Source organism: Alligator mississippiensis, chromosome 5 (genome assembly GCF_030867095.1).
Source record: "Alligator mississippiensis isolate rAllMis1 chromosome 5, rAllMis1, whole genome shotgun sequence".
In the NCBI taxonomy this organism is placed as follows: domain Eukaryota; kingdom Metazoa; phylum Chordata; order Crocodylia; family Alligatoridae; genus Alligator; species Alligator mississippiensis.
Window position 1 is genome coordinate 131,578,750 of NC_081828.1, and position 288,358 is coordinate 131,867,107.

Genomic DNA, 288,358 nt, shown 5'->3' on the forward strand with positions numbered 1-288,358 from the left:
CCCTAATTGCTTCTTCTGCAGCTGGTGAGTGCTGGACTTCTTTTTTTTTTTTTTGGTACATTTCCGGGAGGCTGGGCCAGGCAGGGCATCCATTTGGGGTGGGGGTGGGCCAGGTGGGGGGGCAATCAGGGAGTGGGGGCTGCATGGGGGGAGGCTGTGCCAGGAGACCCCAGAGCACCCACAACCCTGCTGCAGCCAGTGAGAGTGGGGCTTTTTTTTTTTTTTTTTTTTAAGTGCTGGACCAGACAGGGGATGGGGCTGGACAGGGTAGCCATGGGATCTTCTTCGGTGGCTCCTCCAGCTGTGCATTCCTCTGCCCCAGCGGAAGGAGTCACAGGGTCTATGCCCTGCTGCCGCTTGCCCAGCCAGCACTGTGGGGGTGGGGGGGGGGGGCGTGATGCAAGTGTGGCTTGCTCCAGGTGGCAGCAGGGCATAACTGCCACTCCCAACACTGCTGTGTCCACATCAGCACTGGGAGCGGTGACTGTGCCCTTGCTGCTGCTTGCCAACTGGCATGGGAGGTGCGGGATGCAGGTGCAGTAGCACTGGGAGCGGGGGCTATGCCCTACTGTCGCTTGCCCCCTTCCACCTGGAGTGAGCTGTGCCTGCATCCCTCTCTCCCCTGTGCCAGCAGGGCAAATGGTAGCAGGGCAGAGCCTCCACTCCCAGTGCTGCTGTGCCTGCATCCTGCACCCCTCCCTGAGTAACACGCTTCCTCACCCTGGCCGGGAGGCTTGTCCCAGCCCCAGCCCCAGCCCCAATCCTTTCCTCCCCCAACCCCAACAGACTTACTAGCTGGAGGCAGCCTGAGGCTGCCTGCTTAGTCTATGGTCGAATCTTTTTCTGAATCGTTTCAGATGCTTTGGATCGATTTGGAGCTTTTACTTGTTTTCCCAATTTGATTCAGATTTGGAGATTTGGTCCCCGAATTGGGTTAAATCTCCGAATAGAATCAGCTACCAAAGCTTTGCACAGCCGTGCTATTTTTCTAATTGCAAAGGATAAAATCTATTTAAAAGCAGCATGTGTGAGATATATGTATATGTGATGTAAATACACTATATTGGCCACATTACATTTCAGTTATGCTAGTGCAAGACAATTGAAGTCCATTATTTTATACATAACATACAAATATCACATACATTTTATACTAACCTAATATTCTCATTTATACTAGTGAGCACCCATTATTTCAGCTGAGAAGAGAATTTAACTTTTATTGTACGCATATGTGTCATATTCTGCAGTTATACGTTGGTGTGTGTCTGTAGTATTTTGTGACATATATATATAGATATATACTATTTATGTTTTAATCTACTCTCTCTATATTATGTATTCATAGATATTATACAAAATACTACAAATATATATACATGCTGTAAATATATAACATATTCTGCACATGTGTTTTGTGGAATCTCATTCATTTCAAAGATTTTTAAAGGGTTAAAGCACTTAATTTGGTTTACCGTTTGATTAGAGATGAGTAACTTAAAAGGACTAAAGTAAGTTTATTGCATGCTATATGAAAATCGGATAAATAACCCAAGCTTAAATTGTACCTTTACCGAGACTAGAATATCAAGATTCATCCTAAAACTAATATCTATGCCTCCATTACAAATCTTAACCAGTGAAAATGTGCTCAACTATGAATCCTGCCACAAAACGGAAAATAATAACATAGTGCTAGATAATAAGGGATTAGCTTTGGTTCTCTGGAAGAATCCAGGGACCAAAACACTTAGGACTTTCAAGTTGAATTGCTAGCTTTGAATTTTGTGAGTGTTTGTTTTGTTCATTTGAGATCTCAATTAACAGCAGTACTTTTTTGTAGCCAAAAGAACTTGGCTCATGTTTTCCATGAGGTGGATTGGATTAGGGACAAAGAAACAAAGGACTTCTCATTATTCATCTATTTGTAAATAGGCAGACATTAAACAGAGGACAAGATGTCCTCCTTTTTTCAATAGTTGACCCTGAAAGGATAGATTCCTGTCATGCTTGGCTTGGTAGCATGAGTACATACCACAATACTCAAAGGTCATATTGCAAAACCCCTTTTCCTGCAGAACAGATGCATACTCGCATTCTCTCTACTACTGAGAAATGAAACTTCAGTCTCTGACTCAAGGACTGTCTTGTATTTCAGGTAACCATATCCTTTAGATAGTTTCTTTTTGTATTTCAACAGGCTGGAGTTCTGATTATTATTATTATTAGAGGATGCCAAGCCACTTCAATGCTGAGGGATGAAACTGCTTTTTGCAATGAAAGAAGGCCTATATTCATTTCCCATTTCTTTAGCCCCTGTGCTGTCTCATGATGACAGGTGTTTCAACATGATTCTTAGCAAAACAAAGAAGAGGGGTCATTTGTGATAGGTCACTGAGAATAGGAAACAGAGTGCTGAGAGCAATGAGATTTTGCTATGTAGTGCTATTAAGTGTTCTGAAAGTTGATGTCAATCTTAAAAGTTGATGGGGACACAACAGCATTCTAAAACTGGAAATGTTACAATAAACACAAATTGGCTCACAAAGTAAGAATACACTAATATATATGGTCATATTTTCAACAGGTAGTCACTATTTGCCCATCTGCAAATCACGGTGTATGTAATTTGTGTAGACATAAATGATTGAACGTACCTCCAGTGTGCACAGTTTATAAGCATGTGTTCTTTTGCATAGTGCACAAAATAGTGCGTAAAAATTATTGGTTAAGAGTCTTCCTGTAGTCAACCTATATATTACATCTACTGCTTCACCCTTACCCACTAGATGAGTTATTCTGTCAAATAGGGAAATTAGATTGGTTTGATGTGACCTGTTGTTGACAAACTAATAATGGTGCTTTGTTATCACTTTAATAGCTTCTAGGCATTTGCAAATTGATTTTTTGATACTTTCTTTAAAAATCTGGCCAGGGATCCAAGATTGAGTGGTCTGTACTTCTGTGGATTCCCCCCCCCCTCCCCACTTTTATCTACTATATTTGCCATTTTCCAGTTCTCTAGAAATTTCCTTCCATCCACCCCAAGTGCTCAAAGATAATCACTAATGGTTCAGAGATTATTTGTCAATTTAAACTCATCTATCACATCTAAATATTCTTTGATTTGCTACTTCTGTTCTCCAGTCTGCATTCCTATTTCCTAATTAAAATAATTTCATTAAGGGCTGGACAGGTGGTACAGGTATTATACACAGGTATAATTTACATTAGTTTTATACAGATAAATTATACCAGGATCCAGAGCAGATGGACAAGCAGCTATTCCAGCACAGAGGCAAGGATTTGCCTTTTATCCCAGCACAGCTGCTCAAAGTATGTAAGCACAGGAGAGGGGAAGAATGAAGCAGGAGAAGGAAGCAGATGATAGCCTGCATATATCGTTGGGACCCAAAGGCCTTTGGGCCTGGATTTTTGACTAACTACAGTATTAGAATATATCTATATTAGAACAAAACTACAGAGGATGATTTGCTCTTGACTTTAGAATTGCATTTGTTAGGGTTCAATAAATTTGCTTATAGTTAAGGACAACCATGTCTTAGTCTCTGTACCTGGTAAAAAGACCTGTAGCATCATTGGACAATGCAACAATATCAAGCAATCTAAACCACAGTAGGAAAGTGAACAGATAACACTTATGCCCCTGAAACTTACATTATCCTTGATTTTTTCCCTAGGATAATTCTACTCTAGATTTGGGTAGGCTATACTGGAATAGGGGTTTTATGTTGTCAATATATCCTTGGCCCAAGACACAAGCCAGTGGTCCCAAGCTACATTTTTTTTTGTGTGAAAACTGAAGCACAGACAGTATTAATAATTACTTTTTCTTTATTTCATCAATTGTTTGCTGTCCTTTTCCATTCCAGTTTCCCATTTGTTTTCTTTTTGCTTCTAATATGTTTGTAGAGCCTTTTCTTGTTGCCCTGTGTCCCTTGCTAATTGAAATTCATTTTGTACTTCACCCTTTCTGAGTTTATCCTTACAGGCATGGATGTTACACTGAGCAAGTAAAATTCAAAATGCTGCCTTTACAATAAATGTTTGTAATAACGTGGGGCCTGGTTTGCTTCACCCATATGTGCCATAGATCAATATCAATATTAACTCCTTTAGAGTCAATAGAGCTCGCTGATGTAAAACTGCTGTGTGCATGTTCTTAATGATTCATAGCTTTGAAGCCTAGCCAGTTCTATAATTCAAACCTTGTAAAGGCAAACAACCTGCCTGCAGCCTCCTCTTTATTTTCGCATTCTGTTATTCGTTAGGAGTCTGTGGCCCATTAAGCAACTTACTTTAGTGTTAGTATCTGGCATAATTGTTCATAGCCAGATATGCTGATAACAAATTGTATGCTCTAAACAAAAGACTGCTTTGGTGAACAACTGATCATTTTTTCCATGACAGCAGCAACAAAATCAAAAGGATGCTTGAAAAAAGTAACGTCCAAGATAATGCTGAAGAAAAAGGAGAAAACCTGTTAGTTAGGCACTTATCTTTGAAGGTTGCATGTCATTTCCAGTGGACAACAAAGAAGCTTTTAATTTTTATAAAATGGTCTCACTTGAGAACGTTAGTAGCTGCCAAAGTAATATAGCTCAGCCCCTTCACCTTATAACTAGGACTGCAGTTCTCAGGGGGAAAAGAAAGTAAATAATGTGACATGCTGCTCTCTCTCTCTAGAGAGTCTGTTCCTGCACTGGGATCACTGGGAAAAGGAGAGACATCTACATGCCTGAACTGGTATCATCTCCCTATCTTCCCTCAGCTGCTGCAGATCCATATTCATACCTTCCTCAGCATATGTATGGATCTTTTAAGTGTGCCTGCATCTGTGCATTGTGTGAGCTGCTGCATAATCTCTTCCCTCTCCCATTTCATTGTTGGTCCCAAATTTCTACAGGTTTGTGTTTTCTGTTAGGTTCCCTTCTACCCAGCACATTGGCACCATTTTGATTCCCAGGGTCTGATTGTGTTTTCACTTGCTTTTTATACTAGTGCAAGTCCACTGCCTCTGGTGGAAGTACTAATGATTTCTACCAATGTGAAAGCAGAATCTGGCCCCTGTAGTCTGGTTGACTAATTACTGGTTTCAAGGTTAAGATTAACTTTGTTTAGACAATTGAAAACTGTGACTAATGTTGCCAGCACACTGGCAACACTATTAAAAAAAAAAAAAAAGTAAGTGTCACATTTGTAGCTAGAAAACATTTCCAGTCCTTATTCCTGGATAGCACAATTGTTTTTCTGAAGCACACTCAGTACATAAGTACTTGTAATGAGAGGTTTCTCAAAGAGTTTCAGTGATTCATTTCTTGCTATTTTTCAAGTTAACAGCAATGGTTTTCAGTAATGATTTAACTTTCCTGTGTGTTCAGAGTTGAAGCTGAGAAGGTCCTCTCAGACATTGACTCTGACCTCTTGCATATCACAGGCTCCTCAGTATTACCAAATTACATGTGTATTGAGCCCAGTAATTTGTGTTTGGCTAATAACTCTTTCCTAGAAAGGTTTCCAATTTTGTGCCACCCTTTGCATTGGCTATTTAGTCTACTGGTTAGTTAAACCTGAATGGCACATCAGTTTGTACAGCCAGCAGCAGACACATCTGAGGCCACATGTGACTCCCCATTCTGAAAGACTAGGTACCTATTTACACCTTCTTTGTCAGAGGGCATTTTTAGTAGGAGTCTCTGGAGCCATGGGCGACTGGGGCCGCCTTAGTAAGGGGGGCCCCCCCACAGCCGATCATGTCGCCTGGGGGTGCCGATTGTGCTGACTGGGTATGGTTCTCTCACAGCAAAACTTACCAACTGGTGAGTGGCCACACTGCTACATCTGGTGCTCACACTCCACAGCCGGTGCTCGCACGGGGACACTGGCGCTCCCACCTGCCCCTCCTGCCAGTCATCTGAGCGGGAAGCATGGCCTCACAGGGGATGCACTGGTGGTCTCAGAGGGTACACGGGCACTCCCGTACACCTTCTATGCATTGCCACTGTCTGGAGCTATAGCAAGATGCCTTAATTGTTCTGCCACCACATCTCACTGGTAAGTCCCCCCTCAGTACAAAAACCTGTGCCTCATATCCCATTTGAATTTCCCTGGCTTCAGCTTCCAGCCCTTAGATCTTGTGGTACATATCTTTAAGGAGTCCTATACTTCCAGCATTTCCCCCTGTGATATAACATTGTCATCAAGTCACCTAGTCTCTTTTTACTAAGCAAAGCAGATTGAGCTCTTTCTCTCATTCTAATGCATTTTCTACAGCCTTTTGACAACACCCTTTATAAAAAAGATGGACATTGGAACTGTAAATTGTATCTTAGTGCTGAACTTAACAATGAGGGCATAAAGAGGTAAAATATCTGCTCTACCCTGACCTACTACTCCTTAGTCCAGACTTCCAAGGATCATATTAGCTCCTCTTTTGCTACAGTGTTGTACTGGCAGCTCAGGTTGAGTTGCTTGTCAGCTATGATTCCTGAATTCTTTTCAGAGTCCATGGTCTCTAGGATACAGTGGCGCTTGTTTTTAGAGTTGTGAATTTGAATGTGTTTGCATTAAAATGCATTTTGTTTGAATGGGCCGGGCACACCAAACAACCCAAAATATATCTGTATGATTGTCTTGTCTTTTATTCATCACATGCTTGTCTGGGACTTCTGCAAATTCTAGCTGCACTGCTTTTATTTTTACCGTCAGATAACTGATGAAAATGGTGAATAATATCAGGCCAGGTACCCAGTCCTGCAGAACCCTGCTAGGACGAAACACATTCAGTGATGCTTCCCAACTGACAACTATTCTTTTGTTGAGATGTACCACTTGCCCACTGCTTAATTAATTCAGGTCATGCTCTATTGTATTTGCATAGAGCTAATTTTTTAATCAGAATGTCAGGCTATACAAACACCTTACAAAAGTCTAATGCATTACATTTATGCAGTTACATTCATTTATCAAACATGTAATCTCTTCCAAGAATGAAATCTTTGTTTTGACAAGCCCTATTTTCAGTAAAAGTATTGATTGGCAGTATATTCCTACCCTTTAATTCTTTATTAATTGAATCCCATATCACCTGTTTTATTATTTTGCCAGAGATTGATGTCAGGTTAGCAAGCTTCTAATTACTTGGATCATACTGCTTCCCTTTTCAAATACTGGCATAGTGTTAGTAATCTTTCAATCTTCTGAATTTTTCCTGGTATTCAAAGACTTATTGAAAATGAATACCTGTGAGCCAGAAATCTCCTTAGTCTGTTTTTTAAAGACTCATGGGTGCAAGTTTATCCTGTCTGGTTAATTTAAAAATGTTTCTCCTTAGTAGATGTAATCTAATATCCTCTCTGGTTATGAATGGACTGAAAAATACTTTATAATCCTCATATGATACAAGTACCTCTTCCTGCTTCTTCCCAAGTACAGAACAGAAATATTTATTGAACACTTCTGCCTTCCCTATTTCAGAATTAGCAATATTAGTATCTCCCTATAATAACAGGCCTATATTATTGCTAGGATATCTTTTGTTCCTAATCTACTGTATTTCTGCAAATGTAGCCTTCTTCAGAATATAAAATACACCTTGTTTTAGAAAGGCTGAATAATGGAGGGGCCCTGCTGGGTGGGCTGTTTGCCTCTGATCACTGGGGAAGTGAAAACCGTGGCATATTTAAAACCAGTGGTGGTGCGTAGGGGGTGCGCAGGGGTGCATGTACACTCCCTGAGAGTGCTGGTGCACTCCATGACTGGCCGTGCTCCCCACTAAGGCAATGGGCAGGCAGGAGTGCCAGTGACCCCCCTGCTAGTGCTGGTTGGGGAGTGGGAACACCAGATATAGCACTGCAGCCACTTCCAGAAGTGCCTTGGCCGCTTCTGGGAGCACTGCGGCCACTTCCAGGTTGGTGAGTTTTCCCGTGGGGGGGACCCCCCCCAGTTGCTGACTGGTTGCTGGGGGGGCATGTGCCCCCCCTGACTAAGGTGGTACCAGTCGCCCATGTTTAAAACTGGTGATCAGTGGCAAACAGCCTGGCTGGTGGGACCTCTCTACCAATCAGGGGTGGGAGCTAGTGGTGAAATGAAAAACATTAAAGGAGCCACAGTGGGGGGCATTTCCAGGAGGATTTGTGGAGATCCCTAAGTATAAGTGATCCAAAACCAGTTCAAATCTGTAACACAACGTAAGTTCAGTGCCCATAAACCACTTTCAAAATGGCTAAAACCAGTTCAAGATAAACTTGGATGGCTGTAATATCAGACTTAACTGATTTAGGTTTAGATTTCATAGACGTTAGGGCTGGAAGGGACCTCGGAAGATCATCGAGTCCAGCCCCCCACCCAAAGGGCAGGAAGTCAGCTGGGGTCATAGGATCCCAGCAAGATAAGCATCCAGTTTCATCTTGATGGTGTTCAATGAAAGCGCTTGAACAACCTCCGGTGGCAGGCTGTTCCAGACCTTGGGGGCTCGGACAGTAAAGAAATTCTTCCTTATGTCCAGCCTGAAACGATCTTGTAGTAGTTTGTGACCATTCGACCTCGTCATCCCTTGGGGCGCTCTGGTGAACAAACTTTCCCCCAGATACTGGTGGTTACCCCTGATAAACTTGTAGGTGGCCATCAGATCACCCCTGAGCCTGCGCTTTTCCAGGCTAAAGAGCCCCAGGGCTCTCAGCCTGTCATCATAGGGTCTGCTTCCCTGACCTCTGATCATGCGCGTGGCTCTTCTCTGGACTCTCTCAAGCTTCTCCACATCCTTTTTGAATTGTGGAGCCCAAAACTGGACGCAGTACTCCAGCTGCGACCTCACTAAGGCCGAGTACAGGGGGAGAATGACGTCCCGGGATTTGCTTGAGAAGCATCTATGGATGCAAACCAGCATTTTGGTTGCTTTACTAGCCGCAGCATCGCATTGCAGGCTTATGTTCATCTTGTGGTCAATGATGACCGCCAAGTCTCTTTCTTCCATAGTGCTAGCAAGAAGGTTAAATTGGTTTATTGAACTTCTGTCCTAGATCCCTTCCAGATTCAAATTAAGTCTATCCTGAGTCGCATGCAAATTTTACTTTCATGTTTACCTCTAATGGGCAGAAACTGTTCTTACTTTATTTCTCACATGTAATATGAACTAAACTTTCCAAAAGCTAGTTTTTGGGGAAAAATGTGTTGTATGTGAGTATGATTCTTTAAAACTTTTTACTGTCCTTATAGCCAGAGTTGTCTCTTTTTGAGTGTGATCATTTAAATTCCTATTAAAGAACTCCCCATTTCCATTTATGTGTTTTCTATCTAACTCTTTCCTTTCTTTCATTTCTAATGTTCCTCATTTTTTGGAGTCCTAAATAGAGATCTCTGTTTCAGGCGGTCCTTGGTTTGTCTATACTGAATTCATCTTTATCAGTCATAATGAGGTCCAAATTAGACATACCTTATGGGTACAATACCTTTTGTTTGAGAAAAGTCTATAATATTTAGACACACTAATGATATTTTAGTACTGACTATATAAGCTCTGCAGTATATGTCTCTCTTATTGAAATCCCACATAATGACACATTTTTTTTTCTTTTCAGATAATTCAGATGGGTGATTTAAAGAGTAATGCATACTATTTTCTAGTTTGATTCTTCTCTGTAACATAATTCCTCTAGTAACCCCTGTTGGATTTTTAATTGGCCCAGTGATGGATATGCACTGAATATCCCGAGGTTCTGGTTTATCAATAATTCTAAAACAAATAAGGGTATTTTTATGTAAGCTTTCCCATTCCCTGATAATCTTATCAATGAATTCCTTCATAAAGTGTTTATAACCAGAGATTTTACTTTTCCAGCTATGCAAATCATCTCACCAATTTTCAGTAATGCCAATTATATCCTCCCATTGGTGGAACTTTCTAGTTCTTCCTGCTTATTATTAGAGTTATATCATTGGTACATAAGTAATTGGAACGTTTATTTTCTTCACATCCTTTGCTACATCAGTTCAATTTCATTGTGACATACTGGATTTTGGTTAGTACCAGTTTTCCCTTCTTAGTATGGTCTGCGTTGTTGATTTAACGTCCACTTAGCTGTTCCAGGTAAGAAGATGAGTTGCCCTCCATCTGAGAGTTTCAGGCCCCCCTTTTGCACAGCCCCCTCTTCCACCTGAATGTGACCCAGTCCTTTCCAAAGCCCAAAACCTTCAGCTTCACACTGGGTCCATAGCCAGTGGTTCACTTCTGCCTTCTCTTGCTGGTGGAACTGGAGAAATCTCCCAGAATCATAAGGACTGTTCATGTTCTTCTGCTTTCTTCAAAGATCTCTAAAGTTTTCTATAATCTGTGTAATTCCCTGTAATACACTGTCATTGTGTTTCAATGTGTATCATCTCCAGGGAAGATCTGCCAGATGAGTTTATAATCCTGTCCAATCTTCTTATTTGTGCTTCTGTTTTAGAGAAAACATACACACTGCTATTTTCCATGTGTCCTTGGCTGAATTCTCTTTCAACTCTTCTTGATGAGGACTTGCCTGTAGTAACTACTTGCCTTTTGGGTCTGGTTGAAGAATATTGCTTAGTTGCTGCTTGCTTATTATTGCAAGGATATCTGTCAGTGGGTAAGATGTCCTGTAGTTTTCTGTTCCCTGTTCTCCAGAGACAGGATCCTTGATGGCTGATTTGTCTATCACTAATGGTTTGATTCAGTGAGATTACCATCAGTCGTGCCAGTGGCCTGTGATAGTTCCCTTTAAGTTAAACAGTTACAGGCACTAAATATGAAAGGTCTCCTCGTACATCTCCAACTATTGTCAGATTCTTTTTCAGTCATTTACTGCTCTTCCTCTCCAACCAATTTTCTTTCTCAGTTCATCCTGCTTAACCCTTTTCTTCCCTCTTTATGAACTCTAAGAGTGAAGTTACATGCCATATTTAGATCACACTAATACAAATTACTCATTTTATCTTCATGGAGCAGACTGGAGTTACCCTAACACAAGCTAGGTAGCACAGCCCTGGATTAATCTTTGCCTGAAGTAACATAACTTTGAGAAGCTTGGAAGGGACTTATCCTGAGATAACGAGCTTTAACACAGAGATGCTCATGCTTTAAGTGCCCTTCATATGGTCTGTAACTTTACCCTAATATGCTGACAGCAGGTATTACAGGTCTGATCCCACTCCCCTGAAGGGAGCCTTTCAATTGACTTTGATGAGATTTGGATTAGGATTTATTTAGCTAGTCTCCTTCAGTCTGCTCTTTCTAGTAGGACTACTGTACCGACACAAAACCCAACACAAAAAACTACCGTACTGACAAAAACGACTTCAGTGTGGCTCTAGCCATGTGCTTCTAATTGTAGGATTAGGGCCATCATTTACAAATGTTGACTCAAGATATTTGTTTGACTCTATGTGCATGAGAGCATTTCCATTGAGATTTTGCTGAATGTCCTGGGCAAGTAATACCCACTGCCAGTATTACTTTGTTCCCATCTCTTTCATTGGTGTGGCCAGTGATGATTTCCTGGGTTTTGTGTAAGGCTGAACAAATAAAGTAGTGACCTTTACCATCCAGCTTTACTGTGGTACTGATTTAACGTAAGATATATGTCAAGTGGGAGGATATGGAGAAGGGCCAATAATAAATGCCTTTTACTATGTACACACATTCCTCAAGCTTTCCTGTGAGGCAGTTCAATAACTTGTCTTTGAAACTGGGAAAGAATAAAGCTTTGCAATGTCAGAACAAAAGGGCATCATTGCATTTGTCCTGGAAGCTGGTAAAGAGATGCATGAAACTCAATATAGTTTAATCCTTTGTTGGCTGCATTATTATGCTATTTTGGTGTAAAAAATTCATTCTTGAGACAAAGATAACTATGATCAAATTAGCAAGCCTTTATTTTGATGAAAGGATAACTGTGCTATTTCTGCATTCTGGAAGTTCACTGTCAAGCCCTTCTATTAGGGATGCAGTTGAAGACCAATTAAGGCATCTTGTTATGGCTCCAGAATCATGAGGTCCAGATTTGTGCCATGACCTGCTCCTAGTCAGTCCAGTTGCAAATGGATACCTGGTCATTTGGGCCAGGGAGTTAAAGGCATCCTGCCTCATGGGGTAATAATCACACCATTTTTGTGATGTTGGCTATGGAGACTAGCATGCTTTACCAATGCCAGACTTATCGGTCACTACGCTTATGACAGCCCATGCCTTTTCTTCTATTAATTTAAACCCAGATCATCCTCTAATTCACAATGCCACAATACCCTGATTCTTCCTAATGAAAGGCAGTCTACTATGAAAACCATCAGTTAATTACATATGTGTGCATGTGTGTTCAGTGATAGATATAATGCATACACAACCTCATAGTCTCACTAAAACAGCTATGTTTATAAACTGATCTATCAATTAAAAGCAACATGTAATGTTCTTGAGCATTTTTAAGAAACACTTGAAAAAAATATGGCATTCAAAGGCTGTAAGATGCCTGAAAAATCAAACTGGGTTAGTAACTAATTAAAGGAAGATTTAAAAAGAAAAGCTAAGGCTTAAAATGGTAGAAATACAGTTCTTAAAACACTTTATGATGTCAGGTAAATAGTATTATTCCTGCATTCATGACAGGAAACTGAGGCATGGTTTTGGGTGCTGACAGATATGCAGTTCCCCCACTCTAACTCATGGCACTTTACAGAAAGCGCCATGAATTTAAAGTGATCCCCCTGACCCAACAGATGTTCACTGTTGGGTCAGGAGATGGGGGGGATCAAGCTCCACTTTGGAGCCAATCCAGTAGAAGAGCTGTGTGTCTGCAGCCTCTCTCCCCTAGCCTCGCTCTTCCCTCCCAGCTCTGGTGCTGTCTACAGGAAGGGAGGGGGAGAAGGGAAGGTGAGGGAGCTGCAGGCTAGGGTTTGTCCACCCTGAGCTGTGGGGGGGGGGAGGGGGGGCTCCAATCCACCTACCCCCCCCTCCAGCTCAGGCTGGGCAAACCTCAGCCTGCAACTACCTCCTTCTCCCTTCTCCTTCTTCCTTCCTGCAAACAGCACTGAGGGTGCAGGGACTTACAGAAATTACTTAAGGTGCTTTACTTTGGAGTGCTTTCATCTGAACCCTCATTAGATGAGGATTAATTTGTCACATGATTGGGCACTTTTAAAGACTTCTGCAGCTATGCACTTCCATCAGAGCACAGCTGTACAGCACTTTCAGGGGGCCAATTGCACAACAAATCGTACCCTCTGTGACTGACCTAAAATGACCCTGGCAGTCAGTGATGGAGTCAGGAGTTAGGACCTTAGTCCTTTTTTCTTTTGTTCCACTTTTTCTTCTGGTCCAGTTTCCTGTTCACTGAGTTTCCCTGTTTGGCTTCTGGCACAAGTCATAGCAGCTTCACCCTTCTTCAAAGCACTTTCTTACTAGTCTGGATAAGTGCCCTCCTCCTTACTGCATATTCACTAACCAACAATGGAGACAGCTGGACAGGCCTCATGGAAGGTGGGGATTACTCAGTGTGAAGAATGGGGGTTTAGGTGTCTCTTTAGGTCTGTCCCTGAAGTTCCAACTTTCCTCCAGTCAGCAGGGATTAAATGTTTGTGTGCTGGTGGTACTGTGGGAAAGCTAGGCTGGAAAAGTTGTTTGGCCTTTTGCTACGATGGTGCCGAGTTTCATGGTCATTCTGATCTCTTCCAGAATTAAGTCCCACATTTGTATGTTGTTCATTGAATAACTTGTATCTCTTCCACACACATATGTACATTTTGAAGGGGACAGTCTGTCAGTGCCAGTAAGAGCAAGGAGTTGAAGTGGAAATCAGTTAAAAAAGAAGAATAGAGTCTTGAATTTGACCAGGCATTCCAGAGTTGACCAGGAAAGAGAATAGAAAATTGGACTGCTGTGCTCTCAGTGGCCCATGAACAGACAGGTTGCAGTGCAGCACAACACCAGAGGCTGCTGTCATCTGAATCTGCTGCACTTTCTTAAGGCCAATAGTTTCATTCTGAGGTACAGAGAGTGACAGTAAGTAAGTCTGAAGTCCATGAATAGTGGGGATCATTGTGCCCAGTCTGAATCTGACAACAGTGGCTGCAGTTTTCTTGCAAACTGAAGATAGAAAAGGGTGTTTTACTGTCCATGATTATTTATCTATGCTGTAATGGTACAAAAGTTGGTTTTGAAGCTACACACTATCCTGCTTCCGTCTAGGGGAAGAAAGGTTCTGTCAGGGAAGAGTGATGCTGCAGACAAGGAAGGTTTTTCAAATCACCTGAGCTTTTCTTGAATTAGTTACAGCTCACAGTTCAATTATCCAGGTGATGCAGGGCTTTATGATGTTTGTGGCTTGCTAATAGTTTAGTCCAGGGGTGCTCAACCCCTGGCCCATGAGCCACATCTGGTCTGCGGATCAATATCATCTGGCCCATGGGGCTCGCTGCAGGTCCTAAAATTTGGTGGTTGGGGAGTGGTGGCAGCATTAATTGCCACTCGTCTGTTGCCAAATTTCTGTGGGGAGCCCCACAGGCCAGATAACATAGTCCTACTTGCACAATTGAGTTCTTGGAGCTGAGTGGAGGCAGCGTGGGGCCAATTTTGGTATGCATGGGGCTATGTGGGGGCCAGTCCAGACATGCTGAAAGTGGTATGGGGCCCAATCCAGGCACGGAGGGGCTGAATGAGGCTGTGTGAGGCCCAATCCAACAGTGGGGGCTGGCCAGAGGTGTTGCCAGACCTGATTCAGCAGTATGGGGTCTGATCCAGCAGCACAGGGCCCAATGAAGTTGAGTGGAGGTGCACAGGGCCCAATTCAGCAGCATGGGGCCCGGCCAGAGCAGGGACAATCGTGGTGTGTGAAGCTCAATCTGGCCTGTGGACCAGCCCCTGCCACTCATCTGGCCCATGGGACCAAAAGGGTGAGCACTACTGTTTAGGCTATGCACTTGTACAATTTCTCGTAGTAGATCCATACAGAGGATACACTAGTGGAGGTACAATTTGGGAGACAGTCTCTATTTCATTTTTATTATACCAGTTTATAAAAGCAGTAAAAAACAGTGGGACTGGGCAAAATAGTTTGAAACACTCAAAGGTAGTTAAGTATATGTGACCCCTGTAGATACCTGCAGGCCTGAGTATGGCGGCAGAGAGACGTTAATGTTTACCTTCTTAGCCAGGCAGATTGAGAGCCTATTGCAGTAATCAGACCTGTTTGGAAAAGTTTATTGGTCTTAGTGATGGAAATTATAATTTAGAGGTGCTACCTGATAAGAGACGGAGGGAGCTGGGAACTGGGTGCTGGTGTCTCAGTTACAGAATCACTAGTTAGTTAGTCAATGGGTACATCTATACGTGTGCCCGATTGCGTAGTCATTTAGTACTTGGTTTAGCAAGTACTAAATGACTGCGCAGTAACCACTGTTCCTGTGCTGTCCTGGTCGTACACAAGTCATTTCTGACCTTACTGTGCCGTAGCGTCTGACGTAGAATCGCTCAGTTAGACAGAGCAAAAGGGGCTGCTTACCACTCCACAAATTAAAGTTTGTTGTTTAGTTCTTCTCATTCATTGTATGCCTATATTTATTAAACCGGGTGATCGCTACATCTGTGTTATTCATTTTGGAAAGGTGAGTGTTGTTTCCTTCTAATCTTAGTTTTCATAATGTTTTTACTACCACGTTGTCTTGTGATGTAGCATGAGGCACATCCTGCAGCAACATGGGACACCCCCCCCCCCCCCCCCCAACAGCAGCCAGTCACACTAATGCAGTTAAGTCACTCCAGTTTCGGTAGCTTGCATGACATAGGGGAGGGTATGGCAAATATCATGTCCAGCTATCCTGTCCAAATGACTAAGTTCCCATTGACAGCTGGAGCAAACAGGAGTGACCCTTGGCAGGAATCCAGAATGAAGCTTAACCTCGCACCTGGGAGAAGGCAAGCATCTTATAGACTACCTTAATTGGAGATTCATAAACAGCAGCTTGCTTCATCAGATGCTGTGAAGGGACTGCACAATCTGCCGCTGTGCCCCATCATGCCCCCTACGCTGCACAATAATATCACACATGAATGTAACGGCATATATGAAAATATATAATTTTCTGCCCTGTTGCAGCTGAGTGGCTTTCAAGTTCCATACCTAATGTGGCAGCCATCTTCAGGAATTTACCATGAATACACATCACTACAAAGACTGTGTGTGTATCTTGAACGAAACCAGTATTGTTTTTCTTCAAGGTTGGCAGGATTGTAATTAGCTTAATGTCCACTAAATGACAGCCAGTGTCTGAACTGTAATCAAAGCTACTCTGGGTGTTATTGGTCTTTCAGGGCTTGGACTGAGCCAAGCCAGGCAGAAATGGGGTTATTTAATTTTACAGTGCAAATGTGATTGAGAGCTTATTATGAATGTCTTCAATTTCCTCAAGATTGATGTTTTACCTCAACCTGGTTCTGTGTGTGCCAGATAACAGCTAAGCAGGATAATTGCGTGCACACAGAAAATATTTCACAAAATATTGAACTTTGATTAGACGGCCTTAAAGATTTATTAAAAATGACCTGTTATATAACCAGAATTGAAAAGAGAAAAGTCAAAGTCATGTGTGAATGCCTCATATATATTGCACAGGGATTACTTCTCAGCTCCAGGAGGTGAATGTTATTTTATCTTGCCAGTGTCTGCAGTCAAAAGGGTGCTCTTTGAGAGACCTGTGTTGCAGGGTGGTGTTCCTTCTGGAAGCTGCACAGAGAAGACCAGACATAATGGGCTGAAAACAGTTCAGTGTCTAGCTTCTAATATGCCTTGCTCTGTAGCTGCTTATTGCGACAATCTCCAGTGAGGTGAATGAAAATTCTGCGCATGGAAAGGCTGCAAAATTAGTTCAAAGGGATTCTTAATTTCCAACCCAAAGTCAATTCAGAACAACAGACACAAAAACATGTTTTGGCTTACAGCCTCTCTCTGAGAAGAGAGGTAGTTAGCCGTGCAATTTTCTATTCCTGCTCCTTCCTTGTTCCCAGGTGGTGACAATTTACTGCCAGCCTATACCTGTAATAATCACTAATTTCCTGCTATATTCTAATCAGCGAATGAGGAGGTGACTTTAGAAGTCTGCTCACTCTCCACCCACTTGTTCACAGTAAGAGCTGGGCTTTCTACCAGATCTGGGCTGAAGTTTCAGGTAAGTTCAAAAAAAAGCTACATAAAGTTCAGCTAAGTATGACAAGAGCACTTCCTGATCCTCAGTGCTTGCAGTCTTCCCAAACCCCTTTTGGACTTCCAATGCTATGGAGTACAGAGGGTGGTGTGCCCTTAAGTAGGGCTGAAGGCTAGTAGCACTACTCACTGAATGCTTTGTACAGCTGAGCAGAAGATTTTTTAATGGCATTTTTATTTTGGAAACTGTGATTCATCAACACTGCAATACTCTAAGAGAACTTGTCCATTTTGGTGAAATTCTGATGGAAACCTGCAAACTTTCTGGCAACCCCCTGCCTTGTCCTATCAACTTCCAGTGTCCCTGGATCACAGATTCACAGAAGTTTAGGGCTGGAAGGGACCTCATGAGATCATCCAGTCCAGCCCCCTGCTCTGGGCAGAAAAGACTGCTGGGGTCAAATAACCTCAGCAAGGCGTGTGTCCAGTCTCCTGAGGATCTCCAGGATAGGTGCCTACACCACCCCTACTGGGAGTCTATTCCAGAGTCTGAGTGACAGCATGCCAAGAATATTGCTGGGGTCTCAATACTTTAATGGTCCTTAAAGTATTGGGCCTGGTGAGCCAACTCCTGTTTCCAGGCTCATCAGCTGGTGGGTTGCCAAATTCTCTGGCTCTTGTTCAGCTGTCTGGGGCTTCTCATCATGCTTCTTGGATGGGAAAGGAGGTAGCAGAGGTGCTGCTCCACCCTCTGTGATTCTTCAGGCCACTGTAGAGCCAAGTAACTGTTCTGTGAAAGCCTGAGAATCTTTTCCCCCTGTTCCTTTATGAAAGATTTAAAAAATCTTGGACTTATTCACCGAACAGAGGCTGCCAGAAGCCAACTCTATATTTGTGGCTAGGTCAGTATGGTGATTTGGAACCCAGCTGTGTCCATTTGCTTTCTATATCTTACTTTTGCTGTGTAAAATCAGAAGGGGAGAAGAGGATGGGAGGATTCTAATCCAGGGATACCGCGCGAGAAAGTGAACAAAGAGAAACAGTGGGAAACAGGGTCTGCAGAGACTTAGGGAGAGTAAACAGTTTGGACAATCTAACAACTTACAGCAGGTTAAGTTGTGGCAGTAACTCTGGCTAAATACAGATGTTCAAAAAGCCCCTGGTGGAAAGTGCTCTATTGCATTTAAAGTGCCATAAGTTAGAGCACATTCCAACTGAACAGATGTATGCTGTTTGGTGCAGCAGGTTTGCTGCCAAGGCCAAGAGGTTGTGAGGGCTGCTCCTGCATGTCTCCCAGGAGGCTGCTGGTGTGCTCCCCCCCAAGTCCTGACCTCCTGCCAGCTCCCTTCCCCCACCCCCTGCTGAAGCCTCTTGACAGCAAGTCAGCAGCTGCAGGAGGGGCAGCCCAGTTTAAAGAAAAGTCAATAGCCCCCCAAACCTATCAAAATGAAAACAATTACAAATTTTCATTGAACTTTTCAGAGGGAAAATTCACTTCTCAACCAATGTTGTACTGTCACTTTATATGTGGTGAATATGTGGTCCTCGCCCCTGCCTCGGGCAAATTCAAGAGGAGGTTGGATGATGACCTGTCTGGGGTCTTGTGAACCCAGCATTCATTCCTGCCTGTGGCAGGGAGGTCAGGCTAGATGATCTGTTCAGGTCCCTCCTGACCCTAGCTACTATGAAACTATGAAATATGAAGCAGACGGATTGTGTCTTACTTAGGGTCACACAGGAAGTTCATGCAAGGGCTATGAATGGAACTCAGCATATGTCTACACTGTATACAATGGACAGCAATATAGACTTACCTGAGCTAGCTCTAAACCCTACAGTGGAGACATCCTCTTGATGACCTAGTTCTCTTGCACAAATAAAGAATAACTTCCACTGAATCCCTTATATCAAATGGTTGAAAAATAATAATACCTAGGATTATCAATATAAACTTTCCTTTTCCCCTCATCTGTTCTGTTTCATTTTATTCATAGCTCACTCACAACTTTTGTTCTTCTAGTCAAATGAGATGCTTCACTCAATCTTTCTTAATATCAACCAAGATCTGTTACATATCATCTGCTACTTGGTTTTGAATAAAGAGCTTGACATTGTCTTACCCATTTAAATTAATTGCCATGCTTTGATGATGCTTTTTAATCCTGGCTAACCCTAAAGCAACTCTAGTGGGTTATTTTGATAGGTGATTAATGACTTTCTGTTCTCTTAGCCAACATGACAGGCAAAAGAGAAATAAGACAGACCAACAAAGATTTCCCTTCTAGCCGTCTTGTCATCTCACTCTTTTTTAAAAAGAAAAAAGAGAAATGTGATACATGTTTCACTCTTCCAGGAACATTAGTTAAGTTGGTGCCCACTGTTAATTATATGAAATGTATTTAAAAGAATGAATAAAAAGAAGGTTTTTTTTCTTTTGTCAAAGAGATCTGGTGACAAGAATAGATTCCTTCAGGGCCTGCCAACAATATTAAACATCCTTTCTTTTGTCTGAGGTCTTGCGGTCAATCTGACCCCATCACAGCTTTTACAGCACTGCAAAGGCGTTTGTGTAGGCATGTGCAGGCATGTGCAGCCTTGGTTTAATCTAATTTAGAATATTTTATAGACTGACAATTAATTTAAAGTGTCAGGGCTGGTAATAATACTTTGTGCTTCTGTGGTGTCTTACATATGAGATTCTCAAAGCACTTCACAGACTTAATGAACTTAGCCTTTACATACATTAATGAATTTTATTGCTCTCATTCATCCACTCCTAGGACTCAAGCATGATTCTGGATCTTCATAGAAAATAATATATAGTGATTATGACATTCCACCGTATTCATCGGAGATGTAATTGATTCACATGTTCTTCCTCCTCTTCATCCTTCTTAGGGCAAATCAGAACTCCGCACTCTTCATATTGTCTACTTGAGTAATGATCTGTCAGGCTTTATTGCTCACACTTGACTGCAATTTGACACATTACTTTGCCTTTTATGTTTCCCAGGTCACCTCATACATTTTCTACCACAGTTGGAGCTGCCGCCATTTATCACTGTTGCTCATATCTGTTTGATCATGTCAACCATACCTTCCCCATTATAACCCCCAAACTTAGGGTCCATTAATTTAATTCTTGGCTTTGGGACCTGTTGGGAGTCATCATTCATTTCCTCTTCTATGTAAAATTGGGTCCTTTTCTTGAATGTTCACCAACTGGGTATGGAATTTTCCTGGTGTTGTGGCCTGTAGACATTGCGCACATGCTATTCTTATCTTTTTCTGTATTTTGTTAGTAGAATTCAAGACCTGCTATATATACAGTTAACAAAAGAAGAGCCTGGAGACAACTGAAAACCAAATCTTTTTTTATTTTGGTTTTTACTTTCAATACTTATTTGCCAGTCCAGGCCACATCTTTAAGAGATGAATTTTTTCCAATAGATAATTTATCAAGGTGTTTGTATCAATACCTTTTATTCCTGGAATATGTGCTTAAGAGTAGATTTATTTATGTTGTAGGGAGGCAACCCCTGAGAGAGGGTCTTGGATGGTTGTACACATAGAGTACTGTCTGTGGTGTTTGGGTTAGACACATCCTTGGTTCTTCCTGTATCATGCTGTGTCTAGCATGGCTGGAGATACCGTGTAGGTGGGTCAGCAGATGTCTCTAATAAAACAACAGATAGTGTCACAGTGTCTGTCACTCCACCTCTCAGACTATAATTGCATCATTTACTCTCACTCTCGCCAACACTGACTACTCCTGCTTCCTATCTCCCTGAAGATGATGGGTGGGTGTATATGCCAGTTAAGTCTGAATTACCAGTAAGTGGGTAGCAGACCTTCCTCCATGGTAAGTCTGGGAAGCTACCCGACTGCTGCTGTTTTTTCCAAGGCCAGCCTGGTAAATCCTACTACATACAATGCACTTCGAATATCCATGCAGCAGCTATTCAGTGAGTATAGACTTAGCATAGCCTTTATTCATACTATCACGCACATGATCAGCCTGGCCAACAGCAGGGATAATGCAGAGTTCAGCACAGATCCATATATATAGTGCTTATATATTAGAAACACTTACATCAAGACCACATTGTTGGCCACACATGATTAGTTACATCTCATGCTATGAACCTTACAATTTGCTGATTATTGAACGTATTTTATTACAGAACTCCAACACGCCATCCCAGATATCTACAAGGTTTTGGTTATACTCTCTCGCATCCTTTTATTATCTATTATGCAGTTCATACTGATTCTCTCCATCTCAGGATACTCTTGACTAGATTCCAAATGTTTTGATGCATTCACTTTGTTGTCAGCCACAAAATTTTACACTTACAGGTTTTTAACATGACTGGGTGGTACATATTGAGGGCTATAGATTGTACAGAAAAGACAGGTCGGGGAAGAAAGGGGGGGGGTTGCACTTTATGTCAGTGAGCAATATACATCAACCCTCATCAAGACAGAATCCAAGGTTGAGGAAGTAGAAGGATTGTGGGTTAGGCTACATGGGGTGCAAGGAGAAAGGGATTTGGTGGTAGGGGTCTGCTACAGACCCCCACACCAAGGGAAAGAAATAGATGCGGGGCTCCTGAGGCAACTCTCGGAGACCATAAAAGCTAAAGAGGCGGTAGTCATGGGGGACCTAAACTACCCAGACATCTGCTGGGAGACGCAGACAGCAAAGTCCCACCGCTCACACAGGTTTCTAACCTGTGTACAGGACCTCCACCTGACTCAGGAGGTACATGGTCCCACTAGGGGGAATGCCATACTGGATCTGGTATTGGCAACAGGGGATGACATGATAGGGGACCTCCAGATCGGTAGCCATTTGGGAGACAGTGATCACCTAATAATAGAATTCAACATAAAAGGTCGAGTGGGTAAGGTAACTAGTAGGGTGAAAGTGCTAGACTTTAGGAAAGCTGATCTCAATGCACTCAGGCGATTAGTCAAGGACGCACTGCAGAGTAGGAGTTTTGAAGGGATGGGAGCGAGCCCAAGAAGGGTGGCTGTGCCTTAAGGAAACGATCCTTCGGGCACAAAGCAAGACGATCCCTGAGAGAGGCAAAAGAGGGAAAGGGGCCAGGAGGCTTCCATGGCTGACCAGAGAAATCCAGGGCAGCCGAAGGGCCAAAAGGGGAGCACATAAAACGTGGAAACAAGGTGAGATCACTAAAGATGAATATACCTCCTCTGCTCGTGCTTGTAGGGAGGCAGTTAGGCGGGCCAAAGCTACCATGGAGCTGAGGATGGCAACCCAAGTAAAAGACAACAAGGAATTGTTTTTTAGATATATAGGGAGTAAAAGGAAGGCCCAGGGAGGAATAGGACCCCTGCTAAATGGGCAGAAACAATTGGTGACAGACAGGGGGGACAAGGCTGAACTCCTCAACGAGTTCTTTGCCTCAGTGTTCCTAAGCAAGGGGCAGGACAAGGCTCTCACTGGGATTGTAGAGAGGCAGCAGCAAGGCGCCAGACTTCCATACGTAGATCCTGAGGTGGTGCAGAGTCACTTGGAAGAACTGGATGCCTTTAAGTTGGCAGGCCCAGATGAGCTCCATCCGAGGGTGCTGAAGGCACTGGCCGACATCATTGCAGAGCCACTGGCGGGAATATTTGAACGCTCGTGGTGCATGGGCCAAGTCCCGGAGGACTGGAAAAGGGCTAACGTGGTCCCCATTTTCAAAAATGGGAGGAATGAGGACCCGGGCAACTATAGGCCAGTCAGTCTCACCTCCATCCTTGGTAAAGTCTTTGAAAAAATTATCAAGGCTCACATTTGTGAGAGCCCAGCAGGGCAAATTATGCTGAGGGGAAACCAGCACAGGTTTGTGGCGGGCAGATCATGCCTGACCAATCTAGTCTCTTTCTATGACCAGGTTACGAAACGCCTGGACACAGGAGGAGGGGTGGATGTCGTATACTTAGACTTCAGGAAGGCCTTCGATACGGTATCCCACCCCATACTGGTGAACAAGTTAAGAGGCTGTGATGTGGATGACTACACAGTCCGGTGGGTGGCGAATTGGCTGGAGGGCCGCACCCAGAGAGTCGTGGTGGATGGGTCGGTCTCGACCTGGAAGGGTGTGGGCAGTGGGGTCCCGCAGGGCTTGGTCCTTGGACCGATACTCTTTAATGTCTTCATCAGTGACTTGGACAAGGGAGTCAAATGTACTCTGTCCAAGTTTGCAGATGACACAAAGTTATGGGGAGAAGTGGACATGCCGGAGGGCAGGGAACAGCTGCAGGCAGACCTGGATAGGTTGGACAAGTGGGCAGAAAACAACAGGATGCAGTTCAACAAGGAGAAATGCAAAGTGCTGCACCTAGGGAGGAAAAATGTCCTGCACACCTACAGCCTAGGGAATGACCTGCTGGGTGGCACAGAGGTGGAAAGGGATCTTGGAGTCCTAGTGGACTCCAAGATGAACATGAGTCAGCAGTGTGACGAAGCCATCAAAAAAGCCAATGGCACTTTATCGTGCATTAGCAGATGCATGACGAATAGGTCCAAGGAGGTGATACTTCCCCTCTATCGGGCGCTGGTCAGACCGCAGTTGGAGTACTGCGTGCAATTCTGGGCGCCACACTTCAAGAAGGATGCGGATAACCTGGAGAGGGTCCAGAGAAGGGCAACTCGTATGGTCAAGGGCCTGCAGACCAAGCCCTACGAGGAGAGGCTAGAGAAACTGGACCTTTTCAGCCTCCGCAAGAGAAGGTTGAGAGGCGACCCTGTGGCTGCCTTTAAGTTCATCACGGGGGCACAGAAGGGAATTGGTGAGTATTTATTCACCAAGGCGCCCCCAGGGGTTACAAGAAACAATGGCCACAAGCTAGCAGAGAGCAGATTTAGATTGGACATTAGGAAGAACTTCTTCACAGTTCGAGTGGCCAAGGTCTGGAACGGGCTCCCAAGGGAGGTGGTGCTCTCCCCTACCCTGGGGGTCTTCAAGAGGAGGTTAGATGAGTATCTAGCTGGGGTCATCTAGACCCAGCACTCTTTCCTGCCTATGCAGGGGGTCGGACTCGATGATCTATTGAGGTCCCTTCCGACCCTAACATCTATGAATCTATGAACTCTTACTCCCCCTGGCTTGCCTTATGGCCTACAGCTGTATTAGCTCCTGCTTTGGCCACACTGCTGTGGCTTCTCTGCTTGGTGTTCTGTCTGGGGCTGACAAGTACAGGACAGATAACAAAGTGATACGGCATAAGAAAGAGAAATATTTGAAGAACTAGCTAAGGCTTTCCCCTTCTGTTCAGTCAAAGGCCTTCATTTAAATGGTGCAAAATTTCAGCACTCTGCCTGAGTCATCATTAAACCTAGATGATCAATAGCAGTCATGGCAAAAAAAAAAAAAGTTTTCTTTTTCCTGCTGCTTGCAGCACCTTTAACACTACTATGCACACTAAAACTGGGTGTGTGCCCAGCCATATGGCAGGTGGGGGGAGCTCTAGGCTCCCCCTAGTGCCAGCCCCATGCTGGCAGGAGACACCCGGGTCAGGCCTGGGCTCCAGGGGGTGGGGGCCAGCTGTTTCCCAGCACCATGCCCCAGGGCTAGGAAGTGTACCCTCTCCACCCCAGCTGTTTCCTAGCCCCCTGCTCCAATCTGCTGACTGGGGAGCTCTTGTTTCCCCACCCAGTTAGGTAGGGCTTGCTGGGAGCTGTCCTGCCTGTGGGGCAGCTGGCAGTGAGCCCATGGCTGGGCAGGGAATTCCCACCTAGCCAGGGGATCACTGCCAGCTGCCCAACTGGCAGGACAGCTCATGGCCAGCCCCTGCCTGAGTGGGAAAGCAAGAGCTTCTCCGTCTCAGAGCTGCTCTGATCCCTGTTCTGTAAAAATCCAGGAGTCCTGCAGCACCAGGATTGGTGGGGGTGGGTGGACCTGGTCCCTGTGGGTCCCAGAGAGGAACCTGGTTCCTGTGCTGAATGGCTTCCAGCTCCTGGAGGGAGCTGGGAACTGAGCAGTGCCAGGACCAGGTCCCCTTCTGGGGCAAATTTGCTCCTGGTCAGTGTCTACATGAGCCCTACTGTGCAGTTAGTTTAGCACCTGTATTTACAGGTATTAACTAACTGCGTAGTAGACTAATTTACTGCTCAGTAGCTGCTGTACACAGTTACGTGGTGATGCTTTACTGTGCAGTGGATTAATCTGCTGAGCAGTAAAGCATCTTGTGTAGATACACTCAGTGTGTCAGGATGTAGTTATATTAACGGTTCCATTTCCATCCATGCCTGGTAGTGGATTATTGGTGGTTTGTGAGCTCATGGTAAGGGGTCTTCAGATGACCCTCCTCCTTCCTTTACAATTAAAAAATAGGTAATGAAGATGCTTGTTGGTCCACAAGGAGTTGAGGGATGGCAGTAACTTGTTGGTCCACTGGCTCAGGCAGCCCAAATTCTTTTCAGACAGTGCAGGTTTCAGAGCTCCAGAAAACAGTCATGCTAGAGTATTCTCAGTTAAAGAGTTTGGAACAAGATTACAGGAGCAATTGGACTAATCCAGAATCTGATCTTTTTCAGAAGCAGAATCTCTCTTCCATGACACAGCCGTTTTTCCAGAGCCAGCATTATGGGAATTGATTGGTGCTATTGAAAACCCTTAGCTGGAAAGTTATAATCTCCTGGGTAAATCTCCATTAATCTGCAATATTCTTGGAACAAAAGTATCCAAGATGGGCATGTCTACATGTTCATTAGTGCACAGTGGTTATTGCACATTAAATTTAGTACTCATATAATGAAGTATTAAATTCATGAGCAGTAACTGGAGTAGCATGTTAGCACTGTTTGTGCTGTGATGTGCTACTGCACAGTTAGCATCCTGAAGACGTGCCCAAGGAATCCAAATTCAGGGTGTTGCCTAAGTATGGTTTGTACTGGAAACGCAACAGCAGGGCCTTTTGTATTTGCTGTTTGAAACACAGGGCCTTAATACTGTCTTAAAGTAGCAAATTCATCCCTTGATTGGTGTGTACGGGATGGGGGGAAGCATGCATGGGCCTCTACAGCTGGCATACATGGCTTTTTTGTGTCTGGGTCAGGAAGAACACTGAGCTATGGCAAGGCCTAGCTGACATAACAACTCTTGAGGTTGCAAGCCTGTTCTAGAGCTGTACTGGGCTATAATAGACCCAGAGATTGGGAGAATATGAAATGGCTCAAGCCACTACCCTTCTTCTGCAGTGACCAAAATTCTGGCACAGATAAGAATCTGGCCTAAAGAAAATGTACTATAACCAGTACATTGCACTAACAAATTTTCCTTCTGAGGACTAGTAGGATAACTGCTGGCTTTTATGTGGCAAACTATAAAAAGCAATGATGGGGTTAAATGAAGATGCAAGGCTTGGGGCAAGATGCTATCTTTAATAGTTCTGAATTCTCTGGACACTCTGGTTTGTTGGTCTCCAATTAGCAGTCATTGTTTAGCATTTCCTCCTGGTGAATGAATGTGAACAGTTCACTAACTGCAACATTGGCTGGCTCAGGCCTGTGTGCCTGCTCTGGCATCTGATCTGACAGCTGATGCGTTACATTCATCTGTGGCATATGCTGGGGGTGTTATACAGCAGAGGCGGAGGAACAAACAGCTTTTCAGGGAAGAATAACCCTCTTGGGCTAGATTCTGCAACCCTTGCTAACATCATGTGAGTGAGTGTTGTCCAATGGGAATTAGGATTAAACAGTCCAGACCACTGAGACCAGAGAGTGTCAGTCTCCCTGATTTAGAACAGAGCAGTAAACATGGAATTACTTCAGATTGTCTGAACATTAATATCATTAGTTGCTGTCATTAAAAGAAACAGCATTCTCTCATGGCAAGCATGCCACTGTCACAGTATTTGACTATTCTGAGCTCAGGAAATACTGCGGAAAAACTCTGTGCCGCAGTGCAGCAAAGGCTGCTTCATTTTTAATGGTGTGCACTCTAATGGGACCCTGAAACTTACTTTGCTGGAACAGATCATCCTTACTAGCCAGTTGATGGCAAGTTTTGACATGAGTACCCAGGTTGTAAAAAGTGTCTGCATTTGCCATGACCTGAAAGTCCAAGCAGGTGTCCCTGGAAATCCCACTTCTTATCTCTTAATGAAGACTATACCTCAGTTACTTGACCAAACTCTAATAAAGCATCCTTATTTACCCAGCTTTTTGATGAAGAACCTGTCTGGTAGGTCATACAGCTTGTTCTCCTTTTCTCAAAGAAGTTAGGTTCAATTTCTCAATGGCAGTTATGCCCTTTGTTATTATTTCTCCTCTGGGTTACAGTACTGTGTAGAAACTACAATCCTTCACATACTCAACATCAGAAATGGTCTCTGTCCTAAAGGGCTTGAAAGCTCAGTGACAAGACAGCAGAGGCTAGACTCCATTGAGCAGATATGGAACCCAGGGAGAAAGGGCTGACTTTTATTTTACCCAGTGGATGTCTAACGACCAGCTGCAGGCAAAGTCCTGCCTTGATCAGGGAGGCATTTCACTTTACCTGTGTAGATGTGCGGTTCTTCTGTACTTTCAGAGAAGAGCTAATATGCAGCTTCTGCCCCCCACCCCTTGCCCTCCCCTTCCCACCTGCAGCCCTTTGAAGGTGAATTCTACTTTGCCCTACAGAACTACACAGCTTTCCCATTCATTTCAATGGCCAGCACTTGACATCTCCTTGACTAGGCAGGAGGCACATGGCCTTTATTCATTCCAAAGAAACATTTTAACTTATGTGAAGATGCTTCTGTCTTCTTGGAATCCAGCTTCCTCCTGTCCACACAATACATAGGCCTCTCTGCAGTGCTGACCTAAGCAGCTAGATGTCTATGCAGGCAACAGCATAAGCTGCCTCTGCCTCCATGAATGGCCTGGTAGTTAGAGAAGGGTATGAAGGATTCCAGTAGTGTTCCCAAAAGCAGCATGAACTAGTGAAAGAGCTGGAGAATACTCAATCTTGTACATATGGGTTTTCTTTTTCTGCAAGAAAAGACAGTACCTTTGAAGCTTGCTACTAGCAGTCCAGAAGGCTCTCTTTTCCTTCTCTCCAAACACAAGGACAGACTCCTTCCTGCTCCAGGTTCCAGGCCATGTCTTCTCACAGGCTCCTCTTTAATGAAGTAGTACTCTGTTGAGCTCTGCCATGCAAAGGTTTGGACATTGCTTTATGAGCTGTGAGGTCAGGACTCAAATCCCTCAGAGGGAAGTAAGGATAGAACCTGGATTCCCCAAGACTATCTTGGGGCTTTATTGCACAGTAATGTTAGGTGGCCCTTGGATTGTCCACAAATTAAGACTAGTTTTAAGCACCTTTTAGTTATGCCACTCTAGGGCAGGTTTATCTTTGATCTGTGTTACATGGCCCATGAATGGATGACTACTCTCCAGAGATAAGATGCCCAACTTTCAGTCCTCTGGCATCCCAGGATGCAGTGTCTTCTTCCTTGATCCTGCTGCTCTGTGTGGACAGACTTTCCACCCCCTGAACTCTACTGCTCAGGGGGTATTACTGGCACCAAGCCAACTCTGCCTCCTGCTCCCCCCCGGGGTGTGTGTGTGTGAGAGACATGGTTAGGTAGCAGGGGCACGCAGTAGTCCAGGAGGGAGGCCTGGGGGAGGGATGAAAGGGGAATCAAAGTAGGGGGCCACAGCTGGGGTCTGCATGAGCTGGGGCTTCCCTCCTGGTGCAGGGGCAGTGTCCTCATGATCAGAGGTTTCCCAATCCCAATGAATTAAAACATGAAAATTTCTTTAAATTTACTTGCTCTTTATTTTTGTTTAATTATTATTTTTTACTTCTTTTTATTTTATCCTTTAGTGGCTTCAGGGACTGGTTGACTTCATTTTACCACCCAGTCCCTAGCTGCCATTCCCACCCATTGCCTCTCCAGCTCCCATTTCACAACCTAATCCTCATCATTACACTTTGCCCCTTCCAGCCTCATGCTCCTGCCCCTATCAACCCACCTCTCCAGCCCATACCCACTGTGGGGGAAAGATTGCTCAAGTACAGTAGCGGTTAGGGGAAGTGGTAAGGTTAAACATAGTTCATGACTGTTAGTGCTTTTGCTTATTTTGCTATTATTGCTTTTGCTTATTTTGCTAAAATTTTGGGGAATTGTGTTTCCCAACTATGGTGCGGCCTTATCTATGTCTGAAATCAAAAAGGTTGCGGTATCTCTAGAAAAAATAGCCAATGCTACTGCTATTGGACTTCATGAAACAAATGATGAGATAAAGCAGATAAGACAAATGACTTTGCAAAACAGACTTGCTTTAGATTACATATTGGCCAGCAAGGGTGGAGTTTATGCCTTAATTGGCAAAGAATGCTGTACTTACATTCCTGATAATTCTGAAGAGATACAGAATTTGGCTGAGCACATTCAAAAAGAAGCGGCCAAACTGCACACATCCAGTGAATGGAGTTTTGGCCCTTGGCTTGGCTCCCTATTTAGTTCACTGGGATCCTCCATTATATATGGAATCTTGATATTTTTTGTTGTAATTCTTTTAATTTGCGTTATATACCTTTGCTTTCGCTGCTGTTTTTTTTGCCTGTCCTGAGCAAACCCAGCAGTAAACAATATTATGACGCTACAAATGATGCAGCCTGGAAGACAGCAGAGCTATTCAGACGAGGGTTATGAAGAGTTGCAGGGAGTCTTTTGGGATCTTATGAATATAAAAGTATAAAATGGTGAGACTAATAAAGTCTCAAAGTGGGGAGTGTGGGGGAAAGATTGCTCAAGTACAGTAGCGGTTAGGGGAAGTGGTAAGGTTAAACATAGTTCATGACTGTTAGTGCTTTTGCTTATTTTGCTATTATTGCTTTTGCTTATTTTGCTAAAATTTTGGGGAATTGTGTTTCCCAACTATGGTGCGGCCTTATCTATGTCTGAAATCAAAAAGGTTGCGGTATCTCTAGAAAAAATAGCCAATGCTACTGCTATTGGACTTCACGAAACAAATGATGAGATAAAGCAGATAAGACAAATGACTTTGCAATACAGACTTGCTTTAGATTACATATTGGCCAGCAAGGGTGGAGTTTGTGCCTTAATTGGCAAAGAATGCTGTACTTTCAAACCGTTAGGATGTGTGGAAAGTACCTAAACCTTTGGGTGGAACCTATACCATGATTGGTTATAAAAAAAATGAGATCATGTAACTAAAAGGTATAAGAACTTGTTGTATTCCTTATAATACTGGGGAAGAAGGAAGAAATTCCCTTCCCCCCTACGGCTGTAGCTCAATAAAGCTTCGACTGACCTGCTTCATGAATAAACACAGAGTACAAGTTTTTTTTCCGTGACACCACCTAGAGCAGGGGTAGAAGCCTGCCCTGACTTGCCAACCCTCTAGGCTAAGTACAGACAGTCAAAAAGCCTGATGCTGAATCAATTCAGTCTTTGCAGGTTAGTTTAAATGGCAGAGATTAAAGTGAGAAAGAACTGGACAGACGTTCACTTTTGATTCAGGAAATACAGCCATATACCTGCAGTGGCTTAGATCAGAAGCTGGGTGGCACTACAGCACAGCTCTCTGGCATGAAGTCAGCATGGGCTATGTGTTTGCTTCTTCTTCCTGCTGCCCCTGAAGTCTCTGGGATTTGCAGTCTAGAGTCACAGTAACAGGACCCTGCAGAGTTGCTCATCATTTCCTCTGCCTGCTTCCAGGTGCTGCTGGGAATTGTAGCCCACAGTCACAGCCTGCAGTAAGTTTTTAGCAGGGCAGGGAAGCTCTGTACTTGGGGGAAGAAAAATGTAATCCCCCTTCCTGGCCCCAGACCCCAAATGGGGTTTGTCTGTGGGGGGTGGGAGGGGGTAGTCCCTTCCTCCCCCGCCCCCAACCCTTCTCTGCTGGAGCAGACAGCACAGCACAGCCCAGGGCTGGAAAGCATGCTGGGGGACTGTGATTTAACTTGAACCAGGAAGGGGCCTGTGACTGAAGTTTCATAAACTGGTCTGACCAAAATCAGTTAAGTCTGATACTATATTCAACCAGTTTTATCTTAAGCCAGTTTCAGCCATTTTGAAACTGGTATATATCTGATTGCTTCTTGGCCTCTTGAAGGCTCAGATCAAGTGTAGTCATAACATCTACATGGAGCACATCATGGGCCACCGCCAGTACACCAACCCCACCAGACTGACCATCACTGGATTGGACCCAGAGGGGACCACCTGAACCCCTCACTGCACCTGCTGGACTTCACTTCGAGAGGAATCTTCAGCAATGGACCACCCCATTCTACCTGAAGAGGACCCTTGTGATGAGACTCTATATTTCATAGATTTCATAGACATTAGGGCTGGAAGGGACCTCGGAAGATCATCGAGTCCAGCCCCCCGCCCAAAGGGCAGGACGTCAGCTGGGGTCATAGGATCCCAGCAAGATAAGCATCCAGTTTCATCTTGAAGGTGTTCAATGAAGGCGCTTGAACAACCTCCGGCGGCAGGCTGTTCCAGACCTTGGGGGCTCGGACAGTAAAGAAATTCTTCCTTATGTCCAGCCTGAAACGATCTTGTAGTAGTTTGTGACCATTCGTCCTCGTCATCCCTTGGGGCGCTCTGGTGAACAAACGTTCCCCTAGATACTGGTGATCACCCCTGATAAACTTGTAGGTGGCCATCAGATCACCCCTGAGCCTGCGCTTTTCCAGGCTAAAGAGCCCCAGGGCTCTCAGCCTGTCATTGTAGGGTCTGCTTCCCTGACCCCTGATCATGCGCGTGGCTCTTCTCTGGACTCTCTCAAGCTTCTCCACATCCTTTTTGAATTGTGAAGCCCCAAACTGGACGCAGTACTCCAGCTGCGACCTCACTAAGGCCGAGTACAGGGGGAGAATGATGTCCCGGGATTTGCTTGAGAAGCATCTATGGATGCAAGCCAGCGTTTTGGTCACTTTACTAGCCGCAGCATCGCATTGCAGGCTCATGTTCATCTTGTGGTCAATGATGACCCCCAAGTCTCTTTCTTCCATAGTGCTAACCAACATAGCACTGCCGAGCCTATAAGGATGCTGCGGGTTTTTCTTCCCAAGGTGGAGAACCTTGCATTTATCGGCGTTGAACACCATCAGATTCTCATCCGCCCACTTGCTGAGCCTGTCCAGGTCAGCCTGGATCACCCGCCTGTCTTCTGGTGTGGATGCTTTGCCCCAAAGTTTGGTGTCATCGGCGAACTTGGCCAGTCCGCTTCTGACTCCAGTGTCCACATCGTTAATGAAGATGTTGAACAGTATGGGTCCAAGGACAGAGCCCTGGGGGACCCCACTGGTCACAGGACACCACGATGAGTGACTTCCATCAATTACTACCCTCTGGGTCCGACCCCGGAGCCAATTTTCCAGCCAGTGGATCGTGGGGGACCCAAGGCGACAATTGGCCAGTTTCTCCAAGAGACGATCATGGGACACCAGATCGAAGGCTTTTTTGAAGTCAAGATATATGACATCAATCTCATCTCCCTTGTCCAGGTGATAGGTCACCTGGTCGTAGAAGGAAATGAGATTGGTCAAGCAAGACCTACCCGCAACAAACCCATGCTGGCTATCCCTTAAGATGTTGGCGTCGGCCAGTCCATTAAGGATGGCCTCCTTAATAAACTTTTCTAAGATCTTCCCCGGGATAGAAGTCAGGCTGATGGGCCTATAGTTAGCCGGATCCACTTTCCTCCCTTTCTTGAAGATAGGCACCACGTTGGCCTTCTTCCAGTCTTCGGGCACTACACCAGAGCGCCAAGAGTTTTCAAAGATCCGCGCTAGAGGCTGGGCTATGATGCTCGCCAGCTCCTTGAGTACCCTGGGGTGAAGATTGTCAGGGCCGGCTGACTTGAAGGTATCCAGCTTCTCAAGATGTTCCTTCACAAAGTCAGCATTAATGGAGGGCAGGGGATCACCCTCACCCGGACTTCCCAGCCCCGTAGCAGGCACGGGCGTCCCATGGGGCTGATGAAAGACCGACGCAAAGTACCTATTTAATAGGTTGGCTTTTTCCTGGGCGTCAGTTGTCAGTTGCCCCATCTGGTTCAGCAGGGGTCCAACGTTGCCCCTGCTTTTCCTTCGGCTCCCCACATATCTGAAAAAGGACTTTTTATTGTCCTTGATGCTCAAAGCTAGCTGGAGTTCAGTTGCAGCCTTGGCTTTCCTGGTCTGCTCCCTGCAGGACCGGACCAGTGCAGAATAATCCTCCTTGGAGGTGACTCCCATCCTCCATCCTTTGTAGGCCTTTCTTTTTAGCCTCAGGAGGTCTGCTAGGTCCCTGGAGAGCCAGGGGGGCTGCTGTGCCCTCTTGCTGCCTTTCCTCCGAGATGGAATAGACTTAGTTTGTGCATTGAGGATCGCTCCCTTGAGGAGCAACCACTCTTCTTGAACTCCCCTCTCCCTGCGGTCACAGTCCCTTAGGGCCTCACTGACAAGCCTCCTGAGCTTGTCAAAGTCGGCTTTCCTGAAGTCAAGAACTTGCATGTTGCTGACCGACTTGCCAGCTTTTCGGCGGATGGTGAAGTTGATCAGCTCGTGGTCGCTGTCACCTAGCTTCCCATCGATCACTAGGTCGCCGACTAGGTCCTCCCCAGTAGCCAGCACCAGGTGAACTGAGAAACTTTCATCAACCTACTTCCTCCACCATTGTGGACCATTGTATGGGTTTGTGTGTATCTATCTTCTTTCTCTCGCAGCATCGTGAACTCCTTCCCTCCCCTTCCCTCACCACCCTTCCCCACACCTTGGCTTAGTTGGCAACATTATATTTTCTGTAACCTAGTTGTGTTCTCCTCCTCACCTGCATCCCTCTTATGTTAGTCCCTAGCTCGGGCGATCTGCATTTCCCTACTAGTTTTGTCATCTTTTTGGATTCATAATTCTAGACATCTACTAATAACATTCAATCTGATACTACATTCAACCACGTTTATCTTAAACCAGTTTAAGGAATCAGAAACTTGTTTCAGCCTGTAACAGGACAGAAGTTCAGTTGACATAAACCAGTTTCAAAATGGCTGAAACTGGTTTATGTATAACTTCTGTCCCTAGCCCTTGTGGCAAGTCAGAGTGGTGCAGGTTGGGGACATACAGAGCAGGTTTTTAGTCTGAATATGTAACTAAACTCAGGTAACACTAACACCAATCCACATCTGAGAAGCTTAAAGTGTAATGTGTAACAAAGCCCTTGGGATCTCTAATTGCTGAGCAAAATGTAAGATGGCTAAATGGACATGAGTGTGGTTTTTGGCCAGCTACAGTTTTGGGGGTTATGCAGCACTATTGTCTGGCCCTAGTAAAGTTGAATCATAGCAGACTGTAAATGAAATTAGATGCCTCCAGGGCAGCACTGAATTGGTTCTAAGCACATGCAGTTGGCACAAACTTAGTTGGGTAGGGTATAACTGTGGCCACGTTGGTCACTTTGGCATTTGTGTGCAAGTTGAAGTTGAATCAACCCTCTGGAGAGGGTTCAGAGGAGGGCCACCCGCTTGGTGAGAGGGCAGCAGGACAGGCCCTATTAGGAGAGACTGAAGGACCTGAACCTGTTCAGCCTCAGCGAGAGGAGGCTGAGGGGGGACCTGGTGGCTGCCTACAAGCTCATCAAGGGGGATCAACAGCAAATAGGCAGAGCCCTTTTCTCCCCAGCACCACCTGGGGTGACGAGGAACAATGGTCCTAAGCTGATGGAGAATAGGTTTAGGTTGGAGATCAGAAGGCACTATTTTACAGTTAGGGTGGCCAAAATCTGGAACCAACTTCCCAGGGAGGTGGTCTTTGCCCCTACCTTGGGCATATTCAAGAGGAGGTTGGATGATCACCTGTCTGGGGTCTTGTGAACCCAGCATTCATTCCTGCCTGTGGCAGAGGGTCAGGCTAGATGATCTGTTCAGGTCCCTCCTGACCCTAGCTACTATGAAACCATGAAACTATGAAATGTTGTTGAGTGCCTAGAGAGTATCACATTCATATCTTGTTAGTGAAACAAAGTTCTTCCCTAAGTGATTTGCCCAGTGTCATGCAGGAAGTCTATGATAGAACTGAAACTTGAATCTAGATCACCTGAATAGCAGGCCAGTACTTTGCCAATGGCCATCTTATTTACAAGCTAGTTGGTCCTAGTAAGTGCACAAGAGCCTGAGGTGACTAATATAGTTAGCACTACAGTAATTGAGAAGCTGTGTTTATAGGATATGTACCATAATATTTATCAACTATGCTGGCCCTCATCCTTCCACTTATGTAAGAAGGCATATATTATGCATATGAGGTTGTCTTGTAAGTCCAGCATATGCAGTTGAGGGCAGGGTACACTTACTTGCATAATCCAGCCTAGTTTCTAGGCCAATAATCTGTTTTCTCTGGTGCCCATATGGTACAGTCAAATCTGGTTAATATAGCTATTTGATTGTAACCTCCTCAACAGTCTCATTAAAATACATGTGAATCAATAGTACATCATATCACTCCTCCCTCTCACCAGCAGGACCAGCTCTGTGAACATGTCTTGCTTGATGCTCATTGCTGTTGTGTTGGAGATGAGTCATCTTGCATTGTAATTTCACCAGGCATCACCCAGAAAATGAGAGAGAAGCAAATCTCCTTTGCTTCCCATCTGGGCATTTCCTGTCATCTCGAGTTGTGTTGCAATAGCATAAGCAAGGCCATTTGTAGAATAATGCTATGAAACAGGGGCATTACAATGAAACAGCAATCTCCAGTGACATCATCAGGCAGAAAGAGCCACAGGGAGGGATTCCTCATAGTGACCTAGATAACAATCACAAGGAGAATAGCCCTTGGCAGCAAGAGAAAGGACTGGGGATGGAGGGAGGCAGGACTTCTACTTGCTGATGTGATCAAGCACAGACTCATCCTCAGGATGCTGGGGAGAGGCAGGTATTTATATTCACTGTAGATTTCTTGAGCCAAAATGTGGAGATGTATAGTAATGAAGAATATGAATTAGTCACTCACAGATATTCTTTTCCCAGATGATTCAAGTGATGCTTGTGCCTGGGAAAGCTGGTCTCCCCCAAAGTGTAAAAAAAATCATGTCTCTTCACTTTTTGTTCCCCTCAGACATACAATCCTCCACCCTCTACTACACAGACCTCTGCTCCTGTTGGGCTCTTTTCCTTGGGCAGCCAACCTTCTGGTTTGAGGCACTAAATCGCTGGTATGGAATACACACATATCCCTTGGTCAAAGAACTTCACTGAGTTCAAGTATGTTTGGGTTTAGGGAAGAGGCTGCAGATTTAACAGGGCAGATGCTTTCCAAGAACTTTCCATTAAGGGAGTGGGTGTGAGAACCAGTGCAACTCCAAACAGGAGTGGATGTTGGGCTAAGGGTGCACTTGGATGCAAGCCTGGGTCCAGATGTTTAGCACCAGTGACCATTAGCTAAGAATAGACTGTATGTAGCAGGACAGCACAAAGAATGGCATATGTTTTCTGCATATGTATGCATGCGAAAAAGCAGGGGCAAGCGCTGAAGGTTTTGGTTTTTGGTTCCAAGCAGCAGAGCTGCAACTGTTGTTGCAGACAATAGCTGGCATGGTCACTCAGGATATTGGCCTTCCTGTGTGGTGTAGAGCACAGTTCTGTGATGGCTATACATTGTCAACACATTGTGTGGGGAGAGGTGATTTGCTTTGGTGACTGATGGAGTGTCTGGAGAACGAGTGGGTTAAGAATCGTGACAGGTGTGTTAAAGCTGACAGGGCTATTTCAGTGTCAGTACCTTGTCTTGGGTGGGAGGATTGGACCTAGATGAACAACACCAACAAATTATATTTTATGGAAGGCTTTACCAGTGCACCTCTCTTATTGTTGGGGCTCTTTTCAGGTTACTGCACTGCTAAAATAACACCTTTTCATGCCCCCCCCCCCAAAAAAAACCCAACCTCATCTTTCTGAGAGCCATCAAATTATTAGTGGCCTGGTAGCATACATAATCAGATGAACCTTGGTGTATCTCTGGCCAATCTGTTTAAATTTCCATACTGTGCACATGACATTTTTTAAACACACAGGTTGGCTCATGTTTTGCATATCATCTTCAATATGGTTCAGGTTTCCAGCTTGGCTATTTTTTTAAGTATAAGTTCCCAACTTTGCCTTAGGAGGCAGCGTGCATTTTGGAGTGCAGAGTGTTTTGTTATTCATGTGCCTCATATATATGCAGTCATATATGTCTGCAGCTCAGCTCTCTGTAGCGGTGTGCTTGTATGGTACACAGTTGGTATGAATGCAGATAGTGCTGTCTTGCTGTACTCCCCTATCCATTTATCTGTCTGGTTCAGGTACTTGTAGGACACCAATTACCATCCTATCTAGGTGCCAAACACATTAAGATAAGGGAACCAATCAATCAGGATGGACACTAAAGGGACTCTGTCCTTGCCATCAAGTTGACGCTGTTAAATATAAGGAATAATATCACTGGTAGAATGAGATACATTAATTTGAGGAGGTGTTGAATGGTGTTCTGTTAGCAGCTCAGAAATTTACTTTGCTGACCAGCAACAATCTTGCTATTGCAGCTCTTGGCTTCTTTTGAGCATACTGCCAAGTATTCATTCCCCAGGCGCATTACAATATCTATATAAAGGCTAGGTTTAAAAATAATACTTTTGTACCTCAACTTAGATGAACTTATTTTGCCATGGAAAACTAAATATGAAGACTTTGTTGATATATGTTCCCACTGGAAATACTTATCTGCATGCACTATGTGCTTTGCAAAATGCATTGTGCACATCTTGATAGTCTGTGACTATATGAGATATTTGAAAGGAACTATTTTGGTTGGACTAGAAAACTATTTGTAATATGGTAAAGTATAAAAGCAATCTCCATGGCAATGAGATTTGTATCATCATATATTTTAGATATAATCAAAACGGACTTGTTTTCTGATTTTTAATTTTTTCCTCCATTTTCACTGATGTTCAAAACATTTGATAAAATGTATGACAGACTTCTGGAAACTAATACTGCTGTATTATGTCCTTCTCTATGGGTGCATCTACACATCGCCCTACGGTGATGTTGTTAATGCGCCATGTTTTAGTACTACCTCTTGGAAGTACTGTCCGTAATATGCCATGTGTTTGACATATGATTAGTTTTAGCTGCTACTTTGCCGTAGTGGTGCACTAAAATGGGGGAGTGTGTTGCTATGGTGAAGTAGCTGCCAGTCATGTGTAGACTCACGTGATTACTACATCACCGTAGCTTGTCATATGGCAACATAGCACATTGCTACAGCAACTTGGGGTGATGTATAGATGCGCCCTATCTTTTATATGTGAATGGAGAAAGGAACAGCTCTACACAATAAATACTATAGTCTATCAAATCTTTACGGTCTCTCATTGTGATGTGTACCATCTTCTTTAGAGTACCTTGAGGTGTCATGTGTGCACATTAGAAAATAGATATCTAGAAAAGCAGTAAACCTGATGGCTAGTCTCTCATCAACTAAAGCTGAAATCCTGGCCCTAAAGAACTTCAGGGATTTTTTGTCATTGACTTCACTGAATCCAGGATTTAAATGGAAAACTTTTAGGTGAAGGTTAGGCAAATGTTTCTGGGATGGTTTAAAAAGGGATGATCCTACCCTGAGCCAGGGTTGGTATAGAGGATCTTTCAAGGTCCCTTCTAGCCTTGCTTTTCTATGATTACTCAACTACTATTCAATTTCTTAAATTGGAAGAGAAAGATGAAATAAATGTTTTTAAAACACAGGTGTCTTTATAGATAAACCAACTATTAATAAATAGAGTGCTAGCAGATGATGCTCAAAACACAGAACACTAAGTCCTACAGACCTACCCAGGGTGATAAAATGTATCATTATGTACAGCAAATGGCTTCCTGTACATAGCTCATGCAGCTCATAACTGTAATAGAATCAGTACTTAGGGAATTATCCTCCTTTTCCCCTGATAATTAGGATGGTTTAGGCCCTGAAGAACGAGGTCTTATACTCTTTTCAGAACTCTTTTTAAAAGTTTTATTATAATTCTATCTATTTTTGTTATCCATAGAAATATACAACTTCTCTGGTAATCTGGCCAAATTCTTGACCTCAATGACATCCTGTGACAATGAGTAGCATAGGTTAATCATGAGTTGTAGATCATATTGTGACAGGAGGCCACCGAAGAATGTATGGTATAAAGGCATTACTGCTATATATCTAAGATACTGTACTGTTCATGAATGGCAGTTGACTGCAATTTGTGCAGCTCATACCAAATGCGTATCGATAAAACCTTTATTACACACAGTAGCATCACATGTTCTATATGTGCTATATGTTTTATAGAAGAACTATTTGGGGAATGTTTCAGCACAGAAATCCTCAGGGATGCAGGAGTAATTCAGATAAACCATTGAATAGTTTTGCCTGCTGATGACTGTAGTAAGTGCTCCAAATGATGAATAATGTAAAGTGATAAACTATCCAATGCAAAGAAGAGGTCAAGATGCATATATTTCCATTCTCCTTCCAACCATTGCATGTTCTTTATTAAGCAGAACATTAAATTAGATGTGAACAACATTTATCTCCTAAAATTCAATTTTTCTGAGCAAGTATTAGATAAAGTCCAGTCCTACTCTTTGCCTGATTTTTATCCAATTATTAATGCAACAGTTATTGTGAATTGCAAATGGTAGAAAAAAAAACTATGGAACATTAATTTGGATTCAGAATAAGGCATCCAAAATTGCTGAATCAAGACCTTTATTTCTTTAAGCTGAGTGCTTAAACACATGCCTACCTTTAAGCATATCAGCAGCCAACAGAGTGTGTTTCAAGTCAGGCATGTGCATAAGCATTGTGTTAAAATAGGGACAAAATACTGTTTTCCACATCAAACAATGACCAAAAAGCAAAGCCAACCAAATCAAACCAAACTGAAAGGTAAAAGTAACCATGAAAGCTTTGGTTCAGAAGCAATGTTTGCTTGAACATGACATAATCCACTTAGGCTTTTTTCAGTCACTTTATTATTTATTGCTTGGTATCAAAAGAATCAAACTGACATTGATTAAAGGCCATTGTGAATTGTAGTTACTATTCATATCATCCTTTGAGTAGTATGATGTATGTTTTATGGAGAAACTGAAATCATAGGAAGAGATTGCAGTACGAGGGGAATCACAGTATGATGCAATTATGTAAACAGTAGCACACATGTATAGAGTAATACAGTTCAGGTTTAACAGGCCAGGCCCAAGTAGCAAATATTTTTGTTATAACAAGCATTTGAGAGGTGTTTTTATTAAAGTATTATTTGGATTGGTTACTATGAAATAAAAATATTATAAAGTAGGGTAGAGTAATGACACTTCTAATGCTTCTTTTTTTTTGATCTCTAAGGCGTATGTTTCCTTTGCTTCCCCATTGGTTACCTTGCAAAGCGAGCTGAGTGAAAGAAAAAGACCATTTATAAATAAATCTCTGGCAATCCCACTAAACATGTTATGCGCTAGGATGGTTTTGGTTGGACAAAGGGATGCTCGCAATCAGTATAAACGACATAAACTGTAAAGAGAAGGATTCAGCAGTTGATACCCCTAACTCTTACTTGTTAATGAGAAACAGATGAGAGCTCGCAATGTGTGGCTTTTATCTCACAGACAGATCTGCTGTGTGGACCCTTGAGTCTGTCTAGAAGCATACAGGCCTCAGGAAGCCTCTGCAGGGGCTTAGGATTTCAACCCACATGCCAGAGCAGGGCCATCTGACATGCCAGACTAGGGCCTAGGGCTCCAGATGCAAACTTTCTTGATGTTGAGACATAGGCCTTTGTGATTCAGCCTATTTTAGACACAGTGGCCACCTGCAAAGCTCAAATGAAAATCTTGCTTCCATGTAGTCTGGGGAGTGCTAAGACCTTGATGTTATGATGTGATTTGCATTGGAGAACCGTATGTTTTTAAAGAGACCCACTAAAACTAATGGGTTTTGCTTGGGCACAAGGGGTTCATTCTGCACCCTTCAGCAGAATTTTTCAAGGTTGGAGACAACGTGATACAGACTGTCACCCAAGCACTTTCTTAATGGGCATTTCTGCAACTTCATTGGACTTAAGCATGGGAGATTTCATCTAGGCAGAATTTGGCTTAGTGTACATACAGCTGAACCCTAAGTGCTGCTATCTAGTCAATGGCAGGATTAAGCGCAATTAGAAGACAATCCAGTTCTCTCACTCGCTCTGAGCTATACATTCACTTACAACATGTTAGTCACTATCAGTTTCACTCTTAGCAGGGCTTAACTGACCATCTTCCTTTATTATTAATAGGATTGAGATATAAAATCTTTCCAAATGTAAGAAACACCAGAAAAATATAAAACTTCTCAAGCATGTGGCTCTCACCCAGCTCTGAGCATTTTGTCACTTCTTCTATCCTTAGATAAAGGAGCAGGGAACTTGGAGGAATACGTCCAGTCAGACATTCTGAAGAGGAGGAACTCAGCTAAGTCTATCAGGTAACACAACAGTCATTACATCCAACATGTGTTGACAGTTTTGTTCGTATACAGACAAAAAACAAGGGACATGTAAGGTGGCTGCTCTTTCATGTGTTGCAGTCACAGAGAAAGAGAAAGCCGTCGCTGTCCAGACCAAAGTGCACTTCTCAGATTGACATTTACACAATGTCTCCAAACTGCTTTGTTATGAGACTAAACATCTGGATTAAACGCTGTACTGATTGTGGCTAATACTGTGGACAAAACTCTAGAGCCACACTTTACTAACAAGCATCAGACTGCAGTACAAGGACCTTTTCTTTTTTCCACTCACACATCAAACAACAATACAGTTCAACAGGTTTCTTAGGAGACAAGGACAGGATGCAAGTTTAGTCCTTCAGAACGGCTGTCTGTCTCCATCAGGGTATTAATAACTGTCTTGCCCTGAAAATCAGCTAAGGCCAAACACGTCTTACCTTATTCCTTTTAGCTTCCCTGATCCCTTTTCCCCCTTGGAGGTTTCCTGATACATATTCTTTGAATCAACCCTCTTTTTATTTTATTTTTTAAAATAAAATCTTGTTGTTACTTTAACAGTCTAAATGTCTTTTCATTGTTGTTGCAGTTGTCTCATTATTCCCTGAACATCTGCAAGACAGCCCATCTGGGTTGACACAGTGTGAGATGAGGGAGACAGGCATTGCCAACAAAGCTCTCCTACTGCTGCAAGTGGAATGTTGAAATCAGATGTTTTCTAGGACGTCTATGGGGACGAAGCCTTTCTTCTTCCCGCTGTACACTTTGATAAAGCCATCATGCTCCTTTTCAGATGTCACACAGATCTGAATTCAAAGAGGGTGAGAAATGCTCAAATACATGCTTTGCCATGACCAAAAGACACTTTATCCTGGGAGCAAACAGCTACTGCGAGGGTGAGCTGTCTTGCTTATATAGCCTCTAAAGAAAACTGTCTTCTTTCCACTTCTACTCAAATTGTAAAACAACCTCCAGCTTTACATAAAATATAGTCAAGGGCTCTTCCTCTCACCCCTCCTCCCCAAGTGTCAATATTGCAACTCTTATTTACATCACTTGGAGCTCTCTCAGATCAAGACTTACTTTACAGCATGCACTAGCAGTTAGACCTAAACCCTATTTCACTGTAAGCATCCAAATGGTGTGTACACAGTTACATAACCATAGTTTGGGGTATTTGCCCACAGTTTGAGATTCTATTCTCCCCTGGTGAAGTACAATTGTGCTGCGTGTGTGCAGACATATTCCTGAATAGGAGGGTCTACTGCAGTGATAGAATCAAAGGCCTCTCAGGGAAAAGCATGGGATGCCAGTCTGTCTAAACTCTCACTGAGCAGTTATGTTTCTGTGTAGGCGGGAGGGGGAATATGCTTCCAATATTTGAAATATTTTGTTAGAGGGCACAAAATGAATAACCATGGCCACTTGCACACGTGTGGGGAAGCCTGCTTCGACATGCTGGAAATCCAGTGCATTGAAGTAGACTTGATTAATTGAGTCTGCTGGAGCACATAAATTGATGTGCTCGGGCGGTCTCGCGCATCACATGTATCAGAAGCACAATGCGTTTCTGTGATGACAAAATGGTGGAGGTGCGCTTTCAAATAAAACATGTTTGATATGCTTTGTTTTAAAGCACTCCGCTGTCATTTTCTCATGATGCACAGGTGCTTTTAATTAGTACAGCTCGCTAATTAAAAGTGCCTGGTGCTGCATTGGGTGCACATGTAAAAATGCCCCACGACACTAAACCACACTGCCAATATTCCATTACTGCAGTCAACACGCCTGTTCATTAGTCAGTTTTGAATTCTGTTTGACGCAGTAACTGAACCATTTTTAGCATTATTATTATTATTATTATTGTTGTTGTTGCCTTATAGTAGTGTCTAAATGCATCGTCTGGCAGCAGGTTTCAATTCTGCTAGGTGCCGTACATACACATGGGTGTGCTCAATGAAAGTAATCTGTGCAGTCAGAATAGGGAGGTGTTAATAAGGGAAGAATGCAAAAGAAGGTGCATCATAAAACAGATACTTTGTCATCTGCTGCCACATTTTATAGATGAGGCTTGGAACAACAAACAGGTTTGGTGGTTTTCCATTAAGCAAGGTTTTTCTTCTTGAATGAAGTATATGTTTGATCTATCACCTGTGACACTGAATTCTTGGTATATAAAAACCCATGCACTAAATAATGCTTTTAATGTACATGTTATGGATTGGGTTAAAGCTCACTGAACATGAGGAAAGGTCATCATTGCTGTAAACAAACAGTCGATCTGCTTTTATGGAATCAGAAAGCTAAAAGAATAACAGATTCCACTCCAATCTCAGGCACAGGTCACTGCTCAAGGCAAAGAGCATGCAAAGAGCTAATGCATGGATTGGTTTAGCTAGCTATGATTTATTAAGAAATTGTATGTCTGTAAGAGATAACAGAATGGTCAGAGATCTGCCAAGAAGCACCCTATAATTCATGATAATCAAAACAATAGGAGGACAGCAATGAGAAAAGACATGGAGAAGAGAGAGCTATTTGGGCTGAATAGTAGCTGAAATGAGCTTGGGAGTATGAGCAAAAGCATCGATTTCATAGATTTCATAGACATTAGGGCTGGAAGGGACCTCGGAAGATTGAGTCCAGCCCCCGCCTGAAGGGCAGGAAGTCAGCTGGGGTCATAGAATCCCAGCAAGATAAGCATCCAATTTACTCTTGAAGATGTTCAATGTAGGTGCTTGAACCACCTCCGATGGCAGGCTATTCCAGACCTTGGGGGCTCAGACAGTAAAGAAATTCTTCCTTATGTCCAGCCTGAAACGGTCTTGCAGTAGTTTATAACTGTTCGACCTCATCGTCCCTTGGGGCACTCTGGTGAACAAACGTTCCCCCAGATACTGATGGTCACCCTCTGATAAACTTATAGGTGGCCATCAGATCACCCCTGAGCCTGCGCTTTTCCAGGCTGAAGAGCCCCAGGGCTGTCAGCCTGTCGTCGTAGGGTCTGTTTTCCTGACCTCTGATCATGTGCGTGGCTCTTCTCTGGACTCTCTCAAGCTTCTCCACATCCTTTTTGAATTGTGGGGCCCAAAACTGGACCCTGTACTCCAGCTGTGGCCTCACTAAGGCCGAGTACAAGGGGAGAATGACATCCCGGGATTTGCTTGAGAAGCATCTATGGATGCAAGCCAGTGTTTTGGTCGCTTTACTAGCCGCAGCATCACCTTGAAGGCTCATGTTCATCTTGCGGTCAATGATGACCCCCAAGTTTCTTTCTTCTGTAGTACTAGCCAGCGTAGCACTGCTGAGCCTATAAGGATGCTGTGGGTTTTTCCTCCCAAGGTGGAGAACCTTGCATTTTTCGGTGTTAAACACCATCAGGTTCTCGTCTGCCCACTTGCTGAGCCTGTCCAGGTCAGCCTGGATCAACCTCCTGTCTTCAGGTGTGGATGCTTTGCCCCAAAGTTTGGTGTCATCGGCGAACTTGGCCAGTCTGCTTCTGACTCTAATGTCCATATCATTAATGAAGATGTTGAACAGTATGGGTCCAAGGACAGAGCCCTGGGGGACCCCACTGGTCACAGGGCACCATGACGACTGACTTCCGTCAATTACTACCCTCTGGGTCCAACAACGGAGCCAATTTCCCAGCCAGTGGATCGTGGTGGACCCAAGGCCACAAATGGCCAGCTTTGCCAAGAGGTGATCATGGGATACCAGATTGAAGGCTTTTTGCAAGTCAAGATATATGACATCAATCTCTTCTCCCTTGTCCAGGTGATAGGTCACCTGGTCGTAGAAGGAAATGAGATTGGTCAAGCAAGACCTACCCGCAACAAACCCATGCTGGCTATCCCTCAGGATGTTGGTGTCAACCAGTCCATTAAGGATGGCCTCTTTAATAAACTTTTCTAAGACCTTCCCTGGGATAGAGGTCAGGCATCTTTCTTGTTGTTTCATTCTTTGTTGTGTTCAAGGAACGGGATTTTGTACAAGCTTTGGAAATATTCAGAACTGCATCAAAGAAATGCACAACTCCATCACCATGTTATTCTAACTTGAAAGACCCAAACTTTTTAACTGCTTGGGTCAAAAGGAGTAACTTATGCAAAGCTGAATTACATAACTGAATAGCACCAAGCTCTCTTTAGGAACCCATGTAAAATGTAAGGGGAGAGGATAGTGCTTACCTATCATTTCTGTTACTTTCGGCATATTTCCTTGTGGGTAGTAGGAAATAACTTGTTTAGAAATTTGCACAGGCCACCTTTGCCTCAACCTCAGTTAATGCAGAGGTGGATGTTGCTGATCAACTGTTTGAGCTCCTCTTGAGAACTGTGGGGATGCTTTTGTGGAAGATTCAGATCTTAATTAGATAGAGTGGCATAGCCTTTCCTAATAAATTTCCCTTGCTAGCTAGTTCCCTAGTTTTTGCATATGGCAAATCGCAGCTGGTACTGTGCCACTGCTTTCCAGTAGGAGGGTGTTTTAGGAGGAGAAAGGGGTATGATCATACCATGCTGCATACTGACAATCTCTTCTCAATGCAACTAGCCCTAAGGGGCTGTAGCAGCTGCCAGTGCTTACAGCTGCTCCAGGTTTTTCTATCATCTCAAGGTCTGACAGTGCAAAGGGGAGTTTTCGTTTTTCAGTTTAGTTTGTTTGACTTAAAGACCTGGTCCTCAATTGTAGTTTTGGGACCTGATTCTTTGCTTGCTCACCTTGTCTATATCAGTGGTAAATTCCTGGACATCAGTGGAGCACTACGATCATGTTGTAAATGAAAGAAAGCCTCTGTAATGTGCAGTCAATGGGAAGAGACTCAAGCCCTTTCTCCAGCAGGTGGCTCATTAAATGGAGGCCTTCTGATTTGTTCTTAGTTTGGACCCTGTGCGTTGACTCAGCTCCTCCAATATTTTAGTGCTGCTGATAAATGCAAAGCAATACTATGGCCATGAAGTAAAACAAAACAGAAGTGTGAGGCTCCTGCCATCAGGCACTTACAAGCTTGCTGTATTTAATTGGAGCCTGCTTAAAATGGCACCTATTCATGCTGGCTCAATTTATGTGCTGAAGGCTGCCATGCTGCCAAGGTAAGTGAGCAGCTGGGCAACAGCTCCCTAGTGAACCAGCAACACAAAAAAACTTGACTCTTGTTCAAGAAATTAGAAATGGTGCAAGGAACCATTTCTCAGGCTATTTCAGAGTCACCGGGTAGTCCTAGAAATAACTGGAGGTGGAAAAGATGATCTAAGATTAGAAAGTCACTTCTCCAATTCTTTGTTTTCATTCTGCTTAAAACCAAACGGTCGGGGTCCTGGCTGTTCTCTGAACTTGTCAACACATTCTGACCCTCAAGGATTCTTCTCTATCACTTACTCCTTAAACAGATGGCTGAGATGAATGATTAAGAAGCGATCTTTTAAACCACACAGTTATTAATATTCTCTGATTCACATGGGTCCTGTACTTTGGGGTTAGGCTCAAGTGGAAAGTTCCCTTTGTCAAACAGTCACTATGAGCTTGCTCAGACTGTTCATGACTGTTATGTTCAGCTCCCTTTCTCCTGCATATTTTTAACAGCACTCCCTATCACTGTACTACAGCCTGTTTTCCACAGAACAATTATTTGGATACAAAGGCAGTCCAATTTCTAGAGTGAGTTCAAAACTTGTATAAAATGCCAGATTGACAGAAGTGCAGGTTGGCAGCCTATGGAAAACTGGGTATAGCATAGATGTGCTCTAAGCTTTCACCCGTTATCCTGCCAAAATCTTTAAATCCCAGTTTAAAGGGGCCAGTTCTGGGCATGGAAGGCAGACACTTCAGTCTCTATGCCTATTCATTCCTATTGATTCTGCCAGCCAAAGTGCCCAATGTGGTTGTGTTTTTTGTGCCAGCTGACTCACTAGCATTTGGACTGACAGAAAAAACTCATTTCATGTAAGTGCACCAAACAGCCTTGAAGAGATTGTGTCTCAGTGATATTTGCTACTAGTCTGAACTGGATTTGAATATTGATGGAGTCTATTCCTAAGACTACTAGACATACGGTTAGGAATAACAGTTAGGAGAGTCCACTACCCAGAGAGGTTGTGGAATCTCCATCCTTAAAGGGTTTTAAGACCCAGGTCAACAAAGCCTTTGCTGGGATAATACAGTTTGGGGTAGTCCTGATTTGAGCAGTGGGTTGGACTAGATGATCTCCTGAGGTCCCTTCCAACCCTAATTTTCTAGGATTTGATGATTCTATGAAGTCCAAGGTAGAGTTTCTTGCTTACCAATCTGCTTCTCTGTTAATGGCCTCCATTGAGAGAAACATATTTTGGTCTAAACATTTGACTATAAATTTAGCTGGATCTCAAGGTGGGGGACTGAGACCTTACCAAGAACTGGTTCACAGCAGGTGCATCTACACGAGATGCTTTATTGTGCAGTAGCCTAGTTTACAACAGAGTAAGTGTGTGTGTCTACACATGCGTACACTTACTGTGAAGTAAATTTCACTAATCACGAGTAAAATTGCTACCTGCAAATGCAAGTAGAGATTTACTTGTGATTACTTACTGTGCAGTAGCACTCATGTAGATGCCTCACCGGGAGCAAATCTCCTCCCAGTTAGCCAGCCACCAGATTGTTGTCTGCCCCTGGGAGCTGCTTACTGCTGGGGCGGGCGTCACCATCGGAGCACAGGTAGGGTCTATGTCCCCCTGTCTTGGCAGCAGGGAGCTTCAAGCCCCCCACTTTGAGATTGCGATCAGGGAGTAGGGGCTGGGAAATCTTTATCTCCCATTGCTGGCTCTGTGACTGCAGGGCCAACACTGGGAGATCCTTGTACTGATCACAGAGCTGAGTGGGGAACAGGTTCTCCAGCCCCCACCCCACCCCACTATCACAGAGTGGGGGCTGGGAACTGTCCTGGTCAGGGGCAGGTTCCGGCTCTGTGCCCTGATTGGGTGATTGAGGCACAAGGCTTGGAAAGAGCTGCAGGGGTGAGGCAGGTCCCAGCCCCCTGCCCTGATCTGGTGGTGGGGCAGCTAGCCGTGAGCTAGCTGCTGCCTGCCCCAGTGGCAGATTGGGACAGGAGGCTGGGACCTGCCCCTCCCCTGAAGTTCTTTCCAAGTCCCTTGCCACTGACTGGAGCCAGGCCTGGAGCTCTCTGCTGCTGGGGCAGGGGGACATTGTCCTCACCCCAGCAGCAGGCAGCCCCCAAGTACAGGGTGCAATGTCTCATCCCCAGCCAGGAGACAGCTGTCTCCTGGCCCAGTGTTTCTGTCAACCCCTGGGCTAGCACCCAAGAGGAGCCTAGACCTCCTCCTGGTGGTAGCAGGGGCCCATTGCAGGCCCCCTGGGAGTTTGCTGCTGTTAGCAGCCATTAGCTGTTTGCTGACATTAGCAGCAAATCTTCTTCCGCCTCCTTGCATGTGTAGACACCTGCCCAAGAGTGTGTACTCATGAATAGTCTACTTGTGAGTAAACTGCTCCCACAACAAATGCACGTGTAGAAACGCCCAGAAAATATCATACAAAATCAGGCCCTTTTACCGCATTGCAGAATGGGAACTCAAAAACCAACCTAAAAATTTAGGCTTATATGTTTTGGAGCTAGGGCAGGAGATTGCCCTATGAGTTTCAGCAGGTTAAGGGACATAAGGAAGTAGCGGTCAACAGCTCTGAGATTCTGCTCACAGCACATCATTACAATACGGCCATAGAGAAGTATGTGACTATGGAATCTAAACAGGAGGTGCTTTACATTAATATCATTTTTAAAAAGCAACTCTTCTTGTGATTTACTTTCTGGGTCTCTCTAATTGCCCAATTACGATTTGCTGGATTGTATACTAGGGAACAACGTGGAAAAACGTGGATATGCCCTGTTCCCCCTCGCCCTCAACACCCACTCTTCGTGAGATAGGATACTGGGTTTGATGGCCCTATGGTCTAACTCAGTAAATAGCAGTTCTTATATTCTTATACTATGAGGCAAGTTCACTTTGCACCTGCAAGCAGATGCATACATTCTACATATCTACGTTGAGAGGCTGGACGCAGCAGAAGTTGCAGGCTGGAAGAAATCTTTCACATCCAAGCGAGGACTTCACCATGAACAGAAATGTTTATGTGACTTGTTTCATTTCAGAGTTTTGTTGCAAAATCTGAAAACCTGCAAAACTTGGCTGGTTTTCATTTCCAGTTCAAAGATATGAGCCTGGCTTTGCTCTAGTGATATCAATAGCAAAACTCACGTTTGCTCTAGCAGACTCAGGATTGAAATGTATCGTAGCAGATTTTATTCTGAACTAGTTCCAAAAGTCTGTCACTGAATCCTAAATCGATTAATATTGATGTTTTTGAAGAGGAACATTTTTTAAAAATCAGACTGAGTTACATATTTCATAATGAAGTTTTCAAGTGATTCTTTGTGAAGCTGTGCCTTTGCATAATGCAGGGGATGGAGGAGCAAAACATGTTGTTTCTCCCTCTCCTCCCGAGTGTCAACTTTGCCATAAAGGTTTGGAAATGATATGATATCCAAAGGGTATGTAATTATGTAAAACAAAGGCAGAGACAGGCTTGCCTACAGTGCAGATGCTGTAAACATCTTTGCCTGTCTGAAAACAGCTTATAATTGTGCCGGTTTTGATACAATTATGTATTTTTGCAGTTGATATAATTTTGTATACACAAAAATGTCCTCACTTTATGATTTGCATGTATGCACATCAGGAAGCAAATATAACTCCCACTAATCTGATGACCAAGCAGCCGGAGAATAGGCTAGTGCAGCATAAAATATTTGTGACATCAGACAGTGTATCAGAAACTCAACTTTATATTTACTGGGAGAGATTCTCCATTGGCATAAGTCCACTAACTTAATTTTCCATATGTTTTATAGAATGACTTTAGAGCCAATACAATTTTACCTAAGGGATCTATACAAATGTAAAATGAGGAAAATCTGCTTCAGTGTAATTAGATTAATTTATTATAGCAACTAATTAGCCGCATAAATAAGACAATTAGGGTTTTTATTTTAATTAAAGGGAAGCCTGAGCTCTATGTTTGAGACTGAAGTTTTCCTCTTCCTTCTTCCAAACTTAGGTTGACACAAGTGGATGCCTTCTATACAGTAAGGGTATTGTATGTATATTTGTGTTTCCTCATGGCAAAGGTATTCAAAAAATGCTATCTAAATCCCAGTAAAAATGTCAGAGGAATGAAAAAATGTTTACTTAATTCAAAACCTTGAATAGAAATATTCATTTTTAACTTAAAAAAGGACCCCCACCCCCCAATTTACACCTTTTCCTTTTATTTCTGCATTCCCAAGGGCAACATGGACAAAAAAGGAATAGGAACAAAAGGGAGAGAAAAGTAGAGAAATGGTGAAAAACAGAAAAATTATTTTTTTTTAAATGTCAAATCAAGTTTTCAATAAAATCTGGTCATAAAGACTAACATTTTCCTTGTAAGAATTTATGTTTGGTCAAACGAAAAATTGAAGTTTCCATTAGGGATCAGAGGAACCTCAGGGATGGCTCCCAGAAATGGACTATATTTTCCCTCATGCTCCTGTTGACCAGGGGTGTTGTGCTGGCTGCACTTACTCTGTGGACTTGCATGAAAAGATGATTGGCCTCTGCTGGGTTTATGGAAGAATTAGGATTGTGATATGTGAGGAACTTGTGCAAGGTAGCATGAAGGTTCCTTCTACTTCCTCTCTTGCACATCCACTCAAGGGTTGGGCATAACTTGGCCTGCTTCATTTACTCTTTCATTACATTTTCCTCTCAGTATCTATTCCTGTTTCTACATCTCCCTGAAATTTTGTTTACTCTGCCTGATTTCTGTGCTTTTTTTTATCCTGAACCTCATAACATTCAAACTGAACTTTGTTGCTTGCTTGGCTTAAAAATTAAGCATAACCAATTTACTTAAAAGGAACAAAGGGGATGGCAAACTTAGTGGATTGTTCCACTCCACTTATCTCTTATACTGAATTGAGACTATGAGAAGCTCCTGATTGATGACTCCAGCACAATCCAATTACGACAATCCAATAGGATTGTCTTATGTTTCGCTACAACTGCCAGACTTTCTATCTGACCATTTGGAAATTATGGTCTTGTGGGAAATGATATGAGAAAATTGGTCCATATCCTTTGCAAGACTAATCATATAAACTGCCAGGATATTATGCACTTAATGTTATGATCTGACTCGCAATCAGTCTGGGAAACTTTGTATGCCTCATGCTGACACACCAAATGCAAATGACCCAACTCCCTCCTGCTTTACCCATTGGGGCATCCATTTATCCAAGCTAAGCAGGTATATATTTTCACTACTCAGATTTCAAAACATTTTTCCATCCCTTTGCAGAGAGATAAAAGTGTAGGATAGAGGAGAGGAGGCTCTCAGTGAAGATATGTGCATTATGATGCTGTGTTGCTAAAACACTTCATATAGCTTAGCTCACTTTAACAACTTCAGGGCAATCTTATTTACTATGTGTAGTAGGGTGCTAAAATGCATGCTAACCACCATGTCTGTAATATGTTTTATAAAGTGCTGATGTTCTCATGGAACATTAGCACATGTTCAAAAGCAAAAGCAAAGGGGTGAAACAACCTAACCTATCATTGTACTGAAGTGTTAACAAAAACCAGGAGCAACATCTGCCTGGTAGAAATATAAGGGGACAAACTCCTATTCCATCTGATGGGGGTCAGTGACTTTGCAGAGGGTGTAAGTCAGCACCAAAATTGTCCTCTAGTTTGTGATACAAAGGGTATGGGCACATGTACATTTTGAACTGGTTCAAAAGGGCAGCAGCTGTCACTTTTTAATTATTATGCATGGACAAACTGGGAATGAAACAAAACCACTCCAACTTTAACAGTGGATGAAAAAGTCTTGAATTTGGAGCAGTTTTGCTACATTGGTACAATTCCCAGCTTGTCCAGACATAACATTTAGAATGTAACAGCTGCTGCCCTTTTGAAATGGCTCCAAATGTGTCCATAGCCAGAATGAAGATGTAATACTAGTATTACACTGGCATAAGTTATCCTGATATAACTGATACACCTATCTCCTTTTATACTGGTATAAGTGGAACTAACCTACCATAATTTTCAAACTGTTTCATTTGGGTTTACAGAAGTTTATCTCACTTAAGCTAGTATAGGAGCAGATAGCCATGAAAGTTAAATTGGAATAACTGAAGCGTGTTCTCAATTGGCATGTTCCCTTTTCTCTTTTAAAACAGTTTAAAGTGACATCTGTCCACAACCATAAGCTACCAAAAGGAAAGAAACACCCCGAGAAGACGGAATAATTGATTTAAGAGGATGTACTGATAAAGAATTTATGTGGTTGTCCCATTTTACATAGGGGATAAAGGACTTAGGTTCTCTTTAGTCCCCCAGTTGTTTATTTCCTGGCTTACATTAGGTTTTGTTACAATGTTGATTCACATCATGTAATTTTTTGGCAAAATTTTGCTCCCAACGTAACTCTGTCAAAATTCTATTTTGGCTTCAGTAGCATTGGATCCATTAAGGCATCCATTAATCAAGAATTAAATTTTAAACTGCATGAGTTTACAGTGATACACAGCACAAAGCATTGTGCAGTAGCATTTGTAATCTAAAAATAAATTGGTGTAGCACAGTCCAAGGAGATAAAATGGGTTTTTAAATGATGATTAAGACTTTGAAGATCCGATTTTCTAAAGGGTTTACTTTTATTTTTTCTTTGTGCCCTTTGCTGTCAAACCATTAGGAACTGATTTCAATGGGAGGAAGCAAGGCTGGTGCAAGAATGCTTTTCAAAAGTCCCACCCTGAATGATTTGGAACGTTCTAGCTGGCTGTTTACATATTATCCTATGTAGCAAAATCCCTAATGAGGGCATGTCCAGATGAGCATGCACGTTTGTTTCCCCACGGACAGGTAGTAGCAGCACAACTATGTGCCACTGCAATTTGTTCCCAGGAACGCCCGTGTATGACCACTCTGATGCACTGCATATTGCTCCTGATAAGGTAGGGGAAGCTGGAGCTAGCACTTGGGCTGGTCCCAGCAGCCTTCCCTGGAGTCCTGGGGTCTTCCTGGGCCTGTGGTGGTGGTGATCTGGGTGCACAGAACCTGGCTGGCAGCTGGAGCGTGGCTCTGGGTGGTGAGGCTCTGGTTTCAGGTGGTGCATGCTGTAGCCACATGTGCTACCCTGGTTTTTTTTTTTAAACCATTTTTTTTAGATATTGGGGTTTCCCAGTATCTAATTTTGGCTCTGTGCTGCAAATATGCAGCGTGGAGAATGATTTGATATGTGCCATGTGCATTTTGTGGTGCCTGAAAAGCCTTTGAGTGCACATGGGCACTCATCTGGACGCATCCTGCAGGGATATCCTTATTAGAAATTAGATCATTTCCTATTATCCTTGCCCACTTCCCCTTCCCTTCTATTGGCTGTTATGCACATTGGTGGATGTCCTGTCTTAAATTACTCCAGTAATAAATTTATGTCTCGTCTTAGTCTCATGTACTGGGAGCTTCATCCACGAAGTCAACAGGACAACTTGCATGGGTATTGTTAATCATTTCTATAAATACGTATGATTGATTGTTTAGACTGTAAATTCCTTGAGGAAGGGACTGTATCTTTCCATGTGTTTGTAACACCTAGTAATAAGATCCCTGGCCTTGACTATTGACTTAGGCACTATTGGGTATGTCTACACATGCGCTTTAATGTGCATTAGCCTATTTTAATGCACATTAAAGCATCACAAAAAAACCATGTGCTTCACACTAAAATAGGCTAATGAGTCTTTTTTTCAGTACCTCACAACGGAAGTACTAAATTTAATGCTCATTAGCAAAATCACATTAATGACTGTGTAGATGTACCCACTGAGAAGCAAATAATAATAAGGATGAAATAATAATAATAATAATAATAATGAAATAAAGAAATTCTAATATGTGCAGTAACAGAATCTGCTTATATTATCATTGCAGCATTGAAAGCTACAGATTAATCAGTAGTGTTACTGGAAATGTAGAGTGGGCAGGACCTTGTTCTTAATGATGCTAGTTGTTCACTTACTTGGTTTTCTTTCAGTGTTATCTGTCCCTGTTCCTTGCATCCAATAAATGTTCGGACACACTTGTAAATCCTTTCATCTCGTTGCACTCTCTGAACAAAATTAGCAGGGAAAAATCCAGTTCGGTCCTCAATTTTCCCCTGGAGCAATGATATAAAGAAAAGAATGACTGTAATATTTTGTGTAAATAGTGTTCTACTTTTAAAAGGTTATAAAGGATGTAGGGGTGTTGGTTGTAGCTGTGTTGGTCTAAGGACATAGGCAGACAAGATTCTTTGGGTAAATTCGATATCTTTTATTAGACCAACTAAAATAGTTGGAAAAAATCTTCTTTGCAAGCTTTTGGGTACAAACATCCTTCCTCAGGCAAGGGAAGTGTCTGCAGTTGTTTTGTGCTCTTCCTGGATGTGATAGAATCGAGGCCAGAGGCCAGTATACGAGAATGCTAGTCAGTGAAAATGCAACTTGTGCCAGTCAGTGGGTAACAGTTTGCATGGTGGGAAAGGGGAATGTAGACCTGGTGTTAAGATCTAATAATCTTTTCACCAGGACTACATCCCCCCCCCCCTTCCCCCCTCCCCAGCCTAATAAATGATAAAGGATTTAGTGCCTACCTTCCACCAGTCTTCATTAGAGTCCTCCAAAAGTGTGATCATATCACCCGGTCTGTACCAAGAAAAGGAAAATTTGATTAATTTTGTCTGCAATAGTACAGCAGCATTCTTAGGTATGTTTACTCCGAGTAATACTGTGTTATGCAGAGATCCTGTTGTTGCCTCCAAGGTGCTTTGTAGCCTACAGATACCCCACATTAGGCATAAACATGCTGGCTCATGTACCAGAGTTTAGATGAGTATGCCAACACCATGTTACCAGTGTGCCGATTAAGCACCCCTCTTGAGTAGGCCTAACACACCCACTTCTGCTTGCATGCACCAAACCCAAAAATGAGGCAGTGAAGCTGCTTTGGGGGTGCCTCCTGCCACTGCTCTCAAAATCTCTGTGTCTTGTGTATCTGAGATGGTTAATAGGGAACACCCTGGAAGGGTACACATTTACATATTTTTGGCAGAGAACTACCAGCTCTATACACATTAACTTCAGAACTGACCAAACACAGTTAGTTAACCCATGGGCAGAACTACGCTAATGTGGCTTTGCTGAGTCTAGTTTCAGAGCCAGTGAGTGCCAGGCTAGCTTAGGTATCTCTGCAGCGAGCTGCCTTGCATCATATAAACACACCTTTCAGGTGTGGCCATTATACCTGAGTAATCTCTATATGTGGATCCAGGAAGTGAAAGTCAAATTCTTCTCTCTCAGTTGTAAAACTGCACATCCCACTGATGCTCAGGGGTTTAGACCATTACAGATGATTGCAAAATTTGTCCAACTGAGTTGTCATTGACATTTTGATACCAAGGTAAGGTGATTAGGTCCCAATTGGCCCTATTGATATGTGCAAAAGCTGTAATATTTTCTAGCCTGCAGCTGAACAGAAGCAAAAACACCAGCCACACTGACCAAGAATAAACTTTGTGGAGTAGTGCTGATTAACATCCCCTCAGGATTTGGTTCTGTGTGTTTTCCATGATAGTCTAAGTTAGGGACAGAATGGCTGGACACTATGCATTAGGGGAGGAAATGAGGAAGAATTTTGTATCACAAGCACAGTATCTCTCTTGGCACAGGGAGGTGAGAGGGATGGTGTGGCCTTCGCCTCTGTGTATGCTGGCCAGCAAGCCATAGAGAATTGAGGCCTGCATTGGAAGGATTGAGAGGGTGTGATCTCATTTCTTCCCTATTCCATTCTGTCATTTATATATGTGGGTGGTGAAAGAGAGGATTCTTGCATTCCCCCAAGTGGAGGGATGACAATAGCGCCCACTTAATGTGTAGCTAACACCAGGCACAGGAACAGCTCTTTCCACCTACCCAACTAGTGCATCTACGCTAGTAGTAACCCTCATGCATTGTTCAGGGATCAATTATTCGTGAAGGGCATTTGTACACATGCATGTATCGCAGTGGCTTTGAAAAGTGCCTGGCATTATGGCGCATGCAGTTGTATAAGCGGTGAAATGTGCAGCGGTGCACTTTTGAACTAAAACACATTGGAGGTGCTTTAGTTCAAAAGCACACCACCGCCATTTTCTCAGTGTTGATGTGCATTTCACTGCTTATACAACTGCCTGTGGTACAGTGCTGTTTGCATCAGCTTGCGTGAGGAGCAAGCTCCATTAATCGAGTCTGCTCTGAAGCAATGGATCTCCGGCGCATTGCGAGACAAAACCATATGTGTATAAATGCCCCAATTGTCTAGCTCCTACTCCCATATGACAATGAGAGTTTTGCCACATACTATAATAGGGGCAGTCATGGGCTGTGAAGGTGATGGTGATATAGTGAGCCAAATGTCACCCTTCCTCAGCAATTAAAACCTCATATCTGAGTTTAGAATACACCCAAAGCTTTCCCTTTGTGCCTATAGGGGCAGGCAGGCATGCTGCAACATCATCCCCTGCCCTGGTAGTTGCCTGCCACTGGGGCCCAACTCTGATCTCAGAGCCTGGGGCTCAGACATTGTCCCCTGTCCCAGCAGCAGGCAGCTGTCAGCCCCAGGTCCAGTCTCAGAGCTGGGACTGGGACGCTGTCCCCTGCCTCGGAAGCAGGCAGCTGCCTGCCCTGGCTCCCCGCCTCCCCAGAAGCATGTGTAAAAATGCCCACATAGCCTATGGATTAGAGCAGTTCCTATCCAGTGAAAGGGGTGGGAATTGGACCTCTGTCTTTCATGTCTTGTATGAGCCCTCTTGCCACTGGAGAGTTACTGCTTAAAAGGAATTCAAGTTACACTCCCTTTTTGGTAAGACATGGCAGGCATACACACCTCATTTTATGAGGGGGTCAATCTAGTTGGGACATATACATCCTCTGCAGTCCAGACATAGGTGTCTATGCTTCAGAAGTTACCAAGATGCTTAACATTAGACACTTAACTCTAGGGCTCTAGAATTCAGAGATTTTCAAAGCAGTCTATAATTTAGGTACTAAAATGCTCAATGTAGTGACATCTGGGTCTTTTTGTGGCTGTAGCCCTACGTGCCCCATTGATTTAAATGAAAAACAGGATGTGTGATGATAACAAACATTATCTGTAGCTATTTGGTAGTCACTGGGAGCATCTACATGAGAAGCTGTAATGCGCAGTAGCCTAGTCTACTGAGCATTAGAGCAACATGGCAAAAATTGTGCTAATGTGCAGTAGAATTAGTCTACTGTACATTAAGCATCACAAAAAAACCCAATCTTTTCTACTGCACATTAGTATGAGCTACTGAACCTTTATGTAGTGCCTCATAGTAGAGGTACTAAACTTAATGCACAGTAGCAAAGGTGCATTAATGCACATGCAGATGCACCAAATATGATTTTAGTCTACTTCCTCTTTGACTTTTGGCCATCAAATAAAATCTACTACTATAAACAAGTTGCATTGATTTCAACTTTAGTTGGTAGCTCACTAGAGAGGGCAGGGGAGTCCAATTTTATCAACCATCAGACACAGTGCAAGACACAACTCTTTCTCCAATTGGGAGGGAGTGAATGGACTCTGCAGGAATCTTAATTATGTTCTCAGCCCCTGGGTTATTGTGTATGCTTGGGGAAGGTTGCTACAAAGTATTTTTAAAATAGTGCCCTCTTTAATGGAATGAATGTGCAAACCAAAAGGCATAAATAAATAAAATAATTCAACATGGGAGTCCTAAATACTGGGTGCATTTACACATGTGATTAATATGCACAAATAAACTCCAGAACTTATTGCTCCAGAGTTTTTGCTCCTGGGCATGCCCTTTGAATGTGTGCCCAGGAGCAAAAAAACCTCTGGAGCACATTGTTCCAGAATTTATTCATGCACAGCATGTGGAGCCGGAACAGAGCTTCCTGGGCTGATGGGTGACCTGAGGGGTCGGCCTACCAGCCCAGGGATGTTCTGATGGGATCTACACGCTGCAAAGGGGCTAGCTGAGGCATGAGGATGCTTCAGTGCAGGGCTGCTGGGTAACCCTGTGATGAAGCACCCTTGTGCCTCATCCAGCCCCACCATTGCACATGGAGCCAGGTCAGAAAATCCATGGGTTGGCAGGCTTATCCCTTGGATCCCTTGCCAACCCACAGCTGCTCCAACTGGGCTTCACATGCTACGGGAGAGAGAGGGGAATATGGCTGGCTGAGGCATGAGGGTACTTCAGCATGGGAGCTGCTCATGCCTCAGCCTGCTGCTCCCCAGCATGTAGAACCTGGTGAGAGCAGGCTTAGGCTGATGGGTTGACCCCCACATCCCCTGGCAGCCCAGGTTGCTTTGACCAGGCTTCACATGCTGCAGCTGGGCTGGCTGGGGTACAAGGGTGATTCAACATGGGCGATTCCTGCTGGCTAGTCCTGCACTGAAGCACTTTCATGCCCCAGACAGCCCTGTTACCATCTACACATATGCAGCAGTGCAAAAAACCAAAAAACCAATGCCACTTGTGTTTAGCCAGACTACCCTGTGGTGGTTTTTAGTAGTCTACTGCAACCTAGTAGGGCTGCACGTGTAGATGGTGACATTTTACTGCACAGCTATTAGTCAGCTCTGCAGTAAACATCTTGTGTAGACGCGCCCACAGAGTGGCTAATAAACGGGGTTCTTTATTCCTACAAAATGTCATTTTATTATTCTACTTTTTGTTGTCTAAAAAAGTTCTCATACCCAGAACAAAACAAGTGTGGAAATATGGCAGCTATGCATAAAGGTCGAAGAGCCTGTCATTTTTGCTTTGCTTTCCACCCACTCTGTCTTGAGCAAGAAAAGGCCACAGCTGGAAACTGGGAAATGAGCTTTCAAAGAGAGATGGGTTGAAGAGTGAGACTTTTCTCCCGTGACTTTTTAAGCATGTCATATTTGAGTCACCATCCTACTCCTTTGACCCTGGGTAAATAATGAAGAGAGCTGACATATTTCATAAACTGCTCAAAAAAGACGGCATTCCTAAAACCTGTTGAAGTCCCTGCAATCATCTACTTATGATGAATAGTTTGAACCACAGTTTGTTGAAGTCAGTTGAAAGATTGTTATTGGTTTCAATGGGCTTTAAAGCCCTGTGGCGCTAGGGATGGCAGCTCTGCTGCAAAAATTCAGTGAAAAGAAGTACAGGAATGATATTTGAAATAGGCAATGTTGCAAATGAAGCCAAGAACACATCTATTTATGTGAAAGTAGTGCAGCTGCTATCCAGTCTCTTGAAATCCTCACCATTCCCCTTTTCTGAGGCAAAATCTCAAGGGGGAGTAAAATCAAATAGCAGTAGTATTGCTTCTGATTGACTGGATAACCCAAACAATCCTAAAGCTAACTAAGTTTCAGTTTTTAGCTGCTGAAAAAAAATTATCTTAAGCCAATTTTTCAAAATTGGTTTTCCAATAAAAAGGTAAAAATTTGTCAAGGACACCGGACCATTTCTACAAGAAATTTTTTTTAGTAGAAAATCCAGTTTTCCTTGGGGAAAAAAAAGTGTTGGCTACACAGTTTTCAATTAGCCATAATCATCATCCTACTTATTTATTTGGATTGACATAGGCGCGCACACACACACACATACACACACACACACACACACACACACACACACATCCATGCACTCCAAGTGCACATACATTCTGCCAGAATGGGTGACATTTCCTTGCTTAATGCTTCCAGAAAAGAAGACTTTCTGAAACCTGAGTCCTCCCCTGTCCTGCTAAAAGCCAGAAGAATTGGAAAAGGAGTAGTAAATGGAGATTCTGAAAATGATAGCATCTATCCTGCCAAATGTAATAGAAAAGAAAGAGAGAAAGTAATGGGATATAAGGATGTTCACAAGTCCAAGTGCACCAAGGAGAAGGAGAAGTGCCTGAAAGTGTTGGGAAAAAGATCCAGAGTGTCATTTTTAAAAGATCATTAAGCATCTAGACTCAGAGTCTCAAAAGGATTGATTTTAAGAGTAAATGGGGAATTAGAGGGAATTAGCTAGTGCACTATAAAATTGGACCCTAACTTGCTGTTCATTTTCTTTTCAATACAGACAAGCTGAAGAATGCCCTTGTGAGAGGTAACTTATTCTACTTTGAAAATGCAGAAAGGTTCCTTGCAGTTAGCATTCAACAAGATTGTCCACTCAGGGAGTTAATACAGAAAAGTGAGTGCGCTTGTAAATTCATACCCTAACTTGCTGCAGACTAATTTCTCCATGTAGATAAGCCCAAGTCCCAATGTTTTCTGCTGGGCTTTGGCTTCCATTTGGATAATTTACCTCTGCTGTCTTATTTTTAATGGTAGGAAGACAGAAAGGACACATAATTAAATAACCATGAGAATATGTTTTTTTCTGAGTGCTACCTTGAAAAAAATGCACAACAAAAAATAGAATTAAAAGAAAAGTACAATGGTAACTTATGTTGGCAGAACTCTTGATTTTCATGGGTCAAGTCAATATATAAATATGTCAGTTCTTTACCTCATCTCCAAGTCTTCGTTCTCTTGTGGTACAAATTTGTACAAGGCAACGTAGGTGTTCATTTGTAACATGTTTTTGAAAAGCGGTCCCTTTAAGAAAAAAGAAATGAGACAACGTAAGAATAAGGTGCCATAACTGCTATATCTTAAAGAAATCTGGGACTGAGAAAGAACATTTGACTCCATATCAGAACTTTAAAATTGAAATTTCAGTCCCAGATTTTGGTTCATCCCATTACAATGATACGGATCTGAGGGAATTAGGCACTAAACATTTTTAGGGAAATTGGTTTGGATATATAGTTGGCTATAAATCCAATATATGTATAAATGGGTTCTAAGGTCTGCAGTAACTAGACTTTAGAACCAGACATTCAGATCATGACAGAGATGATTCAGACCTTCATTCTCCAGAGATAGATAAAGAAACATCAGTGTAATTTAGTGTTTGTAGGTCGTTAGGGTGAGATTTTAAAAACAAATGTGCTGTCTGTTTTGTGTAACGTCTGCATACAGTGTGCCCTGCAGTGCATTGCTGCCCTTATACAATGCTTGTAAATGACAAAATGACAAAGTGTTTATTAGGCACAGTCCAGGATAGAAGTGTTATAAAATCATGCAACAAAGCTCATGTGGCAACTGTCAATTCCTCCTGGATCATGGTGTATGTATGAGGGCCACCCAGACCTTCAATGCATATGCATGGGCAAGAATTTTTGGAAGAGTAGAAACTGCCCAGACCTTTTATTCTGCCCTTAGGGCACTAAGACAGACTCCAAAGACCAGACATTGGGTGCCTCCAGGTGTAGAAGCATCTGGGAATTAAACCCCGGTCTCCTGTGTAGTAGGTAAGTATTATACCACTGAACCACAGGGGACTCTGAATGAAGTTCAAAAGATTGGGATATGTGGTCTTTCCTTAACTCACATAACTGCCCAGAACCTTAAAGGAAGGACATTGACTCCTCCTTGTATTACTCCTGTCTCTATTGGCACTTCCACAAGGATCTAGTGAGAATGTGGGCTAAAAGGGACTGAAGAAAGGAAATGGATCTTTTCCAAATGTCTTTTCCAATGCCTGTTTCAGGAGTTATAGCTGTAAGATTGCACTATTTGACCAACATCCACACTGCTTGGGTTTTCTGTTGGACTCTGTGTTTACAATATCAGTTTATAAGAGACTCACCCAAGTTCTTCTCTATTAGACATAAACCTCTTAAATCAATGTGCATGTTCAATATACCCTCATTAATTCCTTGCCTGTACTGGGGAGTTTGTTCTTTTTGGTTCTTCTCCAAAGTGTTCTGTGCCATTTTCTGAGTATGTAAACACTGAAATAAAACAAACACATGAAAAACTGGTAATAGCTGAAGGCTCAACATCATTTGGCTTATCTTTATACTCCTACTCTGACTTTTCACTCCATCTCTCAGTCATGTTCTCTTTACATGAATCAGTCATTTCATTGCTCTAACATCTACAGGACCCCCAAAAAACTAAGGCCCATTGGCTATTGTGATGAATCATTTGGGATGGGCCTTCCTTTGTGAGGCTATTGTGCTGCCCCACACACAACCAGCAGGGCAGATAGTAATGAACTGTCTGCACAATAATATCACAATCAAACTTATCATCTTACTCCAATTGTTTCATGAGTTGATTAGTACCCTTTTTCATCCAACTCACCTGCTGACTTTGATGGCATTAGCCCACCGATTATAAAAACTGCTATCTAATTTTTAGAGAACGCTGTATCTCAGTTCTCAGCAAGCTTGAACATTACATTATTTTAAAAGTAAGAATCCATCAAACTGTTATGACGCTAAAGCCCTCTGAAAAGTTTAGGACCACAGTTTACTTGTATACTTTCTAACAGAAGTCTCCAAAGCACTAGTTTTTAATAGAAGACTAAATACTTAGTGCAGGGGTCTGCAACCTATGTGAGATGTGATCTGACCTGGGGTAGTGAGCAGCAGCAGGGGGATTGGCAGCACTTGGCAGCATTCTGCAACAGGGATATCAATGGCATGCGGTAAACAGGGTACCAGAATGGGACTCTTTTGGTGAGTCTGTGCTGCCCTGCTGCAGCTGCTGCTATCAGTGGTGGGGTGAATGGTGACAGCATCTGCAAGAGATGTACACGCCGGGTTTGGGAAATGCTGGCCTAAGGCAACATTTGGTGGCACATGGTGCCAAGGAGGATGGCAAGGGAAGTGTTTGGGTTACAAGCAGCAGCCCACCTCCTAGCTGAGCCACATTACTTTGTATAATATTGCTTGTATCATTATTTGTATTACTAATTATTTTCATAACATTGCTGCTCCACCTTCTAGTGTATTTTTCTCTCATTTTTCTAAGATTTAGATTAAGGAAAATAGAAGCCAAGGAACTGCCGAACTTCTGCTGAATCTTTCTCACTCTTCCCTATTGCATTTCTCATTGTGAACTGAAAGCCAGACAAGAATCTGTCTTTTAAGAAAAGTCTTCCCCAAGATTTAGGTAGTAAATCTATATTTTGGAGACAAAATTGTATTTTTAGACACTGAGAAAACAGAGTGTTAATTGCTTGAATAGGAGGGATGAAATGTCAGGTGCATGGACTGGACAGGAAAAAGAGGGACATTCATTAGTACAAACACAGCCAGTAGAGGTGTGGATGATCCTGAGAAAATTTCAGTCCCGTTCTAGTTGCAGTATTTGAAGATGTCTGAACACAAACTGGATGTAATCTTGTATCTTGAATACTTAAGCTGAAAACACCCCAGTTCTATTTACCTGCTTCAAGCAATGCTAATCTTGACACCTCTCTGAATTGTTTGTCCAGCCCCACAGTAAATAGAGTGAATCTACAAATTGTGGAGGACCTGAGGAGCTTATCCCTTGATTTTCAACAGTAACGAATTTACACCTGTGTCACAGTATATAATGCCACTATTGTGACCTGCTAATGTTTTACAACCAGTTGGCAGAGCTGTAAGGTCAGCTCACAGTTTGTTTGGACACATTAGGAGATGAAAATTTTTGTCCATATGAATTTTTATTTTCTGGATGTTGAGGGGAAGGTGTCATGAAAAAAGGGGTTAAATAAAAAAGTCCTGGGGAATAATGTGCGATGTAATAGTGAACATTTTTTACATCTATTGTGCATTTCTATAGAGAAGCTTTTCAAGCTACTAGGCTGTGGTTTTGATCTGAAAATACACCACATGAATATGGTACTTTCTAGTTCATCAGATCAGCTTCCTTTGTGTATTCAGGGTAATTTCTGCTGGACTTACAGTGATAAAAATAAAACTTAACTACTAGCTTTGGGCCCTGGTAGCCATGTCGAATAAACATTGCCAAAAGCTAGTAAGCTAGATTGTATTCTTGGTCTATCAGCAGAAAATTCTTCTTGGCATGTTTTTTCCCCCTACATCTGAAGTGGTGACACCTGCACAAACTGCCTGTTGGCAGTGGGGTCATGCAGGTGTCACTAAGATTGTAATTTGTCTTTCAAAACTTGTATCACTAGTGGTGATTCACACAAAGAAAGAACATAATTGACTCTCAGAGGCCATGCTGAGTTTACAGGGCTGGATGTTACAAAATTCATCTTTTTATATGCAAATGGAGAACTGTTGTTACTGTAGGTACATTAGCATGAATGATAATAAATGTGCCTTTGCAATTATTAGAATAAATCTTTAGAAGGGAATAAACCAGCCTGCTAGACTTATTTTTATAGTACTTCTGTAGCTGTTATTCTAAAAATTCCATCTACTGGAATTTTTTTTAAAGGAAATCAGGCTTGCCAGGGAAAGCAAAGCCCAATGGACCTGCTTCATCAGAGTTACTGGAGCTTTACATAACAGCAACTCCAGATAGAATCACTGCATATCACTTTAAGCCTGGAGGAAAAAGAGGTAGATCACAAGAACATTTTAAAATAAGTTCATTACACTCTTAATATTTATTTGGTTCTCTCTCTTAGATTATTACCTGATATGCACAAACACTAAAGGACAAAGAAACTATGAGGACTTTTTTTCCACATACTCTAGGAATTCATCTGTTTTCATATTTGTTTGCAGTAGGAGAAGCATGAAAACCATGTGGGAACTCTGGGAGCATGAAAAGAGTTTTTCCATTTCATTTTGTCATTTGGTTTGTGCAAACAGCATGGGCAGTTTATTAGATCTACCAAGCGAAAGTTTTTTTGAGTAACTGCTGCATAATTCATACACTGAGCCGTTGAAAGATGGATTGTAAAGAAAGTCACTACTGATCAAATGAATCATTAATGTGCCAAGGGCGTTGTTGAGAGGTTGGACACATGTTGAGCTCTTTAAACTAGTCTCTTTCAGCAAGTTTATTGAATGCATCCAAGTCACATAGATCCCATAGGAAAAAATTCTCCTGGGCTCAAAACAAGGTGGTAAGGTATGTAAAGAAAAATTGATTGAAAAACATAAGGTAACAACTTTAAACTCAGGTAGGATGGATTAATAACCACTGGCCAGTGGTTGCACTTCTAAAGTTGATTTACACTTCCAAACCATCAAGTAAGTAGCATCTGGAGGTGTGTGCCAAGACGACCTTAAATTGACAACAAGGAAAAGAACTGAACACTGAGAAAAGGAGTGAAACGGTGAGAATAAGTAATAGAAGAGAGGCTCAGAGGGAGGTTAAAATGGGGGAAGGAAGGGATTTTGAAGTTACCACCTGACTAATATTAAAATTATCAGGCATATGGAGTGAAACATTTGTAAGGGAGTGAAGGGATCTGTGGTATGTTTTTGCAGTGTACATTCTGACTGCATACGCAGTTTTGGAATAATTCTCTGGTGAAAACAGCAAGCAGCTCCAATTCTTCCAGCCCAAAGTTTTACTGGGCACACTGAAGTTCTTTCTACCATCACCACAACTGGACTCGGGCACTGCAAAATTAACTACTCACTGTGTCACACTCATGGCTAAGGCATATTTACTGCATGCTGTGTGTTCATAATCACTGGGCAGCAGTCATAGACACACATCATAACAATTATACATACTATTGTTATAATGAAATCATATTACATGCAGACTCCAAAGGGACAAGGGGTTGGAGCTATTTGTATTATTTACAATTTGTATTCCTGGAGCACCTGGAGGTTTTTCATAGATTCATAGATTGTAAGGTCAGAAGGGACCTTGGAAGATCATCAGGTCCAGTCCCCTGCACCAAGCAGGAAAGATAACTGGGGGTCAGGTGACCCCAGCAAGGTGACTGTCTAGTCTCCTCTTGAAGATTTCCAGGGTTGGTGATTGCACCACCTCTGGAGGGAGCTTATTCCACAGTCTGGACACCGACTGTGAAGACGTTTTTCCTAATGTCAAGCCTGAACTGATCTTCCAGGAGTTTGTGGCCATTACTCCTGGTTTTCCCCTCAGGTGCCCTGGTGAACAGTTGCTCACAGAGCCCTTGATGTACTCCCCTAGTGTAGTGGTAAGCTGCTACCAGGTCCCCTCTCAGCCTTCTTTTCCTCAGGCTGAAGAGTCCCAGATCCCTCAGCCTTTCCTCGTATGGCTTGCCTTTTAAGACTCTGATCATATGGGTTGCTCTTCTTTGGACTCTCTCAACCTTGTCCACATCCTTGTTAAAGTGCGGTGCCCAGAACTGGATGCAGTACTCCAGCTGTGGTCTCACCAGTGCTGAGTAGAGTGGAAGAATCACCTCCTTGGTTTTGCTGGAGATGCATCGTTTGATGCATGCCAGAGTATTATTTGCCAGACTAGTTATAGCATCGCACTGCTGGCTCATATTCATACCATGGTCTATTATTACCCCTAGGTCCCTTTCATTTGTGGTGCTAGTCAGTTTGGTGCCACCAAGCCTGTAAGTGTGTTGGGGGTTGCTCATTCCCAGGTGGAGCATTTTATATTTCTCGACGTTGAACTTCATCATATTCCCATCCGCCCAACATGCCAGCCTGTCTAGGTCTGCCTGTATCTGTATGTAGCCTATCTTCAAATGTGACCATGCTTTCTCATAACTTGGTATCGTCCATGAACTTGGCCAGTGAGCTCTTCACCCCCACAACCAAAACTGAGGCACATGGTGACTGGAACTAATTATGAATATGAGTACTACATAGCGTGCCCTGAAGAAACTATAGGGACAAAGTTATTAATAAAATGCCACAGTAGGTTCGAGGGAGAGGAAGGAAGTGAACCCAGATGTACTGACTCTCCACTTGATTTCAAGTAGATTTGGTTCATATGCTATACGAAAATCAGTCTTTATCTATTCTAAGGCTCTGAGGAATTAACCCACGCTGGTAAAGAACACCTTTCAAATTCTTCCCTTTCACCGTTTGGCCAAATCACCCCCAAATCAGAATATGCCATAAGGAAAAGCTGCAACAGTTCACATTGATTGCTCATGCTACTCCATCACTTTGTGCATCTGCAAATGCTGGAATGTCCTGCACTCACCACTGTTGCTGCGTCTCCTGTTTATGTCAAATGTGCCTCCTGAGCCATCCGTTTCCTCAGGAACTTCTGCCAGGTCTGAAGTCTATGAGTGAACAAGATGGGATAAGACAGAAAGAGAAGCAATGAGGCAAAATGAAATCACATCAGAGCCTTAAGTAAATGTAGAAGCTTGGTATTGAGTATTGTGATGTGTCAAGGGGGGCATCCCCGCCCCAATTTCTGGGCCAACAGTGCAATGGGGGGGCACAGGCCTGCAGCCTGGCCAGACCCAATGCCCAGCAGCAGAGGGGGTGGTGGTGGTGGTGTGGAGTTGTGAACCCCCAACTGTGAGCCCCCACTTATGCATCACCTATGGTATTGAGAGAAGAGTGAGTCAACCTGAGGTGATTGCTGATAACATGATATCAAGTGGTGCAGTTCAAGTAGTTAATGGGAGGCAGGAGAAAGCTCAGGATACATTTCAGCTGTAAATATTCAGTCTTGTGTACAAGATGTACACATAGCACATCTTGTAAGAGTTAAGAAAATAGGCATTAAGAACTTCTTGATATACAATTTTTTGGTGCTTGCAATGGTTACTTAATTAATTGCAGTTATGCTTCATAAGAATACAAGTGACTTTCCATTTATTGAAACATTTACTTTTCAATTATTAATCACGAATTATATATATATATATATATACACACACACACACACACACACACACACACACATATATATACTTACATATACATTTAATATATATTGCAATATATATTATAAACATTGAACATCAAGGGTGACCTCTATTCCTATGACTCTGGGAAAGGAGTATCTGGAACGTGGAGCAGTAAGATTAGTCATAGGCTCACGGAAAAGTAGGGTCAGATGGGATCCCACGAGGTCACCTCGTCCAACCCCCTGTGGGATCATTCCTATCCAAGCATCTTATACAAATCTATTTTCTAATCTGTTAGCAAAACTACAAAGTCAACCCTGACACAACCACAAGACATAGCACCTTAGTTTGCCCCAGGTAAAGCAGGGGGACAAAGGCAGCAAAAGTCCTGTGGCTGCAAATGTTGTTAAAATATCTTCAAAAGATCTGAAGAAGACGGTCATGCCCCCTGCTACAGATGAAAGCAAAAAACAGTCCATACTATTCTGACTTCAGGGTAAAATTCTTTCTTGACTTCATATATGATAATCACCCTGACCCTGAGAGGATGGGGATGATGCTCTGGCTAGGAACCTCTGAGCTAGTCCCAGCAGAAGCACTGGAACATCCCAGTCAAAATCCCCAGCCTTGACTGCAGCCACACACACTGCTTTTGAAGAAGGGATAGAAAACCTCCTGACACATAGAGCAGCAGGAGTGGAAAACTTATTCTTTCCTGGCTCCACGTGGCAACCAAGAAGCCTAGGAGCATGGGAAATACCCACAGTAGAACATAGGCATAGCTCCTCCTAGATCATCTCTGGCCAATGTCTGTCCAACCTCTTCTTGAATAGCCCTAATGATGGCAAATCCACAACTCCACTGCCTCACAGTTTTTCCTGATATCCAATCTAAACCTACTTTGCTGCAAGTTCAAGTCATTGGTAGTCCATGTTCTACTTTCTTCATCGAGAGAGAAAAGGTGTTTTCCTTCATCCTTATGGCATTTCTTCAAGTATTTGAAGACTGCTATCATGCTTCATCTAAATTGCCATTTCCAGAGGCTGAACATGCTTATTGCCTTCAACTTCTACTTATGTGGCTTGCCTTCCAAGCTATTTATTATTTTTATTGCCTGCCTCTGAACCCTCTCTAACTTCTCCCTGTCCTTTTAAAAATGTAGAGCCTAAAATAACTGTACACAATACTCTAGATCAGGTCTAACCAGTACCAAGTACAGAGGCACTTTCATGTCCTATGTTTTTCATCTAATGGTTCTATTGATGCATACCAAAACTGCATTTGCCTTTTATGTAACTGCATCACACTGCAGACTCGTATTGACTCTGTGAACTACCGAGCCTCTCAGATCCTTTTCCGTAATGTTGCCATCCAGCCAGGTGTCACTCATTTTGTATTTTTGATTATTCTTCCTGAGGTGTAGCATTTGGTATTTGTCAGAACAGAACTTCATCCTTTTAGTTTTAGCCCAGCTTTCCAATCTGTAAAGATTCTTTGGAATAGTGCTCCTGTCCTCCAACGTATTTGCAATCCTTTCCAGTTTTGTAGTCTGCAAACTTGCTCAAGAAATGCTCAATTCCAGCATCCAAATCTTTAATAAAAACATTGAACATCAATGGACCCAGGACAGTCCTCTGCACCTAATTTATTTTAAAGAAGGTATTTAACTGGTATAGTTTCAGGCCTCAAAAGCATATTGTTTAAAGGCCTGATCTTACACTCTTTGGTGAGCTGAATAGCAATTTTACATGAGTCTCCTTGCTGGAATAAAGAGATACTCAATATAAAGCTTTCAAAATCTGACCTAAGAAACATCACTTTCTAAACTCTACTCACCTGTCTACTTTGGAGATTATTTTAAAAACATCTCTCTAAATTGAGAGTCTAAGATTTTTTCTCATCTGAAAAGCTATTATCCTTTGTATAGCCTTCTTCATTTCCTAATAACTTTTTATTGAAGTGCTCTTGAACATTTCACCCAACCATTTAATTTCTTACAATGTTCCACAATTACTGTGTACATACAAGGAAAACAACTGCTTTGCAGGCCTGTACTTACATTGCAAGAAAAAAAAGATAGAGCAAAAAGTGCACCTAGCTATACTTAAAGGTTACCACCAAAGGTAAATGTTCTAGTATTGTTTCCTTTCAGTACTGTTTGTAACAAAGCTGTTTGGAAGATGAAAAGCTAAATTTGCTCTCTAGCAAAGATGTCCACCCTCTTCAACATCCATACACATAATGATTGTTTTTGTAGGGTTGTTTATAAATATTGGGCTGTTGGCACAGATTGTTTATTAAATTAGAAAAAAAAACCCAACAGCATTTTCAGGTTCCTGGATTTAAAAACAGAGATTTATATGGAAATTATAAACATACTATTTAAAAAAAAATCATATTATAAATTGACTGATTTATCCATTGCTTTTAAATGACAAACATATGATAGGAGTGTTAGACATGACTTGATCAAGGCATCAATTCAAGACATCTGCATTCTGGTTGTGTTGGCAAACACCTTGCACAGTCATTACAAATGTAGCCTGGGGCTATGTGACAAACCTAAGTTAGCAGGGAAGGATCCTGGACTGCTTGGGCTGGTGTAGGGAAACCAAAGAAAGTAGGGAACTACATTAACATTTTAAGACGAGAATACCTGAGAAGAGGCAGACACTGAATGGATGAGAGTTGTGAGGGGTATGTGATATGTGAGGGATGTGAAAAGCATACTATGGTCACAGCATCCATGGGAAGGAGGTACAGATTCGCTTATAAAATCCAGGCAGAGAAAAGACCTGTGGGATCTCCTCCTTGTCACCTAAGAACATCTGCAGATCCCCCAGAAGGACTTTCTGCATACCTGGCTGCAAGGAGACACTTTGCACTCAAGATTATGTGAGACCTATGCAAGGCTTTCTGTTGTCTTTTTGGCTCATTGCATTGTATTTTAAATTAGGCTAAGTTGTGGGTGCATCTATACAAGATGCTAAATGCACAGTAGACTCATTCTACTGTGCATTAGCGCATCATGGCAGAAGCTGTGCTAATGCACAGTAGATTTAGTCTACTGCCCACTAGTGTCACTAAAAGACCATGTGCTGGCACTATTATGTAGTAGCACCAGTTACTGTCCATTGAGTTAGTATCTGTTATTACATCTACTAAACTGAATGCACTGTAACAATGGCACATTCATGTATGTGTAGATGTGCCCTGTGTGTGCTATCACTGGGCGTGTCTACACGTTCATTAATGCGTTTTCCTAATGCACATTGAATTTAGTACCTCTAATGTGAGGCACTAAATAAATGTGCATTAGGCTGCCCCAATGCACAGTAGCAAAAGCACACTTTTTTAGTGATGCTTAATGAGCAGTAGCTTAACTTTACTGTGCATGATTTTTTACACAATATTTTTCGCAAAGTTTATGCAAAGTTTTTCTGTTGTTCTTTGTAGTGTGCTTGAAGTTGCATATTGCTGTGCTCAATAAATGGTCTCTTCAGAGAATGCACTATTCTTGTTCAAACATTTATGAATTCAGTGCCACTACCTGAAGTCTAACATGAAGTCTGATAACAGTTGGTATTGCTATGCTTTCCTCCCTAAAGGTCTCAAGGGCAGGTTCCTGTTTTGCATCACCTATAAACTTAGCAGGTGGACTAGGCATACCCAAGTACATAATGCACAACTTCCATTGTGATCATAATGGAACAAAAGACCTTCAAGGACCAGGTCTGCAGAGCCATGGGAGGTGAGAAGCAAGAGTAAAATATTCCGTGCCCTTTATTTCTATAACTGCTCATTCATTGCTGGCTCACAACCCTATGCCCATTGTTCCAAAGTAAAGGCCTTAAATCAGGAAAATGTATAGTTTCATGTAGCTGTCTTGCAGTTTTCTCTATTATCTATGCACTGACATGTGCCACATTAAATCCACTGTCTAACTTCCCAGGAGAAAATGCCACAACAAACTGGCATTCTGTATTTTACACCTACTCTCCACCTTGTTATTATCAAAACTCCAGGGCAAGCTGACTCTGTCTTTATGTTTTCTATGCATGAGTATTCTTTCATAATTTAGCATAATGCTTTATTGACTTACCAGATAATAATTACATTCGAAGAACTGCTGTTCTAGTATAAATTAAATAAGTGAAAGAATTAGTTATAGGCACTAAGTAAGAAAGGTGCTAGAATTGTTTTTGGTTTTAAAGAAGGAGGAAAATACTAAGTTTCTTTCAAAATAAAAAGGAATTGAATGAAGGGTATAACGCCTTCATTCAGCTTCTTGAGCCTATCATCCTACCCAGCTTTGACAAAAGATTGTACGGTCTTGTTTGGATTAGCTTGAGTTTGCCTATTTGAATTAGATTCACATCTCTGTTTAGAAGTTTATCTGTGTAAGTGAGACCCCCCGTTTATCTCTGCATTTAAATCTGTGTTTAAGCTGCAGCAAAGTCCTGGTTTGAGTCTTGTGATGAACATGGATATATACAAGCACAATTTTAACGTCAAGTATATGCTGAAGCAGTTTGCTGAATCGGGTCAAAGTCCTATGAGATTTTTGGGCTAAACTGAATTTCTCTCCAAGGTAAATGTACCCTTTTTCATTGCAGAGGCCCTACCACTATATGGAGATTGGCATTTAACCACCTTGCCTCCTCCTTCATCACCATAAACTTCAACCCTTCTGAGACATCTTGCTTACAGATTTTTTTAATGAGGAGGTGAGCTGGCATCATATAATCAGCCAGCTATTCATGAACTACAGGCAAGTACTTCCTTGGGACCCGAATTTCAGAGGTGCCAATCCTGAAGTTTTCATTTAATTCAATTGAAGTGGTGGACATTCAGCAACTGAGAAAAAAATTCCCTAGCTGTACTCATGAGGGACTTAACCATGGGCTACTTTAGACACCTGTGTATAAAAGTAAGGACATATGAGCTGCCTCCTTTATCTTTTGAATGAACCATCCATATCAGGGACCCCTGTATCAGTTGGCTGCTACTCTTCCTCCTCTGTGTGGAGCTGCAATTCAACCCCAATTCTTCTTCTGGGCAACACAACTATACACTGAAACTGAGCAGCACAAATGCAAATATAACAGAACAGTCCACCTGTTTAATTTCCGTTGTTCTTTGTGTCTGGGGTAGATGTTTTTTTATAAAAGCCTGAAATGTAGGCTTTCCATTCTGGATGGAAATTCAGCAATGGTGACTATGAATGAGTGTGCTGTGGTCTTCTAAAAGGAAAATGAATGATGAAATACAACACTTACAGAATTCCTCTTGGGTGAGTCAGATCCACTTCCAGAGCTGCCCTTCTTGGTTTTCTGCGCCAAAGAAGTTCCAAAGCGGAGGGTTTCATAGACAGGGTCAACCTTATTGCCACAGGCTGTAACAGAAGAGGCAAGACACAGATAAACTCATGAAAAAATGGGCCCATGCCTCACCTTCATTCTTGAGACATAATGATACGCATCTTTATGGTGGGAGACAAGAATAACAAACATGGTAGACCTATCACACATGTGCTCAATGAGCATGGAAAGATCCTTCCATCTAGAGGATCTGGAGAAATCAAACTTCAGTGGAAGTGACTTTTGCTTTCTTGCTGCTCTTTTCAAGGCTATCTTTTTCTGTTAGACACTTCGTTCCTCTCCCATTCCCTTATCCTTCTTTAAAAGAAACCCCCCCACTTCATTCCTGACCCTCCTCCCGCACTTAGTCACAATAAGGCCATCACTCTCATGGAAATTATTCCACTTGTATCCACTTCTATTGTTAACAGAACTATTGTAACTGTTCTTACATCTTCTGTGGGGACCTCCATGATGCACTGCTCCTCCCCTTGTCTGGCCCTAGTTCCTTCCTTGACCCTCTCCCCACTTCCCACTCCCAGAAGGATAAAAAAAAAAGGATGTTGGCAGTTTATGGAGTGATCTTGTAGAAGTTTAGTTCCTCTTTGTGTTTCAGCAGCACATAAGCACTTCTCAAACTTTAAAACAACAAACAAATGTTTCACTTGAATCAGAAAAAAATGATGCAAAGATAATGTGGCCCTGATCCTGCTTTAGTCATCACAGGAGAAGACTCCTCCTGTGCCTATGGCGAGCACAAGCAAAATCAGTGGGTGGGTGTGGGGAGGGCCTGTCTACATTGTTATCACTGTAAGATGAAATTCTTAAATGTATATCGTGCCTTTCAGAACACTTTCAGAAATTATGGACCTGATTCTGGTCTCATTGACATTGATATAAATGGAGATAAAATTGTCAAAAGTCAATAAATTTATACTGACAAAACAGAGACCTGGGTTCTAGACCTGTAGAATATACAGCAAGGGTTACCAACCTGTGACATGCAGACTAGAACTGGCCCAACAAGACATCCAGTGCAGCATGAGGGATCAGTGTGACAGCTACACTGTGCCGGCTGCCCATCCAATCTGAAGTGCTCCCCTCCACTGTACAGCCTGTTGCTCCACAGCATCTGAGCTGACCCCTGCTGCAGGTAGGGTCAGGAATCTGGCAGCTGGCTGCTCAGAGGAGGGGGAGAGGCAGAGACTTCTGGCCTGCAGCGATGACTGGAATACAAGTTCCAGCTGACACTAGCTAAAGGTTGTGGACCCTCATATACAACATCACTGCAAAGCAGCACCCCTGGGGTATAGGGCGATAACCAGTTAGAATACAGCACAACAGTACAGTACAGGGAAAGGGAAAGAGAAAGGGAAATTTTGGCTTAGAACTGGAAAACTGAACTCTTATGAAAAGGCCAGGGGATCTTTAATGTTACATTGAACAAAACAGCAAAACACTTAGTACATCAGTTGTTCTTAGATGTAAGTTAATTTAGTGTATAGCTTCTGTGCTGTCCATTTCTATTGGCCGAATCAGTCATGTGGAGAGTTTTGTTCACCACCCCTCCCCCCAATTGCATACTTTTTATTTCAATATTTAATGTAACTTTAATTTATTTTCTTACTCTGGTTCAATCAAAAGCTTAAGTATTTGAACAAATTATAGAAATATATAATATGTGGAAAGCAAAGATGTAAAAAGAAGGTGCATAAGAAAGGAAGCATAATTATTAATTCAAAAGCCTCATCAAGCCAATATATAGCATTGCTCTCTGCCATTTTAACATATGTAACTCCCATACTTTTTCTCAGCTCAAACCTGCACTGCAGCAGTACACAACCTGCTCTTTTTAATTCCTGCTTTGAGCTCAAATGTTGGTTACAATAAATGTGACAGCAGTTATTTGGATTGTGGGTTCAGATAAACCAGTTCACTAATTTTTTTTTTTTTTACATTTGTATTCTGCTTCTCTGAGATGGCAGAAGAACATCTGGTCACCCATACAGAAAGAAGCAGGAAGAGTAGCTGAGAGTAGATATTACTGTGGAGAGTAAATCCAAGTCTCTGTTGTGCTGTTGCAAGCACAGCTAAAGGAAGAGTAAAATAAAAAGCAATCAAGACTCACCAATAGGCATCACTTCTTTGATACAGCCAAACTGTTCATGAATGAGCAGTGGGGAACTGTAGTAGCGTCGAAATCCCTTTGGCTAGAGTGAAACAGAGAAACATGTGATGTGTGTCATGGACATGATTGATGTAGCAACACAGAGCGACAGAAATGTTGTCAGCTGTTCTGCTAGTGGTATAACCCTACGTCTCACAGAAAACTGTGAAGAGGAGGAACACAGTATCTGTTAGGCCCTAATGAATCACTGCAGGGTGCAGAGAACAGGGATTTTTTTTTTGCCTCCTAGAAACAACTCATTTCTGTCTCTTAATATTAACTTGAAGGATGGCTGTCAGTGTAGGATTGTAGGATCCAATTTTAACTTCAGCTTTCACAAACCTACTGTTAATTAGTGAAAAAGTAATTATAGCAGAAATGCTGAATTATAAAACAAAACATTCTTGCTCCACTAATTAAAGGCTCCACATATTATTGCTTTTCTAATGACCTTCTGTTTTAATCTTTACCCCTTCCTGGTAATGCCTCATTTTGCAACTTGATCTCCACAAATATGACTTTTAGGGCTAACCCTCTTCTCTTGTACATAGCCAGCTAGTCTCTCCAGGAGCCTTCTATGCAGACTGAAAGCTTTATGATGGCTCATTTCCCTCCCATAAATTCAGCAATATTTGGCCAATGATTTTACAGAGTTTTGGATCCATTGGGCATGCCTCCATTCTGCCCTATCTCAGCTTCAGTCCATGTGCTCCCAGATATGCACGCACGCCAAAGAGGTAGAGGTTCCTTCTGTTGGCTTTTAGAAGCCCACCTTCCTTTGACTAGTGAAACAGCACTGATTCCATTGCCTTTTTGGTCCGATACCGCTATAGATCAAAAGAGCAGAATTTGGGTCTATGTGACAACATCTTTCAAATGATACAACCAAACTACCCTCAAAAGCTCATGAAAAAGATGCAGCATAACAAATGAAAGCTGCACCTTTGCCTGAATCCTGAAACAAGAGAAGGCAAACAAGGATTGCTGTTGAAATCTTATCATTAGGATGATTCAATATTTTGGGTTAATAAATGTCTTGACCAAAGACAAGCTGAGAAGTTCAGTAGTCCAGAACACAGTTATTACCACATATATAGGCAGCACCCTCAAATTGACTTATCATTCCTTGTAGTTTGTAGCAAATTAATATTACCTGAAGTAGGCTCCCCTCCAGATGTCACATGCAGGGTCGAACTAGAATCAGTAAGGAATTTGCATGGCTAGGTCACTGCTGCACTCATTAAAAATGATCTTTTCCAAATTGCCCTTGCTGTGCCTGCTCTTTCCTCAGACCTGAGCAAGAATGCAGTGCATTCAACAGCTTGTCTCAGTTTATGCCATGATCTAATGAAAGATCTCACCCACAGAAATCCATCTCTTTCACATATTTCCTGGACTGTTATGGCCACAACCTCACCCTAACACAACCTTTTCTAAATTGCCAAAGAAATGTTTTGGAGAGACATGCATATCTACTGTACCCAAGAAATAATGCTATATGGAACTTCTGCAACTGCTAGTAGGCATCAGTATGAACAGAAAAACTGAGAAGGAATATTGGGGTTTGTTAGTGTGGGAAAACTTTGCTACTAATACTCAGCCTTACTTTAATAATAGGTCAGATTCAGAGCTCAATGACTTCAACAGCTGTGTCTACTCTCACCAGTTCTAAATGTGGCCTTTTTTTCCTATTGTTTATACATAATTAATAAATGACCAACATAGTTTTTGTTAGCATAATCCGCGGCTCGCCTCTTCTACTGTCTTACTTGATCTATATGAACTGAAAGTTAAACTAGACGAAAGTTACATGAACTGAAAGTTATACCAGACAAGCAATTGCACTTTTCAGTACCTATGAAGTTTTGAGAGCATTGCATGCGACTCCAGAGAGCCCCAGGCCATGACTATAAGGATGATTTAAATCAGGGGCAGGCAATTATTTCAGGTGGAAGGCCGTTTACTTAGTTTTGGCAAGCCATGGAGGTCCTCATGACAGGCAGCCAGGGGCAGATATATATTCATTTTCTTAATTTTGGGGGGCCCCGTGGGCTGGATAGAATGGCCTGGCAGGCCGCATCCGGCCCCTGGGCCTCATTTTGCCCACCCCTGATTTAAACGCACTACTTTTTTCCTCATGTGTAACTTCCATTAGCATTAATAGAATTTAGGTGATAGTTACATGATACAATGAAGTGCTGTTCAGAGATAACCCAAATAGCTCAGGTACAAGGAACAGCACAGCTGTATTAGTACAGCTCTTGGGTCTATGTGAATTTGTTCCACTGTGAAGCAGGGTATATTAACCAGGACACAGAACCTTGCTAACATGGCTGTACCCAGTGAGGTAGCATAGGTATCTCTGCCAGGTGCTGCAGCATGCCATGAACATGCACCTTCACTGTACACAGGTTGTGAAAGAAGGTTCTGAAAGAGTAGGGGTAGATTTCCCAGCTTCACTAAAGTCATTGAAAGTGGGGTAAGAGTTTCAATCTATTTGTTCTAGCCTGTGCTTGGTCTTAGGTGCCATAAGATTGAATTTCTTTTTCTCTTTTGACACTAACATTTGTGAAATAGTTGCAATAAAATTCAAGCAGTTTGAAATGCAAGCATTTTTTCTTCTGTCTGGGAATCTAAAACAGGTTGGATTTGCATATTACTATGGGCCTTTTTCCTCCACAAACATGAAATATAGGGACCTAAGGACTTTTTCACTGTCATATAAGAGAAGCTATAAAGTCCAGCTAGCCAAATACACTGTCTCAGTCAGTAAGGAATGACTGACATATCAGAAGAAAGTATGAGATCTCTGCAATAGGGACAAAAAGGAAAACACCTCCCTCTCCACCGTCACAGGTTACATTCTTCAATCTAATGGTTAGACATTATTTAGGAGCCCTAAAAATTATTGTCACTATCCCCGCAAAATATAACCTGTTTTTTCCAGCTAAGTCATTGTTTTTACAAAATTCTGAAGGTAGAAAAATCAATATACTAAAATTTGTAGGATATTTATCAACAATTTAAGTCAGCCGTAATTCTAACAGTTTTTATTAACTTCTAGAATTTATTGAGAGATTCACACTATAGAGAATATAGTAATCACTGAATCAATTAAGAAAATACAGTGTCTAGATGAATCAGAACTGTGCAATCAAATACCCATATTCATACAACTATACAGAAACTGTGTATATTATCTCGGCTTCTTGAGTAGTAACCAGTATGGGTCTAAAAAGTGCATCGTGACATAATGTCAGTCTTTTAAATTAAACGAATTACATCTTTGTTAATATACCAATTGACTCTGTTCATGTGGTAACAGCTAACAGGGCAGAATATATGGACTGGATTGATTTTCTAGTGGCTGTGACACAGTGTTCAATTTATACGGAGCGGCTTGCTTACCAGTTTGCCCATGCAACGTTGTTGTCCAATACTGTCTGTGCACTTGTGATGGATACTCATCTTACAAGCCTTACAGCGCAGTCCATGTTTAGCATTTGTCCCTGTCAAATGCACAGAGATAATTTAATTAAACAAAATCAATATTTTCCATGCATTTAACCAGTGACCTAAAAGAATCAAACAGAAGGCTGATTACAGTAGCATAAGTCTGAGTAAAACTTTTATTTTCCTCTCTCCATCCTATGGCTCTATTTGGCTTTCCAGGTTTAGGAGGTTCTGTCCCAGGACAATACTGATTATTATTATTATTGTAATTATTATTCAGAGTTGCTAAGACTATTATTCAGAGGGTTAGGAAAAATGCCTGTACTTGAGAGTATGCATGTAGATGTTGGTTATTTGAGTAGCTAATCTGGTATGCATGCTGCTGTACTAAAAATTGACTGATATTGATTTACATTGGCTAGATGATTTAATCCAATGAACTGCTACTTCTAAAGGAAGCACTTCGGGGAAGGATGTCATTAAGCCAATGACAAAATATTAGTCTCTCTAGAAGTTGCTTTCAGGGGCAATGTTTCCTGTAGTGTCAGCTTTCAAGGCACTGAATGTGGGGGAGTAACTATAACCACAGGTCAGGGAATTCTCTGGTGTTTCCAAACAGCCATGGGGTCAGACATTTCAATATCTCTTGTTAACGTTATAAATGAAATTCTTTCAGGCTTACACATTATAACTCCTTTTAACAGAGCTGAAGTGAATGGGGCTACACAGGGTGTAGGTCAAAGTAGAATTAGGTTTAATGCCAGCAATTAATGCCTGAAAGCAGAGGCTTCTTCTGGCATTTTGTGACTGACTAGAGAAGCAGAGCTGCAGTTAGCCTAGCTGGTTATTAACCCATAGGTAGTCATGAGGTCATTACTGCTATTGAAATCACAAAGATTAAAAATCACTCTTCCAGTTGCAGTTGAGTAATACATGCCATAAGTAAGATTTTCTTCTTTATAAATTGGCCAAATTTCAATTACACCTCTATTGACTTTTGTGGGGCTGTGCTTGTGTCACAGACAATGACCCACCTTTCCTAGCAGTCAACGACTACAGCAGCAAACACTGGGGAAACAAGACTCCATCTTCACTATCCTACTAGACTTATAGGGAGGCCTCTGAGAGAGACACCATATTATGCCTGCAAGGATTAATGAGAATGAGTGACAGTATGTACACTTGGTCTGATTCTCCTTTCATTTATATTAGTTTTATACTAGTAAATAACTATGGCCGTGTGTAGACGAAATGAGGGGCATGTGTGCATGACACTTTAAAATGAGTTAAATGCTTTTGCACTGCTTTAATGGTGTTGGTGTTTGCACGCATTGGTGGTGTATTGCACAGTAATTCCAGGCACTGTAGCAAATTTGCAGGCATAACATGCCTTAAATGACTTGGGGTGCAGCAAACTAAAACTCCTCTGAGAAGTTTTAGTTTGCTGCCCTAAAGCTGTGGAGTAAAACACTGTGCTTCATGCAAGTCAGGGGCTCTGCAGGAAGCCCGTGCAGGTACCCTAGCAGCAGCCTGGAGCCTGCCTGCCTGGCACTGGAGCCCGCCTGAGCTGTGCGGGGGCCCAGTGCTTCCCTCCATGGACTGCCCGAGCCGGGTGCTGCCTGGGGGAGGGGAAGGGGAGAGGCACCATTGTCACGGAGTGAAGCACCAGCTTCCTCCGCAGCCCAGGGACTGCTTCACCCACCAGCAGCTCACCCTCCCCTCCCTGCCGCCAGAGAGGTAGGTAAGTGCATAGGTGTGTGCATGACATGGGGATTTACTTAGCTCTAAATTGAAGCAGTGTTTTTAAAAACCCACTGCTTCAATTTAGGGCCCCTGTTTTATCTACACATGCCCTATGTACTGAATAGACGTGCTAGATACACACACTGTATAAATATATACTTTTTTCAAAACTAAACACATTTTTTTTCTCTTTTGAAATAAATACGTCTGAGCATGTAAGTAATGGCTTACAATCAAGTCCACACAATGAATTGCAAAAGGGCAAGGACTTTGTATTTCTATTATTGAATATACATTAAGACAGGCTAATGCACATTTTCCTGGTACCTCACAATGGAGGGTGTGTCTATGTGTGTATTCACCTGCCTTTTCTAATGCACATTAAATTTAGTACCTCCAATGTGCAGTACTAAATTAATGCACATTAGGCTGTGCTAATGTGCAGTAGCACACGTGCACAGTTTTTTAGTGATGCTCAATGCGCAGTAGACTATTTTACTGTGCATTAGCATAATGTCACTTTTTTACGTAAAATAGTCTACTGCATGCTAAAGTGCACAGGTAGAGATACCCGAAGGGCATTTATACGCATGCTCCAGGAATGTGCGTGTAGGGGCTGCTTTAATTAGAGTGTCTCTGAGAGCTGCTTTAATTAAAACACCCAGAGCGCCTCATGTAGCAGCATCCCCATGCTACAAAATGGTTGTGGGGGTGTTTTATCTACAACTGATCAAATGAGCTTTAGATAAAGCACCCCTGCCACCGTTTTGAAGTGCAGGGACACTGATCTACAAAATGCTGGCTAGTAATTGCCATGCTGCAGCAGACTCAATTAACTGATGCACTGTAATTACAGTATGTCGGAGCAACCTCCCTGCTCATGTATATGTACCTGGAGGTACTAGATTTAATAAACACTGACCAAAGTGTGTTAATGCAAATGTAGGCATACCCGCTGTTGGTGTAGATGGGAGGAATATTTTGCCCCTAGGTCAAGTTTTGACTTCCCACTTATGTAGTCCCGTTGGCTTCAGGGTAACATAGTGCAAGAAAAGGAGCAGTATTTGGAACACACTATTCCATAGACTGAAATGTAAAAGAAAGTCAAAGTTTTTATCAAATTTTTATCTCAGATGAACTTTATAAATCTGAAGTATCTGAATTTATTTCAGCGGAGTTACTCTGGATTTACATTGGTATAACTGAGATATATACATTATGGGTAAAGAAATGCGATGGGGAATAGGGTTGTGTTTAAATGTTAATTACAGCTAATGGGACTTGTGCATCTAAATCCTCTAGCCATTCAGAGGTCATCAATCTTATCAGCAGCCTTTTTCCTTTTGGAGCTCAAAGGCCGCTAGTAACAGTATGACAGGAAAACAGATTCTAGTTTTCTAGATATATTTGGAGAATTTAGTGAGGTTTGAGTTTTGTATTTTCTCAGCTCTCCAGAGCTCATAAAAATATATGAGGAATTAAGACTGACTCCTAAGCAATGAGAAAGGTCACAAATACCAGTTCCTTTTGGGGTGTTTGCTAAAATTTCCAGGCAGGCAACAGTAAACACATTGCTAGTTATTAGGCTTGATACCCTATTTGGATATCCTGGAGATGATTCCCTAAGCAATGCAATGCTTCTATTGTTAGGCCCTCCTGTGACTGGCAAAAGGAGAATTGGGCCAAATGGCTCAATCAGTGCACCTCAAGCCTCAACTCTATCATCTCTGTTAATCCAGTTCTGGGCCCCTCCAGCATTTTGACTGCTAAGCATAACAGCCTGTATCAGATTCTGATATACTTGATGATGCAGTGCTATAATCTCTTGGAATAAAGAAGAGATCATTAAACTGATCTGTTTTCCTATAAATATGATTTATGCCAAAGGTTGTACCCAGGCTTCCTGTTGCATGAGGCTAGTAAGCTATTCTTAGGCCTTTAAACCAGGTTATGTTGGATTTAAATTTATGCTTCCCAAGCTTTCTATTCTTATCCTCACAAGATTACATTTTACAGATTTTGTAGGCACAGTTAGTACTGTCAGAACTGGCACTCACTTTTCCATACAACAGTTCAAGTGTTGGCATAAATCCGCAAGCTGAAAATACATGTGCAAATACTGTGGGCATAATTCATGCCCATAGAAAGGGAAAGACTGTGCCTTATTGTATATATATTTTGAAATATCCCTTAAATCTTTACTAGAGAAAATAACCATTAACATAAAATTAGAGATTGAGCAAGAGCAGAATTCAGAATGCAAACATTTTAAAATTCAGTGGAAGTAGGATTGAAATTGATTTTAATGCCCTAACCTGAACCTGCTCCTTTGATTATATTTCCAAGTTAAATCGGAAAAATAGCAAAGAAAAGGATTGGGGTTTTGTGGGGGCAGAAAGGAGAAGAAAAGGATTATTCAGATTTTACAGAAAATTTGTGTGAACATCTGGTCCTGCCAGTTGACAAAATCTCATGAGACCCTCTAGTAACATTTCAGCACTTTCAGAGCTAAAGTAGAACTTCAACCCTAAATGAGCTTTGTATCAAAATCTTCACTTCCTCACCCCATGGCATGTTTTTATCTGGAATTGCAAATAACTTGTTTTCTTATAAAAAATGTTAATCAGCTGCTCTAAATACAGGCTCCCCTTAACCAAAGGGTTAGAAAAAATTATACAGTAAAATCTCTATCTGGCATTTAAGTAACTGGAAATTCCATTAACCAGAATTTCCAGCTGGCCGGACGCAAGGGGGGAGGTTGCACGCAGCGGTGACCACTGCCACCCACCACCCTGTGCTGTCGCCACTCCACATGCGGCTGCAGCCCACCCCTCTCCATGTGCGTCGCTTCCCACCACCCCGTGCTGTTGCTGCTCAGAGTTTACTGTAATTATGAATATTAAATATAATACATATAATTTAATCGTCTAGTCAATCAGGATAATATAGGATTTACCATCCCGTAATAGAACAAGCTTGTATTAAACTGTGTGCTTTACTTCACACTGGGTGCATCTACATGTGCAAATAATGTGGGAGCAGTTTACTCTTGAGCAGATTACTTGAGAATAAACTCTCCCAGGTATGTGTCTACGTGTGCAGGGATGTGGGAGAAGATTTGCTCCCTAGCAGCAAATCTGCTTCTGCTTCCTGCGGCCCTGAAACCGGCCCTTGTAAGTCATGGTTCTCAAAATAATGGTTACAGCGGGTGCGTCTACATGAGATACTTTACTGTGCAGTAGAGCTAATTACTGAGCAGTAAGTATCCACAGCTACGTGTGCAGATGCTTACTGTGCAGTAGTTAGCTCTAATTATGAGTAAATTTGCTACCTGCGCAGTAACTGCACAGTAGCACATGTGTAGGCACCTGGCCAGGAGCAAATGTGTTCCCAGTCAGCTGGGCAGAAAGGGGCAGGAGATTGCTCTCTGCCCCTGTGAGCTGCCTGCTGCCAGGGAGGGCTCTGCCACTGGAGCCCAGGCAGGGACAATGTCCCCCTGCCCCAGCACAGGGGGTTCCCAGGCCCCACTCCACAAGTGCAGGGCTGGGCCTAGGAGATCCTTCTTCCGCAGCCTGAGCCCTGTGGTCACGGGATCCAGGCTAGGAGATCCTTGTCTCCCAGTGCCAGCTCCTGTTTGAAATCAAAGCCTCTCTTTGTGTTCTTGTCCTAGTAGGCTGATCTTTCTGAACAAGGGGGACAAGTGAATGTTATCCTTCTAGATTCATATTGGAAATATCCAAAATGCAGAAGCAAAACAGATCTGGACAGAGACATTCTCTGTCTGAGGTGCTGGTAGGATTTGGCTTTTTATTAGTTGGACATTTTCACCTGTCTCCCTCTGGTCCCAAGGAAATGTTACGAGAACCTGTTTGAAATCAAAAGCCTTTCTTTATGCTCTTGTCCCTGAAGGGTCTCTCAGTGCTGGCCCCGTGACTGTGGAGCTGGTGCTGGGAGATAAGGATGTCCGAGACCCATGACCATGGAGCTGCCACTGGAAAAGAAGGATCTTGCACTGTCATCCCCGAAACCATGGAGTGGAGGCTGAGGCAGGGGGACATTGTCCTCACCTGGGCTCTGGTGGTGGAACCTGCCACAGCAGCAGGCAGTTTCCGGGGGCAGGGAGCAATCTCCTCCTGCTGCCCAGTTGACTGGGAGCACATTTGCTCCTGGACAGGAGCTTACACATGCACTACTGGGCAGTTACTAGTTATAAGTAAATTTGCTACTTGTATTTGTAGGTAGCAAATTTACTTGTGATTAGAGCCAATTACTGCACAGTAAGGGTCTGCATGTGTAGATGCAGATGCTTACTACACAGTAAGCTCTACTGCACAGTAAACCATGGCTTATATTTTCACTGTGTAAAGGTAACTAATTAGAGAGGTCTAGGACAGACCAATACAGTTTATTGTAACATCTCACTGAAAAGACATAACACATGCCACATAACACATGTCTGAACCAAAGAAAGGGACAATGATTTTGTTACTGAAAATGGCCAGCCTGAACATAGTTTTTTTTCATTTTGGACTCTACTGGGCTGGAATGTCTCAGCTAACCAGGTAACTGTGATTTGAAGATGGCTACATGATAGGGGGGGGACAGAAACCCTATTTAAGGGCAAGATCTTCTGCAGTCTCTCGATCACCAGTCAGATATGGTCAGGCAACAGAGAACTGTAGGAGGCAGAGTAAGAGTATCCTGTCCACCTGACACATTGACAATTACCGAGGATTTACAGAAAGTGGTAAATATATACTCCAGGGAGAGAGCACAGGTTTTTGTTATTTTGCCTAAAGATTTGTAATGCTTGTATGTTTTCAGTGCAGTGCGTTTTCTTTACAAACTCCTAGGCAAAGCCTGGCACATGGTCCTCAAAGATTTTATATACAACTAAAGTACCGCAAAAGTGGGACGCCAAGAAGTGTACATGCACAACTATGGAAATCTGGAAGCTCCAGCCATGGTTTTAGGGTTTATGGGCTATAGAGACCCACATAAGGGAGATGGAAGGGTATGCCACAGGAGTGTGTCACTCATAAAGAATGGTCTTGAGAGGACCACATCTAGAAATATTGTCTGGCCTCTTCCCAAACTCAGTTGGCTTTGAACCAGGTGTGATCCAAAGTTAGAGTCTAATAATAATAATATGCTGGTGACCATTCTCTAGCAGGACTCAGCCATATCTGCAGTGTCTAGTTCTTCATATGCAGATGAAATGCTCATGATAGCCTTGTTCAATTGTAGAATGGTGTATATGAAGGATGGCAGCTTTCCTTAAGAATTGTGGGATTACTTTTTACTATTTTACATGTTGCATACACCTTTAGAGCCCTTCTCATGACTTAGTGTCTCAAAGCTTATAGTTAATGCATCGGAACAACTAAGGCTTACAATTTCTTTCCCTGAAGAATGGGCAAGGCTACAGTCCCACAGCCCTGAGTTCATTTAGGCACACACAGAAGTATTTTACAGATCACAGAACATTAGTCATCTGATTAGTTCATGGTAACAATGCTTATAAGAACCATTCTGTGAGCCAAAATCTGCCCTTAGTTTCATACCTGCAGCCTCAGTGAACTCCCCAGCATGAAGTTATGAGGTTTTTTTTTAATTCTCTTCCCTGTTGTGCAGCAACAGTCTCCAGGTTTTCACAGTTAACTAACTAATCATTTAGGTCTAGATTTTTTCTTACCCTAGTGCAGGAGCTCTCTGTGGAAATCAGGGCACTCAAATCTATCTAAAGAGGATGGAATAAAAAAAGGGGAGGACAGCTCTCCTCCATTTAATTGGCTCAGCTTGACAAAGGAAATCAGAAGTATAATCATATCTCTTAAAAGGATGAATGGGCCCCAAATGGGAACACAGTAGTAATGCTTAAGTGAATTGCAGTAAAGCAGACATGTTAGGATTTGGTTTTATGGGTTTTTTTTGTAATTTGTCAGCTAGCTAAGGGTTAGTTGGACATTTTCATTTGGTCCCAAATAAATGTTAGGAGAACCTGTTCGAAATTAAAAAAAGCCTCTCTTTGTATTCTTGTCCCAGTTGGCTGGTTTTTCTGAACAGGGGGTAAAGGTGAATGTTATCCTTCTAGATTCACCTCTGAAATATCCAAAACATGTTCTGCTTCTGCTAAAGAGCAAGTTTGGACAGAAACATCCTCTGTCTGAGGTGCTGGTACATGCACTCCTTGGATTCAGTATGTGAGCCTGGTCATCTCTCTGTTGGTTTCTGTTTTTCCTTGGCCTGTAAACAGTTGAGAGTCTGATTTCAACCTCCCATTTTTATCCTTATCAGCTAATGTTCTTCTAAATCAACCTTTAAGGCACAGCTGCAAGCAACCAGTGTAGAGTGCTAAATAAAATGTTTGTACTAACCAGAAGTTTGACAGCACTTTCAATTTAGGCACGATCAGTAATGCAGAAATTAAAGCCCTTGCAATTAACTGTGAAATTTAGTAACTCAGAAAGAGTTCAGGTGCTTTGGAACGTGGATGTATTGCTCTAGTTTTCTAGAGAAAGGGAGAGCAGACAACTAATTGCTTGGCTGGCCTATTTACAATTACATTAACCCCCCACACTGGGTTAAAGGAATGCTACTCCTCTAAAGTCAAGCACTCAAAAGATAGGATTGTCAGAATTAAGATTCTATGCAACCTCAATTCACCCTTTTGTGCATATGCACTATGATATTGTCTTTCGTTACAGGATCACACATGATTTGTTTTTCTGCAGCAGTTTCATTCAACGCACAAGATGGACTGTGCTTACTGAATGGGTAGCTATTTGGCATTTCTTTTTACCATCACCTGTCAGTGTGAGACTTCCTGCATTAATTATATTACACACTATTCATACCCACCTCTGAATACAGGGTTATTAATATCCTCACAATTTTTTTATGGTGATTTCATCATAACATATTAGGGTCAGGTCTTATTTACTTTCTTAGGTATCTAAATGGCACTTAGGCATCTAAGTTTGATTCTAGTCTGCCCTGCTCAAGTCCCTGAAAAACCATTAACAGGTCTACTTCAGTAATATTACACCTTGCCTTTAAGTCACAAAACATGGTGAGGAGGAAGAACCACTAAAGTACTGTGTCAATGGGTTTTGAAGGACTTGAGGAAAACAGCTGTTTAGAGGCCTAAATACAGCTTAGATTCCTAACTCGTAAAACAGGATCTAGTCTTTGGTACATTACAGACCAAATGAATGCTCTCAGAGGTTGCATCTACATGAGACACTGACTGCACAGTAGCCCATGACAACTGTGCAGTAGCATTGCATGGCAGAAAGCATGACATGACGCTACTGCAGTCGTCTCGGGCTACTGCGTAGACAACATCACCAAAAAGCCATTTGGTAGTGCTACTGTGCAGTAACTCCATTTACTGTGCTGTCATTTAGTACTTATTTTTACAATGTCTGCACAGTCAGAGGCTCATATAGATGCAGCCAGAATGAATCGCAGAATGAATCTGAGAACAGCCCTGTGATGTGAGTGGTACTGTCCCCATTTTACACATGAGGGTCAAAAGCGCCAAGTAATTTTGGCACAATGTCTTTGATAGTATAGCTAGAGAAAAAGGCAGCTGGTTTTCTTAAAGAAGAGTCCAACAGGCATCACCATAATCTGCATAACAGATTCATTTTCAGAGAACCTCTGCCAGTAATGGCTCCTGTCGATCTCCAGCTTCCAAATCTTAGTCCTTTCTGCTCCTGCCCTTCTCATTTTTTTCATGTTCTCAGAGTCAATGGAAGTAGAGCCACACTTTCAGCCCATTTGTTCTAGTTTGTGTGAATGTGTGTGTGAAGATGGCATATGCAAAATACAATCATCATGTAGGAGTCAGGAGAGGATGGTGATTGCTCAGTGCAGACAGAAGAGATATTAGGTGCCAAATAGCCACTACTGCATGTGCCACAAGCTCCAATTTTTTTGTCACACTCACATATTGGCTAAATGTGGGTGATTTTTTGTGATGAAAAAGAACTTCTAGTTTCCTAGTAAGTTTCTTGAAAAGGCAGCCAGATGTCAACACCTAGTATAGAAAATTTCAGTCTGAATGGTTTTAGCCTGAAAAAAGTTACAAGCAACTGAAAAGAGGCACCTGGCACATGTTAATTTAATGGTGTGATTGTTGGGATCTGGATGAGATCCTAATTGAACTATTACTACTTGCCAGTGCATGGGGAGCCTGGGATCATCATCCTGGACTCTCCCTGCACCAGCAAGTAGAAAGAGGAATGCCCACAGGTCCATTCAGACAGCAATCAGCTGACTCTCATCTGGCTCCCAGGAGCCTACTATGTACTCAAACTGGTTTTGGTGCAGTCTGGGGCCAGAGCTGACAGTATGTTAATTGGGAACTGGCTCCAGACTATGCTAGGGTTGATTTGAGTTCCTAGTGCAGTATGGGGGCTGGAGCTAATTAGCTGATTTTTGGCCCCAGCTAGGACAACCCTGGGTTTAGTTGGAAACCCAGGGTTGTCCCAACCAGGCCATCAATCAGTGGATTGTTAAAACCCTGTGCCTGGCAGCTCTAGCTAGGCTGCTGGGTTTCAGGGATCAGAAGCTCCTCCTCCTCTCCCCTCTCTCCAGATCTAGTTGAAAACTAGGGTTGTCCCAGCCACTGGGGAGCCTCTGATCTCCTGAACCTGTCCAGAGCAGCCAGGCATGGGGTTTAAAGTCCATGATAGGGATGCCCAGCAAAGCTGCCTCAGAGGTGCTCTTTGAAATTCGCTGTGTGCTAAAATTCATGATGCAGAGCACTGCTTTTTAAAGGTCCGTGTTCAATTTAAGGCAACATACAAACATGTCACAAAGATGTTCTATATTATATATGGAATATCTTTGTGGTTCATTTGTTATATTATCACACCATGAATTGGATTTAATGTGTTCAGGTTACTATTTATGGTATTTATTTATCTAGTTACATTTAAGACATAATACCTTAAATACATGTGCCAGGGCCCCAAGATTATAGAACTGAATACTTTTAAACAAGTGGTTCTCAACCTTTTTTGTACCAGGACCCATTTGTAAACATCAGTGGCCAGTCCCAACCCGTTGGCCCCCACCCCCAGGCTGCAGTTCCACCATGTGTGGAGCCAAGGGGAACGGGGTAGGGAGGCAGGCTAGAACTCTGCCATCCTGCAAGGGAAAAGCCACGGTTTCTTGTATTTTTCCATTTCTAAAGTTTGCTCGTGATCCTTTTGTATATTCTTGCAATTCACTTTTGGGTTGTGACCCATGGGTTGACAAATGCTGCTTTCATAGATTCATAGATGTTAGGGTCGGAAGGGACCTCAATAGATCATCGAGTCCGACCCCCTGCATAAGCAGGAAAGAGTGCTGGGTCTAGATGACCCCAGCTAGATACTCATCTAACCTCCTCTTGAAGACCCCCAGGGTAGGGGAGAGCACCACCTCCCTTGGGAGCCCGTTCCAGACCTTGGCCACTCGAACTGTGAAGAAACTTTAAACAACCTTAATTAGCCAGTGCCACCTGTAAGTGTACCTGTAATTCAGAAAAGGATTGAAAGGATACCTGTATATTTTGCTGCCCCTTGAATATAATAGATCACCCCCACATATTTTGAGGAGAACAGCTGTTTCACATCTATTAAGAAGAAGGATACTCTGTCTTTCATTTTGCATAATACTGTGTTGCTGCAGTTTCATTTTGCTAAAGGGAACTAAAAAAAGAAACGATTGTAGGCAGTTCTATCTGTGCAAGGGTTCTGATGAAAATGAAACATGAAATTCCATGTCAAAGTTCCAAATAGCTTTTAATAACCTTCCCCCCTCCCTCCCTCCAAATGTGGCTGTGCATGGGTGTCTTATTCCAAGTCATTTTCCTCAGTCTCCAGCTAATGCACCCAGAAAACGGGACTGGAAGAACATAATTAATAGGTGCTTTAGCAGCAGGTAATGTTTATAAGACCTTGGTAGAAGTCTTTTAGGCAGCGAGAGCAAGGCCAGATTTAAACTGAAAAAAGATTAGGTCCCATTTTAACACAAAAGCAAGTACCTAGATTTTCCCAAGAGCTCAGCAAGTTTCATGCTAAGTAAATCTCTTAATCTGTATGAAGTATTATAATGAGATGAGCTGCAGTATACTTGAAAATCTAACTCTTATTTAGAAGCCAGTTTTGGAAACTGTGGCAGCTGAATATCCTAGTTCTAGGTAAGAAATGGGGAGTAGAGCATTTGACTACACTAAATCTAAAGTCCTGGCTGTGCTCTTTCATACACCCCTATGTGAAACAAGGATCCACTGTCTTCCAGGGAAATAGTCTCTGCCTCAAAAGATGAAAATGCAAAACAAGTTTTTGTCTTCCTCTCTCTTATCCTTACCCCAACATTTTCTCACTTGTTAAACACATGAGGAGATGGAACCACAAAACTCTAGTTTGGTTTTTTTTACCTGTTGTTTTAAAACTGTCATCAAAGTGACAGGCACTGAGAAAGCTGAAAGGAAACCCTGAGTACCTAGGAATAACTGGATTATAAAATTTAGGCACACCTGCAAGTGCATGTGATTGAGAGAGAGAGAGATCACTTAGAAGATTTTGGACACTGTCATGGGAGAATCACACCCCTTGTCCATTGCAAGTAGCTCTTCCCTCTTCAGGTGTGACAGCAGCTATGCAAAAAGAGCCAAGGTGCAGCACCAATATAAAGACATTGTAAAATACTGAAACCTATGGATTATTCATCAACAGAAGGAATCAGCACACCATGCTGCACTTTGCGACTCCATTGTGCTTATCTGCATACACCACAGCACCAGAACTTTGCAGCAATGACTTTCCTTGCGTTTCAAATGCAGTCAGCTAGTTCTGCCATGCAGGATGAATATTTCCTATCACTCCTTCCTAGCAAAACAGACTTGAAATTTGCCTGGAGGAGAACCTTAGCCACAAATGCTCATTATCTCCCACCCCCATTTATTGCGCCCAGAAATAGATTTTCAATCTTATGCAAATTTGATAGTGACACACAAAAGAGACTATCACACTGGCTGCAATTGCCATACATTTTATTTTGAGAACTGGAGGCAGGACATTTAGAAATGTAGGTCCCTATTTTCTTATCTTTCCATACCAATCCAAGATATTTTGGCATCTAAACCAAAAATATAGGACCACCTTGGGTTTGTTTAAAATAAAACTATCTTCAGAGGAGTTATACTGGGTTGAATTTAGCCTATCAAGCAAGGAATGTATTCAGTGACACACTGGTGTAGAGCAGGGGTATAGGTTATAGCCGTGTTAGTCTAAGGACATAGGCAGACAAGAGCCTGGTGTAGAACAGTGCACCAGATGAAAGTGATCCAGGCCAAGGTGAAAAACTGCCTTAATGAGGAAACATTCGTTGTGAGTACAGAACAAGAAAGACGGGTGCTTGTACATGTGATGCCATTACCATGTACATGTGATGAAAATATCACTTTGTGTAGCTTAATGGCATTCCACTGTACACTCGTAGGAATTTTGGGTGTTTTTAAATGAGTTTGCATCATTGCAAAATAAACTACAACCTGAGCTTAGTTTGCAACTATTAGTCAGCTCATCCCCCGGCCCTGGAAGAGGTGGGTAGGTTCCAGAGAAAAAAAAAGGATCAGGCCCCTCACTGCTTCTGCCTTCAACAGGTGCTTGCTGAAGACGGAAGTGGCAAAGGACCCAATCCTACTTTCTTTCTTTGGCGGAGTCTGCCCTCCTCTCCCATGGCCAGGGGGTGAGCTGCCGGTGGGCTAAGTTTCCCCTGAGCTGCAGGGAGCCCAGTCCTTCCCTCCATGGTGGAGGTGCCCCCTGAGGCTGCCTGGGCAGGCTGCTAGTGGGTTGGGTGCTGCCTCAGCTCAGGTTCGGGGAAGAGTTGGATCAGGCCGGATGTTGCCTCTGAGCTGAGGCAGCACCTGGCCTGCTAGCAGCTCACATGGCTGGCCCGGGGGGTGCCACAACTGCAGAGGGAAGGACTGGGCCCCCACAGCTCAGGAGCTGCTCGGCCTGCTGGCAGCTCGCCCCCTGGCCTTGGGCAGGCTTGGGCCTGTCGCCATAACAGTGATGGAAACCCTTAAATTGAAATGGTGAGTTTCAATGAAAACTCACCATTTCAATTTAGGGGGCAGAGAATGCAACCGTAACCCCCCCTCACATGTACAAGTGCCTGTTCCCTGGGATAAAACACAAGCAGTTTAGGGGAAATGCTTTATTCATTCCCTATTCAGCCTGAATCCATTTCTAGGTGAATTTTAAATTTTCTTTGGCTAAAACAGCCATTAGATATTGAATAACTGAGAATCTTGTGGAATGACTGAATCATGCAACCTTTCTTCTGAGTCTCATTAGTGTTATTTGAATTCCACAGGTCACAGTCTTCTGGTGTTCTGGGAGATCTTGTAGTTCACATATTTATAATAACCCCTTTTTAGAGCTGCATGAGAAGAATGGATGGGATTTTGTAAATTTTCAAAAGTTTGCACAAAAAAATGCAAATTTTCACACCAATTCATCAGTATATGTATTTGGCAAAAAAAAAAAAAGCATTGAAACTTTTGAAAATTTAAAAATAAAAACCTAACCAACTCTCTTTTCACTGTTTGAGCCAGAGTAAATTGCTCCCAGGCATAGTATCTACATACCTACACTCTGGCAATTTAAGCCAGCTGGCAGAGGGCACAGGTGGTCAGCCCCAGGCTCTGGGTAGTAGCATTGGGTGGCAGAAGGTCTGGCTGGGGCATGAGGGTGCTGACCCCGTGGAGCCATGTTGCTAGGTGGCAGGCAGGAGTTTGGCCCCATCTGGTCACCATCTATACATGTGTTTCAGCACAGTAGATGACTCCACCAGAAAACAGTACAGTCCCCAACAGAGTTAATTAATTGACCATGGCAGAGTTAATTAGTTTACTGCACCCTAATACTGGCGCACATGTAGATGGTGATGTTTTACTGCAGAGCTATTAGTCTACTCCACAGTAAAGTCCAAGTATAGGTGCATTCAGCATGAATGAAAGGCATGCTGAAAACACATACATTTGTAAGCATTAAACAAATCAGTCTTCCAACATATATTATTCCATTTAAAACCAATCCATTTTATTTTTCCCTTTTGCTTAGTTTGTTTCCATCTATCATTTGTTCTATATATATATATATATCTGTATGTCCCTCCACTCGTCTACATATTTACAATGGCATACTTGCCTATAAGGGAATTTGCTTTGAAATCTAGGAAATTACATGCTGAAAGCTATGCTAGGAGAATTATTGTTCCCAAACAATGATTTTGACTGTGCCAAATTTAAGGCTGTTGGCGCCATCTTAATTCTGCCTCTTTGTGCATGCACATTATGATACAAACTTTAGACAAGCACACCTTTTGGACAAGAGCTTTGATGCAGGAGCTTTACTGACAACAGCCTCATTGTGCGCCATCCCTGTGTGTAGGAGGAGACAGGTGTACATCATTACACTTATTCGATTACAGGTTGTGTACAAGGGGACCAAATTAAAAAAATCTGCAGAACAAAGCTAAGCATTATAGGAAGCAGTGTTTTAAAATGAGCTGCATTTGTGGGAGGTGGGGGAGGGCTTGGCTGCATTTTAAATTTATAGTAACATTTGGGGAGTAGAGCACATAAGAGCCAGAACTGGAGAAAATATACAGATATCTGTAAACTGAAATCATCATATTCCACTCAGTTCTATAACAAGCTACTTTTCCATCTCTCATGTTCACGCTTCTCTTACAAAACAGAATTATGTTGTGATACGTTAACTCGGGGGTTTTCAACCTTTTTGGGTCAGTGTACCCCACAGTGGCTGGACATGGAGCAGTGTACCCCCAGGGTGGTGCGCAGCAGCTGTTGCGTGCAAACTTCCCTCATCCCCCATGTCTGACGGGGAGCAGCAGCAAAAGGCCATACACTCTCTGCTACCCTGTACCCAGTATGACTCCATTAACTCATTCATAGGCTGTAAATCAGAGTAAAATATGACCTAAAGGGTCATTTTCCTTTTCTTAGCATAAAGAAGACTGCTAAACTGATTGCAGCCTAGACATTACAGTTGTCAATCCAGTTTGGAGAAACGTGCTAGTCAGCAGATGGATTTTTTTTCTATCTTTTGCTTAAATTTTTTTCCCCCATATTTTCCACAGAACTTGAACTTCTGCTGTGGGAGGTTGATAAAAATAATGTATGCTTCCCCCCTTCCTCCCCAGGCACACTTGGATTTGTCAAAGGAAAGCTGTCTGTGAGCTGGAATTTATGGGAAATGGAGCATTAAAGCTGCCAGGGCCAATAATATGCCAGCAAGAGGCTTGGGATGCATAGAAAGAAGTCTATTAAAGGACCTCATTGGCCTCTTCTTGTCCCTTTGGTCCTGAACTACTGACATTGAAACGAAGAAGATTATTTTTAAAAATTCTTCTGTGGCTATTTCCTGGTTTGGCTGCTGGATGCTAGTGAATAACAAGCTCTAACCTCATTTGTGTTTCAGATGGGGCACTGAAGGTGTGGATAGCTGAGGGAGTAGTTGGTGAGATGCACTTTTGCCAGCCCCCAAAATTCAAACTCATGAGTTAGCTTCTCCCAAAATAAGATTAGACATATATTTTTCTTTTCTTTTTTTTCCAGTTCTCTCCACAGCAGCCAGACCCAACTAAAATCAAATTATGGGGGCATGTGTAAAATACTGTCTGATGGTGCAAGATTTCCAATTTTGTCTCAAATTCCAATATTTTAGTTAATTAATTCTCTGTGTTCCTTCACCTCCCCTGTCTCAGCCTCATAATTACATAAGCTCCCTCACTTTTCATGTCAACTTTGTTTTTTACTCTTTAAGACAAACCTCTCTGCCTCTTGCCCCCTCTCCTCCTCCCAGATCCCAACTTGCTTCTCCTGCAGGCGTGGTGGTGAGGCAGGTGAGGAAACTTCTTCATCTCCTCTTCCTCTTTCCAGGCCTGGTGTTGAAAGGAGGAAATGAAGGAAAGACAGGAACAGAGTACAGATAGACTGGTTTTTCATAAAAGCAGTGAGAACAGCTCCCAAAAGAGGTCCCGTTACAAGCACCAGTTGGTAGCACTGGCAATAAAAAAAGGGAAGATCCTCAGCTGGCACATCAGAGGTAATTCAATGGAGTTGCAACTGATTGCAGAAGATCCAACTGAGTGCCTAAGTCAAGAGTTTCAAAAAGTCAACTCAAAGGTTCACCCATGCTTACCCGTTGAATGAATTGGTGTGAATAAAGCAGAACAGTAGCACATCACATAGTGGCATGGTTAACATCATATTCAGCCCCTTGATTCCCCAGCCTGAATGACCACATATACATATGCAACAGACAGCATTCAGACTGGGCAGGGCTGTGACTTATATTTCTGCAGCTGCAGCAAGTCACCTTAAATATTCTTTTATCACATCCCAGAACATCATATAAAATTATCTCACCAGCATTCTCAGTGGAAAGACCAAATTCTGAATAAGGTATCTTTTACCCAAAAGAGAATTTCTCCGTATCAGGTGTTGAAGGGCAAATGTGTTTTGTGTCTACCTGTTCTGTAGATAAACAGAGGGCTTCAGTACTCAATGCTGTCAGGATGGCACAGTTAAAAAGAATCAGTTTAACTTATTTTTGAAGACAAGAAATAACACTTCACAAATAGCCCTCTCCTTTGAACAGACTAGTCTTTGAACTCTTTGAACACAGTGGAAAAGGAGTCCTATATGTGAATAGCAGATATGTACAAGGGAGGGTTTTGAAAGCTATAAATATAATTGAAGAACTGACAAGGAATGAAGAAAGCAGATAACTTATTTATGGCGATTTGTTATAAAAAAATGACAGTGTTGGTTTGACTTTGATGTTTTGAGAAGTTTGCACCTTAATTTTATTTTTTTTACAGTTAAATTTGTTGGGAAAGCAGCAAGCGGCGCTGCAGGGAGGTTAGCTTTGAAATACCACTTTTCACTGAATCCTGAATTACATTGTCAAACTGTACAAATCTGCCTGAGCATAATGTAATAGCAGCATATCAATCAGCTGAGGACAGGATGTTAATGTTTTTGTCAGGGAATTTATTTCTTTTAGAATCATCTTAAGTTCCTATTCATACCCTTTCTAAAAATTTGAGATGGATGTTTCTTTTTAAAATATCTATGTAGAAATAGCAAAAGGAAAAAAAGGAGAGGGGGAAGGGGTTGTCTTTTGTGCAGGCATGCTAAAAACAGCATAAAATTAGAACCGACTTGCTAGCAACATAGCTTTCTTGAGAAGTAATGTGTTAAGAAAAAAAATGAAGCATTATTAACAGGCAGGTTTTTCTTCAAGGATTGTTTCAGAAAAAACACATCTAACTGTTGGACATGTCCCCTTTTACCTTTGTTTCACAAATACATATGTAAAGACAGCATCCTGTCCTTTTGTAAATCAGCACTGTATCTTCTTTTCAGCATTAACCACCTGATTTGGTCTCTAGGTTCAGGATCTGCTTGCATCTACAAGCTCTTGAGATAGGGCTTTAGAAGGGAATTTAAGTAGCTCATATGGTATATGGTGGCCTTTTGTCCAAGGGCAAATTTCACTCTGTCTTTTAACATTATGGTGATAATGGAGCTGATTGTCCCATAAGCAACGCTACAGCCAGAGCTGTCTTAGAATTTACATGTCAGCTATAGAGCAGCTTTGCTAAATACTTCTGTCCTTGAAAGGAAATATCCACCTCCACATTTCTTAAAATATCATGTCTTATTTTCAGTCATCTAAATGTTGATAAAGATGTAAGAGCAACATAATAAATAAATTAACAGTGACATACATTATTTAAGCAAAAAGCCTAGATGCAATACGTTATATCTAATTTTATACATTTTAAACAAACTGGCATCAATGTCTCAATAGCAATTCTCTTTCCAGAAAACAGTGCCACACATAAAGGTCTTTGTAGAAGGTTTTCCCCACTTAGAACGAAGGTGGAAGGTAGCGATGCACAGAACTGACATTGAAGTTTATAAGCTCTACTAAATTTGCTGAACAGCAACAAGTAATAGGTGATGAGAATGTGTTTGTACTATCAATGGGTAACTTGATTTAGAAAAAGCGAAAAACAACCCAAATCCTTCTTCAAACTAGTATGGTATCTGTGGTAAAACCTAAATGTAAGTTAACATTTTTTTAAATTAGAGGCTGAATTAGGCATACATGTTTGTGGCTTAGGGACTGGTGAAATTCAGGCTACAGGATGCCTAAACATAGATTTCACTGTCCTATCTTTAAACACTGTGCAGCAGAGGTTAAAATTTTTTTATAATCTTCATATCGCTTCCCCAATGGAAGAAAAGGGGATAAAAAGACAATCACAGGTGACAGTTATGTCACTGAGTGCCTGGTGATCACATCCTGAGGAAGTGAAGGGTTATAAGAACTTGAAGAGAATAGAACAGAAAAGAATAGGGAACGGGGCAAGAAGGTTGGCCTGGTGGCCCAAATAAAGAACAGCTAAGCACCATGATTTGGGCTTGATTGGAGCAATATTAGTACTAAAGCCCCAGTCAAATGAGATTAATAATTCAATGCCTAGACCAGAGAGTCAGACTTTAAACAAGGCAGACTTTCAAACAATGGCTTATAGCTTTTGTAGTCTCAAATTATTTGCACCCATCTCTTAAAACCTGAAAAAATGGAGTGAAATTAAGACTTGGCTAAAACTGTGGCTCTTGTGTGTTTTCCGAGATAAGCATTGGATAAGCATCTGAACTTTCATAGAAGCTTATCTGTACTGAAGGTTGATCCATGAAGCTGAAGTCTGGAAAATAATGTTAGGCAGAAGAAGTAGGTGCAAAATGAACAACAGTGCACTGACCATGCTGAGAAGAGGGAAAAGGAGCCCCAAGCTGGCAGCAGAACGCTCAGCAGTGCCCATCACAGGTAGGTTATTTTTAATCCCCTTTGCTCTGTTATTAGCTATTAACATGGGTGTTGCTTATGCCACTCCATTTTCAATGGTTGTGAAGTGAGAGGAAGCTGTGTGCGAAAAGATTAAGACAATTTGACTAAAAAAAGCTGTTTGCTTTAAAAACCTGAAACAAACAGCTGGCTTCTCTCTGGGCTTCTGCCATTTCCAACTCACTAACAGCTCTTGGCTTTTTCCTCTTGTGGCGTGAACGCTGCTTTGTCAAAACAACTTGGCTTTGTACACCTGGACTTCATTAATACAGGCAGCATCAATGCTTGAGAACAAACAGAAAAGCATACAAGTGACTTGCCTTTGCAACACTTCCTTCCTCTCCATTTTCCCCTATTTTACAGTATCTGCCAGTGAGGTTGAGGTATGCAGTTCACATATACAACACATACTTAGCACACTGTCACAATCTGGCAACAGGCACATTTCTATCTCAGATTTTAATCCTGAACAGTAGTATAACTAGGCATGGGTGACTGGATCTCCACCTCTGGGTGCCATCCTAGACAGGGTACTGGAATGGCAGGTACTGGAGAGTCTGTGCTTCAGCAGCAGCAGCCAGACTCCCTGCGGCAGGTAAGACTCTCTCCTGTTCCTCGTACCTTCCCCTGTCCTCACACCCTGCCCCCTGGCTCTTTGGTAAGGTTTTGCCTAGAGTGCAACACTTATCAACTACCCATTTCAATGTGTGCTCTTCTATAATTACCTGTGTTCGGGAGCTATGCCCGCTGCAGCGGCAGCACACCGCGGGTGGCATGGGGGTCGCAGGTACATGGACGGGGGTGGGAGGACATGGTGGCGGGGGGAAGTGGAAGAATTAAGAGGGGGTAGTAAATTAAGAGGGAACTATTACCTTCCTCCCCCATTTCTTCTTGTCAAAATAAAAATAATAATTGCAGACCTGAATTGTGTCTGGCTACCTGTGGCCGCTGCATGCATCAACAGATGCATGCACTGCATACACACCCCTTGCCTCCGTGCTAGCTCAGGGCTGGGGACTGGCAACACTCCTGCCTCTTGAGCAGCCAGTGTGGAAAAACCTGGGACAATGCAGGCAAACCTCCCTAATGAGAGAGTACTGCCGGGGCCTGGCTACGCTCCCCTCAGCTCAGCTCCCTGCAGAAGGGAAGGGAAGGGAAGGGAGGGCTGCTCTAGCATCCCCCAACTTCTAGCCTGAGCCACTGCAGGCATGTGCCTCAATTTCCTCAATCTAGAGAGAATGTCTGTCTGGTTTCAAATCAATTCAGCCTAGCCAGGTTGGAGTAACCTGCAAAGATTGAATCAATTCAGGCTCAGGCTTTTTGAATGTCTGTCCCTAGCCTGGAGGTCCCTTCCCGCCCTACTTCTCTATGACTCTCTTTTATTTCCACAACAAAGTTTTTAAATATACACTTCAAACTAAGAAAAATCTTTCAAAATGAAAAATGTACACCTTTAGTTCAAAAAACTATAAATGGAATACGTCAACATCAAACACATTCAATGAAATTGCTTCTTTAAAAAAATTGCAATGAACTGGAACATTCCCATGGAAGTTTGAGGTTGATCAATGCATTTTCAGACACAAATTTCACCAGAAAATTCCCATCCTGCTCTATTATAAAATTTTAGATTCACAAAGAAGAAAACTCTAACTAGAGTTATGACCTGAGTACAGAACTTAATCCTCAGGATACGGTTTACTCCACAGCGGCTGTAAAGGATGTACATTTTTTTTCTAAATAAGAAAACCTCTTATTTGTGGAAAAGGTCTTTCACATGGTCACATTACATGATGGTATGTAAGCTCTACTATCTATGCAAGGTAGAGTCTTCTTTACTTTGGGTCAATCCTGGGAGTAAGGTGGTTTGAAGAATAAACAGAAATGTTCTTTTGCCATCAAATCCTTTGGCAATTAGTTTAGAAACATGAGCCAGATTATGAAATCTTATGCACATTTGGTTCAGTATTCAGTAGCTATCTTGCTGCAAACCTCAGGTTCAAATTAGGGGAGCACTGATTTGCACTGGCTGCATTTACCCTTGGAGTAAACCCAAGGGCTGTGTCTAGACAAATGCAGCTGTGCAGTATGTGGTGCCGCAAACATGTCTGTGGCACCACATACTGCACATTCAGGTGTTCTCCATACTTCAAGGTAGTAGCACGAAGGCTTTGTTTAACCCTGGGAAATCCTGGGGTCAAAAAAAAAAAAATGTGCAAAAATAACCACAACAACAACAAAAAGTGGGGTGGCACATGCAGGGACAGCACACGCCACCCCGAACCAGAGCCAGGCTCACTGGAGCCACACTCTGGCTGCTGCCCAGGCTTTGAGTGGCAGGATCACTGCTGCTGGAGCCCAAGGAGGCCCCCAGAACTGCAGGTGAGGTTGCTGGTCCCAGCTTCCCCTACTCCACTTGGGGTAACTTGCCACAGACTAGAGGGTGCATGGCATGGGCATTCCCTGGGGACAATGAGCAACAGTACAAGGTGTACCACTTCCAGTTGTCCCTGGGGAAACAAATGTCCACACTCATGTAGATGTGGCCAAGCAAGGCAAATTATGGTTTTTCTTCTCCATGCTTGCAGTTTGCATCAGCACAACAATATTAGCTGCTGGCCCACAGACTGAATCACAAATATAGATAAGGGGTAAAATACACTGGTGAGCAGGAAGGAAGGAAGTTGTCAGAGTTGTAGTCTACTGGCTGGCCCTTGTGATACAGCATAGCCATCAGATGAACTGGTCCCTATCATGGTAATTTAGAATACAAAAGGCTTAGTGCATTTGTTTCAGAAACGGACCTCTTGAGGGATTGCTCTGGGTATTAGGAAAAGGGATTATCAAAACTTTTCAAAAGTTCAGGCGGATTGATTGATTTGTAGAAAGGGCTTAAGTTTGGCCTATATTCCTCCATAATTATAACCAATATTACCCTGCAAATGAGCTCACACTTAAAACAGTTATTGCTCCAGACAGACTGGCAGTTTTCAAAGAGCCCATGGGAGATAGGCACCCAAATCCTATTAAAATTCAACTGATTAATTGCCGTAAGCGCCTTTGAAAATCCTGGCCCTGGATAACAAAAGGATTTGGCTCACTCTTTCAAATATGCCCCAGATGATTAGCTGCAATGGTATTTCAAGGAGAGTCATCCAAATTACTGTTTACCATGGGAAGTGGGGTGGGCTCTTGTGCCTTTTTTCCTGGTGTTCTTTTGCCATGGGCTTTATGTATTGCCCATGGCTACAGCTAGAGCCAAAGGCTGAAAAGGAATGAAACCAGAAGACTAGATCACAACAAAAAAATGACAGGCATCTTAATACTGGTAGCAACTGCTTACTCACTCTGACACATGCCACTGAGAAGATAGCACTTCACCATTCCGCTATAAACAAGCCTACAGAATTTGTCCCCTGATGCTGCCGGTCACACCTCCTCTCTTATTTGCTCCTCTTGGGTTGTAGTCTGTGCATATTCTTAAAGGGGCATACAAAGTGTTATCACTTATGCAAATCTCTCATGCTTCTTAAAAGCTCTAGGGCAGCACAGAATCTATTTTGAGCTTCACATGTCATTATTCTCAGTATGTGTGAGATTTTAATGCTATTGAAAGGCACTGCATCCACAGCACTAGATAGGGAAAAGGGGAAGTTCTCTCTATATCTACAAAGCTGATGCAATAAGGGCAATGAAAGTGAAAGCTTTCCTCCACTTAGGCCAGGTACAACTACACTTTTACTAATATAAGTCATTAGAAAACAGTTTATACCAGTAACAGAATAGTAGAAGTTTGGCACAGATTGGTTTAAAAATGGCAGAATCTGGTCTAAGATTGCCCCTCCCCCCCCCCAAAGAAAAAAAAAAGGGGGTGAACATGCATTCTTTGCTTGCTATCAAACTAAACTATGCCACTTACAGAAAACAGTGCAATTTAGATCAATTCAGCCTTGGGCTTTTTTAATGTCTGTACCTAGCCTTAAAATGGTTCAATTCTAATTTTGACTGACCCACTGTAATATTCATGTACATTCATTCCACAGCTTCCTGATTGCGTTGGTCAATAAGGAAGCCAATTATAACTACAAAGGAAGTATTAGTTGCAGTTTCACAGTTAAGACTGAACTGAGTCTTTTACCAAGTGCACTTGCATCCCAAATTCCTAGTCTCTGCTTTATAGGCATAGTAGTGGGGAGAGAAAATGTAGGGACCCTCTATTTTTCCTGACTTCTATGAAACAGAAAGCAATAGATTGCAAGTAGAATGATGGGTTGGGAGAAAGGCCAGTATGGTTGCCAGTATATTATAGTTCAAACTGGGCAGTTGGAGTCACAGCCCTCCAGTACATATGCTGTGGTACACAATTAAAATTAAAGGATGGTGCAAACAGTCCTTTTAAGAACAGAAGAAAGCTATGTCTATCTAAGTTTCCTTTGTCCCAGGACAACTTAAGTAACCTTCCCATATTAGCTTTGTGACTCAGAAAGCCACCCCATAGCTACAACTTCTAAGCTCTTCACAAACTCCAGGCACTACAAATCCATTCTTACTGCAAACCTGGACCCAATGGATATATTTGCTCCTATCTGTGTGAACTGGATGTATTCAGATCTCTTAACCCTTTATCTGGAATTATTTTCTAAATAATTTCTACAAATAATTCCTGGCTTTCAAAGAGAGGTGCTTGATATTGGGCTTGCTTTTGAAGTTGCTTATACTGGAAACATACTTTGCTTTTCTCCTTTAATTACATAAATGTAATTCTATCAAATACAGCATAGAAAATCGTAGTGAAACTCGAAGCTTTGAGTCTTCCTAGATCTATTTATTTACAATCCTGCTTACTGTCATATTGAATGAAATAGTTTGAATGTTTGTAAAGGTTGCCCATTAGCCAGTTTCAGGAAGAAGATAAGATTTATCTCCTTATCTAGTTCATTGTTTTGGGGACTACGTGCAAAAGGTCCTGACTTCGCTTAAAGTCTTAATTTAAATTTCATCTTTTAGAAATCTTTTACAAAGAGAGCAAATATCCTGAATTCCAAGAGATCAAACCCTGAGGCCTTTTGACCAGGTTGGTAAGAAAAGGGCATTTGCAGTGATATGGAAGTTTCCCAAAGGTAATTTAAAATGCTCAACAAAGGTAAAAGAATCTGTTGAGTAAGATCCGAGCCCAAATTTGGGAACAGCAACCATATATTGAGTAGGAGGAGCCCTCTGACAGCAACTCGCTCAATAAAAACGGTAACTTGCTGTCCCAATTTGGAGGTGACTATACTTGTAGAACAACGAAGGAAAAATCGCAAGTATAGCCTGGTTCAGACTGATCACCTGAAACCACCCTCTCCGTGAACACAAATCTCTTAGTTCACGCTGAAGCTGCGGAGCACCTGAAAAGGACTGAAGGAAGGGGACTTAGTCCTATCACTGCTGAGGCCAGCCTATTGAATTGTATTGCTGAGCCCATTTCATTGAACCGTACTACTGAGGACAACCCATTGAATCGTACTACTGAGGAATGAAACCATATTTTGGTATTTGGCTTCTTGGAATTCTAGGATTGTAAGTATATTATGAAAAATAATAGTATTGATTCAAATTTAACTTTTAGTTGTAATTGTAGTTGTTTTTGTAACACTAATTCTTATAGTATTGTTTGGGAAGGAAGTGCATTCGGAGCATTGTTTCTGATATATGTAATTATTGTGTTTTTAATGTTTGTGGTGTTTCTTAAAGCTAAGCAGTGTTATATACGTAGCAAAGAGTTTTAAAATAAAATTGTGTTGTATAAATTAAGTGTGTAATCATTGTGAAATCGTGCAATCAGTTAACTACTCCCCCAGCCAGTGCATCAAAACGAATCAGTAAATTGTGTGGGATTTTCTCTATTCCATAACCCACTAGAGACACCTACATTTATGCAATTTCTTTTACATAGTTATTTTTATTGGAATGAATACTCTAATACAACAATGACACAAACCTGGCCTGTCTTTGGAAAAGAGATAAGGAAAATAGGCTATACTTTTCAGGTGGCAACTGAAACCTTGAAATCTTTTGTTTCTGAGGTACCTCTTGCATGTAATATGGGACACTTGGAGCTATAGATAAGCTATAGTCAGAATGGCTGTTAGCAGAGAAAGGATTTAAAATCTTCATAAATGTCAACTGTATAGTGCATCCTCAGAATATGTGTAGGGATAGGCTGTTGACATGAGTGTAGCTGTTTTTTCCCCACCCCATATAAATAGACATGTTAAAGAAGGAAAGACTTCATAAGCTGTGATTAAAGAATACACATACCATGTGTCAGGTAGTGGTGCCTAAAACATGTTCTCCACAGGCTGCCTGCTAAACTGGAAGCAATGTAGCCACATTCACATGGTACCATAGGTAGGCTGATTAGCCCTGAGGTGGGCTACCTGGCATTTGTCACTCAGCAGTGACAATTTGCCACCTGAAGTACCATGCAGATACCGCCACACCACTTCCACACCAAAAAATGTGGAACAGATCAAATTGTCTGAAGGCACTTCTGCCTTGAATAGTAAGCTTATCAGATGGATGTCCATAATTTGCTTATACTGAGGTACCAGTTTAGGATGCATATTGACAAGTTTCCAGGAAACAATGACCAAAAATTGGAGCTGCTTGCATCTACTACTGGTAATGTGGAAACATGCCAGGAGAGCAGAGAACCTTAGTATGCTGTGCTCCATGTTGACAAATTGGTCACTGCATCTCCAAGCCACATTTCTGTGTTTATGATGGTGGTAACCACAAGCTCTCATCCAAAACCTTGAGGACTGTGGCCTTCCCATGCAACAGGGAGACACTGTTTTCTTTCAAAAGCTGCTCTGTTAATTGCCACGCTTTATTTCTTGTAAACCTTAGTAATTTGAAATTCCTGTAGATTTTCTCTTAGATGGCACCTTCATCAGATGCCAGAAGCAGTTACAATCATCAATATGATTACAAAACTTAGATGGCCTACACAATGTCCTATCCGCGGGGTGAAAAAATGTGTTTACTAAATGGTCATTCTGAAGAGAGCTATGTTTACTTTGCTGTACCTGAAAGCACTTGTTGTCCTCATTATGCTTAGAAAATGTACTAATCAGTGTTTAAATTTTTTTTCTTCTCCCTAGAGTATTTGAACTGAAGATTTCCACTATGTTCTCCTCCTGCACGTGGCAATGTTGCTATTGAGTGGTCATGGGGAGATCAAAAGCATATTTAAAAAGATTTGTTTCAGCAGGGATGGTAGCTTTTAAGTAGCTTTGGTCCCAAGTACATTGCTTAAATCACTTTGAAAGCTGACCCTAGATAACTTAATGGTTATCCATTCTAACTGTAGACAAAAGACAATTCAACCTTAATTACAAATTCTGTAAAATTTACAATTTTTTTGTAAAATTTACAGTCAGTTTAAAAATAATCAATTAAAATATGCAAAAGATGCTTGGTGCTATTTAAGGAAAAAATAATTTGCTGGGGAAAGCTTCTATCTCCCTCTCTAGGCTAAACAGTTTCTGATTGTCTAATTTATTGATAAAATTCTAAGCATCTCAGAGAAGCATGATGTCCTGAAGGATAAAAAGACTCAGTTTGTTCTTCATCATTTGCTTTAAGAACTTTTTGATGATGAGAATGGCCAATCATTAGAACAGGCTGCCTAGATCAGCTGTGGAATCTCCATCCCCAGATGTGTTCAAGAGTCGAGGTTAGGTCAACATTTGGCTGGGATAGTTTAGTCAGGAATGATCATGTCTTGAGCAGGGGGCAGTACTAGATGACTTCATGAGGTCCCTTCCACCCTACTTTCCTATGATCTCTTCCAGCTTGGTATGTTTAAATTCCATACTAGAAAAGAGAAAGATTCATTTCATTCTGAAGTACTTTACAACCCTCCATGGTTCATTTTTGATCTTCTGACTTCCTGAACTGGACAATTGCTTATTTCTGTGACCAGTAGGAGATGTAGCTACAGGACTGGAATCAATTACTGTATTTCTGGGGTAGATTAGAAAGAGTCCAGCTGGTATAGGATATAGGCCACTACATTTAACTGCGTACTATAGAGTATAACTAATATATCATTTAACTTTGTAATTCAATGAAACCACTGAACCTCTTGTATTATCAGCAGGAAAGGTTACTGCTATGGATAGTCATAATCTATGGATAGTCATAATTCTAGCAAAATCAAAGACTGTTACAGCATTCATTTCAAGCTAACCTGTTTTGAAATTGCTGTTCCACATCAGGCTTTGTTGGTGAGCTTTAAAAATACTTAACATTTATGTTCCCCACATGCTATAACAGAATAGATCAGCCTGCAGTATACAGTAAGATTAGGATTTTCAGAAATGTTTAAAGGAGTTAGGTGCCCAACTGCCACTCAGAGTCCATCAGAGTTAATACCTAATTTCCCTAAGTGCTTTTGAAAAAAAAAATCTCACTCTAATTTCTCCACCCTCTTGCAATATCATATATCACACACTCATTATTTCATATGTATATAATATGTGGAGATATGCATTCACACATATAAATGATTTTCTTTCAGCAGAAAAATAGGCTTCAGTGGCTCAACTGTCCAAACCAGCACCCACACAAGTAGCTCCATTGGGCTGGATCACCTCTTAGGCTCATTCATGTACAGAAGCAAACTTCCATACATAGCTCTCCCCTAGTCACTAAATGAGGAGACTGTCTAGCTCTATGGCAACACACCTCCCACTTCCCCAGAGCAGTATCTTTGTTGGAAAATGGTAAGAAGGTTGGGAAAACTAGAAGACCAGAGAGTGATGGTGGACATGGAATGAGCCTAAAGTACATATTTTTCCTTTGTCCCTGATAATAATAGGTAAAAAGATAATATTGTACATTCAGGACAGAAAAAAGCCTGGCCATCAGCTTTCAGAGACTAAGAATCTGAATAAGGACTACATGAGCATGTAATGTTTTGCTACATGAGGCATTTAATTAAAAAGCCTAAATTCTGCAAAAGCAAAAATCTGTGGATTTTCCTAAGGTCCCTGGGCAGACGTTTAAACAATGGTGCGACTGGGAGTAGAGGAAATTAATGCCTCATGCCAAACATCACATCACTTGCCATGCCAAGCATGCATAGCAGGAGGCATGAGGTTTGGGAAGGGGTATAAAATTCATCAAATCTCAATTGTGCCACTGCCAGCCTGCCCCTAGCCTAATTTTGCAGATTAGTCAGGGGCAGCTGTCCTGGATCCAAGGTTGCCCCTCGCCCCCTGCATATTTCTGACCTGGGGCTGTTGGGGTCGGGTCCAATAATCAGCTGATTGTCAGATTGGCTCCAACAGTCCCAGGTGGATTCAAGATCCTGGGCTGACAGAGCTGGGTCTGATAATCAACTGACTGTTGCTTCAGCCACAGGGTAGCCCAGCTACACTCCCTGATTTTTTAGACATCCTGGGACATCAGGACTCTAGGACTGGGGAGACACTCCTACATCCTGGGGTCTGAATGCCCTGGGGTGTTTAAAATATGCAGGCTCAGATTGACTCCCTGAAACCTGGCATTTTTAAATGCTGTGCCATTGAGGCTCAGGAGTTGCCAGATTCCTAGTGGCTAGCACCCTTTAGCTCCCCCATCTAGGGGACCTTGCAAGCTGCCTTCCCAGCAGCCAATTGTCAGCATCAGGTGCTACACATTCAGTGTATGGCACTGTACAAACAATCCACAAAGATGTCTGTAACTTTGTGGCTGATCTGCCACTTTGTGGTACCATAAATCAGCTGAATATGTAGCACTGTTACTATTTATGGTGTGATTAACACATTTATCACACAATAACTGTAACGTGTGCCAGGGGCCTCATTCTTGGAAACTAAATCAAGTGCATATGAAATCATGAACCATGTGTCGGCCTGTGCACTAAAGAAGTTTTTAGATCTCTTTAAAAAAAGTTAGAGGCACTACAGAGTACACACACAGCTTACATCTCTCTCATCAATGCAGACCCTTCAGGTCAATTTAATTCATGATCATTCCCTAAATGGGAACTCCCCCTCTCCCAAGACTAAAACGCAAGGGTCATAGTTTACCCAAAAATCCTACTTCCACAACTGAAAAACCAGGTCATATTTCATATCATATCAAGACCTGATGACAGGGGCCAAATTCAGTGGCTGCAGTTCCACTGAAATCAGTGCAGCTGGCCTACATGTGTTCATGCTGCATCTGAATTGGACTCCATCAATAAGTGAAGTATGGAATTTAAAAACACTTAACATTTTTAAAAGTTGTTTTAAGCCTGTTGACATTCCCTCATAGGGAAGAATCAACTGATTCTTCCATTCTCTCAAAAAGACCCTGTAGTCTACTGGCTGGCCCTTGTGCATGGTCAAGATTCATTTAGTATTTGGATGGGAGACCTCCATGAGGCTGGGGATTCAATGCTTGTCACTCTTGCCTTGGGAGCAAATTTGAAGGAATGACTCTACAAGTTGATGAGGGCTGTGTGGTACTGGGCAAACTGTTTAAAGTGCTCTTTCCTGAATAAGTTTCAAAACAGAGGTCCTGGCAAATTGTAGGAACTAAAAATTGAGGCACCAGAATTGCTCCTTGACCATTGTCAGGCTCACAACTGACTCATTGGAAAAGCTGAATTGGTTCACGTCCCAGGACGATGGTGAACCTGGATTGTGTCAGATTTTAAAATAAATTCTAATTTATTATAAAATGCTACTTTATTTTGGAAGGAGTTTTACTTTCACTTTGTGCAGATTTGAAAACTTCTTCAGGTATGAGGCAGTGGTGAATTAAAGCTAGGTACAGCCATTACACTTTTACTGGTAAAAATGATTGGAAACTGGTCTATACCTGTAATAGAACAGAAGTTCAGCACACAAAACTGTTTGAAAAATGACAGAACCTGGTCTAAGATTTGTCCTCCCACCAAAAGACGAGTGTGTTCTGTTTGCTGCTGATCTAAACTACACCACGCAAAGAAAACTGCAACTTAGATCAATTCCACCTTGGGCTTTTTGTATGTCTGTACTTGGCCTCTGTGCCTATGTTTGCATTAATCTATACAAGAGTGAAATAAGAACTTGGTTTAATACACAGAACACACTTTTGCATTACATGGAGCTAAACTTAAAAACTAAGTGCAGCTATACACCTGTTCCGGGCTGAGGGTAGAGGGCGTTTTAATTAGAGCTGCACTCTGGAGCCACTCTAATTAAAATACCTGCAGCGTCTCATGCACTCAGTGTCCCACATTTCAAAATGGTGGCAGGGGCACTTTAACTAAAGCTGGTTCGATGAGTTTTAGTTAAAGCTCCCCCACCACCATTTTGAAACATGGGGACGCTGAATACATGACACGCTGCAGCACGCTGGAGCCTTCCAGCAAATTTGAGTCTGCTCCAATGTCTTCTAATCAGAAAGTGTCACAGCACATGTCACAGTGCCCTGTAGGTTTAGGGAGGAACTAATTGTCTTAATGGCAGAAAACACTACTGTCATAGTCACCACAGAGATCGGACCTGGTCTGATTGCCAACAAAGAGCTGGAACCACAATTAAAAAAAATAAAATTAGTTGAAGTTATTGAAACTTTCCATTACTTAATGTTTATCCTTTTTTATTATGTACTTAAAGTTAGAACTGTGCCGGTCATAGCACCCACTGTAAATGAGTATACCATGGATATCTCAGCATCCATTCAGAAATTATTTACCTTGTCCTCTCCATTTATTTGCAGGATATTAATTCACCATCTAACTATTGCCCAGTGACCCCTAAATATGCGCTCAATCATAACAGCACACAACTTTGTGAAGGATAAATAGACATCTGTGCAGAAGACATAATTGTTTACATTTAGTAAACAAAAATGTATAAAGTGTTTTAATGAACTCAGTGCACTCAATGTTTAATGAAAATTCAGTCTAAAATTGTTGTTTATTTAATTAATTAGTAGATTGAGGACTCTTGTAATATGTTTATTTCCAGAATGTAGGTGGTAAATCAAGGCTGGGTATCAGAGTTAAGGTTGTTGGTGGCATTCAATTAGTACATTTCTAATAACAATTAATTTATAATAATGTTGTTTTAAGTGAGTATCTATTTGCTGATTAGGAAGCTGAAAAAACAGTTCTAAAAGACTGATTTTCATTTTGGATATTTTTAAAGCCAAGTTAGCTTAATTTCTTGATATTTTACATATATTTGACCTGGATAAGAATACATTAATTACATGTACTATGCGTGGAATGTGTGGAAAATAAGATTTTTTCCATCTGAATCATTTCCTGCAATGAGTAAAATGTTGAGAAGGGGGCCACAGATGGATCGGGGTTGGTTTTTTGTTTTTTTGTTTTTTGAATACGCAACGTTTTCTTCTAAGTGTAAAGTACTGACATAATGTTTGCTTTCAAGTGTAAAGTACTTTCACGATGACTGATGGCACACCAGAGACTGGAAGAAAAGAATGAGAACATGGTTTTGATCACCATTTTTTAAGCCTTTAAGTCGGATGGGGAGTTAATTTTACAATTCCTGTCATCATGGGTGCCAGACATTTTTGTTCTCCCTCATTTAATATCAATTGATTTATCATATTCTCCCAAGAAGAATTGAAACCCTAGGTAGGAAACAAATTGGGAAGAACAGCTGAAATGGAGGTGGCTGAACTGGTCTGTAACATGCCTTTTGAAGTTCATCTAATTTTCTCCTTGTAATGGTTAAGAAATAAATGAACCAGTAGCACCTCATTTGTTCATATAATGCATTGCAGCTAGATCAAGTAAAACGGAAAACATTTAAAAACACACACATAGACAGAGGCCTATGTATTACTGAAATCTTTTCAAGTCCACACACACTTTGATTTTCAAGCTTTCCCAATATAGCAATCAGATTTTTTAATTCTGGTTTCTAAGGTCAAAGTTATGGGAGAAGACATAACCTGCCTGTCAGCTGAGGAAAATGTGCCCCATTCCATGGAAGAAAAGCATAAAATTGTCAGCCCCAACATCTACAACACTCATTTGAACCATACCTATTACTGCAGGCCACTGGCTGATGGAGGGAAATAGTGGACATGACCCAAGTGCTGTACACTATGGGCTAGATACAAATCCCACAGATGTTATGGGAGTTTTTCTATGGACTTCACTGTGGGCTTTAGGTCAGCCCCTACTTTGAAATTTGGCTTGGTGCCTTCATGTTGAATGAAATTCTACACACAGGCTAGCAGCAGCAGCAGTCACCATTTTTCCACACCTCTTGCAAGTTGGCACCCACAGTGGCTGCCCCAGTGGTCCCAGCTGAGTCACGTCACTGAATTATACTAACCAGATTTCTTTCCCCCTCTCTATGAAGGTGACTACAGATGTGAATTCAGCAACTACTAGCAGTAACCCATCTTCGCTGTATTCACTCTTTACATGGTTAAGAGGAGTTTCTCAAAGCTAGGACTTATGGTTTTATCCAATACTGCGAGAAAACTCCAGCTGACTTCAGTTATATGGTCCCTGCATCCGGTAGTGTCCTCTAGAGTCTGAAAGGTTCTCCCCTATTGACTCTGACACTCAGCTCTTCCTTCTGTGCCAAATCCTCCTTTTATTTATAATGGTAACGCTGTAGCATAAGGGAATTGAGCAAGTGGGAACATTTGGCCTGTTGTCTTTAAGGCTGGGCTTAAGATATATTTTTTTTTTCTATGGGAATTTTATATTTCAGGTTGCTTTAGGAAGCAATTTGGACTGCACTACATGAAAGGCACTAAAGAGAGTAACTTTGCAATGTACCAATCATGGGGAACATCCTCCTCTGTATATTGAAGCCAGTTATATGCATTTGACCTTTATTGTACGACTATTCTTTTGTTGAATGAACAAACAGGGGCAATAAAGGGCCTGCCCTGAATCCAAAGACAGAATTTGGCTAATTTTATCTTATGACAAAAAGCAAGATGATGCACATATTTTTGTAGGATGCTAATGTTTCATGTTCATTTGCTTTAATGTTGCTGTCACTGAAAAGAGCAGCATAGAGATCCTGCTGTCTGTGCAGTAAGTTTCCTCTTAGCTCTTAAGCCTCACTAAGAGTTTGACATCCTGACAAGACAGAAGCACACACTGCAAAATCATGCTGTGCACAGTACATCATTCAGCATCATACCAAGCAGTTGTTCTGTTCATAGTCCAAGCGGCTATTTAACATGAACCTGGAATCCTTCTCAATGACAAAAATCAATCCCTCTCCTGTCTTGCTAAGATTTTCCTGGACTCTTCATCTTAGTGACTGTTACCAATCTTCAAAACATTTTCAGCCCTCCCTATCAAAAACAAACTTTAAGCCAGAGACTCATTACCCCTAAATGTCAGTGTTTATGTGGAAAATCCTGGATAAAGGAATGAAAGGTATTGAATAAAAATTCCCAGCCACTAATGTCCATGATAGGTTGACATGAGCTATTTCAAGATGACACTGGACAATAGGATTGATGCGATTTCCTGAGAAGCTGCCCAATTTGTTTCAACATCTCCAATGAACAGAATGTATGCAGGCTATCTGGCTTAATTGAGCTATACTAAATATTAAAACCCAATTAGCGCATGCAGTCCATAATGCAATGGCTATGAAATTAGATACGATTCTTGAAAGAAGCAAGGAAAGGGATTAGTGTAATAGAGTAGGTTTTTGCATTTGATAATCAGAGTACTGGAGCAGTAAAGTGGGAAACACTCTTTCCTTTACAACTCCAAGAGGAAAGACCCCAACAGCTGTGTGGCAGAGGCCAAAGTTATTCACCTGACTCAGCTGGCAGCCTTATGAAGCAGGTCGTATTAGCTTCTGCTCAGAAGGGAAAAAGATTTTTCTTTGTAACAATAACAAAAGAGCTAATATGTGGGAAAGGAGGCCCTACGGGGGAAAAGCCAGCTCAGGATACAGCAAGACCCAAGCAGATGGTTGAAAGGCATGGTTATGCTCCAGGACAGTCATGTTGGAGTTGTTGCACAGAAATCCAAACAGAAGCAAAGGAGATAAGATATGTAAGAAATAGATGATGTGTGTAATGGGGTTCCTGCCAGGTATCAGCCCCGCAGCAGTATTCTGCTTTTGCATAGTTCAATTAAATGGGTCTGCAGCCCCGCTAATCACTCACTGTATTAGTAAGCAACAGCTAGAAATGTAAAGTTGGGAGCAAACTTTGTTCCGAGCTTACTTAATTAGGAGCATAAATCTTTGAAACTGTTATTTGACATCAAAGCCACATGAGAGACAGATGAAGGGTTCAGGCTTGCTTGAGAACAAGTTGTTATTTTAGCCATTCAGAGGTTTATCTACCAACCTTTTCTTGACCCTTGATTCTTGGTATTCCCTATCCCCTTTAACCTCTACTTCCAAATCTGAAATGAAAACTCTTTAAAGAGAGGGAAGATAAACCTGTAAATCTTACTTCTTTCCTGCAAAACCCTGAAAATATTTGTTTGATGCTCTGCATTTTTAATTGCCTTCAGCTCTGACCTATAAAGTTAATTGTAGTTTCATAGTAGCTAGAGTCAGGAGGGACCTGAACAGATCATCTAGCCTGACCCCCTGCCACAGGCAGGAAGGAATGCTGGGTTCACAAGACCCCAGACAGGTGATTGTCCAACCTCCTCTTGAATTTGCCCAAGTTAGGGGCGAGGACCACTTCCCTGGCAAGTTGGTTCCAGATTTTGGCCACCCTAACTGTAAAATATTGCCTCCTAATCTCTAACCTAAACCTATTCTCCATCAGCTTATTACCATTGTTCCTCGTGACCCCAGGTGGTGCTGGGGAGAAAAGGGCTCTTCCAATTTGCTGGTGATCACCCCTGATGAGTTTGGAGACAGCCACCAGGTTCCCCCTCAGCCTCCAGTTTCCGAGGCTGAACAGGTTCAGGTCCCTCAGTCTCTCCTCGTAGGGCCTGTCCTGCTGCCCTCTCACCAAATGGGTGGCCCTCCTCTGAACTCTCTCCAGGCTGGCCACATCCTTTTTAAAGTGCGGTGCCCAGTACTGGACGCAGTACTCCAACCGTGGCCTGACCAATGTCGCATAGAGGGGGAGTATCACCTCTCTGGACCGGCTTGAGATGCATCTTGAGCCATACCAGCATGACAAGATATGGCTGGCCTTGCTGGCTGCGGTCTGGCATTGGCGGCTCATGTTCATCTTGGAGTCAATAATGATTCCAAGATCCCTTTCCGCCTCTGTGCTTTCAAGAGGGGAACTCCCCAGTCTGCATGTATGCTGTGGATTCCTTCTCCCAAGGTGCAGCACCCTGCATTTGTCTCCGTTGAACCCCATCCTATTCTCATCTGCCCACTTTTGTAGTCTGTCTAAATCTAGTTGCAGCCTCTCTCTCCCTTCAGGTGTGCTCACCTTGCCCACCACCTTAGTGTCATCAGCAAACTTGGACAATGTGCTTTCAACCCCCTCGTCCAAGTTGCTGATGAAGATGTTAAACAGTACGGGCCTGAGGACTGAGCCCTGGGGGACCCCACTGCTCACATCTTGTCAGGTTGAGTATGACCCGTCCGCCACTACTCTCTGGGTGCGCTCCATCAGCCAGTTATTTACTCATCCAACTGTGTAGGCATCAATGCCACAGTCACTTAATTTATTGATGAGGATGGGGTGAGACAGTGTCAAAGGCCTTCTTAAAGTCTAGAAATACTATGTCCATGGTGACACCATCATCCAAGGATTTAGTTACCTGGTCATAAAAGGCAATCAGGTTGGTCAGGCAGGACCTGCCTTTGATGAACCCATGCTGGTTGCCCCTGAGCATGATCTCCCCTGCTGATTTTCTCCAAGATCTTCCCTAAGACCGAGGTGAGGCTTATGGGCCTATAGTTACTTGGGCCCTCCTTCCTCCCTTTCTTAAAAATTGGGACCACATTAGCCAGTTTCCAATCCCCTGGCACCTGGCCAGATGACCAAGAATGGTCATATAGTCGGGCCAAGGGCTCTGTGATGACCCCTGCCAGCTCCCTCAACACCCTTGGGTGAAGGGCATCTGGACCTGCAGATTTAAAAATGTCCAGCCCTTCCAGAAGATCCCTAACTACCTCTGTGCTGGCCCAAGGCCTGTCAGAGCTCTCTCTGAGATTGCCCCTACCTCTGGCAGGAGGGATGTCCTGGTCCCTGTTCAAGAAAACAGGCAAAGAAACTGTTAAAAATATCAGCTCTCTCATCTGGCATAGCCACAAGATTACCATTTGAATCTGGCAGGGGCCCTACATTGCCTGGTGCCCTCGTCTTGGTCCCAATATACTTGAAAAAGAACTTTTTGTTGTCCTTTATCCTGGACGCTAGCCTGAGCTCCATCTCTGCCTTGGCCTTCCTAATAGCCCTCCTACACTCATGGGCCGAGGAGGAGTACACGTCCTTGGTGATAGCCCCTCTCTTCCACTGGTTGTACGCCTCCCTTTTAGTCCTCAGGCATTCCTGAACGTCTTTGCTGAGCCATGGGGGTTTCTGAGCACTCTTACCCCCCTTGCTTCTCTCAGGGACTGTTACCCTTTGGGCCTGGAGGATCTCCCCCTTAAGGTACGACCATCCCTCATGGACTCCCATCCTCTCTACCTTCTGGGCCCTCGGTGCATCCCCCACTAATCTTTGAAGCTCATTGAAGTTGGCCCTTCTGAAGTCAACGGCTTTAGTCTTGCTATAAGCCCTTGATACCCTGCACTGGATGGTGAATTCCAGCGGGTGATGATCGCTATTGTCCAAGTGGTCAAGGACCTGCAGCCCCCTCACCAGGTCATCCCCAGTGTCCAGGATCAGGTCCAGCAAGGCGTCACCCCTAGTGGGGCTGTGCACCTCCTGGATAAGGTGGAGGTCTTGTAATACCAGGAACCTATGCAAGCGGTCAGACCTGGCTGTCTGCTCCTCCCAGCAAATGTCTGGGTAGTTTAGGTCACCCATGACAATGACATCCCTTGACCTAACTACCTCCATAAGCTGACCGGAGAAGTCCCGGTCCAGCTCTTCCCCCTGGTTGAGGGGGGGAAGTATATACAGTACAGCTGTATACAGTAAATACAGCTGAGGGCCTGATATTATACAGCCTGCAGGACAGATCCAGCCTGCAGAACCTTTGGATCTGGCTTTGCATCATTCAGCAGTGCAGGATTCCCCTTGGGCCATGTAACACTGCACCATACTGCAATCAGTTGCCTGGGATTTTGGTGGAAGGGGAGCTCTGCCTGGACTGTGCCACAATCAGGCAATGGAGGCTCTGGTGAAAGGGGTCTTTTGCTGCACCGTGCTGCAGCTAACCAGCTTGGAGAAACAGTGATGGCAGCTGAATCCTAATGCCTGTCATCCTCTAACCTGAGCTGGCTCATTCCAGCCCCACTCCTGGAAAATGTTGCCAACCCTTGTTCTAATCTATTTTAGTTTTATCTAGAACATTAATCCATTATGCACTGAAATTTATATTTTAAAATTAAACCTTTTAAATTGTGTAAATGAAATTATTCTAAATATAAAAGTCCAACAGAAGCAGAAGCCCCAAAGGAACTGCAAAAAATAGCAAAAGCAGGATGTCCATCAATGCTGCAAACATACTGAAAGCAGCATACACATTTTTCAAGAGAAGAGAACCCAGGAACTTCACTATACCCTGTGGCTAAGTCCTCATGTAGTGCAGAGCCCCACTTGCATCCTTTCATTCCCTGGAGCTGCGACTTTGCCCCTGGTCAGGATGCATTCAGTTTTTTTTCTGACTGTTTAATGTGCAAACTCCATGCAGACATAACATTTTTGCACATCACACTGGGCATTCTGAAGCCTGTTACCATCTTGAAGGACCTGTACTGCTGCAGGTTTTCACCTGACTGCTGAGACAAAGATTTTTATTGCTTTTTCTACATGAGACTATTCTTCTCATGTAGAACCAAGTTTTCTCCCCACTTACTTTTGCACTAGTATAACCCCATTCATTTCAGTGGTATTACTCCTGATTTATATAATTGTAAATCAAGCCCTCTGTATATAGAAAACCAGCCATTTAACCTATGAATGAGCAGGCCAACACCCTCAAACAACAGCTTTCCACAGGCCTGTTTGCAGCTGTCATGGGGATTTCCTCTATGACATGCAGAAGGTGCAGCATCTGGGAAACAGCTCTACTTGCATCTCATTTCTTTACCTCTTCTTATGCACCCCAGTTATAGAGTTGGTGCTGTATAGGCAACCTTTGGAAAGCAGCCAGGTCACAGCTAAATTTCACTCTGAAGTTAGGATTAGGTTGCAACCAGAGTAGTAATAAGCACATTGAAGAGCAGTGAAAAAGCATGGAGCAGTTAATTTTACTAGCAGTACAATCAACAGGACTTTATATGACCAACAGCAGCATTTGGTGCCATGGCTAAAAACCTAGCTTCTGATTGGTAATACCCTTATGTCAACCTGTGACACCTACTTGTGTCCTGTGGGCTAAACTGTTACCTTTTTCATGCACACACCCTAAAGTTGCATGAGAACTAGAAAACTGTTACCATTTCAACAGACTGGCTGATATGGGCCAGTCCTTGAGGATCCTCAAGAACCATTTTGCAGTCACAGGCCCTGAAAGGGTATGCAGCATGTTCTAATGAACACACACACAACTCAAATAGCACTTACCAACAATCATGTGGTTGCATACATCACAAAATGTGGGTTTTTTGAAGATGTGCTCCTGAAAAACGTGAGCCTTGTTGTTTTCTGCCTGCTGTTGGACTTTGGTAGGGGTGGAGGTCTGGTTCTCTGAGCTGGGGAGCTGGCCAGTGCTGGTGCTCACCTCAGGCGGCAAATCCACTTGCAACTTCACATCACTGTTAGTCCTCTGAAAGAAGTTGTCTGCACTCTTGCTCCGTAAACTTTTGGTCTTGAAAGAAAGTGATCGCTTCAGTTTCTGCAGCTGCAATACAAGGAACAAAACAGTTGTAATAACTTTGACAGCATGGTGGGTTTTTTTTGGGGGGGGGGGTTGGGGTTTTTTTTTTTTTTGGTGCATTGCTGACTTTGTTTATCCATGTAATCCTCTGATGCTCTTAGAATATTTTGAATGGGTTATTCCATGGATAGGACTGGCATATAATGATTCTTCTGCAGTGAACTACCAAATTAGCTCCAGAATCAAAATAGCAATTTATGAATTAAGCTTGAAGCCTGTTAATAGAAAACCAGTCACTCTAGTTGACTTGACTGGAAACCTCTATTGCTGTCTTATTTCAGATACAAAGACAAAGACATTACAAGCAGTAATGCACGTACATCCAGAATATAAAGGAGAATATATGCTCCTGTAAAATTAAAGTGCAAGTCACCTATGAACAGGCCACAAGCAGCCCATAAAGCCATTTCAACAATAGCCTTTAAATGGTGTTACAAGACAGCTGAATTCAGTAACATAAATTAGGAATATTTTAGTGTCTTAATTTACAATATGGTGCAGAGAAAATGTTTATTGTGGCATTGCCAAATCAAGAATTTTTTTTTTTTTTTTTTACTGACAATCTGCAAGCTTTTTACATTTATTTTACTGACACACATTTTACACAATGTAACTGTAACCCTTCTTCAGACCCTAGACTAAGGCTGGATTCAAATTTAGGGTTTTGACACCAACTGTAGCAACATGACAATCAAAAAAATTCTTGGGTTGGCAACCCCGGCCTGATTGCAACAATCATTTTACACCATACTGCCCAACACCAAAAAGTACCTTACTTCAACACCTGACACTCTTTGACTGAACCTGTTACCACTGCCAGCCCTGCTCCCCTGCCCCAGCACAAACCCCTAAGGACTACTGCCCGCCTATCTGCAAGGTGAGCAGTGTTACTAGCAGGGATACAGCAGTCACACCTGGCTGGGGTGGGAGGTAGGAAGGAAACTAGAGACACTTCCGTGAGCCACAAAGACCTGACAAGAGCACCATGCAGGGTTTTGCAATCCCAGTTAGATACCAGATGGCACTGCCCTGCTGCATCTCTCCTTCAACAGTGCCTTGAGCTTCTTTCTGATGATGGAGCTTCAATCAAGCTTTGGTTGCTTAGGTTTTTTTTGTGGTATTTTTTTAAAATGGATTTTATGGATTAGTGTTTCTAGTTTTGTTTTGTTTTTTTAAATGGAGTGTCCATAAATGTATGGACCATTGGCAACATTGTTTTATTGGCTTTGATACTTGGAGTTCTAGTTTTTAAAAGAAGAAAGTACTGAAGATCAAGAGCTATCATGTCATTTAGTCATTATCAGAATACTGAGCAGCAGATGAAAGGCATCATATGCTCAAAGTCATACAGTGTTACTTTCCTGTAGTTCAGGCTGCCTATTGTACCGTGTCAGTGCTCTCTCCAAAGGATTAATGCAGATCTGTCAAGGGCACTAAGTGAGGCATAGCAGCTACTGTTATGGGCATTAGAGTTTGCAGGTTGACAAGCTCTGCAGTCTAAAGAGGACAAGCAGTTGGGGGGAGGGGGGAAGCATGCTAAGAAAAAGTTAGCATACTTTTACATCTACTTATCTCTAACAGAGATAAGTAGATGTAAAAGGAGGTGCAGATACTCATCTCTAATCTACAGTACCTCCCTTTCACCATTCATGCTACATTATTTCAAATGCAGCGAAGATGGAGATTATTCTCTTGGCCCGTTTGTCATAGGAAAGACATTTTCCATGTCAAGCGGAGACGGTCTGTGGTAACCAGGAACAGTAGTTTATACTAGCAACTATTTAGACTAGAAATACTGATGATTGGGTGCGATTGTTCAAATGAACACGTAGGAAAGAGATCACATATTTTTCCTCAAAATTTGTGGTTGCATTTTGCAACCCTTGGGGTTCTGTTCTGCCCAGTTTCCACCGTACATTGTCCCTACTTATTAGGAAGCCTTATAAGTGGGCAGACACTTCATACAAATGATGCAGGGTAGCCTCTACTCCACCCTTTACAAAAATATAAACAGAATAAGGCAGCTATCTAAACAGTCGTTATAAGTACACAAGCACTTCTTCTGGGTTTCCCAGTAGTAAATCCCATCAGTGTTACTGCCTTACCTCATATCTCCAGTTAACAGTGCTCTAGCTTGCTATACTATAAAATTCTCAGCACCTCAATTTTGAACCCTGCTATTTAAGTAGCTGCTTCTTTTAGGCTAATTGAATGAATTAACCCAAGAGATCCCAGCAGTCCTTCAAGTGTTGCTTTCAGAAAACATTTCTTTCCTGACTGATAGCAAGGACCCAAGGATGTTCACCACCAAAGTAAAAGCTTTTGCTCACTCCCGTTACTCACTGGTAGAAAAGAGAGATGAAATGGTTAAATATCAAGCCCAAGAGCAAGCTAGTTGTGGATTTCTGTAGCTACATCAGCAGAAGCTTAATACTTTCAATCACTGCATCTGTGAAACACAATATAATCACTCCAGTAAAATATGTGACACTCTCCTCCTCCCCCTCCCTTTCCCTTAAACCACTGGCACCTGAGATTAGAGTCGCTACTGAGATTACCTCATATCCCTACTGACAGTTATGAGCTCAACAATAATTCACCTCCTTGCTATTGAAGTGGCTCTCACAGAAATCACACCTAATTAGTGCAATGAAACATAGAGAATTACAGCAGCACAAAGTGACTGTAATGGCATTCATTATTGATTTGCCATCCATTTCTACAGTGCCACATGAAGTTAATTAAATCTCAGACATGACTATGTCTGCAATAGAAAGAAGACTTAGCTATAAAACACAGTATTTATTTTACCACAAAACAACTGCCTTGTTAGTTTGGCAACAGATTGAGAGGGACTGATTTAATCTTATTAGCTCAGTCTCAGATACACTGTCATTTCCACTGAAGGCATTTTACTGCCTGGACAGAAAGACCCACAGTTTTAAAAGAAAGCTGTATTGCAACCTCCCATTTTTTGTATGAGTAAATGTATGCATTAAGACTCATGTAAACTTGAAAAGTGCATGCACCAAATGGTAGAATTCACACCCATTTGGATTTGGCAGGGCATGTTTTGCACATGTGAATTTTCTTGTTTTATATGCAAATACAAGGGTGAAAAAATATATTATAAATTATTACATACATACAGTAATGAACACACTGCATTTTTTTTTTAATCAGCTTGTACTTTGTGGCTTGAATGACTTGCTTGTGTAATATATTTGCAAATAGTATATAAATGACACCCTATTGATCCTATCACTGCTTAGTATCCACTCTGCAGAGCTACGTATGACAGTATAATGGGAATGATCAGTGAGAATTTGGTGTCATGTTTTCAAAATTTCAGGTCACCAAAGTACTAACCTGTTATCACCTAGCATTAAGAACCTGGTCCATCAGAGAATCCTTATGCTGTAGGTATTTAATAATCTATTGTTACTTCTTATTTGCCTTTACTGGAAGGAACCCAATCCAAACAAAAAGCTATAAGAAGGGAAAGTAACTACAGACTTTTGGTGAAAATAATTCAAATTGTAAAAATATAAAATCTCAAAGTAGCATTATGCTGCAGTCAAGCAAGCATAGTTTTAAACATTCTACTTCCACTCTATCATTTCAATTTGCCATTGTTTAACTTAGTTCTTTCTGTTGCTAACAAAGCTTCTAAAAACATGCACCGTCTGCCTGATTTTGATCTTACTTATACTGATGTAATGCAGCTGCGATACCACTGACTTCAATGGAGCTAATGTGATGCTCAGCTGGTGTGAAATAGGAATCAAGTCCTGCACATTTATCTCTCCAGAGGAAAGAACATAGTCACAGAGTCAGGATTCCTAATTTCTCTAGACAGTCAAACCCATAACAAAACACACCAGTAAGCTCTGGATAGATCTAAAGACCACTGAAATCTGGATAATTCTGAGATAGGGCCAAAATCATGGAGGGGAGGGAAACTTTGTTTCTAAATCAGCCAGTGATACTTTTGGTGGTGACAGCAGGAACTTGGTAGCATCATTACCAAGTCCAAACATTCAAATATCATGAGATGGGCTTGGAAAAAATAATGAGACTTGCTGAAATAAAGATTGCCAATAAGTTAGACCATGGATTTGTATAGGCTGGTTTGGGTATGGCTGACCCTGCCTAAGGCGGGGTTGGACTAGATGACCTCTGGAGGTCCCTTCTAGCCCTACTTCTCTATGATTTATGAAAAATCCAGAGGTTGTTTGAAGTCATTAATTTGGATTTCCTTTTATGTATCGTTCTAATCTGAAGGATAAAAGTTTAATTTTTTACAATGTATTTTAAAATAAAAGCTGAGATTCTTCTGAGTACAAAGTGGGAGTTTTAATCAAAACACTGTGAAATTTGTGATAAAATCATGAGAGCTGGCAACTCTGGCTCTCCTGGAACAAGAACCCTAGATTTAGAACCCAGGATGTTCCTGTGGCTTTGAAATTAGGCAAAAATAAATATCCCTCATTAAAACTATGATATCATCCATGCAAACTCACTGACTGCACATATTGTACCCTGGGGCCTTGACACAGATAACTGCAAGAGCCAATTTTGATTAACCTTTACTTGGGTATTATGTACTGCAATCCTCCTGTTCAAGTTTCAAAGGCTCTGACAGCTTCTTTACAAACAATAGCTTTACAGTGTTTCCAGAGTTCCTGATTCTCCATGTCCCTCAAACCACAGACAGACAAAGAGACTGGAAAATTTGAACTTAGGTGTGAGGAGATTGCAAAGTGAACAGCATGTAGCTGTGCCAGGGCTGGACCATGTCCTAAAGTAGCAAGCAGCCAACTGCTCATCATTTCTTTGGGTTGAGATGCACACAGAAGGGGTAAGGAGTTCAATTAATTTGGCTCCCTCTTAATTCTTGTTTCATGCAATTTAACAGCAATGTCATTCTGTCCAGACAGCAAAATATTTTGTCCAGGCTTTTGTCCCTTGCTTTGTTGCTGTAACATCCTGCTCTCCGACTTCTAAGGCACAGACATTACCCAGTACAGTCCCTCTCAAACACCTATTAAGATCCTGTCTCTTCCTCACTGAACTGAGTGGTCCAAGCCACTTTCAACCTCTTCACTGGTGCCGTGTTTCCCCTATGTCAAGTTTAAGTTTCTTGGTCTTTCCTTCAAGACTTCATTTCCTCTAGGTCCTCTATGAGCTTAGCTGACTTTATTCTCCTTCATGCTGTCCTTCACCCCCTCTTCTCCATCAACAACATCATCCTGGGGAGTACAGAGGAGTAAGTGGCAACTCCCTTTTTGGAAATTCTGCTCTGACATCTTGAGCAGTACATTTTCTACCATCTTCTACCTAGGCAGCCTCACCCACTTACTGAGCAATGGAGGCTGACTCTGGCCCTACCTACAAAGTGAGGCCAGTAAGGGCTGCTACATGCTCAAGATGTCAAGTCTGTCACTTCATGCACTGAAGGCCATACAGTTAAGTTTTTAGCTCCAATTGCCTTCTCCTTCTCCCACCTCAGGACTCAAACATACAGTGAGAGAAGAATTTCAATTTTTGTCTTCTGTTCTTTATTCCAGTGTTACTGAAAACAGGGAATAAATTACAAATAATGAAGAAAAGGAAATGGGACTAAATAAATAACCCACAGTTTTGTCCTTCAGCTTACCATAATGCAACCCTTTGCAACCTCAATTTATTACTTACGCAGCATTAAAAAATACTTCACACATCACTGCCAGATAAACATCCACTCTGTTCTGAGTACTTTTTTTCCACTCTGGCTGGTCACTTAGATTCAAAATCATTCAGATACTTACATTGTTGCAACAGGCAAGGGCCAAAAAGCATTGGCTAGATTCACGTAGATAGTATGACAAGCATACAATACTCCAACATAAGGGCTCAAACCAAAAAAACATTTCAAATAAGGGGAAGAAGAAAAAAAAAAGACAAAGGCTAAGTGCAAATAGTTAAAAAGTCCAAGGTTGAATCCATTTAATCTTCACAGATTAGTGTAAATTAGGTAGATTGAATTGATAAGCAAGTGAACAGATCATCACTTTTGATTTTGGAAATGCAGCCATATAACTTCAGTAGCTCAGGCCAGATGCCAGGGAGTGCTAGAGCACACCTTTCTGCTCTGCTAGAGCAAACTAGGTGGGCTAAGGCTAGCCTGCCTACCTTGGGGGGTGCAAAGAATCCTGGGATGCTGGGGTACTGTGAGTTAAGTTGAATCTGGAAGAGATCGGGGAAGGAGTTTCAATGAACTGATATAACCTAAATTAGTGAAGTCCGATACTACCTCCATCCAGGTTTATTTTAAACTGGTTTTGGCCATTTTGAGTGTGCACTGAACTTCTGTTGTGTTACAGATTTGAACTGGTTTCTGATCACTTATAGTGGCTGGTGTGCAATTTCTGTCCCTAGCCAAAAGGAAGATACTAGTCTGAGTACATTCTGTTATTTGGAACTAGAAGCATTCAAGCCATAGTGTCATCTTGTGCAATGCATTTTATTTTTCTTCAAACGTTAACCAGACTTCTTAAAGGACTGCATGCTATAAATTAAAATATACAGGGGCATGTCTTCAGCTGGTGTCAACTGAGTAGCCAAACTGATTTGGCATGAACAGAGCTACACTGATTTACAATAGATAAGGATCTGGCTCACAGTAAAATGCTCACAGTGTGCCAGCATCAAAGGTATTACTTCGTAAAATCAAAAGGCAAACTTTTTCTTAAGCTCAGTTCCAAAGCTTTCCTGGCTTTCATTTAAGAGGGCATGGCACTAAGATTTTAATGTGTCTTCATTAATGCTTCCCAAAGCCTACAGATCTCACTTCAGAAATATTACATATTTTTATTTGTTTAATGAGAGAAGCAGCACAATCAATAGTACTAACCACATAGAAGGATATTTTAAATGGTCATATGGCTGGGGATATTTATTTGCAAAAGCTCCCTGATTTATTTTTTAAAAATGCAGGTGTCATGATTATAGATAGGCACTTGAATAACAAATTGGACTAACTGTACTGACTTCAGTTAACTGAACTATAACAGCTGAGAATCTGGTCTATAGATTTGTTTGAGAGCTCTATATCCAGCCTTTTTGGGAAAGCACATTGGTCTGATCAATAACAGACAGTGACCAGTACTGCAGAATCTTCTGTGAATGATATTTGTGTTATTACCCTGAGCACATTGCACGGACGGCTTTAGAATAAATGTATTTAGTTTTGCGTTAAAAAAAAAAAAAGTCCCTAAGTGCCTGCCTGGATGCTGTATTCAACTAGTCATAGGGCAAGCCTTTTACATAGTGTGTAATGATAAAGCTAGGTAGGTGGCATTTTAGAGATTCATTAACATCTCTTGTTCACTTATATAACAAAGAATGACAATGCCTCCAGATTGTACCCTTAGCTACTACATGCAGCTTTGTGTTCCTATTACTGTCACTCTTAGTTTTCTGTACATTGTATTCAACACCTACCTGTAGAGCTTGTTTCTGCAAGGTTCCTTTTTAGAGTACCTACCTGTAGAGCCCTGTTCCTATTCAGCTTTCAAGATTATGAATTAGAAGACTGGTTTATTTCACATTTGTAAAGCGTCCAACACTATCCTAATTGGTAACTCTGGATCTTACGAGATTAATAATGACTAAAAAAGCCTATGAAACTCAGTGCAGCAAATCCTGACAGATAGTGAACCTCTCTGAAGTCACTTCAAGTGGCAAAGACTCAGCCCTCTGCAGGCATCCTCAGAGAAAGTACATGTGGATATCTACTCACTGGACCTCAAAGCATGAAAATTTGGATAAATATCCAAATTTTTGTTGGCCTCATTGAAACCTGTCCCTATGTTAAAAATCTCTTGATATATTAATATAGTTAGCTGAAAATCTCAGCCGATTCTTAGTATCTCCTTCTCCAACTAAACTGGAAATATTCCAAAGCACTATGGAACTTCAGGATTGGCAATTATATGAATAAATGCAAACTAAAGAGGAAGGATTGTTCATGAGAATTTAGTGCTGAAGAAAGATGTTAGATGGACAGTTTTGGAGTCCGGAATTTCCTCTCTGTTCTGGGAACAAATTCAATCGTATAAAATAGAGTGGGCCAAAAAAAAAAAAAAAAAGGTTTCCGAGTTGTGGAAAATTTTGTGGTGCTGAAATGTGGTTTCAGTTCAAATCAAGCACAAACAAAAATGTTCACAATTTCCAGCCAACAAGAAACCCCACACCCTGGAGCTGGCCAATGAAACCGAAATGCTTGTCAGTTTCGTTTTGAAAAGAACAACATCAATTTCACTGACAGCTACAGGGGGGCTCTGAGACTATCTCGGCTCTGGAGATCACACAGATTGCCTCAGTGTCAGGAACCCAAAGCGTCCCACATTTCCAGACTACTCAGGTAAAGAGATCCTGAGCTTCTAGTGTCCTCACCTTAGAGGCAAACTACCAGAAGTCTGTTAGAAAAAGACCTTGAATTTGGGAAAAATTCATCACACCCAAGCTGCTTTGAGTAAAATAATTTTGGACTAAACAAACTGAACCACCTCTAGTATCAAGTCTCTCAGACCAGCATACTTATACCAGTGTGCTGGAAGGGCCCGTGACATCCTTGGTTTCTGCTGAGGCTTCCAGCAAGAATAGTGGTTGCAATTGGGTTTCCATGGACACCTATCTAATGGGAGATTGTACACTAGAGCCCAGATCATTCATATCCAGGTGCTTTGTAGCTTGCTTAACTTGCAGCAGATAGCTGAAATAAGGATGAGCCAATCAGCCTTTTGTTTTTACATCAATGATGCTAGTTCTCCACTCAGATGGACTTAATCAGAGAACTGGAGCCCTTTGAAATAACAGGTGCCATAAACAACATCTCAGCACATCGTGAAACCTATGCAGCTGTTTGTTGCAGATTGACATACCCCGGCTTACTTCACAAACCCTCAACTTCACAGTGGAGTTAGGAACTTCAAACTGAAAAGCACCTGGATTCTACATGCCTGAAAAGCAATACATTGTAGATAGACAACTTAACGGTTTTCCAATTAGAGCTAATGAGAAAATGCTAAATTTTTTCATTGAAAATGTTGAGTTTCTGGTGAACAAAATCAAACACCAAAATACTTTGACATGCTGCTGCACTGCCTCATGGCTGGTATAGTTCAGACGCCTTCTGCTCCTGTACATCTCTTCTCTATTTGCCGAGTTCCCTAATTGGACTGTATCTCTGTTGTAGTGCAAGGAAGTGGTACGTCTTGGCCATCACATGGCCACAGTGAATAATGGAAAATAGAGTCCAGGAGGAACCCAGTTCAGGAAGAAGATAACATGAGGTATCTGAACTAGAGCTCTCAAAAGGCATCACAAAAGCATTTAAGGAACCAGGTTTTTAGATTTTTGGCCAAAGCCCAGGTACTTTTCTAGCTTTTTTGACAAAATAATAACTTTTTTTTGCAGAAATCAGAAATTTCATTTGGTCAAGAACCCAATTTGCCCATGAAGAGCAGTTTTGTTGACAAGTTTTGACTAGCTGTACCTTTACGGATGCTTGGCTTACTCCCAAGCCAAATCAGAACCGACAACCTAGAAGCAAAATATTCTGTTAGCAATTCCTGAAATGCATAGGCTCTTTTAGAATAACCACAGTTCGTCATACATTTTCAAACCACAGAACAGGTTTGATTTAGGTTCAGGTGGATGAGATGTGTGGGGAAGTCAAGATTTAGTGTGTGTGAATTGTTCATTCCTTGTTCACCTTTATGTTCTCTCTCAATAGTGAGAACCAGGGAATCTAAAGCCACTGTTGTGATTTTTCAGCATAACCTCTTAGCTCATCTTTCAAAATAAAAACGTTAATCTAGTTTCGCTTAGTTTAGCATCCAAATCACAAAAATTAGATTAAAAATCTGAACATCTGCCGAGGTTGTACTCCACTCAGTAACTGTCAATTCTTCTTCCTTTGTAAACATGTACATAAGTCAAAACACATTACAATTTAAACTAAACAGAGAACATCTATGACAAAAACAAGTTGTTTGTTTTGTAACAGGACTTGCAAATGCATCATCCCTTCCTCTTCTTTTCATGTCTCCGCTAATGAAGAGAGCTGCTGGCCTATAGAACAGGCAAGGAGTGTGTAAATGTGGTGAGCTGCTGAAAGCTTTAACGTAAGTGGTAATAGCTGCAGCACTGCTTTTAACCATTTAGCTTGTAAAACCACTTCATGCAGTAACAAACTAAAAAACCCACCAAACCCAACAATATTGTGATTCATTTTGTTGTCAGCGTCGGTCAAGTGAATCTTTCTTCTGTTCCAACCAGAAGTTAAACATGAAAGCTGATGCATTAAGTAACAGAAGATTCATGATAACTTCATCCTTGTAACTTTTGTTATAAATGGATACCATTTACTAACTTCTGGTTTTATACTTTGGATTTCACTTCAGGCACCTGGTTGCTAAGCAGCCACTCATCTCCATTCTTTGTCCTCATTAAGACCAAGCACATGGCTAGTATGTCCTTTGCCTCTTGACATACACTAAATTTGAACTGTTATATTTAAGGTCTCACTGGGAATTTGGTATTTCACTGCTCCACTTGGATATCTCTTTTCCATTTCAGCTTCTAAATGGAACAGTGATTTCCCACTGGCAACCTTGATTTAGTCATTCACTAATCTTCCCTGTAGGGGTAATGGGACAATGTGTTTTTGAGATTAAAGGGCTAGTGTAAAGCCATAAAGCTTTATTGAAGTCTATGCTGATTTATATCAGTGGAGTGTCTCAGTCCTGAGGACTTTATAATGCAAAAATGATGTAGGGGTTATTTTTTACTTCTCATGAGTAATCCCACCGGAGTCAATGAGATTATTCATGTAAACAAATTGACCAGTCATTGACCTCATATAATGATGCATGTGCTTTCATTTCCATTATTAGGTTTATTTTGCCAATTATAAAAAAAAAAGAAGAAATAATTAAATATAAGTCCACAAAAAATGAACAAACAAACAAACTTGCATCTGTGCTAAGGACATCCTTCATTTAAAGAACCCTACCCCTACTAGAGAAAGCTCTTGCTAGGTTTGTTTGCTGAAGTGTTTCCTTCTTTGTAAAGCACAGCTGTTTTATAAATATTTAAGCTGTGGCATTCATTTTGCTATGAGTAGGAAAATACATTTGGCACAGAGACTGATCCCAGCTAAGGGCAAGTGAACATTGGCACCAGACCCCACATATAATCTTCACATTTGACTTGTCTTGAAACAAAAAGGAAGACCTGGAGCTCTACTGAGAATTGCTATAGTTAATATTTGGCCATTACCGCCACTTCTCTTTATGGGGTTTCACACTTCCCCTGTTAAAACTACTTCAGGAAAAAAAACATACGAGTGCTCAGTTTGGCAATAAAATTGTCACTGGGCCAAATCCTAAAGGTCTTTACTCTCTGCTAGCTCCTGGTGAATTAAGTGGCAATTATGCCTCCGTAAGGGCTTGAGGAGTTGGTTGTGGTATATCATGTGTTTTAAAGGGTGAAAAATTCCTTTTTAGCTCTTCATTGTTGACAGAAGCAAGAGAGTTTTTAGCAGGAAAAGGCCACCTGGGCTCAGCATGCCTCCCTTTATCTGAATGATCTTCATACCAGCATCTTGATTTTTCTCACCATTTTAGTCAATCTTCTGCCTCCCCAGAAACAAATATGAATGTGTCTCTGCCATCTGAGTCCTATGCTCATTAACCTCTGTACAAATTCTTTCTGTGAGAATTTCCTATTTAGTAGCAGAGCTTTAGCAGTTTTAGATTTTGGTGTCTCATCTTACCGTCAGAGATGGACCTGAATCAAGATCTTGGAGCACGTTGTAATTTGGGAAAGTCCTGAAACTGAACGTGGATGTGGGTGGCATGCCTGATTTAAGCCTTTGCACTCTCCTGCATGCTGCTCTGTGTTCCCTCCTCTCCAGTTACTCTTTCCCAGAAAGCTTTAATTCAGTTGAGGATTTTTTAGCTTGACTCCTAGTATTAGTTCTTCTCCATGAGAAAACAATAACATCTATTTATGCTTTCAGTTATTTAAATGATGTCTCTTAGGGCATTATTACCCATTATACTTAGGAAATGTTTTATTTAGATTGTTGCAAGCATTGCTACAAGTTTGAAAGTTTTTTGAGCAGTTGAATGGTAATGCTTACTATGATCTAAATAAAACAAGTCCTAAGCGCTGGAGCTGTTGAAGGCTTCCGTGCCTTGTGGTGCAACATTGGGGCCGGACCCTGTTAAAGACTGGTGTGGTGGGGACTGGGACTGACAAAGAGCTGTTTGTTGGTTCCAGCTTCCCCATGGCTCTAGAGTGCCCTTATTATGTCCGTGGAGCAGTCAGACGTTAGCTTAAAATGTGTTAGGTAATACAATCTGGAGATACTCGTCGCTGAAAAAATTCCAATTTGCTATGCTATGATGGCACTTAGCATATGTTTTACTGCTTGCACACTCAGGACATTTTTACACATGCTCCCAATGCAGCGCAGGGCATTTTTAATTAGCAAGTCGCTCTAATTAAAAGTGCCTGCACTCATGTGTACCGGTGGCACAGTGCTGAGAAAGTGGTGATGGTGCACTTTGAACTAAAGCACATTGAAGGTGTTTTAGTTCAAAATGCACCACAGCCATTTTCTCAGAGCAGAGGTGCATTGCGCCGCTGGTACACATGACGTGCAAGGCTGCCAGAGTGTATCTATGTATATGCTCCAGCAGACTTGATTAATTGAGTCTGCTCTGACGCACTGGATTTGCAGGTTCCCCCCGCACATGTGTAAGTGACTTTGGACGCTAGCATTTTAAGTGCAGTTAATATGTGCTACGTGTAAGGACCTTTCAAGTTGTTTTTTTTTTAAATGTCTCCCTCAGCCTTCCTTCATAACTCAAGTCTTTGTGATATAATGTCATTTTCATTGCCTTATGTTTCAGCTTCTCCTTACAACATAAAAACATCCCCTCCTGTTGCTGTTTCAACCCTGTTTAGCCTTTATACTGCCGGTGAGCCCTATAGTTTGAATAGTTTGAATAATTGCTCCCACATCAACCTCCTGGATTTAGGAGCTTTTGTTTTGTGGGAACAAAGTCTCCTAAATCCAGAACAGCAAGTCCATGGTTGTATTTAGCTCATGTTTCTTAGCTTGGTTACTTGGCCCTAGATAAGGCAGCAACTCATTGACAAATGCAGTGTCAATCCAAAGCCTTTGCAGTGTAATTGCATATTCCCTATTATTTGTTTTGTCTCCAATTTCAGTACTGTCTGCATACTTAGAGAGCTAGTATTTAATTCCTACTTCTAAATCATTTACATATTTTGAACAGTTAAAAATGACTCCTACAGCACCAGTTTCCTTCAGTAAGCGGTTTCCAATACAGTATATTTCCGCCTCAGTCAGCTCCTTTGTCTCGTGGTTATTGCTACTTTACGTTTGTTTAGCATCAGTTTGATCAATGCTTTACAAACAGAGGAAGCCAACACTTAATTGAAGAGGACTTCATTCTAACTTGGCAGAGAATAATATTATTATGTATATAGTGCCAAATACTTGCTTGGCACTATATAGATATGATGCAGCAGCTGTGCCTGCATACAAGACCCTGAACATTTAAATATATATAGACATAGGTGATGAACTGTAGAGTCATGCAACATGTGAATTTATCACCTCACTGGGCTCGCTTCCCTTAGGGCCGCCAATCCATTGCTTCAGTATCTGTTTGAACTTTCCAAACCCCAAAGAATCTTTAGACAGCTGTTGTTTTAACACAAGCAGCCTACACAACAATAATATTTCTCTCCACCAACTACGGAAACTTCCTTCCAAAATAATCCCTGGAAAAGGTTTGGGATGGACATGATTCCCTGTACAATTGTGTGTTTTTATGCTGAGATAGCTTTCCTGATGTAAAATCCTACTGGAAACAAGCCATTATTGTTTTTATCTGAATATAGAAAGTCAAGGTAAACAGCAAATGGGTTTATAGGTTTGATGTGAAATAACTACATCAAATAAAAATTCTAATCCTGCAGTGGTGCACCATATAGCAGATATGGAAGCCGTGACACTTTTACAAAAGAACCATATCTGCTATATGGTGCACCACTGCAGGATTAGAATTGGAAACAGTAAAAATTTTTAGTTTCTTACTGAAATGCATTGTTGTTTCCTTTCATGGAAAAGTCCTAGCCAACAGACCTTAGAATTGGGTTTTTTTTGGTATGGAGAAATCTTGTTTCAATGATTTTAAAGGTTTTTGCAGCACTCTTAGGACCCTGTAGAATTGGAGTCTTTGTAAGAAAGGCTTGTTACCCACAAAAGGCTAAAAAATTATCTCGGTATACTTTTTGACCCTGCAAAATATTCCCCAAATAGTGTTTCTATAATATGTGTGTGCATCCTGGATTTGGTATGTGTTGTGTAGAGAGAGAATTAGCATGCATTTGGGCTGGTTATGAATAATGATCCCATTACAGTCGTGTATATATATACATACGCATCTTTAAATGTACTTAGGAGTGGATTTCATAGGAGAAGTGTGTTTAGAAGAGGAATAGTTTATAGGATAGTGTTCACAAAGATCTTTCCCCAGAAGACAATAAAGCGTATATATAACTTCAGCTGCTGAGGGGCATGCAGCATGTGTAAACCAGATTTTCCTGGGAACACCCCAGCCATCTTTTCTCTCTTGCACAATCCAGTTTAGAAATACAGTAGCATTTCTAAGCAATGGGCTTCTTAAAGTGTAATGGCAACTACCATCACTGCTAGGCCATTGGCTGCACCCTCCCACAGCCCCAGCTGCTCAGGGTGCAAACCCTGGGTGTTATGTTTCTGCAGAAATACAGTGTTGAGGCCATTCTTGAGAACATGCTTGAGAGCACCTTTATAGGAACACCCCAGAGTGGCCTTACTGCTAGGTTCGGATTGTGACAGGAGGAGCCACTGCACAGGGAATTCTTGTGAACTTCCTGCCTGGGTATATTGCTGCCATACCTGAGGGCTAGAGATAGAAGTCACACAAACTGGTTTAAGTGATCAACATTGGTTTAAACCTGTAACAGAACAGAAGCTTAGAGCACATAAACCAGTTTCAAAATGACTGAAACTGGTATAAGATAAACCTTGTTCAATGTAGTATCAGACTTAACTGATTTGGGTTATACCAGTTTATGAAACTCGGATCTCTTCCTGGTTGAAGTTAAATAAGAGTCCCCCAGCATCCCAGCATACTTTGCAGCCCTGGGTTTGGCTGTGCTGTGCTGTCTGCTCCAGAGAGCAGGGCTGGCCCCACTCTTCTGCTCCCTAGCTGGGGAAGTGAGGGCTGGCTGACAAGGGGGTGGCAGGGCAAGCCCTGCTGGGGATGAAGCCCAGTCTGCGGAGGGGTGGGGCTGCCCCCTAGGTAAGCCCCAGCTGGGGTCTGGGGCCAGGGAGAGGGTTAAACATCCCTTCCCCTCCTCAAACTTAGTGTTGGCTGCGACCATGGACTACAAATTCCAGAGGCACCTGGAAGCAGGAAGAGGAGGTGATGAGAGATCCTGCAGAGTCCTGTTGTTTGATTCTGGACTGCAAATCCCAGAGACTTTGGGGCAGCAGGAAAAGAAAGCAAACACACAGCCCATGCTGGCTACATGCCAGAGAGTTGTGCTGTAGTGCCCCCTGGCTTCTGGCCTGAGCCACTGAAGGCATGTGGCTGCATTACCTGAATCAAAGGAAAATGTGTGTTCACTTGTGTCTCAATTAATCTGTGCATTTTAGATTAATCTGCAAAGACTGAATCAATTCAGCCTCAGGCCTTTTTACTCAGTATAGCCTAGGAGTCCTATTAATACTCATGTACTCAAAGACACAGCTTTGTTCTCACTCCCAGGCTGCTACTATGTATGTAACTTGAGGATTCCTGTTTTCAACACAACAGCTTACCCTCCTCTCTTTTTCTATTTCACCTTCCAGCTACAAAGCACAGTTTGGCTGACATCTTTTTTTTTTATATGTGCAAATGAATAGTTAGCTCTGAACTTCATCTGTCTATCTTGGCAGCAATAAACTTCAAAGCCCTTCAATAGGGGAATTAAACATGACCCCCACCAGCTCTCCTTCAGACTATATTGTACCAGTTCACAGTCCCTTGGGATCCTTATGGGATCTAGTGAGTTTTGTTGGAAAATACACATTACAGGCTCCCATTTAGCTGCCTTCACTCCTTTTTTACTCTTGCAACTTTGAATTATGTACTTAGTAAATAAGTTATTCTACTGTTACAGGCTCCCATTTAGCTGCCTTCACTCCTTTTTTACTCTTGCAACTTTGAATTATGTACTTAGTAAATAAGTTATTCTACTGTATCTAGGTGCAATGGGCTGATTTAATAAATACGAGTACTTCGACAAAGATGTTCCAAACCCAGTATCTGAAATTATGCCCTGACACATGAGATTGCTCATTTTCCAGCAATTGCTACTAGCCCAGGGATCAACAGTACCATGCTGCATTCTCAGTCCTTGAAAAATCAGACTGATCACTTACTCTTATGCTGGGAGGAGAATGGCCATGTTGCCACTGATGAGCTTAGAAGTCATGATAATGGCTACTAGCACTTTCAGCTGAAGAGAAGGAAAGAAAAGGGGAAGAGGAGAAGGAAAGGCAGCTCTGGAATAAGCCATAAATTCTCCCACAACTGGATCCAGGCTTGCAGGAGGGTTCAGGTTTATTAGGAACATTCCATCTAGTTCTGTGTATATAGAGTCAATACAGTATTGTCTTGGGGTCAAATATTCTAGTGGATCTGTAACACTTGCAGAAGCAGAGACTCTGGGACAGATCCCTTGTGCCTAATAAGCATCTAAATAGCACCTCAGAATTTAAGTGCAATCCAATTCCACCCTAGTTGAAAACCTGAAAATGAACACATTTTGTTCCAATTATTTTTATATTTCTAAACGTATCATAAAGAATATGCAATAAACACACTGTAACACAAACAAGAATGTAAGGAACATACAGATGATTCTCTACCAGCAACTTCTGCTCCCCGGAGAAGATCTTTATGCCACAAGGTATTGTTCCTTCTGGTAAATTAGAAGCAGTGTCCCTAAAATATGAAAATTAGTCCATTCTTAGCATCTGATGAAGTAGACTGTAGCCTACAGAAACTGATGCCTTCCTGAACTAGTTAGTCTTTTGAGGTGTCACCCTGCCTGGCTTTCTGCCTGACTTCAAACTAACATGGAGAACTACCCTCTCCACATCTACACATCTTTTGTAATGCACTTGTATCTTAGCTGGAAAACTAGGTCTCAAGTACCAGCGAGGAGGACCCACCCACTTTTTGAATGAATAGCTTTTCAGAGGCTGGGAAAGGTCGATATAGATGCTTAAATGCCACTTAGAATTTGACCTTATGGCTCTGAGAACAAAGGACTACTGTTGTCCAGAACAACAGGAGTGGTGGTTATAACTTTGTATTGGGTCAATTATTTCCTAATTGTAATCTCACTTCAAAATACAGAGCCTCCCTAAAATATGAATTGGCCAGGAGGAAAAATAGCTTGTAGGATAAATATCTTCTCAGGGTTTCAGCAATGGCTGGTAGAGGATGAGCTTTTTCTGTAGGTTATTGCTTGTGTTAGAGTGTATTTAGTACATATTGTTTATGCTTCTACAAAGAATTATCCTTGCCTTGTAATCAATTTGTAGAAGTTTGAACTTCTCCAGTTGTAAAAATCTTTGTACTGACAAGGCGACTGCTGGGGACTGGTTATTGCAGCCTGTGTTCTCTGCCTAATGCAGTGGCTTACTTCATTAAAAAAACAAAACCCTGCCTTTGTTTCCTGAGCCTTTGAAGAGACTCCTTCCATTTATCTACATTAGAGTAGTTTTGTTGCAGCTATTGCCATCCATTTAATCTCTGATGATCTCAAAGTAATAATTGGTCAAAGTTTTGTGCCATTTGTCACTAAGGCCAAGTTGGGAATCATGGCAAAAGCAATAGCTTTTAGCCTACAAAAGCCTGAATGAAAACCCTTCCAACAACTAATGAACCTAGTTCATCACTGGAAAGAGCCCTTCCTGGCCAGGGCCCAGGGGATAGCTTGCAAGGTCATTATATATTTTGTACATTTTCTATTGATAACCAAAAAGGCTTTGCTCACCTGGGCTGTGACTTGGGAAGGTTTTGCAAGGTTTTACAAGCACTGACTTAAGTAAATACATTCCATTTTTAAATTCCATAATAAAAGATGAGACTTTGGCTTTACTACCACTGGGAAACTTTGATTTTATAATTGTTCAGTTCATTTTTGTGCTTGAGGCGATAGGAGTTGGATCTGCTAGGGGTGTCAGTAGAGTGAAGGGAAGAAGGTCCTTTGAGGTACATTATTCACTAAATTCAGAGGCCCAAATAAAAGACAACACTTTTTTCTTAACATAAATAATATTTCCAAGGTTCTAAATTGGTGTGGCAAATAATCGATTATGTAAAAAAAGAAACAATGCAATTATACCAAGAAGGAAATAAGTCTAAATCTAAGTACAGGGGACACACTTTGCGATGCTGAACATCTCAGGGAAGTTAAATTGAAATACATGTCAATTAACAGAGGAGCAGCAGTCAGGTATTTCTTTGTATGGAAAGTAGCCATGACTCATTTGCAGAACAAAGGAAAGGTTTAAGTCTCTAGAGTTTGCTTTATTTCAACAGTACTTATGCCATGTGAACTCCAGAGCCCTAGCACCACTAAGTTATAAAACATCTCCCTCCCTTGCTAAAGGGCTATCATCCATTTTCTTTATAGGCAATTTTAAACTGAGCTAGACTCGACCCTGGAATTTTTGTATTTGCAAACAATGCAAGGCCTGGCTCACTGTATGACAAGAGATCAAAGAGCCTAGGTGAGAAGAGGAACAAACTGATGAGAGAGATAAACACTGGAAGGCAGAGACGAAGTGAGTGAGTGACTGTTCATTTGGATGCCTTGGACAACCAAAAGAAATTAAGTATTTTTGTCATCAGGACTAACTACTGACGATAGATACAATTGCTGTGAACCTGCCAAAGAGTCCTCTCTTCACATACTTCATGAACTGCTGTATGATTCATCTTGCAGCTACAGTTTAATAGCAGCCCTTTAAGTTTTGTAGCCTGGATAGGCTCACAATTTTTTCTTTTTGTCATAGGTGTGTAACTTTCCATTAGGCTGGCTAGAAAGCAACAATTCCATTTAGTGAAAAATTTCAAGGTTTTGAAGTTTGTTTTCACTGTAATGGGGGATGAAAGTGCAATCTTTCAAAAGTGTGTGCGCATGTTTGTATGAGGGGTGGGAGGGTGAGGAGGGGGGAGGGAGAGAGAGAGAGAATGTGTATAGGCATGTACACAAGACCTAACTATCCCAGAATAACAAATGACTGACTGTGCAGGCAGTCACCTGGCATCTGGGAGATCCTGATTCAAATTCTTGCTCTGCTTAATTCACAACAAGGAGTTGACCCAAGGGTTGCTCATCCCAGCTTACTGCCCTAACCACTGCATTCGCTCTTCTGGCATGCATCTCTTACTTATTTTGACAAGAAAGCTCATCTTAGAGTTGAGAAAACTTGCTGACAAAAATTTCATCAAAATCACTGTATTTCTGCAAAATATTTCTGCTTCAATTAAATGGCATTTTTGCAAAAAAAAGTTTCACCAATCTTTTTTGGCCAGCTTTGCTTTCTGCTCATGTTTAGCAAAACTTTAAAAAGCTGTTACATTCATTTCCTACATATTTCCTTTAAAAGGAGTTTCAATTCTGTATATGTATGTTATGTATTATAGTGAAAAAAAATCAAGAGATCTGCACACTGGAAACTCAAGTGTTGCTGATTTCCTCCAACTGAGAACCTTGCCATTGATTGATTGAAAACTGAAAAACACCTAATTTATACTGGAAGAAGCAATTGGCCAGATCCTTGATTTAGTTCTACAGAGCAGGGTGGAACTATGCCAATCTGTATCACAAAATGTCTTTGTCATGTACAGGGCTGTGTGAAGCTTCGGGTACTGATTCAATTTGGAGGAGATTTGGCCCGATTCAGCGGCCAAATCTCTGAATCCGAATTGAATCAGGAGACCAAGAAAAAGTTCTGAATTGATTCAAAGCTCTCTGAATCAATTCGGAAAAGACTCAGAGATTTGGAGATTAGGGCAGTACCCACTCACCACTGTAGGGAGCTGGAGCCAGACTCTATGCTGGTAAGTAGGGGGTGGGAGGGAGAAGGCGACCTCTGCCAGGCCCCATCCCCTGCCTGCTCCCCATTCCCCCTGAGTGCCCCCTGACCTCCGCCTGCTCTCCCAGTCCCACCAGGGGCTGCCCTGCCCAGCCCCAGCGTCTCGGCTCTTAAATCCCCCTCCACCCCAAAAACCCTGCACTCACCAGCTGCTGCAGCAGCTGTTGGGGCTTCTGGGGGCTCATGGCAGAGCCCCCCCATGCAGCATGGGGCAGTGCAGTGCAGTGGGGATCACCCCCCCCGCCTGGCAGGAGCTGGTGAATGTGGGGCTTTTTTTTTTTTTTTTAAGAGCTGGGACACTGGGGTCGGATGAGGCAGCCACTGATGGGGCTGAAAGAGTGGGTGGTGGGTGGGGCCTGTTTGATTTGGAGATTTGGTCGATTCAGCAGCAGCTGAATCTCCGAATCCAATTCAGCCAAATTGATTCGGGACAGTGATTCGAGTCACCAAATCTAATCACTGTCCCCTGAATCAGCCGAGTCCAAAGCAAATACTAGTCGCTTTGCACAGGCCTAATGTACAGTATATACGCTCAGTGCAATGCCATTTTCATCTCTGCCTTTCTGAGTTGGAAGGTTATACTAATAGAGAGAAGGTAGGTGTGTGTATGGGATGGGAGCAAGGTACTCAATTTCACTAGTAAATCCCCAAGCAGCTTGTTTTTACTGAATCATTACTTCAACTTTTAAGTTGTTGGTGAATTATCAGTTATATTATATATCTCTGTTCCAGAAATGACACCTCCTTGGATGGCTACATGCATCATGTTACATTTCTGAGTCTTTCATAATCTAGGCCAGGTTTCTTCTTAGTTACAGCTGTGTAAATCTTTTAGATTTCTATGGGAATAACTGGAGTGTCACAAGAGTAACCGAGGTATGAATCTGGTTCTAGAATTCTCTTCAATATAATTTGCAATTGCAAGTTGTAATTTACTTAGCTACCTTTGCTCTGTGACCTACATGCCTACATAGCCCTATCTTTCTTTGTTTTACTCAGAGGAATGACCTGAGTGGGAAAGGGGAGGATTATTTTCTAAATTCTTAATTTATTAGGTTAAAATACACCCAGTTTATAGTATTTTGCTGTATCTGAACAAAATCTAACTGCTGGGTACGATAGGTCAGCTATATTTTGCTTTCCTTTTAGAAGAGTGGGCTGCAAAAATGACCCTCATTATTAAGAAAGCAGCGCATGTGTGGTGTTTTAATAAAGCTGCATTTCTAAGTGCCATTTAATAGCTTATCTGCATCAAGATTAAAAAAAAATTATAATGCAATGAGCTGTCACTGAAACTAACTGAAAGAATGTATTTAGGAATTCTAGGTGGGGAGCTGGAAACTCCCAGAGCTGGGAAACAGCACACTATTACGGTTGTTAATGGAATGATGTCTCAAATAGCTACAGTATGATTGATTCATGACAAATGCCTAAGTCATTGCAATTCAGTTTGATAGGATTTGTCACATTACTACTGTCAGTTAAGAAGAGGTCAGCTACAAAATGCACTATGCATTGAGAACACTCCATGGCCTCGTAACTTAGGTGTGCTTATTCTGGGGGAGTGCATGTGAACTTTGACAGGGCATTCTTAAAAGGTGATTTGTAAGTCATTTGTAATATTTAAATGATCCATGCTAAAAGCGGAAGTTCATTTTATTTTATATACATCACAGGTACAAATTGGAGGTTGTCTGAGATAAGTTCTCACCCAAGTTGTAAGTTTCTTGTGACACTGGTAAACTGACCAAGTTCAATGGAGTTCCTGTGCTAATAGGAAATGAAATTCAGAGTCAAAATTGTTCCTGTTCAGTCAGCTCAGGTTGTCCTGTTGAAAAGATAGACACCTGGGTGGTAGAACTTGGAAGATTTGCTCATGCTTCTATTAGAAATGGGCATCCACGAGCAAGAAAAGAAGAATTTCACCCCGTACAAAGTTACCCATTTTACATGAATGCCCATTTGTGTGTGCAAATGAAACTTGTGCAAGAGGTAGGTGCACACAGCAAATAATGGGGCCTAGTTCAGGCACCGACATTTGAAAAACTGAGGTACATTTGGACAAACTGACCAAGTTTTTCTCTCTGTGTACTCATGACAGCATGGGCTACTGGTGCCACCTGAGGCAGGGGGAGCTCATGCCCCCCCCAGCGGCCAGTCATCAACCGGGGGGGTGTCCCTCTGCAGCCAATCTCGCCAACCAGGTGGGAGGGTCCCCCACAGCCAATCTTGCCGACTGTGGGGGGAGACTTTCCTCTGTGGCCGATCATGCTGACTAGGAGGTGCCAGTGGTGTTTCACCTGGTGTCCCCACTCCCTGGTCAGTGCTAGTTAGGGGGGGCATGGGCACTCCCACCTGCCCCCCCACCTATCATCTAAGCAGGGAGTGTGGCTGGTTAAGGGGTGCACCAGTGCTTTCAGGGGGTGCATGTGCACCCCCATGCACACCCTACGCATTGCCACTGCATGAGAGCATCTTCCTGCAAAAACTGCCTATTTTGTTTCAGTGAAAAAACAACTTATTTTTGGCAAATTCATTTCTCACATTAGGCTTGAGTCAAGTCATTAGCCAGTGACAGACCAGATGCTTGTTAAGAGGCAGTAGGAATTTGTCTTTATTTGGATGGCAGGGTGTGTAGATTAAAGGAGATCAGAAAGAACTAAGTTACTTCCCATTTTACTTCAGGTATCTTGACACCCCAAAAAGAAGATAATTACCTAACCCTAATTACAGAGAAAGAAACCTAATTACAGTCCCAAACTATTTCATCAGCAACAGAGGCAGCCTTAGGGGTGGGCAACATGTGCAAACACCCATGATGCCATGGTCGGGTGTGCAAACACATGCACACACGTGTGAGCAGCCCATGCTCACAGCAGCACTCTCCCTCTGCCCTGGTTGATCTCTGCCCCAGACAGGAGGAGTGGTGCCCAGCCCAGCTTGCCCCCTGCCTCCAGTCAGTGCTCAGGAAGAGCTGGGCCAGGCATGTGCAGGTAGGGTGGTACCTGCTCCAGTCTGCCTGCCTTGCTCCCACACTGCAGCAGCCATGCCTACTTGCCTTCTTGCTTGGCACACTATGCTGCTCTGCCTTCCTGCCGGGCTGCGCTCTTCATCCCTGCCCACCTGCCTCTGCCTGCAGCAGCGCTGATGATTTTGGGTTGGGAGGAGGGCCGCCAAAATACAAGTTCGCTCAGGGCACCATTTTCCCAAAGGCCGGATTTGATCAGCAGATCAACAGGTGGGAGGTGAGACAGAAAGGACAAAGTCAAAAGAAACTTGTATCAACAAGTACAACAAACAAGGAGTCAAAAAGCAGAACATTTTTTAGATATAGCCTTTGCCTATAATCTTCTGCCTAATTTCTATTAAAACACTTAAAATAAACTGTGGGTAAGAAGTACTTTAGCTCATTTTTTCTGCTTAGCATTACCTTCACAATATGTACTCACCATTTTATGGAGTGGCATGTAAAACAGTTCTGAGGCAGAATAGGAAATAATCGTGTTTTCCCTTCAGGATTTTTAAGGCTGTTTTCATATTCTCTAGAAGGCCATTGATGTAGTAGACTGCATACTGGATATTTATCCAGCAATGTGGAGGGTGAAACACTAACTGTATGCCATGCTCCCTGCCCTTTTTAAATATTCATTGACTAATTACCATCTATGGAGCCTCATAAAGTATTAACTCTTTATACAAGTGAGATATCCGTTAAACTTTGTAGACCAAATCCTGCATGATATAATCTTATTAAAGCCAACAGAGTTGCAAGCTGTCCAAGCCAGCTCAGATTAACCATTATTACTTTAAAGAGCTCACAATGTGGTAGGTAGTGGGGGTTCAAACTTCTGGATTGCTTTAGAGACAGACTGAGGAGATTCAACAGTAAATTGAATCTTGCTGTGTGGAAGATTCAATATACTAAAAGTTACATCTCGGCTTTTACTTTCTCAGAATTTATCCTACAGTGTTTGCTATGTCAAAAATTAGGGTTTTTTTGTACAAATAAACTGTAATTTTTTTTTAGACAGCATTAAATTTGGATGTCGTTGTTTTTGTTCATCTATGAGCTGGTCACTGGCATTCTGGTGTCTAGTAGATTCAGATGCATGAGAATCCCTTTAACATGTTAAAGCCATCCAAAGCTATGTGAGTTTAAAGGGAAAAGCATTCAAGGCAAAAAACACTTCGGTATCTCAAGTGTATAAATATCTGGAATGCAAGCAATTCAATGTGCAAGTCAATGTAGGGTCTTCATGAAAATATTTAAGCTACAGAGCACAATGGTGTGTGACTCTCATGCATGTAAAGTACAGCTGTACTTTGCAAGAGTGGATGGAAATAGGCATACATGTGAAAGAGTGCCTGATTTTCTTCTAAGAAAGTGAAAACTATTGGGATGAATTTCAGTGGACGCCATCAGGTGCTCAGCGTAACAGAAAAAAAATCACACCCTAGAGACTCAGGGACTAAATATGCTGAAAAACTACAGCTCCCATTGACATCAGTGGAAAATATAAGTGCTTAACACCTCTAGAAATTGGAATCTGAATATGTAAAGGGTACTTTCTTTTCTGGTATCTCTGGGGATTTGTCCATATTATTAAAATATACTATGTGACTTGAATTGCTGTTACAGATATTAAGATACAGGCTCATGTAAAAGTATAGATATCAAAAGACAGACTCATATCCTCCTACAAAGTCTTACTGAGTTTCATAGGGATGGAACTGCTAAGCTTTCATATAACTTACACCAAAACCTATTGAAATTAATAGTAAATGTTTTCCTTTGTACAGAGTTTTCTAACTTGTGTATCACATTTTATAGCAGCAATACAGCTTTCTTTTTTAACTTGGTAATGTAGCCCCAAAGTTGAAATATTTTAATTTACTATTAAATTTTATATGACTTTTACAAAGGACCAGAAGGGGCATTAGTAACTAGAGCCTGGACACACAACTCTTCACACAGGAACACTTTCCCTAGACAACTTCTTATTTTTGAGTTGCAAATCTAGAGAACTCCACTACAAACTAACCAATCACTCTCCTAGATGGATCTGAGGGATCAGAATATGTCAAGGCAATAATTACTCCCATATACATAATATAATTTTCACATGCATTCATTCTGCGTGCTCATAAAGTTGTTCCTACAATATACCTTAAGCACCCAGTCCCACAGTACTTAGGTGCCAAATAAATGCTTTCAAGAGCTAATAAATTACTGTTATTATCACAGCATTCCTATCCATTCAAACTACAGGCTTTTTGAACACAGCAGTAACTTATATTCTGTTACAAGGAAGCCTAGTTACAACAGTTTTTGTCCCTTGGATACACATTTGAATTGACACCACCTGCAGTGTAACGTGCAAAGCGCCCAAAGGGAGATGATCTGAAAATGCATGTTTAATGATAAGCAAATATATTGGGGGATTCCTTAACATGAAGTCCCATTTTACTAATATGTTTGTTGCTTTATATCACGGGCTAGAGATGTTTCCTGACACCAGGTGTAATCAGCAGCAAGGTTAAAGGAATGAGTGTGGCCCTAAAAGTTAGGTTCTCCTGAGCATTTGCTGTGTCAGATTCAGACCTCCTTTGTCAGCTCCTTGTGTCCTGGAGCAAGTCTCTTAGGGTGCATCTTTACCACTTCTTTGGCAAGCCTAAGGAGCAGCTCTTTCAAACACCCCCCCAAGACACCTTCTCTTGCTGCACACATGGAAATGGGGCAGTGAAGCTGTCCTAAGGACAGCCCTACTGCTACTCTTCAGTACCATGGAGGGAGCAGTTTCAAGAGCACTATACCTTCTGGAGATTTCAGCACCTCATTTCTTGGATTGGCATGTGTGGAGCAGAACGAGAGGGTCGTGGTGTGCTTCAGAGTGGCAAACCCTGGGATCTCCACAGAAGCAGCACAGACATAGGGGCAGATTAAATCTCCTCCCTCTTGCTCAGTAGTACCTCGCTCAAAGTGCGACACAAGCACATCTGGAGCCATTTCAAAAGGGGAGGGATACCTTTGGTCCAAACTGTGGCAGCTGTTATATTGCGACAGTGTGTGGACATACCAGGAACAATAGAGATGTAGCTAAACAGCTCCAACATTGCCTCTTTCAGGGTAACTGTTAGAACATAACAGTGGCTGCATGCTCCCAATCAGCAGCTCCCCTTTTGAAACAGCTCTGTATGTATGCATGCCCATGCCCTCAGAATAATTTCACAGAATTTATTCGCTAACATGGTAGTCAGTATGAACAGGAGAATTAATATTTGGGACTTAAGCACTCTGCATCTCAGTTTCCTCAACTGTAAAATGAGGTTCCTAAAACTTAGCTAACAGAGTGTTGTGTGGGTGAGTTCATGTTTGTACAAAGCCGTGTTCACTGTGTATTAGAATATACCTTCTATATAAGGAAGGCATGATTAAAACATGAGAGGTAGGCCAATTAGAAATGCCTGCTCAAAATCTTTCAAATGCTTGCACAAATCTTCATTGCTAGAAGTCAGATTTTTCACCATTTGTTTCCTGCCTAATAGATCCTTTTGAATTTCAGCTACTTCTCCCATTGCTTGAAGTGGTGAATCTCAACCACATGCTAGTCAGGTACTCCAGTATGTCTTCCTTGTCATCCCCTCAGCATGTTTTTGTGCATGCAAGCTTAAAACTCATTTTCTGAAATTTGGCCTCATGAGATTCTAGATCATTTTTGCCTGCAATAGGGACATAGACTTCTTGAATCAAGATATCCCTTCCAGTCCTATGTATGTTTCTTAGATGTCTTTAACCTGCTGGAGGATTCCCTGTTTGATATTAAGGTGGTTATTGTGCATAGTGTCAATGATCCCATGCAACCGTCAATATGGAGGGGTCACAGAATAGATTTAAAAGTATAAGTGTTCTTCAATAAAAAGTGACACAAACGTTATCCTTATAAACCTGAGAATTCAACTGTTCCTTTCTTTACTAAAGCTAAAACATTCTTAACACAACATGCCAAGCAAACAGAAACCTCCTTGGCTTTTAATATAAAAGGAGAATACCCTGTCATTTCTGATAATACCTAAATCCCCAGCATACACTATATATGCTATAAACATTATATGTACACTGTATTTACATGCAAATAATAGCATCAGCTGCTAAACTGCACAGACGTTTGTTCCAGTATATCACTTCAAGTACTCATAGATGTGAGCCCAGCAAAGCCAAAGATAATAATGTTAGGTCGTGAATCATTTAGTAGTATCATGCCGTCTTGCCAGATGTCCTTAAGTTTCATTGGCATTGGTAGGACTGCTATGAATGGATGGCTAAAAGAAAATAATTTTGTATGCAAGATTTTTGCTTTCTCTGATATTAAGGTTATGAATATTCAGCTTTTGCTGGTCATGAAGCTGCTGGGACCCATTCACTCAGTGCCTCTTGCACACAGCTGTAAACACAAAGTGAAACCTCAAGATTTATATCTCTTTGCATGTCACTGCTTGAGGACAGTATCTCACTGCAGAAAGGAGCCATGGCCAGGGCCCAGCACACAATATAATGCATGTGACAATCTGGTCCTAGTGGCCTGGTGGCAGTTCACATGTTTAACACAGGACCTCACAGAATTCGTCCAGCACTTTGATTGGCTCCACGCAATTCCTGTGAGGTGCTTTCAACTCCCACTGATTTCTCTGTGAGTTAGGTTGTTCAGCCCCTGCCAAGCAAATATTCTGGGGAACAGAGGCTTACTGTATAACCCCGTTTCTCCTCTTCTATAAAAACACTACTGCATTCTACAGGGATGCTCCAAAGCTTGATAGCTTACTACAGCATTGAGTTCTTACTGTAGATACAGGGGGCCTTTCCCTTTTTTTTGATGGCACTCATTTATTTAGGGGAATCCCTTGTTCTCTTCAGTGGTGTACACCAAAAATATTCAAATTAACATTATCGTTATGCTTTATGAAATTGCTAGAGTGATTAGTAATTGGTACTGCAGAACGATGTCATATTCTTTGCTTAATGGGCTGAAAGAGCCATCTAATTTAAATGTGGCTGCAAGGTCCAGCTTAGCTGCTTAATTAGCTGAAAACAGACACGGTCATTTTGAAATGCCCAATCTAGCTGTAAGCTCCTTGGGGCAGGGGCTATAGTTTGTTCTGCCTAGCTTAATGGGGTCAGGGTCTATGACTGGGGCTCCCAGGTGCCCCAACTGTACAAATAATAAATAACTATTAGGATCATATTCGCCTGTTTAGTGAATAATAAAGATATTGAAACTACTGTTTTGTAAGTCTACCATGTTACATTCACATCTCTTTTTCTAACAAAACACAGGTCGACTGAAAAACTTCTCTTGTGTGAGTCAATTAAAAATGTAAGAGCACAGAAAGTGGAACTGGATGACTCTTTTCAGCTGGGTAAGTTGAACCAGGTCAATGATAAAAGGTGGTGAAAAAAATCTATGATCTGTGGTATGAGTAGAGATTCCTAGCCAAAAGGATTTCCTAAGCCCCTTTTCAACTACTGACTTGTTTAACAGTGAATGCCAAAGTTCACTGAAGGGTCTCTTAGGAAAGAAAAAAAATTCACCTCCTCACTGAACCTGCTACTCAATCAGTCTTTCCAAGCATGAATAAGTGAAAACCTTTTAAACATTCTGATGCCAAGTGTGGAAATGGTTATATATTATTTAACAACTGATTTCCTCCTTTATAAGAAAGCCCTCAACATCTCAAAAACAGGTATTTTTCAGTTTGACCTCTTGAACTGCCTAGGTAAAAAGGTAAGAATTCTGCAACATAATCATTACTACAAATACTTATTAAGGTTAGCAAACCACAGCAAATTGTTATTTCAAATCCCAATTCAGAATTCCAACTTAAAAACATACACCATCAGCAAAGAAGAAAATAACGTGCATTTTTGTATCACATAGATGAAATACCTTTGATTCCTGGCTGGTAGTAGATGCTGGAGAGGGGGGCTGATCTGTATTCTCCAGTTCATTCTCTTTCTCCACGCTATCCACGCTGACTTCAGTAGTGCTGCACGGAGGAATCATTTTACTTCTGTAATAATACTGCTGCTATCGTGAAGGGAGCTACAATCTTCTCCTGTTTTGTTTATTTAATCTGTTCTTTCTTCCCTGTTCTTCTAGAGCAAATGAACTCCTCTCATTCTCAATTTGACTATATTTGCAAGGCTAGAATTCTCTGGATTTTTTTTTTCTTCTCCTCCTCCTCCTTTTCCTCCTCCCCTCTTTTCCTCTCTTTCCCCTATGTAATTCTGCTGCAAGGGAATTAAGTTATTGATGGCTCTGTAGGTCAGTTATGTGCCTATTTCTGTGTTTTTCTTGGTCCTCCTTTTCTCTGTGAAGCCTGAAGGTGTAGAACAGAGTCGTGACTGTCAGCCCAGTGATCAAATGGCAGTGTGCTGAAGCAGAAAGCCTGAGCTGCTCACACACATGGGGCACTGGAGGGAGGAGTTGTATTTCTAATGCCTTGAATAGCTTTGTAAGAGCATGTGCTGTCATAGTAGTGAAAGAAAGTAATGCACACAAATGCATACAGCAGCACATGTGGCTTGGGACCTCTATTACCTTTTAATTAGGCTGAGGATCTTGGAGCACAGCACCACTTAAGGATGGGCAGCTGTTCACTCAATATTCCTATCCATCTTGGGGTGTTTGTGTGATATAAAGTTCAGAGAAAAAGAACAAAATACAGTTGTGTCCCCACCAGAGATGACCATTAAAGATCAAACCATGCTGCACTTTCAGAATACAAAAATTTCTCCCCAACACCTCCCTAGCAGGGGACAAAGCACATTCCATGATATTACCCCAACCTGGAAGTGCATTGAAGATGCAGGCAGAAGAGCATCTTTGAGTGATGCACATGGAATCAGGCATGGCAGCAGCTATTAAAAGGTCGAATGAAGCATCCAAGATGCACAAAGCCTCTACCCAGAGGTTGCCACGGTGATAATGCTGGATATGTGAATAAACGGTGGTGTCCAGTGAGGCAGTGGGAAGCCTCTCTGCTCAGTGGAGGCTAGTGTTTGTCACATGTGACACAAGGAGAATGAGTTAGTGCTTAGCAAAAATTTACACCTAGTGGCCAGATCCTCTGTAACTGTAAATCAATGTAGCGTCAGTGACTTTCTGGTATACACTTGCTGAGGATGTGGTCCAGTGCATTTCCAAAATGATTTGACACTTCATCCTCTGTCTTTGCAGTCACAAATCTTGCTACATAGGACAGAATTGGCGGCATTTTATTTAAAGGGGATTCAGTCGGGTATTTTTGTTTCAGTTTGTCATGTTATTGTGGGATGCATTTCTCACTCCCTTTTCACACTGTTTTAAGGCTTGATCCCATGAAGGCTCAAGTGCCACAAAATCATTAGGATTTGCCCGTACTCAGCTCCTCCAAGGTGTGCTAAACACAGTTCGCAACCCTTCACAACATCAAGGAAATATATGACCCTGAAATATGAATCAGAACATTAGCTGAAGTTAATTTCTCCTTTTAACTGTAATGGTATTCTGACAAGTGACATTGTAAAGAAGGCACTCAGCAGATCTGTTACCTCTGTACACTTGAAGGTGTATCTGCTGGCCTTTGACACAAAAACATTTTGACTGCTTTCATGTCCTGTAGCTAGAAAGAGTGAATCAAATTCTGTTTTGGCCTTTGCCTCAGCAACAGGATAGTTAATCAAAGCTCTGCTGCAGGTCCCTCCAGTTAATTGACTGAAGTTGGCTGCAGGTGTAAATGAAGGCAGAATAGGAAGAGAATCACAGAAGCATAAAAAAACTGGGGTCGGAAGGGACCCCAGGAGAACATCTAGTCCTACCTCCTGCCTGAGGCAGCATCATCCCTATCCAAAACATCCCATACAAATCCTTGCCTAACTTATTACTAGAACTACACAGATCCATTTTAAATTACCCAATTGTGACTTGTGGCTACTGAGCCAGTTGTCTAGCCACCATATAATAGGATTTTTACAAGTGGAAGTCAGGGCAGAATTTAGCCTGCAGACTCTAATGCCTTTGTAATGACACAAAAGCCGGCAAGCCAAAAAACAGACCTTGATTTTGAATTCTCAGGGGAGCTTTCAGGGATGGAGTTGTTGGTGGACGGGGAGCAGAGGGAAACTTTCCTCCTTGAAAATGGACCATATCCAATACTGAAATCCTTAACAGACAACAAGCATAGGACACCAGGATGCTGCTTTGTACAGTCTCTTCAGAGCACAACTTTACATACCTGCCAACACAATTCTTTGTTTCGCTGGTAGCAGGTAGGAGAGCTACAGCTGTCAAAAAAAAAAAAAAAAAAAAATAGAAGAAGCACACCAACCCCTAGTTTAGTCAGCTAAGATTGAGTTGAGGAAATACAGATGTCAGAATGGCTGACTTGGCAACAAGTGGGGTAGGAACTGATTTACAAACTTTTGAATGTTAAAATCTGAGAATGTTCCTCTCTTGAGCCAGACAGAACATTTCTAAATATCCTTGCACTGGCTCCAAGAGTCTGGGTTTGCCATGGCATACATCTCACAGAGAGAATATCTCACCAAGGAAAGGGAAGAGCTTTAAGCACGTTAGAGGAAGGGGTTATCAAGCAGGGACTGGTCAAACCTGGAGACAGAAGGGACAGGGACAAATGTGAGAGACCCTTTCAAGAAGATGTTAGCCTGATGGAGCTGGCACTCATCCTCTGTGAAGATGGTTATGACTGCTTGCAGATTCCAGCTGGCTTTCAGATGGACTTTGAAAACATTTTAGAAAACGAAGCAGCTTTGCCTAACAGAACAATGTTGGAAAACTCCATAAGGATATTCCTTCCTCCTTCCATGGGTATTTCGAGCTCATATTTATTAAGCCCCTACCTAGATCCTGTTAATAATTAGGGAGCTCAGGCACATCTTGTACAACAGATCTTTCAGCTCTCCTCTAAAACAACCCTGTGATCCTTTGAAAAGTCTGAGTAATGGTTAATGCTTTCAGCATTGTAAAATCCCGCACACATTTTGTATGAAAAGTTTGTAACGTCATGACTGTGTAAGTGACTATCATACTACTCTCTGTACTCAAGTTTTTTTTTGTTTTACCAAATTAGTACTGACACCTGCTGCATTCCCTCTCTTCTTCCAATTACTCACTTGTCAGCCATGACTGATCTGTCAGTTACTTGACAATTAGCCTGGGAAACATGACTCAAAGCTGAAATCTTAAAAATGCCATTTTATTTCCTTCCTCAATAGCTGGATATCAAAAATTAAATGCAAACCATAACCAAACAGATTGGTCAAATTAAACAAACCTACATTTCCTTCTCTCCCACACTTTATTCTTGAAAAGTCGGTTTTGTGATTAATGCTGATCACTCTCTAGGTAAAGTTTCTTGGCTAAAACATGAAGTACAGCAACTTGGCACTAAATTAAAGAAAAAGGAGCAGATACTTTAATGAAAAGAGGAGCATAGATTTTGGAGTGGGGAAGGGAATGGTAATGAATAAAACATAAGGCCAAATTCTCAACCCTAATTACAGCTGTTTAACAGTGCAGAGTGGGGTAAAACTATCTACAGTTGAGCCAAGCTGTGCCCTCATGAGGGGATCTGCAGATGGTAAATAGCTGACATAAATGGCTCTACACTGCCTACTCACCCCCTGCAGACAGTACAGTGCAGTACAATATCCTATGTTCTCCTGATCCTGAACCAGAAAAGGTCTTGATGACGCAGCTGACAATGCTTGGAACAGTTCTCAGACTGTCCTAGAACGTTTCACCTGAGATGCTTTAGCAACTGCTGGTCCAAGACGTGGGATGATGACATGGAGCTACCGGTCTCTCTCCCAACATTCCTCAGGTGCACTCAAGCTAAACTTGGGGTAGCTGAAAAAATCAGACTCGCCGTTCCTATTTTATGCCATTCACATGCACAGCTCATGAATTCAGCCACTTTTGGGTGTATCAACACTGCAAGTTAAGGTGTGATTGTAGCATATTTACTAGGGCTATGCAAAACAGCACTGTTTCGCTTCGACTTCTATTTCAATGGAACAGTGTTTTGTTTTGAGTTTAACTTCATTTCGAAAGCACTGTTCAATTTTGTTTCGTCAAAACAGTTTTGCTATTTTGATGCTGTTTCAAGTTTCGCCCACCCCCCTGGAGGAGTCCAGCAGAGACTGCCTAGGGGTGCTGGTGGGAGGTTGATGCTGCCACTGGGAGCTGAGCTCAGTGGAGGGACGTTGAGCACAGCCCCAGTGCTGTACTCCATTTCCCCCAACCAGGCTCAGTTCCATGGGGCTGAGAGCTGCTGGGTGCTGAGCCTGGTGGAGGGAGGTGGAGTGTAGCCCCAGTGCTGCACACCACCTCCCTCCATTGGGCAGCAAACCACTAGGCACTGAGCATGGTGGAGGGAGTTGGAGCACAGCTCCAGCTTCCCTCCACCGGACAGCAAGCTGCTAGATGCTGAGCCCGGTGGAGGGGGCTGGCATGCAGTGCTGGGGGTGCACGCTGCCTCCCTCCACTGAGCAGCAAGCTGCTAGGCACTGAGCCTGGTGGAGGGGGTGGTGTGCAGTGCCAGTACTGCATGCTGCCTCCTTCCACTGGGTAGCAAGCTGCTAGGTGGAGGGCTTGCTGTCCAGTGCAGGGAGGTAGCATGCAGCACTGGGGCTGTGCACCACCCCTCCACTGGGCTCAGCGCCTAGTGGCTTGCTGCCTGCTCGAGAGAGGTGGCGCACAGCAATGGGGCTGCACTCCACCCCACTCCACCAGGATCAGCGCCTAGTGGTTTACTACCCAGTGGCGGGAGGCGGCATGCATCACTGGTGCTGTGCACCACCTCCCTCCACTGGGCTCAGCGCCTAGTGGCTTGCTGCCCAGTGGAGGGAGGTAGTGTGCAGCCCCAGTGCTGCACTCCACCTCCCTCCACCAGGCTCAGCTCCCAGTGGTTCAGCCCCGTGGAACTCAGCCCAGTGGCAGGAGGCAGGGTGCAGCTCTGGCTCTGCCTATCTCCTGCCCCTGGGCTGGGCTCCATGGGGTGGGTCGAGCCAATGGGAGTGCAGCCTGGTGGTGGGAGGCAGGCAGAGTCAACGGTGCACTTCCATCAATTCTGCCAGCCCCACAGAGTGCAGCCTTGTGGTGGGAGGTGGGGAATGCCAGGGCTGCTCTTCCTGCCTGGCTGAGCTACATGGGGCTGTGGAGCCGCTGGGAGCACAGCCCTGGCTCTCCCCTGCCTCCCGCCACCTGGCTGCGGCTTTGAAACTCAAAATATTTCAAAACTTTTGAAACATTTTGACTGGCCTCATTTCATTTCAAGGCTGTTTCAAAGTCCTTCATTTTGTTTCGATTTTGCTGTTTTGAGCTCAAAATGAAACAGCTGGTGAAATTTTGCAGAGCCCTAATATTTACATTGTAGCTCAATCTAGCCTGAAGAAACAGCAAAGGCATGGTGAGAAAGGCTGTGTGATAGAAACCAGGGTATGAGTTGTCATCTATATCCTATGACTGTCTATATACATTCTCTAGGGTGGGTGGGAGCATTTTAGAGTGGCTCGTGGAGAGCCACTCTAATTAAAACACTGCAGCATTGTGCATTCAGCATCCTGCATTTCAAAATGGCCATGGGGTTGCTTTAATGAAAGCTCGCCCTCCCCGCTGTTTTGAAATGCAGGATGCTGAATTCACGTGATCAGGATGCTGAATTCATGTGATGCAGCAGCATGCTGGAGTATTCTAATTAGAATGCTCCAGCAGACTGGATTAATAGAGCCTGCTCTGATGCACTCTAATTAGAACACATCGGAGCATGCACCTTATGAGACTAAACCCCCTGTTTAATCACAGGCAGGGAAACCAGACCCATACAGGGGAATAACAGGCTCCCTGGCACTTCACTGACCACCTTCCATCTTGTGTCATCAAGGACATCCACACAAAGTGGGTACTAAACACTTACAGATCAGCATGGTCTGATTTTGCACCCACTTTATACAGATGTAGTAAATGATCATATGAGGTCCAAGGGTGGGGGAAGAATTAGGTTCTATAGAATCTGAAGGAGAAAAGAGAAGTAAGAGACCCTATGAACCCCTTTAAGGAACTGATCACATGGAACTGGTGAGTCTTGGAAACCCTAGGAGGTAATAAAAAGCCATCAAATGCTACACTACACATTTTCTCAACACTAGCCCTTTCCCCAGTGCCTCCAGCCTTGTTTTGGAGATAATCCTTTAGAGGAGAAATAGTAGCTGGGCTTTTTATCTGTTCAATTCTTTGGCAACACAGCTATTACATAGTACCACTTGTGATGGTGGCTGTATTGTAAATATGGATTAATACTTTGCAGCTGGTCAGGTGTTTCATAGGATCCTTTTCTCCAGGGTGGAGGAGGGGGATGGTGGAGGGGGCGTTTTAATTAGAGTGCTTCCTGGAGAGCGATTCATTCAATGAGTTTTAGTTAAAGCACCCCCATGGCTATTTTGAAATGTGGGATGCTTAATACATCATGGAAGACTACAAGGCCAGACAACATCATGGAAGACTACAGGGCCTTGGGACACCAAGTCAAGAAGATGGAAGCTCAGGTGGTATTTTCCTCCATTCACCTGGTAAGTGGACGGGGTAGGCATCATGAGGCCTACATTGATGTAGTTAACCGGTGGCTTTGGAGCTGGTGCCATGAGGCGGGCTTCGGGTTTTTTAACAATGACCCATATTTCTGTATGGAGGGCATGCTGGGGTGGGATGGGCTTCATCTCTTCTCTAAGGGCAAACATATTTTTTTCTTCTAGTTTGGCTGATCTTGTACGGCGGGCTTTAAACTAGCTTCGCTGGGGGAAGGGGCCGCTTCGGGTGGAGAGGATGCTTCACCAGCAGACAGGGTGATAAGAGAAAGGGATGCCCAGGTTACCAACAATGTCCTGGGAGTAGGGGGCCACAACAGTCCTGGGAGTAGGGGGGAGGCACATGCATCCTCAGGAGGCCTCAAGTGCCTCTACACCACTGCTTGTAGTATGGGCAGCAAGCAGGAGGAACTGTGCCTCCTGATTACGAGTAAGAATCCAGACTTAGTAGGGATCACAGAAACCTGGTGGGACCCTACCCACAACTGGGTGGTGGGCATTCAGGGATACACCCGATATAGAAGGGACAGGACAGAGAGGAAAGGCTGGGGGGGGGGGGTCGCGCTCTATGTCAAAGAGCAACTCACATCATCAAGGATTAGCTTTGGGTTAGAGGAGGGTCGGGCAGAGACATTGTGGGTCAAACTACAAGGGGGGCGTGGTGAAAGGGACCTTACGGTGAGTGTCTACTACAGACCACCCAGCCAGGGGGACGAGCTGGACCGGGACTTCTCCAGTCAGCTTATGGAGGTAGTTAGGTCAAGGGATGTCATTGTCATGGGTGACCTAAACTACCCAGACATTTGCTGGGAGGAGCAGACAGCCAGGTCTGACTGCTTGCATAGGTTCCTGGCTATATTACAGGAACTTCACCTTATCCAGTAGGTGCACAGCCCCACTAGGGGTAATGCCTTGCTGGACCTGGTCCTGACCACTGGGGATGACCTGGTGAGGGAACTGCAGGTCCTTGACCACCTGGACAATAGTGATCATCACCTGCTGGAATTCACTATCCAGCGCAAGGTGTCAAGGGCTTATAGCAAGACTAAAGCCCTTGACTTCAATGAGCTTCAGAGATTAGTGGGGGGGGAGGCACTAGGGCCCAGAAGGTAGAGGAGATGGGAGTCCATGAGGGATGGTCATACCTTAAGGGGGCGATTCTCCAGGCCCAAAGGGTAACAGTCCCTGAGACTTTATTGACTCCAAGATGAACATGAGTCGCCAATGCCAGACCACAGCCAGCAAGGCCAGCCATACCTTGTCATGCATCCAAAGATACATCTCAAGCCGGTCCAGGGAGGTGATACTCCCCCTCTATGTGACATTGGTCAGGCTGCAATTGGAGTATTGCATCCACTAGTGGGTGCTGCACTGTAAAAAAGATGTGGCCAGCCTGGAGACAGTTCAGAGGAGGGCCACCCACTTGGTGAGGGGGCAGCAGGACAGGCCCTATGGGGAGAGACTGAGGGACCTGAACCTGTTCAGCCTCGGAAACAGGAGGCTGAGGGGGAACCTGGTGGCTGTCTCCAAACTCATCAGGGGAGATCATCAGCAAATAGGAAGAGCCCTTTTCTCCCCAGCACCACCTGGGGTGACGAGGAACAATGGTAATAGGCTGATGGAGAATAGGTTTAGGTTAGAGATCAGGAGGCAATATTTTACAGTTAGGGTGGCCAGAATCTGGAACCAACTTCCTGGGGAAGTGGTCCTCACCTCTACCTTGTGTAAATTCAAAAAGAGGTTATATGATCACCTGTCTGGGGTCTTGTGAACCCAGCATTCATTCCTGCCTGTGGCAGGGGGTCAAGCTAGATGATCTGTTCAGGTCCCTCCTGACCCTAGCTACTATGAAACATGCGACAGTGAGCTGTACTGAAGTGTTCTAATTAGTGTTCGATTAATTGAGTCTGCTCCAACATGTTCTAATTAGAATGTTTTAATTAGAACATGGAGCACATTTATAGGCACCCAAAGTGCTTTGCAAAGTTTAAGTAATAAGCTGTTCAACACCCCAGGGAGGGATTGCAGCAAATCAGAAAGGAGTAGCGATGGCACGCAAACCTGAATTTTAATGTGAAATGGTCTCTCTCTCTTTCTCTCTTTGTAACAACATAGTAGCAAGTAATAAATATCCAGATCTAAATTACATAGCTCGAACCCATGTGTAGTAGAGGTATCCCCACCACCACTATAATGGAACGCATGCAATTTAACACCAGTATGGGGCAATCCAGGACAGGAAATAAAGAATATGGTATCCACTTGAATCTGCAAAGAAAATTTAAGAAGGCAGAAAGTAATTACATCAATTGGAATTTAGTCAAGATACTGGGGTTACTACTAGGGGTTTTCAAAGTGGACCCTATTTGATTCTGATTTGGATTCAGCCCAAATCAGGGACAGTGATTCAATTCTTTGATTCAGATCACTGTCCTTGATTTGGTTCGGCTGAATCCAAACCTGAAGATTTGATGCCGATTCAGAGAATCAGTGATTCAGACATAGACACAGGTTTAAAAATTTTTTCTACATACCTTGAGGTGCCAGTGTGGCTTGTAAATGCTACGATGCTGAAGCAGATGGAGCGTTCCACAGGAGTGCGAGGGGGGGCCCTCCATGTGCTCGGGGGCAAACCTGGGAGTGGACTGGAAGTACTTTTAGTCCACTTCCGGGTCTGCCAGGAAGCATGCTGGGCCCTCCGTGTCCCTCCCAGCTCAGCAATTGGCCATGGGGGCACCAGTTGCCAAGCCAGGGAGGCACGGGGGAGTCCCCCAGTGTGCTCCCTGGAAGACCTGGAAGTAGACCAGAAGTGATTCTGGGTCTGCTGCTGACCGGACTGGGGAGCCCCCTGCATTCCTGTGCCCCAGCACTGCAGCATTCACGAGCTGCCTGCTACCTAGAGGTATGTAGAAAAAACATTTAAAGCTGTCTAGATCTGAATCGCTGAATCTTTCCAAATCTCTCCGAATTAATTTGAAGGGTTCTGATTCAATTCAGAGAGATTAAAGGGTTCTGTGATTCTATTCGGATTCGGAGATTTGGCCACTGAATCAGGCCGAATCAAATCAGGGACCAAAACTTCTCACAGCCTTAGTTACTACATCCACTCTTATAAACAGACCTACAGAACACTTGAATGACTACCCCTAGTCAGAACTGATTTGTATCTCTGCTATCAGAACACAGTTAGAGCATGGGTGTCATCTTTGTCATAGCAAATTTTCTACTGTCTGCTATGGTGGTGATTTAGATTTCTGTCCAAGTCACAACATAGTTCCAGCATCTCCAAGGGAACAATGTTCTAGTAACCAGGACCTATGAACATAGGGCACATGATATCTTCCACCTCTCCTGGGCTCTTCATCAGCTTCAGTCCTCTTCCCTCAGTTCAGCTAGTCATTGAATTTCTCCCTGATGTCTTGAGCAAAACTCAAAACCCCTTAGATGTGTACTGGCCTTATGCTTTGCTTCCATCTAAACTTCTCTTCAGTTCTTCATCCTCTCTCAGAAAGCTAATACAGGTGGACCACACAAGTAGGTCTTCTTAGGGCTCCTTCAGAGGGTAAAACTCTAAACCAGCCACCTTTGTTCACCTCCTCACTTACTGTCCTGCACATCCTTTTAAGTTCATCCCTCCATCAGCTTTGCCCTTTGAAGGATACTTCTTTTAGTAAAAGGCAGTGAAAATAGCATCCAAATGATTTTTGTGACAATTGTAAATAATATGAAAAATAAGATTTAGCACATATTCCCAGCTGGTGCTAAACTCTAGGATATATGTGCATATGCATAGGTCATACATAAGTATTTTATGGGCTTGCACCAAAATTTAAAGACCTTTGCACGCACATATTGTTTGTCTCAGGTATTTACAGTGCCTGTCACTGTAATATTTTAAAGACAAACATACATGCTGAATTCAAAATGAACCCTACTGATGACTGCAAGCCTGCACTAATTCATAGATTCATAGATTCATAGATGTTAGGGTCGGAAGGGACCTCAATAGATCATCAAGTCCGACCCCCTGCATAAGCAGGAAAGAGTGCTGGGTCTAAATGACCCCAGCTAGATACTCGTCTAACCTCCTCTTGAAGACCCCCAGGGTAGGGGAGAGCACCACCTCCCTTGGGAGCCCGTTCCAGACCTTGGCCACTCGAACTGTGAAGAAGTTCTTCCTAATGTCCAGTCTAAATCTGCTCTCTGCTAGCTTGTGGCCATTGTTTCTTGTAACCCCCGGGGGCGCCTTGGTGAATAAATCCTCACCAATTCCCTTCTGTGCCCCCGTGATGAACTTATAGGCAGCCACAAGGTCGCCTCTCAACCTTCTCTTGCGGAGGCTGAAAAGGTCCAGTTTCTCTAGTCTCTCCTCGTAGGGCTTGGTCTGCAGGCCCTTGACCATACGAGTTGCCCTTCGCTGTACCCTCTCCAGGTTATCCGCATCCTTCTTGAAGTGCGGCGCCCAGAATTGCACGCAGTACTCCAACTGCAGTCTGACCAACGCCCTATAGAGGGGAAGTATCACCTCCCTGGACCTATTTGTCATGCATCTGCTGCTGCACGATAAAGTGCCATTGGCTTTTCTGATGGCTTCGTCACACTGCCGGCTCATGTTCAACTTGGAGTCCACTAGGACTCCAAGATCCCTTTCCACCTCTGTGCCACCCAGCAGGTCATTCCCTAGGCTGTAGGTGTGCTGGACATTTTTCCTCCCTAGGTGCAGCACTTTGCATTTCTCCTTGTTGAACTGCATCCTGTTGTTTTCTGCCCACTTGTCCAGCCTATCCAGGTCTGCCTGCAGCTGTTCCCTGCCCTCCGGCGTGTCCACTTCTCCCCATAGCTTTGTGTCATCTGCAAACTTGGACAGAGTACATTTCACTCCCACGTCCAAGTCGCTGATGAAGACATTAAAGAGTATCGGTCCAAGGACCGAACCCTGCGGGACCCCACTACCCACACCCTTCCAGGTCGAGACCGACCCATCTACCACGACTCTTTGGGTGCGACCCTCTAGCCAATTCGCCACCCACCGGACTGTGCAGTCATCCACATCACAGCCTCTTAATTTGTTCACCAGTATGGGGTGGGATACCGTATCGAAGGCCTTCCTGAAGTCCAGGTATACGACATCCACCCCTCCTCCTGTGTCCAGGCGTTTCGTAACCTGGTCATAGAAAGAGACTAGGTTGGTCAGGCACGATCTGCCCGCCACAAACCCATGCTGGTTTCCCCTCAGCATAATTTGCCCTGCTGGGCTCTCACAAATGTGAGCCTTGATAATTTTTTCAAATACTTTACCAAGGATGGAGGTGAGACTGACCGGCCTATAGTTGCCCGGGTCCTCCTTCCTCCCCTTTTTGAAAATGGGGACCACGTTAGCCCTTTTCCAGTCCTCCGGGACTTGGCCCGTGCGCCACGAGCATTCGAATATTCCCGCCAGTGGCTCTGCAATGACGTCGGCCAGTGCCTTCAGCACCCTCGGATGGAGCCCATCCGGGCCTGCCGACTTAAAGGCATCCAGTTCTTCCAAATGACTCTGCACCACCTCAGGATCTACGCATGGAAGTCTGGCGCCTTGCTGCTGCCTCTCTACAACCCCAGTGAGAGACTTGTCGTGCCCCTCGCTTAGGAACACTGAGGCAAAGAACTCGTTGAGGAGTTCAGCCTTGTCCCCTCTATCTGTCACCAATTGCTGCTGCCCATTTAGCAGGGGTCCTATTCCTCCCTGGGCCTTCCTTTTACTCCCAATATATCTAAAAAACAATTTCTTGTTGTCCTTTACTTGGGTTGCCATCCTCAGCTCCATGGTAGCTTTGGCCCGCCTAACTGCCTCCCTACAAGCACGAGCAGAGGAGGTATATTCATCTTTAGTGATCTCACCCTTTTTCCACTTTTTATGTGCTCCCCTTTTGGCCCTTAGGCTGCCCTGGATTTCTCTGGTCAGCCATGGAAGTCTCCTGGCCCCTTTCCCTCTTTTGCCTCGCTCGGGGATCGTCTTGCCTTGTGCCCAAAGGATCGTTTCCTTTAGGCACAGCCACCCTTCTTGGGCACCCATCCCATCAAAACTCCTAGTCTGCAGTGCTTCCTTGACTAATCGCCTGAGTGCAATGAGATCAGCTTTCCTAAAGTCTAGCACTTTCACCCTACTAGTTACCTTACCCACTCGCCGTCTTATGTTGAATTCTATCATAAGGTGATCACTGTCTCCCAGATCGCTACCGATTTGGAGGTCCCCTATCATGTCATCTCCCGTTGCCAATACCAGATCCAGTATGGCATTCCCCCTAGTGGGACCATACACCTCCTGTGTCAGGTGGAGGTCCTGTACACAAGTTAGAAACCTGCGTGAGCGATGGGACCTTGCTGTCTGCGTCTCCCAGCAGATGTCCGGGTAGTTTAGGTCCCCCATGACTACCGCCTCTTTAGCTTTTATGGTCTCCGAGAGTTGCCTCAGGAGCCCCGCATCTATTTCTTCCCCTTGGTGTGGGGGTCTGTAACAGACCCCTACCACCAAATCCCTTTCTCCTTGCCCCCCATGTAGCCTAACCCACAATCCTTCTACTTCCTCAGCCTCGGATTCTGTCTTGATGAGGGTTGATGTATATTGCTCACTGACATAAAGTGCAACCCCCCCCCCCTTTCTTCCCCGACCTGTCCTTTCTGTACAATCTATAGCCCTCAATATGTACCGCCCAGTCATGGGATGAATCCCACCAGGTCTCTGTTAGCCCCACTAAGTCATAGGTGTTTAGTGCAAGCAGGAGCGCTAGTTCATCCTGCTTGTTCCCCATGCTCCTAGCATTAGTATATAGGCACTTGAGCCCTGCGACTGGTGCCTTTGCTGCCCCCCCGCTCCCAGTCCCATGGGGCCCATTGTTTCTTACCTTCTTGTTCCTTACCTGTTCTGTTGTGCTGGCCTCCCCATGGCTTTCAGGTTCCCAATGTTCTCCTTCTTCAGGCTGGGCTGTCCTTGTGGGTGCCACATGGTTTGGTGGTCCACAGCTTCCCCTGCCCTCGTACTCCCCTCCCCCCGACGAGCCTAGTTTAAAGCCCGCCGGAGGAGATCCGCCAACCTAGAAGAAAACACACGCTTACCTTTGGGGGACAGGTGAAGCCCATCCCAGCTGAGCATGTCCCTCGTCGTGATGTGCGGGTCATGGTCCAGGAAGCCGAAGCCTGCCTCGAGACACCACTGCCGAAGCCGCCAGTTGGTCTCTCGGATGCAGTTCTCCTGCCGTCTTCCTCATCCGGTCACTGGTAGGATGGAAGAGAAAACCACCTGGGCACCGAACTCCTTCAGCACGCCGCCCAGAGCACAGTAGTCCGCCATCAAGTGATCGGGGGTTCTCCTGGCCGCATCATTAGTACCCACATGGACTAGGACCATGGGGTAATAATCGGTGGGCTTGATCCTGGCCTGGATTACCTCCGTCACATCCCGAATCTTTGCTCCAGGGAGGCAGCATACCTCTCGTGCCGAGGGGTCCTGGCGACAGATGGGTCCTTCCGTACCTCTCAGGATGGAGTCTCCTATGACGAGCACACGTCGCCTCTTCCTCTGGGTCATCGTAGATCTCTTGATCTGTTTGGGGTGTGAAGAACGTGGTGTTTCTTCTTGCCCAAGGGTGTCCTCCTCCCCTTCCATCTCCTGCAGGGTTGCCAGGGCCTCGTACCTGTTCACCAGTCGGACTGGAGAAGCTGGTACCGATTCTCTGCGTGCCGCTCCGGTCCTGGCTGTGACCGTCTGCCACTCTGCTGTGGAGGGTATTCCCCGGGGTGCTTCTTCCTTTGGTGCCTGGGCCTGCAGGGAAAGGAAATAACTATCAATTTCATCCTCCGCCTCCCTGATCCCCCTCAGCCTGCTAACCTCCTCCCGGAGCTCCCTCACCTGCGCCTCCAGGGCCCTAAGACGGGCACCTGCTGGACAGGTGTGAGGGCCCCCAATCTCTGCCCCCCCCGGCCCTGCTGGGGATCCCCCATGGGCCAGGAGGTAGGGGGACACCGGCTCCCCCATGGGCTCGGTCTGGGTGGAGGCCTCAGACCTGCCCCGGGTAGCCTTGTCCCCCTGGGCAGAGGCCCTAGCAGTACTCCTCGTAGACACCATTCTACAAGCTGCTGTTTGTAGACCTGCGCGGTGTCTACGCCCTACCCCTACAGGAGTCCCACTCCTGGCCCTCCTGGCCCGCCCTCCGGCGCGAACGCCCGCGCAAACGCCGGCGTGCTCTTACAGAGTGTGCCTGTTTGCACGCTCTGTTCGCGCTGCGCGGCTCGGGAGCGCGGCTCCCTACCGGCTCAGCTATATGGGACCCGGGGGGCTTCCCCTCCGGATCCGGCTCAGCTGCGCCGGGTCCCTCCGCCCCACTTACCTTCGGGGGATCAGCTGCTGCTGCCCCCGCTGCTGATTCCTCTGTTGTTGCTGCTGCCGCCGCCGCCTCCGGTCAGTTGGTTGGTAAGAAGGGCACACGTGCGTGCGGGACACACGTGTGCTGCCTCCTCTCCTTCCCGCTGCTGGTTCCCGAGTGCTGGGAACTACGAATTGTGCTATTATACTGAGAAAAAGAATTTCTTAATGCATTGGTGACATTTGTGTTTTTCAGTAGTGGATGTAAAGCAGTTTAGGATCTTATAGAATAAAAAGCTCCATAAAAGCATAGGAAATTATCATGATCAACATTGCACTTCATCAGATTAATGCATGTCAAGTAGAATATGAATGTAACTCATTAGGATTCCCCTTCATTATGTACATTACTACACTGAATTAGTACAATCTTCAAAACAAGATGAAAAAGAAATGCCCAACATGGCAGTCTAAAGGTAAATTCTTTAGAGTCCCAGGGATAATATTAAAAGGACAGCATGGTTACTAAAATTCTCATGAGATTCAGTAGCTGAAAGGCAAAGCAGTTATAATCTCAGCTCTTATTCCTCTGTATAGATGACTGTCTGTCGGAGGTGAAACTAATTGTTGATTCAGTCCTAAAACTGAAAGCAAAATCTGGATGAAGGAAAATCAAAGACAACTTATTTTTGTTTTTTTTCTCAGATAGTATTCATGATGCGTGAGTTATTCTATAGTAACAGCCCTTCTCAAATGTTGGATGTTGTATCCCCTTTTTAAGTATGTTATTCTGCTGTGTATCCCTATGAATCCAGGTTATGTGTAGTAAGAAAGTACATTTTATGTTACTACCAGTTGCACAGAACCTCTCCAATGACTTAAGAGATATTGTAAAATGGTTCTTCGTTTTTTAAAATGAAAATTTTCCATTTATATTTTCCTTATCACTTCTTTTGCTTTCCTATTCCCTCCTCTCACATACACTCCAGAAGTTTTCCGTATAACTCAAAATGAAAAAAAACCCAATACAAATACAATTCAATTTTTCATTCACATTTTTAAAAGGGAAAATGACAGACCTTAAAAAGGTATGTGAGGTGATTTAAAAAATATAGCTTTTGAAACAATCAGAAAGATAAACAAATACTTCTAAACAGGGGATCCAAACCAACAGTATTCATGAAATACTTAAATCTTACTATTGTTTCTAAAAGCGGTAATTAAAAATTCAGAATTCAGATTGAGTGCCATTTGTGCCAAATTCTCCTGTAAGAAATAAACTCAGCATTTTAAGGGCTCTATTGTGCTTAATTGTTAGATTTTGTCACTTGAAGCAACAGGAAAAGAATATATTAGCAAAGAGCTGGCTTACACAAGAATTTTAATTCTGAATCTTTTGGAGACTTGCTTTTTTGAGAGAGACTTCTGTTTTTTTTCAATGTGATTAGTATCAAAAGACATGATGTGTCTGCATTGATAACTGACTAGGTCTCTTGAGAAGCTAATTAGGGTTTCTAATTCAAATTACATTTTGAAATTAAAACATCAAGAAAAAAATTGTGAAAACTCATAGATTCATAGATGCTAGGGTCAGAAGGGACCTCAACAGATCATTGAGTCTGACTCCCTGCCTGGGCAAGAAAAAGTGTTGGGGTCAGATGACCCCAGCCAGATGCCTACCCAGCCTTCTTTTAAAGACCCCAAGGTAGGGGAGAGCACCACCTCCCTTGGAAGCCCATTCCAAATTTTGGCCACCCTTACCGTGAAGAAGTTGTTCCAGATGTCCAGCCTAAATCTGCTCTCTGTCAGTTTGTGACCCCATACTGTTTCATAGTTTCATAGTAGCTAGGGTCAGGAGGGACCTGAACAGATCATCTAGCCTGACCCCCTTCCACAGGCAGGAATGAATGCTGGGTGCACAAGACCCCAGACAGGTGATCATCCAACCTCCTCTTGAATTTGCCCAAGGTAGGGGCGAGGATCACTTTCCTGGCAAGTTGGTTCCAGATTTTGGCCACCCTAACTGTAAAATATTGCCTTCTGATCTCTAACCTAAACCTATTCTCCATCAGCTTATTACTATTGTTCCTTGTCACTCCAGGTGGTGCTGGGGAGAATAGGGCTCTACCTATTTGCTGTTGATCTCCCCTGATGAGCTTGTAGGCAGCCACCAGGTCCCTCCTCAGCCTCCTCTTGCTGAGGCTGAACAGGTTCAGGTCCTTCAGTCTCTCCTCATAGGGCCTGTCCTGCTGCCTTCTCACCAAGTGGGTGGCCCTCCTCTGAACCCTCTCCAGGCTGGTTGTTACCCCAAGAGGCACCCTGGTGAATAGAGCATCTCCAGTTCCTTGCTGTGCCCCCCTAATGAATTTGTAGGCGGCCACAAGATCACCTCTCAGCCTTCACTTGCGGAGGCTGAAGAGGTCCAGATCCCTCAGTCTCTATGCATAGGGCTTGTCCTGTAAGCCCCTAACCATATGTGTGGCCCTCCTCTGGACCCTCTCAAGTCTATCAACATCCTTCTTGAAGTATGATACCCAAAACTGGATGCAGGACACCAATTGTGGTCTGACCAATGCCACATAGAGGGGAAGCATCACCTCTTTGGTTCTATTTGTCATACATCTGCTGATGCATGATAAAGTCCAGTTAGCTTTGTTGATGATTTTGTCACACTGATGACTCCTGTTCATCTTGGAGTCCACTATGAGTCTGAGACCCCTTTCCGCTTTTGTGCTGCTGAGAGGGTCACTTCCTAGCCAGTAGATGTGCTGGATATTTTTGTGCCCTAGGTGCAGCACTCTGCATTTGTACTTCTTGTACTGCATCCTATTGTGTACTGCCCACTTTTCTAACCTGTCCAGGTCTGCCTGTAATCGTTCCCTACCCTCTGGAGTGTGTACTGCACCCCACAATTTAGTATCATCTGCAAACTTGGACAGAGTACACTTCACCCCCACATCCAAGTTACTGATGAAGATACTGAAGAGTATGGGTCCAAGGACCGAATCCTGCAGGACACCAGCATATCGAAAGCCTTGCTAAAAATCCAAGAAAATGACATCCACCTCTACTCCTGCATCTAAGCATTTTGTGACCTGGTCATAAAACGAAACCAAATTAGTAAGGCATGATCTACCTGCTATGAATCCATGTTGGTTGCCCTGCCTCATTATTTTTCCTGATGGACTCCCACAAATATGATCCTTCATAATCTTTTCAAAGACCTTTCCAAGGATGGAGGTGAGACTGACTGGCTTTTAATTACTTGGATCCTCCTTCCTCCGCTTCTTGAAAATAGGGCCCACATTGGTCCATTTGCAGTCCTCCAGGACCTGATGTGAGTGCCACGAGTGCTTGAACAGCTGTGCCAGTGGATTTGCTATGACATTGGCCAATTCCTTCAGTATACTCGGATGAAACTCATCTGGGCCTGCTGACTTGAACACATCCAGTCCATCCAAGTGACAATGCACCAAGTCAGCAACAACAGTTGTTGGGCTGGGGTTCCTCTGATGCCCATCTAAGAATCCATTAGGGTTCTCTTATCTTGATCCCTGTTCAAAAACACCGAGGCAAAAAACTCATTGAATAGCTCAGACTTGTCCCCCTCTACTATGTCACTAATTGTTCTTTCTTGTTCAGTAGGGATCCTATGCTGCCCTGTGCCTTTCTTTTACTCCCTACATACCTAAAAAAAGACTTTTTGTTGTCTTTAATTTGTGTTGGCAGTCTCAGCTCTGTAGTTTTTTTGGCCTTTCTAATTGCCTCCCTGCAAATGTGGGCCAAGTATGTATACTCCTCCTTGGTGTCCCTGCTTCCACTGACTATATGCCTTCTTTTTTGCCCTCGGGCTCCCCTGGATTTCCCTATTTAGCCAACAGAGTTTTTTAGCTCCTTTCCCCCTTTTCTTTCGTACTGGGATAGTCTCTCTCTGTGCCTGAAGGATCACTGCCTTTAGAAACTACCACCCTTCCTGGACTTCCATCTTGCCAATACTCTTATCCTGCAGTGCATCATTGACTAGACTCCTAAGCACACTGAAGTTAGCCTTCCTAAAGTCAAGCACTCCCACCCTATCTTACCCATCCTATGCTGTATGGCGAATTTGACTGATTGGTGGTCACTGCCCCCAAGGTGACCACGAATCTGCAGCTCCCCTACCAGGTCCTCCCCCATTGCCAGCACCAAGTCCATTAAGGCATTCCCCCTAGTGGGACCATATACCTCCTGTGTTAGGTGAAGGTCCTGCACGCAGGTTAAGAACCTATGTGAATGGTTGGATTTGGCTGACTGCTCCTCCCAGCAGATGTCAGAGTAGTTTAGGTTCCCCATGACAACCACGTCCCTCAAATGTACGGCCTCTGAGAGCTGCCTCAAGAATTCCATGTCTAGCTTTTCCTCTTGGTGTGATGGTCTGTAGCAGACCCCCACCACCAAGTCCCTTTCCTCTCAACCTCCATGTATCCTAACCCACAATGCCTCAACTTGCTCTTCCTCTGATCCCATTTTGATTAGGGTAGATGTATAATGATCCTTTACATAGAAAGCAACCCCGCCCCCTTTCCTCCCTACTCTGTCTCTTCTGTACAACCTGTAGCCCTCAATGCATACCACCCAGTCATGGGTAGGGTCCCACCAAGTTTCCTTTAGCCCCACTAAATTGAAGTTATTATCTGCAAGCAGAGGTGTGAATTCTTCCTGCTGTTCCTCATGCTCCTAGCATTATTATAGAGGCACTTGAGCCCTCTGAATAGTGTCTTTGGTGCCCACCCATTCTGATGCCCAAAGGGCTCCTTAGTACTTACCTGGGATGTACTGTTGCATGTCTCAAATGTTTACTACCTCCTTGGCTTCTGCTCTTTCTCAGTTCACTGGACTTATTAGCTTCATTCCTATCAAATTTAAGTCATTATCATTTTTGTTTTCTGTTCTTTACCTATAATCATCTCTGTTTGTTCATCACACTATCTGAAACAAGAGCATTCTTCATAGCATGGCATAGGCTGAAATTGTCTGAAGTGTTCAAACAAAAAAGCCACAACATACATGACAAAGAAAAGATTTACATCCCTGTTCCTTTAGAAGCTAAAAAGTTTCTGTGGAATTAGTTACATTTTAACATGTTACATTAAGGTTTTTGAGTCAGCAGGCAGTATACAACATTGCACAGGTGTATTCCCATGCATAATCTTATGGATTGCAATATGGACTAATATGATCCACATGGATAGACATGTGTGATAATTTGGGAAATCTATTTGCAGTTGATAAACTTTATTTAATTTTTTGAACTGTTTGTCTTATCACCAGCAGCATGACTAAGGGGTGGGTGTGACCAGGCACTACCTTTGGGATGGGGGGTGTGGGGGGAAACATGTGAAAATAGCTGCTGCTATAGCTATTGGCTGGATGCATTGCTTCTGTTGCCAGCAGTCCTATGCACTGACAATGCCCAAGGTGTAAAGCTGTCTTGTTATGCCTCAGTACAGAGTGAAAAATACTCATGAACAATCTCATCCTCCTTCTGGTGAGAAATTACACTTATGGGTTTCTGTCTGACAGAAATGTCTTAAAGACTATCAAGTAGAGAGCAGATCTGGCCAAGACTGACCCTTGGGATGGTTAAAATCTGGGCAAAGTAAGTTTTTCCCCAGCTTTGCTTCTGAAGACTAGATAATGGAGAACTAGCATTTCCTCAGAGTCAGAAGAACACAACCAAGTTCTGGAGGGAAGCATGCAGCAAAGAAGCAGAAGCTTGGTGGAAAAAGAGTCATGATTTTATGGGAACAGCTTTTGACTGTAGAACCCTGCCAAAGAACTGGAAGCCCTGGAGCCATCTAGCCTGGGAGTCCAGAAACTCTGGGGTCCCCAACCCAAAGGCAGTTCACTTGGTAGGTTCCACAACAACTGACTGAAATTGTCATTCTCGTCAATAGCAGTGATATTGCTACTCTTCCTCTGGGGTCCTTGGAGAATATATTTTGCCCCAAGCAGGTGCAGATCAGCTTGTGCAGGGACTCTCCCCCACCCCAGGATTGGGGCGGCGGGTCCCCGCATGAGCTGACCTTCCCTGGCCGCACTGGCCCCAGGCAGCAGCACCTGGCTCCTGTCAGCTGGCATGCAGATTGGGGGCCCGCTAGCATCCCTGGGAGGGCGGCAGGGGCTGTGCTAGAGTCCTCCCTGGGGTGCGTACTCCTGATCTGCCTACTGGGTGACAGGAGCTGGGTGCTGCCGCCTAGGCCCAGTGGCAGCACCAGTTTTCCTGGTGCTGGGTGTAGGCTGTGCCCAGCACCTGATGTGAATGCTAACACTTGCAAAACAGCTCTTGTTCAAGGAGATTTTAAAAATAATAATTATAAACCTTTCCTTTGTTTTTCCCCTCTCATTTTATTATGATAAATAGAAAGTTTAACTTTTCTGCTCTAATTTTTATAAGCCTGAGGAAAAATTACAAAGACCTTATTGTTTTTTAACAAAGAATAAACCCACAGGGCTAGTAGAATTGTTAAAATTGGAGACTTCAACAAAGACATTAAAGAAGAAAAGCATGAGCTAAACAGTAGATTTTTTATATAAATGTTCATAGGGCGTATAAAAGTCCTACCACAATAATGGCCTCATACATTATAACTGCATTGAGTGATAGACAATAATAGATGGTATTGCTCAGGCACTGCGGTGGAAAGTGCTCCACACTGAAAACTCCCTAGATCAAAAGAAATACCATGGAGAATGATCCGAATTAGATGACAAATAATAAAAATAGGCTTATCTCTACCTATGTATGACCACTAATGAGAGTTTTTTTTCTAGAAAATCTATTTTTATCTTCAACAAAGTAAGAAAACCATACAGCATTTTGACTGGTAAATGTTGAACTGTAGACAGTTCATAGATGTTTTGTGATTATTTTAGTTCTTTAATCCCTTGGCAGCCACAACCTTATGATGAGATTTAAAATAGGTCATTAAAACCCTTTTCACAAACTGAATACACCCTGCTAAATTCACAGCTAGGGTGGGTGGGTTGGTTTTTCAAAATGCTTAGTGGCTGTAACTAAAAATAGGCACACAAATAAAGGTGACTGAATTCCTTTAGTTCCTTTTCTTAACGCTTAACCAGTCAGGGTTAGCAGCTTTGTCTCCTTGGCCATCAACTTATTCTAATCATAATTTAAAGGACAGTACAAGTAAGAAAATATTATCCTTTGAGGGTTGTGGTAATTATTTTCAAGTTTTTCTTGTTATGTATTATTTGTATAGTGGTTGACAAGTGGGCTACAATTAACATAACAGCCATCATTTTCAAAAGTTCCCAGCAATTTTGGAACTTTTAATTTGGATGTCCTTGTGTATGACACCTTAAAGCAGTCTTTTAAGAAATCCTACCCCTTAATCACTCTTGAAAATTATAGTTAAGGGCTCTGCCCCAATGAGAGTACATTCCATATTGATAGGTAAAGGATGGGTTGTGACAAAGAGCATGACAAATCAATGTTTTGCACAGGTGATTTTATCCATTTTTTAACTCTCCCTTTCTATGTTTTTTAGGAGATAGAATTTGGGTTCAGTTATTAAATCACTAACAGTCTTATGCGAAGCTGGACAGCATTGTAAGATTTTGAAAAGAGTATTTTAAAGAAGGGTCCTGAGGTCATGGATGAAATCCTGGCTCGCTGAAGTGAATGGAAACTTTACCATTGACTTTAGTAGAGCCAAGATTATACCTCACTGGCTGAGCCAGGTATAGATAGCACAGATACTGTGCGCGGCATGGAATGGAAGAACAATTGGCCTAGTTTCCAAAGATACAAAATGTTTTTAAATTCAACGGTATGTATAGGAACAACACAACAGAAGGACCAGTTGGTTCCCTGAGCCCAGTCACTTGTGACTACTGGCAACAATGTAATAAACATTTGTCCTAAAGGGCCACAAGAACATCTTGTTTGGGCCATACACTATAGCCACAAAACACCCTATAAAAATGTCAGTAACTTCAGCACAAATAAAGCCCTACAACATGCAATAGAGATCAGGACACACGAAGGCATCGCTAATGCTGTGGGTCACTGCAATGGTATGGTGTTTGTTGTTAGTAAAATGGGGTTCATCATTGCTGGAAAAAAACAGGCTACAAATGATTATCTGGCAGACAAGCCAGACAGTAATTTTAGTCAGCATATACATAATTTTCTCAGTTAATTGTATGATAACAACTAATGAGAGAGCTAATTATCCCAGAAAATTAAAAACCCTAAAACAGTACAGAGTTTAAGAAAATGGAATTAATCCAAATTCTCCTTAGAATTCTCACTCAGGATAATTTTCCTTTTCTCAGTAGCCTGAGATCAGTTGCAGTTTTTCCTGGCATTTCAAGAAAGGGGTAACTTTAAAAAAAAAATTAGAGACTTAGCTGCCTTAAAGATACTACATAGACATATTAGATTATACATAGAATCACTTTCAACTAAGTAGGAGTCCTCTCTGCATACCTGTACCTGTCTATTATCAGAGAGATTCAAGAGAGACTTGGATCACTTTATGTGGATACATTAAACACATAAACAATATGCCTGCTGCTATTCCTGTACTATCAGCATACCATCTTCATAGCATTTGTGAATCTAAGTTATCTTATGATATACCTTTTGAAAGTTCATTGATTATTTCTTTCAATATCTTGGGGGCTGCTATCTGTGAGACTAGCACAAGCCATTTCCCCCTAAACACTTCTCCATCAAATGTCTGTCACCCAAAGGAGTCCAGTTATTGTGCCCTCATGATTTCTTTTCTAGTCAATCATATTCAGCCTGTCACCTAAGAACCTAGCCCAGATTCTCCTCTTTTGCTAAACCCATTTAAATCTTGCTTATTTTAGGATATCTCTGGATGTCCTGGCTCCTTCCTAGACAGTTCCAGTTTGGTGCCATTTTCCTTTCTTTTTGATGAAAAAAGAGCCTAGTCTAGTTTCAACTTCTGTTTAGTTCCTGGTATTCCTGGTCCAATTGGGCATCTCTTGGGGTGCCTCTAGATTTATGATTCCATGTTGCTGAAGCTGCTTTTCCATTATATTAAGCAAGACATGCCAATATGATGCCATTTTCTAATGAACACACTAAGTTCTTACAGTTACCTGGCAAGACCACATCAAAAATAAGGTGATGAGAAGATGGATCTGTGAGCAAGAGACAATTATTGATTCACCTGTGAGAAGGAAGCTCCAGTTGCTTGGACACATTGCCAAGTGAATTACGACTGCCTGCTAAGACTGAAGTCTTTGGTCTGGCAATTTAAAAGAGACAGTTTATGCACACAAGTTTAAAGGCTGTTTGAAAAACTTTGCCTAAAGATTTAACAATGCAAGAAATAAAAAGGAAAGAGAGAGAAGGATAGAGAATGGGAGAGGAGAATCCCCTGAAAACTGCCGTTATCAATATCTTTAGAGACAGCCTCAATTGGTTCTACCTTTATCTCATTCAATTAACTACAATGGAGATGTGGTAATTTACATCAACTGTTCAGAAGCAAGAAATAGCTCTAGAAACCAGGTAAGCTGATAACCTGAAATGCATTTGAAGGAGCTTATGGATGTTTTACTTTGATAGTTCCTGTAATGTTTTTCAGATCAAGCTTAAAGGCTCTTGTCTCAGCATGCAGCCTGTCTGCTGCTAGGGGGGAAGCTGTGTGCTGGGGGCAAGCTTACAGAAGAATATATCAACAGAAGAAATAAGCACTAACTTTTTATTATAGGAAGCGTATTAAACTACACCATGTGAGACCTCAAAAGCAGCACAGATTAATGGAGTTGTTGATCTTATTTGGTAAAAGCCTATACACTAGGGAACAACTTGACAAAGTATCAGTTACAATTTTAAACGACAGAGCCAAGCTACTTCCATGTAGCTGCCACCACTCCTGTAGTTCCTATTTTTAGCCCGCACTATACTTAAAAAAAAATTTCTAAGACACAAGAAGTCCACTTATTCCAATACTTTTCAGTATAAACTAAGGGCATGCTTCTGCTTAAGCTTGACAGGATCCTATTATTAATATCCTTCAAATATTGTGAACTATGTTAAGCTAGGAAATGAGTTTCCCTACTCTAGTCATCTTAGTTATCATCTTTTTCTTCACTATCACTTCTGGACATGCATATTGCTCATATATCACCACAAATCTGCTTCCACTGGAGTTGGTATCAGCATCTGGGACAGGTCAGAAAACAATTTCCTCTAGAGCATAACCGGCTCTTTTCTCCTGCATTAATAGGTCCAAGGTCACGTCTGCATTAGGATTTAGATGGTGCAGGATGTGTCCAGTGAGATAACATCATGCAGACATTTCTCATCCACCCTGGAGACAGTATACATTTTTCTCACCCATGCCACCATTGCCAGGTAGATCCTGTACAAGACCACTAAGGAAGAGGAAGAAGCTTATAGTAACTTAGGGCTGCTTCATCAGTTGTGGAGCAACTTATTCTACCACTCAATGGGTCTGACTGTGCCCTTCTGACCTGTCTGCAAAGGTGGGGTGGCAGGGGAAGGGTTCCTTCATGTGCATATCATTCTCTTTTTATATGTAAGGAGAGAGGGTGGATTCATGCAATGTTTCCTCCATTTCCCCTTCTGTGGAGAGCCATGCAGAGGACTGGTGTCACACAGTCATTTTGCAACAGTCCCTAGGAGTTCAAGGCAAAACATAATAGAGCCTGGGACTAGACTAGCTCTTTTGCTTCCCTCGCTGTGGTAGAGAACATCTCCCTTCAAGGAGAACTGCAGACCAAGGCAGACATGGCCACTTTGTTGCTTGTAGTGCAATGAAGAGCTCCAAAGAACAAGGCACAAGAATTAGGACCCAAGAACAAATGCCCTGGTCTTCTGTAGATCAGCTTGCATCCAGGGTATTTGTAAGCTGATCCTGTGGCTTACTCAACAAGTAGTGTAGGGCAGGTCAGAGCAGGGCAGGGCAAAACTCCTTTTTCATTTCAAGAGAGTTTTCTACCTTATAACTGCCTTGTGCCCACCATGTCTTGAAGGAAAGTACAACTGCTCTTCATAGATTCTCCTCAGTAACTTTAAGCTTAGAGCAAGCAAAAGGATTTGGGGCCTTAAAAACAGAAGGGTAGCACTACATTGTCTACTCCCTGAAACACTGAAATGAAATGAAATCTTGTAACCTTTCCTGAATCGAGCTCTTTATTTCTGATGTGGATTGATGGCACCTAAGCAAATATTCTGTGTGGGGTAACAACTGCCTTCGTATTGAACAATTAAAATGAATCCATTGTCAGCTAGTTTTTAGACTGCTAGAATCTGATCCACCCCTTCAAATATCTCATTTATACCCCTTTGAACATTCACTGGAAATATTGTTTATATGGCACCAATATCTTAAGACAAGTTTCTATAATATTTATCATTTATTACATGGCCCAAGCCTGTAAACCACCAAGCAGCACACATGACCAGCAACCTGAGGTGAAGTGTGAGTTGGGAACGTCTCTGCTCTCTTATCTATTGCATACCTAAAATAAGCTTTTCTCTAGATCATTCCTCATGAGCAACAATCTTTCTAAAAGATGAGAGAAGGCACAAGGCGTACTGCATTTAAATGAGATTTTTCGTTCTAAGTACTGTAACTACTTAGATCACAGCTGTGCATCTACATGCTCATACTTTAAAAGGAAGTGAAAAGCACATTAAAAAAAAAAATTAACCCTGAATCCGATTACACCATGAATTGCACCTGTTTAAGCCTTGTTCAATACATGATAATTTAAAATAATTAATTTATAGATAGATTCATAGATATTAGGGTCGGAAGGGACCTCAACAGATCATTGAGTCCGACCCCCTGCCTGGGCAGGAAAGAGTGCTGGGGTCAGATGACCCCAGCCAGATGCCTATCCAGCCTTCTCTTAAAGACCCCCAAGGTAGGAGAGAGCACCACCTCCCTTGGAAGCCCATTCCAAATTCTGGCCACCCTTACTGTGAAGAAGTTGATCCTGATGTCCAGCCTAAATCTGCTTTCTGTCAGTTTGTGACCATTGTTCCCTGTTATCCTAAGAGATGCCCTGGTGAACAGAGCATCTCCAGTTCCTTGCTGTGCCACCCTAATACATTTGTAGGCAGCCACAAGATCACCTCTTGGCATTCTCTTGCGGAGGCTGAAGAGGTCCAGGTCCTTCAGTCTCTCCTCATACGGCTTGTCCTATAAGCCCCTATCCATATGACTGGCAATAAGGTTCAGATCTTTAAACAACAAGTAAGTAGTGCAGCTCCCTATTCTGCTTTAGGTATTAGTTTTACTGATGCAGATCCTCAGCTAATTTAAACTTGGTGTAACCAAGCTGAATTTAATTCAGTTCATTCTCCGCTGTTGCATGTAGCTTTCATGTCAAGACAGCTGAAACTGCAAATGTCCTATGATTTTGATGCAAACCATGCATTGGCTTATTTTTATTATTATTTTATTAATTACAAGATAATATATAATGAATGCAGTAAAACCAATAATGTTACACAAACATAACCTAGTGATAGTGGCTTAAGGGTTACTGCTTCTCTGATGCACCTCACACCAGGGGAATGCATACAAATCATCCACGATAAAAAGGGACCAATAAATAAATACATTGATACACCAACTAATAAACTATCAAGAACTTATTTACACACACAGCCTATAACTTGTATACTCCAGGGTAACTATGAGGCCCGTGTGTGCACTGCCTCTGGTTTGGTCCCTCAGAGAACAGGGCTGCATCTGTGACCCTGCACAGGAGGCATGGGTGGTCCCTGCTGTTGGCGTCCCTCTCTGAGCTCCAGGGGTCTCCATGCAGCAGGCAGTGGCTCCTCCCCTGTGGTCCCTGCAAGACAGCCGATTCCTGCCTAGACCCCCATCCCCTGGCACAGCAGGGAGCAGTGTCTGCACTGCAGGCTGGAGCAGTTCCCCTGCCCAGCACAACCTCACAGCACCTGGCAAATGCAGCCCCTCCATGCCCTGGGGCTTCTGGTGGCTGGAGCAGTCCCTGTCCCTCTAGCCCAGGGCTTCCTCTGGCACCCTGAGCCTGCCCCTTCCCGGGGCCTTCTAACTCACAGGGAAACACCAGGGCAGTCTCCAGCAGTCTCCCACTGGTCCTGCAACCCCGTCCCCTCCTGTGCTCACCCAGCCACACAGGGCTTGTAGCAGAGTCTCCTCACAGGCAGATCCTCTCTGTGCCTGCCATGGCAGGGCTCCAAGGGGAGGGAGAGGGAGAAAGGATACACTGTTTCTCACCAGTGCAGCCTCTTTTGCTACTTCTGCAGGGCTCTGCCAGGGGCTCTCTGAGGCACAGCCCTGGTGAGGTCCTTTTCCTGGCCTCCAGCCCATCTCTCCTCCCCTCTGTTCTCCCTCCCCCCCCAGGGAAAACTGCTCCCCACTTTTAAACAAGCCCCCTCAGCCTATCCTAGGCCAGGACTCTTCCTGGGTTTCCTCATTCAAACCCTTGCTGGGGTTACATTACTCCTCCCACTTCGAAGAGGGATACCTCCAGAGCAGCTCCACTCACCCTCAGAGCAGATGGTGCCTCTACTGGGACAACCTCTGTCTTTTTGCACTGTTCCTCTACAGGGCAGCCCTTCTTATCCCTTCAGGTAAGTACAGTTTTAATGCTGCTACATCTGCAACAAAACTAGACTCCACCTGAGTATCTTGTGATCTTACGGCCTTCTTACATATTACATTGTGAGCTGCACATTTGATTGGTGTTATAGTGGTAGCTTGCATTTGGAGCAGTCACACATTCAGGCCAGCAGAAGCCTGGAGGACTGAAAAGTAAGAATTCCCTCCTCCCATTCTAGGCTCCCTCCCTGCTTCCTGCCTCCCTCCCAGTTCCCTCCCCCACAAATCCCTGGGGCTCTTTCATCACTTACTTATGGCTACCCATGCTGCCTGTTCCAAGGATAGGGCAGGAAGAGGAGGGTTAATCTGCCTGCCCAGCTGCCTCTAGCATGCTGCTCTTCTCCAGGCTGAGTCCAGCCCAGAGAGCAGCAGCAGGTGGAGGGGGGGAGGCTGGGTAGGCAGGTTAACCCTTCCCTGTCTGTTCCCCCAGGACAGACAGCGCAGGCAGCCACAAGTAAGCAGGGGGAAAAGCAGGGGGCAGTGAACAGGGATCTAAGGTGCTGGGAAAGGTGGTGGGGGTGTGTGGGCCCAATTTGGCTAGCAAGGGGGTGGGGTAGGGTGGGCTTATTGGCCTAACTTAAAACCCTGGGATGCCACCCAAAGGCCAAACACCTGAATTGTGTGTTTAGTTAATGAGGGCTAAAAATTCTCTTTCAACCCTCTCCTCCCCACCCTGCAAGAAAAAAACCCAGAAACCCATAAAACTGGCCCTCTGCCTCTCCTCTCCTCCCCTCCCCTCCCTCCCCCCTCAATGAAATGTGTCTGCTTACTGTGGAAAATTCACTTTCCTTCAAAAAATTGACTTTAAAAAAAATCACTTAAAATTTTGAATTTTTTACATTATTTTGGCTGAAAATTAGGGGAAGAAAGACCTAGGAAAGCCATTTCTATTTTGCCTGGGATTCTATCATACCCTCCATTTTGGATTGCATATCTGATGTGCACAGCTAGATAGTCCTGAGATAGACTGCAGCAAGTCGGTAAGTGGGAGAATTTGGCCAGAGCATATGAAGCACAGAGTAATAGGACATGGGGACATGAAACATCCAAATCATAACTGCCATGAGGCCCCATAGTGTTATCTCTGCATCAAAGTGTTCCATTTTTCAGACCAAAGCTTTGGGGGTTTCATTGAAAACTTTCCATGTCAATTCAATTTCAGTCTTTAGTTTTTTTCTTGAAAAGTCAACTTTTTCCATGGAAAATTCTAAACATGATTTTTTTTTTTGCTATTTTTGTCTAAATTTTCTGAGAGAGAAAAGAAATTGTTATTTAACCCTGACTACCAACCACCACCTCTGGTTTGCTCTCAACAACTTTTGTGGTGCAGTTCTGGGTTGTCAGAGAAGTAGTATGGGACAAAATTAAAATAAGGTCACTTTGGTGCTGAAATAAGCAAATCTGGAAAAACTGGTATGATTTTTAAATTATTTTTCGTATTTAATTCAACAACATTTCAATATATCTGAAGCAGCTACAGGATCCCTACTAGTCTGTGACAATATTTTTTACTCTAATATGAGAGCTTTGTTATTGCAGAATAGAGTTGGCCTTGTCCATCTGATGCGTAGACACAAACCACGCTTAATTTAAGCCTCTCTTTGGTAACTGTGGTAATATCGAGATAGAATTGTTTTTCATTAAAACTAAGAAAACCAAGTCTGATTCTTTGTGTACCTCAGAAATACGTTTTTTCTTCATACAGATACTCCTATGTGCAGATCCAGACAGTAGGCTCACATTTATAAGTTTCTGTCATAGGTATGGAAACATCATAGGAGGTAAAGACAATGAATGTTATACAGACTCCCTACTGGCTTCAATTAAAATGAGGTCCTGAAATGCAATTACTATACAAATATATATCTGCAGGTTTCCTGGAGAGATTTTATTAATATAGTGTCCTAGTGCTATTGCCTAATTAGGAAAAGGGGACTAACATTGCAATTTTTGCTTCAAGCCATTACATTAATTAGGTATAGGCACTAGACAGAAAGTAAGAGTCCAAAGTATCTTTTTTCAATATAAGGAAAGCCTATTTTTTTAGCTATCAACATCTATATATTCTTTCCAAAGAAGTACTGAGTCACTGAATGAAAAAAAAAATAGCCCTGAGAATTTAAATCTAAAATTTTTGGGAGTGCTGAGTCCCTTCTAAGAAAATAAAGCCAATTATATTCCCATCAACTCACCCTGCCATGTATTGCTTAAGGCTGACTTGCTGTGATCTATATAACTTTGTTTCAAGCTTACTAAGGCATGCTCCACATGTTGATTTAAAATACATATATCTTCATAATAATTTTGTAATTCTCAAACATCTGTTTTTCTTCCCTTCATTGCTAAGGACTAAGACATCCCAATACACTTCTGCTAATTCTATTCTACAGGCAAGGATTTCTTAAGAGTGATACCATCCTCCCAACAGAACTCAGCATCTGTCCAATAAAAGATACCACCCAAAGAAATCCTTGCCTCTTGCATAATTCCTGGACCATTGTGGCTCCAACATGGCTCCAACATTATCAATTTTATTCTAAAAATTCTATGTGCATTTAAGATGAACCTTTCTTACCCCACTTGAACACACAGAATGAGTAAAATGCTGTTGTTAACTAGAGGAGCCCTCCTTTCTCCATTTCTGCCACCTCATTATCCATCCATACCAGCAAGGGGAGCCAGAAATCGGACTTCTACATATGGAACATAACATGAGAAGTGCCATCTGGGTCAGACCCAGTATCAGTCTTTGATAACGGCAGTAGTGGGTGCTTTACAAGGAGAGCACATGAACAGAGTATATGCCCTGTCATACTCTCCCTGGCATTCACCATCATTGGTTTAGAGATGCCAGGCTGTTTAGAGATCCCTGACTGTTCTGCTTAATACCTATTAGTTGATCTATTGGCTATGAATCTGTCTAGTCCTTTTTTGAACTTGGCTATACTATCTGCCTCTACAACCTCCTGTGGCAATCAGTTCCACGAGTTGACAATTCACTGCATAAAAAGTGTTTTCCCGTGTTAATTTTAAATCTGTCTCCTGCTAATTTCAGTGGGTGCCCCCTGGTTCTAGTATTCTGGGACTTGGTGAACAACAGTTCCTATTTACTTTGTCCACACTCTTCATGCTTTTATCGACTTCTATTGTCTTCCCCCTCCGCTTTCTTCTTTCCAAACTGAAGAGTCCTAGCCTTTTTATAGTTTCTCCTGGAATGGCAGCTGTTCTATCTCCCTGATCATCTCAGTTGCTTTTCTCTGCGCCTTTTCTAATTCTGCTACATCCTTTTCGAGATGCAGAGAACTGTGCACAGTATTCAAGATGAAAGTGAAGCATGGATTTACATAAAGACAAGATGTTCTCTATTTTGTTTTCAATTCCGTTCTTGATGATGCTCAACATTTTTTAGCTTTTCTTGGTTATCACTGCACATGGTGCTGATGGGCATTTTTACACATGCTTTGGGATGTGGCGCCAGGTGCTTTAATTAGTGAGCCATACTAATTAAAAGCACCCGTGCGTCACGTATATCAGCTCTATCCTTTGCTTCCTAGCTTGCAACCAACTGCACTGAAAAAATGGCAGTGGGGCACTTTGAACTAAAGCTCATTGAGTACCTTGCTGCCATTTTTTTCAGTGCAGGGACATTGGTGCATGTGATGCGGAAGGCTTCCGGAGCACATCAATTTCTGAGCTCCAGCAGACTCAATTAATGGATTCCACTCTGATGCGCTGCACTTCCAGTGCATTGAAGCAGGCTCCCTGTATGTCTATGGGAGCCTGATGTTTTTAGAGAACCATCTACAGTGACTCCATGATCTCTTTCCTGACTCATAACAGCTAGTTCAGAACTCAGCATTGTGTATGTATAATTCATATCTTTTTTTCCTCATGTGCACTGCCTTGCCCTTGTTGACATTATAGTTCATCTGCCATTTTTGCCTACTCACTTAGCTTGGTGAGGTCTTTCTGCAGCTTCTCTCTGTCAGCTTGGGATTTGACAACGATGAATAATTCATGGTCAGCTGCACACTTAGAGATTTCACTGCGTACCCCCATTTCATGTCATTGATGAAAATTGTAAACAAAACTGAGCTGAGCACAGATCCCTGTGGACCTCACTTTTGACCTCCTTCCATCCTGAAAAGTGACTATTTAGCTTCATCCTTTGCTTCCTATCTTGCTACCAACTGTGAATCCATGCAAGAACCTTTATTCCAATCTTGTGGCAATGCAGGTTTTTTAAAAGCCTTTGCTGAAGGATCTTGTCAAAAGCTTCTTGAAGATCCAAATATATTATGTCAACTGGTTTCCTCTTAGCCACATGCTGATTAACACCCTGAAAGAACTCCTGCGGATTAATGAGGCAGAAACCATGCTGACTCTTTTTCAACATATCATCATTTTCTATATGATTGATGACTGTCAACTGAACCACTGTCTATAGTTATACTTCCTACTCCCCAGCTATTCTTCAGGTTGGTTCTGTTTTGGTTCAGGTGGAGTCCTTTTCCATATAGGTTCCTCCTGCCCCAAAGGTTCCCCATTCCTGATAAATCTAACTCCCCCACACTGCTTCTGCTTGGCTCACCACCAGATGGGGGCTTTGAGCTGTTTCTGTGGGGCACACACCACCAGATCAGGACCCCGAGTGATCTCATCCCCACATCACCTTCCTGTGGTTCTGTGCTGCCCATGCCACCTTCCTTGATTTCATACCATCTCCCTGGTGCTCCATGTTGCCCATGCTGCCTTCCTGGGGCTTGGTGGGATGAGATCTGGGCCCCATCCTATATCTGCCTGGCCCTGCACTGTAGGATCAGCTCTGTACTACCTTCTGTAGCCCACATGTGCCAGGATGAGCCCCAGGTCACACCTACACGCTGATCCAGAATGCTATACTGTTGGTGGGACTCCCCACAGGGCCGGAAATTTGGCAGCAGGGGAGCAGCAATTTCTGCCACTGCTCTCCCCCTGCCAAATGTTTGGACCTGTAGAGACCCTTGCAGACTGGATGGTATGGCTCTGCAGGCCAGATCTGGCCTAGGAGATGGGGGTTGAGCACCCCTGCCTCTCTGTACCACATCCTCAGCTGGTGTAAACTTCCACAGCTCTTTCAATTTCAATGGATTTGTCTACTTTGTACCAGCTAAAGACGTAGTTCATTGTATCCCATTGAACCAGAAGGGCAACTTAATGTTCACATAATATAACTATCCATGAGCAGTCAGTGTCCCCAAAGCCATACTGGGTCACTAGATAAACAATGACCCTCATTAGAAGGCACAGCTGTGGAATGACCAGCTGATGCATCGGTTTGGCTTTAAACCTATAACCGTGACTAGTCTGATCCCCTATTTTTCTTATTATTTACAGACAACTCCCCTATGAAGTGTGTATGTGATCTAGACAAACTAATTCAATAAATTTATACTATATTAACTAACTTTGAATTCCAGAACTCTTGCATTCAATTATTTATTTACTTTGTTAGTGAAATATGTGCCATAGTAATATCAGAGAGTAGCCAGTACATAATATTTACTGCTGAACTAGAGTTATTTCAGCTTTTATTCCAACACTTAGGAAGAGTGAGAATCTTAGAAATTATTTCTCATGTCATCTGTTTACAGCATAACCAGAACAAGCATAATTATTCTTAAACACTATAGTCTAGCTTCATATATTTAATGTTAAAAGTGATGAAAGGTAAGCATTTATATATAGACAAGCCATACTTTTCCCTTAGCTACATAATTAAAACAGACTATTGCTTTCATCCATTAGACAGGAAAAATGTGTGTAAACAATGCATTTAAGTAGTAAAAGTCTCTCTTCCCTCACTTTCTCTCCAAGGTTTATTGGTGATGGTATATTTAAGCATAAATAGAAAGTTACACCTTCAAATGAAGGTGTATTTTCTCTACAAAGAGAAGGACCCTACCTTAAAAACCCTAATTTCTCTACAAAGAGAAGACCTTACCTTAACTACCACCACCATGAGATACTCCCTTGTAGTCTCTGTGCATGCATGTGTAACTCGGGCGGTACTCCAAGAGGTACCCCCTCTCCAATTGAAGGGATCGGAGCAGGTGCACAAGCGCTGTGGGAGGTGTAGGGACCCTCCTTCCCTATACAGCAGAGCCAGATCACTAATGGGGACTTAACCATATACCTTTTAATGAGAGAACAGTACTGGGAACATAACCAGTATAAACCAGGGGGTATAGGGGACACTACAACGCTCCGAGGGGGCAGGATTCAATAAAGGTTAGACACTTACAATCATAGACGTATTCATCCAGTTGACAAAAGACAGAGTTAATAAAATATAAAACACAAACAGCAGAACAAACAATACCGGTGAGCGAGCGAAATATAAAAAGCACAAAATACAAAACGTTAAATAACAAGGAATATAGGGCCTAGGTACCGGGGGGGAGCAAAAGAGGGAAAACACAATGACCCTTTTCCACTGCAACAAGAATTTCTCCCTGTCACTTCACTCACCCTAAGTCATCCCAGCTGGGACTTAAACTCAGATCTCCCACACGGTAGGCAGAAACTCTACTACACAGCCATCAGTGCTAGTACTGCTCCAAGCTGCGAGGGGCCTTGACCTTCCCAGAGCCCCGGCCTCATGTCGAGCTGCCTGGCCTCCGATCAGAGGAGCTGGAAGCAGAGCTGGGAACCTCTCAGGTCGCTGCTCAGATCCTTGCTGGAGCTGGGGGGGCCTCTCCTGCTGGCCACAGCTTCTCCTAGGGGATCCTGGAGCCCAGCGGAGAGCATCTCCTGCCGGCCGTACACCGCGCTGCTGAGGGTCCAACTGCTGCCTGCAGGTCCCACTCCTTCAGGTGCTTCTGGGGCAACTGCAACTGCTCCTGCCCTGCTGGCCTAGCTCTTGCCAGCTCTTTGAAGCTCCTTCTTTGTGGTCCCTCACTGGTCTCTCCTCTGAGTCAGCTGCACTGCCCCTTTTATCCCCCTCCAGGTGACCCAAGGGGCCAATCAGGGGACAGGTGGGTGAGTCTCTGGGGCCTGATTGGTGAGGAAAGGGAATCCCAAGCCCTCCAATCATCTTTTACCCTTTCAAAACCCCTGGGCCAAAGCACTACCAGCTAGCCTGTCACACATGCATTGAGGCAGCAAGAATCTCAGGCTGACTACTTGGATGGGGCTAGGAAGGAGATGGAAGCAAGGCCTTGTCCACTGTCTCTTCCCTTTGTACTTCTCAGAGACCAGGTCCACATCACCAAGCCAACAATTTTAACAGGAAAGAAAAGACTGAAGTCCTGTTGTGAGAAAGAAGCAACACATACAGCTGTGGCTTAAAAGCCACTGTTTATTTTTGTGTGTCACCCACTTCTAAGTGCAGCTGTTCAGACATGCAAAGCTGTCTGCCGTTTAACAATAGCTGTCTTATTAATTTCAACCAAATTCAGCATGTTCCACTTTGCTTGTGCCTCCTTGATAGGCACTTTGGTTGAGTTTCTTACTTCAGTAGAATAACGTTCTATCATCAATCATAGGAAAACAAATTCAGTAAAAAAAAGAGGGGAGAGAGAGAAGAAAACAGAATTAAAAAGAAAACGAGGATTTTTCACTATTTCATAGGTGAAAGTGGCCTGCATGTGTAAGTGCACAAAATGGGTACTTACATCACAAGCTCAAGACAGGGGCTGTTTCAATGTTTTGGGACATATTAAAAAAAAGGGAAAAAAAAAGATAGGCCTATGACCTCTGAAGGAATTTGATGGAGGTAAAAATAACAGCTACTATAAAAGTCCTTTAAAACACGTCCCTCTTTTCCACATGGGTCTGTTGATAAAATATATATATACTTTTTATAGAGTAATACAAAACAGGAAATGTCCACTGACCTGAAACAAAGCCACTGACTTAGGGACCTCAGCTACTTCACTATATTTTTTTTAAAGTTCATCACAGAATAACAGAAGTTCAGCCAGCACATTGTGCTAAACAGCTGGCTAGGGACAGAAATTACACATAAACCTTGGAAACCAGTTGAAATCTGTAACCCAACAGAAGTTTAGTGCACATAAACCAGTGGCTGAAATCAGTTTAAGATAAACCTGGATGGATGTAATATCAGATTTAACTAATTTAGGTTTATTGAACTTCTGCCCAGATCCACTCCAGATTCAGGTTAATTCATAGTCCCCTGGTACTCCAGGATGCTTTGCACCTCCCCAACAAACCCCACCTCTTAGGGTGAATGGGCTAGCCTTGGCCCAGGTTGTTGGCTTCAGCTGAGCAGGGAGATGTGCTCTAGTGCTCCCTGGCTCCTAGCCTGGGCCACTGCAGACATGTGGCTGCATTTCTGGAATGAAAAGTTAATGTCTGTTTACTTTCTTATCAGTTCAATCTACACAGGTTAACCTGCAAACATTGACTTGCTTCAGCCTTGGGCTTTTTGACTGTCTGTACTTCGCAATAAAAACAAGGCAGATACGGTGTCGATGCTTCAGCACATTTCTGCTCATCAATTGAAGTTCATGGCCAAGCATGAACTTCAATTCAGCTGCCTCCTTGGTTTAAGAATGAGAAAGAAGCAATTGCTTCACCATTTCCTTTTAAAATACTTCCTTGCCTATCCTGTTCTACCTGCATTGGAGTATTTCTCACTTGAGTAACATGCTTCCAAGAGACTTTCTGTGAGGATATATTCTTAAATAAAATAAATCTGTAGAAAGTTAGTGTGTGTATTAATAGCATTCACTTTCTCTGGGACCTAAGGTCAGGATTTTAAAGAAGAATAGGTATATACCTAAAGAGAATGGACATGTAAAAGGTAATCATAAGAAGTTGGTGGGGGGGGTTCTTCTAATTATTAAAAAGGGGTTCATTTCCAACTTTTTAGTCTTGTGGCTGGGAGTCTCTTCCACTCAAACATGCTCCTTACCTGCTGACTCTCTAGATATGCATACATTATCTTAGAGTATAGATGGGGTCTTTTCTTCTTATGGTGTTACCATTTTATGCAAGTGATAGATCAAGGGAATACTGCACTACTCCACATTTGCCTCAGGAGTCATGCTGTGTGAGTAACTAACTGCCTCTGCTAAAGTTGTCTTTGATCCAGTGGTTTTCCCTTAGGGAATCAGCCAAACTATATTCCAGAGTAGGAATATAGATAGCCCACTGATGTCCTATGTATGCTCACTTCACCAGTTTCCAAATGAGTGCCAGCTGCTGTCTGACCCAAACACCATATTCACGGAGGGAAGGGAATCTAATGAAAAGATGAGAGGAGAAAGAGAAGGAAAATCATTTGGCTACGTCAGTAGTGATTGCTATCATTTTATTTTCAATAGGCATTGATTCTGGTCCGACATGGTAGTCTTAAACAAATCATTATGCCTAAAATAGAATGATATGCTGACTATATCTTTAAAAAAAAAAATCACTGAAACAAATCAAGTAAATGCAGAAAAAATTGTCAGAAATTACTTTAGGTTAAAAAAAAGAAAAGGAAAGTGGAAGTAAAAATGAGCTGACTTGATTATTTCCAAACTGCAAGAGGTTTGTCTTGAATTTGACCCTGAAAAGTAAAACATTGGCTACCTGGCATTGAAAGCACTTTAATGTCTTTACTGCTGTCACCAACTGGAAAGGTACAAGTATAAATTTATCATATTACCTAAAGATTTCTAAGTACTCAACTTCCACTAAGGTTGGATTAAAAAAAACAAACAACAAAAATCCTCAAACAAACAAACAACCCCCCCGCTTCCTCTAAATCCCCACCCCCCCAAGATTTTCAAGAGTTGTTAGCAGCTCCCAGCATCCTTTGTATGGGGATAGGAGGAAATTACCACTCAATCAGCTGAGCTCTTTTGAAAATCTGGTTACTTGGGAGTTAAGCTCTTGAATATCGGGCCTAGATTATGGGGGTGGGCCATTTTTCCTATGGCCAAATTTTCAAAAATAATTTCTGCATGGAAGAGCTGTCAGTCAAAACAGCCCACGCAAAGGCTAAGAGGAAAGAAGCGCTATAAGTGTCAGTCAAATTGCTTATTCAGCATAAAATCTTATGTTGAAAAAATGGTCTCCATCTTTTTTTTACAAAAAAATCCTGACATTATCTTTCACAAATAGTTTGATGCTTTTTGAAATGATATTCACCAACATTATCAAAACATTTATAAAATTTGATCAACATCTTTAGTCACTGAAAATTGCGGCTTTTGTTACACTACTTGTTGTCAATGCAATTTGAAAAAAAACTATTACAACCTTCAAAAAAAGTTAAGTATAGCTGACTTTGCAGCTTTACATAGAAAAATAACTTTGACATTTCAACTTTTTCCACAAAATTAATGTTTCATATTTTCACCTTTTCTAATCCTTAGCTATCAATACACAATTGTCCATTTGGATGATGGAGTCAAAGGTCATTTGGATGGCAGTGATACCACAGTGGCACATCCTTCCCTTGAGTACTATTGGTTATGGTTTCCATAATGTTAGACTAATGAACCAGCAGGCTTGGGTAGACCATTAACTGTGAATTAATCGCTCAATTTTATAAAAAAAGGAGGCAGAAACACAGAATGGTTATGTTTCTGGTCAGGTGTCACAGAAGTTGAGGAATGACCTAAACCTCTTGAGTTCTAGGATAGTGCTTTAAGCACATGAGCATCCCTCCATAAATTTGCTGCACAATCATTGCTTTACTGGCAAAGGGGGATGTATATACTCATAACAGATTTAGCTTCACTGACATATAATGGAAGGAAGCAAGGTATCAGAAAATGTTTATCACTGCTATTGCAGGGACTGCACTGTAATTAATAGTGGTCACACTCTGGTGTTATCAAGTGAATTTCTTTTCTCTGAACTTAAGGCCAGAAGGATAAACAGGAAGTTTCTAGATAAGATACTTCAGCATTTTTATATAGTTTTGTACTGAGGAGAGTGCATGTCTTCTGGGTTTTTTAGCTGACAGCTATTATTCTGACAAGGAAATTATATGATGTTCTCTGATATCAATGTTTTTTTCATTTTATTGAAGTAGCCAAAGCAGTGCATTCACTAAGAGAAAAACATGAGAGAGATTTTCTATGATAAAGATTTGCTAGAGAAAATCCAAAGGTCTATTTTAGAGTAATAAGAAACACCATTTTGTAATGGCATTTCTTTTTATTAGGGATGAGATGAAATGAACCCAAACAAGCCAATCTTTTATTCAAAACTCAAACTAATGCTGACTTTTTAAATGTTATTTTTAAATTAAAGCTTCTCAGTTAGGATTGTCAGAAAGACAACATGTCTGAAGATCATACTTCAAAAAAAGTTAGGTTTGAGTTTGATACTAAACTGAGATAAAAAATATAGAATTGGACATATTAGACAGTATTACGCAAAGAGATTTTTTATCTGGCCAAATGATTTTGGATCAACTTGAATAAAAAATTTTGCTTTTCTTGCCAAAATGAAAATAAACCGAACATTTCAGTTTGGGTTAAAAGATAAATATTGTATGTTTAATTTTTGGTTCTTTAGCATTTATTTATTTTTTTTTAGAATTAATTCCCCTGACTTTGTTATAACATTAAGACTAATGCTCATTTTGAAAAGGCTGTAGGGAAATACTTCAATCTTTTCAAGTTTACTACCTTTTCCCATGATGGCAGCTATTTGCTGAATGTAGCATGAATTTATAAATAGTTTGGGTCAAGGTAAAATTGTGTTTTCTGTGAATAAAGTAGACATTTGACTGGTTTCGCTGTTCTCATGATAGACCTACTTTCTCCACATCAGTTCACCTGTTCCATTTTACAGTTGACTTATTACAGGTGTTTTCTTATTTATTTAGTAGTTACCATTGACTATTGTATTAAACAAAGTAGCAATTGCACTTTCTGCTAGTTGTATGCATTTGGACAACTCCCCAGATGCTGCAATCATCATTTTCAATAATAAATTCTTGTGAATGTATAGACACCTTGAGAAAGCACACAATAGACATCAGTACATTAGGGACTGTTGATATGCCAAAGTTAGTATTATTTAAGCCTTGCAAATATTGTCTTATACAACACTAACTGTTGAAATAAACAGTTCATTTGCACATTCTTTTACATACATACACACATATCTTATACACACAGTTACATAAGGATGAACGCAAATGGTTTGACTCCACTCTCTGGTAATGTTGTATGGAAAGACAACTCCCAGTCTGTGGAACTTTTGATGCACATTACAAGCATATGTACAGAATATAATACAGAAACAAGATGGTGATTTACAATATAGCCTCACAAGAGCTGAAATGCATGGGATGTAAAGAGATGATGTTGATATCAGTAGTAGGAAAGCCATTGTGATCATCTGTAGGTGCGTATAAGTCTGATAAGGGAACAGGAATGAGGGCTTCAGAAGAAGGGTACAAATTAGTGAACAAAATAGTGAACAATTAAAAAGGAACTTTTTTCCCCTAATCCTGAAACAGTTCAGGAGCTCCAGGCTCCTAGGGTTCTAGGTGGTGTGCTAAAATGAATTCACACACACATATTTCAATGAATGCATACACACACACACACACTCTGACTTCAGGGTAATATAAATAAAGGCAAAGTTTAAAGAAAAAAATCTTTTTTTTTTTTTTTTGCACATTTCAATGACAAATATGTCCCATGTCCCAAAATGTTGAAAACAGTCTTCAGCACTGAAGGTTGTACAATTATTAAACAAGCCATTTTGTCAAAATACTTTTGATTTTTCCCTTGTTCAAAAGTATATGTAACAGCTGCAAAACTTGTCCAGCTGCAAGCTGAGTGGGTGAGCTGCGCTTAATAACTCTGCAAGAAAAGGGCAGCAAAACTTTGCAGAAGGTGCATAAGCTTTACCAGACAGGAGGGTGTGCAGTGCATGGTACATGCTTCTTATTGGAGCATTTAAGTCGTGACCAGAACCCACATTGCAAATCAGGGACTCTGATGGGCTGCTATTGAGCCATAAAAGCTGAGGGAGGGAAAAGAAGAGGAGAAGCCAACTCCAGCCTGGGGGGGGGGGGGGGGGATGGTACAGAATCAGCCCCCAGCCAGGGAAGACTGAGCTGAAACTTGCCCAGGGAGCAGGCATCAGGACAGGAGAGAGCCTATGCCATCCTGTGAGAAGCTGATTCCCCACTGGGTTTGGACCTATACAACCAGGGACACAGGTGCCAGGGAAAGAGTGGGGAGGGATTGGTAAGCAAAGCTGGTAGGCTTGCTAGAGCTGGAAGAAGCAGCATAGTTAGAGACCTGCAGAGGGAATCTCCTGTCCAAGCTGGGAAGGCTTGAGCTGCAGAGTCAGAGACCTGCAGAGGGAAACCCCTGTCTGTGGGTGGATGTGCTGGGAGGTGGAGACAGCCCTGAGAAGGAGTGGGCTGAGAGAAAACAAACCAGCATGGGTGTGTGAGGGGACACTTAATTACTAGTATATGCAGGAAGTATATTTCCAGAAGGAAACAAAAGGGAGCCTATTGCTTGCAGTGGCTGTTCAGGAGCTTGTTTTGCTGTGTTACCAGGAAGGATTAAAGGAGTCCATTTCCCCCAGAACAGCAGAAACCTCATCTCCACCATCTAGTGATGGAACATAGTTATAGCTGTGTTGCCATTTATTGTTATGGGAAATGGATTCTGACCCGAAGGAATTCAATTCGGTTATAGGGAAAAAACTTTTAAAAGGGTTATAACAAGATGAATTTAATTACTTAAGTTGTTTAAAACAAGTGGGGCCACCCAGTGTGCTGGAATTATCTGCCTAATATAGTTATAATTTTTATCAAAATTGTTAGTTTTATTATTAAGTATTATTATTATATTTTTGTTTATTTTTCTGTATATAAATTGGTTGTGTATAATAAAGAATAAGATGTTCATTGGGGCCAGAGCAAATTCCTAGGTGGTGAGGGACACACATCTCTATGGGACACTTCAGTTAGTAGTCTGCCTGAGGGGCTCCCAGGGCCACTGGCACCCTGAGGACCCAAACTCCAGCATATCACCTGGCCTTAGTATGTCAGCACAGGTTACGTATACAATTGTCCGGTTTGCTCCTTATTTTACAAGAGCAAATTTAGTGGTCACTCTGATCTTATATAATAGAACCAGACTAAGACTTTACATGTGCTAGGGATAGCATGCAAGTGATTTGCATTGGGAGCAGCCCAGAGAAGAAACAGTGACTCTGGAAAAATCACCCATTCCTTCCTTTGATACATTCTTGTTCTTCAAGGAGGAATTTTTGGTAAAGTTCTTTACAAGAAACAGCATACACATTGCCCTTCATTCCAGCTGGGTTTGGTTGACTCATGCAATGGAGTGATGAAGCCAAGGCTCTGCCTGTTTGTCCCTTGATTGAACAGAATGGGAAAAGTTATGATTTCCAGTATTACGCTCTACTTAACAGGATTAATTTGAAAAAAAAAGAAAAGAATGTTTGTTTGCATTAGTGACCTACCGTAATTAAAATTTGAAAACCTATCTGCAGAGGGGAAAAAAAACAAAACAGTGCTACAGTAGCTGAGTGAATCTTTAGAGCCTGCATGAGTAATTCTCTGATGGAGCTATATCTATCGGGAATTAGGGGAGTCTGAATAATCTTAGTGTACACAGCCCAAGAGGAAATTCACTCAACATTGTGCACTGGAAGAAAAGTCTCTGTTTCATAGTTTCTTTCAGAGAAAAGATGTACACACAGAAGGATTCAGTAGGAAAAAAGTTATTGACCTTTGGTTTGTTTTAGAGGAAAATATTTTGTTGACATGTGCAAGTAGCCTTTACTAAAACTAACTTGCAGTGTTACCAACTCACTGTGTTCAATATAGCCCTCTGGAGGCATGATTTCCAATTCCAATTAAAACAAGTCACTAATGCAAATGAGTTTGGCGATTTCTAGAAGGTGAAATGGTGCCTCAGCCTTCTCTTCTGGGGATGTCACCACTGGTGCGACTGCACCAGTTGGGAATTAAAAGACTGAAAAATTCTAGCATTACCAAGGCTCAAGCTCATGAATACATTCTTCCTCATTTTGCTAGGTAGGGGACTACATAAGACTCTGAAGTGTTGCATCTCCAAAAATAGGCTGTTTTTGCTGAGTTTTTACAATAGATGCACATTCTGAAAATTATCTACAAGTACTTTGAGGAAGCACAATTGCATTAGCTCTTTATAGTTTTGTTCTTAGTGCTCAAATATATTAGAATTATATAAAAAACTTAAGGAATTTAAAATATATTTATATTGATTGGTGCTAAGGACTTCTTTTGGTGGTAGGAAATCTCAGTGTTCAAGAAGTATAAAAGAGTCACCAGATGGACACTCACTATTAATTTGCTTTGGAAGTGACTGAGACAGCTACTGTTGTGATGTCAGCTTGAGGAGGTGACTAGTACAAAGGCATAGGAAGGGAATTACAGAGCAATTCTAAGAAGCAGAATTGCAGTTCAATATTCATCTAGTGTTAGGCAATTTTCTATGTGTATGTTCATATAGCTGCTATAAGAAAACAAAAGAGAAAAGTTATGAACTGGGTATGGGAAAGCTATGAAAAACACACATCTCCATTGTCCGTGACTGGAGGGCTTCTGGCTGTTAGACAACAGAAAATTAACTCAGCAAAAACAACCTATTTTTGGAGATGCAACACTTCAGAGTCTTATGTAGTTTCCTACCTAGCAAAATGAGGAAGAGGTATTCATGAGCTTGAGAAAGTTATTTTAACTTTCTGTTGATATAATTTGCAGCAAAAATCCCAAAATCATAGTGAAATTCAGATACTGCAGTTGAGTTTGGAAAATTTTCTAGATAACTTCTAAATGCTGAATAATTCTAGAAACTTGCTCTGTTAACTAGTTCTGACAGCAAGCTTACTAGGTTACTCCACATTGCTGGCTTTGGGACATCTTCATAGCAGAAGGGTGCCTGTACACATGCTCCAATGCGTTCCAATTAGAATGCTCTAGTATCACCACAGTGTCATGTGTACAGGTTTAAAAATGGCTGCTTGGGTGCTTTAACTAAAGCTCTTTGAATGAGCGGTAGGGGATTTATACATGTGATGCTATGACATTTTAATCAAAGCAGGAACTTCCATTTTTAGTAACAGCCTATACATGTGCCCAGGAGTTGGGGGTTGGGGGAGAATTAGGGGTCTACTCAGCAGCATATGGTGGTATAAGGTTTATCTTGCTTTCTTCTTCTTGGCCCTATTCAAGCTGTGACTGGTTTTCATAGGGAAATCATAGGCTACTATCATGGGCCTGCTGTTACCAGTTGCAAACAAGGGGAGGCAGAGGATGAGGCTGACAAAGAGTGGCAGAAACCTCGGTTTGACCCACCTACCATTCACCAGCAGGGTTAGCTGTTGTGGCACAATGGTGGGTAAAGAGCACCTCTAAAATAAGTGATGTTATTTAATGCTTTTTTCCTGAGGGACAGTGTATAGTAGAGAAATACTGGTCCTCTACATTTGTTATTTGAACTGTTACATTCTACTCTTTAGTTAAAACTTGTAATATTAGAAGCTAGCTCAAGGACCAAATTCTGCCATGTGTGTCTGTAACTGCACAATTTTGGTATTGCAAGGTTAGGACTTCTTTATAAAACTCTGCCTCTGCCAGGTAGTGCTGTCTAATACTGAAAAATGCTGCTAAAATTGATTAAATATAACACAAAGTGACAAGAGTGATGGGGAGAGAGGGAAGAGAAAAAGAATTACAGAAATGGAGCCACTGAGGAAAATTCAGAACATTGTGTTGTACAATTTGGTTTTCCTTATTTCCGTTTCAGATAGATCTGAGGTTGTCCTCTAGTTGGTTTCCCCAGTTAGTTAAGTGTGGACTCTGAGTCCTATGATGCATGGCTAGAAGGTCTACCCAACTTGAGGAGGTAACCAGCTGATTTCAGGAGCAGGTCACAGAGCTGACTGCCATTTTCAAGGGCTTATCATGGCTGGGGCCTCCCCACACCTCTGATTGGCTGAGGGGCCCTAGTGGCCCTGCAACCCACCACCGATTGGTGGAGAGGGTTGTCATATGGATCCAACCCTTACCACTGATTAGGTGAGAGGACTGTTTATCATGCAGTCCCACCCCTCATTGCTGATTGTTGGAAAAGGGTGGGGCTGCATGATAGGCACAACCCTCTCATCTAATCAGAGATGAGAAGCAGGGATGGCAGCCATCTTGCCTGTTTGCCTTAGTGCTGGTATCCTCCCTCTCCCATTCCCCCAGGCCAGCTGAATTGCCAGCATTTTATTTTTAGTAATTTTTTATCCCCATGGATTTTGCAGAGATTGCCCAATTTCACGATTTACATGAAATCCACACAATTGTGGTTTGGGTAGGTCCCTAACCATATCATATTCCTTGGTACCTCACTTTGTATAGCATGGTACTGATATGACAGCTGTGTTTTCTGCCCCCCAAATCTGCTCTAGTTATAGGAACACACATTTCTTTGTCCATGAGTGGAAGGCTTCTAGCCATTAAACTATATCTTCTGAATTTTAGCTTCCTATCTTCTTTCTGGCAAGGGTCAGAATTCTATCACATAAGTAAAACTTGTGTAAAATTATGGTTTATAATTCTCTCATGCAGAATTCAGCAGCTTTTGATCACTCTGCAATTGATTTACCATCTATAGTTATAAAATTGCTAGCATCCTTTCCTCAAACAAAATATTGCATCCCTTCACTCTCAAGTATAATCCATGCCACATCAAGGAATTTCATAACTTTTTGCAAAGATATCAAGAGGGGGAAATTGGCACAATCACCCATGTAAAATGTACCTAATAAGTAAATCAAGTGATCACTCCTTTTCTGACTGCTGGGGTCACCAGCACCTTAGTCACTTGGTTTGATCCTGTTCCTACAGGGAATAAGACCTTGATTTCAGTTGGGGAAAGAACAAGTCCAATTTCTTATTTCTAAGTACAAGCTGATAGGAATTATCAAAATTCACTGCTCCAATGTATTATCTAGTCTAATACCTTGTTTCCATAATTGGTCAGTATAAAAATACTATAGAGAAACATGTAAGATAGTCTAAGGAATAAGCTACCCACAGTGAAAACATCTTCCTAATCCTTTCAGTAAAATCATCAATATATTCCATAAACTGAGGGTTTATAATTCTTAAAATTATTCTAATATAATAAAAGCCTTAGTCTGTAACATTCTGGGCCAATGTTTCAGAATGCACACCGCACATATGCCACTGAGAAGATGCACGCTGATTGTCTGCAAGGGCCTGGAGCATTATGGAAAAAAGGGCGGGGGGGAAGGGAGCTCCTATGCTGCCCCTCCCCAACAACAGCTGGCACAGAGGGGGGAGGTGGCAGGGAAGAGGGGAGGGAGTGGGGCAGGAAGTGGAAGGGGGGGGGTTTCCAGTGGCAGTGCCCCCCACTGCACCCCCCTCCCCCGCTGCCACCTCCACCTAGCCCCAACAACTGCCGGCAGAGAGGGGGAGGTGCTGGGGAGGGAGAGCGGGCATGTTTCATGCCACTGGGTGTCAGTGGCCACTGCCACATGGAAGCTCCTCTCCCCGCCCTGCCTGTTCTTCAGAGCTGGTGGTGGTGCAGGGTGGAGTGGCAGGGGGTGGAACGCATGGGCCCAGAGGCAGAGCAGGGGCACCACAGGGCATTGGTTGGTGGTGCTTCATTCCCACCCACCCCTATCATTCATGATGGACAATTTGCTAGTATCTAATATAACTATGGATGTTCTCTTCCTCTGAATAAATGCAAAGCACTAGTAAATACTTGACTACAATGTTTGTGTCAATGAGTTTCACAGATTAATTTGGTGTAGTATAAAACAAATTTTCAGTTGTGAGTTTTAAAATTGTTGTCTTGCAATTTAATTGCAATGGTAATTCAATGCACATATTTATTTCAGGAGGTGACTATATTTGCTTTGGAGAAAAAAACTACAGTAGACCATCATCAAGATGAGGAATCAGGGAAGAATGAATGAGTCCACAACTAATTGAGGCACAATATTGATTTTCCTGGTTTTAGTAGCTACTTATTTGGTGAATGCACATTTTTTTTTTAAATTAACATGATACTTTGAGTACACTTACAGCAAAAAAGCCGTCATAAAAGAGACAGAGATACGCACAGGAAGAGGAAGATATATACACAAAATTACCGAGAAAGATAAACAGTGGAAGAAAACACTTGGATTTATTTAACAAATTAAAGCAAATTAATGAAACATGGAGCAATAACTCAACAGTTTCACAGAAAAATCAAGTATAAAGTATGATCTAAGCTTTAGATGGATTGAAGCAAAAAACATGACAGAATCATGCATGACGCATGGACTGCAGGGGTCTTAAAAAAAAAAAAAAAAAGGTGAGTTATTTATGGATGAATCTTATGCATAATTTATGTACAGAACCTATTTTTACACACACTGAGATGGAAACATACCTTCAGAAACCAAAATGAGTGTAATTCCTCTTCTGTTCAGAATATAGCAATGAAGAAATACACTCAGGTAGATCTTGGGTAGCATAAGGAAGATTATGTTTCTTCTGAATCTTTCTTCAGTTCCTGAACATAGATCATAGAATCATAGAAGCAGGGTCAAAAGGGACCTTGTAGATCTTCAAGTCTGACCCCCTGCCTGGGCAGGAGGAAAACTGGGCTCAAATGACCCCAGCCAGGTAGGCATCAAGCCTCTTCTTAAAGACCCCCACGGTAGGAGTCAGCACCATTTCCCTTAGAAATTGGTTCCAGATCCTAGCTGCCCTAACTGTGAAGTAGTTCTTACGGATGTCTAATCTAAACCTACTCTCCAACAACTTGTGGCCGTTATTCCTTGTTATCCTGGGGGGCGCTAGGGGAAACAAGGTCTCCCCCAAACCCTGCTGGTCCCCCCTAGTGAGTTTATAGACGGTCACCAGGTCCCCCCTCAGCCTTCTCTTGTGCAGGTCCCGTAGCCTCTCATTGTAGGGTCTGCCCTGCTGTCCCCAAATCATGTGGGTGACCCTCCTCTGGACCCTCTCAATGTTGTCCACATCCCTCTTGAAGTGGGGTGCCCAGAACTGGACACAGTACTCCAGCTGTGGCCTGACCAGTGTCACGTAGAGGGGGAGGATCACCTCCTTGGCCCTACTTGAGATGCACCTGTGGATGCACGATAGGGTCCGGTTAGCCCTGCTGACCGTGACCTCGCGTTGTCGGCCCATGTTCATCTTGGAGTCAACAATGACTCCAAGATCCCTTTCTGCCTCCATGCTCTCAAGAAGGGAGTTTCCCATCTTATAAGTGTGCTGCTGGTTACTACTGCCCAAGCACAGCACCCTGCACTTGTCCGTATTGAAATGCATCCTGTTTTTGTTAGCCCACCCCTGCAACCTATCCAGGTCTTGCTGCAGTCTTTCCCTCCCTACTAGTGTGCCCACCTCATCCCAAATTTTGGTATCATCAGCAAATTTGAACAGGTTGCTTTTCACCCTGTCATCCAAATTGCTGATAAAGAAATTAAACAGTGTGGGCCCAAGGACCAAGCCCTGGGGGACTCCACTGCCCACTTCCCCCCAGGTCAAATATGACCCGTCCACCACCACTCTCTGAGTATGACCCTTCAGCCAAGTCAGCCAATTTGCTATTCATCTGACTGTGTAGGCATTGATGCCACAGTCACCTAGTTTTTTTAATGAGGCTAGTGTGGTCGACAGTGTCAAAGGCCTTGCTGAAGTCCAGAAAGACTACATCCACGTGTTGGCTACAAATGTCCAACTCGGGCTCCTTAAAATTCTGGTTTATTAGGTGGATTGAAACACTGTAATGAGTTAAATCATAAACCTTGGGGCTGGTCCTTCCACCCACCCACACACACACACAGAGAGTAGCAAGCTACAAGAGTCAGGTACACCTATCCCATAGGCGCTGAAGTCTGTCGTTGAGGCTTCTTTCAGCGTGGTGTTATCTTGCAGAAGGGGGTCGCCGGCTGGTCCCTCTGGCTGCACAGGTAGCGTGCTGGTCAAGCTGGAGATCAAGAGGGTGCCACTGAGGGTCACTTTTTCACTGCTTTTTATCTGTCCTTAGCAGACTTTGGTGACTCCCCAGTTTTCAGGTTTGCCCAATCCAGGGGTCGTTGACCCTTGTGGGACTTCCCCCCCTTGGTGGCTACTGGATGGCATCTGTCAGCCCCAGGGGTCGTCCACATGTACGTGCAGGTTTGGGAGTCCGTTGATGAATTTTGAATAGGGCTCTGGGAGTGGTCGATCTGGAGATATTCAGCCCAAAAGTTGATCCCTGGCATTGATTAACTCAGGCCAGGGCTTCTAGCCCTTGATCAGTGACATAGAGATTTCCTGGTTGTTACATTGTCTTCTATTGAGTTCTTCCATTGGTTGATCTGTAGTTTCCTTAGGTGTTAATTGCTGCCTGCTACCGTGTTACACATTCAATCACTGATTCACTCACTCTTTCAGGGGCCAGCCTGATACAGGGAAGGGCAGTTTGATTCCTGCCCTTGTTAACATTGTTACAATGTATAACTTACTTATGAAACTAAACACATTTAGTTGAAAGTTGAAAGGTGAGGAGTATAAAATATAAGCTACAAAAGTAATGCCATGGCACACAAATAGATAAAAATACCAAGATACAAGGGGAGATACAAAATGCACACATACAAATTTCAAAACACAATTCCTTATCTTAAAGTGAAAGAAAGAGGAAGGAAGAAAAGGTAGAAGAGGAAAAACATATCCAAGGAGGGGAGAGCAACTGCAGGCAAGAGGAAAAAGGGCTTTCTGCTATACACGGTGACACCTGCATCCAATGCTTTTGTGACCTGATTGTAAAAGGCAATCTGGTTGGTCTGACATGACCTGCCCCTAATGAAACCGTGCTGGTTGCCCTTGAGCATCATCCCCGATGCCGGCCCATCACAGATGTGCTCCTTGATGATCTTCTCAAAGAGTTTCCACAGGATTGAGGTAAGACTGGGCCTATAGTTGCCCGGGTCCTCCCTCCTCCCTTTTTTAAAGATGGGGACCACATTGGCCATCCTCCAATCATCTGGCACCTGGCGCAAGCACCACGAGTGCTCATAAAGCTGTGCCAAGGGCCCTGCAATAACCCCTGCTAGCTCCCTCAACACCCTGGGGTGGAGAGCATCTGGACCTGCTGATTTGAACACGCCCAGCCCCTCCAGAAGCACTCTAACCCAGTCCTCCTCAACCTTAGGTCTGGAGGCGTTCCCCTTGAGCCTGTCTTGAATCACAGTGGGGGAGTCCCGGTCCCTGCACAAGAAAATGGAGTTGAAGAATTTGTTAAAGAGGTCTGCTTTCTCCTCTGACACAGCCACCAGATTGCCCAGCGTATCTTGCAGGGGCCCCACGTTTCTCGCTGCCTTCTTCATCCTCCCTATATATTTGAAAAAGGACTTTTTATTATCTTTGATCTTGGATGCTAGTCCTAGCTGTATGTCCGCCTTAGCTTTCCTAACAGCCCCACTACAGGCCCGAGCAGTGGAGGTATACTCCTCTTTGGAGATAGCACCCCCCTTCCACCGGGTGTACACTGCCTTTTTGGCAACCAGGCATTCCCGGATGTCCTTGGTGAGACAGGGGGGCTTTTGGGCACTCTTGTCCCCCTTGCTTCTTGTTGGGATCGTCACCCTTGGGCCCTGAGTATCGTGTCCTTAAGGAACGACCACTCATCTTGGGCACTGAGTTCCCCTGCCCTCGAGAACCCCAGCGCCTCTCCCACCAATCTCAACTCGTTGAAGTTGGCCCTGTTAAAGTCTAGGGCTACCGCCTTGCTGCAGGCCCTTGACACCCTGGGCTGGATGATGAATTCCAGCAAGCGATGATCGTTATCACCCAGGTGGTCAAGGACCTGGAGCCCCCTTATCAGATCATCGCCTGTGGACAGGACCAGGTCCAACAGGGCATTTCCTCTGATGGGACTGTGCACCTCCTGGGTTAAGGGGAGGTCCTGTATCTCAGCCAGGAACCTCCTGGAAAGGTCTGACCTGGCTGACTGCTCCTCCCAGAAGATGTCCAGGTAATTTAGATCACCCATGACAACTACATCCCTTGCCTTAAGTGCCTCGGCAAGCTGGCCCAAAAATTCCCAGTCCAGTTCCTCCCCTTGGTTGGGGGGTCTGCAGTAGACCCCCACCGTTAAATCTCTCTCCCCATGACCCCCTTGTATTTTGACCCAGAGCACTTCAGCTTGCCCCTCCTCCAACCCCATTTTGCTGGCAGAGGATTTGTATTGCTCTTTGACATAGAGCGCCACACTCCCTCCCTTCCTTCCTTCTCTGTCCTGCCTGTAGAGCCTATAGCCCCTAATGCTAACTGCCCACTTGTGGGATGAATCCCACCACGTTTCTGTAAGCCCTACTATGTCTGGGTTTGAACTGGCTATTCTGAGGACGAGTTCCTCCTGTTTGTTCCCCAGATGAATGAGGATGAATATAATTATTCTCAACATGCACTGGTTTTAAAGCATAGATCAGGTTAGGACATGAGATATCCCCTGGGCATTAGAAAACAGACTTCAGAAAGGGAGGATTGTACTGCACTTAGGAGAACTAATTACTAAAAGCAGAATCTAATTAAGGTCAGCCATTTAGGCCATAAGTTCCTAAAGCTGGAATTGCTGGTGGCTTGTTTAAGTAAGTACATAACTACAGTCACTGACTTTCTAGCTTATGATATGATGGCCTCCTCTATATTCCACAGTTAATGCTATTTTCCTATAATTCTCCTGAAAAACAGTTTCCTTGAATGCAACCATATAATGTATGTAATTTCACCATAACAGAATGTTTTAAAACATATTTATTAAGTATGATATATAGGTTTTCATTTCTCCAAGTTGAGGACATCTCTTTATTAAAAGTAATATAAAATTTTACATTCATATAGAAGTAATGCAAATTCTACAAAGTTAGCTTGAAGGCATCAACCCAGTCAGCCCCACTCCAGTTTGAAGGCATATCGATGATGCCTCTGCAGTGCTCCTGAGACTGAGTTAAGGCCCTTCACTCCACTTTGCTTGCTCCAAACCCAAAACTTAGGCTGTGGGGACACTCTAAGGAGGTCCCCTGCTGGTGCTGTCTAGATCTCAATCCCTTCACTCCTCGGTCTGGAGCACTCGTGGAGAGTGAAGGGGTAGGACTTTCTGCAATGGTCTTGTCAGCAGTGTGGACAAATCCTGAGACACCTTAAGACAGTGATTCCCAAACTTTTCCTCAGCATGACTCCATTTCCTTAGCATGGTCCCTCACTCCCAACCTGCATCCCCCCCACCCCCATCCCCATCCAGTGATGTTATGACCCCAATTGAGGTTGTAACCCACAGTTTGGGAACCACTGCCTTAGTAGGCCTGCTCAACCACGTTCTAGAATCTGAAACTTTTAAAGGCATCAGATGGGCATTTTTAGAAATCCTGTTTTTTTTGCATTTGTGAATTAAGGTTTGAGTCCATAGAAGTCAATGTATCATCAGCACCACCTTCAAGTGAAAGATCTGTACAGTCTCAGGCACCCATAACAGCCATCATCATCCTATTTTACAGATGGGGAAGCAAGGCAGAGAGAAGATGTGGAGAGACTTCAAAGTTAGAAAGAAGGTCTGTAGCCCAGCCAGGGTGAAAACACATTGCCCAGCTGCCAAGGCAGCTCTTTAACCATTGCATTATCTTTCCTGATAGCTTAATACAAACAAATATGGAATTCATATTTGGGTGGATGTCATATACTTAGAATTCAGGAAGGCCTTCGATACGGTATCCCACCCCATACTGGTGAACAAGTTAAGAGGCTGTGACTTGGATGACTACACAGTCCGGTGGGTGGCGAATTGGCTGGAGGGTCGCACCCAGAGAGTCGAGGTGGATGGGTCGGCTTCGACCTGGAAGGGTGTGGGCAGTGGGGTCCCGCAGGGCTTGGTCCTTGGACCGATACTCTTTAACGTCTTCATCAGTGACTTGGACGAGGGAGTCAAATGTACTCTGTCCAAGTTTACAGATGACACAAAGCTATGGGGAGAAGTGGACACGCCGGAGGGCAGGGAACAGCTGCAAGCAGACCTGGACAGGTTGGACAAGTGGGCAGAAAACAACAGAATGCAGTTCAACAAGGAGAAATGCAAAGTGCTGCACCTAGGGAGGAAAAACGTCCAGCACACCTACAGCCTAGGGAATGACCTGCTGGGTGGCACGAAAGTGGAAAGGGATCTTGGAGTCCTAGTGGACTCCAAGATGAACATGAGTCGGCAGTGTGACGAAACCATCAGAAAAGCCAATGGCACTTTATCGTGCATCAGCAGATGCATGACAAATAGGTCCAAGGAGGCGATACTTCCCCTCTATTGGGTGCTGGTCAGACCGCAATTGGAGTACTGCGTGCAATTCTGGGCGCCACAATTCAAGAGGGATGTGGATAACCTGGAGAGGGTCCAGAGAAGGGCCACTCGTATGGTTAAGGGCTTGCATACCAAGCCCTATGAGGAGAGACTGGAGAAACTAGACCTTTTCAGCCTCCGCAAGGTAAGGTTGAGAGGCGACCTTGTGGCTGCCTATAAGTTCATCACGGGGGCACAGAAGGGAATTGGTGAGTATTTATTCACCAAGGCGCCCCCGGGGGTTACAAGAAATAATGGCCACAAGCTAGCAGAGAGCAGATTTAGATTGGACATTAGGAGGAACTTCTTCACAGTTCGAGTGGCCAAGGTCTGGAACGGGCTCCCAAGGGAGGTGGTGCTCTCCCCTACCCTGGGGGTCTTAAAGAGGAGGTTGGATAACCATCTAGCTGGGGTCATCTAGACCCAGCACTCTTTCCTGCTTATGCAGGGGGTCGGACTCGATGATCTATTGAGGTCCCTTCCGACCCTAACATCTATGAATCTATGAATCAAGGTTTCTGCTTAAAGCAAGATTCTGTTTATTTAGAAACAAATAACTTAAAGCAAGTGAAGACAGACACTATAAAAAGGGTCCAGGATTGTGAATTATAGCTACTGCAAGAAGTAAAGTTTGCAGCCATTTTACTGTATCAGTCTGTGGTGGGAGGCTTCTATGTTTTGTCTTTGCCCTTGCCCACCAGATGGTATTGACAGACCTCTTTATGAAGGCGTTTATAACCCACAGTCTCTTGTCTGACAGTTCTCTTATCTTTGAATTAAACCTCAGATTATCCCATGACTAACACCAACCAATTTAAGAAGGTATGCCTCATTGGCTATTTGCCATCTAGCAGTTGTCTTACAAAACTCAGTGTATGGAGGCTCTCCAACTCTTTGAATACTGGTCCCACCATAATCACAGCATCTTCAACCTTTACAGCAACTGGTTCATCATATAGTGGTTACTAGTGCCCCATGTTCTATAGCTTTTTGGCTTCTTCATTTAGTTTCAGTACACAATTATTTCACCACACACACCACACTTCAGCTCTCCAAAGTTCTCATCCACAAACTTCTATTCTCCTGAGTTTTCCTCTGCTCTCCGAGGCTAGGGACAGAAGTTCATATAAACTGGTTGAAGTGGTCAGAAACTGTAACAGAACAGAAGTTCAGTGCACATTAAACCAGTTTCAAAATGGCTGAAACTGGTTTAAGATAAACCTGGTTGAATGTAGTATCAGATTTGCTGGATTTGGGTCAAACCGGTTTGCGAAACTTCTGTCCCAGACCCTTTCCTGGTTCAAGTTAAATCAGAGTCCCCCAGCATCCCAGCACACTTTCTACCCCTGGGCTGGGCTGTCTGCTCCAGAGAGCAGGGCCAGCCCTGCCCCTCAGTTCTTTAGCTGGAGCAATGAGGGAGGGCTGGCAAGGGTGGGGGGGGGCACAAGCCTGGCTGGGGATTGCAGCCCAGTCTATGCGGGGGGGGGGGAGGTGTCCCCATCTGGGGCCAGGGAGGCAGGTTAAAACACCCCTTCCCCCACTCAAACTTATTGCTGACTGACTGTGGACTACAATTCCTAGAGGCACCTGGAAGCAGGAAGAGGAGGCGATGTGCAACCCTGCAGAGTACTGCTGCTGTAATTTTGGACTGCAAATCCTGGAGACCTCAAGGAGTAGAAAGAAGAGGAAGTGAACACAGCCAGAGAGCTGTGCTCTAGTGCCCTCTGGCTTCTGGGTGCATTTCCTGAGTCAAAGGTAAATGTCTGTTCACTTCTGTTTCAATTTAATCTGTGCAGTTTAGACTAACCTGCAAAGACTGAATGGATTCAGCTTTTTGACTGTCTGCACTGAGCTCCACTAGGAGCTGCCAAGTCCATGACCCATCTCTCAGCTGCCTGGACATTACTGAGCCATTACTGACATCCCTGCCCAGTTCACACCGTCAGGGCCGGATTAACTCTTTAGTGGGCCCTAGGCAAACAAACTCATAGGCCCTTACTTTTTTTCCACTCAATAATTCTAATATGTAAAATAAGCACAACTGGGCCACTTCTCAATTTAGGCCAAGGGCCCTATGTGTTAATCTGGCCCTGCTCACTTATAAAGCTTTAGTAGGGGCATAGCTGGAAATATTCAGTAGTCTGAGTCTTAAAGATCTTGTTACCAATTTTATCAGTGGCAGAAATCCTTCACCCCTCATCTTGTTGCACACTCAAGGCATTAACCCAGCTGATTTATTTGAGCTAGTTCATTGCAAAATGATTCAGCATTTGGGATCATTTTGAAAAAGTCAAACAAGCATGGGGGTGCTTATCCAAACAATTCATAAGAATTGTATCTGAACAACTGGGCTAGGAATAGTGAAAGAGATGACTGGTAAGATTCAGAATATTTTTTTGGAAGGGTTTCATTAAAGACTCTATGAATGGTATGTTTGTGCTCACAAATTCAGTCAAGACTAGGACAAGGTAGGGACTAGCAATGATGCAAGTTAAACCAATCCCCATCCCCCCGTTCACTCAAATTAACTGGACTTTTAAAATTAACTTCAAGTGATGTTTATTTCTAGGTCTGGATGAAAAGATTTGTAGGAGTTGAAGGCTGGCTCTAACCTGGGGCAGGACTACAGTCAGAGCTGACCTGAGCAGGGTGAGGGGCATGGGGCAAATCAGCCCTTGCAGGGCCGAGCTCCCATTCCGATCCCCCTGGAGGCAAAAAAGCTGCTGCTGTCATCATCAGCATCAGTTGGGGGGGGGGGCGCAGGCAGGGAGGGCATGGGAGCAAGTGGCTGGACACAAAGCCACCCGTCTCCCCAGCTCTGCACCACCGCTGCTCTGTGGGGCCCCCCAAAGCATGGGGTCTGGGGCAGTTGCCCTGATTTGCCCCCGAAAGCAATGGCCCTGACTATAGTCAAAGAGAGAACTAACAATCTGTGCCCAGTTCCTTGACTGCCCCCATGTCATTGCACTGAACAGATCTTGATTGCAGCAGAAAAATCTTGGTTATATGGTCATAAAAATCTAATAAACCTTTTTAAATGAAACATACATACATGCACATTCAAATTTAAAACAAAGAAAAAGAAAGAATATTCACCCCTAGTGAGCATCTGGTTAAATAGGAAGAAAAATTATAAATCTTATATATTTAAGGATAGCAACTAATGTTACATCAGGCTACAAGAGATTACCTATGTAATCCTAAACAATGGTAAACAAAACCCTGCTATTTTCCAGAACCAATTGTATTAATATACAAGAAAAGATTCAGACACCAGCCGTGTGCATTTAATGAAACTGGTTCTATCCTTGCTTACCTCCATCACATGAATTTCAGGGTCAGGTCTGGGGAATTTTCAGACATGGTACATAATGATTTATGTAGCTAATTAATTGTATTCAGGAATTGTGTTGCCCTTGTTAGTGACATCTCTTGAAAATTTCAATTAATCAGTAAGTCCATTTGAGAGTTTTGGAGAAATATTCTAATGAATGAGGAACAATTCTAGGTGTCTGCATACAGGAACTCATTAAGGCTTCAGTAGAAATATGGAATACAAGTAACTGTTTGCACTGTTCATTTTAATTTACTTGAATATTAAAGTACTTATAAGTCTACTGAGATAAAACTCTAGTTTCCGAGATGACTTATCAGGTACCTAGCTTCTAGGATACTATTTTTTTAAAATTGTGCTGAACTGAAAAGCGGGTTCTGAAAAGTCAATACATTAAAAACACTTCACCAACTTTTGTTACAGGACATAAGGCTATAATTATTTTTACCTGGAATAACCATAGTAACAGGAAGAGAGAATAAAATTCACTCAAGGAAACAAACCTGAAGCAATTCCAAAATGTTAGTGATTTCTGTTTCTGGATAGATGGACTTGAACATCCATCTCCCTGGCCCTGACAAGGACGATTTTACCTTATTCACTTCCATTTAGAATGTTGTTTCAAGTTTATTTTTTCTTAACCCATTGCTTGGACTGTGTCACCTCTCTCTTTGTAGGCCTACACTGTTTATTTGTTCTTTATGATAAACAAAAAGCTATTTCTCCTTACTTTCAAGGCATATGCCTCCTTTGCCTATCAACTCTGACTAACTATTGAGAATTCAGTTGGCTCTGATCAGCTGATGAGGCCAGTCTCCATTCCCTGGTTGTTAAATTTTCAAATAAGATGGTTTAAGTTTCCCTCCATATTATACAGCGAGCTTGGGAGGGGCTTCCCATAATATCAAAAAAGCTACTTCCTCATTGTACTTGGAAAAATGAAACAAAAACCAGAAAAGAACAGACAATGCACTCCCCCCTTAAAATAATGCCCAGGAAAACTTCCCACACAATTTAACAGCTGAAACTTTAGATTACAGTACAAATCTTGTTTCACTGTTTCCTTGCACTGTATCATCTGCCTGTATTTATCTGTTGTTTCTTGCCTTCCTCTTAGACTTTAAAGTCCTTGGGCCAGGGACTATCTTTTTATTGTGTTTGTAACACAGTTTAGTCCCCATCTGCACTCAGACTTTAGCAATATAAATAATTGATCTGAAACATCTTAAAATTGAGAATACCAAGAAATCTTACATTTTAATTAAGCTCCCCCTCTTCTATAGGATATGTATGCATGTAAAGTATGCAGAGCCTAGATGTTCTGCAATTTATCATAAGATAAGCTTCAGCTACTCAGCAACAATGTTTTGCAGAAATCTTCTAAAGATCAAAACCCCTATGGCATGCCATCATTACCTTCAGCGGCACTGCATATGCAAAGGATATAACTGGTCCTAGAATAATATTATATAATAAGATGATACCCATGACAGGATGTGGTAACTTCCCATTGAAACATAACCCTCTATATCAGGGGTGCCCAACCCTCAGCCAGGGGAGCTTTGTAATTCAGCCTGCGGGTCCATCTCCTCATAGGTCTGGAAATATGGCAGTAGGGGAGCAGTGGCAATGTACACCACCACCACTCCCCCGCTGCTAAATTTCCAAGCCCCCATGAGGCAGGATTGGCTTCAACTGGACTGGCCCTGTGCAGAGGAATCAGAGCCTGTTTCTGTGTAGCTGGATAAAGCAAGGACTTGATGCACCTGTATGGAAATGGCTTTCTAAGGCCCAGGACAGCTGTATCACCTGGTCCAGCAGTGCAGACTGGATTAATCTTACAGACTGGATCCAGCCCAGCTCACCCAGCACTGCTCATCCAGTCTGTGGCCTGAAAAGTTTAGCCTCACTTCTCTATAGCACAGACAATATGGCCACAGGGCATGGACGAAACATATGGCAATGAAGTAAAAGACAATAGGAAGTAGGACCCTAAGTAATGGTAGACAAATGCAGATGTCAGTCCCATCTTCAGAAGAATATGGCTGACATATCCCTGCCAATAGGAACCCCTAATTTTGGAAGCCCCTCTGAAATGGGGCTCAAACTCCCCAAGTTCACATAAAGAGCCAGCATCAGCAGTCTTACTCCTGCCCCTCTGGCACTTGGAAATAATCTTGTCACTGCAGTATCTAAGGTGCACACACCACACACAGGCTATAACTCAGGGGCAGGCAATTATTTTGGGTGGAGGGTCGCTTACTGAATTTTGGTAAGCTGTCAAGGGCTGCATGGGTGCCCCCCCCATCACCATCTTGTGACTGGAAGTCCTGCCCCCTAACCTTTGACACCAGAAGTCCCTCCCCTTGCCCCAAGAAGTTCTCCTTTCAGCAAGGGGTTTTGCCATCTCAGCACCAGAAAAATACCAAATTATATTCTAAAAAGTGAACATTCATTAATTTGATTTCAAAAAATATTTTTGTCCTGATTTACATGCATTTGTGTAATGCAATCACCTCTATGTACACAATAGCTCAAAATGAAGTCTTACTCTTGCATATTGTGGGGGGAAGTGGGGGGCATGGGGAGGTGGGTATAGGTTTGTGGGGGGTTGTGGGTATGTATGTGGATATGTGGTGTGTGGGTGGGTATGGGGTTTGTCAGGGAGAGGGTGGCTGGGGTGTGTGGGGGTCTGCATGTATGGCAGTGCAAGGAAGATGTGGGTGCATGTATATGGTGGGGTGTGCATGTGGAACTTACCTTATGAACACACACACACACACACACACACACACCCTTCCTACTCCTGGCTCTGAGGTACTGGTGTGGGCCCCATGCTCATGCAGTCCGGCAATGTAGCCCAGGGCCATGTGGTGCTAGAGAAGTGTGTGGGCTGGAAAGCAAGGAAGTGGCTGGGGGGTGGGGTGGGGTGGGGTGGGGCAGGGCTGGGCTGGGCTGCTGGCTCCCCCTGGGTCCTACTTCCCCAGCTCCTGTCATCTTTGACAGGCAGCCAGAAGCAGATAAATATTACACTTTCTAAATTTTTTAAGGGCCTCCTGGGCTGGATAGAATGGCCTGGTAGGCCAGATCCAGCCTGTGGGCCATAGTTTGCCCACCACTGCTATAACTCTTTAATTACATGTACAAATGAAGTGATTTTGAGGCAGTCTCCTAACTACTGCCCACCTTTCAGGAGGTTAACTAGGACAGGAAAGGAGGGTACCAGCCCTATGCACCCATTCAGGGGGGGCATCAATTTGGAGCTGCTCTGCACCTCTGCTCTCCAGTACTCAGCCTTTCTTCTTTCTCTCCGGCATTTGGCACACCCCTACCCCATTCTTTGGTGCTCTATAGCAGTGGTTCTCAACCTTTTTTTGTATCAGGACCCATTTGTAAACATCAATGGCCAGTCCAGACTCAGTGCCCCTCACTCCCAACCCACTGCCTCCCACCCCCAGGCTCCAGCCCCCCCAATGTGTGGAGCATGGGGGCCCCAAGAAGCACCTCACAGGCTGGAACTCTGCCAGTCTGCAAGCAAAAAGCCCTGGTTTCCCATGTTTTTCTCCTTTAAAGAAGAATCCATTTTTAAAGTTTGTTGATCCATTTTTAAAGTTTGTTTGGGACCCTTTCATGTATTCTTGTGACCCAGAGATTGAGAAATGCTGCTCTATAGAATCTCTGCTCAGGGCACTGAAATTGCTAATTATGCCTCTGCCACCTCCATACCCTATTTAAAAGTGTGAATGCTTTCCTATGTGAAGACTGTGATGCAGTTGTTACCAAAAATTGAATAATGATCAGCCCAACCTGAAACCAACAGGCCCAAAATGCTTTTCACAGCTCTAATTGTTTGTATACATTGGGTGCCAGTGGGAAGTTAAATAACCTAAAGAAGGATGTGATTTGAATTGGCAGACAATGAATGAATGGTAATAGACATAAGCACTGTGTGTGTCAAGGATTTGGCATGTAATTCATTATTCTAATTAATGTCATCCAAGCCACCTACATCTGCCACACGGGATATTTTTGTCTTTTTCTGGAAAAATGCTTTATGCCCTGTGTTAGTTATCAGTCCTGCTAAACCTCTTAGGTTTTTGAGTGGGCACACATGATTAAAAGACATAGTAAATCTACGTTTGTGACTTCGTGGGCATGTGTGCACGCACACATACACATGCACACATTTTATTTGGTGAAACATATACTTATGAAAACAGCTGGAAGTTTTCCACCTGAGGTAGGTCAAACTGCCCAAGGTTGCTGCAAAGGTTTTACTTCTCAAAAATTAGGCATATCCTTTTCCCATGCAAGGACAGCACCTTTTTGATCTGATGTGTCCATTTGCATTCAGAACTCTGTAGTAAAAACATCTTTGATCTTAGCAAAAAAAAAAAAGGCTAAGATGCTGATGGGAACCTACCACAAGAATAGGTTAACACAACCCCCACCTGAATAAGATAAATGGTAGTGCCTATTGAGCGCACACACCCTCAGTGGCAACTCTTCTTCAAATCACAGCAAGCCACTTCATTGCATATATCAACTTTATCTTCACTCCCACAGCTTAGCTGCACTTTTCCCATTTCCAATGATTCCTGTTTCTTCACCAGCCTTTATTGTCTGGCAAACATCACCAAATGGGGCCCCAAACAGAATCCCTGTTGCCTCCTCTTTCAGCGTGGTACATGTGATTAGTGTGGCCCTTCCTTTCAGGAGGTGGGGCCAGATCAGATTGCTCTGCATCTCATTTGCATATACATTTTTGGAGGATCCCAGGACTCATGACAAGAACACCCAGTTCCAGTCATGAATTGGGGGCGGGGGGGGGGGTGCAATTAGCACACGGATCCTTTGCATGGGGGGGGGGCTAGCTGGACTATAAACACACTGAGTAGTTCAGAGCTATGGGGTCACCATGGTTTGAAATGCTGTCATCTCTGCTGGCTTGAAATGCTGTGGTCTCTCCAGCACAATAAACTATATGATAAAACTTGAACCTTTTGGCTTCAGACTAATATTATGCATAGTCTGTACTATGTATAAATAAGTATAAAGGTATTGCTTAAAAGTGTGTTTATAGAGTATCTGTACTAAAGTTTACAGCAGTTTCAAAAAAAAGGTATGATGCATCATTTCTACATGAAATGAGTTTATGGGTACGATATGCAAGTTACCATGGGTCTGTTTATTTTGAAGTTAGTGCTTATTTTCCCTGTTGTAGCAGTAGAAGGTGGACAAATTCAAGGCAGATTTCTAATATTTAGATTATATACCTGGAATACTGTAAGAAATTATGAATTTTCCTTATATTACTGGGGAGTTGTCTTCTATTCTGGGTTACTTTTTTTACTTGAAAATAAGGTATTTCAGCAACAAGCAATATCAAAGAAGTCAAAGCTCTGGGTATATTGATGGAAAAAAAGATTAAACTAATACACATGGTAAGGTTGGCAAGAAACCTTACAATAGCTTGATTCTTGACTATGTGTTGACTATAATACTTGTTCTTCTGGTGGGCTTATGCAGAGACAAACAACACAACAGCATCTCCAGTAACAGAGTGGAAAAGGAAAAAAAGAACTCTAATTAGTACAAGCACCCAGCCTAGCACTGTCTTGCTAGTTCTCAGCAAGCAATCCTCAGCATCAGAAGCACTGCACTCTAATATCCTGTGGCAAAAGCACAGAGACATGGTGTGACAGGGGCAAGCTCCCAGGCCTGATCTCAATATCAGCCCACTTCCTGTCTATGGGCAAAGTGCCCACCTTGCTCTCCTGCCATTCCTTGCTATAATTTGATTAGGATGTTAATTAGGTGGGAGGCTGCCTGTTGAGTGTCCAGCTGTATCATGGGTGGTACACACATGCTCTGACCTGCCCTCACACATCCCATGCCTCGCAGATGTCTCACTGTATGTTAAATGTCCGGCTCAAGGTTGGGCCAAACTGGGCACACAGTTGGGTCTCTTGTATACTGCCCTCATGGGCTACACACACCACACTCCTCTTACTGGGGCCTCTTGCTCTCCGACCTCTCTCACAGGGCCTCTATCATTCTGCCCACTCTGGGATCACATTCATACTGCCTTGCTCCCTTGAGCAACCCCATAGAGCCATCAGGCTTTGCTCTTCATGCCTTAACCAGTTTTGGTGCAAACTTTTGGGCTTCCTCTGTAGCCCTCATCTACATGGAACTGGGCAATTATTCAACTCTGGGCCACAATACCCCTTCCTTGGGCCAACACTCCACCCCTAATTTGTGGCCCTGGGATCAAACATCCCCCTCAGGCTCAGGCACTTCCCTATAAACCTACCTAGCTCTAAGAACTCTGCAGTCTCTCTAGGGCTCAGGGTCCTCCACCCCTGCAGGCTCAGGTGCTGCTTTCCAGCTTGCCTGGCCCACTTCACCAGGATACTCCACCCCTTTGGGACTCAGGCATTTCAGCAAGCATACCTGCCTGCCCCCCCACCCTTGCTCACACTATACCCACCCCAAAGTGGGGCCTGGGTTTTAGGTGCCCCTACCTGCCTTTCACTGGGGAGGTTCACGGTCCCAGCATTTAAGTGGCACTCCCATCAGGCCTCCCTACCACAGCAGGGTGCATTTTTCAGTAATGCCCAGGACCAGGAGCCTCCTCCTTCCCTACAGTCCCTTCCCTTACCTCTGAGATGTTCCAGGAGTAGTAGCTCAGCCAGGTGATGTTCCTCCTATGCTGGCTGGCAGCAAACTACTTCCCCAGCCTTGAGAGCTGGGCATTAAAGTGGCCACCCTAATCAGGCACCTGCTGGCTGCCTGCTCCAGCCTTTAAAGCAATAGAGCCCTAAAGCTGTTCCATCACACGTGGATTGGATTACTACAATTTGACAACATTTTTCTATCTCCTTTACACTTTATCCCCTGTCTAGGCAAATGGACATTGCAAAGGATGTACATTTGAAACCTCTTCTCTTCCATTAAACTGTTATTAATCCAGGTGTTTAAGTATTTGTCAAAATCCTCTGCATTATATTACCTGCTGCCTTGCGCACTTGTTCACTAAAGTTATATTCTTTATCAATGATTTGAAATTACAGTACAAAAGGCCATTAGTAACATTAACAAATCGGGGTTTGGACCCATTGTCTTTCACTTAACAATATACAAAATAATATTTGTACAAAAATAAGTTATTTCAAGTAATTAAGGAACATCGGGTTGGAGCAGCACCTACATGTATAGACACCCTTTGACTTCAGTGAATTTAGAGCAACGTCTGATGAAGTAAGCTACAGCTTATAAAACTTGTGCTATATCTACTTCTGTTGGTCTATAAGATGCAAATCGATCTTCCTTCTGCTTGAAGCCAGACCCATAGATTCCCTGTGGAATATCACAGTAAGCTTTTTATATTGTTACATGCTACTTCACCTTGCTTATCTCTGCTTATTTAAATAATTTATTGCATCAAATTACATCAGATGCTTTCTGGGTTTCTAGTGCAGTCCTAGTGCCCTCCAGGATGGATGTTCTCATGCACACCCTATCTACCCAACCCCTGTTTGCACAAGTCAAATCCAGAAGTGCAGTGTTGAAGTCGCTTCAGGAATGCCCTGAACACCCACTCTCAAGCTGACAGGGACAGTGTATGCTATGAGTTAGGGTGATACCATTTACCTTCTTTTCATAAGGGGACAAAATGAGGAACAGAATTCAGTGACTTATCAAAGTGACATTTGGGTCTGCAGCACAACAGGAACCAGAGTCCTATGTTCTAATTACTAAAGAAGACTGTTTATCTGGCTAGTTTAAATTAATATTACTCTATACCATTTATATAGTGTCTTTCATGCCAAAGAACATCAAAGCAAATTGAAAAGGACCATAAAGGATGCAAACCCCACTGCATTAACGCCACTGTTATGGCAGAATTTAGAGTCCAGTAGTAACTGATGTTATTTTAGTATGCTAAAAAGTTAATTTTTAAAATAAATATATTTGTGTGACTTCACTACTTTGTACCCTTTGTTTTGCTGTCACTCACTGCCTATACATAGGCAGCTCAATCCTATTGATATTTCTTTGCATACAGGTGATCTGTGACCTGGATGAGAATCTGTACCTCACAAGTTATTTCTCATCTGCAACTGATGTGCAGCTTTTACATTTTATTAATTATAAAGTGAAAAGAATCTCTAATGAGATAAAAACACAGAGTCTCACAGAGGGCATAGCAGCTTATTTTTGAGAAGATAACTCTAGCTGCACGGTAGCCCTTCATTAAGTCTGAGTATTGTCATTATGCATCACAGAATGGATCACTGGAGCAATCTAATCTAATGTTCAACCTTGGATGCTATTGTTCTTTTGTTTTCTTCTTTTCTGACTTGGTTGTTTACTTTTTAAATCAGGCCTATTGTGTTTTACTTTCAATTCTCTTTTATATTGTTGCAGGGCACCCCGGTGCCTGCTCCTAGAGAGGAGAAACTGCCAGGGAGAGAGAGACAAAGCCCTGGCAGAGCCTAATGAGCACAGCTGTGAGTCACCGGGGCAGCTAATAGGCTGGCCAGAAGGGGGCAGGGCCTGGCCCTCATAAAGCCCAGGGCTGAGGCCAGGCTGGTGGTTCTTTGCCAGCAGCCAGAGAGGCAGGAGCTCCTGAGGTTAAGAGCAAGTACTGCTCGAGCGAAGGTTAAGCCATGATGTTAAGTTATAGCCAGGCGGCTTTGGGTTGTGTTTGGAGTTATAGCCAGGAGGCTTGAAGTTGTGTTTGTGTTATTATACCCGGAGGCTTGGGTGAGGCTGTAGGGGTTGGAGGAGGCCTCAATCATAGGTACCTTAGAGGTGCCTCATATAGGGACCCCAGAGAGTGTGGGGAGCCCTAGTGCAGGAGGGTGCATTGCCTTCATAAGAGAGTGCAGTGTCCTCATAGGGACCCCAGAGAGTGTGGGGTGCCCTAGTGCCAGTGAAGGCGCAGCTTGCATGCCAGGGCGGGAGCAACTGGCAGCGAGGAGTGCGGCCAGTGGGTCGTGGGTGCAACCAGTAGGTTGCAGACTGGGGACATAGACCCCGGATCGCGTGCGGGGTACATAGACCCCAGCCCCAGAGCGAGGGGCGATTTCATTGAGAAGCCCAGGGTGGGCATGGCGAGCCCCAAAAGAGGGGGAGTGCCACATTATATTATTGAGAAGCCCTGTGGGGGCACGGTGAGCCCCAAAGAGGGGGAGCGCCACGTTGTATTATTGAGAAGCCCCGTGGGGGCACGGCGAGCCCCAAAGAGGGGGAGCACCATATTAGGGAGCCCAGGATGGGCACAGCTGACGCTGGCAAGGGCGTCACTTGTGGGGTGCATAGACCCCAGCCCCAGGGAGGGGCGCTTACTGAGCAGCCCCAGGGAGGGGCGCTTACTGAGCAGCCCGAGGCGGGCATAGCGAGCCCAGCCGCAGGCTAGTGCAGCAACACCCCTCAGACAGAGGCAAGGCGCTGCAGTTGCCCCCGAGACGACGGGGAGTAGCAGCGCGGTGAGCCCGTATCAGAGAGGGTACCCGTGCAGTTGGCCGGAAGGACTGGAGGCCCGCTAGGGAGTCCCTGAGCGGGACCACACCGTCAGGGGAGGCCCAGAGTGGGCTAGACGAGAGTCCCAGTGAGGCTGGGTACTAGAGAAAGCCCAGAGTGGGCTAGATCATAGAGGAGGCCCGGGAAGCGGGCGTGCAGACATACCAACGTCTATTACATCTGCGAGGCTTGGGGCGTGGTATTAGGGGCTGGTAGGAACCATGCATAGCCCATAAGGCTAGGGTGTCCGAGGAACACCCACCGTATCGGGAGACCCCCAGGGGTCCCGGAACACACGGGGACAGAGGTCCCGAGTAGCCGTGCCCAGGGAGTCGTAGGCAGCCTCCCTATTACATTTTCCAACAAGACGTGGCGGACGAGAATTAGAGGGTGCCTTGGGCCGGCCTTGACATGGAGCGAGGGACCTCAAGGAGATCACGGCCCTCCTGAAGGACCCCGCCGTGACATATATATTGACTAAGACTAGGGACAGAAGTTACACATAAACCGGTTTAAGTGATCAGAAACGGGTTTAAACCTGTAACACAACAGAAGCTAAGTGCACTTAAACCAGTTTCAAAATGGTTGACACTGGTTTAAGATAAACCTGATTGAATGTAGTCTCAGACTTAACTGATTTATGTCAAACTGGTTTATGAAATTTCTGTCCCAGGCCCCTTCCTGGTTCAAGTTAAATTATAGTCCCCCAGCATCCCAGCATGCTTTCCAGACCTGGGCTGGGCTGTGCTGTCTGCTCCAGAGAGCAGGATTGGCCCTGCCCCTCTGCTCCATATCTGGAGCAGTGAGATCTGGCTCACTGGCTAGCTCACTGCCCCCCACTCCCAGGCAAACCGCAGCAAGGCTCTGGGGCCAGGGAAGGGGGTTAATCACCTTCCTCTGAGTACGAAGCTCCCCAGCTCTGTTGGCTTAATTAGTGCTGGTTGTGGTTGTAGACTACAAATCCCAGAGGCACCTGGAAGCAGGCAGAGAAAGTGATGAGCAACCCTGTGGAGTCCTGCTGCTGTGATACTGGACTGCAAATCCCAGAGACCTCAGGGGCAGCAGGAATAAGTGAACACACCTCCCAGGCTGTTTATAATTTTCAGTTTACAGTTTTTTTAGAGAGAGAACTATTCTTCTTCAAGCTTTTATGAATTGGATGCTACTACCTTCCCACCTGCACCCCTCCCCCCACTGAGGAAGAGCACAGCACCCAGGCAAAGCACAGCAGGGAGGGGGGGAAAAGCCTTGGAGTGACTGGAGTGTGTTCTAGCATCCCCCAGCTTCTGGCTTGAGCCACTGCAGGCATGTGGCTGCATTTCCTGAATCAAAAGTGAATGTCTGTTCATTTGCCTATCGGTTGAAACTCTGCAGCTTAGACTAACCTGCAAAGTCTAAATCAATTTAGGCTCTGGCTTTTTGACTATCTGTACATAGTCTAACTGACTATACACTACATAAGAGCCTGTGAAAGGAGAACATTTTAGCAAACCTCCAGTTCCCTCAATCAAAAGAAATCACAAGAAATAGATGGAAAGGAGATAGAAAGTTTTGTTGTTTGGAGGGAGGGTGGGTTTTTTATGAATTAAGTCTATGAGTGCTGTATGTAAATTACTACAGGGCTGTTTATTTTCAAGTTAGTGTTTTCAAATTTGCTCTTCAATTACAGAACTCTTGGCAGAGGTGATATCTTTTATTACAGCAACTAAATAGTTGCAAAAAAGTATTTATTTGCAAGCTTACACACCCTTTGCAATAGAAACTTCATATTTTTACAAAAAAGAAGCAAAAAATCCAACACTCAGAGACCTAGAGAATTCCACCCTTTTGTTTGAGCTGAATTTGCATACCTGGAAAACAAGGTCCATATAACAGAACTTTCTCAGTCAGGAGGTTCATTCCCTCAGCCTCTCTCATGCGCAATAGAAAAAAATCTTACCAAGAAGGAAGAAAAAAATCTATACCCTGCTTGCCATCAGACAACTTCGAAGTAAACCAACTGTTTGAACTTTTATTTGAGCCTAATTTGCATAAAAAGAACTTTTCTACCCAGGGGAACCTATAACATCTTTTTATTCTCCTGTGCAATATAAAGTTTCATTTCTACCTGGGAGATATGTTACAATCTGTGCATTCTCCTCTGCCTGAGGAAGGGTGCACGAGCCCAAAAGCTTGCAAATAAAGACTTATTTTGCAACTATTTAGTTGGTCTAATAAAAGATATCACCTCTGACAAGAGTTCTGAATACTTTTGCCTGTAGACCAACATGGCTAAAACTTGTGTCCCTGAAACTCTTCAAGTACATGTGCTCAGGGAAAACAGGGTCTGACCCTAAGGAGGAGGGGAAAGGGCAGCAGGAAGAAGTAGCAGGGGGAAAAAAAACTATTAAGGTAAGAACAGATGGCTGGGGTTCAGTAAAACAACCCCTGACAACAAGTAACAACAGGGCTTCACTGGCCTTCACCTCATCTTCAGCCACTTTCTGAGTTGTATGATGAAGTGAAGGCTACAAGTTTTAACAATTATTGACAAAAGATCAGATGCAACTCATTATAGGTATTATTAGCCACATTTTAATAACCATGCATAGCATAGCTAGTGGAGGACAGGTCAAAATTTGAAGCAACATGCCAATGCTCCTTTACAAGGGTTTTCAACAATAGCTTATATTTCAGCTCCCTCCTTGAGCTCTCACATCTTGCCTCTGACTTTTATAACAGGATGGGAGATAATTTTTAGACTCCTATATAACAGAAGACATCAGTGGTTAATTTTGTATTTTATCACAAAATTTTAGGGAACCCCCCACCATTTTCAAAAGCGACTGGCTCTTAAAACTGCTTTGAGTCAATGCTCAGTTTGAGCAACAAATGAAGGTTATAACATAGTATTAGAAAGACAAGTGGAAGTAGGATTTTTTCACTATGTAAAAAAACCCTCAGCTTTGGAAGCTCCCCTGAGGACATCTCTGCAGGAGTCTGGAAGCAGTGCCAGAGTGATAGATTTTTGTGATCAGATCCAAACTCTTTCTTCTACTCAAATGTCCAGAACTAGCTGCAACTTGTAGAGCAGGGATGTCAAACTCATCAGCCAGATGAGTGGTACTGGGCCAGTCCCTCTGTCTGGTCCTCCATGCTGAATCCATCAAGTGGGGCCAGTTCAGTGTGATGCTATCAACAGTGTGAGCTCTCACCTGCAACATACATCAGACCAGCCCTGTGCTCTCTGTGCAGTGCACAAGGGTCAGTACAGTGCAAACCACATACAGTGCATGGGTCCAATCTGAGGCCCACAGGCTAGATGATAGAGCTCTGAAGCCTGGATCCAACCAGGGGCTGTACCTTTTACACCCCTGCTGTAGAGAAACTCCCTGGTAGTGCAAGTGTGCCACCTTGAACCTCTGTGCCAACAGCCTCCTCCCCACTACTTGGTGTCTGGGGTCTATCGGGGTGGAAGGGAGGCATAGGGGAGTTCCATCTACATACCTTTGTGGCAGCTACCTAGGAGCACCCATGAGTCATTAGAGCCAGAGTTGGCTCTGAGCCCCAAGTTTACTGAACAGCCAGCTTTTTAATCCTTCCTTCCCGGTGAGCCAACTATTAAAGTTGCACTACCTCTTAAAATGTGCACTGTTGTAAGGTCACAGGGCACAGCTATTCTATGGCAGCAAAAGATGGGAGTACAAGGCTCTCCCAACCCCTATTCCTTCTCTGCATTGCAGATGAGGAGAACCAAAACCAGCTGTTCAAGGGAGAAAACTAAAAATAAGTGAGAAAATATAGTCCCAAACTTATTAGACCACAAATAAAGCATTCTGTTTCTTTCTTTTTTTCAGTCTTTCATTCAAGCCCCATGCAAAAATCCAGCACTGTAAATTATTCTGGCATAAGAACTATGTTTCAAGCTTCAGAGGACTGATTATAAATAGCACTAAAATGCTAAAAGGGGTGGTAGGGGGGGGAATAATAAATTGATATGTTAGCAAGTAAACACTATTTATGGAGTTATGCTGATATCATTGATGATGCTAATGCACAAAAAAGATGTTTTGGCAGAACAAGGTGCTATGTACTGTAGAGTCAAGTTGTCAAATAAAAATAGCAAAGATAATTTCAGTTCTGCCCAAAACACTGAGGGAAAATATTTGTGAAATTAACAAATTGCAAATTCTTTTGAAGAAAAATGTAAATTTTCTCCTAAGGTTCTCTGAATATTGCCAATAAGAACCAACCAGCACAAAAAGATAGGGCTGGCTTGCACATAAATTTTATACCGATGTACTATATGGATTGTGTGTGTGATATTTTTTTTTTTCTATCAGCACACATTTACCAGTATAACCCCATTGGGCACATCCAGATGAAAATGAGATGGAGCCAGTAAGTGTGAAACCTTCCCCTGTCCCTGCTCCTGACCAACCAGCAAAATCTCCTCCACTTCATGCAGTTCCCTCAGCCTCATGCACATACCATGCAAACATATCATGCCCTTAAACATATTGTACACACCAAGCCCTCCTTTCCACCCTTTTCCATATGTTTGGACCATCTCTGAACCGCATCCACATATACAGCTCTTGACTTCCAATCTAAGTGAAAGGACTGTCTCTCCCTTATATGAGTAAATAGCCAACATAAGGTACAAGGCAGCAGAGAATGGCCCCTTTTGGCAGCAGAGATGCCCTGTCTACTATAATAGTCTTTAAGAAATTACTAGAACTGAAGACAGATGGTCCTACCAGAAGCTTTGAGCAGTGAAAACAGTTTCTGAGTGATCAAAGCCTATTTAAGCGGAGTAGCAATGAGATTGTAACTGCTTTTAACATATGCACTTTTTTAGACTCTGGGTTCTCCTGTTACTCAACTGAGTCAACTTTCTTTAGCAACAGGGCTGAACAGCCACCCTCCTCTTCTGCTTTCCTTACATAGCTCTGATAGAAGGCTGCGTAGTCATTGTAAGAAGGCATTCTGTGGCATACCACAGTATGCTGGGTTCAATGAAAAAAAACTTTAAGTAACATTACTCTGTATGTTTTAAGATTGCACACACATAGATGTCACTGGTTGTGTAAAATGAAGCAGTGACGCATCTTATATAGCCTTGGTATTGAAGGTGTGGGTAGTATTTTATAGCTTACAAAAAGCTGTTATTTCACATTACATTTAGGTAAAGAAGGGCAATGACTTTGGAGAGTGTAAACTATTGGATGATTGATGATGCACTACATAATAAGAACTCTTTGGCAATATTTTACGCAGTACTGCCATTATCATTCAGCATGGGGGGCAGGAGTGACAAGGGAGTTCAAATGAACTCTCATAGGATTTGCATGAAACAGAGAGAAAGAGAGAGAGAGAGGGAGAGAACAGAACAGAATGAACTGGAAACTGTAAAAATGCTCAATTAAATTACCAGGCCAGATTTTCTGTGCTGTGGAAGAAAAGACATAACAGGGCCTCAAAATCCTTGCCTGCCCCTTGTGCCCTATACTTACACCTGTTCAAAATGGGCAAACTACTTTTTATGGGGTGGCATTTCACACTCATTTTATAAATGACAGCTCATGATGCAAGCAATGAAGCAGAAGACACAAGGAATCTACAGAAAAAAGAAAAGAAAGCAAAGAAAACTTATACCCTGCTCCCCCCGCCCCCATCCTCCTGTACCAAATAAGGGTATGTAAGAGAGCACAAATATCCTTTGAACAGTAAAATTTGGGGTAAGATTTTCCAAAACAGTTTAGAGTTAGCCTAATTTTGATCTTTTTTTAAATCAATGGGAACTTCAATAAGAGCACACCACTCCATGGTACATCAAAAACAATTCAAAGCTTGATTTGTAGAATTAAATGAATAGAATCAATAGAAAATAAGGGTTGGAAGAGACCTCAGGAGGTCATCTAGTCCAACCCCCTGCTCAAAGCAGGGCCATCACCAACTAGATCATTCCAGTTAGGGCTTTGTCAAGCTGGGTCTTAAAAACCTCCAAGGATGGAGATTCTACCACCTCTCTAGGTAACCTGCTCCAGTGCTTCACCACCCTCCTAGTGAGAGAGTTTTTCCTAATATCCAGCCTAAACCTCCCTTGCTCTCTCTCTCTCTCTCACTTTCCAAAAATTCTCCCAAGCAACTGAGTTAGGTGAGGCATCCATGAGGTTAAGAGATTTGCACAATTCCATGCAGTAAATTAATGTTTCAGACAGCCTGATGAAGTGAAATGTTTTTTAGTAGATGGATCAACTCTAGTGATGGTTTATGATCTCTGAATAGAGCATATGATCAACTGGTGACCAACTTGTCATCTCCTGGAAGGTTGGTTACTTTCAATTTCTCCATTCATTTTCTTTTTGCTTTCCAGAAATTGCCTTCCTAATCCCATTTCAAACCTGTCTGCCAAGCAATTCTTCCTCTGACACACTATGGCATTTATTGTTTCCGTGTTTTGTGGCTTTGCCTGCTTTTGCTGATGCTCCATTTCAGCCTCAATTGACAGTGCCCATTGTCTGATTTATGCTGCTGGATGATGGCTGATTTGTGCATCTGATTTCCTAGTGTGCTCAGCAAAGCACTGTCAGCAAAAACAAAGTTATGAAAAATTCATCCAGCAACCTCAAAAGCTGCAAGTATCATCATTTATTTCCTTCCCATGTTTTTGGAAGGTCTTTTTGGAGAAAAACAAGCTAACCAAAGAACATGCATGGGAGACAGAAAAACAGCATCACTACACTTTAAGGAAGGCCTAAGTGCAGTTGAAAGAGCAAACATAAGCAAGAGGTTGCTACAGTATGATCTAACCTCATCTTTCTCTATAAACCAAAAGTCACCATGAACTTCAGATCCAACATGAATTTACAAAGCTCCACCTTGCTCCAAGCTAAGGAACTATTCTGTCATCTTAGCAGTGTTGGCTGTCATAGTAGACTCTAGTTCAGTGGTTCTCAAAAATTTCAGAATCAACATACCCCTTATGAGATTCAAAGCACCATTCAATAGACTCAAGGCACCCTCTTGGAAAATGCAAGCCCTTAGCTTTCACTTGTTTGTTGACTATTGAAAAATAATAGAGCAATTTTCTTGTTGCAAAGAACTCAGAAAGAATGCAACAGGTTAAAATGTTTTTGACACTGAATTCCCATTTGAAACCTCTGGGTTCATCTTGTAAATCATGTGTGAACACCTAACAGCGCTAACATCATGTGGTATTCTGTGGTACCCTTGATAGTATCTTAAAGCACCCTGCTGCCACAGTACCCTGGGTGGGAATCGTTGTTTATGCATATTAGTTGTGGCCCTGACGTCTCTATGTTGGGCAGAGATTGAAAGCTACTACTCTAGATTTTATTTTTTATCCATCTGACCTGAGATGCATTAGGTCCTGCAAAGTACTGGAGGAGAAGAATTCTATCTGCAGGATTGAAGTAAGTTTCCCTGGAAAAAAATAATCTTGATTTTCCCCTTCGGTCTCCTATGGGGAAAAATTCTCTTCAGAAAGGGAAATCTGCCTTCCTTGAAAAGTTTACACATTTGGCAGTCACTTAATGATCATGTAATTTGTTCTGAAGCAAAATGGGGGAACACCTTTCCAGCACCAGATGGTGTACAGCCTAACTTATTTGGTAGAAATCTTATAGCTAGCAGCCTACAGGCAGTAATTTGGAACATTTTGTGGAATACTTTCCTTTTCAGATGCTCCAAATGGCAATCTGTTAGAGAATAATCTTAATTTTTAACAGTCTTCCTTTGTTGTTGTTGTTGATTCTAATCAGTATTAGTCATTTCCAAGAAGATGCCAACTTAGAGGCAGGCGGAGGTAACCTGGCAAGCATCAAGCAGTTTAATATTTATCTGGGGAGGTTTGGAGCACTGTATTCCAATAGCTCACAAAATACTTGGGAGCACAATGAAGCTCCTCTTCTTCCACACAGCCCCTGGAAAAGGAGAAAAAAATCAAAATTGCTTTGTTCAATTGAATGTGTTTTGCACACACTTGCTTAGTAACTTACATAATATTGTTGTGATTTGCTGTCTTTCCACCACCATCTCCAACTTCTTGGTTTCCTGTTCTCTCACTGTATCAAGTGTGAAATTAGGTTTTGAATTCTTTGGTGATTCTTTTCTTTGTAGACTGTTGCCTTTTGGGGACTGTGTGGCATTTAACACACGTGTTTGCTGCAACATAGTAAATTAATTATTTATATTATTATAAGAGGACAAACAACTTAGAATATTAGAGATCTGTGAAAGTCTGACCAAAAATTTGTTCTTTGGGTACTTATTCTTATTTTAGAGACGTTATGGCTGGGATTGATCTAGTAGATGTGTCCATGAAGGACTATCTATTCCCCAACTCCTCTAGCATTTAGTGCAGTAGCTTTAAATATCCTATTAGATAAGTTTTCCTACCCCTTCTTTGGGAGACTATTCTATAGCCTTATGTCCCATTGTCAGAAAGTTTTTCTGATAATGCTTTCTATATTTCCCATAACTTCTAGATGCATATGTCTGAGAACACTCCAGAACTTCTGCTTTGTTTTTCAGGACAGATTATATCTGGATCCCACCAACACACTCTGTGTAGGGGAGACAGTGGGGGATTCCTTCCTCTTTTATTGCCCCATACCAGGTCTACTTGCAGTTTGAATCCTACCCCTGCAGTGAGGATATAGGTGACAACATCATTTATTTCTTGGCAAAATGATCCCAGAGGAGTACTATCCCCCATGTTGCCATCGTCTATTCACTGCCTAACTCCATTTCTCATCTCAAGGGGCGCATCTACACAAGACGTTTACTGTGGAGTAGACTAATTAGCTCCACAGTAATGTCGTGCATCTACACATACCCCCCCTTCCCTCCCTCCCATTAGGCTGAAGTAAACTAATTAATGTGTATTTACAAGTACTATCCTGATGCGGAGTTTTTCTCTGCAGCAGCACGTGTGGCTGCTCAAACCCAGCTCAATGTGCTGCAGTCTCAAGCTCATGTTTGAAGGGTGCATCCAAGAGCAATAAACTCCAGAGTTTATTGCTTCACATTAATTGCACATGTAGACATGACCAGGGATCTCAGAAAGGAAATTCTACTTCCTTAGTTTGCTTCTAGGGAAAGCAAAGCTTTGCTTAGAAGTCACAATCTACTCCTTGACGGTGATTCCCTTCAGATAATATGATTACCACAATCTCCTGCGGGAACCCTAGCCTTGGACATTACATCTAATTCTTGATTTGAACTTTGAGGCCATTTTTACCATGTAACTAGCTCAAGTCTTGCATAAAACCTAGGAGTCTGTGCCAGCTATGTCCGGTCTGAGAATTAGGCTCTGAGAGAGCACAAGTGTACCCTCTTGCTACAAACAGGAAAAGGAAGGTATTTTTTAAAGAACTGATACAGGCAAAGACCAAAGAAGTGAATCCAAGGGGGGAAAAAACCCCAGACAATAATTTCCTTCTAAGACATGTTTTTTAAAATCTATATTTAGGTACATGTATAGCTGCCTCCTTTCCTTGCCATCCTACCCACTCCCCACATGAGTCAGAGCCCTGCTGATTCTACTAAGAAGATTCAACCAATGAAAATACGTAAATGTATGTAAAATTTCTCTTTGCCCTCCAGTTACTACTTTCTCTGTTGTTGTGAGTTTGGTTTCAATAAAATGAAAAAGAAGTTTCTCTGAATTAAATAAAGTCTCGGCAAAAAAAATGCAACTGTGCTGGAGAGAAGCTGCTTTCCATTGTTTAAACCTGATATAAAAATGACACCTTTTGTACTGTTCTATTAAGAACCTTTCCTTGTTTGCAATGAGACGCAGGGGTAACAATGAAAATATTATCTAGGTTCAAACACTTCTCTATTAGTGGTTCCTTGCATGCTAACTTATACCAAGAGGGGCATGCTAGTGACTCTAGGGAAGCTGTCTGTGCATCTGAGGACATACTTTAGAATAATGAAAGTTAACCAAAACTCAAAGGAGGTATTACTGTACTCATGTTAGTGCAACCAACAATCCAGTGATTATGTTTCCTAAGACTTAATCTGAAAATATTCTCATGTTCCATATTTACTCCTTGACAAAATACACGTTTCAGAAGGAGTCGAGCAAGGTGGAAAAAGACACATGTAACAGATATGTGCATTCCTTCTCCCAGTCTGACTGCTAAGTACCAGATAATATCTCTAAGATCTTCACAGATAAGTGCAGGAGTGGGACACATGCCAGAGACAATCAGTTTGTAGAATGTGCCATGTGGCAGTGGTTTTACTGAAACTGATTTGGGGAATGCAATAAGCAGGGGGATCTGTATGACAGTTAATAATGGACAAAGGGCACTAGTACCTGTGACAGGGTTTTTGTCCTATGGATTACATTCTATGACCCCTAAATTGAAATGGGGTGAGTTTTTAATTGAAAGAGTGGGTTTTATTTTTCTGTCACTGTATATATGTTATTGTCCTGGCAGCCACAGGTGCTGGCTGAAAGTGGCAAGGGGCCCAATTCTTCATTTTGTTTTTTTTGGCGGAGCCTTCCTGCTTCTTCTGTGGCTGGGGGGGCCATTAATCTGTCAGTTCTTACCCTAGCTGTGAGAGAGGCAGGTAGGCTCCACAGAAAAAAAGGATCAGGTCCTTTATCACTTCTGCCTTCAGCAGACATCCTGGGGGGATGTCTGGGGTCACCTGGGAATGGGCTGGCTTGCCCCTGGGACAGCAAAGCAGGCGGCAGCAGAAGGGTCATAGTGGAGCAGTGGCAGCATACGCTGCCTAAAATCAGAGCCTGCCTGGCCAGAGCTGCACTCTGGCTGCCAGTCAGGCTCTGTGCACCTGAATCACCATTTCTGGAGCCCCAGGAGGACCTCAGGTAAGGCTGCTGAGGCCAGGCCAGGTACTGGCACCAACCTTGCTGCACGCCAGGGCATGCCTGAACAGGAATTCCCCGGGGAAGCAGTGGTACAAGTAGCAGTGGTACAACTGTGTGCCACTGCTGTTTGTCCCTGGGGAAATGCACTTATCTAGACACACCCTTTGATTGCAGTTGGGCCAGAAATACAGAGGAATAGTCCTTGTTTTATCTTGTCTCTACTGCCTCTAGCTCCCAGCTGATGCCCCCTAGATTGCTCCATTAGTTTAAATGTTCAGACACACCATGATGCTATTCTTGGATACCAAATGAAAACCCATGAATGCACTGGAACTCCAATCAATACTAAGTATTTAAAAAGCAAGGGAAATGAACACAGAAGCTGTTTTGATGTATTTATGTTCTTTCTTTCGAATGTATTACAACATTATTAGCTAGCATTGAGATAAAACATCAATGGGATTCTTTGATAACTCCAAGAAACAGAGTATGGACTGGGTGTTCTTGATTATCTTACCTACTTTTCTTCCTAAAACTGGTCTTACCACTAAGATAAACATGTGGTGTGATAAAACAATGTAAGTTATTTGTTTATTTTTTAAGTGGGAATCTTTCACTTTCTTTTAAGCTAGAAGTTAACAACTCTTCAGGCAGTTGAAGGCTGCTGTTAAATCCCGCCTCAGTCTTTTCTTCTTCAGACTAAATAAGCCCAGTTCCCTTGGCCTCTTCTAAAAAATTGTGTATCCCAGCCCCTTAACCATTTTCATCATTACACTCCTCTGGATTCTCTTCAATTTGTCTACATTCTTTCTGTAGTGTAGGGTCCAGAACTGAACACAGTACTCCAGATGTGGCCCCACAGGTGCCGAATAGAGGGGAATAATCACGTCCCTCAATCTGCTGGCAATGCTCCTACTAATGCAGCCCAGTATACCATTTGCCTTCATCACAACAAGGGCACACCATTCACTTATATTCAGCTTACTGTCCAGTATAACCCTCGGGTCCTTTTCTGCAGAGCTGCTGTTTAGTTAGTCAGCCCCCAGCCTGTACCACTGCATGGGATTGTTCTGTCTTAAGTGCAGGGCTTTGCACTTGTCCTTGTTGAACCTCATGACATTTCTTTTGGTCCAGTCCTCCAATTTGTCTAAGTCTCTCTGAATTCTAGCCTTACCTTTCAGTGTATCCACTGCTCCCCCAGCTTGGTATCATCTCCAAACTGGCTGAGGGAGCACACCATCCTATCTTCCAGGTCCTTGATGAAGACATTGAACAAAACTAGCCCTAGGACTGACCCCTAGGGCACCCCACCTGATACTGGCTGCCAACTAGACATCAAGCCATTGATTATTGCCCTTTGACCCTGACAATCCAGTCAATTTTCTGTTTACCTTACAGTCCATTCATCTAATCCATGCTTCCTTAGCTTGCTTGCAAGAAATGTTGTGAGAGACCATATCAAAAGGCTTGCTAAAGTCAAGGTATATCATATGTCCACTGCTGTCCCCAGACCCACAGAACCAGTCATCTCAAAATAGAAGGTAATCAGGTTGGTCAGGCATGACTTGCCCTTGGTGAATCCAGGCTGACTGTTCCTAATTACCTTTACCTTCTCTTCCAATGCTATTCATGCTCTTTACCTCCAATTTGCCAGCTACTTGCATTGGTTTTCTGACAACCCCTTTAGAAGTCATGCTTCCAGGTATTTCCTAACTGTGACTGGCCCAGGAAGCTGCTCAATACAGTTAGGAACAATGTGCATAAGTTAATACAGACTCAAGCTACATATAAAATTATGTCTCTCCCTCCAACTGGATTGGGAAAGAGAAGGAGACAGAAAGCCCAAGATGGCATTTTCTGTCTGCCTCCTACTTCATGCACTTGATCCACCACAGAGAATCCATGGAGAACTTTCATAGTTTCCATAGGATCCAGAGGAAACATGTCAGAATCAGAGCTCTCCCCTTTTATTGATAGACTCCTCCCTTCATGTACATACTGAATACAGCATATGCTGACATTTATTTCCCCATATTACTCTACAGCCAAGAATGAAGCATGAGAAAATTTAGAGTCAATTTATTTATTTTTAAAGGTAGGAGCTGTAGAAATTTCCCTAGTGGAAATAACTGATTCTCTCATTACAAGTTGCACAGAAAAATTGTGCACTTCTATTGTATGTTCCTTGAAACTGCCATAAAATGTGCTTTGAATGGCAAGAAACACTGGAGATTATATTTCCCTATCTGGCATGCACTTCTTAATGATCAGTGGTTAGAAAAAGAGAGAGAGAGAGAAAGAGAAGTAAGTGAGGACAAAACTTGATAAATCTGATTAGTATTACATTATTTTCCTTTTGTTGGTATCTTGTTGCAATGCTAATGACTTTATAAAAGAAGTCAATAGTAGAGAGGAGAGAGAAAAAGAGGTACATATTTTCAAAAGCACATACATGACACAGAAGTTGGTTCTATTAAAACCAGACAAAATAGTAGGGCTGTGCAAAATTTTGCCAGCTGTTTTGTTTCAATGCTGTTTTGAGCTTGAAACAGCAAAATAAAAATGAAATGAAAAGCTTTGAAGCAGCCTCAAAATGAATCAAGGGTAGTCGAAACATTTAAAATTTTTTTAAATGTTTTCAGTTTCGAAGCTTAAGCTGGGCTTTTCTGCAGAGAAACAGAAAATAAGGAGAGGGAGGGGAAAGAAGGGGCAAAGGACTGCTCTCATATTGACTCTGTAGCTGGCCAGTGACTGTGATCCTTCGCTGAGGTCCCTTCCAATCCTAGTGACCTGGGGGAGGGATGGAAAAACAGCATAAAAGGCAGCATTGTTTGAACTGGCCTGATTTCTGCCTTGGGGTCTGACAGTTACTGAGCTCTGTCTTCCAGCAGCTCAGGACTGCTAGACAACGAAGGCTACTACTAGCATTGATTTGAATGATTTCCTACTTGCTAGCCTAGCCTTGCAAGTGGGATTCCACAATACTTTTTGCTTTCTTCTAGGCCCTTTTATTATTATATTAATTGATTTATTCTTTTCAATTTTATAATGATATTGGATATTACACTATGGAATTTGTATAGGAAGGGAGATACATTTATATTTTATTCCTATACATTTTATACCTTGCAGCATATACTACACACCTTACAGAATTTATACAGGAATATAGAAACATTACATTTATACCTTCAGGCATATATTTCACACTTTATAGAATTTATATAGGAACTCAGATACATTTATATATTTGTATAAAAACAAGACACTATGAAACACACCATGAAGCGTTGTGGAAAGGCAGTTGTCAAGCCTTCGGGGAGGGGCAGAAGAGGGGGTAGAGGGAGAGCTGTAAGTTCCTCCCCCACCTCCCCACCAAACTGAGACACAGCCTCTTTCCTACAACTAGCAGGGATGAGGCTTCCAGAAGCAGCAAAGAGAGGGGAGCAGTTCCAGTGCCACTGCCTGTGCCTGAGACTATATCCCCTCCAAGGGCACCAGCCATAACCCCGCCCCCCCCGCAACACCACCACCCTGACAACAACACGCACCAGCATCAGCATGACAATCTCCTCCACCCCCATTTCATTTCCTATGCTGAGCTTTCCAGTGGCAGAGGAAGAAGTGGAGCTGGAGCTGGATCTGAGTGCCCTAGCAAGGGAAATTTCCGGGAAGGAGGGGGAATCAGCTGAGTTTGTGCTCCACACCCCTTGCTTCCCATAGATCCAGGTCTCCTTTCCCAGAAGGCACTACAGAGGAGGCTGAGGTAGAGGTTGCAGAGGCAAGTGGCTCAGCTGAGTCCACTCCTCCTGTTGCTGTGCCTCTGCCTGCTGAGGAGCGGGGAAATTGCAGCATCCATACATGCACCCACACCCCAGAAGACATACCAGAAATACAGGCACATGTCTGCAGTGGCTCATGCTAGAAGCTGAGGGGTGCTACAGCAGCCTGCTCTTCACTTCACAGGGCTCAGCTGAGGGGGGCATGGCTGTGGAAGAAAGCTTTGATTATCCACCCCCCCCACACTTGAACTGCCCAGCACAGAATGTTTATCACCTCTAACTCAGTGTTTATCAACCCATTAATAAAACAAAGCCTCTCTCTAAGCTCTTCTTAAACAGCTTTTCCAAGGAAGGCCATTATGCTACCTGTTGATTAGCTCCAAATAGCCTGTCTGTCTTTGTCCTCTCCCACAGCATGTACTGGACCGTAGCCAGCATATGGCCTGCTAGCTAATGCTGAGGTGTCTGCGTAAAGCAGAGGGGCAGGGGGAATAATCCAGACAGAGGCTCTGTGCCTGCATGCCTCTGCCAAGCTCCAGCCAGGGTGCAGAGGGGAGGGGCCAGCCCTGCTATGGAGGAGAGAGCTCCTCCCAGCCCAGACAGCATGCTGGGATGCTGGGGATTCTGGTGTATCTTAAACCAGCAAGGGGTCTGGGACAGACGTTGCATAAACCAATTTATTTCAAATCAGTTCAGTCTGATACTACATTCAACCAGGTTTATCTTAAACTGGTTTTAGCCATTTTCAAACTGGTTTATGTGCACTAAACACCTGGGGAGGGAGAGATGAATTGATGAAGTCAATAGAAGACTGCAGGTATGGTGCCCTTGCAAAGGCTTTGGCTTCTTTGACCATAGCCCGCACTTCAGAGGAGGAGGCATCAGTCTGTTGGGAAGGGACAGCTTCTACCTCACTCCAAAGGGGAAGAAGATCTTCCTAGCCAGAATGGCTGACCTACTCAACAGGGCTTTAAACTAAGCTCACCGGGAGTTGGGTGAACAAGCACCATTGCAAGTCTACCAAGCGACAATTCCAGAATCAGTAAGTTGTGCAGCACAGGGGACACAACTGAATTCCCAACAGAACTCACTCCTACCCCAGACCAGGGACAGGACTCTTCTAGGGGTGCTGGGAAGCCTAGAACCTCCAATGGCAGGCTTACTTGCCTATGTACAAATGCTAGGAGCCTGGGGATTAAACAGGAGGAACTGACCCTCCTGCCAGATAAAAATCAATATGATCTCATAGGAATAACAGAGACCTGGTGAGACTCCACCTATGACTGGACCACAGGTATAGATGGCTATACCTTGTACAGGAGGGGTTGTATTGCTAGAAAGGGCAGAGGTATAGTTCTTTATGTGAAGGAGCACTACACTTCCCTACAAATGGAGTTTGGCACCCAAGAAGGGTGACTCGAGACCTTCTGGGTCAGATTACAGGGTGTACATGGTGAAGGGGATATATTGGTAGGAGTCTACTACAGACCTCCTAATCAAGAGGAAGATCTTGACCACATATTCTCTAGGGAACTGATAGGCTGCATGTTCTCGGTGCATGGTTGTCATGGGTGACTTCAACTACCTTGACATCTCATGGGAGGAGCACTCTGCCAAATCAGATTTGTCACATAGCTTTCTCACCAGCATTGACGAACTCTACGTGTCTCAGCAAGTCTACAAGCCAACAAGAGGTAAGGCGCTCCTGGATCTGGTACTGACCAAAGGGGATGATTTAGTGAATGACCTGAGAATCAAAGGGAAGCTGGGAGACAGTCATCATGAGTTGATCACTTTCTCTATCCATCACAAAGATGGCAAATCAGTCAACAATGCAGAAATTCTTGATATAAGGAAAGCTGACTTTCATAAGCTCAGGAGTCTGGTTCCTGAGGCCCTGAGAAACCAGAATCTAACAGAGAGGGGAGTCCACGATGAGTGGTTGCTGCTTAAGGATGTGATCCTTGAAGCACAAGGGAAGTCCATCCCAACCTGTAGGAAAGTTAGCAAAAAGGCTGGGAGACCCCTGTGGCTAAATAGGGGACTGATGGACCTTCTCTTTCTGAAAAGAGAAGCCTACAATGGTAGGAAGTCAGGTAACATCACCGAAGAGGATTATTCGGCACTGGCCCGCACCTGTAGGGAGCACACCAGGAAAGCCAAAGCCGAAACTGAACTCAAATTGGCTACGGGAATCAAGAACAACAAAAGGCCCTTCTTCAGATATGTGAGCAGTTGGAAGAAAAACAAGGGCAAGATTGGACCCCTGCTAAACCAAATGGGGCAGCTGACAACTGACACCTGGGAAAAAGGTAATCTCCTTAATGATAACTTTGCATTGGTTTTCCACCAGCCCCAGGGGGTTGCCTATCGAGATGCAGGATTGCCAGGGCATGGGTGAATACACACCCATCATTGGAAAAGATCTTGTGAGGGGACACCTTCAGAAGCTGGACACCCAAAAATCAGCTGGCCCACATGGAATGCACCCAAGAGTGCTAAAAACTGGTTGACATCATAGCACAGCCACTGGTGAGGATATTTGAGAACTCATGGCATTTGGGTGAGCTTCCTGAGAATTGGAAGAGGGCCAATTGGTGCCCATCTTCAAGAAAAGGAGGAAGGAAGATCCAGGGAGTTACAGGCCAATTAGTGTGACCTCAATCTCTGGGAAGATATTGGAAAAAATCATTAAAGAAAACATTAACAACAGGCTAATGCAATGCACCATTCTGAATGATAACCAACATGGCTTCATTGTGGGTAGATGTTGCCTGAACAACCTCATTTCCTTCTATGACCAGGTGACGCATCACCTGGACAAAGGGGAAGAGGTTAATATCATCTACTTGGACTTCAAAAAAGCCTTTGACTTGATCTTCCTTGGTTAAACTGGGGAACTGTGTCCTCAACAACCTCATTGTCTGATGGCTCGGGAACTAGCTCTGTGGTTGGACCCAGAGAGCAATAGTCAATGGAACCATGTCAACATGGCACATGGTAACCAGTGGCGTCCCCCAGGGCTCCGTACTTGAACCAGTACTTTTTAACATATTTATAAACAATCTGGATTCAGGTATTAGAAATGGACTGGCTAAATTTGCTGATGGCACCAAACTATGGGGAAGTGTGGTAACACTTGAAGATAGGCTGCCAATTCAGGCTGACCTGGACAGGCTCGCAAAAGTGGGCAGATCAAAACCTGATGGTGTTTAGCACTGAGAAATGCAAGGTGCTCCACCTCAGAAAACAGATTCACATCATACTTACAGGCTTGGCAATGCTACTCTCACATTAGCACTATGACTGAAAGGGACCTGGGGGTCATGACTGATCACAAGATGAACATGAGCCACCAATGCAATGTCACAGCCAACAAAGCAAACAAAACCCTAGCTTGTATCTATCTTCTGGCCTGAGCCACTGCAGGCCTATGGCTACATATACAGAATAAAAAATGAATGTCTATTAATTTGTTTATCATTTTAATCTATGCAGTTTAGATTAACATGTGAAGACTGAATCAATTCAGCCTCTAGCTTTTTGACTGCCTGTACTTAGCCCTTAAGTGTCTATTTTGTAAGCTGAATAGGCTTAGCCTCTTTAGACTCTCCGTATATGGAAGTCCTTCATACCATTCATTAATCATCCTTGAGGCCCTTCTCTGTACCTTCTTCAGTTCTTCTGTCTTTGTTTATAAAGGGGCAAATGATACTTTCTGTTTTGTTTACAATTCCCTTCTTAATAATCCCTAACATTTTTTTTTGCCCTTTTTGATGCCTGCTTAGAACTGAGGTGATGCTTTTAGTTAACTGTCCGCAATGACTCCCAAATCTCTTTTCTGTGTGGTTACAGCCAACGTGGAGCCCATGGCAGTGTAGTTATAGTTTGGGTTATTTTTCCCCATGTACAGACTCTGCCTTTGAAAGGCAGCGGATGAGCTTTCTCTTGTTTTAAAATTGACATAAAAGACATCTTTGCTTGACAAGATTGTATTTTGTTTGAAACGAGGCTTTGAACAGGTAATAAGCGCTCTTGGTTTTATAAGCTGTATTAAGGGGTGTGGTGGTGAGAAACCCCCCCACAGGTGGTGGGAACGCCGGGGGTAAGCCCTGGAGTTCCTGAAGGGGAAAAGAGAGTTCCCCGCATCCTGGGAAACTCACCTCCTGGATGGGCTCGGGCAGAGGAAGAGGCGTGAGAGCCAGTGTTTCACCAGCTCTTCAAGCTGCTGCTTCCTGGGCAGGGCAATGGCCAGCTGATTGCAGCAGCTGATGCCACCACCACAGGGAATTTAAAAACCCCACCAGAAGACGGCAGTGGGGAGGAAGCTGGCTGGGAGTGTGCTAACCAGAGGGGAGATGGAGGAACACTGCGGCACACCCGTGAATAACCCGCCTCTGGGACAAGAGGGAAAGGAAAACACCACTGAACCCCCTCCTTCTTCACATATATCAAGTCATGACAGGAAAGTTGGGGGAACCCCAACTGTGGAGTGGAGTCATACTTATAGCACTGACTTGGGGTGTGATAGTGGTGCACTGGCCAGGAACACGGCTCCTACCGTAGTGGATCAGTGATCCTGACCCAGGCAGAGTCAACCATGCAGCCTCCTGCTGTGGCCCATGCCAAACTCCTGATGCAAGCCATCCAGGAGATCAGCCAAGTACTAGAAATATAGCAGCTACAGGGCGCCCACCTGCAAGAATGGATGCAGCAGAATGCAGCCCTGTTCAAGATGCCGCAGATGATGCGGGATGACGATCCAGAAGCCTACATAGAGGTGTTCGAGAGGACAGCCCTACAGACTGGGTTGGACCATACACAGTGGGGTCATCAGTTGAGCACTGTAGTGGTGGACAAGGCCCAGAAGCATATTGGGTGCTGTCAAGGGAAGAGGCCCATAATTACAACATGGTGAAGGCAGCAATACTGTACAGGCTCCAGATTTCACCCAAAGCCTTCCTGATGACACCAGTGCCACAGTCTTTGGTTAACTACCTGGTTAATTCCAAGAAATGTAAACTTGCCAGACAAGAGACCAAGTATCTGGGATTTTGTGTGGGCCGGGGAACTATTTGACCCCTCAAAGACAAAGTGGATGTGGTACGCCGCTTTCAGGAGCCACACAACCGTTGTCAACTTCGATTGTTCTTAGGGCTCATTAATTACTATCAAAGATTTATACTGCTTTGCGGAGCTTGCTGCACCCCTCACTGATGACCTCAGAGGAAGGGCTCTACAATGGACGTCCAAGATGACAAAAAGCTTTGAGAATTTGAAGGAGGCCATGTGTCGAGATGTAGTAGTACATACCCCAGACTTCTCTACCCCTTTTATCTTACAGACAGATGCATCCAGCAGTGCCTTGGGGGTGGTCCTGCTACAACGATGTGGGGAAGATGAGCACCCGGTTGCATTTGCAAGCCATAAGCTTAACTTAGCAGAAGCTAGGTACACTACAATAGAAAAGGAGTGACTAGCCATACGCTGGTTGATGGAATATTTTAAATACTACCTAATGGGCCAAGAGTTCCTAGTGGTCACGAATCATGCCCCACTTCAGTGGCTAACCAAAACCCATATAGAGAACGCCCACATAACCCGTTGGGCACTTGCTCTGCAACCATTTAAATTCACAGTGCTGCATCACCCTGGTAAGGATAGCTTCGTGGAGGATTTCCTCTCCAGCTTACATCAGTCTGGATGAGCTAGCCAAGGAGGCATGCCAAGTGCACCAGAAGCAACATCAGAATACTTGGGATGCATGGCAAGATACCAAGATGCCACAAGACAGCTTAAGGGAGGGAGGTCTTTGGTGATGAGAAGCCTCCACAGGTGGCGGGAATGCTGGGGGTAAGCCCTGGAGTTCCTGAAGGGGAAAAGAGAGCCCCCCCATGCCCCAGGAAACTCACCTCTCGGACAGGCTGGGGCGGAGCGAGAGCCGCATGAACCGGTGTTTCGCTGGCTCTTCAAGCAGCTGCTTCCCGGGTGGGGTGGCGGCCAGCTGATTGCAGTAGCTGATGCCACCATTGCAGGGAACTTAAAAACCCCACTGGAAGCCACAATCAAGGGGTTGACATCACATCAGGGGAAGGAAAGCACCACTGAACCCCCTCCTTCTTTACATATATCATCAAGTCGTGGCAGACGAGTTGGGGGAACCCCGACTGTGGGGTGGAGTCATACTTATAGCACTGACTCGGGGCATGAAAAGGGGTTTATTGTCACAATATTTTTGTGCTGATTTGTTCTTCAAAGTTCTCTGGGATAAGTTCACAGGATAGGATGCCATATAAATATGTATGGGGAAGCAGTCTGCCTTGGATTTCTAAATGAAATGTTAATTGCATTCAGAGCTCCAGACACTTTAATGTTATAGGAAGAAGAAAAGTAAAATATTGTATATCTCAGCCATTTAACAATATAGGCAATATATTAGCAACCCTATAGAAGCAAATGATTTGCTCATCATCTATATTTCTAAAGCTATCAGGAGAAGAAAGAAAAATTACACAATTAATCAAAAAGACTTAGAAAATTCACAAAGATCATTTGGAAAGGATGCTTAAAATGAATTTTCCAAGAGGAAGAAATGTCATTGCAAGTAGAAAAATAACAATAATTTTCAAACTCAAGAGGATACCAGAGAGAAATGACAGCCTCCTTGCAATCAGCTCTTGGCTCTTCTAACTTACATGTTTCTCTCAGTTACCTCACCATGGGAATATAAATGAAATATAAAGGAAGTACTGATAGTTGTAAAGATTTAATAAAGATATTTGACCTAATGAAGTATGACTGAATAATCGGTGAGGCCATGTGGAATAGAGTTATAATGCTTTGACTGAACTTTATCATGAGTTGTGAATTTCTGTTTGAATCTCGATAGGTATACACACACACACACACACACACACACACACACACACACATCACTATAAATACATACATATATATATATACACACACACCACATATATAAATAATATTATATATATAATAATATAAAATTTTAGACTGGACTTTAGGAAGAACTTCACAGTTAGAGTGGCCAACGTCTGGAATGGGCTCCCAAGGGAGGTGGTGCTCTCCCCTACCCTGGGGGTCTTCAAGAGGAGGTTGGATATGCATCTAGGTGGGGTCATCTAGACCCAGCACTCTTTCCTGCCTATGCAGGGGGTCGGACTCAATGGTCTATTGAGGTCCCTTTCGACCCTAACATCTATGAATCTATGAATAGGGTTTATTGTTTTGTAAACTTGTACATAGATTATATATATATGTTCTTACCCTTTAATGGTTTTGTTGTGATAATAAATCTGTATATAGTTAAGTAATTGATTGACTGGATCTGACTCTACAGGGGATGGAGGTGGCCACTGGGCTGTTGTGTCCCTCCACAGCACACTGCCCTTCCAATAATTCCCTTAATTGGAGAGGAAAGTACAAACCCGTGTACACCCAGGCTACACCTGGTTGAATGTAGTATCAGACCTAACTGATTTGGGTCAAACCAGTTTATGCAATGTCTGTCCCAGACTCCTTCCTGGTTTAAGTTAAATCAGAGTGCCCCAGCATCCTGGCATGCTCTCTGGGCTAAGCGGGGCTCTCTGCTCCATAGTAGGCCTCCCCTCTGCTCCCTGGCTGCAGCTCTGGCAGACACTGCACATCCTTGCTGAAGCAGGTATTCCCCTCCTCCCCATTGCTTTACATAGACACCTCTCAGCATTAGCTAGCAGACCACATGCTGGCTATGGGTCCATGCTGTTGGAGTAGCTGGTAATGTCCCTTATTCCTTCCTTGGAAAAACTGTTTAAGAGGAGCTTGAACTAGTGAGAGATTCTTTTTGTTTTTTTAGCATGCTTTTGATAGCATGTTAAATGCTGATAACAGAGCTGATAAATGCCATGTTATCAAGGCAGGGGGCCTCCCTAATCACAGTATCCTACTAAGGCCTGGCCACTCCCCCCCCCCCCTCAGCTCAGCACCATCGAAGGGAGGGAAGGCTGCTCTAGTGTCCCCCAGCTTCTAGCCTGACCAACTTCAGGCACGTGCCTGCATTTTTTTCAGTCCAGGGGGGATGTCTGTGTGGTTAAAGTGATTCAGCCTAGGCAGGTTAGACTAACCTGCAAAGCTTGAATGAATTCAGGCTTAGGCTTTTTGAATGTCTGTCCCTAGCCTAAAAAGGTGCTACTTAATCAACCCTAGATCTTGAGTTAATTGGGATCATAGGCAGAAATGGCCTTAGGGAAAATGGCCCTGTGGCTGAACTTGTATTTTGGCACCCCCTGAAGCCCATGCCTCCTCCCCACCCCACATACCCTCCCTTTAAGACAGCAGTGCTGTTGCAAATAGAGACAGGTGGGAAGGCAGAGGAGGGGGAAAGGCAGGGGGGAGTGCACCTGCCAAGGCAGGTGGATCCCAGTCCCTGACTCAGTTCCCAGCACAGTGGGTGTCTCCCCAGGACATGGAGCAGGCAGGGAATATGCTCTCGCAGCTGCCTACACTTCCCTGCTCCTCCTGAACAGCAGCTGGGGGTCAAAGGGCGAGGGTCAGGGATCAGCCAGGGTGGGACAGGGATAGAGCACTGTTGTGTGTGCAGTGCTTCCCCCCCATCTACTTTGCCCACCACGAAAGTCAGCTCTGATCACAGTTGCACGTATGTATACTCATTGTAGTCCGTTCTGTTTTCTTTCCTAGGTCTGCTATAAGTCAGCAAAAGATTTAATCAGACTAAACTCCAAGCTTTGGAAGCACTTAGAAAGTAAAGTTTTTTGTTTGCTTGTTTTTATGTTGTCACTATGAATTCTAGGCTAGGGTCATTCTAGGAAAAGAAGAAAGGATGGAGAAAGGGAAATAGGAGATTCCTGAGTTGCAATGAATGAGTTGCAATAAAAAATGCAGCTGTAAATGAAAACTTAAGTGGTTGAAGAGTCTGCATGTTATTCTGTTACTCCTGCAGGAATAAACATTATTTCTGACAAAGAGCAACATTAAATAATAGAGCTGGTTGAAATTTTTCAACCAATAGTTTTCCTACTGGAAAAAAAAAACTGTAAAAACTAGTTTTCCATAGAAAAATAGAGCTTCCAGAGATTTTTGTTTAGAATGAATCAGATTTCCCTAAAGCTTCTAACTAAAATTGGGTTTTAAAATGACTAACATTCAAAATTTTACATGGTTTTTGCTACTATGTGCTATAAATTAGTCTCCAGCACTGAAGGGCTTCCCCCCAGCATCTGTATGTGTGCATGTGCACACGCACACCCACCCACCCACACAGTTTTACTTATTTTTCCATTCTTTCCAAAGTTTCCTGTTTTGGAATGACACAAGAAAATAACAAACATTATTTTTTTGAAAAATATAGGAAAAAACCATAATAATCTCCTGCCCGTCCCCCCGTCCTCCCCCCTCCCCCCCCCCACAGATACATAATTCATTCCACTACAGTCAGTTATGGAAGAGGAGTAAAGAAGAAAAAGAGAGGAACAACAAAACAGGAAATTCTGAGCTATTTTACTGAAGTGGATCAAAACAAGTACTGTTTTTTTAAACATTTTTTTTTTTTTTAACGGACAAGATTTTTCCATTAGCTCTGTATCAGGTATTCTAGTACTCTAGAAGCACTTGTATTGGTTCTCATTACTGAGTTTTAAATCATGATTACACTAATGATATTATTCAGTTTCTTATAGCAAATGCTGTATAAATTTAGAATTTTGAATATGTGTAACAACAGCAAACTCATTTATCGTTTTCTTCTATAGGTCTATGCACTTGTTTCTTCTATAGAGCACTATGGACTTGTTAATTAGTGACTAATTAATGAAATTTGACATAACTGATAGCTTCCACTGAAGAAAGAGAATGGCTTACATAAGCTTTAACCTTGAGTGAACAATTTAATGGCATTTTCAAACACATAATCACACTTTTGGGGGGCTAATTTTAGCAACTGTGCTAAGAAAAGAAGGCTTTAAAATTGTTAATCAATTGAAATACATTATTTACACAGCAGCAGTCCAGCTACATCACCCGGAACTTTCTGAAAGTCAGAAATACTTAAAATGCTTGAACACTAGGAATAGGGACAGACATTTAAAAAGCCAGAGCCTAAATTGATTCAACCTTTTCAAGTTACTCAAACCTGGCTAGGTTGAATCAATTTGTAACAGCACAGACATTCCCGCCAGACTGAGGAAATGCAGGCACATGCCTGCAGTTGCTCAGGCCAGGTGCCAGGGGGTGCTAGAGAGCCCTCAGCTGCAGGAAAGCTGTGCTGGGGCGGGGGGAGGCATGGTCAGCTTGGGCTAAACTGGCCAGAGAGGGGTTGGGTGGGGCCAGGTGGGGCATGGCCAGGTGGGGTATGGCCAGACGTTGGCTAGCAGGGCCCCTTAGGCAGAGACAGGGATGAGGGTTACTCCCACCCCCCTCCAATGTCTGGGGCTTATTCCACCACTTGCCCCAAGCAGGGAGAAAGCAGTGGTGGCAGCAGTCAGGGCAGGCAGACTCAGCTGCAATCCCCCAGGGGCAGTGGGGGTAGAGGAGAGAATAACTCCCCTCCCTGCCCCCTCTGCCTCAGGACCTATGCTGGCCCCCTGCTGCAGCAGCAAGGGGGGAATGCCTGGCAAGCCTGGCTTGACTCCTTGCCAGTAGGGACAGTAAGGAGGGAATTAAACCCCTCTCTGGCCAGATCCCCACCCCTGCCTGTCCCTGCTCGGCTGGGGAGCAGAGGGATGGGGCCAGCCCTGCTCAGCTAAAGCAGAGATCCCAGCCAGAGAGCATGCCAGGATTTTGGGGGACTCTGGTTTAAGTTAAACCAGGAAGGGGTCTGGGACAGACATTGCATAAACTGGTTTGAGCCAAATCAATTAAGTCTGATACTACATACAACCAGGTTTATCTCACACCAGTTTCAGCCATTTTGAAACTGGTTTATGTGTACGGAATGTCTGTTCTGTTACAGGTTTAAACCAGTTTCTGATCACTTAAACTGGTTTGTGTGTCATGTCTGTCCCTAGCCCTGAAGTCTAAGAGTTTTGGGGGGAAGATGCAAGGATAAATAACTTAGTAGCAACTAGGAATCAATACAGAATTATTATTTTTGTTTTCTGCCAAAAACACACTAAGGATTGTTATGGTGCACTGATTATGCAAACATCTGCACATTCTCAGGCCCTGGTTCAGTGAGGTTCTGGATGGACAAAGTGGTCCCTCCAGGTTGAGAAAATTGCCAACTTGGACCTATATAACATGAGAAGCCAAATTATAACTTGGCTCTGGTTTTATGGGTTTTTTTCTGAGGGTGTTTAAAGAAATCCTTTGGAAGGAAACCTTCAGTCTTAACAGGTAGTGTTGATATCAAGAGACTCATCTACAAATTTGTTTCCCTGCTTCCTATTTTTCATAACTCTATACCTTCCATGCAATATCAAAGTGATGAGAGAAGAAACCACTAGGACTATACAGCAACTGAACCCCATGATGTTTGGGGGGATGGGGGAAGGGGCAATGAGGGAGGGTAGCTGGGGGTGGAGGGGGAGGGAGAGGGTGGAAGGACCTTTGATGGTATGGAAAGTATATTCTAAAATACCAAAGGAATGATTTTCTTCAAGATTTCCAAGGGCTCAATAAGGATGCAAACCAGACATGTTTTTAAATACTCTGGTCTAATGTAGAGGTCAGTGAAGCAAGAAATAATGAGCAAGGTCATATTTAAGATAGGAACTGTTTCCCTCATTTATAGAAGTGCATAGTCCAGTATAGCTTACTGTTCCATTCAGCGAGAATTTATCAGTTTGTCATCTCTTCCTTGCTAAGCTCTTTAGGTGTACATTAGAGAGAGACATGGTGAAGCAACCTTTGTACTGATGGCTAGTAAACCACTTGACTTAATTCCTTGATGTATGCCAGACTCACCTTAGTAGATAAGATTACCTATTCTTGTAAAATGAATGCCTTACACAAATGTAGTATTATCTGTATATACCATTGAGTATAAGAGGTAGTCAAATCCCTCTGCATACAATTTAATTAACAGCAATTCAGGCAATGCTGCTCTTTAAAATCACAACCATGATGGATCCAAGGCATAATTTGAAGCACCATTTCAAGCACGTAGGCTTGAAGCACCTCTCAGAAAATTCCAGCTTTGTTTTCACTCTTTTTGCTACAGAAAAAAAGAGCAATTCTTTTGTTGCAAAGAATTCAGAAGGACCTCAAAAGGTCAGAATGTTTTTAACATAGAGGATTCCTATTTGAAATCTCTGGATTAATCTTGTAAATCATGTTTGTACACCCAACAGTGCTAACGTTGCATGGTACTCTGCAGCACCCTTGAAAGGTTGTCAAGGCATTCCAGGGTGCCACTTCACCCGGGTTGAGAATCACTGGCTAAGCCTTTAACCAGGCAACTCTACTGAAGTCATCAGGGTTGAGAGGCTTCATGAGGTGTATACAAGAATCTGGTCGTAAGTAAGGCTATGTCATATTTATCTTAGACACAGTCTATGTTCACATTGCAGGAATGGGCAACACAGTGCCCACCACCCCCAGAGGAACAACATATTAAGAGATCTTGAAACTGTCAATCCCAGGATTCATTCTATTGGATCTAGCAATACCAAACAGCCAAGATATCTCTGTTTTGGTAAGTTGATTTACTGAGAACACGTTAAACTGTGCAGTATGTTACTTTCCTTAAATGTCATGACAGATCAGCAGTCTCTTGTAAAAAAAGGCTTAAGCCTACGGTGGTGAAAACAAAGTTGTTTTACACAAACCCAATAGTGTTTACAATTTTATATAAGACAGAGTACCAAAACTGTCTTCATAATTAACAGCATAACAGGGACCTGTTGTAAAGCAAGTGAAAGCTGAGGACGGAGGTATTACAATTATTGTTCCAATTAGAGATATAAAATGAGGAGGTACCCAGGACATAAAAAGCCCTTTACACATTGTGCCCGCCGCTGCTCCAAAAGGCGTTCCCAGGCTACTCTTGCACGGGTAGCTGACTGGGTCTGCCTCGGTCCCGTGGGTGGATCCCCAGAGAGTGCCCCGGGAGCCGGTGACAGACCCCAGGAACTCACCAGCCGCGGGCCTAACTGGACCCACAGCGGAGGGGTCCCCCTCTCTGCGGCCTCCAGTGCCAACACGCCTTTGGCGGGCACTCACGGGGCTCCAACCTCCCCTATACCCCAGCCAACGCCACCTTCAGTCATGGGACTTCCAGCCCCTTTTTCACCAGCCCGAGGGCTACGGGTCCTAAGACTCAGTTCCCTCACCGGCAGCTCCCTGCCGGCTCTTCCACCGGTTCCCTCACCGGCGGCTCCCTGCCGGCTCTTCCACTGGTTCCCTCACTGGCGGCTCCCTGCTGGCTCTTCCACCGGTTCCCTCACCGGCAGCTCCCTGCCGGCTCTTCACCAGTTCCCTCACCGGCGGTTCCCGTCCCCGCCTCCCTACCGGCTCTTGCGTCGGCTCCACAGCTGGGATCTTCGTGGCGGTGGCTTCCTTCACCCTCACTGCTCCCGGCGCTGCTGCAGCTTACCCTGCTCAAGGCAGAGACACCCCGCGGGTACCCGCTTCCGGTCTCGGGCTTCCCTCCAGGCCTCGCGTCCTCCTGCAGCGCGCCCCCTGTGCCCTCGGGGCCGCGCTTTATTCCCACCGGGTGGTGCTTCTCCCTGACATCACTCAGCCCCAGCTGAATGTAAGCGCAGCTGATAAACCATGCGGGTGGTTTCCCAGCGTGCACTCATCTCCTGCCCTCGACTCCTGCAAAGGGTAAGTAGGTGCTGCCTCTGGTTTTGGGCCGGGGTTTCCCTCTAGCCCCGATGTCCCCAGGACACACATACATAGCATAAATATCCAGTAATGAGAAAAAAATATCTTATTCTCCCTCTGGTAGAAGAACAATGCTTCTCCTCCTGAGCTAACCATACTGCTTTTCAGAAGGATTCTGGGGCCTTCCATGCTTCTAATCCTCAAAAACTCCAATATCTGAAAGACGCTAACTCACTGGAGGCCCCTCTTTTTGGCAGAAATGCCACAAATTGAGCCCCGCGCCTGCCCCGAGTGCCACTCCAATCCCCTCCCTTGCCTGATCTATGCTTCTTCTATTCCTTGCATTATTTTCCTTGTGCTGCCTGCTCCTCCCCCCCCCCCCCCCCGACCTGTCCTACATTCAGAGGCTTGTGGCACATGTGCTGCAGATTGGCAACCCCCGTTTTAACTCAAGGTTTTATGTCTAACATGGAAACCAGAAGTTCTTCCCAAGATGCTGCCAGCTATCAGGAGAATGTGCTGGGTCTAATATTCGATCTATTAGATGAAAAGAAAACTCAAAATAGTCCATGAAAATAAGTTCCCACATTGTCCCTAAGAAAAGAATAAAAAATGAAAGGTATGACTACTAAGAGAAATCACAATCAGTGCCTGGGCATCAGGGTTAATGCCACTTTTGCATTCTAACTATTAGAAAATATAGTTTTCAGTGCAAAGCATTGAAAATCATGTGAACTGCTAAACAAGAATACATGTACATGTGGAATTAGTTTGAACAAAGAAATAATGACCCCCCTTAAACTCATATTGATAAGCAGTTACTCATCATAGTAGTCCCCGCTGAAGTCTTTAGGACTATTTATATAAATACCTGTTTATCAGAAGGGGTCCACAGTCTGATACAAATAGAATTCAGTGCCTCTCCTATTAACCTCTTCCATTTTTACCTGAAAATGGCTATTGCATCCACAAGCCATGCTTTATAACTAATTGTGTGTTTAATATATAAAACCATTACACTACTAAGGCACAATGAAAATATTTTATGGATGTAGCCAACCTAAGGGCTTTCTCCACACTTGTTCAAACAAATGACTGCATTGTTGATCAGCTTACTATACCTCATAAATACACCAAGGCTGTCACAAGAAATTATGAGTAATGCATGGAGGCGTTTAATAAGGGCAATAAGTTATTTTGGGTACTTACCAAGTTGAGTAACTTTCTTTTGGTGACCTAAGAGAAAGAGCTCAGAAAATTCATATGACTGAGTAACTCCTTTGATTTTTGTGTCTTGAAAGAAGAAAAGCAGGGGAAGTAGTAAGGGCCCTTTACAAAGTTTACTAAAGTCAATGGAAGTCTTTCTGTTTACTCTATGGGCAAGGGAGCAGGGCTCAAACAAGATAAAGCAAAAACATTTTTTTTTGTGGCACTCATTCCTTCAAATGACATGTGGAACAGCCTTATTTAACCTGAAGCAAATGAAAACGTTAAAGAAGGTAAAACATTAGCTCTTCTACAAAAGCCTGATGCAACCTAGATATTCTGCCAATAAATCATACAGTTTTATACACAGTTTGCCAACTAGAGTTCAGAGCAAGATTTTCCAGCAGGCTTTGTAAGCTGGAAAATCTTGCCACTGAGTTTACAATAGCTTGATGCAATGCTATTTAGCAAAAATAGTCTCAGAAAGAACAGTTTGCTTCTCTTCATCCAGCTGTGCTACCAATTTCAACACAAAGAATAAATTTAATAAAACAGTTACATGGTCAGATTAATCCAGAAGTTTACTGATATATTGTAGTGATGCTTGCTGCAAAGCCTCATAGCTGTTCCTCCTAACTTAAAGGTGTAAAAAAAATCTAAGAAGGTATGAGAGAAAATATTTTCCAAGGCACCTGTTTCTAAGATTTTTTTTTTGAACAAGAAGCAAGCAGTTAGAATGAGCAGAGCTCTCACTTCATTGGGTATCAAATATTGTTGCTGTCGCAATTTACCTCCATTTACAGTCAAAACTATGACAAACATTGGTCTTTTGAAATGCCCTTTTCTCATGGCATCTCCCATATTAACAAAAGGTAATAGGCAGAAACCTAAAACCTTCTTTTCTAGGCTTTGTTCACCATTTTGAGTACTTTTACCCAGCCCTGTTTCTTTTACTGGGAAGGAACACTTTATCCCCAGCCATCCAGTGGTGTCCCTCAGGGGTTGGTGTTTGGTCCAGGGCTTTTCAACATCTTTATCAATGATTTGGATGCGGGGGTGAAAAAGCTCACTGGCCAAGTTCATGGATGACACCAAGTTATGGGGAAGTGTGGTTACGTTTGAAGATAGGCTGCAAATACAGGCAGACCTAGACAGACTAACAAGTTGGGCGGATCGGAACCTGATGAAGTTCAAGGTCAAGAAGTGTAAAGCGCTCCACCTGGGGACAAACCACTCCCTACACACGTACAGGTTTGGCAAAGCCAAACTGACCAGCACCACAAATGAAAGGGACCTGGGGGTAATAATAGACCACAGATGGATATGAGTACGATGCTGTAGCCAACAGGGCAAATAATACCATGGCATGCATCAATTGATGCATCTCTTGCAAAACTAGGGAAGTGATTCTTCCACTCTACTCGGCATTGGTGAGACTGCAGCTGGAGTACTGTGTCTAGTACTGGGTGCTGCACTTGAACCAGGACATGGTAAAGTTCAAGAGAGTCCAAAGAAGGGCCACCCATACGATCAGAGACTTCCAAGACAAGCCATACAAGGAGAGGCTGAGGGACCTGGGACTCTTCAGCCTGAAAAAGAGAAGGCTGAGAGGGGACTTGATAGTGGCTTACCGCTACATCAGGGGAGTACATCAAGGACTCCGTGAAAAACTGTTCACCAGGGCACCCTTGGGGAAAACCAGGAGTAATGACCACAAACTCCTGGAAGACCATTTCAGGTTCAACATTAGGAAAAACTTCTTCACAGCTAGGGTGTCTAGACTGTGGAATAGACTTCCTTCAGAGGTGGTGCAATCACCTACCCTGGAAATCTTCAGGAAGAGACTGGACAGTCACCTTGCTGGGGTCACCTGATTCCCAGTTGTCTTTCCTGCCTGGTGCAGGGGGCTGGGCCAGATGAACCCCTGAGGTCCCTTCCAGCCTTGCCATCTATGAATCCCTGACTGTATACTGACTTTATCCCTATTTATCCTATGTAGTTCCATAAGGACTTTGTCAACTCCCAAAACCTCTTTTCAAAACCCTAAATGGACCTTTCTGGAAACTCCTCTTTTAGTTTTTCCTGTTATTTGATTTCCTCCTTATTGGATACCACACCTTGAGCTACCATCATGTGATGCCAGATCACCTTGCCCAAGTCTAACCTCAGTCCACCAACTTGAAAATAGATAACTGGGGATAGATAACCCAGCTCACCACCAAGAATCATTCCATCTTGTCACACTCGCACTCACTCCAATTTGCTTACTGGAATAAGTACATACATGGGATTTAATGCAACTGTCACCTTTCATGTTCAGAGGTAGCCTTTAAAATGCTCCAATTATTTCAAGAGTATATCAAAGTCATACTCTCTTCAGCAAATATTTTTAATGGATGACTAGAATAGTCAAGTAATATTTTTGTTAAGCAAGCAACATGAATGCAGCATTTTTAAACATAATGAATTATTTGGAGGAAAATGTCAAAGGTGTAAATAGGGCTTAGCTGCTCAACTCTTATCACTGTCAATAGAAGTCTGCCTTTTTTTTTTTTTAAATGTAGGGAAACCTCCAATGGGATTGTGTTGCTCTGATGCCAAAAGCTATCATACAACTGAAACCTCTCATTCATATTACATGCAGTTGCATGCATCTCTTTCAAATATGTGCAAAAATGGTGCTGATAAAAATGGACTGAAAGCACAGACCTAAGTAAGGCATAGAATGAACAGGGACGTGGTATGTTTCACTTGGCCCAATGGAACCAGCATCACCAAAGGGGAAATAATCTGGGTCCATCCAGTGCCTGCACTGCTTAAATGTTTGGAGACTGTATCTAACCACCTGTTTGAAAGACATCTTGAAGTATGCTTGGTTACATTAAAAGAATCTTCACAGTAACATGCTTCCATTGCATTGTCCTATTCAAGTATTGAGATTTTATCTCCACAAAGACTGTCTACCAGATCCTCATGACAAAACAGCCATAAACTCTAAAAGCATCAGTTAGAGGTGGCTGTACTTTGAGAAGTTCAGATCCATGTACTGAGTAGCAAAGTTTTTACATGAGGGGTTTCAAACTTTTCTGACACCCCTGCTCCAAGCTGGATCCAGACTGTGGAGCTCCAGGGGGCCATTTTTGGATGGCAGGGGTCCTCATAGACTGGATTTGGATCCACATCAGGCACTGGCACGAGCAGTGCCAAGGAGCTGTGGGGGTTAACACGGCAGATGTTTGCCTTGCACCACTGACATGCATCTTCACCAGAGCTCCATAACCCACATTTTGGCAGCAGACCCTGCCCCTATCACCCTACCCTGAATTCCTGACCCCTGTAGGAGACCAACAGGTCAGTTGACACAGCTCTATGGCTGGGTTTTGGCCTGTGGGCCATATATTTGACACCCATACTTTACATCATAAATTCTAGACTCCTCTACGTGTTCTGTGGAGACTTCCCACATTGCAGAATTCTTCTAAGCTGGCAGCACACTGCAGAATCATAATGCAATAACTCAGGGTGAATGCTCCCTCATCCAAAGTTTGCCTTTGATTATGCTAACCTTCTTCCTAATCAGGTCTCTACTGAAAGTCCTTAACTTTGCTATCTTTTTGACACTATCCACAATCAACACCTCTTGTAGAAGGGGAGGAAATGGATCGAAACAAAAGACCTTTAAAATTGTAAATGTATTTAAACCAATGTTCAAAATCGTTGTGATAATATAGGCACCTATTTGCTGGCCAGATCACTAGAGCCTAAGTTGCAAGATTCAGATATAAACTATCCTGGCATTCACATATGGGATACTGGTGCCAGGGCAGGGTGGGCAGCAATTGATCATACCACCACACTTCTAAAATATCACAGGGCAGTCTATGGTGATGAAACAATTCAGTTCAACCAACCTGTTCAAAGGGTCATTCCCATTTTCCTGCTGTGTCAGATAGTTTAATTACGTGGTTCTCAATAGAATATTTTTTCCAAATCTAACAGGGAGTAATGAATATTTGCATAGGTAAATCTAATTGTAGAATCCAGTTCAGACTTCAGTCTAAATTTATTGAAGTTAAATTAGACAGCCAATAAATTAGAGTTCAGGGATCAAGTTTTAAAATAGCAATGCTTAGCAACAGACATTAGTATCTAATGGAGCTTATGCATGAACTCAGCATAACAGTCAAAAGAGGGGAAGCAGTTGGCTGAAAGGTGATTAATGACTGCAAGACACTGTGCCATTTGGCAACTTCCCCTACTACAGGTGTGAGCTGGGGATTTAGAATGACAGCTCTCAGCTAATGAGGTTTCTTAGTCAGGAAACAGATTAACCTTTCAGAGACAAGTTTCTTGGTGCTATCATTGTCTGTCTCAATCATATTTACATCAGAAGAGATCTTGAAGGTTATTCTCATCATTAGAACTGAGCAAATAATTTGCAACAAATAATATATTCAGCAATATTAGGTCTAAACATTCAAATAAGCGTCTGCTAATTTGAATATCTCCATTTGGGTTGCCCAATTTTAAAACTTCCAGGGTTTGATTTTAAGAGGCACTGAATAGCCACAATTCCATGTGAAGTCAATAGGAATTATAGGTGGTCAGAAGCTCAGGAAAAAAACAGACCCCAATTGTCACAAATTGGGCAACCAGAAATTGAAATGACCAGAATTAATGGAATGAATCTGGTCTTAGTTTCTTTCTGTTTGTAGACTAACTAGATGCATATTGTGAATTAGTTATTAAATTGTGTCTTTCCTGATTTATTTAATTTATTTATCTCAAGTAGTCATCTGTACTTAATATACTCATGGTATAGCTTGCTATCTACAAGAGAATCTACAAATATGTCAAAAATAAGAAGAACAAAGAAATCATAGGTTCCTTAATGAAGGTAGGCATTCCAGTTATGGATGATGGAGAGGAGGCTGAAGTATTTAATGCCTTTTTTATTTTTGTCTTCATGAATAATGTCAACTAGATGAGCACAATTGGCAACACAGATAAGGAAGGAGACAAACAGCCTAGATTAATTGGTTAGAGATTACTTAGAGAAGTCAGATGCTTTCAAGTTGGCACACCTGGATGGGATATACCTCAAGATACTGAAGAAATTGACAGGTAATTTCAGAGCCATTGGGAAGGAGGAAGATCCAGGGAATTATAGATAGACCAGTTAATTTGACCTTGATACCATGGAGCAAGTCTTCAAGGAAACGATTTTGAAGCACCTTGAAGGGAACAAAGTGATCAGGAACATCCAGCATGGATTCACCAAGAGTAGACTACATCTGATCAATCTGAATTCTTTCTGTAATAAGGTGGCAGGCTCAGCCGAGGGGGGAGCAGTGGATGTGATATACCTTGACTTTAGCAAGGCTTTTGGCACTCTCTCATGACATTAACCTCAATCAGCTAAGGAAATACCAAGTAGATGAAAGTCCAAGTAGATGAAGTGTCCTGTGGATACTTAACTTATTGGATCATTGTGCTCAACAAGTAGTCAGTCATCAATGGCTCAATGTCTAGTTGGGAGGTGGTATCAAGTAGATTCTCCACGGGTCCAGCCTAGGTCTGGTATTGTTCAGCATCTTCATTAAGTGATTTGGATGATCATATTGAATGTACACTTAGAAAATTTGCAGATGACACCATGTTGGGTAGAATTGCAAATACAAGTCAGCTGCATCTTACACAGGGGTTATGTTCTGATCTCATCGCGTAAGGCGAAAATTGGATATAGTCAAATCGCGATTACTGTGCCAGCTATTTGACTAGCGGTGACTGCCTTTGCTTCCAAAACCTCCTGCCACCGCCGCGGAGCTGTGCGGCTGGTGGCAGCGGCGCAGCGTGGGATGGTGGTGGGCATAGCTGTGTACTGCCCGGCCACCACCATGTGGCCGCTGCTGCCCAGCGGCCGGCCACACAGCTCTGGGCACGGCTCCATGGCAGCAGCGGGAAGTTTTGGAGGTAGAGGCAGTCACCGCTGGCAGCGTTGTGGCAGCCGGGCCTCCAGGTAAGCGGCAGCGCCGTGTGCAGACTCAAGCCCCGCCCCCATCCCACCCCGCATATAGTTGAATTTGTGCAAGTTAAATATGTGTATGATGCGACTGACCTGTACTCTGGAGGGTAGGTATAGTGTGCAGAATACTTGGATAGATCGCAGAAATGGTCCAGAATACTTGGATAGATCGCAGAAATGGTCCACAATCAAGCAGATGAGATTCTAAGAGTGTATCAGATACTTGACGGAGATGTTTTAGTCAGAGATAATCCTGCCGTAAGTAGGGGGCTGGACTAGATGACTTTCTAAGGTCCCTTCCAGACCTGCTTTACTATGATCCTATGCCAGGCCTGTTTAATTTTTTCTTTCTCTAGTCCTGAATTTATATGTAGCCTTCTGAATTTCCACTCGGTTTCTCACACTTGTACACAAACACAGCTATTGTACTCTTCATTCTTAAATTGTCAGCTTAGTTTATGCATTTTACCATGACAGAGCAATTAGTAGTTAATGTGCATGTTTCTTGTTTTGTAATAGGCAGCAGAACCTTAATTGAAAATATGCTAATTTCAACGTAAAATGTTATTTTTAGGGATCCATTTAGACCAGCTAATTCATTAAAATGGATTGAGTGAATTCTCAGAAATCAGTTTTTTTGGCAAGTAAGGTAGGCTGACCACATCTCTAGCAAGTAATTTTTGAGCATAAGCATCTCAACATTTGCTATGGCCTCATCTTCATCCCTTTATTCAGCATATAACAATAAGTGCAACGCCGATAAATTATTTATTGCATTTATTGTATTTATTTATTGTATTATTTATTTATTTATTGTATTTATTGCAATGCCGATAAATGCAAGGTTCTCCACCTTGGGAAAAAAAACCCGCAGCATCCTTATAGGCTCGGCAGTGCTATGTTGGTTAGCACTATGGAAGAAAGAGACTTGGGGGTCATCATTGACCACAAGATGAATATGAGCCTGCAATGCGATGCTGCAGCTAGTAAAGCGACCAAAACGCTGGCTTGCATCCATAGATGCTTCTCAAGCAAATCCCGGGACGTCATTCTCCCCCTGTACTCGGCCTTAGTGAGGCCGCAGCTGGAGTACTGCATCCAGTTTTGGGCTCCACAATTCAAAAAGGATGTGGAGAAGCTTGAGAGAGTCCAGAGAAGAGCCACGCGCATGATCAGAGGTCAGGGAAGCAGACCCTACGATGACAGGCTGAGAGTCCTGGGGCTCTTTAGCCTGGAAAAGCGCAGGCTCAGGGGTGATCTGATGGCCACCTACAAGTTTATCAGGGGTGACCACCAGTATCTAGGGGAACGTTTGTTCACCAGAGCGCCCCAAGGGATGACGAGGACGAATGGTCACAAACTACTACAAGATCGTTTCAGGCTGGACATAAGGAAGAATTTCTTTACTGTCCGAGCCCCCAAGGTCTGGAACAGCCTGCCACCGGAGGTTGTTCAAGCGCCTTCATTGAACACCTTCAAGATGAAACTGGATGCTTATCTTGCTGGGATCCTATGACCCCAGCTGACGTCCTGCCCTTTGGGCGGGGGGCTGGACTCGATGATCTTCCGAGGTCCCTTCCAGCCCTAATGTCTATGAAATCTATGAAATCTATGAAGTGTACTCATAATTGTCATTTAGGGTTTGGGGTTTTTTTTAAAGTTGCAAGAACTATGGGGAGACCAGTATCTTCGTTTAGCACAAGAGGCCTTGATCACGGTTAGCAACTGAGTACAACCACAAAAGAAAGAATGATTAAGGACTAGATACTCTTTGAGAGAATGTTAATTGCATATTGTTGGAGAAGTGGTGCTTCCCTATTTGTCCCACTCTGGGGACAGGATCTTCCTGGCTGGTGGAAAGCTGGATAGATAATGAACAGACTGAATAATTTACAGACCTAACTCCCAGACTGCAAAGAGGGTGCTATCTGAGAAGACCAAGCTCAGGAAGAATGAAGATGCTTATCCCTATCTGGGAAAACTAATGAGGCAGGAAGTACAGCTTCCTGTGCCTCTTGAAATTCATAAATATTTGTGGTCAGCCATCTCTCCTAATTCTCTCTATAGTTTTCTGGAGAGATTCTGTCCTACTGCCTGAGTTTCATAGAGGTTCAATTCAGCCACCTCTGAAGTCAATGGAAAGCAGCACTCACTTGGGTGGAAATTAAATCAAGTCTGAGGCTATTGTTTGTCTCTAAGAAATGAAGTTGGATTTCCATGCCATATTTTAAACGTATTTTTCTTTTCTTTTTCATGGCAACAAGCCCTAAGAAGGTAAATGGCTGGAGTAATTTATGTGTTTGTACTACCCATAGCTTTATCACTTAATTAACCATGATTAATGTCAAAAGAAAATGTAGAAATGTCTAGGCATATTCAGTGACTTTCTATTGGTTTGATTAAAAGAACTGGTAATGTCATCTTCAAGTTGTTCCCTGAAAAGTCAGGGATGTAAACAAATATATCAGTGTCCTTATTTGTTAATGAAAAGGATGTGGCTCTGATTTTAAGGATCAACACCTGAATAATATCACAATATTCCCAAAATAAAATGTCAGGATTCACAGGAAAATGAGAATGGGAGGCACACTGACAACAAAATACAGAACAAAAGAGACATATTTTTGCAGAGGATTAAATCACCAGGAGAAACTGAATGTGGACAATTTAAAGACATTACAAAATGAGAGGAAACAGGTTAATGCTTGGAAACCTTTTAGGAAAAGAGGGATTTCTTAAAATACTATTTAGTTATATATTTGATTTCATATGAAACCACTCTCAATCAAAGCCAGTTCCAAATCCCAGGCCAAATCTCATGCTAGCCTTGAAAAAGACACTTGTGAAAAATTAATTAAATTTGTTCAGAGAAGTACTTTTTATTGGCCCATGCCCTTACACTTCTTGATTCTTATCTGAATTGGAGACAGTGTAGCCAAATACCATAAAAAGTGGTACTTCTATTATTTCCAGAGGCACAAAGGAGTTCCTAAAATTATGTAACAAAGACTGCCTTTAAAGTGTTTCTAGCCTAGCTGTGCACTTAGTTGGTTCTTGGTTGAGATTTCAGTGCTCTGAAAATTAAGTGCTGTTCATAACAGCAGACTCATTGTTGAGTATTCTGCCCTTATTTGAAAATTCAACTCATAAATCTTTGATTGACTGTTTCAATTATAGGCTAGTGTCCACATTAAGAGCGCAGACGGTGCAAAAAAAAAATCAGAAAATTTACAGGACTTTCAGAACCACTTAGCCAGTGATTCAGTAAATGGTTCCAGTTAGGAGAAGTTGGTGATGGAATCGTTGCAACTGTTTATTTACAAGACTGCATAATGTCCTATTGTCTTGGGCATGGGAGAAATGCAATAACCAGAGTTCTCTCTCTGACAGCCATTTGAATGAAAGGCATTGTTAAATCTACCAGCTTCCACCAAGCTTAATTCAGCCTATAATGGTACATAAGTAGATTACAAAATACTTGCTGGATTTGTGCATTTTTTGTTGCTGTTTCAGATGGCTTGCTTCAGATAATCTTTAAACCAATAGAATTCATGGCTGTTTTACTCTATGGGACTCACAGTGAAGCCTGTGGCAGATGAAGGCACTCAGCACCTTGCTTAGTTGATCTGAGCTTTCAAGAGGAAACAGCTGAGTTGCACTGGCTAAGTGGTTCTGAAAGTCCTGTAAATTTCCTGTTTGCTTAGCCACACAGGTCAAAAGTAGTAATGCTGTATATAACATATGCTACATTCATACAGTTTTCATATGCTTAGTCTACAAAGTATCACTGCTGCTTTTGTTAAGACCAGGGCATTTCAGTCCCAAAGGCAGCCCATGAAAATGCAAGGCTAAATTTATCACCAACATAAGCACAACTTTAGTGAAATCAAATGCAAGCATGTAGTGCAATTCCAGGGAAAGCTACTTTCTCTGAAGTAAAAGAAGTGACAATTGAATTCAGTCATATTAAATGTAATGCTTCCTTACACAAATGTTTTTTTGACCTACTATGTGAAATAAGGGCTTTAAGTTGTTAAGGATTAGTGGGCATGTCTACACAATATGCTAGCTGCGCAGTAGCTGAATAATATGCTACTGCTCAGTATTAAATTACTGCGCAATAGTGTCACTAAAAATGTGTTCGCCAGTACTATTGTGTCGTAACTCTGGTTACTGAGCATTATTTAGCACTTGATTAAAAGTACTAAATAAATGCACAGTAACCACTGTGCAGTAGTGTCTCATGTAGATGCGCCTAGTGATGAATACAGACAGCAGCAAGTTGGCAATAGGAAACAAAGTCATTTGGCAAGCAAACAGCAGCACTATCAACATTACAAATATTGACATTATAAACATTATCATTATATCAACTGTCCTAACAATATTTTCCCTTCTGTGGTCTTCCTTTCCCTTCCTTTCTTCCCTGTATACATGTAACCTTGTAAAAGTGTTGAATATAAAACTTGCGTTGATTCAGGACTGTTTCCTGATCATTAGTTTTTTAAACAAGAGATGGCTGTTATCTAAACTCATTTCACTAGCTTTTAATTAAATAAAGTAGGGAGGGGGAAATATTCCTGGAACTAACAGATTACCTTTACATATACAAGACTCAAGTGCAACAAGTTTTTATCAGGCACACAGTGATACTACCAAATGGGTATGTTTTCCTGATCCCCATTCTAATTTATCATGAGCAAAGAGCAGCTGCGCCATTAAGTACAGGGAAGAAAGCAATGAGATGCAAATATGCAAGGGACTAATTACCAGGCAGGCAAAAGAGCTTCTATTTTGGGTCTGTTGAATAGGGGATTAATTTCTCATGCTGTGTAATGGAAGCTGAAATATTCCAGATCAGGCTACTGCAGGCCCACTGTTTTCAGATCACACCGAACTACCCGAGTGCCATGAATTTCATCTGAAAACAGAGAAGGGCTCTCAGTCATATACAACACACTTTAATAAATGGCCTGTCAAGCAATGTTGCAGCAGTATTTCTAAGTAGTGTAACAAATAAAGATACACTTCTCAGGGGTGAAAAAGAAACATATGATGCTAATATGACCTTTGAGAGATACCTAAATCTAGAACTAGATGTCATTAAAAAAAACCAACAACAAAGGAAAGCATCTCTGAAGTGTTTATTTTCTTTGAATTAATACCAAACAACACTAATGATTATGTTTTAATCTATTTAGTCATTACTTTCCATGCTTGAAGTACATCAAGAAAACTATCAGTAAGTGAAAGAGCAGCCAAATAGTTGCTTTTTCCAAAGAAAAAAGGACTGATTCCTTCAAATAAATAACTTAATTTCAGAGGCATTTTGCTATAGTTTTCCTATTACACAACAATGCTTATGGAGTAATACACTATTCCTCTATAGCTAGGAAGTTCTATTAAGTGTAATTATTGCTAGCTACATGAACCATATTAGCTTTAATCCCCTCTAATACTCTGACCTTTTTAAAGCTCGATGCTATACTTTTTATTCTGCTACATTCATGAGGCCTATTAACTTTTAGAATTTAAGTTACAAAATTAAAAGGAGAAGCTTTATAAAATGACTTACTCCATTGGAATTCCAGGTCTCCAGCAAAGCAAGGAGAAAAATCAAATTCCATGATGTCAAATTACTCTGCAAGGAATCTACGGGCATTTAAACAAGTGCTTGGGGGGGGGGAGGGGGGAGAGGGATGCTTTAATTAGAGTGGCTCTGAAAGCTGCTTTAAAACACCTAGAGCATCTCATGTACCAGCATCCCTGTGCTTCAAAATGGCAGTGGGGGCTCTTTATCTAAAGCTCGTTGGATGAGCTTTAGATAAAGTGCCCCTTTTGCCATTTGAAGCACAGAGACACTGATACATGAGATGCAGCAGGCTGCTGGAGCACGGCAATTGCTGTGCTCCAGTAAACTTGACTAATCGAGTCTGCTCCTACATGCTGAAATTACAGCACATTGGGGTCGTCTCCTTGCTCATGTATAGGCACCCTATAGGACTAGAATTGGATCCTATTTCTGCTTAAGATTTTGGATTACTTCTATATTAGTATGCCATTGCAACAATACTGGACCCCCAGTATGGCCATTGTTTAACCTTAAATCTTCACATCTTGCTGCATCCAATTGCCATTTCCCTATCCACTTATCTAGGTGCATGCCTATTGCACCTAAGCACAACTCAAGTATTTCTTATCCTCGACATTTCTCTGAGATATGGAAATAATAATACCTACCTTATGTATTATAAGGCATGGTGCCAGAACAGTTAAAATTTTTCACTACAGCTATAGATGTGTATGCTTGAGCCCCACTTCAGACTTATGCCAAAAGGCTGCCAGCTGTCAACTCAGATGTAATTAGTATTTGGACTGGGGATGGGAAGAGTCAAAGGTGGTTAGCCATGGTGCTACAGAAACTGGTGTGCCTTAACCAGCCTGGCCAATGGGCTACTAGGCTCAGGTGAACTGCTGACCTTTTTTCTAAGAAAACCTTATTTTATAGACAGAAATTTGAGAAAAAAGACACACTTTCATAACTTGCCCAACGTCACACAAGAAGTCTGTGACAAAGGCATTTTTAATGTAAAACTCATGGATGAAATCCTGATTCCACTAGTAAAACTCATACTGACCAGTATGGGGCCAGGATCTCACCTACCTCACTGAGTCCCAAGTCCAGTGGTTTAATAAAACTACCCTCTTCTTTTACTCCTGTTCCCTTGCTTTGTTTTTAACATACTTCATGCTAATGGCTCTGGAGAAAGGCACCTGCACGCTGAAATTCACAGTTGATAAAGAACATGGCACACTTCCATGCCTCATCTCTGCTGTTTTCTCTGCCAGGTTATTTTGAACCTCAGCATGATACCTATTGAAAGTGTTCACTCTAGTTTGCAGAATTAGTGACTGTAAAGCACCAATTCAGAAAAACATCTAAATAAATGCTTAAGTCCCACTGAAATCAACAGGATTTAAATGACACTTCAGAGCTTGGCTGTATAAGGGCTCTCTCCAGTGTTATAGCCCCAAGCCAGATAAGAAACAATTATGAACAGTCCTTTGGAAACACATTCTTTTAAAAAATGAAATGTTCAAAGTAAAGGTCATAGGCAAGAGGTAAAAAGTAATAGTTCTTTTATGAAACAATCTGCATGTTATAATTTCCTGCAACTATTCCTTCTATTACATGTTTGGAACACCTTATTTTAAAATAAGTTTTATTTCCCCCCAAATGGTACAAAATACTGATTTTAAAAAAGTATTTCTTGTTTCAAGAACTTAGAACTAGAACACTCGAGATCAGAGGTGTCACACTGGCTGGGCTACCTCCCAGACCAGATCCAGACAGTGGGAGGCTCCTTGTGGGCAGAAGTTGGACCTACCTCTGGCAGTGGAGTGAATGGTGGCAGTGCAAACAGCATCTGGGTGCTATGGGGGTTAATACAGCCATTGCTTGTCCTTCCTCCAAATTCCTGCCCCTCTAGCAGCCAGGCTGGATGACACTGCTCTGCAGGTCAAATAAGGCCCAGGGCCCATGCTTGACACTCCTACTCTAGATAAATAAAACTAGATAACTTTTTTGATAAAGGAAGTCTACTTTCCCCTTCCCTTGAGAAATGGTATGATACAGTTTTAAATTTCAAAGCAATATACCATTATTGCCAGTTGAGGTTTATTGCCTGATCCACATCTGTTTTCCGCTGATATTTAATTCTGTTTTGTGCTACCTCTTCTTCCTTCCCATAAATGTTATTTGCAAACAAATTATCATTTTCATGATCTCAATCTCTGAAGAATTTTCTTTCGCTATGGAAAGTGAATTCAATGAGTCTCTTCAGTGACTTAAATTGATCTTTAGGCCACCTGTCCAGTGAAGAGTACTTAAAATTCTGCCTAGGTTTCTATGGATGGATGAACTACAGTCTTTCCAGATGGAGGGTATAGTACTACTTGTCCTCAGATAATAGTTTTATAGGAGCTATTTATGTGTATACTGTAACTCTATTCACACTGTAGGTTTCATCTTTTTTTTCCATGCCACTTTTGTTTTTGCATCAGTTATTCTTCTAATTTGTTGATTTTAATTAATTTTTAATAAAATGTCTTACAGTATTTATACAAGAGGTGTCCCCCCCACCCCACCCCTCCCCATCAACATGGGGAGAAAAAGCACCTCATTTTACATTTGCAAACCAGGATCCCAGGACTGGACTCATGACAAAAACACCTAGTTCTAGTCATGAGTGAGGGGCCAATAAGCACATTGATCTTTTTTGCGGGGCAGGGAGGGGCAGGGAGTACAGTATCTGTAGTACACACACATACTGAGCAGTGCTGAGCTATGGGTCACTATGACTTGAAATAATGTTGACTGCTGAGGCACAGCCTAATGAACTATATGGTATAAACAATGAGCCTTTTAGTTTTGGATTAGTATCATGCATAGATTATATTATATCTAAAAGGTAGAAAAGTGCTGCTTAAAAGTGTGTTCATGGAGTACCTGTGCCAAAACTTACAGAAGTTTGAAAAAAAGGTAAAATGCATCTATTCTGGGCAAACTAAGAATAAGGATGGGGGGGGGGGAGGGACTGCAGGGAAAGAAGTTGGGGGGCAGAGAAGAAGGGTGCTACCTGACCCCCTGATTTATTTTCCATGCTGTAGCAGTGGGAACAGGACATATTCAAGGCAAACCTCCAATAATTAGATTCCATATCTGAAAAATTGTAAGAAATGTATAGATTTCCATATATAAAATGTAATTATTGGGGATTGTCTTATATTCAGGCATAATTATTGTCTTATAATCAGGGTCATCTTATATTTGAGTAAATACAGTGAGGAACCTTCATTTTTCAAGGAAAAAAATGACTTGGAACAATATGTATTATTGAATAGAAGAATAGGGTGGTTTAAATTTTGTTTATGTTGAGTCCTCTAGAGATCCACAAGAGATTTATTGACATTTTAAGTGTTCTGAAAAGAACAATTCTTTAAGTGGTAAATATCCTTGGAGACAACATTCTTCCATGTTACTCACCATAGTCAAGGTTCTCTTATTACTAATACAGAAAATATATTTTTGTATTTTTTTTTTTTTTTTCTGGATACCTTACAAATCAGTTGATGCGGAACCTGTCGTAGCAGGACCAGAGCTCCAGAGGTCGCTGTGACACCTCCTGGTGGCCAAGCACCTCCTGTTCCACCCTGGTTTCTTGGGGTACCCTCCCATTTTCCTCACCTGCCACACCTTGATATAACTATTAATACTTAGGGAAGGCTTCCCCATGGCCCCAAAGTGAGCTGCAGTCCCTCTGCTGTCTATTGCCTCACATGTCCATCTTTCCCTCTGACTCTGAGTCATAGCTCCCTGGCCCTCTCCATGCCTTAAAGCTCAAGTGGCTTTAGGGGCAATAATTGTGGCTTTCAGCCTCCTCTGTAATTGTGCCAATGCCTCTCAGATGTTGCTCTAAATTCAAGTACCAGCCTGTAGAGGCTTTGGCCCTCTTGGCCTTAGCCTCTCATTATTCTTGCTGCACACTTCTAGCCCAAGCCCACTGGCTCGGTCATGGCTTCTGAACCTCAGCCTCTCCTCTGTTGTGACTCCTGCTCTCAGGGCACAGACTCTGGGCCTCAAGGCTCCAGCCTGCCCTGATGCTCACACTCTCCCTCACCCTTCATAGGGCTTGAAACCCTGAGTGCCTCCAGGCAGCCTGGTACATGGCCTCCAATCCTCCCTACAGCCACAATCCAGCCCTACAGCATCAAACTAAAATGCAACACAAACACAAGCATCTGCTTGCAAACTAAAAGTCTCCCTTGCTCTGGGTCAATATAATTATGCAAGCTATACTTCCCTTTGAGCTCTCACTTCCCAGCTCTCAGGGGTAACTTGGGTGCCTGCAAAGCTGTCTCCAGCAGCCTCTTTCTCCCAGGAGATCTGCTCCCTGCAGCATGCAGGGTTAGATTGCTTGCCTTACTTCAGGTACTGCACTGAAGCACTGCCCAGTCTGGTTGGGTGATTCCTTAATCATATCCAGGGGTTTCCCCTTTTTCCTAATAGTCAACCTGCCCTTCCCTAGTGTAGCTTATCCACCTGCTTTCAGCCTTTACTCTTAGGCTGCCTGGATACATGCCCCACACCACAAGCTTATTCAGTACAGCTAGCTTTAGCTCAGCTGCCTGCCTACACAGCAAGGTTAGCCTGCTAAACTCTTCCCTTAAAGTAACAGGAGCTTCTGGTTCCCTGTTGCATTTATATACTTTTCTATTAAACCTGACAGGGACAATAAACATTGAAATACATACTCAAAACACCCCCCACAGCTTTGGCTGAACCATAGAAGCAAAAGAAAAACATAAAACACCAAGATGCAAGGCCAAAACTATTTAAAATAGGGATGTTTAGCTATAAGGCTATATTTGGATGCAGAGGGGAAAACAAATGGGGCTAGAAAGAAATCTTTTACACAGTTGACCTCACTTTTAAAAATAATTTCTGCTACCTCAGTTGTTGCAAGGGTTAAACCAAGGCAGTACTATTTTAAATGCCATGTTAATCACGCCCTGATGGGCCTGATTGGTGTTTCTGCATAGGCAAAGGGAGCAAAATAGCTTTGATGCAAACTTTCTGTAGTTTGATAATATTCAATATGAATCTTAACTAGACAACACAGTTATATGGAGCTGTATCACACAGAGACTCTTGCAAGAGCTAGCTGGAACCAACTGTTGCACTTCACAGAGGCTCCTGCTATGCAATACAGAGCAGTTAGAATGAAGTGAATAAATTAATAAGGCAGACCCTTTCCAGGTTCCTTACCTCTGAGTGAACAATACATGGCACCCTGAAGAATGGAGCATTTAAAAACTCCAGAGTTGAAACTCTCCAGGAGTGTGCAAGAAGAGGCCACGTACAGACATTCAAAAAATGGGGGAGGAATTGATCTATATTATGCAGTTTTCTTGAAGTAACCTAATTTAGATTGGGAGCAAACTGCATACATATTTGCATTTTGGGGCAGGGGAGGAGTGGGAAGGCATATAGGCAGCTTGTGCTGGCCAAGGCCCACAGGCAGGAGGTATGCCTGCAAACCTCCCAGCATGCCTTGCAGGATCCCTGGGCTGCTGGAGACTGCTGAGCACAGCTGAGCACCCAGGCCACTCCTGATTGGCTGCTGGGTGCTGGCAAGCACATCCCCAAGCCCCTGCCATGTCATTGCAGACCCTCCCTCATGCCCTGCCCTGAGGTTTTGAGAAGAGCCCCAGAGTGAGTACCCTCCCACATGATTTTTATGTGCTTGTATGTGCCAGTCTGCCTGCACCTCACCATGGAACCCCACTGCCTGTACCCAAGCACGTAGACCCAGAAATTGTGGCATGTGGGACTCTTGCAGGCGGTTGTAGAGCATCACGTGCAGCCATCTGGACATGATGCAGCAGCTGGTCACCATGGGATGCAGCTTCCTGCCCCTAAGACAGCAATGGGTGTCCTGAGTGGGACCACCTATTGCACCGTGCACCTGCCAAGTGTCCTAGACTGGGTCAATGACTTCCAAGTGGCTGAAGATGACAAGGCCTTCTAGGATGCCATTGACATTGGGGTCCTCTGGACCGTTTAATCCCAGTTCTGGGCCTGTTCCACTAGCAGCAACTGGTGGGAGTGGATCATCCTGGACACCTAGGATGGTGAACACTGTGTCCAGACCTTTTGAATGTGCCAGACCACCTTCATGGACATAATCACCCAGCTGGACCCTCACACTGTGTGCCAGGGCATCAGCATGAATCCACCCCTCACTACAGAAAAGCCGGTGGGCATCATGACCATGAAGCTGGTCACCCTTACAAGTCTTTGCTCCATAACCAACCAGTTTAGAGTGGGCATGTCAATGGCCAGAGAGGCCATCTGGGAAGTGTGGGCAGTCTTCCAGAACATCCTGGCCAACTGCTTCATCCACCTTGTCAATGTACAAGGTGGTTGCTGGCATCCGCCACATGGGATTTCCTAACTGTTTAGGGGCCATGGACAGTACCCACATCCCCATCTTCTGCTCATCCCAAGGGACTTGGGTATTCATCAATTGCACGGACTACTTCTCCATCATCCTGCAAGGCATTGTTGGCCACCAAGGCTGCTTCACCCACATCTTTGCTGGCTGGGCAGGCAGCACTCATGATGCCTGCATCTTCTACAACTCCTCCTTCCCCCAGATGATGGAAAATGGATGCTACATTCCAGGAGTCCCCAATTTCATCATTGGTGCCATCATCATTTCCTCCCCTCATCATTGGGAATCTGGACTATCCCCTCCTGCCCTGGCTTATGAAACCCTACTGGGGCAGCTGGACCACCAAAAGGAGCACTTCAATTACTGCTTGAAGAGGTGCTGTGTGACTGTGGAGTAACCTTTGGCTGCTTCAGGGCATGTTGGAAGGCTTTCAGCATGTGCTCCAAGGTGGAGATGGAGAACCTGCCACACCTCATTGTTGCTGCATGCATCCTCCACAACATCTGCAAGATCAGGGGGAAGTCTTTCATGAAGCCTGGGCAGAGTAGGCATGGCACGCAGACAAGGCACATCAAGAACGCACAGCGCAGAGAGGCTGGAGAGACAGATGTGCCCCCCCACCACTGATGTTGAAGGCACCAGCCCCTTACACCAGCAGGGAGTCCAGGTCTGTTAGAAGGTGGGTGGATTGATGGATGGAAGAAATAATTGGTACACATAGGTGCAGGTCCCAGCTCATGACTCTTCCTCTAACTCCAGCTCGGTGTGGCCCCTGCTCCAAAGTGACTAGGGCTCCACTGCCCAGGCCAACTCCACTACCTTGAACTTTCCAGGGGCTTCCAGCAGACACCCTTGTGATGCTGGCAAGGCCTGCCACCTTGGTTAGGAAATTTCCACTGTCCTCTATCTGTAACAGCTGGCCTCTGTCTGAGGCAGCTGGCAATGTCCCACCTGCTCCTGAAGTTTCCAGGAACATCCACCTGATTGCCCTGGTTTGAATGCTCAGTGATCCCCCTTCCCTGGACCACACAGCATGTCTGAAGATGGCTGATGAAGCCTATCCAGGATCAACAGACTCTACTGCAGCTTGGACATGTGTTTCCATGTGGGGTAGATGCTGGACTTTTTATTTGGTCTGCAACATGCTGCTTCTGCTGCTCCTGCTTTTCCATTTCCTATTGTAGTTGTGAAGTTTCAAAGTACTGAGATCCCTGAAGCAGACTCTTCCTCCATTTGGGGCAGTCCTGGGTGATAGCCTCCCATGAGTTGACATTGATGTTTCATTTTTAAAATTTGGCCTTGAGGACATCTCTGAAGTGCTTTCTCTGCCCTCCCCTTGAGCATACGCTTTGGCTGAACTGGGAGAATAAGACTTATTTCAGGAGTCTGGAGTCAAAGAGCCAGATGACATGGCTGGCCCAATGAAGTTGTTGGCAGATGATCATTGCCTCAATAGTCATGGTATTTGCTTGAAGGAGGATACTAATATCAGTGTCTCTCTCTTCCCAATGGATTAGGAGGATCTTCTGCAGGCAGCATTGATGGTACTTCTCCAACAACTTTGATGTCTCCTGTACATTGTCCGTGACTCAGCTCCATACAATAAGGTGGGGATAACAACTGCTTGATAAACTATGAGTTTAGTTTTGGATCTGATGTGGGATCTTATTATTTGCTATAAGGCTGGTAAGCTAATCATTTTATGTTGCCAAGATGTCCATTGCTCCAATCAAACTTTCCTTTGAACACATGGTACTGTTTTCATCCTCTTTGTTCATGCTGTGTACATTCTGCTAGCATGTACAAACTTTTGCGAAGTGACGTAAACCAGTTCAGTTCTTGTATCTTTTTACAAATGCTGGGCATTCTCTTGCTTTCATTGTTTGCTACAGTGCTGGTAGTTCTCTTCGTGGTTTTTTTGTGAAATCTGGATTATCTTCATTTGCTTTTCCATTTTATCTCTATTTTATTGTACATGTTCTACAGTGTTCACGGTGTTGGAACTGTCTATGAACTTCAGTAAGTACTGGATAACTTTGGCAAATTATAATGACTTGGTCAACGGTTACTTCTGAATAATCCATCCATTTCTGTCTGAATATTTGTAGTCCCAGATCCTACCCACAATCTGGATCCCTTATAAGGGATTTCATCCCCCCATAATTTGCAGACTGCCTCTTCATTCTTAGATCTTTCAGGTATTCTTCTATTTTTTCACCTTTTTTGTTTTTGTAACTATGTTGCATATATGTTTCATTTTCACCTGGAATGCAGCACTAATTTTTTCAATTTCATCAATTTTCTCAATTTCACCATTTTCATCAATTTTCTGCATTATGTTATCATAGTTTGCCTCCTCCGCCCAAGTTAAATCCTAGTTGTAAAACAGGTCAGATGTTCAGAACCAAATATTGACAGAAATATAGCGACACTGTCTTTTTTGTTGACACCTATTGCTTGCCTATTCAGAGTGAAATGCCATTTAAACAACTTCTATATCTCTGTCAAAATCCCTGGCTCAGTGGTTCCCGAACAATACAGTGGTGGACTTCAGAGTATTTAGTGCTAGGCGACCTCTAAGAGAGCTCGGTACTACTTGCTAGAACCTGTAAAAATTGATGGGAAATAACATAATATCACAATATTTCTGAGACTGGTTGTTTACAATGGGGGTAGAAACAAAAGAACAGCCACTCATGTGCCTGACCTGTATCCAGTTCTGGATACATTTGTCACAATTTGAGCCATTTCCAATAAGAAAATATGAAAGAAATTAATTTTTTCAGGACAACAGAAGGGAAATTGAAAATCTTCACTACGTGGAGAGACAACAAGCAACAGCCTGTTACGACATGGCCATTCTAGAACTGCAGCTCTCACCCTCTTTTAGATTTAACAGGCCAGCCATAGGAAGAAAAAATGAAAAAGTGGCCATATAAAAAAAAAAGCAGCACTGGGCAGGGGAAGGTTAAGAGGGACCAGGTAATCATGAAGGAAGGTAGCTCCTGGGGAAGGAAGAGGAGAGACTTTTTCTGAATTTTGTCATCATTGCGTCACCACACACATCACTGAATTATTTCATAGATTTCATAGACATTAGGGCTGGAAGGAACCTCGGAAAATCATCGAGTCCAGCCCCCTGCCCAAAGGGCAGGAAATCAGCTGGGGTCATAGGATCCCAGAAAGATAAGCATCCAATTTTCTCTTGAAGGTGTTCAATGTAGGTGCTTGAACCACCTTTGATGGCAGGCAATTCCAGACCTTGGGGGCTCGGACAGTAAAGAAATTCTTCCTTGTGTCCAGCCTGAAACGGTCTTGCAGTAGTTTATAACCGTTTGATCTTGTCATCCCTTGGGGCACTCTGGTGAACAAACGTTCCCCCAGATACTGGTGGTCAACCCTGATAAACTTGTAGGTGGCCATCAGATCACCCCTGAGCCTGCACTTTTCCAGGCTAAAGAGCCCCATAGTTCTCAGCCTGTCATTGTAAGGTCTGTTTTCCTGACCTCTGATCATGTGCGTGGCTCTTCTCTGGACTCTCTCAAGCTTCTCCACATCTTTTTTGAATTGTGGGGACCAAAACTGGACGCAGTACTCCAGCTGTGGCCTCACCAAGGCTGAGTACAAGGGGAGAATGACGTCCCGGGATTTGCTTGAGAAGTATCTATGGATGCAAGCCAGTGTTTTGGTTGCTTTACTAGCTGCGGCATCGCATTGAAGGCTCAAGTTCATCTTGTAGTCAATGATGACCCCCAAGTCTCTTTCTTTCATAGTGCTAGCCAGCGTAGCACTGCCAAGCCTATAAGGATGCTGCAGGTTTTTCCTCCCAAGGTGGAGAACCTTGCATTTTTCACTGTTAAACACCACCAGGTTCTTGTCCACCCATTTCCTGAGTCTGTCAAGGTCAGCCTGGATCACCCTCCTGTCTTCAGGTATGGATGCTTTGCCCCAAAGTTTGGTGTCATTGGCGAACTTGGTCAGTCCGCTTCTGACTCCAATGTCCACATCATTAATGAAGTTGTTGAACAATATGGGTCCAAGGACAGAGCCTTGGGGGACCCCCCACTGGTCACAGGGCACCATGATGATTGACTTCTGTCAATTACCACCCTCTGGGTCCAACCACGGAGCCCATTCCTCAACCAGCAGATCGTGGTGGACCCACGATTGTATTATAGTAGCAATACAAAGATATAACTACAGTAACTAATCTTGGCACTGCGTGGGAGTTAGGGGAGGTGGGAGAGGCAGTGGCAGATTAAGATTTATTGGAGCCCTGGGCAGACAGAAAATTGGAAACTCCCCAGACCCAATTATAAACATGAATGTATCAAAAAGCATTAATAAATAGACCCATTAAATGTTTACACAGTCCATTAATAAAGAAAGCACAACACACAATGTCTAAATTAACTACTCATTTTTGCCATGCACAAAAAAATGAATAGAAAAACTGCCTTAGGAAAATGACTCAGATGCATGGGATCACCATAAATGTATAATAACATGAAAGGAATGATGGTTTAGTTTAGTGATCATGTAGACTCTTGTTTGCCTATTTTTTTAAAAATACACATTTTACTATTGTTGTAGAACCAGCTCCTGGGAACCGGAGGCCTTGCTCCATTTGGCCTTGCACCATTTGGGAACCGGAGGCCTCACTCCATTTGGTCTTGTTCCATGAGGCCAGGGACTGGGGGAGCCAAGTGGAGGCCCTGAAGGTCACAGCTGCAGGTGAGGGCCCTGGTCCATGAAGGAACAGACAAGTCATGGAAGGCACCTGCCCCAGGACAGGCACCTGAGTCCCCAGGTGGCTGAGGAGGATAAAGACTTCTCATCTTCCCCCATGGGGCTCTTGGGTATCCTCAGGTTGTCCTGGAGCCCAAAGTCTATGCGAGAGTCAGCGCTCAGGCAGCAGAGGCCCCCGGTGCACTTTCTGTTGGACTGGCCACCCCCCCGGAGAAGGTCATGGCTGAGGCAGCAGAGCACTTTCCCCTAGCCATGACAGAACCTTCGGGCTGTGGGCCACACTTAGCAGGGAGCCCTATTCTGCAGAGTAGCCCAAGGCAACAGAGCTGCATCTGGTGATCCAAGCCCCCTCCCTATTCCTGTGTCAGCAGTGCTGCTGTCCTATGCTGCAGCATGGCAGGCAGAGTGGGCTGGGACCTACAGGGGCTGTGCCAGGCAGGACAGAAGGGCAGTGGATACCAGCTCCAGCCATACAAAGCTTGCAGCAGGTGGTCTAAGTGTGGAAGATATCGGGAGGACCTGTGCAATGCCCACAAGGAGCGTGGGGTGGGAGTGGCAGGGCCCAGCTCCCAGGTGGGGACAAGTTACCAGGCTGCAGCTCTGCCCAGGAGGTGGTGGGTAGTAGGGCTGTGTGAAATTTCATCGGGTATTTCATTTTGAAGCTGTTTCAATACACTTCAAGCTTGAAACAGCAAAATCAAAATGAAATAAAAGGCTTCAAAACAGCTTCGAAATGAAACAAGGGCACTCAAATTGTTTGGAAAGTTTCAAAACATTTTGTGTTTCAAACCCGGGCTTGCTGCAGCTAAACAGAAACTAAGGAGGGGGAGGCAAAAGAGGGGGAAAGGACTGCTCTCATCTAACTCCATGTTCGATTCTCCAGCTCTCTGATCATTTCCCCCAGCTCTCTGATCATTTCCCCAGCTCTTCCCAGAGGGGTGTGGGTCCCCAATCTCTGTGTGGGGTTTCAGCAGGCTGTTGCTGAAACAGGGGCACAGGCCCCCAGATGATGTGAGATGACAGCAGGCTGCTGTTGTTAGCTGGGACCAGCGCTGGGCGCAGCCCGCATCAAGTGCTGGAAAGCCTGGTGCTGCTGCTGGCCCCAGCCAGCAGTGGCAGTCTGCTGTCACCCTGCACGCAGATCTGGGGGCCTGCATACCCCAGGAGGGCTTCAGGGCTGTGCTAGACTCCTCCCAGGGGGCATGGGCCCCTGGATCTGTGGGCAGGATGACAGCAGGCTGCTGCTGCCATCTGGGACCGGTGCTGGGTGCAGCCTTTGCCAAGCACCAGGAAGCCTGGTGCTGCCACTGGCCTCAGGTGGCAGCAGCAACATACTGTCATCCTGTGTGCAGATCCAGGGGACTGCACCCCCCCCCCCAAGAGGAGTGTGACACAGCTCTGCAGTCCTCCTGGGGGATGCAGGTCCCCAGATCTGCACACAGAATGACAGAAGGCTGCCACTGCTGGCTGGGACCAGTGCTGGGTGAAGACCATGCCAAGCACCGGGAAGCCTGGTGCTGCCGCTGTCCCCAGCCGCCAGCGGCAGCATACTGTCACCTCACGTGAAAATTCAGGGGCCTACCTCCCCCAGGAGGAGTCTGGCACAGTCCCACAGCCCTGTTGGGGGGCACAGGCCCCCAGATCTGTGCGTGGGATGACAGCAGGTTGCTGCTGCCAGCAAGTGATATGAGTTTTGCTTTGAACAGTTTGAGGTGAAGTTTCCCAGAAACCCCTCCACCTATCTCCTTGAAACTTAGTAGAATTTATACCCTTAGAAGGGGCTACTTTTCTTACAGTTTTCATTCAAATCAGGCAGGAAACACCAAAGTTATAGACATTTTCATGATTCCCCATTATAGCCTAAGTTGCACCTCATTGTTAGGGATGCCTTGGAGGGGGGCATAACTGCCAGTAATGGCACCAGCACCACCAGCAAGCTCATTTCCAAATGCAGGAAGGTGGCAGGCTACTTCCACTGGAGCATCAAAGGGGGCAAGATGTTGCGGGACAAACAAGCAGAGCTGAACATCTCGCAGCATAAAATCATGCAGGATGTGGAGACTCGGTAGAACTCCACATACCTGATGCTGGAAAAGCTGGTGGAGCAACAGAAGGCCATCCATGAGATGACCTTGCTCAGGGAAATAGGGATGAGTGGCCCCCAGAACAAAGCTGAGTGAGATACAATTTCCCAGATCTTGGTAGTCCTCAAGCCCTTCCTCGAGGCCACTGAGACCCTCAGCACTGGCGATAACCTCCTTAGCTAGGTGATCCCTGTAGTGAGGGAATTTCAGAGCCAAATGGAGAGCTTCCAGGGGATCAGTGTTCCTGGCTGGGGCAAGCCACTGTCACCAGACATGCAGGCACTGGTGAGGTGGCTGAAGCAGGGCATCAGGAAATGGCTTGATCCCTTGCGGTCCACTATGGTCCACATGCTGGCCACCACGTGTGACCTGAAGGTTAAGGGCAGCATATGCAGCAGCCAAAGCCTGAATCAGTGGACAGAGGTCCTGGTGAAGAGAGTCAGGGAGGTAGAACAGTGGAGTTGGGGGGATCTGGAAGAGGGGGATCCACTTTTCCGTGCTAGGACACCATCCACCAGTCAGTCTCCTGCTCCACCACAGTCACTACTCATGTGGGCCAAGGGCATGCCTTCCATGGTGGGGTCCAGAGGCACCAGACCACACCAGCAGGCAGGTAGCACTCAGGCCTTGGTGGCTGCCTATCTTGCCGAGGATGTGGAGTTGCTGCTGTGGGACCCCTTGGCCTACTGGGCAAGCTGCAGCCAGATGTGGCTGGATCTGGCCACAGTTGCCCACAAATACCTGTCTTGTCCACCAACCAGAGTTCCAAGCACAAGAGTGTTCAGTTTTGCTGGGGATGTAATGATACCCCACTGCACCTGCTTGGATCCTGGTTTGGTGGAGCAGCTGGTGTTCCTGAAGGTGAACCTCCCACTGCTGGGGTTCCCAAGCTCTAGGTGCAGACTGAGTGAATGCCACCCTCCTCACTCCATCCCCACCTATTTCCTTTTTTCATTTTTTAAAAGCCATTTAATGCCCCACCCTCAGAGCTGGAGGTGGTAGTCACTGTATCACCAGTCAGCAGGGGAAGAACATGTCCCTGCTGAGCTTCCATGGCAGGATGAACTTGAAGGAATGGGCTGGGGCTATGGGAAAGTAGGAGGCCACAGGTCCTGGGCATGACTGCTAAAACTGTACTCTGCCAGGGTCAGGGAGGCCTGGTGGAACTGCTGGTGGTGTGGCAGCCCCAGGAAATGCCAGGACTGAGGATCCCCCTGGTGAAAAGTGGGTAACTGGTGCCATAACCTCCAGCTACCACATGCACGCACAGAGTCCTGAGTGGGGAAAGCCCAGACCTGACACATCTTTGACAGGCTTGCTGGTTGCAGTGGAGTTGTGAGGCTCCAGTTGAGCTCACCTTAGCTGCTTGGGATGCCAGCTTTCGGACTGAAAAATCCTTTGTCAGGCTGAGGAAGCACCTGCAGTTTGTGTGCGCGCGCTGTTCCTGGATGAAAGGAATAGTAAAGAAGCCAGAGGCTGGCATGCAATGCAGGTAAGAATGCCAATCAGTGAAAATGGAAATAGAGGCATCCCGGGGTGAGGGACAGGCTGGGGTGGGTGGGGGAGAGAAAGGCAGGTGTAGCAGCGCAGTTAAAAGTGCAGAAGTACCTGGGAAGTCAGATGTCTGGCAGGTTGTAGTGTGTCAGAATTCCACGGTCTATACTGAGTCCATGAGTTTCTGTACTTAGGAGGCTGATGAAGTGAAGTTCATAGCCCTGGCTGTGGGAAGTGGTTTGTAAATTCCCTCTCAGGATCAGGTCTGAGAGACTAGACACAGAGTGGTTTTTTTGTGAGGAATGTGCTCCCACAGGTAGTTGGGTATTCTTGTCTTTGATAGATTCTGGTGTGCAGCTTGTGCAGGTAATGGAGATTGTGTGCAGGTTTTGTGTTTTGAGCTGCAGGAATTTAGCTTCAGTTCTGGTGATGAGGTTAGGTTACCAAGGTTCGGTGCTTGTTTGAATTTACAAAACACTTTTCACAGCTGGGCCTATGAACTTCACGGCATCAGCCTCCTAGGTACAGAAACTCATGGACTCAATATAGACATTGGATTTATGACACACTACAATCTGCCCGACAACTGACTCCCCAGGTACCTCTGCACTTTTACCTGCTACACCCCCCTTCCCCACTACCCTAGCCTGTCTCTCTCACTCTCTGATGCCTCCATTTCCATTTTCACTGACTGGCTTTCTTGCCTGCATTGCTTGCCAGGTGAGTCTCTGGCTTCTTTACTATTCCTTCCATCCAGTAACAGCACACACATACACCAACTGCAGGTGCTTCTGTAGCCTGACAAAGGGTTTTTCAACCCAAACGCTTAGGAAGATATAATTCTCTAACTGTTTAGATTTTTAAAATAATAAACATGTAAACATAAAAACACAACATAACCCATTGCACACCATAAGTAGCACATCATTTATATATCCAAAACAACATCTCTATTTCTTCCATTCAATTATTTTATAAAAAGAAAGACTCTGTAACAGTTTGACTGCCTGAGATGCTGCTGGTGCTACTGTGGTTCTACTCACTAAGGGATTATTTTACCTGCTGTCATTTAAAGTGGTGGACTGGACTGAGGCTGTAGGGGAGGAGGCAGCCTCATTGGGGCACACTACCAGCGCCAGTGAGGGCACGCCTTAACACACACACAGTGTCACCCACATCAAGAGTTTTGCTTGTCAGCAGCCTGAGGTGAAGGTTCCCAAAAGCCCCTGTGCCTATCTCCTTGAAAGCTGGCAGGCTCCATGGCCTCAGCAGGGCCTACCATGCCTGCAGTTTTCACCCTGCTATGCCTTAACACACATATGACATGAGTTTTGCTTGTCAGCAGCTTGAGGTGCAGGTTCCCAGAAACTCCTGCACATATCTCCTTGAAACTTGTCAGGATTTGTGGCCTTAGCAGGGGCTAGCATACCTGCAGTTTTCACCCCACTGTGCCTAGTTACTTCTAGCTGAAGCAGCCAATGTGGTAGGGGTGTAGGGCTGCTGTTGTGGTATGGAATCAGTATACCCTGGATGCTCCTGCTGCAGCACCGGCTCCCCAGGCAGTGGCTTCAGCAACCCCATCACATGGCTCCTCAGGAGCCACAATTCTGGTATACCCTCTACATTTGTAAGGTAGGTGCCCTCCTTGCCCACCCCTGGTTAAGCTACTGTGGCAATGTGCAAACCCTGACACTATGATCCAAGCTCTTACGTAGAAGAGTTTTTTGTTTCCTTTTTTATTTATTCTTTTTTTTTTTGGGGGGGGGGGGGTGGTTGAGTATTTGAATATTCCTAAGAATATTTCCCTGCAAAAAGTTATTCTTGACAGACATGGCACATTTTTGTGGAAGCCAAGAATATGTGGCAGACAGAAAAGGACTATTCAGAAGTTGCCTGGCTGAGACCCACAGGAGAGACAACAACCTCATAAAAGTGGGATTCACTTCCATCTTTTTAACAGGATCTCCACAATCCTGCTATCCCCATCCCTACCTTGAGGGAGTAGGTAAACTACTGTTGGGACAGTGAGTTCAAACAAAGCCTCTAAAATACTAGTAATTCTTTGGAAGGAGCTGTAGTTCTTTCCCCTCCAAGAATCCCCACCCCAACTGCTACTGTCCCAGTCAGATCTCCCTCATGAATTATTAGGCACCAGGTTATAAAGTATCTGTGATGGTTTGCTTAATCTTTTATTACATACCACAGAGAAAGGGTAGCTCTTCATTCCTGCTCAGCCACTTTCCTGAATTAATAGTACTGTATCAGAATAATTTGGGACACTTTCCTAAAAATTACCTAAAACTGAAATTTCTCCTCTCTCATTTCCAGAATTTCTAATGAACTATACACATCAATATATAGCTGTTTATTATAGTATCTTTTTCTTTGATTTATAGATTATTTTTATAATTAAAAAAAATTATAGTCAGTAGAAACAGCTGAAATGGTGGAAGGGAGGAAGGGATAGGAAAATTTGTGAGATAATTGCTTAGCAAGGGACTAATGTAAAGGATTACTGACTAATTAACAGTTAGAAGAATGGTGAGAAACAATTGCCTAGACACCCAATTTGCATGTATAATAAACCTACAATATGTACCACAGTTGCAAAGTTCCAATAAACACATTTTATGTTGCAAACAGTTCAATCAATTAACTTTTGTCCTTCTGTTTTACACATGTGATATTTGTAAAGGAGGTTTTAATTACACAGTACCATTTTTGAACATTAAATTGTTCATTTACGAGTATCTTATAATGTAGTCCAGATATATAGAAAATAGCTTTCTACTTTCTCTTCTGTAAATGTAACACGCACACATATCTATGTGGTGTACAATCGTCTAGCAAAGGTATTGACTGCAGTGGAGCAAGAAGGCTATAAAACTGCCCTATGCTGCTTCACTAGTGCCACTAGGCTTTGATAAAGTCATGAATACAGTGAAATTAATATGGATTCTGAATACACACAGAGCTATGGCAAATAAAATGTTAAAAATTTTCAAATGCATTTCTGGAGAACCAAAAATGGTTATATATCACAAAGCTCTATAAAACTCACAGGGACTATTTAATCTCATAGGCATGCTCTGGGAGGCAAATCATCCTCAGACTTTCCTTTGAATCAGGATGTTGCAGCAAAAATTCGGGTTTGTGTCTGTGTCAGTGAGGCCATGTCATCTGGTCCAGTGTTAAGTAGGTCACCATGCAAATTCCAGATGACCTTACCCTGTTAAGGATGATGTAAGGCATCTGAGGAAGGTGCTGGGTGCAGATTTTGAAGTGTGTGCAGAGCATGCAAACCGTGTGCACACCTAGCATAAAGGGGTGTGTGTGGGTGGAGTTTATGTGCGCCTGGGGTGTGTTGGGCATGTGAATGGATTGAGAGCATGTGGTGGCTGGATGAAGGGTTGAGAGAGAGAGAGAGAAAAAGAGAGTTAGTGAGAAGGTGTGTGAAGGCATGGGCCCGGATATTGGTTGAGAGAGAGAAAGAGAGAAAGAGCAATAGCAGATTGGGGTGTGCTGTGCTCCATGGAGGCATGCTGCCTGGGACACTCCAGTGGCTCGAGGGGGTCTCCAGCACTTGCTCTCCTTCCAGCAAGACCCTATAGTGCAGGCAAATAGGGTTAGCTCCTTGGAACCTTTCCCTCTAGGTGCATGTCTCTGACACCTGCAGCAGCCCTTTTGCCTTCCCTGGCATAAATATTACCCAATCCTACCTGCCCCCTCCCCCTCCCACTTTCTTCCCTGTTTTCGGTGAAAGATAAGCCACTGCTGGAGTGGCTCCAAGCTGGGCGGCCAGTTGAGGACCAATGGCAGCAGCCAGAGTACAATAAATTACTCCTAGTCCTTCCCTTAATAAAGTCCAGCCCACCTGTCCTTGTTGGTTTATTAGCAATAGTGTGTTTATTAATATTGAGGATAGTTATAGGATCTAGCATAGTAATTAGTCCCTAAAGGACATTGGTATTAGAGAGTGTGCAGGGATTGAAACGGTGTACTTGTCATTTTTTACTGTTACTTACCTGTTGTTTGTAAATTAATAAACTGTTGATTCTTATCAGTAACGTCTTGGTGCGAGTCCTAATTAATCAAACCATAGCTAATTACCAGGTGGATTGGGCGGTGATAAATACACACTGATCCATCTGTTAACTATCTCAAGAGCCAAAGACCAGTTCCTCATTTGCTACTGGACTGTAGAGGGAAGCTGTCCATTAAGCAACCCTAATTAATTAGGTGCTAATTAAGTCCGTGTGCAACCAGGGGTGAAGAGAAGGAAAGAAAAAAGGACAAAGAAAAATCTTGGTGCCACAAGCTATTCATAGACAGCACAAAAGGCTTTTACAGCCATTATCGCTGCCAGGACAAAATTGCAACATCAGACCCAAACATTTAGAATCCTGTAAGGGAACTCCTCCAGTAAATGGAAGCAACAAAGCTTAGGGTGGGATCAGACATTGCTTTTGTACCACCATAAAAATTATGGCAGCACAAAGCCAAGCAAATAGATTTCCATACTGCTTGCTGCACCTCAGCTTCCCAAAATTTGGGGCCAAAACAAACATGATAGTTTCTGCTGCTTTATCATGGCAGATGTCTGTTACTTTATGGCACGAGAGTGCAGGCAACCTGAATCTGCCTATGCTTTCCAGCTGCCCTGGGCACACACTCCTGGGACTTGAGGGGCCCGATACTGTGTGTCTTAGGAATTCCTATTCAGGACTGGGCCCCTCAGCCCCTGGGAGTGCGTGCCCATCTTTATCCACTTGCAGAGACTGTCTAGGGAATGTCAGAGGCACATCTCTGTAAGCAAAGAAAGATGGGGTTCAAGGCTTAGAGATGCACCCCAGTTAATCTCTCAAGTGTCTCTCTGTAAGGGGAGAAAGCCAGAGTTCCTCACTTCAAGATGCCCCACATGTGAAAGGTGGACACTGCAGTGTGTGCCTGTGACACTGATCACCTATAGAGATCTAATGGGGTGGAGGGTTGTTAGACCTCCTCAGGTGACCAGGACCTTTCTTAATCATCTTTGATGAAGGTGGGTTTTGGGGCCAGGAATGCACATAGGACTGCAGCCCACCCTCATGCACCCTATAATGAAACTATTGTGAAGACTCAGGTAAAGTTTATAGATATACTTTAAAATCACAAATACAACAAAAATAAGAACATCAACGAGTGAGAATAGCACAACAATTATATACACTGGTTTGAATATAATACTATAAGAAGACTGCCAAAGGGGGCAGTAGAGGAAAGTGTCAGGGCCTTCTCAAGTCTCGCCAAACCACTGTGACAACTAAACCCTCAGTCTTCTCCACAGAGTGTACTCAGACAGAGAGTGAGGGGTAAATCATGAATGCCGCGTGCCCCTGGAGGCTGGGGGGGCACAGCGAGCTCCTGCAGGTGGTGGCAGCATTGATGGCAGTGGGAGCATGGTGGTAGCAAGCAATGAACTCCCACAGGCAGCCGCAGTTCTGTTGGTAGCAGGGGGTGGTAGCAAGCACTGACCAAAGGTCGGTGACCACCCACAGACACTGCTGGCAGCATTGGCAATGGCCAGTGGCGATCAGGGACCACCTGCAGATACCGCCGCTGGTGTCCATGGCAAGGGGGGTCATGGTGAGTGGTGACTGCCTGAAGGCACTGCCAGCAGTGTCGGCAGCGCTTTTTGCAGGGGGTGCACAGCCAATCTCAGGGGTGCATGTCCACCCGCCTGCACCCCTTATGCGCCACCAACGGTGAAGGGTTATATTTGCCAACTCCAACTCATGATTGAGGTCCCAGATGAGTACTGGTAAGTCTCCAATCAAATAGTTCAAATAATCCAATAAATCACCCCTCACACACTCTGTCACAAGCAATCCAAACTCAACCAAGCCCTCTCAAAATCAATCATTAATCAATAAACCAACCAGCAAAATCACACATGGTATACTATCATCACCGTTCTCTCAGTCCTCATGTGCACCAATGATTCCCAATCAAGAGCACACAATTCTCCCAAGATTTCTTTTATACCAACAAAGTCACTCCACTTGTCAATCATTCTCCAACCAATTATGCCCATGTGCACACAACACCCATAATATGGTGCACCTGGCACTACAATGAACCAAAGAGGCTACTGTGCATGCTCCCAGATAGTAAGTGGGTTGCTAACATCATCAAGGTGGAAAGTTCAGCTATTCCAGAACCTTTCCACCTCTGATCAATATGCACATGACTAGGAGGGAAATCCATAATGGGACTGCCTGTCCAACACAAGGAATCTCCAAAGTGCATTTCTGCAAGCTGGGAACATGTCACCTGTTGTCCCACAGGATTGGGCCCCTGCCTGACATGGGACAACAGGTGACTTGTGGTTCACCAAATGAAGCAGATCAGCTGTGGTGGGACACATCCCACAACAGTTGACCTACTTTATTTGGCAACATCTATTTATTCCTCAGAGGTTGCTTCATTATACGTTAAGACTGAAGAAGAGATTTTTCAAATGGAGAAAAGACTAATGCAGCAATAAAGACTTGGCTTATTATTTAGTGATTTCTGAGGCATGTGATATCCATGTGAATAACCAGAAGACATGAGCCTTGAGTCCTGCAGTCCAAGATTTTAAAAATTAATGAAACATTCTATAATTACAAGGCAAGCACTGGGAAGAAGGCTGTTTCCCCAGTCACTTGGAATCACAATTACAGTTGCAGTATAAAGAGTACACCCAGAGAATTCAATTTTTTTGCTATTTTTATTGTTTAGGGATAGGACTGTACATTTTTTCTTTTAAATCAAATCAGGCATTTTTTTCATATCCATCGTTGATTAATTCTGGTGGGGAAGGAAAGAATAGGCAGCTGCACACTTTAACAATTAGGAGACAAATGGCTCATTCAATTGTTCTTTGTTTGATTTGTTCATTAAGAGCTGTTGAGAGGATCTAATATAATTTCTGCAGTAAATATCCTCTGACTCTTATTGCTTGTGCATTTCCTTTTAAAGCTAATAATGGGATGGGAATGATGCCCGGGATTCCATCAGGTTGCAGCCTGGAGAGGTTTGCTTTTTAGGTAATATTTAATCCATTTTTCTCCCTATAGCTGCATGGGAGAAAAAAACCTTCATTTCAAACAATATCTTCCAGAAGGTTAGCTACTGGCTCTTAAACTAATATGACATTTGGGTTATTTGTTAATGGCAGCACCCATGATGTGATACTCTTCAGACATTTAAGAAGATTCAAACAAAGGACATATCTAAACCTATCAACCAAAGTTTGCAAGGACTGAGTTTTGCTGTCCTTTTGTCTCAATTAGGGTACAAAATCCTCCAGGGGATTTCCATGGCATGTGCATCATACTATAACTTGAGGCATGGCACCTAGGGCCACTGTCCTGCAGGATTAGGCACCTGAATCCCTGGGACAGGATTGGGCCCCAGATGCCACTGTCTCAGGGATTTAGTCATTGTCCCCCAGCCTGACTATATGGAATGATGATTCCAGCAGTATCTGCAGACACCAGTGAAGTGGATCAGCTGTGCTGGGACACATCCTAACACAGCTGATCCTGCTCCAGATGTGATGTCTTTTCATAGCCTTAGCTCTAAAGCACCTGTAATCTGTCATGCAAATTGGCATCTACCATTTGCAGTCAAAGACTATAGATACTAAATATATATATAAAATACACAGAAAAGAATAGAAATGAATTGTACAGGAAGTTGCTCTTATTGTTCCTGGATGCAGCTGCTAAAATATGTTTGCTTGTGTTTCTCTCTCTGGTGATCGCAAACACTCTTCAGAAAATTTATGTTTTGAGCCAGGCTTTGAAAATAGCCAGATTAGAGAAATCTGACTTCTTTGAGGACATCTTCTGGATGCTGTACTTCCATGGTCCAGCAGCCAGTTTCAAGTTGCATATATGCAAGTCATAGTGTCTAAACTATTGCAATCATGGTATTGCAGTATAATGGAATAATGGTAGAGTTGACAGAAGTTTTCCAAATTGAGATATTTTGTGGTTACAATTTTGATTTTTTATGTAAAAAAAAAAAGGATGATTTTAAAAATTGTTTTTGCAAACAATTCATCCTACTTACCTGTAGAGATATCCCTAAAATTTCAAAATGTTATTAAAATGTCAAGTTTTTGACAAAAATTATGGGTTTTTTTTGCAAAAATAATCTTGAAGAGAGAATACCAAACATGGACCATCTCTTTATAATAAATGTAATGCTCAGATATATCACCATGTCTTCCTAGAGTAATCGAGCAATAGGGCTGGAAGGGACCTCCAGAGGTCATCTGGTCCAACCCCCTGCCTGAGGCAGGATCATCCCTGTCCAAACCATCCCATAAAGCCATAATCAGAGACCTTACCAATCTGACCACAGGGTAAAATTCCTTCCTGACTCCAAATATGGTGATCAGTCTGGCCCTGAGCAGAGGGGTGAGACACTCCGGCCAGGAACCTCCAGCTTTGCTTCCAGCAGAAGCATTGGCACAGCCTTGGGAAGGCTTAAAAACACCCTGACACATATAGCAGAAAAAAAAGGGGTGGTGTGGGGAGCCAACCAGCAAAGCCCAGAAGCATGGGAAATACCTGTGGTACAAAATAAATATAGCTACTCCTAGAGTATCCCTGATCACTGGCTATCCAACCTCTTCTTGAACACCTCCAGTGAAGGAGAGTCCACAACTTTCATAGGCAGTCTATTCTACTACCTCACTATTCTAAGAGTGAAGTTTTTTTCTGCATATCCAACCTAAATTTACTTCGCCACAACATCAAGCCATTGGTCTGCATCCTCCTGTCTGCAGCAAGAGGAAAAAGGTGCTTTCCTTCTTCTTTATGGCAGCTCTTCAAGTATTTGAAGACTGCTATTATGTCCATTTTTAAGCACCATTTCCGCAAGCTGGACATGCCTAGCTCCTTTAGCCTCTCCTCGTATGACTTGCTTTCCAAGCCTTTTATCATGTGTGTTGTCTGCCACTGGACCTTTGAACCACATGTCCTGATCCTACTCATATGTAGAGTTATATGTGCATAGAATTTTTGGGCATGTTTATACCATTGACTTACCCTGCCAGGCAGTGCAATGTTGAAACACACTGCACAGCTTTGTGTGAACTGCCCACCAAACCAGAAAGTGGAGCATTAACCACATTCAGGTAGAACTGCACTACAGCTGATTAGCTAAACAGTGCTGTAGTATAACAGCTACATTGCTCCTGTTATCAGAGGCAGGATGCATGAAATACAGCAGCATGTTGCAGCATCCCACTGATGGTAATGGTAAATCATTAAGCTAGATGGGCCTGTTGAAATACTCATGGGATGGGCATGCTTTTTAAAAATCCTCTACCTGGAATATTTCAGGATTCCACAAGTAGGAAGAAGTCATACATTAATTTGACTGACACAAAATTAGCCATAATCTGATGCATAGGTTAAACAGGTTGTCAAACCTTTCCTCAAGAAACTTCTGTTATATAGTGCAATTTTCAATAGATAGACTGTCGCTATATGGCATAGATGTTATTTTAACGATGTTTCAATGTGTTGCCAAAACAGGGGTTTTTTAAATTTTAGTTTTAATTCTTAATCTCTTGATTTATTTGAAAATTACAACAGTCTTTATGAGTTGTTATTGAATGTTATGTTAATGCAGTGAGCCAGTTTTGACACCTTATTTTTAAAAATTGTTAAAAGGAACCAGCTGTGCGAAGGATACAGTGGGAGTGCTATTTCTAGAGAACTGCCATTCATTTTGTTTACCTGTGTGAGCCATATCTGTGCTTCATGTGGAGAGACTTACAATTAACATGCATTGACTGATTTCCACTCTATATACTCACAGCAGGCTGCAACATTAAAAAAAATACAACAGCAGCAAAATAAGCAGCATGAATTAAAGACAGAACACAGCGCTCCTTGGTGTTGTTGAGCCAAAAAAACTCTCAACTCATAAAAAGGGAAAGGTAAATAAATAATGAGTATGTCTATAGTTAACAAGTCAATTGTAATATATATATATATATATGTGTTGTGTGGTATACTAAAAACAGTGGTCCATTGGGGTACTAGACATTAGGAGCCTTGGTTTCCCACTTTTGTAGGGGATCCTTCTAACTAATACTGATTCTGACAAGTAGATAATCACTAACCTCCTCCATTTATATAATCGATGTACTGTCTGGTTTACCCTTCTCATGACTATGTGTAAAGCTAAAAGCCTGCTGGCTCCTCTGACAGACTCTGCCAAGTCCCCTGAAAAAATCTCTGCAGCACCTCTGCAGTACTGTATCCAGTTTTGGGCACCTCACTTCAAGAAACATGTGGACAATTAGAAATAGCTTAGCCGAGAGTGACGAGATTGGTTAGAAGCTTGGGAAACATGACTTAAAAGGAAAGGCTGAAAGAACTAGGATTATTTAGTCCAGAGAAGAAGAGACTGAGGGGCCATTTGATGATAATCTTCAACAGGATGGAGACAGACTATTCTCTGTGGTCACAGGGGACAGGAAAGCAGCAGTGGTCTCAAACTGCAGCAATGAAAATAGAGGTTGGAGATTAGGAAGAACTCTCTCACAATGAGGGTAGTTAGATCCTGAAACAAGCTACTCAAGAGAGGTTGTGAAATCTCTTATCAGTTAAAAAATGTTGAGACCATGTTAGATGAACACTTGACTAGAATGGATTAGTCAGGGATGATCCTGCCTTAAGTAGGGGATTGGACATGCTGACCTCCTGAGTAGGGCTGTGTAAAATTTCTGCAGCTGTTTCGTTTCGGAGGTGTTTCGAGCCATTTCGGTGCCTGAAACACTGAATCTGAATTGAAACAGAAGACTCCAAAATTAATTGGAAGGCTCTGAAATGTTTCGGAAATGTTTTGGAGAATTTCAGAGTTTTGGAGCCAGGCTTGCAGGGAAACAAAAACTAAGAAGAGGGAGGGAAGGACTGCTCTGATATTGACATCTAGCTCCCGGTTCGATTCTCCAATTCTCTGATCACTTGCCCCAGCTTTCTGATCATTTCCCCAGCTCTTCCCAGGGGGCGTGGGCCCCTGATCTGCGCATGGGATTTCAGTAGGCTGCTGCTGCAGGCTGGGGCCAGCAGCAGCTGCTCCGTGTAGCCTGCACCAAGCGCTGGGAAGAATGCAGAGCTGCTGCTGACCTCAGCCTGCAGCAGCATCTTGCCAAAACCCGTTGTGCAGATCCAGGGGCCCGTGCCCCCCAGGAAGAGCTAGGGGAATGATCAGAGAGCTGGGGAATAGAACCGGGGGCTGGGGAATCCCTACTGCATGGCCTGGCTCCACAGAAAGCAGAGATCCATGTTGATGTCTCCTCCCCACTGCTGCCTGCCCCGTGCTGCCCCAGATCTCTGCTCCCTGTGGAGCCATGTCATGCACCAGTGACCAGCACTGCCCTGCTGTGTGACCTGGCTCCACAGGGAGCAGAGATTCATGCTGGGGTCTCCTCGCCACCACTGCCTGCCCTGCACAGCCCCATGTTACTGGGGCAGCATGGGGAGGGCAGCAGTGGTGAGGAGACTCCTGGCATGGATCTCTGCTCTCTGCAGAGCCAAGTCACGCAGCAGGGACCAGCAGGCTTGCTTGTCGCTCTGCGCTGTTTCCCTGCCCCGCAACCCAGCATCGCAGGGACTGGAAATCTGCGTGGGGGTCTCTCCTCCTGCATGGAGGGCAGCAGCCCCCCCTCCAGACGAGCCACCCTCACTCCCATCCTGTTCTCCACTGGGGCCCTGCAACTGCCAATCCTAAGTCCTGCCTGGCTGGGTAAGGCTGTGTGAAATTTCCCTTGCAGCCCATTCAAAACAGATTTGGCCAAAATGAAACAGGACAGTGATCCAAAACACTGAAACAAATCACTGTCCTCCAAAATGTCTGAATCCAAAACTGAATCGAAATACAGCTGTTTTGCACAGCCATACTCCTTGAGCTCCCTTCCAGCCCTATTTTTCTATTGCTCTTTTTCAGACCATATCATGCTTAAACCAGAAATAGGACCAGGGTTTCACCCCAATTTCCCTTATTATCATAGCTTTTCTTCTAGGTCAGGGGTGTTAAATGCATGTGGAGTATGGATTCAATCTGTGAACCACAGAGCTGATCTGGTGTGGGCACCTGATCTGGTATGTGCTCTGGACTAGCTGTACATGCTGCATCTAACACTTTCCTTGGACTGGTATGGGTTACATGAAGTGCATGGGGCTAGTCTGGGACATGCATTGAATGTTTCATCTATAGCGCTTTACTTGACTTGTGAGAGTGATCATCCTTGACTATGAGGGATCACTGCCGCTGAATGTGGCACTTGTGCTGGACTGGCACTGCACATTGGATTCAGCATGCAGAACCAGTCTATAGGCCTGATCTAGACCAACCCTAGATCCAGCATGCAGGGCCAATCTGGCATGGATGCCATATGCAGCATATGCCCCAGACCAGTACTGTGTGCTCTGGATCCAGTCCAGTGTGGCATGCAGTGAATGTGGTTGGTCTGGGGCATGTGCTACCCCAGCCCAATGACACCTGTATGCAAGGACAGAGCTCTGGTTCCAGCTAGGGCTAGCACATGCTGCATGCAGCAGGCAGCACTATGGGCATGGACTGCACATGGTGTTGGGGCAGTCCAGGGCACATGCAGCATGTGACACCCACACCAGACCAGCTCTGCACACTAGATATGAAATTCTCCAAGTTGTTTTCCAAGAGATGCAAGCTGATGAATCCAGGTGGCCCCTTCCTCTCGGAAGAAAACAAGGGCATCCACTATCTCCTTGTATGTCCCTTTGTTTCATGGAATCTGCAGCTGCTGCACCCTGAAGACCCGCTGTAAGCGTCCAGGGAGCACCTGTCACCTGTCTGGGTACCAGTGCACAATATACAGTTTTCTAGAGCTTGAAGAAAAGAATAAACAGCAGGCAGAAAGCACATTTATGCCAATCAATTTATCTTCACCAGAAAGACTAGCATGCCACTGTACACACCACTGGAAGCTGGCTTATACTGCATTGCTGTTTTTAGTACCAATGAAAAATAAGGTAGATCCAAATTCACTAGGAGGAAACCTGAGTGACTTGCATATTTTGTTATTATCATGGGCTGAAATGTTGAGAAGTAACTCCTCCTCCTGTGAAAAAAGCCTGGTCTCTCAGTAGCAGGCCTGTAATGCTTTGACTGGGTATATCCTGGCCTCTGTACACTGTTAACAGCACTAACAAAAGACACAGCTTACCATCCCTTAATAGAGGAAGATGCTCAGAGTCAGGGTGCCACTTCCTCTACTGAAGAGCCTACACATTTTTCTGAATATTGCTTGGTAACTATTTAAAAGTTCTGATTGAGACTACCAAACCACAAGACTTGTAACTAAAAGCTGCTACTAGCCTAGTATTGCCCTGCTCAGTAAATGAGCAGAGGGAGAAAATACAGGAAGGTGCCAGCTCCTTTGTTCTGCCCGTCTTGAAAATAAGCTGGGTTCAGAGAGGGTTTACCATCGTCTTTGTGTAGTGCTAGTAAATCCTTCCAGCTCCCAATATAAACAGTATGTTCATCCTGTTTATTGTCTTGGCATTAACACAAATTGGTCAAGACCCAGGCCACCACCACCCAAATGGGAAACAATTCCTCCAGTGAAATACCAGACCCAACTGACATCTCTTGCCATGGTGGAAACCTGAAGCTTGATGTTGCCCACTCTCCTAACCTCCCATCTTATGCTTTGGAATCGATGTCTAGGTCTATTCCTGGCATCCAATCTTCCCTTCCAAAAAAAGCAATATTAAACTCACTTAGGAATGCTCCCTCACTTCACAAGTCTTCCATTTCTTGATTTTTCTTCTAATAAAAAATTAGGTTTGGCCATCCCTGGAGAGGCAGCTGATGTGTCACGTGCAAAACATCTATTCTGAGTGCCTCATGGAAAACTGAAGATCAGCCACATTTGAAATTGATACAAAATAATCTTTGTGGATGCTGTAGAGATTCTAATACCACCCCTTGCCCACAAAGCACCTGAAGAAAAGGGCATCTGCTGGTGTCACGGCGGGGTCCTCGTGGAGGGCCGTGATCTCCTTGAGGCCCTCTCACTGCGCTACTTCAGCCCGAGGGCACCCTCCATTCTCGTCTGCCACGTCTTGATGGAATATGTAATAGGGAGGCTGCCTTGTGTTTCCTCGGGCACGTAAGCTCCTGGACCCCTCGTGGATCTCCCCGTATGATGGGCGCTACCCAAGCACCCCAGCCTTATGGGCTATGCGTGGCTCCTACCAGCCCCTAATACCACACCCCAAGCCTTGCAGATGTAATAGACGTTGTTGGGTCTGTACACCCACTTCTTGGGCCTCCTCTAAAGTGTAGCCCATGCTGGGCTCTCTCTCTCGCACCCAGCCTCTCACTGGGACTCTCCTGATGGTGCGGTCCCGCTCAGGGACTCCCTAGTGGGCCCCGGCCCTTCCCTGGCCAACCGCACGGATACCTTCTCTGACCCCGGCTCACCGTGCTACTACTCCCTGTCTTCTCGGGGCAACCGCAGCGCCCTGCCTCAGTCTGAGGGGTGTTACCGCACTAGCCTGCGGCCGGGCTCGCTATACCCGTCTCGGGCTCCTCAGTAATTGCCCCTCTCTCTAGGGCTCCTCAGTATGGCGCTCCCCCTCTTTGGGGCTCGTCGCGCCCCCACGGGGCTTCTCAATCATATCCTATGGTGCTCCCCCTCTTAGGAGGCTCGCCGTGCCCCCACGAGGCTTCTCAATCAGATCGCCCCTCTCCCTGGGGCTGGGGTCTATGTACCCCGCATGCAATCCGGAGTCTCGGTCCCCCGTCTGCAACCTACCGGTTGCGCCCGTGACCCACTGGCCGCGCTCCTCGCCGCCAGTTGCTCACGCACTGGCGTGACAGCTGCGCCTTCCCTGGCACTATGCAAATAATGCGCCCTCTTGGCACTAGGGCACCCCACACTCTCTGGGGTCCCTATAGTTGAGGCCTCCTCCAACCCCTACAGCCTCACCCAAGCCTCCGGGTGTAATATCAAAGCCAAACAAACTCAAGCCTCCTGGCTGTAACACAAACATAAAGCCCCCTGGCTAAACCCTAGTGCCCATCCTCTCAGGGCTATCATGAGCTGTACTTGCAAGTCATGCTCCTTTCCATACCTTGGCTGAGGGAGCTCCTGCCTCTCTGGCTGCTGGCAGAGAACTGCTTTATAAGGGCCAGGCCCTGCCCCCTTCTGGCCAGCTGCTTCTGATTAGTTGCCCTGGCAACTTGCAGCTGTGCTCACTAGGCACTGCCAGGGCTCTCTCCCTGGCAGTTTCTCCTCTCTAGGAGCAGGTGCACCAAGGTGCCCTGCGACAGCTGGCTTAGCTACTTTTTGCACAGAAGTCCATGGAAAACGGCTGTGATAGTGACATGGGAAGGAAAAGAACTGGGTTCCAGGCCCTGCTCTGATGAATGCTTTAAGTATTTTGCATGTCATTCATTTGGAGCAGAAACTGGAACCCAGGTTTCCCCGTCAGCCAAGCTTCCTAACTACTAGGATGCAGAAGCTTTCTAATTTTCTCTCGCTCTCCACATTTTTCTCTACAAAATGGAGTAACTGTAACAGTAGAGACTAAAACACTCCATCCTAGAATAGCCCACAACCTAGGGCTTAGAGCGTTGAGGTGGGAGGCAGGTGTAAATACTGCCCCCCCCCCATGAGAAATGAGGGCATTGCTTTGAGCTTCAAAAGAAAACACTGTTGTCTGAAGATAAAAAGCAGATGACAACAGCACCACCATGCCTCATGCCATGCTTTGGGTGGAACCCAATCCATTAGGTGTGTTGTGAGAATGTCACTGGGTTGGGGACAGCAGGTGACATAGGAAAGAAGCTTGGGTTGTGAACCCTGTTTGGGCTGAGCTGCTCAGCACTGTAAGGACTTACGCTGTTCTGGGCATTCCCTGCCCCTCACCTTGATGTGTCCTGGGAACTCTGCTGGTAAAGACAGAAATTTGAGATGCCTCCAGAGTCACATGGAAAGAGTGGCAGAGAGGGGGACCTGAAGTACACTTACACTAGGTTCAAGAAGCATCCTTCCAAAAGAAACACTAGTGTGTGTTGTTCTTGGCCTTTAAACGTTTTTAATAACTTCCAGCTTTAGGTTGGCGCAGCCCTTGAAAAGGACAGAGCAGATAGAAATGTCTACTAGTAAAGAAAATGGAAGCCTACAGGAAAGAATCAATTCAGGTTAACTGCCTTCTCCACTCTGAATTACAGTTTGGCTGAAGAGTCTCATAACCTAAGGTAAACTGAACCTCACTGAGACAGACACTGCTAGAGTGATCATGCTTTTTTAATTGGCTATTACTGAGAAGTGGCCATCAGAATGTCAGCCTTATTTTTTTAATAGGTATTAACATACAGCTTCACATTTATTTTAAAGCCTTGTTCCACTGTCACAGAACTGTAAATGAGAATCAGGCCAGTGCATTTATAAAACCTAATTACATTTTGCAGCATTGGTTTGTCTACTTTTATTTACTGTAACAACAGTAATAACAACGCCATTAGTGTCTGAAAGAACTATGCTGCTCATGCTTTTTTTTTTTAAATATATATATGCTACAGTAACTCACTGCTTGGCCATTGCTATTACAGAAATATTGTGTGTATCTTTTTAGCTAAAAGGGAGCTCTGCTCCCACTCCGAGCTTAGATCTTTCACAAACTTTAACAGGAATTTTAAAAAAGAAAAGGCACTTTGGATTTTATCCCCTAGAGTTAATGGTCATTCAGCCAATTTCAGTACCCATCCCCATCAGGTTCCTTTGCATTGCATAGTTCTAGTCTCAATGCCAATCAGTTGTGTGAGACAGTTAGATTACACTGTAGCTTTGGCTTTGCTGTTTAAATAGTTTTTACTAGTAATGTAACAAAGGATGGGTGATTGGGAATGGAGCTAGGGAAGCACAACACCCTCCCATGTTCACTTCCCACCCTTTTACCCTTTCCACCCTGTACCTTCCCTGCAGTGACTCTGGCACTGGGGAGAGG

The 288,358-nt window shown here is 43.3% G+C and overlaps 1 protein-coding gene across 2 annotated transcripts; it reads right to left on the reverse strand.

Annotated features, from left to right (window-relative positions):
- Positions 1-27,790: 27,790 nt before the first annotated feature.
- STAC (SH3 and cysteine rich domain) lies at positions 27,791-148,938 on the reverse strand. 2 transcript variants are annotated; one of them, XM_019483455.2, is made up of 11 exons: positions 148,352-148,938; positions 118,801-119,077; positions 79,406-79,506; positions 75,959-76,040; positions 73,750-73,865; positions 67,810-67,891; positions 62,611-62,681; positions 61,352-61,440; positions 55,433-55,484; positions 54,821-54,958; positions 27,791-28,322 (listed from the first exon to the last, which is right to left on the reverse strand). In XM_019483455.2, exons 1-11 carry the CDS (start codon positions 148,466-148,468, stop codon positions 28,113-28,115), a joined length of 1,335 nt encoding a protein of 444 aa, XP_019339000.2. In that variant the 5' UTR covers positions 148,469-148,938; the 3' UTR covers positions 27,791-28,112. The 2 variants fall into 2 exon arrangements, with proteins under 2 accessions (XP_019339000.2, XP_014457987.2); XM_014602501.3 differs by lacking the exon at positions 27,791-28,322 and adding an exon at positions 39,177-42,507 and having other exon boundaries at positions 148,352-148,920.
- Between the last annotated feature and the right edge of the window lie 139,420 nt (positions 148,939-288,358).

What these genes read in the sequence shown, in the direction of transcription:
- STAC (XM_019483455.2), bottom strand. Translation starts at nt 148,468, where the DNA reads ATGATTCCTCCGTGCAGCACTACTGAAGTCAGCGTGGATAGCGTGGAG. An exon ending in ATGCAACCACATGATTGTTG is followed by an intron (nt 79,507 to 118,800) that starts GTAAGTGCTATT and finishes TGCATTTGACAG; the next exon opens with GGACAAATGCTAAACATGGA. An exon ending in ACTCACCCAAGAGGAATTCT is followed by an intron (nt 67,892 to 73,749) that starts GTAAGTGTTGTA and finishes GTTCACTCATAG; the next exon opens with ACTTCAGACCTGGCAGAAGT.